Below are 278422 nucleotides of genomic sequence, written 5' to 3'. Positions count from 1 at the left end.
TTTCTTTTTATTAAATTATTCTCCCAGTCTTAGCCAAGGGCACAAAGAAAACACCACAAACTTTACCCCCAAAAAGTCAGTTTTGGCTTTCTCCAAAATAAAGGAGAGATTTTTTACCTATGGCTTAATGTTTGTTATACCCTTACCATAACTAAAGAAGCCGTGTACAATTTTGCCTTCATTCTGTAAAAACTGAAGCTGTTTTATCCCTCACTTATAACAGCTTATGTACAAGAAACTGCCACGTTTGTTTAAATCAGAAAACACATTTTATCTCTATTAAATGCTATAAAACTGTCATGTCTTATGTTTTTTTTTTTGTCAGAATAATTTTTTATGGGCGAATTTGAACTTTATTTTCATATCATGTTATCATACAAGGTCATTATAATAGCAAAACTGCATGAATTTATAATATTAATTTAGATTATTTTCTGCTACACTGGAGATTTCTTTACTTAAAATTCAATAGAGAACTGAAAAAAAAAATGCTTTTTGGATAAACTTGACAGGATCATATCAACATAGTATCTGAAAGGTCTCCAAGTTCAAGTTCATTTTCTAGTTGCTGTTCCTTCTGGGTCATAAAAATGCTCTAATATGAAGAAAAAGAGGACAATGTACCATCCTTTCTGACCTCGTTTGAAGTCTGGGCTTGAGTCTGGCATACATTTCCAGCCAGAGGCTAGCTGTCTTGGTAGAACTGCAACACCACAGGTGGTGTTCTAGAGGAGACAATGATCTCATCCTCCAGGGCTGCAAAAACCCAAAATAGGTACAAACCAGTAGCATAGGAGGTCATAGTGTTATGTGTATATTTTAGAGTATTGAGAGTGAAAGCCCGATGATGAACTCACTTTAGCTCCCAGTGTGGTGTTGAAGTCTCTCTATACCTGGGAGGTGAATTAGGGGCTTGATCAGAAATTACATCCAATGGTATGTTGTGTAATCTGAAAACACAATGAGCCATAATTTCTATTGTTTGCTGGTATGTGGGAAATTCAGGAAGATGCACAAAGTGGTCTGCCTTAGAAAAATACTCCATAATGGTGAGAATGAATGTGTTCCCATTGAAGTGTGTTAGACCAGAGGGAAAATCTAGAGCAAAGTGTGACCAAGGATATTAGGGGTGGATAACAGTATAAACAGACCAACAGGAGGCAAGTAAGAGGCTGCATTTGGGACACAAATAACACTGGCAGAGACACATGCAGAAGAGAGGGCCACAAGAAAATTCTCTAGTGAAAGATTATTCGGATACCTAGTTGAGAGATGAATATGCTGGTGTGTGCCCACTGTACTTGGTACAAAAAGACAGTTAGTGGGTCCACCTCAAAGGTCAGGTCCATCCAACAATGGATCACTGCCTCAATTTCCTTGGTGAATATACCAACTATTCAGGAAGCTGGGAGAAAACATGTGCTTTCATGTGCTTGGGTTATAGAATAAGTGTTGGGACAAGGCATTTCTAGAGTCTGTGCAATGTCTTGAAATTCAACTTTACAGAAAATATGGACCATTGCAAAATTCTTGTTGTGTTTGGCACTCCTCCAGCCAGGTTCTCCTCACTTACAAGGGCAACTTGACAGCCAGTGATTTATAATATCATACTTGCATTCTGCAGGGGAGAGACAGGGAGACAAGCAGGCACAGGGGCTGTCATGAAGCAGATGCTTGGCAAGCAGGATGACGACCCAAATGCAGGACTCGGGAGACAAATTGCAAACTCAAAAACAACTTTGAAGTTTAAGTCTTTAAAAGACATAAAAATATAAAACAATGGTAGAGCTGAATCCAGGAATTCAATAACTAGTAATCTAGGAGGAATCATGGAACATGGGAGCACACAACCAAGAGGGATGACATGACAAAGGAAAAGGGGGGACTAAGAGAATATATGCACAAGATAATGAGGCTAGGGGCGTAATAATAAGTCTAAACAATAATCTAAGAAGCAAATAGAACATTAGAATTATAAGCAGAAATTCAAAGGTCCACAAAGGACAACTTCTACATATAAAACCCAGGACCATGACTCTGGCTAGACAAGGACAGGGACAGAAGTGAATCTCCCTTAGGGGTGGTGAATGCATGTTCAGCAGCTGTGTCCCAAGTGAGAAGAGCTTTCACTGAGGTGAGTCTTCTGAATGGGCCTGCAATCCTGCTACAGTCACAAATGAGTCTGGGGCAGAGCTTAGTGAATTGTTAATCAGGTTAATTGCATTTTACCCCCCCAGTCTTGTATAAGGCTAGAGTCAGTGTCACTACTGGTAGCATGATGAGATACCTGGACCCTACCGAAGTTGCAAAGGTGACAAAGGAGCACACAGAACTGAACGGCACCATCTCCTGGAGGAAAAGTAGGTTGTAAAGACATTAACTGACAGCAAGTACTCCATCAGTGACCTTTCATTTTGACCAGTTGATATCAGAGCAGTTTTAACATATAATAGCCAAGAACCAGAGGATTACCAGGATTCTTGATGATCTTGAAACCGAATTTGTGATGATTTCAAGACAGAATGAGATGAATATTTACTGTTTTGCACTAATGTCAACTAATGTCAACTTATTCGAATTCATAATCCTCTGAAGGGCTTTCTCTTCTGCCACCAAACCATGTAGCGATGATAACGCACTCTGGAGGAAGCAGCATTTAAAAGACTACAGCAGCTTCTTATGCAGGTTGTTTTTCACATAATCAGTGATTCTCTCATAGATCACCTGCTGCTCAAGATGAGATGCATGGGTCCATCTTCTGTAAACCTCTCTACTCTATAGATATACTCCTATGGATGAGGTGGGACTTCATAATGACAGTGGTAAGTGACATGGGACAGTTTTTAAAACTGCTTTTTGGACTTCCTTCATCATTAGGTGTGTTATTTAAATCCTAAATTGTTTATTGTTTCACTTGATTTTTATGTTCTTGCATATTATCTTGAGCCTTTAATTTATTGATCTGATTAGCTGTCATCGAGTGTTCATCTGTGTTCCAAGTGTATCAGTGTTCCCTTAGCTACTTCCTGTTTTAATTTGTTGAGTCCTTATCTCTTATGCTTTTAGTTTTACTTACCTCATCTCATTGTCTTTGATTAGTTTTAACTGTTTCTTATCACCCAGGTGTTTCCGCTCTCTGAGTTGCTATTGTCTGTACATATAGCTTATGTTTCCCCCTTTAATATTTATTATTGTGGTATTTTTACACTGGAAACATTTCGTTTTTAGGTTGATGAACTTTTTATTTTTGGGCCATTCACTGCCTTAAAAACAATGGTAAACAGACTGGTTGTTATTTAGCATTTTCTCAAAATGCTTCATAGAAACCTAAATGAGGCAGTTTTCTATTTGAGTGTCTTATCCAGTGTTTTTCCTCTGATTGCAAATTTGATGTGTAGATGAAATTTTGGAAGGATGGCTTTTAAAGAGTCTGTCTAGTCTGTTACATTTTTATGATCTAGAACGTAACAGGTAAAATGTCACAGGGCCAAGTGGTCAGTACCAAAACTGGACTTAGGTGCAGAAACCCAGAACAGAGACAGCAGGTGGTTTTACAATATATTTATTGGTTAACCTTGGACTTGAAAGCTTGGCAAGGACAAAAATAGTGAAACGCAGAATTTGATGTGGCGTGGCCTGGGTAATGTGGCTACGGGGACGTGCATCTAGTGAGGGGAAATGGGCCTGAGATGTAGACTGGAATAGGGCAGTAAGCATTCACACTGAGGGAGAGAGAGGACAGAGTTAGGGAAGTAGCTGAGTGGAGCTCTGAAATTGGTAAGTATATTATGTAACTATTCTTACTTACAGGAGGAGAAAAAGAGTGATGAGGAGGGTGACGTGAATCCGGGGTGAGCTGAGTATTGTGAAAAGGCTGACCTGAGATCCGGAGGTTCCTGATAGAGTGTGGTGGCAGGAGGGCAGGCAGGTGAAGCACAGAGTGATTTCCAAAATGGTGGCTTGGTATCCTGAGTCTGAGAGCAGAACTTGAGCCAGAGGTTTGAGACAAGGTGAATCCAGGAACTGTGCCACAAGAAAGTATAGTTAACAAGGTAAATCACAAAGAGAGCTTGAAACATGAGAGCCAGCTACAAACATGGATTGATGACAAACAGGCGGTGAATGGACGTCAGCTTGAGGCTTAAATTAATCTGGCTTGATTGCCTGCAATCAGCTGCAGGTGTGAGGAACTGGAGGAGGAGGTGGCCCTGCCCAGGGGCGGATCCCAGGTAGGCTCACGAGCCTGATGGAAAACTCCAGCCACATACCCCAGACCATGACATAAAAGACAACAACAGGGTGTAGGAACCACAAGGAAGACCACAAAATAAATTTATTTGTGTACTGTAAAGTCAACTTCACTTTTTGCATATAGTATGCAATGCAGTGGTGTGTGGTGACTAAAAGGCAAGCAGACAAAAATTGTCTGCTTGTTCTATAAGCCGTACGTTTGTAGTGACCCTCCTGTGAAGACCACGTATCTCTGAAAACAACAGTTGTTTGTGAGCTCAGAAATACAAGCCTACACATTTAAAATAAATAAATAAAACACAGTCTTGGTCAAGTTACTTGAAAAAAGTAATCAGTAACTAATTACTGATTACTTCCCCCCCAAAGTAATCCTGTTACTTTACTGATTACTTATTTTCAAAAGTAATTAGTTACTTAGTTACTTTTTAAAAACATGATTTACAACCTGAATAAAGCGATGGATCTTTCAGCCCAATTCTATTTTTTCTGCATAATAAATCATATATATAAATATAAATATAAATATAAATAAATATATATAAATCATATATATCCAATCATATAAATGTAATCAAATGAAAAAGTCTCTTTTTGAAACTAGTTTGATTAGTTTTAATCTTTTAACTTTATGCATGAAGCAAACATTAAATTATATGCAACACTCTCTGACTGGAAGAAATCTGTTGAACATTTAAACCTATTTTCTGCATATACCAGTGTATAAAAATAAAATAGTTTTTTGTGTTTACACTCACTCTCTCAAATAGATGTAAGTGAAACACAGCAGAAAATAAATCAAATCAAAGACTCAGCGGTCCTGTTGCTCTGTTTTCACCTGTACAGCAGGAGTGGGGCAGGTGGAGGTTTGCCTTGGTGAAGGTGTGTCGTAGCGGTCAGTGGAAGGATCTGGCAGTTTCACATTCCCGTGGTAGCGTATCGGTGCTTGCTTGGAAGTTTAGGTGTTTTTTCGCTGTAAAAAGAAGTTTTCTTCCAATGCAGTGAGCAGCGGACGTTAATGTTTTTGTCACTTTTTACGGAATCAAACTCAAAGTAAGGTCAGTACTGCCCGCACTCGTTATATTATCCATTCTTGATCTGCACACAGCTGTTGCCACGAACATTGCACTCGCTTACATCATTGTCATGAGACACTGTCGCAAAAAAATCGCAGTAATGCAGCGTGAAAGTAACAGTAATCTAATTACCTTTTTTTGCAATAGTAATCCCTTACTTTACTCGTTACTTGAAAAACGTAATCAGATTACAGTAACGCGTTACTGCCCATCTCTGATAAAACAAAAGAAAAAAACAGCTGAATTAAAAGGCTTGAGCAGTGTTTCACATGGTTAATGATTCCCAATTCCCAGTGTAGCAAGACGAGAATCAGCATGCACAGGAGCTGATGAAGAACAAGATTTGCTTTTCTCTTTCATTTTCACAGCGCTCCTTTCATCGGGAGCATCTCTGGACCCAGCTCAACTCCCCTCTCCACCAGGTCCCAGCAGGCTACTAAACAGGGGAGACAAGACTAGACAAATACCATGAGGCGTGACGAAGAGACTCCCCTTCCGCTGCCCTCTGAACCCACTTCTCCATCCCTCCCCTGCAGCGCTGAGCCACCAACCACACCCCACCATTCACCCCCACTGCCTGTCTGAGGCAGGAGACATCCAACCATCTGTGCAGCGACGAGTGCTCAGATCTCTTTATTGGACAAAAACAACAGCTCCATAAATGGACGGTCCACCTCAACATGACAAGACTCAGCTGTACATCCACATCTAATGGATAAGGGGCTGCTAATGTTCACATTCTGGACAGAGAAGACAGACGGTTTGAAAGCGAGTGAAAGAGTATGTTCACTGTGAACAGCCATCTTTCAACAGAGAGGTGGCTTAAAACACCAACTGTCTGCCACCTACAATGACATTTTGAGATCCCTTCCCAGGCGCCTCAACCCCCGCTAACATCTTGCATCAGGTGAACTAATGCATCAGCCGCCTGTTTCAATTGTTCCTGCTTTTTCTCCATACTTTAACCTTTTCTTACTTTTTTGTTTTTCCTCATCTTTTATTATTATTTAGAGTGTTAGTTTGCTTATATAGTTTTCTCTCAAACATGTGGATTGTGAGAGTTTTTATTGCTCTTTTTGCAACTGAACTGTTACTTTATTTCAGGAATGGGACAGTGGTGCAGCAGCAACACACCACACGCAGTATTTACTTCAGAGATCAGCTAATTGCTCAGATCCTGGTGGCTTGTGAGCCAGACCCACGGACATACCGGCTGAAATCTGGAGGAAAACACACCTTGGATGCAGAGGTGAAGGTCAGACGAATCATTTCTCACTCACTATTTATAACTCCACAGTTTTCCCTTCACCTCAGGTTAAGAGCCTTGGTGTCATCCTAGACAGTTCACTATCCTATAAATCTCACATCAGTAGTCTCACCCTTTCTGCCTATTTACATCTGCGCAACATTAACAGATTATGTTCTTCTCTTTCCACCCAGTTTGCATCCATTCTTGTTTATAGTCTCGTTACCTCCCACATTGACTATTGTACTTCTCTCTTGCATGGTCTTCCCCAAAAATCCCTCCATAAGCTTCAACTGGTTCAAAACTCTGCTGCCCGCATTATTACCAGAACCACCTCCTACCTTCACATCACCCCTGTTCTCCAGGAACGTCACCGGCTCTCTGTGTCACAATCCTGGGTCATTTGACCCAGCGTTTTGAGTTTTCTTGTGTTTTGTCATTTTGTATTATGGTTTGAGTCCACCTTGTTAGTCAAAAGTGTATGCAGGCTGTTTAGTTTTGTTTACTGGATTTCTCCTCGTGTCTTTGCCCCCTGTGTCTCCTTCGGTGTGTTTGTGTTTTGTACTTAGGTATGTTCTTGTGCCCTGTTTTCCCCTCCTTGTGTTTCACTCCGTCATGTTTATCTATGTTTCCCCAGCCCGTCATGTATGCACTCTCTCTCCCTTGTGTTCCCTTGCTCCCTCTGGTCTGCCGCTCTTCCATTCCCGTTTCCTGTTTCATTGTGGATGTCTCATGTTTCTGCATTCGGTGTAGTTCCCCTGTGGTGTCTTGTTAATTCGTATCAGCTGCGTTCCCTCTGTGTTCTCATTTCCTCGTTATCCTTCTGTGTATTTATGTCAGCATCTCCCTCATCCATGGCTGTGTATTTCCTTCTGTGTCTCTCCATGTGTTTAGTTTATATTTTCCCAGTTTAGTTTTGTACCGTTTTCCCCTTGTGTCAGCAATAAAGCTGCCTTTTGAGTTCACTTTCTCATCTCTGTGTAGTCTGCGATTGGGTCCTTTCCTGCCTCCACACAGCCGCATCATGACACCCTGATAATATACAAGCTTCTTCTGCTCACCTTCAAGGCCCTTCATAACCTTGCTCCTCCTTAACTTTCTAACCTGTTAAGCACGACCTCTTCTGCCTGCTCACTTCGACCTTTTCTTCTATCCAACTTGTTGTGTCTTCTTTCTGTCTCAGCCTCAGCTCTGAACTCTCTACCCCCAGATATAAGAAACACTGGTTCTCTCCCCCAGTTTAAATCTCAACTCCAAACCCATCTGTTCTGCATATTCACTGTAAACCTGTTGTTTGTTTATTTTATCTTGTCCTTTTTTGCTTTTATTGTTCTTCATTTTATCATTGTTGTATGTGTTTTATTCTATTGTTAAGTGTCCTTGGGTGTCTTGAAAGGAGCTTTTAATTAAAATGTATTATTATTATTATTATTAATATTATTATTATTATTATTATTATTATTATTAGTAGTAGTAGTAGTAGTAGTATTGTTATTAAGAGGAGGAGGGAGACGTTGAGACGGACATTGAACTGTGTGCCGTTGGAATCAGGCCATATTATTTGCCCAGGGAATTTACCCATGTAAATTTACCCAGCCACACCAAACTCTCCGTCTCTCTCCACATTGCACCACAGCCTCCTGTGAAATTCTTGACACCCCTCCCCCACCTATCACTCCAGCAACCAGCTTAGATTTGAGACTAATGAGAAGACTCCACTCAGGTTGAGTCCCTGTGTCCTCAAGGCATGTGCCCCCTACCTTTGTGGAGTCTTTCATAAACTTCTCACGACTCATGATGAGTCTTCGTCTTCAGAGGGTCCCCGTGCTGTGGAAGATGTCAGGCCTCGTTCCTGTATCAAAACACCATGTCCTGGTGGCCCCCAGTATCGCAGACCCGTGGCACAGACTTCCCATGTCCTTAGGACCCTAGAAAGACTCATCCTTGACCAACTCCAACGTCAGACCACATCTGGAACCCCTTCAATTTTCTTACCGCAGCCTCAGAGCTGAGGACGCCATAATCTACCTTCTCAATCATATCCAAACCTATCTGGACTAGCCCGTCAGCACTGTGAGGGTCATGTTTCTCAACTTGTCCAGTGCATTCAACTCCATCAGTCCGACTGTCCTGGGTGATAAGTGACAGCGATGTAGGTGGATTCTTCTCTTGTGTCCTTAATTGTTGATTACCTGGCAGAACGACTTCAACATTGTGTGCCTTACAAGGTGATCAGCAACACAGGAGCTTCACATGGGACTGTCCTCTCCTCTTTCCTGTTCACCCTCTACACTACAGACTTCAGCCACTGCACAGATACCTGACATCTTCTTCTGCCAAGTTTTCTGATGATGCTGTGGTGTTTGGATGCATCACTAAGGGTGAGGAGACTGATCAAAGTCTGTGGTGGACTCCTGGTGTGAGCAGACTCATCTGCAGCTCAATGTGACAAAGACCAAAGCATTGATTGTGGGTTTCAGGAGGACCAGGAAATCTGTGACCCCTGTTTCTATCCAAGGGGTTGATGTGGTCATTGTGGAAGACTATAAATACCTCAGTCCACACAGAGATAATAAACTGGACTGGGTTAAAAACACCACTGCCTGGGCATCCCTGGGCAGCAGTGGGAACAGCTGCAGGGTACACTCTTCTGGGGGCCAACGACACGCATCCACCATTCACTGGAAGACCTCAAGGAAAGCTTGGAGGAGCGGTGATGATGCTGGCGAAGAGCAAGACCAAGTGAGAAGATTCTCCAAGACTTTGGTCTGGGCCTTGGCCCGGTCCAGCTCTTGCAGGTGCACCTCTGCCTGCTCCAACTTTGCACAATTTGGTCAGTGAACATTTTATTTACACAGTGTTTTTTGAGCAACAGTGACACTGGGATGCTTTTCAGTTCCCTCTCTCAAGCTCAGCTGCTGGCCCATGCGCTCTATCTGCTCTCTGTTCCCTCCTCTGTCCTCCAGGTCTTGGCAGCTACTAATATAGGAGAAACATGATGGAAAATCTGAGTTACAGCTGCCCTTCAACCTCCACTAACACTGCCCCCTGAACCTGCTACTCCACTCTCCTGGTTTTGGTTTTGAACCACATATCAGAACCAGTGACTAGGTGCCAGTTTGAAGAGTTTTACATTCTACTTTCTCCTTGTGAAAGTTGGCTACTATGAGTGACATGCTTTTGCCTGTAGAAACCCTCATTTCCGAAATAACAGCAGTAAGGCAGAAGTCTAACATAGTAGAAATCCTATCAAGAGTGAAGCTGCTTCATATGTGTACAGCAGAATTTATGGTTCAGGTGGAGTGAAAATTAGTGTTATAAAGAATGAATGGGGTCCTTTGCAGCTACTGTCTTGTCCCTTGCAGAAATCGATTTATCCATATTTTTGGAATTCTCCATGTACCGTAGATGATGAAATATTGAAAGTTTTGCTTTTAACATTCATTCCGAACGTATTCTACAATGTGTAGATGCAGTTTTAGCAGACATTTTTACTTTTGAGAAACTCTGTCTCTATAAGTTGCTCCATTTATGCCCATGGTCGTGTTACCGACCTGTTGCCAATTAACATTACTGGTTGCAAAAATGTTCCTCCAGTTATTTGTATTTTAGTATCACTTATTTGAATTGAATTTAAAAAGAGCCAAAGGTTTTCTGAAAATTATTAATTTTCTCAATTTATTGTATTCTACAGTACTGTGAATATATTATGGCCTTCTCTTATATATAAATAACTGTTTTCTGTTTTTATCTGCATTTTGCACAGGACGCCAAGTTTTTCAGAAACGTGGTTGTGATTTCTTTTATGCAACACCTAATTAAGTTGAGCCCATCTGTTATACCTGGTTGTCCATCCAGTTGTGTCAGTGCTGATGCCAAAGATGTAGTTATTCTGTACTAAAATCATCGGATGGCTTTAGTGACATGATACAAGAATGGTAAAATTAATAATAATCAATGTAACACACAAACATTTAGTCAAAAGTTTTATTTATTTGTTCATTCTATATATATTTTTTTTTTACATGTCCATGATGCGCCTCATGCTCATGAACCTCATCCCGCTCATTCCCATGTCCCTGAAGCTCCTGTACTCTCCGGGCCTCATGTACATCATCCTGCCTCTGTAGTGGGGCTGCTCGTACATCAGCCAGTGGCCATCCATCACGTTGCAGGACATGCAGTCGGACATGCGGTAGCGGTCCATGATGCTGTCGCAGTCGTCCATCAGCTCGTACATCTGACCACCGAAGTTCTCCCTCTCATAGATCCTCATCCTGAACTGGCCTCTGTGCTGTAGGGGAAACAGTTCACAACAAAGAATCAGAAAACCCTTCTAGAATATCTGGAGGAAAATGATATCCACAGCACAGCTTTCCTACCATGGGGATCATACGGCAAGACCTGATGCAGTCCCTCATGCCCATCATGCTCATGTAGTCAGCGTACTCGCCCCTCCTCATGAAATACTGGTTTCCCATGAAGTTGGGGCGGTCATAGACCATGAAGCAGCCGCTCTCCACCCTGCAGGAGTGACACCTGCTCAGGTAGTTGGACATGTCAGAGCAGTCGCTCATGCACTCATAGGAGCGACCCTGGAAGTTCCTGTCCTCGTAGAAGATGATCTGAAAAACAGGGATACATTGGTTTGGAGTTAGATTCAGCAGACACACGTCAACAACCACGCTCAAAATAATACAAAATTCAGCCAATGATGACAGCAGTTAATGAGGTGAATACGCATACCCTGCCCATGGTCCCAGTTAGTTGCTTCACAGTGTGTTACTACTTCGTGAAACTGTGTGAGTGGTACACTGATGATGGTCCTGTTTTAACTGTTACTTTTATACCTGGCTGAACCCAAAGAATCTCTGGCTCCCATTGTGTAAAGCCCTGACTCATCAACATGGTATAGAGGCCTATAGAGTGCAGGACATTTGTTACATGTCCATGTGACTGGATCCCCTAGAAGACTTTAGAATGGATTTTTCCATAGGGAACTCAATACAATGAGCATTTTTTGGAGTTACAATACAGTGAAACAGACAATAGTCCCTTTTTTAGCCTTTCAAACCACACTGTATGGCCCTGTCATTTGTAAGTGGCTAATTTATAGAAATGAGTATCCTTTCGTGAGACCATGATAGTCTCACGAAAGGATACATTTTCAGTACTAAACATTGATGTCATTAACGAAAGCCCTTTATCTGCCTTAACCTAAAGGATTTCTTTAACGTTTAAGCTGAGAACATGTTTTTCTATGGATTTGAGAAAGAAAAAGCTATTTATTTCAGTCTACGCTTTACCCTTTTAGTGTTTCATAATATATGGTGGTTAATAGATTGTTACAAATTGTGTCTCTACTACTTATAGCTATTAAAAAACACAGAGAGAAATCAAAATCAAAACTATAAACCAAAACTTCAAAGCAAACTGCCTCTTACGAGTTTATGGTTTGAATAAGGCAGGTGTAAATATAACAAATCAATTACATTTTATTTCAAAGTAGCATCAATACATTATAAGGTCCTGTGTATTGGAATTAAATATTTAGATTTTCATCGGAATCTTCAATGGATTTGTGTTAAGTTTCTGTGTTAACAGAAAACTAAAAATCAATCACGTATATTTGCCAAAGGGCCAGACTCGGCTCACTTGTCATTATGTATCTAATAATAGTGAATTTGTTAGTGTTACATGACATCATTCTGTCATTCAAGCAACACTAGATGAGGGGACTAATTCATCGTGAGAGTAGTATTATACAAGTTTAGTTCTTTAAAAAAGTTGCTATTGATACCTGATACCTGCATAAAACAATTTGATTCATTAAGATAAGATAAAAAATAATATTTTTAAATCCCAACTCAAAGTTGGATAAGATATTGAGTAAGTTTGGAAACTGTTTACAGCATCCGAAACAAAGTTAATTTAGCTCAAAAACAAATAAATACATATAATATCACTAAAAATGCACCCGCGGGTCTGATTACAGCCACATCTTTTGAGTTAAGAAATCACTTAAATAGAACCTGTGTCTCAAACTGAAGTAGGCTAATAGATCTCACAAAGGAACACATGCCACAATCTAAAGAATCAGACAAAGTCAGTCACACCTGTCAGTGTGGAAAGAGTTACAAAGCCACTCAGGACCTTCTTGCAGCTTTTACATTTACTTGGATTATCTTTGTTTAATATTAAAATTAGTTTCATCATCTGAAACATTTCAATATGACAAATATGTAAAAAAAAAAAAAAAAGTAGAAATCAGGAGGGTGCAACTTTTTCACTGCACTGTAGTTGAGACTGAGGCTACGTCCACACGTACACGGGTACTTTTGAAAACGCAGATTTTTCTGTGCGTTTGCGTCTTTCGTCCACACATAAACTGCATTTTCGATCACTGAAAATGGAGATTTTTTAAAAACTCCTGCCAGGGTGGAGATTTTCGAAAACTCAGTTTTTGCGTTTATGTGTGGACGAGGAAAACAGAGATTTACTCACACAACGTCAAAGGTGTGTGCCGTTTTTGACGTGAGATACATTTCTACAATGGCAGATGTAGACAAAATACTGTTGCTGTTAATCTGTCTATCTGCAGTTTATACACGCTTACATATACACACATGCAGTTACTGTCCCACCATTTAGAAAGACAGAGGCATCAGAGGCATTCTCCATTCAACACAGACGCTCTCACAACCTACATCCTGACTCTGATGTCGGTTTGGAATAAATTTAATTTTTTTAAAATTAAAATTTATGCATGCTGTATGCATTTTGTTCATTCCTAAATTGTGAGTCTACACCAGCCAAAATACTGTTTTGGTTGAAATGAAGGCACTTGAAAAGTAACACAAAATTAGCTACCTTTCCCGAAAAACACAAAAACTTTCCAGAAGTACTGCAGGTTTGCATAAAACCCTGTTTACTCTTTCCCTCCCAGGCTTCTAGACTTCTGTTTGGCCAACATTTCCGACACAGCTAGGATTTGGCATGTTCTTGACAACGTTTGGCAGCGTTTTTCGCGTTTACATGTGGACGGAGATATTTTTCAAAACTGCACGTGTGGACGGAATAATATATATACATTAAAAAAAACGAAAATGGAAAATCTGTTTTCAAAAATACCTGTGTACGTGTGGACGTAGCATGAAGTAAATGCAGTACATTATATAGTAAATGAGAGCAGCCAGTGCATTTATTTGAAGTCTAAAATCACACATGGATATAGTAAACCCATAAAATTGTGCTGTCTATAGTACTGTATAAGAAGAAATACAAAGTTAAAGTTAAAGTTGCCATGTAAATATGTCAATAGTATTTTTCACATTAGGGGTTATTTCAGAAACTCAAGTTTTGATTCGTTTAACAGTTTAGTTTGACAGGGTACCTGCCCAATTCCTACTGGCAGTGGTTACAAATGAATGTTTTAAAGTACTTGTCAGCAAGTGAGATGGCAACAAGAAAGGCCATTACATTGTAAAAGTACATTTTTAATTCAATGCATTTCTATTTATATAGCGCCAAATCACAGCAACAGTTGCCTCAAGGTGCTCTATGCTGTAACATAAGACCATACAATAATACAAAGAAAACCGAAAAAACCTCAACAATCATGTAACCCTCGGTGAGCTAGCACTTTGGTCAAAGTGGAAAGGAAAAACACCATTTAAACGACGTTTGGGGTGAGGGAAGAAGGCTGGATAGAGACACACTGTGAAGTATGTGTAGCTATAATTAACATTAAATATGAATTCTAAAACTGAATATGTTGCACCCCCTCACCGCCCATCATGAAAAACTGTTTACCCCACAGCATCCCCCACTTGAAACTGCTGTTTTTCATTTATCAGTAGCAACTGACGCTATGACCATACCTGTGATTGGTGCTAGAGGACATTTTGAATCAACACTTTGTGGTGACAATCAGTTTCTGCCAGCTACTAAGAAGCTCCGCAGCTCCACGACACTGTTCTGATTTTTGGCTGAAGCGTGTCCTCAGGGGGAAATAAACAAGCTGGTAATGTGATATAGGAGATGCCACCAATGCCAACTTCCTATGCAGTAAGGTTAAGTAATGCAGTCATATGTAAAGTGAACCATATAACCAACAGGATCAATGTAAATGCTAAGGGGTGTTCAATGTTGGTAAAACAAAAATGAGCAACCTTCAGCTTCTAAAGACTTTGCCTAATTCAAAAATCCAAACTGTCAACACAAAAATAAAATATTCCATGCTCTACAACCTTGAAAGTAGAGAACTAATTGAGAATCTTATTTGGGACATCTTGCACAGTGTTTGTCTTGATGATTTTTTTCACAATAACATAAATTCTACCTCCTGCGATGACATGACAATATTGGAACTGTTAGTGTACAAAATCACTTTTTCATACTTTTTGAACATAGTTATGTACCCCTGGAGTATCTAGAGATATACCAAAAGAGCATCCCTTTTTTACTTGTATTGCTTTCTCCAGTGTTCAGAAAGCACATCTCTGATTAAGTTGTCCAGATTTTCAGCCAGCTCTGATGCCAAAAACCATTACTGAGATCTGCTGTGTGTAGTGTGTGCTAACCTAATCCTAGCTCCATTTATGTTACCTGTATACATCTGATTTTTGCATCGCTCTTATTTCTGCCACACAAAATGTATTTCATTAAAACCAAAAGATATTCTTATTTACTTGATGTACTTTATTTTCTATTTTTATGCAATACCCAAATGCATAATAAACCATTGTGTATGTGGTGTTATATGTTGGTAAAGCAAAAGTATTCTTATGAATTTGTTTCTGAGGATGTGATGCTGTAATGTAATGGATTACTTCTTAATGACTGTGATACTAAAATGTTACTTCTCTGAGTTAGAAATGAAATGAAATGTCAAGACACAAGAATTTAGAAATTTATATCATTTATTGAAGTCAAAATGTAAAATTAGCACATGTCCATGATGCGCCTCATGCTCATGAACCTCATCCCGCTCATTCCCATGTCCCTGAAGCTCCTGTACTCTCCGGGCCTCATGTACATCATCCTGCCTCTGTAGTGGGCTTGCTCGTACATCAGCCAGTGGCCATCCATCACGTGGCACGACTGGCAGTCGGACATGCGGTAGCGGTCCATGATGCTGTCGCAGTCGTCCATCAGCTCGTACATCTGACCACCGAAGTTCTCCCTCTCATAGATCTTCATCCTGAACTGGCCTCTGTACTGTTTTATAGACACAAGACAAAATAAAATTAAGCATGAAACTTATGTTAATTCCAAAAAGGTCTTATATGGAAGTACCACCACTTTACACCTACCATGGGGATCATACGGCAAGACCTGATACCACCGCTCATGCCCATCATGCTCATGTAGTCAGCGTACTCGCCCCTCCTCATGAAATACTGGTTTCCCATGAAGTTGGGGCGGTCATAGACCATGAAGCAGCCGCTCTCCACCCTGCAGGAGTGACACCTGCTCAGGTAGGAGGACATGTCGGCGCAGTCGCTCATGCACTCATAGGAGCGACCCTGGAAGTTCCTGTCCTCGTAGAAGATGATCTGAAAAAAGTACAATGGGTTTAAAGGACATTTTTACAATCATGCTCTCCAAGATAACTTAAGTATAGGCTAATTAATGTTGATTTAACAATTTAGTTTCCTACTTTGCCCATGTTGACTGCGGTGATTCAGGTCTCTTAGAGAACTGTTTTTGAACTGATGCACTGGCTGTCTGAACAAGTTGTATTTATACCTGGCCAGAGACAAAGACAGTTTGCCTGTCCATTGTTCAAAGCCCTGACACAGCAAGCTGTTATAGAAGCCTATACAGTTTTTAGTTGCTTACCCATATACCAACAAGGTCATAACCTCTTAACAGAATTTTCCTTTCACAAGAGCAGTGGTTGTTTTTTTTTTTTTAAATAAAAATAGCTTAGAACGTTATTTATATAGATGTGAATGACTTTTGAAAAGTATAGATTTTCTGCAAGCTGTATAGTGCAATAGTGAGTTTATATGAACAAGCCAGATAGCAGTTATCAAGCCAGATAAATAGATAGTAGTTTGTGGATTTGTTTTCATCAGGTATGTAAAAGTGAGCCCCTCAAGGCTAATAATACGAACTTTTGCCAAACTCCTGAGTATGAGTTAAAGAGGGAAAAAGAAATAGTATACTTGGTGATTTGTTATAACTGAGTTTGAATTTGTGATTTTCAATGCTATGGCAGGTATTTGTATATTTAATTTGTTTTCAAGTGGTGGTATTTACAAAAAAAGAGTTGTTTGTTTGTTATTTCTGTCACGGACCCGGCTCTGGGGACTCAGGGTCCGTGGGCAGTGGGGACTATGACTGTTGTTGTTATTGTTATTATTATTATCATTATTATTATTATTATTATTATTATTTGGTGTGTTGTCTGCACTGCCCCTGTGCACATCTGTATGTAGGCAGGTGTGTGTGTGTGTTGCCTTTCTTCTGTGGCCAAGTTACAGGCACCTTCAGCCCTGGGGGTGTGGCCTAACTTGAGGGCTGGCCACACCCGAAGTCCTTGCCGCACACCTGCTCCTCATCTGGGCTTGTCGGGGGAGCTATTTAGATGAGCGATGGAGCTTCCACCGACGCTGGATTATTACGTTTGACTACACGTCAGTCTTCAAGCACAGTCAAGTGTGAGTGTATCCCTGCTGGGATAAGTGTGTAACGGCTGCCTCTATTGTTTTCCCCTCAGGAATAGTGTGGGATGAGAAAGAGCAGTGAGCACGGGGAGTGCAAGGGACACTGGGGCAGAGAGGGACTTTTGGGAAGAAGACACTACACGGGAGTCTGGGAAACTGGGGATTTATTGTTGTTTACTTCACCACCTTGTAAATAAACACTGTTGCACTGAAGAGTCCGGCGTTTGGGTCCTATTTCCCCATCTCCCCACGGTCTGCCAGCCAGACCGTGACAATTTCATGAACAGAATAAATGATTTCAGCAGATTCATATTGTGCAGATGAATGTATATGTTCTTTAGTCTTCATCTTTTGACATTTTCCATTGCTATGAAGTTTTAAAAATAGGAATTGGGCCGTGAGATCATTAGGTATTTAGTCTTTTTTTTTTTTTTACTTTCATTGTCTTTCTTTTGAATAATTTTGATAATAATTTCTGATCATAAACTATTTTCATAAAAAAGATCAAACACCTTGAAAAAACACCACTTTAGAAAAGGAAATAACTGTATTCATTGCACTTCTACAAGCTTTACTTCCTCTTTTCACACAGACATGTTCCCTCTGTTGAAGTAGTTTTAAAGTGTTTGCAGTACATTTCTAAAAGGCAGTTGTGGAGGAAAGGTTTGTTCTTGCTCATTAAGGAGTTCTTTGATTGGACTGTCATCTGGGGAGTTTGGATGTCAAAACAAAGCCTTGGAATCTCTGTTGTGTGTCACAAGTCACTTCAGAGCTAAGTTCAGGCAGACGCTCAGTGTCAAAGTAAGATCCACAGGAATGCAATGCTCTAAACTTTTCTGGAAAAGCAAAGGATTGTAACAGAATGATCAATACTCATTAATCACCTCGCCTCATTAGTGGTTTTAATATTGTGGCTGAGAACCTTTTCTCTCCAAGTTTTTTAAAACTGAGTTGAACAAAGTTACTGTGGCATCTTCTACTCTTCCCACTAGCCTGTAGAGAGACCGGGTCAACCACCTGCTGTTTTTCTCAAGATCGCCTACCTCACCAGTTTTCAAATATTTTTATCAAAACTGATTTAAGTGCAAATGATCTGAAATCATTTAGGATTGTAGGGGAACTGGATTTAGAGGCAGCACAGTGGTTCCGTGGTTAGCATCACTGACTCACAGTAAGAAGGTCCTGGGTTTGAATCCTTAGATGGCTGGGGTTTACATGTTCTTACTATACTGAGACAGACAGCCACATGTTCTTACATCTGCATCCATGGCCAACTGAGAATCACCATTAACCTAATGCATATGGACTGTAAGAGGAAACTGGGGTATCTAGAAGAAACACATGCAGGGACAGTAAGAAAAAAAGATAAACTCCACCTGGAATTCCACAACCATCAAATATGGTCAGCTGGTAAAATTTATTTGAAACCTACTCTTCCAGTTTCTCCATATGAGCCACTGACTTTTCGTTGGTGCCTTGCTTTTATCGGTCAGTTCTCAAACGTCATCTCTGTTGTGGTCATGTTACTTATTCAGGCATTCTAATTGGCTCTCGAGCAGTCTGTCAAAACCAATCAGGGTAAAGATTTGGTGAAATATATTCACCTGAATACTCAGATAGTTGAAGAAAAACACTACACAATTATGTTCCTTATATCTTTGTACTGTTATTGCCTTTCAGATTAATTTCTCCTTTTGCAAATCAGAACATCACTACTGCTGACATTGTGCTTTTCAGCTGGCAGAATGGAACTACATCCATAAACTATATCACTTTGATGCTCCAAAACAATGACTACTACTAATAAATACTGATAATTTGTTGACCCTGAACCCAAAATGAAGCAAATCTCTTCATATATATGGATGCATATCCATATATCGCTGTCTACCACAGCTGACTTCTACAAATCAAATAGAAACAGGTGGTAATTCAGTCTTTTGGAGATGCCATTCAAAAGAAGAATGAAAACATGTTTTTTACTCGGTGGTTTCCACTGATACTCAATGCATTTGAATTCAGTATGAATGATCTTAAAAAGGTTCACAGTGATGAAAGTAAATGTCATGACACAAGAATTTAGAAATTTATATCATTTATTGAAGTCAAAATGTAAAATTAGCACATGTCCATGATGCGCCTCATGCTCATGAACCTCATCCCGCTCATTCCCATCTCCCTGAAGCTCCTGTACTCTCCGGGCCTCATGTACATCATCCTGCCTCTGTAGTGGGGCTGCTCGTACATCAGCCAGTGGCCATCCATCACGTTGCAGGACATGCAGTCGGACATGCGGTAGCGGTCCATGATGCTGTCGCAGTCGTCCATCAGCTCGTACATCTGACCACCGAAGTTCTCCCTCTCATAGATCCTCATCCTGAACTGGCCTCTGTACTGTTTTATAGACACAAGACAAAATAAAATTAAGCATGAAACTTATGTTAATTCCAAAAAGGTCTTATATGGAAGTACCACCACTTTACACCTACCATGGGGATCGTACGGCAAGACCTGATGCCACCGCTCATGCCCATCATGCTCATGTAGTCAGCGTACTCGCCCCTCCTCATGAAATACTGGTTTCCCATGTAGTTGGGGCGGTCGTAGACCATGAAGCAGCCGCTCTCCACCCTGCAGGAGTGACACCTGCTCAGGTAGGAGGACATGTCAGAGCAGTCGCTCATGCACTCATAGGAGCGACCCTGGAAGTTCCTGTCCTCGTAGAAGATGATCTGAAAGAACAACAAAGCTCGTTAGAATAGGAATCCACAGATTGTTTTTTTTAATGAATAAACATCTTTCCCATGCTTTACATACTTTGCCCATGGTCACGGTCTTCTGGTGGTTCCTCAGGACTGAGCTGTGGCTTCTGTGTATTCCTGTCAGTGGTAGCTGTTACTTTTATACCTGCAGCGTGGGAACATAGGATGTGTGGCGTCTATTGTGCAAACCCCTGACCCAGCAACACAGCATAGAAGCCTACTGAGCAGTCAGGGAACTAAAGGGTTATTTTGTGACGCCACACTAGTGGAAATGCATGTAGTGTATACATGTGGTATTGTTGCTACACATAAAGAAAATAAATAGAAGCTTCCAACTGTAGTATGACAACCATTTCTGTCTTCAGTGTAAAGGACATTTCATTTACTAACAGATGTTTTTGAAGTCATTATATGTTTATGTAAAAATATAAAACACTATAAATATAAACATGAACACTGTAGAGATCATTTCCTTTTTTGAGGTATGAAAACACACAAAAACTGATTTATTGTCCAGTTAAGTAGAGCATTAGATGCGGATCAGAAAACAGAAAAAAATAAGTTGTCAGGGAGATATGGTGGAGAGCCTGTGCAATATGTAAAGGTAGAAAGTTTTAGTGTTTTCTTCTCTTTTGTTTTTAGAAATTTGTTCAGCTACAAGTGAGCAACATGATAAGATTTAAAAACATGAATAACTGAAACATTTCATGTAATCAATTTCCTCTGAACTAATAATTTAAATAAACTGAGCATTTTTTGGCTGCTCATGAGGAGTGCAAGTTGTGGGAATACTAATATGTGAACAAGTTAAAATGATGAAGTTAGAAAACAGCATCCAGCACTAAGTCTGTCAGGATACCATTTAATAAGATTCACTGCAGAGTTGCTGTTTATTTGGTTCAAATGAACAGACAACATGAGATCAGGTTGGTATAGACATTTATCACAGTGGGCAATTTGACCAGTTTTAATAGGAAAAGCATCACCAAATTATTTATATCTGCAATGGTTGTGCTCCATAAAAAGATAACTTCACTTATGTCTTCAGACTTTCTACTTGTTATGGATTGTATACGGATCAGAAAACAGAAAAAAATAAGTTGTCAGGGAGATATGGTGGAGAGCCTGTGCAATATGGATATTATGGACTATAATGGGATTGTTTAATCCCATTATAGTGGGATTAAACAATCCCACTATAATGTTTTTGTTACATTTCCACCAGAAAAACATTGCCATATTCAGTCAGCATTACCTCGAGAATGTAAAGGCCAAAATGAGCAACCTTCAGCTTATAAAGACTTTGCCTGCTTCAAAAATCCAAACTGTCAACACAAAAATTAAATATTCCACGCTCTACAACAGGGGTCTCAAACTCGCGGCCCGGGGGCCACTTGCGGCCTACATCACCCCTACGTGAAGAAATATAATGCAATTTGGGGAGGATTTGTTTGTTGTTGAGTCCAATGTTAAAATAAGTTCTTTAAAAAGCACAAAGTGATTTAATAAGGCAATATGAGCAGAGAGCACAAACATGTTGAGGGATTGACTTTGTTAGTTATTTGTAAAGAAAAGTTTTCACTTATGTCTGCACTGTCATTTTGTTAAATACAAACAGTTATAGTTATTATATTCATTTGGTAGTTCATGAAAGGCTTCAATTAGTTAAGAGTGAGAAAAAACATTTACATTTTCATAAATATTTGTTTGTTTGTTTTATTGTACAACCTTAACACTAAAGTGGCCCTCACATGAGATGACAGTGCCACAGCTCATTGAAGTTTGGGACCCATGCTCTTTCAGCCAGCTCTGATGCGAAAGACCATTACTGAGTAGCCCTTTTAAATTCTTGTCAAACAGCTGTGTTCCAACATTGTCATGACCTTGCTAGCTTACATAAAAGTAAAGTGTTCTCTTGTGGCTCTAAATCTTCCTTCCTTCAGGATCCAGAACAAACAAGATGCGGAAGCTTCTTTTAGTTTATATGCAGTGTCCTCACCACAGCTGTAAAATCTCCATCTTTAGGACACGCAGGGCAAGTAGAGCTATCATTACCCTTCACTTTCATTATTGATGGCCATTATGAGAATTGTAACAAGTAGAAAGTCTGAAGACATAATGACATATCAAGACCAATAGGCTGGGATTGAGTATAAGTTACTGGGTGCGCTGTGTGTAGTGTGTGCTAACCATTTATGTTACCTGTATACATCTGATTTATGCATCGCTGTTATTTCTGCCACACAAAATGTATTTCAATAAAACCAAAAGATGTTCTTATGTACACACTTTCTGTTTCTGTTTTCACAGAGCAGAACAGGAAATTAAAACTGACTGAAAAGCAGCCCTATGCTAACCAGGAGTGCACCATGCATTAACATAAATAAAAGACAACTGTTGTTCTGTAATGTCGGCTTTATTTACATTTAAGTAATTTATTTTTCAGTGGCATGTGCTTCATATGACACCACACATTTCATAAGTAGAAGAATTAAGTGACACTGTGGATAAACTATCAACAGTAAGAGCAGCCAGTTGCTGATAATTCATGCACTTTTCTCTCAGGTTTGTGAGTTTGCCAGGGAAGTCGACCCAAATGATGAACTGAAACAGATATGAACTGTTTATTAACAGTTTATTTATTTTGTCTGTCTTGCCTAACAGGATTCCATGATACGTCTGATGGATCCAATCCTCATGTCCGTGGGACCCATTCCCATCTCCCTGAAGCTCCTGTACTCTCCAGGTCTCAGGTACATCATCCTGCCTCTATAATGAGGCTGCTCGTACATCAGCCAGTGGCCATCCATCACGTTGGCAGACTGGCAGTCAGACATGCGGTAGCGGTCCATGATGTTCTCGCAGTCGTCCATCAGCTCGTGCATCTGACCACCGAAGTTATCCCTCTCATAGATCTTCATGCTGAAAGGCCCTCTGTGCTGTGAAAGGACAGATCATTACTTTATCAGCAATATTAGAGTTGTTGTTTAACACATATAGCTGCAGAAAATAGAAGTAGATAGAAGTAAAGCACAAAATGATTAAGAAGCTTACAAGTTTGTGCACAGCACATGCAAGCAAAAAATATTCTCAGTGCCTGATAGATGCTTTTATTTTGAAACATGTGGGGTACCCCATAGTTTCTGTGTATTTCTATATATTTTCAGGTCTTACATACCATGGGAATCATGCGGCAGGAACGGATGCAGTCGCTCATGCTCATTCCCATCAGCCGCTGGTTGTCAGGGTACTCTCCCCTTCTCACCAGCATCTGGTGACCCATGTAGTTGGAACGTTCGTACACCATGAAGCAGCCGCTCTCCACCCTACAGGAGTTGCAGCGGCTCAGGTAGGAGGTGAGCTCAGCACAGTCACTGCTGGTCTCATAGGAGCGACCCTGAAAATTCCTGTCCTCATAGAAGATGATCTGAAAATAAAACAGTTTAATGTATGATTTAATCAAGTGTTTATTGGTCTCAATTACAGCAACAGTTTGTAAATTTCTCTCTTACTCTGCCCATTTTGGTCGTCAATTCTGTCCCTGATTCCACTCGTACTTGGCCCAGCCAAGCTCTCTGTCACTTTTATACCCATCATGATGGCTAAATGATCTATGGAGCCATTGTTTTGAATATCTTACTCAGCAGGATACCATACAGGGCTATAATGTTTGTTAAATCGCTCTGTAAATGGTTATTATTCCAGACTGTATGCATCTGGTGCAGTGCCAACCTCTGTGGCTCTCATATGGGGTACAGGTGGGTGACAGTGAGCAGATGTATCAGCTGGGACTCTTTGTACTGTCAGTGATTGCTGTGTGTTGAAAAGCACTCTGTTACTCTTATGTGAATGCATATCAGAGCTGAGCAACTGATCAAATGTACAAATGCTTCAACTTTAGATTTAAACACAGTTACATTTGTGAAGAAAAGACTGTAGTTTTTACATCACAGCATTTACATCTCCGCAAACACATTTACTAGTTACCAATACTGACTGGTGATCACGGTCTACCACTGCATCATGTACATCAGCGGTCCCCAAACCCCAGGCCAAGTCCGTGAGTCGTTTGGTACCGGGTTGCGAGAGTTGAGGCTTGGGTGTGAAATTGATGGTTTTCGGGGTTTTTAATCAGTTTTTATCATTATTTGTTTTTATCATTTTTATCCCTGGGTCTTTTCCCGTGTGTTATGAATAAATCGTCTTTTTTTTGGTACCAGTACTGCTTTTATTTTGTTGTATTTATCTGCGACACCTTAAAGGCCTGTCTGTGAAAATATTGTCAGACATAAACCGGTCCGTAGCAAAAAAAAGGTTAGGGACCTCTGATGTACATCATCCTCAGCATTGTATGTATCTATATCCAGTGTTGGGGAGTAACGGAATACATGTACCGCCGTTACGTATTTAAAATACAAAATATGAGTAACTGTATTCCGTTACAGTTACCGTTTAAAAAGGTGGTATTCAGAATAAAGTTACTTTGTTGAAATAAATGGATTACACTGCGGTACTTTCCTGTTTCATTTTGTCGCGGGTCAGGACTGTTTGGGTTTTGTTTGACGGCTACGTTCTGTTGTTCCAGGCGGCAGCGTTACGGTTGCCATGGTTACATGGTGACGCTCTCTCTCTCTCTGCGACTGTGTGTTTCCTGGGTGAGAGAGCGCCTTTTCGTTGTTGTTGTTGTTGTTGTTGTGCTAAGCTAACAGGCAGAATGCTACAAGCATAGCTCTAAAGAATGTAGCATCATGGCCAGTGTAGTCCGTGCTGCAGGGAGAATGGACTGCCATACACGTTATATGTCTGTGAGCGCGAGGAGGGAGAAAAAGGGGAGTGGAAAGGTACGAGTTGTCATCGAGGAAAAACGGGAGATGGAAACATGTAAATATAATAATAACCACTTCAGCCAAGAAGAGTGCCTGACGAGCCCAGTTGTAAGTAAGCTATTAAGACTCGACTGTACACCGTGTTCGTGTTTTCCTCCGAAAACAATAAGTTCCGTTGGAGCAGCCTTTCAACGCCTCTCTCTGTCTCTCGCAAGAAAAGTTGACCCACACAACAAAGTAAAGCTATTGTTCGGCTACGAGCCGACAGGGACCCCGCCGTATTAGTCAGAGGTCCCTTTACTACAGTTCGGAGTCGCGGACCTTCAGTAATAGTAATAAATCACACAGCAATAGTACATTCACGTTGTTGTAAAAAGCATGATAATATATTAAGTAATCCAAAGTATTCAGAATACGTTACTGTCATTGAGTAACGTAACGGAATACGTTACAGAATACATTTTGGGGCATGTATTCTGTATTCTGTAACGGAATACATTTTAAAAGTAACCTTCCCAACACTGTCTATATCTATATATATCTATTAGGGGTGCAACGATACTCGTATCGATATTGAACCGTTCGATACAGTGCTTTCGGTTCGGTACACATATGTATCGAACAATACAAAACTTTAAATTTATTTTATCAACTTTCCTTCTGACGATGCTGTCTGTGTTGAGCGCTCAGTGGATCTGCGCTCGACAGTGCAGCCTAGGCGGAGTAGTCGAACGCAGATTCACTGAGCGCAGGGCAAGCCAGCGAGACAGAAGTTAAGCTCTCCTTGCAACATGGCAAATTGAACCTCCCCCACCCTCATTCAGATCTGGCGTTTGGAACTACGCCACGCAATGCTCAATTACATGGGTGGGAGCTAGTGTGTTAGCGCAGTTAGCTCGTTAACGTGTTGGCTGTCCAGCCCCACGCACGGGGCGATCCACGGTAGCTCGTTAACGGAGATTTGCCGTGTTGTGCCGTTAACGTCATTTAAACGAGATTAACGCTGACAGCACTAGTGGGAACACAACGAATATGACTGCACATTTACTCCGACAGCATCCTAGTGCAAAGACAAGTGGAAGCAGACAAAAACAACAAGCACGCATGCTACAAACTTTACCCGAGTCATTTAGACAGCCGTTAGCACGTGATTCTCCTTATGGGGAGGTGATATGTTTAATATGCTGCTGAGAATATAGCCCAGAAGAAGCGTGTTTAATTGTATGTGTGATATTACTAATAACATTTATTGTGAATACAAATCATTCAGTCTAAACTGTGTGTTGTAACCTGTGTAGCATATAAAATCCAGAGTGTCTTCACCATTGCTTTTGAAACATGACATGACAATCAAGGAAATGCATATCCTGCTTTTTTATCATTTTGACTCTCATATTGACCATATTTTACAAAAGGAGAAGCATGACTTGAAACTAGATATAAAGAAACTTGAGATCATGAACTGTTTAGTTTGGCCTGAGATCAAGAGAAATAAATGGGAATTTTATTTTAGATTTTTGCAATTCTTTTTGCAACAAGAGGCGGCACCTCCTGTTGGAGAAAGAAATCTGGTTTAAGGCACACATCTTTTATATACACTGTTGTGACAATGTGTAATTTAACTGCATTTTGTACATATTTCTGCAACATGATATTTTCATAGCAGATATAATACTGTCTTAAGTTACACATGTGCTCTTGTATTATTATTGTATGCGTTGTAGGATCTTCTCTAATGGAGATTGGGGCAACTATTTTTGTGATTATTATAAATAAACTAGAATTGCATTAGAAATTAGAGGAATTGAATATCCCTCTATTATGTATGCTATTATAGCTCTGTAGTGTGCTTTTTAGCATGAGTTCATATATTACAGTGTAGTTGACACCCGACTCCCCCCCCCCCCCCCCCACACACACTACCATGTATTCATATCTTTGTGGGAACGTCTAACTGACATAATGCCTTCCCTAGCTCCTTACCCTAACCATAACCTAATTGTAACCCTGACACTAAAACCACATTTTGAGTCTGAAAAATACCTTTAAACTTGTGGGGACTGGGATTCTGTCCCCATAAGAATTGTTGGTTCCCAAAAGTATAGTAAACTTACAGTTTTGGTCCCCACAGAGATATGAATACACAGTCACACACAAACACGTACACACCCACCCGCACACACGTACATCACAAATCTACTCAATATCAGATGGCATTAGTTTAATCTTTCACTTTATTATTCAGCGCATTATTTTCCTTTGCATCAACAGGAATCCATTATACGTCTAGCAGAGCTGAGCCTCATGCCACTATATCCGATATCTCTCATGCTCCTGTACTCTCCAGGTCTCAGGTAGACCATCCTGCCTCTGTAGTGGGGCTGCTCGTACATCAGCCAGTGGCCATCTATCACATTGCATGACTGGCAGTCAGACAGGCTGTAGCGGTCCATGATGTTGTCGCAGTCGTCCATCAGCTCGTGATTCGGGCCCTGGAAGTTCTCCCTCTCATAGATCCTTATCCTGTAAGAGCCTCTGTGCTGTTAGTTAAAGGAGGAGAGGAAACGTTGGACCGTTAAAGGCTACAGTGAAATGTTGCTGATATCAGATTTGCAGACTTAGTGTGTGAAAAGCAGTTTCATCAGCTCAACAATATCATAGTTTCTAATATCATATAAACTATGATATTATATGAACTAGACATGTTTTCCTTGTTGTAATCCCTGAGTACCTGAGGAATTAATCGGCAGGATCGGATAGAGTCACTCATGCCAAAAGACATGTAATCCGAGTACTCGCCCCTCCTCAGAAAATACTGGTTCCCCATGTAGTTGGGGCGATCGTAGACCATGAAGCAGCCGTTCTCCACCCTGCAGGAGTTGCAGCGGCTCAGGTAGGAGGACATGTCAGAGCAGTCGCTCATGCACTCATAGGAGCGACCCTGGAAGTTCCTGTCCTCGTAGAAGATGATCTGTGGAAAAGAAAGAAAAAACTTTACAAAATTGATTTAGAAAAGATGTCAGAGCTGACCTTCTCTTTTATTTCTCTCCATTGTTCATCTGCAGAGTTTGTCTTAAATTTGAAAAGTGCTTGTTTTCCGGTCTGCTCTCTGCATACCTTGCCCATGTTTGATGTTCTGTATTTGTGGGAAACTGTCCAACAACCTGTGGCTGCCAGACAGCTTTTATACTTGATACGTGCTGTAACAGGGTTTTGTCATTCAAATTATCTGGAAGCTGATGAATAAGCAGCTCTGCGATCGCTGTTAATTTCATTTGTGCCATCACGATCCAGAACAAAGGGAGGGGAAGTGGATGGAAGACACAAGGCCGGAGAGGAGGGAGGAGAACTGAGCTACAGTTTCTACATGTCTTCACACAAATCTTCATTTGGTCACATTTAACCTGTGTGTTTGGCTTAATTGTTGTACTTTGTTTGGATGTATCAATTCAGACCAGTAAGAATTCACTATCATCATTTTCAAACGACCATAGGTTTACTTTACTGCATCTGCAAAAATTTGTATTTGCAATCATAATGCCATGAAATGCAACACGTCTGTTTAAAGAAAAAAACAAAAACAAAACACACACACCCCTCCCCCATTAGTTTTGCAGGTCCTGTGATGAAGTGCATACAAGCTGCATTCTTTCTAATGGTCAGCAAGGGGCAACTATATGGTGGCAAAATCAAGTCTATCAAGTCAATCTTTCTATCTATCTGCAGTGGGGGAAATATTGATTTCCCCCACTGCAGATGCATTTGATTTTGAGAATACCAACCAAAGATCTAATATTTTGTTTTTCTCTGGCTTTTTCCCAGCTGTGTCTCCATGAGAATCTGTGAGTCATCCTCTATGTTTTGGAGAAAAGGAAAACAAACTGAAAATGCCAATACTTTGATGAACAGTTAAATAAGAACAGATTAGTATGACATACAGACAGCACAGGGTGAGGGTTGGGTAATAGATCATGACTGATCAATTATGGTCTATACCTCACAAGGTTAAAGAGATTTGGGAAAAAGAGCAAGAATGGAAATTAAAGAAGTCAGCGAATTTCTGCATTTGCTTTGAGCAAAACGTTTTTCAGTGTACAATGTATACAATGCATTATATAAGAGATACAAGAAAACCAAAAGCATTTACAATTAAGTGTATCGCTGGCAGTAATGATGGCTTTAACGTAGAGTGTTTAGTGTGTATTTAATCATTTTTAACTAGTTTAATGACTGTTTAGCATTTTTATGTAACTTTTGTATGTATTTAAACATACACAAGATCATCAGACTACTGAATTAAATGTAACTAAAATGAAAACCAAATTAAGTCTAACTCTATTTAATATGTACTATAATCAGAAACCATGCCCATCATGGAGCATCCTAAGCCAACAGTGACCTGTAATTACCAACCTTTTTGATCGCTCATCAAAGAAAATAACAGAAAATTTAATGGATATTATGTCCAATAGTACCACTGTTTATACAAGTCATATTATAGAAGATATTTAAACTTTAATTTGGCAGTCTGTGGGAGCGCACTTGTTTACAGGTGAAAAGGTCTTTAGATTAGCGTGCAAAATACATGAATCACTGACAAGAACAAGACAAATATGGATATAAATTATTGACAAAAGCAGCAAGAGATCCTATTTTCAGGGTTAAATACAGCCAACAGTCATCCAAAACTAAATAACTGCCTTGCTTCTTCTTGCCCTCATGATAAAATGCATTAGTTATCTCATCCTGCAAAAAACAAACTGTAAATGTGGATAAATAACCAAATGATTTCCAGGTGTACAAAAAGAGAGTGCTGACCGAGACTAAGAATTCAGTGGAAAAAACAACAACACATTTATCATCAAGTAGTAGTACTTTTACATGTCACATTTGGCACTTCTTTGATATGAGGCTATCACATGTAGACAAAGGGAAATCAAACTTGACCAAACCATTTTGCTGATATGCAAATCAAGGTAATTTAGATGACAATAGCTTTCCCTCGTCTGCACATTCTACTTTTCAATATAAGCCACAACACAGCTGCAGCTGGATGGCAGGCAAGCAATATCAGTAACAATGGTGAAGGTAAGGAACAAATGCTGTTTGAGTGAATAGAGTGCAAACTATCGCCTGTCTTATTTGCATAAGAAGTCAAAGTATTCTAATGTTGTAAAATACTGAGTAATTTTTGTATATTCATCTATCCAGATTGCGTTCTTTGAAGACAAGAACTTCCAAGGCTGTAGTCATGAGTGCAGTACTGACAGTCCTGACCTGACCTCATATTTTAGTCGCTGCAATTCCATTAAGGTGGATAGTGGGTGCTGGGTGCTGTATGAGCATCCCAACTACACAGGCTCCCAGTACATCCTGAGCCCGGGTGAATACCCCGATCACCAGCATTGGATGGGATTCAACGATGGCATCAAGTCATGTCGTTCAATTAAAAACGTAAGGCGGTAGACACTAACATTCATTCTTTAGAATTGATTTTCCTTTTTAATGTAACAGCTCTGACAATATCATAATGTGACCCAGTTTCTCCAAGGTTCAATAAGCCTATTCTAACAAGTTGTAGAGGAGTGCTTGGCTGCAGCAAAATACCACAGAGTGCACCAACCAAGCAGTAATCAGTCAAAGACCAACAGACAAAAAGGAGAGATAAAAGGCTCATGATTTGGCAGCTGGGTGCTTTATGCCCGTGCCAATGCACATCAATTATTTAAGGAAAGTGGGAAAACAGCCAAGAAACCATGTGTAGTTTTGAGTTCAAAGTATTATTATTTAATGCAAAACACCAACTTGATTTTGTGAGATTTGACTTGCTACAGGTCTATGGAAAATCCTGGAAGATCAGATTCTACGACAAGCAGGATTTTGGAGGCCAGGCAGCTGAGTGTGTCGAAGACTGCCCATCAGTTTATGAGACCTTCAAGTTTCGGGAATTGCGCTCCTGCGTAGTGATGGATGGTGCATGGGTCCTGTATGAGCAACCAGACTACCATGGACACCAGTATTTCCTGGAACGTGGAGAGTACCCCAACTATACAGACTGGGGCGCCAACTCCCCTGCTGCAGGATCCTTCCGAATGGTCACAGAACTCTAGAGCAGCAGCACCAAAGTAGGGTTCTGCAGCTTGTGAAAAAATTATCCAAGCCAACAATGTTCTTAATCTGACAGACGGATCAAGCTGCAGGACTCTGTATTCTAGAACATTGCTTGGTTATTGTTGGTTGTCTTGCTGATAAGACAACCAACAGAGTCTTGATACCATGGATGTCTTGTAACCTTTAAATAAGTTCTAGAACTCTTGAAGAAGATCCGGAAGTTCCTCCCTCCAACACTGTTTTTCCCTCCTATACCCTGTACTTCTTTCCAGCACTCCAAGTGCTATACTTAAATAAATAAATACCCTTCTTACTCATAACAATGCAGCCTCTGTTGCTTCTTATTACATTACCTGTTATGTCAGCTGCTTTTAGTCTCTCCTTCATCTTCTTTAAACCTTTTTTGAAGTTGCTTAAGTCAACCCAGAGGTCTAGTTATATATATGCATAATCAGATGAGAAAAAACAAGTAAATTTAACAACAGGAAGATGAAAGTTCTTTTACAAACCCATAAAAGTTAAACATTTTCAAATAATGCATGTTGCTGAGTGAAATGATGGCTGCATAAAGATAAAGACCCTCTTGCAAAGTTGTAGTTTTTACGTTTCCACTCTATGGCTCAGTACAAATATGTAAAATAAGATATAAAACGATGATATAGTGTTTATTTTCATTTGATCATTTTAGAAAAGTGTATGTACACTTTTTTGTATAAGCACTGATACACTGTGTTTATTACACTCTGTGGTACACACTAGGTTGCTATATCACTCTGTGGTTACTGAACTTTACTAAACAAATTAACTGAGTATAACATAAGCTTCATTTTTAGGCATCCTGCAGTATTTAGGTTCATGACGAAAATAACAGAAAAATGCATTTTCAGATGGCCATTTTCAACTGTAAAATCAAAAATCAATAATCACTGTACCAATATAGAACCTATAACATGAATAGGGCTAAACTTAAAATGATTGTTTTTACATTGATAAAATGCATCATAATTGAATTTCTTAACTTCCATCACATAACCATCACATTGCAAGTGACCTATTCTGGGTTAGGTTACATTTTGTCTTCTTACATATTTGAAATAGAATAATGGATAGTACACCTGTAGTATAAAGGGAAGAACTCCATCTAAGAGAGTTGATTTGAAGCTATTTCTATTTCAAAGACACACCCTAAGCTGCTGGCTGGTCATTGGTGGATGTGAACAGGTTATAATGATCTTGTAAGGTTATGAACTTACTAAAACATTGCTGTAATGTTCTCATATTTGTTAGTGTTGGTTTTAGCAAATTCCCTGATTGGGAACTTGACTCAAAATACTCTACTTTTATATGTTTTTTCTTTTTTTCTTTTTTTGATATTGGGAATTTTTCCTAAGAGATATGATTTGTGAGTCCAGTGGTCCCTCGCTATAACGTGGTTCACCTTTTCGCAGCCTCGTATTCAAATATACATAAATCTGTATATTTGAATGTGCTGTACTGTATGTTTGTAAGTTTTCTCCCTAACAAACACAACAATGTCAACGAAACATCGTCACCTGCGGGAGCCTTTGGTTTCGTTATATAATACTGGACTTATTTTTCTACAAGGTTTGAACTTTGTGTTTAAACAACAGAGAAAAGTGTGAAAATTTTCATGCCTCTCTGAGAAACGTGTATAAAGTGTGTAGTGAGGGGTTTTACAGCCTTAAAACATCTATAATAATTGTAAAAAATAAAGTTCGCTACTTCGCCGATTTCACTTCTCGTGGGTTATTTTTAGAACGTAACTCCCACGATGAATGAGGGACCTCTGTACACCAGTTCAGTTAATGTTTCATCATTCAAGGATACACATACACTACTTGTTTCCATGATTGCATGCAGATAATAATACAAAAGAAAAAAGGTTAAAAAAAGGATCATAGATTTTATTTGAACTCAAACTTTCATAATCAACAGCTTAACAAAAGCTTTACATAAAACTGCACACACACATTTATAGCTGTGCTTCAAATCTGTTTAGACCAAGCAGGTTTAGATTCTTGGCACTGCTAAACAATCATTGTGCAGCAATTCAGTGAGTAAGAACAATAGGCAGACTCTAGACGAATATTTGAATTGTAATCATGGTTACAGGCACTGCTAACCATGCATTTGGTAGCATTGTCTCTGCCATGTATAAAGAGTACTACGTTGGTAACTTAGTGTAGTATTTTAGGCTCGGCAGATGGAGAAGGTGAGAATTTACAGCATTCATAGACGATCTAATTGGGCTCTAAATTTAGTGCTGTAGATATTTCAGTTAACACAGATTCAGATTGAATTCGATGCGAGTAAAATTCTGTATAATTCTGCTCTTTCTAGATTGTGTTTTTTGAAGATCGGGACTTCAAAGGAAAGTCCTATGACTGCAAAGGGGACTCAGCAAACCTGCATGGTTACATCCGCCGATGCAATTCAGTGAAAGTAGAAGGTGGCTGGTGGGTTCTGTACGAACGCAACAACTTTACCGGCTACCAATATGTCATTGGTCCAGGAGAGTACAATAATTACAGCTCCTGGATGGGATTCAATGACTGTGTAAGATCCTGCAGGATCATCAGAAATGTAAGTTTCCGCCTAGAAGTGATCAGTAGAAAAACACGTCACACGTCAAACTGACTACATTTCTTTACTTTCAGCCCAAAGGGCCCTACAAGCTGATGCTGTATGAACGACTTAACTTTATTGGCCAATCTCTGGAGCTGACAGAAAGCATAAAGTCAGTCCAGGATAAATGGCTCCGGCAAGAAGTCCAGTCCTGCAAGGTTCTAGAGGGGACCTGGGTGTTCTTTGAACACCCCAACTTCAGCGGCCGTCAGTACCTGCTGGAGAAAGGGGAGTACCACCACTGCTCAGAGTGGGGAGCTCTGAAAGCAGTTGTAGGCTCCATCAGAATCATAAAGGCTTAAAATGTGACCTGTTAATCAAATATATTGTTTTAATTTGAATGTGTCATTGCACTTGTCTCTTCTTGTGAATACATTAAGGGGAGATCGCATGATCTCAATCTTTTCACCACAAGTTAGAGGAAATGAAAATATATATTCTCTCAAACGTTGTATTGCTCCTAATTCTACATGTAGCTGTACACCACGTCTGGCAGAGCTCATGTGATAGCTGTCAGCTGACTTTGTACCAAGGTGGGGTTGCTGATGGAGGGTGGAGCATCACCTGTCCCCTCCACTCAAGCCTAGTTAAAGCCAGTATCATGTTGCTATGTGGCCACAAGCCAACTTTACAGCATCAGGTGCAGCTGCAGCAGCTTTGCAGCAGACACTTTAATTGGATCAATAAATCGTTTCTGGAATCAGGCTTTGACAGATCAAAAGGTCAGCCACTGTAAACACTGTATAAAGCTAAAACAAATGCAGCATCAGCCATTGTGCTGATATAAATGCTGAGGCTATTAAAATAACAATGATGCCCCTGGCAGTGCATTTCAGTGTGCCCACATACACTGCATATATAAATCTGGACCAAGGCTGTAGGCAATAATGTCTATGTAAAAGGTGGGATAAAGAAACGGTGCTCAAAAATTGGTGTGAGGGCCAAACATGGACCGTGTGGGAAAGGTAGGAGGACGAACATTATCTGATTTAAAGATTCAACTGCAGCAGCAGCACCTCGAGCATGAAGTGTGAATATGCATATCCATTCACAGATCGTATTTTATGAAGACAGAAACTTCCAAGGTCGCTATTATGAGTGCAGCAGTGACTGTCCAGAGCTGAACGCCCATTTCAGTCACTGCAACTCTATCCGCGTAGAGAGTGGGTCCTGGGTACTCTACGAGAGGCCTAACTACATGGGCTACCAGTACATACTGACCAGGGGGGAGTATCCACATTATCAGAGCTGGATGGGCTACAATGACAGCATCAGGTCATGTCGGATCATACGGAACGTGAGTGGAATTAATCAGTCTTTAGTAACTTTTCACCTCATGTCATTAGTGTGATAGTTTAACTGTCTATTCCAGATGTTACATTTATTGACAATGAAAACCCCAGTTAGTCTTCACTCAGGTTCAGGTTTTAATCAGTTTTATGACAAATTAGACTGAAGAGCTTAGAAATGATAAATGATTTATATTCCAAGATCAATGTCGGATATTTGCTAGTGTCTTTTTCAAATAGATTTTTTTTAAAATGCATACTGCATTCACATGGCTGTAGATGCCAGTTAGCACTGTTGTAAAACACAAATGGTATTACCACTCAGACTGAACTGATGTTTGCATTACAGTCCTCTGGTGCATTCAGGGTCCGTGTTTATGAGCGTCCTGACTTCAGCGGTCAGATGTTGGACTGCACTGAAGATGAGAACAACCTGCCCGACCGCTGGCACCACCGGGAGGTTCACTCTGCCCAAGTGCAGGATGGCGCCTGGGTCTTCTACGAGCTTCCCAACTATCGTGGACGCCAGTATCTCCTGGAAAGAGGAGAGTACCGCCGCTTCAATGAGTGGGCTGCAATGAGTCCCAATGTGGGGTCTTTCCGCCGTGTCCATGACATTTAGACAGTCTATCGCATGTTTTCAGTCTATCTCATGTTCTTTGCACATTTAATAAAAAAGAATTGTGCTCAGTATGTGTATCCCTTCATGCTCATGAGTGCTGGAAAGTGTAAAATGATTTTCAAACCCTCCTCTGTCCTGATGAAAAAGAGCATGATTTATTAAACTTTAAAATTCCTCTAATTCTTCTTTTACTCGTAACGCCCTCTTTACTGCATCCACGACCTGATCTAAGCTTTTCCTCAAGCAATACAGATTAATGACATCATTACCAAATGAATTTGAACAATTTTATGAATATTGTTTACATTAAATTCACTGAGAATAGGTATAAGCAGGATGGAGTGGGTGGGGATGGGTGTCGGGGTGACTTGTGAAAGAAGGACAGCAACAAGATGAAAATGAGACTTACTGTAATGTATAGTTTGGAGATGGTGGCACTGGAGGCGTTAGGCTGTCAGAGTTGAATATGCTGAGGTTTTCTCTGGGAGTGACCAGCTCAGGCTGAACAGATGGTTGGGAACATGTACAGAAGGATAGTGGGCATATTGGACAAAAGATATAAAATATTGAGTTGCCAGGCAGGAGGAAAAGAGGAAGATGTCAGAGAGGATTCATGAATGTCATGAAGGAAGACGTGGAGAGGGTTGGTGTGACAGAAAAGGATGTTAAGCACTGGGCGAGATGGAGGCAGATCTGGCGACCGCTGAACAGAGCAGCTAAAAGAAGAGGAAATGCTTATAGTAACCAATACGGCTCCTCTAATATTCTCATAAACATAACAGAACAGCTATTGAAGAGATGCAGAGAAGTATTAACAAAGATTCAATAACATCAGTGTCATGACTCAGTGTTAGAAAGTGTTTATTTACATTTTTCCCCCACATTTTTTAACGTGTTGATTGGAACAGAGACTTATTTTATTTCTCAATCAGTCATCATTAAGGAGTCCGTGGATTTATGGAGATGCTGTTGACTGAATGTGGGGATATTTCCTGCAGCTGGGAATTTTAAAAAGTAACCTAGGAGTTGAGATATATTACATAGTGATGTGCGATGCCACTGATTTCCTTTCCGATCTGAAACCAAGTAAAATTCAGGGTGGTATCAGCGATACTGATCCGATACCAATACTTTGTACAAAAACCTTTTTTTGTATCTCCCCGTGAGAGACGTCTGTCTCGCCCTAGCAGCACCTGTCCCTCTCCTCTTCAGTTCGCCTCAACATACGCTCGTCATATTCTGTGATATGATTTGCTCTGAGGTGTTTGACAAGGTTAGAGGTGTTGCCACAACACCTCACTTTCTTGCCACATGTATCGGTAAAATACGTCCACACATGACTCCGTTTACGCTCAGCCACTGTTGTGAGTGTGCACGCCAGGGGCTGCGACACATTTATACAGCTGTATTTCACACATGACTATTAAAGGCGGAAGAGGAAGTAGTTCCTTCCAATGTAGACAATCTGAATGATATAGTTTCTTTCCACTCTATAAACTACAAATTTACCCTAAATTACTAAAATATCGATATTTTAATATGAGAATCGATTTTAGAGCATAAATGACTGGTATGGGAGGAATCAATATTTCAGTATCGATCCGCACATCACTAATATTATAAATGGCTAAATGACCTCCTCAACATGTCTTGAAGTTCTCCAGAGGCCTGGGAATGAGCTAATCATTTTATTCAGGTGTGTTGACCCAGAGTGAGATCTAAAACCTGCAGGACACTGGCCCTCGAGGCCTGGAGTCCGACACTCCTGGTGTAAACTATTCGAAGAGTTCAACTTGACAGGAACAATAGTCCTTTATTACCTCTTTAATGTCTCGGTGCAAATATGTGTTCAGTCATTATTTCATGCTTCCTATTTTCATCGCATCAAATGAAATAAATGTTGCCATGTATGTAGTTTGTTTAAATGTTAAAGGGTTAACTTGGCTAAGTTTGGCTAAATGTTAGCAAAAGAGCAGCTTACAGGCATCACAGCATGGACAGAAGAAAACAGTACATAAGGAAGGTAATAATGTTAAGGATGGCAAAGTAAGCACACGGTCACATCGAGTTAGAACAACAGGTGTTTTAAAGGGTGCCTGTATCCCACCCTGCTGTGTCCTAATGTCAGTGCAGGTGGTGCTGCAGTGTGACACCCAGCAGACAGGACTCCAACAAGGAGGTCACAGGGCTCACCTAAACCTGTGGACAAAGAGGAACAGCCTGCTGATGACTCAGTGGGATTTGCCAGTAAGAGCTTGAAGCACACCAGCTGCTGTTAGTGCTGACGCTCGCTGGAACAACACTATGACCGCAGCAACACAAAGGGAGCCCAGCCAGCATGTTCTCCTAGCTGGGGTTATTCACCTCTAAAGCCTCTTTGTTTGTGGTGACCCTTCATGTCCTGACTGGATAGGACAACGAGAGAGAGATAGAGAGATAGAGGGACAGAGAGAGAGCATGAGAAGAGAGAAAGTGCACCCTCTTATGGATCGTGTGGGGAGCAGCAGTCTGGGTCTGTCTGTTTCTCCATTTGCATCATTACAACAAACTTTCAGAAAGCGTTTATGTTTAATTATTAGTGAAGGCTCCGTTTCTATTTCAGTTCCAGTAGTGTCCTCTACACAGCTCTATAAAGAGAGAATAGCTTTAGTGTGTCAGAGAAGTGATTTGCACAGAAATCATTCTCTGTAATGGAGCAGGGAATGATTTCAGTGCTGATTTTTATGATTCAGAAAGCTTTTGTTATTATGTATAACTATAAATTATATGGGTGGATAAGACAGACCTGCTATTTACATCCAAAACAATGTGTACGAATAACCACCCAGTAAACTTTTATCGGTCATACAATTGCATTAAATTCTTGAAAATGCAGCAATAGCACAAGAATAAAACAAAAAATAATAAATAAATACATAAGAACAGTGAATAAATTAATACATTAAAATAAAAAACTGCGAAGAAATAAATAAATTAATGCTTTTAGAAATAAGACATCTAGATCTAGACAGACCCAGAAAACTGCAGAATGCATTTATAATAACTGTGTGCATTTATTTACAAAATGCAGAGAAAAAAGGATATGCAGATAACAACGTCATCAAGAACTGAATATATGTTCCCTTCTTGACGCATGTAATTGACTGTAAAATATGAAAGTGGCGATTTCATAAACACAAAACATCAACGACACAATCAACAACACAGAAGGCAAGTATAACTGTATTGGAAAATTGATGCATTTAAAATGTTCACAATTGTAATAAAAACAGAGATCTCAGTGGTATCAATCCATCCCAGTCCTTCACAGTCCAGCTGAGGGTAAGATCATGAAGACTCAGGTGGAGATTTTCTGTAGATTTTGCAGGAATTAGCTGTTGTAGCTAACGGGGTACACTCATCTGGATCATGTGCATACTCCTGTTTTATTGTAGTTTCTGTAGAGTACAGCACTTACAACAGCTTTAGTCCTAAAAGATTTTGGCTGAAGAACCCCCGAGCTGCCTGTTTCCTCCAGCTCTGGTGTTTACAAGTCGACGGCTGTGATTTGTCTCAGGAGCTGAGAGGAATCATGCTAATCTTGGGAAAAGAATGCAGTTTCTGGCTGCAAGAGTTACCTTGTATGGCAACAATGAAAAAAGTCAAGGAGGGAGAGAAAACACAGGGTAGATGGAGAGAAATCCAGCTGTCTTAAACAGGGATAAGAATAGCAATGAAAAAGTTCATTTTAAAAATGAGCACAGCTACTCTGGCGGTATCACTGATTACTATGTTTTTTCCCAGCAGTACTCCTAATGGGCTGTTTAAAAGGTTGGCAAGCTGCTGTTAGAAGCCTGTGATACAGTGGTAACAAGAACCATCACTGTTTCATGCAAAATGTCTGGGCACAAAAATGACATGCAATTAATAATGCAGTACTAATGTTTGTGGTCAGAGAAATTTGTCAAATTACACTGGAGTTGAGACTTAACATTCACAAATGACTATAAGGCAATCAGTTCACAGTTTAGCACCAGTTTAGACAAAACAGTGCTCACTGGGTGGGGAATGTGAGGTGGATAACTTGTGAGATAACAGTCCTCCGTCCCCATACACCTCATTCAGGACTTATTTTGTGCAGACACCACTGTTATAAATGAGACATAATATCCAGGTGACAGGGCTTTCTCCACTGCCGCTCCGAGACTCTGGAACAATCTTCCCTCTTTTATAAAATTCTCTTCCTCTTTGGAAATCTTCAAATCAAATTTGAAGACCAACCTATTTTCAAAGGCTTTCAGATTTGTTTGACACTTTTATTCAGTTTTAGCTAGTCTGGTCTTTTATGTCACTGGATGATGTTTGCATGTGTATACTTATACACGTATGTTATGTTCACGTATTTGTGCTTGTGTGTGAATGTGTACACTTTTGTATATGTATGTGCATATGTGCATGTACATATGTATTTCTACAAACAAGTGTATATAAGAGTCTGCCTCTGTGTGTCTATATATATGTGGATGTCTTACAATGTTACCAATACCATCGTTCCCTCGAAGCTGGACAGGAAACTGCAGGATCTAGGACTGAGCAGCTCCCTCTGCAGCTGGATCCTTAGCTTCCTGTCTGACAGACGCCAGGTGGTCAGACTGGGTAGCATCACCTCATCCCCCATCACACTGAACACTGGTGCTCCACAGGGGTGTGTACTGAGCCCTCTCCTGTACTCACTCTACACCTACCACTGCACAGCCACTAACAACTCCAACATCATTGTGAAGTTTGCGGACGACACTACAGTGGTGGGTCTTATCACCAACGGTGATGAGACGGCTTACAGGGAGGAGGTCAGCGCCCTGACCCACTGGTGTCAAGACAACCATCTCACCCTCAACGTCGCAAAGACAAAGGAGTTGATAGTGGACTTCCGGAGGTGCAGAGAAGTACACACCCCCATCACCATCAACGGCGCTGCTGTGGAGAGAGTGAGCAGCTTCCGGTTCCTTGGTGTACACCTGGCTGAGGATCTTACGTGGTCAGTACACACAAACAAAACAGTGAAGAAGGCGCAGCAGCGCCTCTTCTTTCTCAGGAGACTGAAAAGATTCGGCATGAGCCCCCGCATCCTCAGGACCTTCTATCGCTGTGCCATTGAGAGCATCCTCACTGGATGCATCACCACCTGGTATGGCAACAGCACCGCCTACAACTGCAAAGCTCTCCAGCGAGTAGTGCGGTGCTCTGAACGGATAATTGGAGGTGAGCTTCCCTCCCTCCAAGACATCTACAGGAAGCGGTGCCTGAGGAAAGCGGGGAGGATCATCAAGGACTCCAGTCACCCCAGCCATAAACTGTTCAGACTGCTTCCATCAGGAAGGAGGTTCTGCAGCATCCGGTCCCGTACCAGCAGACTGAGAGACAGCTTTTTCCATCAGGCCATCAGACTGCTGAACACGTCATAGACACCTCAGCTTCACTGCTGGAACTTCAACATTATGCACTCCACACTGTATATAAATGCCACTTGTTTTGCACATATTCAACTCTGTATAGTTTATATATTTTATTATTATTATTATTATTATTTTATTTTATTTTTTTACTATTTAATTTGTAAAAATGTGTATACACACACACACACACACACACACACACACACACACACACACACACACACACACACACACACACACACACACACACGTAGGAAAATATTTAGTATACACATCCAGAAATGCATACACTATTATATATTGTACATATATTTATTAGTTTCAGGTTGGCCATTCTTGTATTTTGCTCGTTTGTGTTGTTGTGTTTGCACATCTCTGTTGCTTGTGGGGCTCGCACACAAGAATTTCACTCGCATGTGCTGTGCCAGTGTGCCTGCACATGTGATGTGACAATAAAAAGTGATTTGATTTGATTTGATTTGTTTTTTATCTTACCTATTTTAATTCTTTTTTATTTGATTATATTATCCCTCTGTTCAGCACTTTGGCCGACACTTGATGTCTTTTAAATGTGCTATATACATAAAGTTGACTTGACTTTCAACTCTTTGCTAATTTGGTTCCTGATGCGTCCCATGAAACTCTATGAAAACTGGGTAAAAAGAGCTAAATTATTATACAATGGTTGGGACAGGTGGTTCTCTATTACTCAATGTATGATTCCTCGTGTCGCTTGAAGTTGTGCAGTTGTCATTTCCAATGAAGCTTCATATTTACCGGTATGTGTCAATTAAGTGTGTTTCTGCAGTGGAACCATAGCTTTGGAAGTTTATGTCGTATGAAATACTGAGTAACATACCAACAACACAAGAAAGAGCCTGAAAATGCAATAGCTATGTTTAATATTGCAAATAACTTATTTGATATGCACACTCTGAAAACCCAGTATAAGAAATGAAAACATAATAAGCCAACTTGCTGTAAAAAGTGGCATGTACTGTATAGGGGAGGGTAATTTATTAAAGGCAATGCTAAAATCGCTTCTGGCTTGTGCTGTAGACAGACGAGATATATTTGCTTTCGGTCTCCTGTCACCCTCATGTCCTCTGAGATGCCCACTACTGAGAGGTCGTGTCTCTGCGATGTGGCTGAGAGCCCACAACACCCTCGGCCAGCCAATAACTTCACAGTTTCCATCCCACAGCAGCCACTGAAGGAAACACATGGACTTTTGTTAACACCTTGTCAGCATGCACCTGGCACTCATGCAGACCTGCTGGGACCTTAATATGGATTTAGGCTCTATGCAGGCTCAGGCAAAATGATCCCAATTTGAGCTCCTTCCTAAAATGTTATTCTCCATAATTTCTTATTCTACCTTATCTTGATCAGTAGTAGATGAATGGTGCTTTGCAGGCGATGCAGTTTTTATGTATTTCGCATGTTGTTTTATTACATTAGTGCTTGACCTTTTAGCCACTTACTGTTGCTGGAATATTTGAAAGTTGTCTTTAAATACAGTGGGGCAAAAAAGTATTTAGTCAGCCACCGATTGTGCAAGTTCCCCCACTTAAAATGATGACAGAGGTCAGTAATTTGCACCAGAGGTACACTTCAACTGTGAGAGACAGAATGTGAAAGAAAAATCCATGAATTCACATGGTAAGATTTGTAAAGAATTTATCCATAAATTAGGGTGGAAAATAAGTATTTGGTCACCTCAAACAAGGAAAATCTCTGGCTCTCACAGACCTGTAACGTCTTCTGTAAGAAGCTTTTCTGTCCCCCACTCGTTACCTGTATGAATGGCACCTATTTGAACTCATCATCTGTATAAAAGACACCTGTCCACAGCCTCAAACAGTCAGACTCCAAACTCCGCCATGGCCAGGACCAAAGAGCTTTCGAAGGACACCAGGAAAAGTATTGTAGACCTGCACCAGACTGGGAAGAGTGAATCTACAATAGGCAAGCAGCTTGGTGTGAAAAAATCAACTGTGGGAGCAATCATCAGAAAATGGAAGACATACAAGACCACTGATAATCTCCCTCGATCTGGGGCTCCACGCAAGATCTCATCCCGTGGGGTCAAAATGATCATGAGAACGGTGAGCAAAGATCCCAGAACCACACGGGGGGACCTGGTGAATGACCTGCAGAGAGCTGGGACCAAAGTAACAAAGGTCACCATCAGTAACACACTACAACGGCAGGGAATCAAATCCCGCAGTGCCGGACGTGTTCCGCTGCTGAAGCCAGTGCATGTCCAGGCCCGTCTGAAGTTTGCCAGAGAGCACATGGATGATACAGCAGAGGATTGGGAGAATGTCATGTGGTCAGATGAAACCAAAGTAGAACTTTTTGGTATAAACTCAACTCGTCGTGTTTGGAGGAAGAAGAATACTGAGTTGCATCCCAAGAACACCATACCTACTGTGAAGCATGGGGGTGGAAACATCATGCTATGGGGCTGTTTTTCTGCCAAGGGGACAGGACGACCGATCCGTGTTAAGGACAGAATGAATGGGGCCATGTATCGTGAGATTTTGAGCCAAAACCTCCTTCCATCAGTGAGAACTTTGAAGATGAAACGAGGCTGGGTCTTCCAACATGACAATGATCCAAAACACATCGCCCGGGCAACAAAGGAGTGGCTCCGTAAGAAGCATTTGAAAGTCCTGGAGTGGCCTAGCCAGTCTCCAGACCTCAACCCCATAGAAAATCTGTGGCGGGAGTTGAAAGTCCGTGTTGCTCGGCGACAGCCCCAAAACATCACTGCTCTCGAGAAGATCTGCATGGAGGAATGGGCCAAAATACCAGCTACTGTGTGTGCAAACCTGGTAAAGACCTATAGTAAATGTTTGACCTCTGTTATTGCCAACAAAGGTTATGTTACAAAGTATTGAGTTGTATTTTTGTTATTGACCAAATACTTATTTTCCACCCTGATTTACGAATAAATTCTTTACAAATCCTACCATGTGGATTCATGGATTTTTTTTTCACATTCTGTCTCTCACAGTTGAAGTGTACCTCTGGTGTAAATTACTGACCTCTGTCATCATTTTAGGTGGGGGAACTTGCACAATCGGTGGCTGACTAAATACTTTTTTGCCCCACTGTAAGTCACTTATCTGCTCAGGCTGATGATAGACAGTGACAGCACATTTATACACTAGAATAGAACCTGGTGTAAAACAATTGAAAGAATTTACACTATGTAGATTAGACAATACAAGAAAAAAAAATGAAAAAAGCATAAACACCATAATCTAATGAATATATGAAAAATTAACACATTTAATGCAAAAATATTTTTAAATATGTTAAACGATTACTTGTGTTTATTTACTTCCTTATTATATAAGTACTTATATAACTTTACCACCATAGTGGATTATGAATTAAAAAATCATCATGTAGCTGAAGTGCAAACTGAGCTTTAATTTAAAGTTGTTTGAAAAAATGAACTGCATTAACTCTTTAAGAATTACAGGAAGTTTTATTGGTTGTATCTCATGTTCAGAGGCTGTTTTTTGCTGCTTGATCAAGCCACAAGAGTCACGAGTTACCACAAGATGGCGGAATTGCACACAGAGTGTTGGACCGGGACCAGTGTTGGACCAGGGTAAGGCTGAGTTTAAAAAACCAAAAAGCCTTCACGAGGTGATTGATGTGTAGCATTAAAGCTGCAGCAACAGCAGTTTAAAAAAGCAGACACCCCCCAAGCCGATCTTCTCGTACAAACTGAGAATGAATAAAAAGGGACTTGAGGGTGTTAGAAAATAAGAACGAGAATTATTTTGTTGTGCTAGCTACATTTAAAACGTGAGAGAGATCGTGTATCTAAGACGTGCAGTGCTATTAAGCAGGTCAGACACTCATGCTTCTACTACATTCACAGAGTATGAATATGAATCTTTGCAGCCTTGTGTAACCTACTTTTCTATTAGTACCTCTTCTGCTCTCATCTGTGCACACACACCCTTGTGTTAAAGGTTTACCAGGGAGCCTGATGTGACGTCAAACAGCGGACAAGGAAAAAAGAAACGGTATTGCCATGGAAACCTATCTCCCTCAGTTTCTCTATGATCTCTGATCTATCCTGAATCTGAGAACATGAAGGCTGTATTATTGCACAGACACGCACAAAATAATGCATCTTTGTGCATGACGTGGCAATCCTTTCAGGAAACCACATGGATGCAGAGCAGATGACTGCACAGGAGAGATTTGAATATATCTTTGGACTCTGTTTCAGATTTCATATTTATCTTCAATGACAGGCTGCTGCTAATGTAGTGTAACCACACATTTAGTCCCATATACAGATTCTGACCTTATGAACTTCAAGCCATCATCAAAGCTTTTAAGGGTGGTTTGGGAGCCACAATGATTCTTGTGTGTTTCCGCACACCAGCAAATACTTTTTGCTTTAAAACGGCCAAAACGAGGATTTGGACTTACAGATGTTAAAGAGACAGCATAATGGGCTCTGTCATGGCTGTCCAATGTTGATACTTGTGTCTGTGATTTGCTGTAATCAATAAATTAAACTGGCTACTTAGGTGGTGCATGTCTAATGTGTTATTAAAGAGTTATTAGTCTCTCATTAGCTAGTTAGATTTGGGGAAATTGATGATGTGAGCCCTCTTCATTGTGTAGAAGAATGCAATAACTTCTGTTGTTTGACTAGCAAACACCAAGTGAGGAGGCAGCATAATTCTTGTCCAGCATAAGTTTCAGCCTGAATTGGACATAAGATAAACTGAGCTGGAGACCAGTGTGTTATGTTCCCTGTAAGGCCTGTCAAACTTTGCCCATGGTGGATTGTCTATGACAGGAGCTGCAGTAAGAGATAATCTTTCTCTTCAAGGACTGGGTTAAACAGATGACTACATTTGTTTGTGGAATTTCAAACGATGTTTCAAACGTGTGTAATATGTGATATACCTTGTGTTAAACTTTCCTCAAATACACACACACACACATACATATATATAGCATGGCTCTATAGACCGACCACTTGAGTTGGGCTCTAAGGCTGTTCATAGCGCTGAAACAGCTGTCACTCGCAGCTTTGCTTTGACAAAGAAAGAAATGGCTAGAACCACTGACAAATTCTTCTTTGCATGATATGAAAAAGACGTCCGTGACTTTTTTTAGAAACTTTTTATTTATTTATTTATTTTTTAACATTTTACATGTTTGTAACTCAAAATTACTGACTGCCACTAAAAAATATGAGATCACTCATCCTCATCCTGGTATTACTACATTAATTTTAGAATTCAGTTGAATATTTTCCTGATTGTTTTTCAGGCCCCATCTTATATTACCAGTCTAATTTGTTTACAGTGAGCTCACAGGTGTCACAGATACACAGGCAAAGGTTTATTACATATCCCAAGGTCATACGTCAAACACAGTGACAGAGCCTTTCCAGTCAGTGCTCCAAGTTTGGTTAATCAGTTACTACTTGACATAAAGAGTGCGGCCCTCCACCTCTGCTGTGAAGTGTAGGCCTTAAAGAAATTTTCATTCTACGGCCTTTCCAGCCCACTCTTTTCTCATTTGTTGCTGTGTGTCCACTGTGAGTACAGCATTTTGGTCAGTGATAATCATGTTTAAATTTACTTTTTAAATAAATTGTACTTAGTTTTACTAAATATCTGATATTTGTTATCATATGGTATCTACATATGAGTTACAGCACAAAGTCAGGTTTTGATTCAGGGCTTCTAAATTGTGGAACAGAAAACAACCGAGTTCAGTTTTTTGATGGGCTATCTGAACACTTCCTTTCTTTCATTGCACAGATGCATTAGGACTCTAAGTCAGCACTCAACACTTGCATTTATTTGGTTCTTGGGTCGAATGTGGTGAAGCTGCACTCTTTATTTTTGCATCAGGTTGTCACAGCCTCATCTGGCTCAGACCTACTGTTTAAATCTCCAGGGGTGTTCCTGTGTTGTTTCCAGCCTGTGGTGCACATGTTGTCCTCTTTAGCCATGCGGATTTGCTGTTGAATGAGCCTGTGAGATTGGCTGAACTGTTCATGTAATCTACTCAATTCAATCTGCGGGAAACAGAAGTATATAGAGATGTATTTACTGCGTCACACCAATTGTTTTACAGAGTAAAGCATATTCATTTGTAAATTTGCGAAACGTGTGAAGTAAGCAGGAGGTTTGCATCTTATTTTTATGATGGTGCCTAATTGACTTGGAGATCAGCAGGAAGCTAACCTTACTGTGGCATGTGTGCAGAATCTGACACTGTTTGCATATAGTGTGTAAAAAGTGGACAACCTGTTCCTCTGATAAGGCTGACTGCCTCTTTAAACAAAGACTAAATGCTGTCTGTTGCCATGAACAGATGCAGTGTGTGACTGTCCTGGAGAGAAACCAATGCTTTCATTTCTAGAAACCATAGTTAAAGTCAGTTAACTACTCATACTCAGATCGCTTCAAAGATCAATCATAAGATGTTCCCTGAATCTTCAGAGTCTTGAGATTTAAGAAAAGTGACCCAGATTCCATTTAATGCAGTGGTCCTCATTATTTTTTACATGTCAATTTTTAGTTTCAAAGCAGGTTCATGCAATTTGATTTTTCAACTGTTTTCACTTATTCCTGGGATGAGGAATAAGATTTCTAGCAAGGTTCCAAAGCTGTGACTTGGTTTCTTATCCACATAGGTGGTGTGCTTTTGACTTCTTGTTTTGACTAATTTAGGGAACGATTAAACAATGTTACTGGTCAAAAAAACAGTGAATTAAATGGTTTTTAATCCTTAATTTCATTCCATAATAACAATAAGCATTTTTATAATAACCTGGGTTGTTCATTCACTGCTATAATAGTTCAGAGAAACCAGCAGTTGACATGTGGACTACAAACTAAGGCCACAACTTTGCTTGGATAATGTCAGGTTTTGCCCAATTGGAATTTGCCCTTTCTTAATGGGAACGTGTCTCTAAGCTTTATCAAGGTGACTGTTTCTTCTGTAGAGCTGTAAGGCACTAACGCTCCCTCGGCTTGTTCAAGTAAAAATCCCACAGATGGTTCTAATTGTACAGCGGCTCAATGATGAATGCTTGCCAATCTAAACACCAGTTTATGAAGGGGGAGGGGAGGGCGAGGACTGCAGTATGTCCAACACACACAGGATCCTTATCCATGTATACATGTACACACACATGCACGCACACACACATGCTGCCAGTCACTGCCTGTCGCTGGCTCTCTGAGTGTTTACAGTGCCATAAGAGGGGGATCCTGGGAGGCAGCTATTTTTAGCTCTGGTTTCATCATTCTTCTCTCTCTGCTGTGTGCAGCTGCAGACTGGTGCTGCATTCTAATGAAGAGATGAGCGGATGGCAGTATAACACAGTGTTTTTGCTTCACACACGCAGAGAAAGGGCTACGACAAACTAGCATCGATTTCGAATCCCCAATAAATCACGATAATCACTAATAAATTTACTGTGATAGCATTTATTCATCACTCCTTTTACATTTATCCAGTATTATTTTGCTTGCATTATTTATTAGCAAAGCAGCCATGCTAAATGTGCCAAGCTGTAGCACACATTTGGAGCCTCAATCTGCAGTGTAGTAACGCTAGTTGGGAATGTTAACCAGCTGTACTCTGAACTCATGAAGCCGGCCATTGTTTCCTCCCTGGGCTGCCACAACAGACTCACCCCTTCAATTTCTATATTGTACAAGCCTGACACCCCTCACATACTCCTGCTCTCACCATTTACAATGTGATATGAATGAAACAAACACATGAAATAACTGAAAATGCCACTGTAACAATGAGGTACCTCAGTGGGAACATTGTGTAACATAGAGCAGTAGTTCTGCAACTCTAAGATTCTAGTTACTGTTAAGGACATCAACATTATGCATTTGTCTTTGGTTATTTATGTATTTTAAACCACCAGTCCCCAACCTTTTTTGCGCCACGGACCGGTTTATGTCCGACAATATTTTCACGGACTGGCCTTTAAGGTGTCGCGGATAAATACAACAAAATAAAAACAGTACCGGTACCAAAAAAAAAGAAAGAAAATTTATTCATAACACACGGGAAAATACCCAGGGAAACCAAGTTAATGATAAAAATGATTTTAAAAAAATAACGATAAAATCCTATAAAAACCCTGAAAACCATAAATTTCACACCCAGGCCTCAACTCTGGCCCGGCGGTTGGGGACCGCTGTACTTGATCATTAGATGTTGAATATAGTACATCTGGAAAGTATTCACAGGACTTCACATGTTACAGTCATATGCCAAAATAGATTAAATTAACACATAATTAACAAATAATGACAAAGTAAAAAAAAAAAAAACCCATTGAAGTTCCTAATGAACAGTGTCCTCTATCATCATAAATGGAAGAAGTTTGGAACCACCAGGACTCTTCCCAGAGTAGTAGAAGGGCCTTAGTCAGGGAAATGACCAAGAATCCGATGGTCACTCCGACATGGCACTGTCCTTTCAGGAGCACAACTATTTCTTCAGAACTCAACCAATGAGGCCTGTATGGTAGAGTGGCCAGTTTGAGGTCTCTGGCCTGAATACCAAACGTCAAGTCTGGAGGAAACTCAGGCACTGCTCATCACCTGTCCAATACCATCCCTACAGTGAAGCACGGTGGTGGCAGCATCATGCTGTAGGGACTTTTCAGCAATAGAAACTTGGAGACTACTCAGCATCAAGAAAAATATGAATGCCAAAATGTACAGAGACGTCCTTCATGATAACCTGCTCCAGAGTGCTCTGGACCTCTGACTGGGGTGAAGGTTTATCTTCCAACAGGACAATGAACCCAAGCCAGGCAGCCTTCACTATCAAAAGAACAATTTTAGCTCCTCCTACCAAACCAAAAAGAGCAGCAGGGGGTAATGGGGGACAGATGGGCAGATGATAGATGTAACTAGGGGAGCATAAATTAATACATATAGTATATGTATGCGGCTATTGAGCTGCAGGTTTTCAACCTCTGCCCTAAACACACAGGCAAGAGAACACAGGAGTGGCTTTGGGACCACTCTGTGAATGTTCCTGAATGGCCCAGCCAGAACCCATACATGAACCTGACTGAACATCTCTGGAGATTTCAAGCCAAAATAAAAAAATGACATTTAAAAAAAACATTATAAACAAATTTTAATGTATTTAAATATTAGCCGCCTAGTTTTATCTTTTCCACCAATTACAGGCCCTGAAATGTGCTTCATACGTTTTTTGCTCACTACTGACTTTGTGGCTTTAAATATATTAAATATATATCTCCACCTGCTGATAATACAAGTTGGTGATTTAGGTGTGATTACACCTAACTCACTTTTACAGTCCAAAGGGCAACTTTGGAAGTCATTCCATTTTGTACTACCACATAGGCTTCATGTTACCTGGCTCAGTTCTAAAACCAAAGTCTTCTAGTAGTTAAAGTAATTCAGAAATACAAATACAAATACTAGTTGCAATGCTGTGTTAAAAGCAGCCACAATAGACAGGAAAACTTGGTAAAAGTTGAATGAAGATGGAAAACCACCAACTTTGATGTAATGCCTTTGCACTGCACCACATTCACAATAATATGGAGACATAAAAAACATGTTTGATTTCACAGTAAAATGAATCAGTTATCAAAGTGAGTCTTGGGTCACTATTGAGCCACAGCTTCATTGTTCTGGTTTAAGGTTATAGCTTTATTTTAAGACACAGGTGGCAGCTGATTAATTTAGACAATAAATAACAGAACAATTGGTGGTAAACTTCATTTAATAAGTAAAAATATATTCTTACTTTAGTATATGAAATCTAATTAGAGTAAAAATGCTTGGTGGTTGATATCAGTGGGGAGGTTCAGTGTTTCTGAAATCTTGGTGATGGTTCTTTACAAAAGGAAGATCCTGAGACTGAGATGAGGGACAGTCTTCAGGAAATGAGGCTTGCTGTGTATATTTTTGGAAATTAGTGTTCTTCAGCTTTCTCTTTGAAGGCCAATTGTCATGGAGACAAAACAGAAAAACAAGCTTATAATGGAATCAGAGTTTCCCAAAGCGAGGTCTATTGATAGCTCACTCCGAGTGGAAAACTGACATATCTGGGATGAACACTAGTTCATCCCAAATCTAGCGCTATGTTTTCCTTTCCTCAACCTTTCATCTCAGACCCCTGCTTGCCTCATGTTTTTACATAACTGCAGAGCTCTGCGCTTCTCTTAAACATCATCAGATTCAGATTGCACGGTAGTTACTGAATCTATTTGTGGCAATATAAACTGTATTTTGCTCCTAAGCAGCACACAATGGTTTGTTTATAGAGCACAGTTGCGTCACAGTAATTGAGATCCTAGTGAGAGCATTTTGAGCTGATGAAGCACTACAAGAGGCTGATAAATGACAGACCCTGGGTGTGCAGTCAAAAGTGAAAACTAGCACTGTGTCTTTGATAGAAACGTAAGATTTTCCAGAGAAATTCAAGGTTCCTTTTTCATGCTCCGGTCTCTCTTGATGACTGTGGGCTCAGCAAATATGTCTTTTACTAATAGAACATTATAGCGCTTTTTTATAGTTTCCTATTTGCCATTAAGGTGTCTCTGCTTTTAGATTTGTAGCTACACAGTCAGCCTATTTAAATGAAATATAACTGACCTTGCTTCCTCTGGAAATCAGACTTAAAAACATGTCGCGTTAATGATCAATGATTTCTTTTACTGGTGTAATGTAGCTGAGGAAATTTACTCAAGCATTCCACATTTGTCAGTTTTATTTATATAGCCCAATATAGCAACTTACACATTTGGTTCACAAGGTTTACAGCACATGACATCCTGTGTCCTTAAACTCATGGGGACAGATTTATGACTGCACTTACAAAAAGTTGGAACCCTGTTGGGCTATGTCAAATCCGTCCATCCATCCATCCATCCATCTTCTTCCGCTTATCCAGGGCCGGGTCACGGGGGGAGCAGCCTATGCAGAGAAGCCCAGACCTCCCTCTCCCAGCCACCTCCTCCAGCTTGTCCTGGGGAACACCAAGGCATTCCCAGGCCAGCCGAGAGATATAATCTCTTCAGTGTGTCCTGGGTCTGCCGGTGGGACATACCCAGAACACCTCACCCAGGAGGCACCCAGGAAGCATCATCTGAACAATAGACTGGACTGGACTCATAACTCAGACGCCCTCTACAGGAAAGGGCAGAGCAGGCTGTACCTGTCATCCCTGATGGACAACATCTCCCACCCCATGCAGCAGACTGTGACAGCACTGAGCAGCTCCTTCAGTGGGAGACTGCGGCACCCACGGTGTGGGACGGAGAGATTTCGCAGGTCTTTCCTCCCCACTGCTGTCAGACTCCATAATAAAGACTTTAACTGATCAAGCACACACATCCATACATATGCAATAATACTAAGTGCAATAATCCTTTCTGTCATCGTTGTATTTTTACTCAGTTGTATATAGTATTTGTATTTGTATTCTATTTTTATCTTATTGTATATTTATTTTATTTTATTCTACTGTATATAGTATTTTATTTTATTCTATTCTGTACAGTTGTGTACTGTATTTATTCTTATTGTATTCTAATTTTTGCCTCATAATTTTTGCACTGTCCACTTCCTGCTGTGACAAAACAAATTTCCCACGTGTGGGACTAATAAAGGTTATCTTATCTTATCTTATCTTATCTTATCTTATCTTATCTTATCTTATCTTATCTTATCTTATCTTATCTTATCCTTGTCAGATGCCCGAACCACCTCAGCTGGCTCCTTTTAATGTGGAGGAGCAGTGGCTCTACTCTGAGCCCCTCCTGGATGGCTGAACTTCTCACCCTATTTCTAAGGGAGCGGCCAGGAAGTCTATTTATGTCAAATGTACTGTACATTAAAAAGAAAAAAAAAGAATGTAATGATTTCCAAAACGTAACCTCCTAAGACATGAACTCTTTCATGGCGTGCATTTATATTTCTCTTTGCTATTTGGGCTGATTGGGACCTGATGAATGTAACAACAAAGAATTGCCTGATTTTTATTTTTTACCTGATTTTTGTTTCTGAGAAAAATGAGATCCACATATGAGCACATTCGGTTTAAATTTCGATAGAGCAGTGGCAGTATACTGTCCTCGTAAGTGGATATCAGGCCCTTGTAGAGCAAAATTTAGTATTTTGGTATAGACAACCCAAAAAGTGATGTCCACATATGTGGACGCCAGGTCCTAGGAGATTAATAGAACACTGAAAACACACCAAATATTTGAAGTGAACGCCCCCCAAAAATACAATTTTAAGAGAAATATTAGCTTATTCTGAATGTAATGGCAGAAACATGTCTTAAAAAAAAAATTGGGAAAGGGCCACTTTACCGCTGTATATAAGACTAAAAATCGGCCCTGGCATTTTTGGTTTAATTTCTAATTATTTCAAATTATTTTCCTCCATCTATCTTCTTACCATATAAATTACAATTTCCTCCATTTCTGCCTAGCCACTCTGTTTTGGGGGCTGTTGTCCCTCCTCCTGCAGTTTTTCAAAGCTAATGCTACTAACAGGAGCCTTCTGTAACTGCCCGAACTTACAAGTTGCTGCTGGTACTACTGTTGACTGTGAAGCAGCCAAGGCAGCTAGCATGTCAATTAATTTGACACATTTTGCTGCATCATTTCTAGGTTCTTTCTTTCCTTTTAGCTTTTTGCTGCACCTTTGTGCTTTTATTTGTCCATATTGCCAACCACTTGAGTCCAGAGGGAAGGTAGGGGAGGGCCCGGTTGCGTTAGGAGATTTGATTGGACAATCCAGTGTTGATAATGAAAACGAACAAATGGGCTTCTGTTGGTGTTTGTATGGTCAGTGTGCAGTGGCCCTTCAACCTGTATAATAATAGAAGGAATGCTATCCCAATCTTGTCTGATACAAGTGTCTATCTACTCAACAGTTGGGGGTCTTGACTGTGTCTTATTAAGCCGGACTGTAGTTATTGTGAGTTATGTTCTAAAACTAACCCGCGATAAGTGAAATCCGCGAAGTAGCCAACTTTATTTTTTACAATTATTATAGATGCTTTAAGGCTGTAAAACCCCTCACTACACACTTTATAGACTTTTCTCAGACAGGCACGAACATTTTCACACTTTTCTCTCTTGTTAAACACTCTCAAAATTCAAACCTTCGTAGAAAAATAAGTCCAGTATTATGGAATGAAACCAAAGATGAAACCCTGTTTTCAGGTCCACAACATGGGAATAGAGCAGCTGCCAGAGAATTCAACATTAATGAATCAATGGTACAGAAGTGGAGGAAGCAAGAAGAATGAGTTGAGTAAAGTCTGACTTATCTGACTGTTTTGTTTCGCTTAATGTACCTTATAATCTGAAAAATACAGTAACTTCTACCTTCCATTAGCATGTCCAGAAGTCCAACTTTGTGGGCTATGGTTAGCATCTTCCTCTGCCTTTTGGGTGCTACAGCAGGTGCCTTTAACGGTGCAAAATGCTTTGTCGACATTGTTGTCTTTGTTGGGGAGAAAACTTACAAACATACAGTACACTTCAGAGTCACACTGTAGTGATCGAAGATCAAGATAAATTTGACAAGCTCAACACATTCTCCACTGTACAGGAGACACGGCACGGAAGAGATTGATTGACAATGGTCTACAGCCGATCACGACGCAGAACACAATGTGCTGTACAAAAACAAAACAAAGCATGCAAAATTGCATAAAACTGCAGAAACAACAAAACAAAAACAGTGCAACACCAGACAGAACAGAATGATACAGACACAAGACAGTGCAGACACAACAATGCAATAGAAAAGTGCAACAGTGACAGCTGGTTGTGCAAAAACACTGACCATTGTGCAAAAGGTAACTTGATGTATGAAGGTGTGTGTGTGTCAGTCCAGCCAGAGTCCTTTTCATCAACTTTAGCTCAGTTTTTAACACGATCATTCCACAGCAGTTGGTGGACAAGCTGATGGTATTCGGCGTGAACACGGCAACCTGCAACTGGGTTTTCAGCTTCCTGACAAAGCGGCAATAGACAGTCAAGGTGGGCAGCCACACATCAAAGACCATCTTAGAGAGCAGAGGCTCTCCTCAGGGGTGTGTCCTGACACAACTGTGGTTGGTCTCATCACTGACAACGACGAGTCTGCCTATAGAATGGAAGTGGAGCAGCTTGAAGTGTGGTGTAGACCCCACAATCTCTCCATCAATGTGGACAAAACAAAAGAGATGGTGATCGATTTCAGGAAGGCTGGCAGAGATCACCACACTGACCTCACCATAGATGGTACTGCTGTGGAGAGGGTCAGCAGTGTTAAGTTCCTGAGTGTACACTTTGCTGATGACCTGTCCTTCTCCATTAACACCACACCAGTTGTCAAAAAGCACAAAAGTCTCCACTCCCTAAGGAGACTCAGAAAAGCAGCACTCTCCACACTTCACCTCACAACTTTTTACAGAGGCATCATCGAAAATATCCTGACACAAAGTTTTACATCTTGGTTTGGCAGCTGCAAGTCCTATGAGAAGCGTCAACTCAGTAGGATTGTTAAGAAGATTGCCCCCCCCCATCGCATCTCTCTACACACAGCGCTGCATATGCAGAGCTATCTACATCATCAGAGACCCCCACCACCGCTCGCATGACCTGTTCTCCCTTCTGCCATCTGGCAAGAGGTACAGGAGCATCAGCTGCAGAACCACCAGGATGCTGGAAGGGTTCTTTGCACAAGCCGTGAGACTGATAAACAGACTGTGACCCATCCCCACCCACACAGCTATTCACACAGCTACACTGTGAGGTCCACAAACGGACTGTAATGCCCCCTACCTACACACACACATACACTACACTCCCCAGATGCATACACTACCTAATTTAACCATCCCCTTCTGTGAAAGGACTGCTGCTGTCTACCCGAATGAATGTGACTTGAGTTTGTTTTAGAACTTAGATTTTATGTTATTTATCCATAACTATTGTTGCAATTCATTACTGCCTTTTTACTGCTCTTTTTAAACTTATTCTTTTTAGACTGTATTGTTTATTGCACTGTAGAGGCCGGTGAGAAACAGTATTTCGTTTCAGGCTGGATAACACCATACGAAATGACAATAAACTTCTTCAGTCTTGAGTGTTCAGGAGTCTGACATCTTGGGATAAGAAACTGTTGTGCAGTCTTGCAGTGCCGAATGCTTCGGTACCTCTTGTCAGAAGGCAGCATGGTAAAAAGTTTGTGTGAGAGGTGCATGGGATCCTCCACAATGCTGGTGGCTTTGCAGATGCAGCGGGTACGATAGGTGGGCACGATAGGCAGTTCTTACTATCCGTTGCAGGGTATCGCAATCCGATATGGTGCAGTTACCATACCAGACAGTGATGCAGCTGCTCAGGACACTCTCGATAGTCCACCTGTATAAGGTGGTGAGAATGGATGGTGGGAGATGGGCTTTCCTCAGCTTCCGCAGGAAGTAGAAGCGCTGCTGGGCCTTCTTGGTTATGGAGCTGGTGTTGAGGAACCAGGAGAGGTTCTCTGCCAGGTGAACACCAAGGAATTTGGTGCTCTTGACAACCTCCACAGAGGCTCCATCAATGTTAAATGGACAGTGATCTCTCCATGCTCTCCTGAATTCGACAATCATCTCTTTTGTTTTGTCCACTTTCAGAGACACCTTGTTGACTCTACAGCAGTCTGTTAGCTGTTGCACCTCGTCTCTGTACGCTAACTCATCGCTTTTGCAATCATGTTATCGGCAAACTTGATGATATGGTTTGAACTGTGCATTGCTGCACAGTCACGAGTCAACAGAGGCTGAGCACACAGCCCTGAGGAGCTCCAGTGCTCAGTGTGGTGGTGTTGGATATGCTGTTACCGATCTGGACTGAGTCGATATTTATACCAGTGCTGACTCCTCCTCCTCGCTAGATCGTCTGCTATCCAGAATCAGTTCTAGGCTCTCTCATGTTTTGGAATCGTTTTTTGTATTGTTACCAGTGTTGGGGAATAACGGAATACATGTACCGGCGTAACATATTTAAAATACAAAATATCAGTAATTGTATTCCGTTACAGTTACCGTTTAAAAAGGTGGTATTTAGAATGCAGTTACTTTGTTGAAATAAAGGGATTACACGGCGGTCTTTTCCTGTTTCATATGCTAGGCTGTCCCATCTTTTTTTGGTAATTCCACGCTGGTGGAAATCCAAACAAAACGCGCATTAAGAGGCTCTAATGCCTGTGCCTCAATCTCATGGTCCATGTCACCTCTACTTGCAGCCCGCATAATGACGTGACGAAATATTTTTTTTAAATTATTGTTCAAAAATTAATTAATATGAAGGCTAAGAGCATTCCGCCTAAACGGACATTAACACGCGAGGTTGACAGCGCTCCTGCTGAGACACAGGATGGATGCACTGCGTCATCTCAAGCAGTGCCACCCGAGGGGCATTGCTATCTCTCAGTTTCACACAAGCAGCCCTGCCTCTGCCAAACAGCATTACAAATTGCTTGTGCTGGGAGGACGAACTGGCGGTATCGCAATGAGCTCCCGGATGAAGAGGCTGGTGGGAGCAGAGAATGTAGCTGTGGTGGAGCCCAGCGAGATCCACTACTATCAGCCAATATGGACCCTGGTTGGTGCTGGTGCAAAGACTGTAGCGTCCTCAAGCCGTCCCACTGCGAGTCTTATGCCATCTGGAGTGAAATGGGTGAAATCTAAGGTTCAGGAAATTAACCCAGAGACAAATACTGTACGCACAGATGACGGGACTGAAATCTCATATGAATATTTGATTGTGGCGCTTGGTTTAGAGCTCCATTATGAGAAGATCAAAGGACTCCCAGAGGGGTTTGAGCACCCAAAAATTGGCTCTAACTACTCTGTCCAAACTGTGGAGAAGACGTGGAAAGCATTGCCGGATTTCAAAGAGGGCAATGCTGTGTTCACTTTCCCAAATACTCCTGTGAAATGTGCTGGAGCGCCACAAAAGATCATGTACCTGTCAGACGCCTACCTCAGGAAGACGGGCAAAAGAGCAAAAGCCAATGTGATCTATAACACATCATTGCCTGTGATCTTTGGGGTAAAGAAATACGCTGACTCACTGTGGGAGATTGTGAAAAAGCGTGACCTACAGATTAACCTGAGGCACAACCTGATTGAAGTGCGCGCAGATAAGCAAGAAGCTGTGTTTGAAAATCTTGGCAAACCAGGGGAAACCAAAGTTATCGAGTATGAAATGCTTCATGTTACACCGCCAATGGGACCCAGCTCGGTGATTAAAGGCAGTCCGCTGGCCGACGAGATCGGCTGGTTGGATCTGAACAAAGAAACTCTCCAACATACCAAGTATCCAAACGTGTTTGGGATCGGAGACTGCACCAACCTTCCCACATCCAAAACCGGAGCAGCTGTCACGGCACAGTCTGCCGTCTTGAGCCGAACTATCAGCAAAATATTGAAAAAAGAAAAACCAGATAAGAAGTATGATGGGTATACTTCACATGTCCCTTGGTCACAAGCTACAACACAGTAATCCTGGCAGAGTTCGACTACAACGGACAACCGCTGGAAACGTTCCCCTTCAACCAAGCCAAGGAGAGGCAATTAATGTACCACATGAAAGCAGATGTGATGCCTCACCTCTATTGGCATGGGCTTCTTAGGGGGCTGTGGGGCGGACCGGGACCTTACAGGAAAATCATGCATCTTGGGATGAAATGAAACCTCATCTTCAGTTTGAATCTGAAAGGAAATTCATTGTGTAATCATCTACCCAAGGGTGCACACGCATATGGATAAAGGAGTAATGTGAATGTTTTGAACATCATGATTAATCGGTCTCACAGAAAAGCTCATTTAAGTAGCGTTTTTGATATTACTGTGGAATTAAACGACTGGAATGATGGAGTGGGTCTAAACTGCTCATAGATCAGCTGTTTTTTTTTTTTTGTTTGTTTTTTTTGGTTTATTGGTACTTTTGACAGCCCAATGAATGGCCGGTCGAGATGCTTTCATAAACCAGAGATGGGGCTTTTATAGGGACAGAGAACAAAAGTTTGTAGAACACTCTTACTCCACACCTCTGGTGTTTTTTGTTGTTGTTTTGTTTTTTTCAGTTATAGTTGGTCGGCATTGGCAAAATTTATATAGTGACATTAAAAAACCAACTCTAAATGCAGATTATTTCAGGGTAGCCTTTAAGCACAGCATATAAATATTACTCTTTCCCAGATTGCTACATTTAAAACCATGCACATGTGTACAGTTTAGTCATTGTGCGTGAGATGTGTTCAAGTCTTTGGCTTTATTTAGAGTTTTAAACTAATCAAGCTACCACACATTGTGTAGGATTTGCCATTTGGGGTGTTTAAACATTAACATGCAGGCTACAACAAGTGCTTTTTCTTGCATTTAGACGTCAGTGTCTGAAGTAGAGTTTTGTACATGATGATTTTTTTTTTATTTTTTTTTTATTAGTCCTCAACTGAGGCGAAAACATCTTGGTGGCTGTACAGTCAACGCTAGCTTCATTGTATTAAAACAAAACAAAAAAAATCCTATAATCATTAAAATGACTGAAGCTTATGAAACCTCAAAAAAAAAAAAAAATTAATATGAAGGCAATAGGCAGAGTGTTACAGGCATCGCCTTAAAGAATGTAGCCTCATGGGCAGTGTAGTCCAGTTTTAAGTAAGCTATTAAGACTCGACTGTACACTGTGTTCGTGTTTTTCTCCGAAACAATAAATTCCGTTGGAGCAGCCTTTCAAAGTCTCTCTCTGTCTCTTGCTAGCAAAGTTGACCCAGACAACAAAGTAAAGCTAGTTTTCAGCTACGAGCCCAACACGGAACCGACGTATTAGGAGCCGCGGACCTGTTTTATATACGCGTGAAACAGTTTTCTATACGAGGTCGCTGCAAAAAGTGCAGCCTTATCTAATGTCCACCCTACTGTTACTCATTTTTTATTAAGATTTAAAAATCTAATTGCTATTGGTATCTTTCAGTAGTAGTAATAAATCACACAGCAATAGTACATTCATGTAGTTGTAAAACGCATAATCTTCAGTCAATTCCACGGACCACTCTAACCTGCTGCTTGCAGTAATCAACAGCCTGCTCGCCTTTCCCCTACTCACACACATTTATGTCTGTATGCAAATATATGTATGTATATATACATATATTAGTGCTATCAGCGTTAATCTTGTTAAAATGACATTAACGCCATAAACGCATTAACGCGGCAAATCTCCGTTAGCGAGTTAACATGGATTGCCCCGTGCAAGGGCTGCATAGCTTTAACGCATCAGCGCAGTTAGCTCTTTAATGCAGCCCCTCTCACGGGGGCTGCATTAAAGAGCTAATGCGGTTATGGTGTTAACATCATTTTAATGAGATTAACGCTGACAGCACTAATGTTTTATATATATATATAATTCCCCTCACGCCCCTGGTGGTCTTCATCCTTCAAGCTTGGGTCCTCTACCAGGAGCCTGGGAGCTTGAGGGTCCTGCGCAGTATCTTAGCTGTTCCTAGGACTGCGCTCTTCTGGACAGAGATCTCCGATGTTATTCCTGGGATCTGCTGGAGCCACTTGCCTAGTTTGGGAGTCACCGCACCTAGTGCTCCGATTACCACTGGGACCACTGTTACCTTCACCCTCCACATTTTCTTGAGCTCTTCTCTGAGCCCTTGGTATTTCTCGAGCTTCTCGTGTTCCTTCTTCCTGATGTTGCTGTCATTGCAAACTGCTACATCGATCACTACAGCTGTCTTCTTCTGTTTGTCTACCACCACTATGTCCGGTTGGTTAGCCACCACCATTTTGTCTGTCTGTATCTGGAAGTCCCACAGGATCTTAGCTCGGTCATTCTCCACCACCCTTGTTCAAATGCACAGATGTTCCTGTATACTAAGCTGGCCACTTGACTATGGCGTTCCATGTATGCCCTGCCTGCTAGTATCTTACACCCTGCTGTTATGTGCTGGATTGTCTCAGGGGCAACTTTACACAACCTGTACCTGGGGTCTTGCCTGGTGTGATAGAACCCAGCCTCTATGGATCTTGTGCTCAGAGCTTGTTCTTGTGCTGCCATGATTCGTGCCTCTGTGCTGGCTTTCAGTCCGGCTTTGTCCAGCCACTGGTAGGATTTCTGGATATCAGTCACCTCTGCTATCTGCCGGTGGTACATACCGTGCAGGGGCCTGTCATTCCATGATGGTATCACCTCTTCCTCCTCATTCTTGGGTTTCCGCTGCCTGAGGTATTCACTGAGCACGCGGTCAGTTGGGGCCATCTTACTGATGCATTTGCGGATGTTTGTTGTCTAATCCTGGACTGTGGTGCTGACACTCACCAGTCCCCGGCCTCCTTCCTTCCGCTTAGCGTACAGCCTCAGGGTGCTGGACTTGGGGTGAAACCCTCCATGCATGGTCAGGAGCTTTCTTGTCTTTATGTCAGTGGCTTCTATCTCCTCCTTTGGCCAACTTATTATCCCAGCAGGGTACCTGATCACGGGCAGGGCGTAGGTGTTGATAGCCCGGATCTTATTCTTACCATTCAGCTGACTCCTCAGAACTTGCCTGACCCTCTGCAGGTACTTGGTGGTTGCAGCTTTTCCAGCAACCTCTTCATGGTTCCCATTTGCCTGTGGGATCCCCAGGTACTTGTAACTGTCCTCTATGTCTGCAATGTTGCCTTCTGCTAGTTCGATCCCCTCCGTTCTGACTACCTTCGCTCTCTTTGTTACCATCCGACTACATTCATCCAGTCCGAATGACATACCGATGTCATTGCTGTAAATCCTGGTGGTGTGGATCAGTGAATCGATGTCTCGTTCACTCTTGGCATACAGCTTGATGTCATCCATGTACAGGAGGTGGCTCACAACTGCTCCGTTCCGTAGTCGGTATCTGTAGGCAGTCTTGTCAATGATTTCACTGAGGGGGTTCAGGCCTATGCAGAACAGCAGTGGGGACAGAGCATCTCCATGGTAGATTCCGCACTTGATGGTTATTTGTGCTATGGGCTTGAAGTTGGCCTCTAGTGTTGTACGCCACATCCCCATTGAGTTCCTGATGAAGGCTCTTAGGGTGACAGAGTTAAGGACTGAGCTGATAACTGAACAGGCAATGGAGCAAGAAACTGAGGTGGTAACAGAATGGATGACTGAGCAGGTAATAGAGCTGACAACTGAGCTAGAGACTGAGCTGGTGACAAAACAGGAAACTGAGCTAATAACTGCGCTATGGACAAAAGTACAAGTTGTAGTGGTGGTTGTGATGATGGTTGTAGTGATGGTGGATCATCAGGTAGCTGAACTTGTGACTGAGCAGGTGACTGACTCTTGGCTGCTCTCCTCCGGAGAACAAGAACGGGTACTGGGCCTGGCCAAACACCAGCCATCCCCACCCGAGGAACAGATACGGGTGCAGGGACGAGCTGGGCCTGCTCCCGCCCGAGGAACTGAGATGAGTGCAGGAGTCGACAGGGTCACAGTCGCCCTCATCTGGGGAACCGGAACAGGCACAGGCAATGACTGGGCGTCTGCCATCCCCACCTGAGGAGCAGGTACGGGTGCAGGGACAAATGGAGCCTCAATTAACCTGGGAACTGAAGCAGGGACCAGCTGGACGTCAGCCACCCTCACCCAAGGAACTGATACGGGTACAAGGGAAAGCTGGGCCCAAGCTGCCCTGGGAACAGGAACAGGAGGTGGAGAGCGGAGCTCAGGAGCAGTAACAGTCACTGGGTAAACTAGGTTAATGGTGCCAAACACAGTTCCAGCAAACAGAGACTTATGGCAGGCTGGTTTTAGCAACTCTGCTGTTATTAAGCTGTCCACGTTAGAATTAGCAGTCTTTGAAAAAGTCTGGGTCTTTAACTCTCAGCTCAGGAGGAGCGACTACAGAAGCAGGTGTATTTTGACATGCCGTCTCAGAATAAAGTGGCTGGTGGGCTGCACAGTCCAGGGTGTAACAATACCAACAACAGTCTCTTGAGGTGTAACCTCAGTGTTAACAGGGACTGACACACAAACATGGCGAGCTGGTTTACGTATAAATGGCTGTGAAACACAAAACTCAACCTGATCCATTAGTGCTGGGCCACTAAGTCCAAACATTTTAGCTATTTTAACTATGGCAGGTGGCACTCTGTTGCCATTTACATTTACCAGCTGAGGCGCAGCACAGTCCAAGGTTTGAGTGACAGTCCTATAGGAAACAACACAAAAAGTAATTTCATGAGGAGCTTCCTGAACAGTCTTTGCAGAGACTGAGCTAAATGCCTGGTACACAGAGTTCAAATGGTCAGACCGTGGAACACAAAACTTATTTGGTTACTGTCATAGATTTCTGGTGACAGAGCAGGTGAGCAGGTAAGACAGTCACAATGAGTAGCTGCATGGCTAATTGTCTTTATATTACCAGGTTTAGGCAGAACAGAAGAATCACTTGCTTGCTTATTAACACTGGATTTACTCAGAGGAACAACAGGTACAGAAACAGATGCTACTGAGTTAACTGCTTCAAAATCCTGAAACTTTAAATCTGCAGAGTCACAATCTACGGATTCAGGCTTAACAAAGTCTACAGAGGGAAGCTCAGTCTTACTCACAGAGGATGTAATGTCAGGAAGCCTGGGAGCTGAATGCTTGAGCGGAACGTGAGAAACACAATCACTCTCACCAAAGGAAGAAAGCTGCTCCGCTTGCTTTGGATTGCCGGTGGTGTGAATGCCGTTTTCTCTGGGAAGGGGGAGGAGACGAGCCAGGCCGCGAATCCTCCAGCGGACCGGGCTGAACATCCTCTGGCTCTTCATACTGGAGAGGCAGCTCTGGGTGGACGTGTACAGTGGGAACGAGGAAGTCCTGGATGAGGGGGTGTAGCGCGCCGAATAGTCAGGGGAGTCCGGAAACCATCCTCTGTAAACGGGTAGCTAACACCTCCTGGTACTCCGAGAACAGCAGCACTACCCATTCTTGGCAAAGATACTCCACCGACTACAAAACTAAACTGGGAAAAACTTATTATAATGTGCACCAGGAGACACAGGGAGAATCACACACAGCTATGAGGGAGAACGTGACACAGAACTGAGGGAGACGCGGACATAAATACACTGAGGGTTAACAAGGGAAGTGGGAGCACACGGAGACAGGGCAGGAGCAAACACAACATGACGCATACTGATGGGAGACTGTCAAAGTAAAACAGGAAGTACACAGAGGCGCATACAGGAGGGGAGGAGAGAACACGGGGTGAGCACAGACATAACGGGCTGGGGAAAACATGTAATAAAACACAAGGAGGAGAAACGAGGCATGGGAACTCAGATACGTGGAGGAGGACACGGGGTAAAGACATGAGGGGAATTCTAATAAACTAAACTGAACAACCTAGGAACAAAATACAAAAACACAAGAAAACTAAGAACACTGGGTCAATATGACCCAGGACCATGATAACAAGAATTCTTTCAGGTACTTGAATCTCAGACAGAGCTTGGAAGGCCTCTATGACTTATTTACTCAGGATAGCTATCAATTTGGCACCCTCAATCCTTTTTACAGCAACAGAAATCTACTCAAAAGATACGCATTTTTGTGAATTTGATAAGTACTAAATATGACAAGTGTGTGTTTGGATTTATTTGCAGTGTAGTTTGTGTATAACTCGAGCCATCTGCTAACATATATACATAGCTAGCAGCCACCTGGGTTTTATTTGTCATGAAGCAGAACGGCAGAAGTAGGACTCAGGGATGGACTCTCTTCAGTAATAATAGATCAAGTAATTTGCACAACTAAAGTCCAACACACAGTCCACAGTAGTGATGACCCCCCCCCTCACTAGTACTTGTGATTCTCCTCACTAAGTCTCTCCACAAAAACTCTCGGGCTCAGTTTGCTCACCACTCTCATGGAGGAATTTCTCCACAGGTATCTGCATACAGAATATAAGGGTTAGTGTTCCAACCAGGTTACAAAGCAAGTCAACAAGCAAGGAAGTCAGGGTTACACTAAGTGTGAGTAGTTCAACAATCCAGTGAAGACTAAAGCTTAGCCACTCCCTCAAGTAGTGACTTTGATGAGGACTCGGGTACAAGTGTGTGATGACCAGCAGGTGTCCAGAAACCAGAAGGTGGGACCTTGGCATGAGTCACACCAAGATAGGGCTGCTCAATTAATCGAATTTTAATCACGATTACGATCTGGGCTTATTAGCCCCTCCCTCATTTATCCGCGACACCTTAAAGGCCGGTCCGTGAAAATATTGTCGGGCATAAACCGCAAAAAAGGTTGGAGACCGCTGATTAAGAGGACCCGAGGGAAGCTCGGAAAGCTAAGCAGAAGTTATTTGGAGAGGAGAGTGACTGCCGCTGGTTGAAAAGAGAGTTTAAAAAAAAAACTTCAGTGGTGTTGCACACTATTTTATATTATTTTTTAAAGTCATTGTTAACCCTTTAAAGCCGGTCAGAGCAGCACGCTCCGTTTTGCGTAACTATTTTTAAATCCCTGTAGAACCTGAACCGTGTAAGCTAGCGCAATAATTTGTTTTGCATATGAAACCGGAGGAGTTGTACTTACATCTGATGCCATCAGCTTGTCCTCGGTCACGGTTTCGTTCCACATATAGCTTTGCAAAAATTGCATAAAAAGCGCTTGCAGGAACAAAAACATAATATTCCAGAAACACGCTTTGCCGTTCCTATCAGCTGTTCGTAACACTTCCCACAGTGAAATGATGCACATGCTGTTTTCTTTGCAAATTTGCATCATAGGATTGTTTTTTGTTTTTCCTGCAGTATATAAAAATTGCTGTATCTCCAAAATAAAACTATGAAGACACTCAAAATAAATTTCCTGTTGTTGTAAACTATTTTTTGCAACTTTATTGTATTTAAAGTTTTGAGGGATAAGCCTCTTAAATTTCTCCAAGTAGAAATATATGTAAACAAAACAAAAGCGATTTTCAATTTTTTTTGTAGTTTATTGCACTTTTTTGCAATTTATGTAATTACTATGGACTATTACTATACATATTATTAATATATGGGCTATAACAGTTGTATTGATGTATAGCAACTTGAAATGCTCCTACAAATGGCACTACAGCATGTAAAAAAAATAATATAAGCTCTGGTGGACTTGGTTCTATAGTAGGTCTTAAAGGGTTAAATAAATATCGTCAAATAATCGTGATCTCAATTTCAGTGAAAATAATCGTGATTATCATTTTTGCCATAATCGAGCAGCCCTACACCAAGACACATAGAAACACAGACACACACGTTAATAAAAGTTATACAACACATGACCTGCACTTGTAAATATTTAATAAAATTTAATAAATGTTTTTGGTCTACATATATTAAAGACCAGGGATGGGTACCGGTGTCCGGTGCCATGATGGCACCGGTTCTGACATAAACGGTAGTAACCAGACCGAAAAGCAGCGCACATTTCGGTGCTTTATTTCGGTGCTTTTTTTTCCTGAGCTGTGATACACTTCTAGCCAATCATTTTACGTTTCCCAGGATAGTAGGCGGGGCCAGGTACGTACGTTCTTTTAGAGCAGCGCTACAGATTAAAAATGCCCAAGGCGAAGCGGTCAAAAGTCTGGCTGTACTTCACAGCAAAATATGCAAACTCCGCAGCAACAAGTGCTTTAAGCTGATACTGTGATACTGTCAAAGGAGGTAACACCTCGAATCCGATTAAACAGCTGGCGACGCATAGCGTTTTTTTAAAAGCCGAGAAATGCGCCGTATTTGATAGCTTGCTGCGAGACCTCACACCGTGCACGTCGGGTGGGTTGCCAGTTATCGGACCCGGAGCAAAATCCCCCAAAAACCCGAAGAATAGAGTCCTGGCCCCTAGCCCTGCCAGTGTAGCAGAAATGATGACTGATGATGATGGCAGCAGCAGCCGTTCTTCTCTGCGTGAGTAGCTTCATGTTGTTCGTGTGTAATTTACGTTGAGTAGGCTAACCACGTTATTACATTAATGCATGTAAGGTGAACTAGCAAACATCATCATAGCTACATGCGGCTGTCTTCTTGTTTGATGGCAGATACTCCCTTCACCCTGGACAAAAAGGCTAAAATGACCAAAGAAAAAGTGGGAAACAGTTAAACATGAGAGGGTTTAAGTTTGTGTTTTTTCCATTGTTTAAGCACTGCTTCCAGCCAAGAGTGATACCATATATGCCACATAGCTGCAGAAAAGGCTAACATTGTTATCTTTTTACAAAAAAAAACAGCTGAACATGAGAGGTTTTTGGACAAAGTTTGTTCTCCATTCTTTAAGCACCGGTTCGAGCACCGTTTAAGCACCGGCACCGTTTCAAAAGTACCGATTTGGCACCGGTATCGGATAAAACCTAAACGATACCCATCCCTATTAAAGACCCTTTCCAGAAGTTAAGCAATCAGGTCATATTTTGGAGGAGTGTAATTTACCAATCAAGAAAGAACTCAAGAGTGTCATCATGAAGAATTTCCCACCAACAGGTAACCGAAACGTTTTTATTATTTCTGATCTGTAAAACATTAATAAATTGTTTATCAAGTTTTGATCCAACAGAAATAATTTCAAACTTCATGACTGCACCAATATTGCTCAACAATGTGATGAATCGAGCCACAGTGGAAGATTTACTATATGTCTAAAAATAACACAGTCGCTTCTCTGGAGTGAGCCAGATGGTTGTAACACAGAGCATTCACTTGATCAAATGATAACACTTCCTGTCAGTCTGCATGTGAGCACAAGCCACACTGGGGTTATGACCGTTAGACACCAGAAGGTGTGTGTGCAGTGCGAGTGGATTCATGCTTTTGAATATAACAGGGAAATAAAATGTTGTTGTTGTTTTTTATCCATGTCTTACATTAGGCTTCTTAATTTAACTTCCACGTACTGTAATAAAAAATTAGTGCCTTTGCTATATTTAGAAAACATGGTCTTAATCTTCTCATTTTATCATTTCATCAAGACAGCAAGAGTAAACAAGCCCCCAGATGTTTAAAAAGTGCCATATCAGTTCTAATAAAATGCTGCGAAGCAGCAGAGTATAGCCAGCAGGAATGGATGCAGTAATTTATTCTCTTGTATTTTCTCTCCCAGGCAACTAGGATAGGTGGCACAAATGGAGCATTTTAATTAAAAAGTGCTGAGACACAGCGATCCTACAAGAAATCTTGGCAGCCACTGACAAGTCTTCCTGTTCCTATGGAGTGTAGGCAGTGGATTACTATGGTGCGTCTAATTCAGTTGAGAAAAAAAACAAAACAATAATGGGAACCCAATTAGTACCTCTACAGGGAAACCAAAATTTCCACAAGCTTCCTTCCTGTCCGCTGCTCCTGTGAGTCTGTTTCAGTTTTTCTTTTCCTTATATAACTGCAGGACTGACGACAATCATCTCCTGCTGGTGCTTCCCTCTGAGTTAGTAATGTGAATGATGACAACATATTCAGGTTATGAACAACAACAGCACCAATGATTACCCTTGCAAAAGCTTTGTGCCATAAATAGTTAGTAATTGGTTGTGATTCAGTTTTTCCTTGCTGAAAGACTTTCACCCTGTTTAATGCCAGATTCAACATACACGATACTAGCATCAAGTAGTAGTAGTTACATGTTTGTGAGAATATTTTATTAACAATTATTAATTAATTAGTTTATTAACACATAATTAACATGTTTGATGATGGTTTAAACAAGAATGGCCAAACAAATAAAAATGTTCTGAAACAATTTTTAAAAGCTTAATATGCTATAACTAATTAATTTAAATAATATTTTTTAACATATTTCTATTTTCATTTTCTCATTCTAGTTTTTCTTTCTCATTTTTGTCATCCTCTTCCTCCTCACCCGAAGCCTCACTTTTGAGCTGAAGTTAGGATTTGTAAACCCCACCCCAGCTTTTGTTATCAGTAACAGAGTCAAATTTGTGCTCTTATCATCTTGGCTTTGACAGCTTTCCAGCTGTCACCACAGCACTCCCCCACAGCTGCCCTGCCCGCCTCCCTGGTGCTGCCCCTCGAGCCTGCTGCACCACCCCTCCCCAGCAGCAGAGCCAAAGCCCACACCTCATAAAAAAAACCCACTACAGGAACATGTTTCTTTATTCTTGATATTTTCGCAATTGTTTATCACGAGCAGACCAGACATGGACCCTCTAGGTAAACAACAACATCATTTTATAAGCTAATGCTATGGCAGCTAATGTTTGACTTTAGAGTCCTAAAACTCTACCACTAGTACTTTTTCTGTGATGAGCAGTTACAATTACACTTTCATATCACATGAGAGTTTATTTTTAAGTGCGAGTCTGACAAATTTAGAGCCACTTCAAGAAAATTTAATTGATAGCAGCTAACAGTCTGCTGTTAATTAAATTTGCTGTAGCTCAGCTGGTAGAGCAGGTCTACTAACTGGAAGGTTCATGGTTTGATCCTCGTCTGCTCCAGTCTCCATGCCAAAGATCCTTACTAACCCCAAGTTGCTGTCCGATCCATCCATCGGAGTATCAGTGAGTGTGAATGTTAGATAGAAAGAGCTTATGTGAATGTGTGAATGAGGTAAGTTGTGTAAAGTGCTTTGAGTGGTCAGTTAGAGCAGAAAAGTGCAATATAAGAACCAGTCCATTTACCAGTTAACAGGGGCAGAAACACCAGCCCTTAAAGATATCCTCAACAACTGAGCTCAGTGTCACTGTCATCAATCAAAGTTGAGCCACGATGACTCTTTGACAACTTAAGGCATAATACGCAGAGATGTATCAATATCAATATCAATATGTAATGAAAATCAGGTATATGTCAGAGCAATGACAAGCAGCTATGGCCCACCTGTTCCAGGCAGACTGAGGTTTGTTACTCATCTTGACACAAAATACTGATAAACTTTTGTAGGACTTCTGATTTTGTCCAGTACAGTTTTAGGGGTTGCTGATAACATAATGAAGTGAACTGTGTGGCGTGAAGCTTGGGAGAGTGTCAGGGTTGCACTTCACAGCAACAGTAACTAGATAAACGTCCGTCTTCAGCCGACCCTTGCATAATTTCTCTATATAATGGACAAGATGCATGCCAAGTATTTTACTTCCCACTACTACTATGTAGGTTTCAGGAAGACATTTTAGGGAAATAAACAGTTTTTCTGTAAAGGAAAGTAAAAAAAAAAAAAAAAAAACCAGCACTATTTCAACATAAATGGCAGACTAAGCATGGTCTGTCCTCTCTCAGCACTTCTCAGCAAACACAACTGAGTAAAACATAGTATGAGACATGAAAGGGTATCAAGGTTCTCTTTCTGCTTATTTCCGGGCTATGCTTGCTTTTGCTTTTTTGTTATCTAGACTTCCACAGTGCGGCTGGATGCTGAAGCACAGTAATCACATTATGAGGATGGCGTTGGAGCAATGGACAACAGCACAGTGCATCAGTGTTTACTCCCAGCAGATGGGATACATCCATGACCAGCAGCGGAAATGAAAGAAAATGATCCAGAATGATCACATAAGGCTTAAGGGCCAAACTAATCAGATGACCATTCAGGATTCTCTGCTGTAATTTGCTAATTACTCATTCAGTCATTCTTTTCCTCCTCTCGCAGCACAGCCTGTGCGTGTCTGATATGAGAATAGGCTGTTTTATTAATGTTTGGGTTGCCATCAGTTTCAGACTTATTCCAATGTTGTTGTCTTTTAAAAGCTACTTAGCTTGATTAGAACAAATGCTATGTTTGCATAGAAAAAGCACTTTATAAACCACTGGATAGGGTAAAATATGTATTTTAATGCAGACTAAATCTCCATATAATTTTAGTGGCACAGTTTCTACTTATGTCAGGCATTTGTTTAATTTTAGTTCATAATAGTATTATGCCTAGAAATATAACTTACAAGTCCAATTCCCAAAAAGTTGAGTGTGGTGTGAGTGTGGTCTCTGGCCAGCTGCAGAGGAGGGGTGACGCAGTGAGCTCCTGGGGCGGCGCAGGGGCGGGGTGAACAGGTGTGCTGGGATCTGACAGTGATTGTGTCTCTTTATATGTTGGCAGTGACAGTCGGAGGGGAGGGAGAGCGGACGTGACAGCAGAGAGAGCGGGAGTGTCTGTGTCCCAGTGAACAATACAAAAACCACAGTGTCAAATAAAAAGTTCTGCTGTCATCATATTCGCTCCAGCGTATGTTTATCGGGTCCAACGTTACATTGAGATTTTGTAAAATGTAAATAAAATCAGAATGTAGTGTCAGTCTCATAATCCCATATTCAGTGTGCAACAGTATGGATTCATGGACGAGCACTCTACATGTTTTTTTGAATAGTGTTAATGAAAACTACAGAGAAGGTCAGAAGGAACTGGACTGTGTCTTTGTAAATCTAGAAAAAAACATGCCAAGCGAGACACTGTGGTACTGAGGAGGTCAGGGTGGTGCAGGACAGTGAGACAGTGATGAGGCATGAGGGCGGTATCAGATGGGTTTACACCTACTCCGAGTCTGTTCTTGTTTGCAGTAGTGATGGACAGGTTGACTGATGAGGTGAGGCAGGAGTCTCTGTGGACTAACGTTCATAAATTTTATTGTGATCTGTAGAGAGAGTAGGGAGCAGGTGGAAGAGAGCCTGGAGAAGTGGAGGTGTGGTCTAGAGAGAAGAGGACTACGTGTGTAAATGAGAGACCCGTCTGTCACTCCTACCCTATACCTTATCACTGTTAGCTTTGTGGTAGCTCCCTCTGTAGTTGCTAAACATCACCTTTCCATTTTACCTTCTCCAAGCTTGTGTCCACTGCCCTCTCTCCTAGACATCTCCATACAACACAGATATGTCCCATTAAATATCTAAATGTTCACCTTTTCTGACACACATGCAAAGCTTCACAAGTTTTCAGGCATGTTTAGCTCTTAAAAAAGAGATTTATTTTCACAAATTATACAAGTAATAAGAAGAAAATGAGTAGTGCATTCATGTTCAGTGCTTGAGCCCTGATACACAAACATTTAGCTTTTGAATCCTGCTCAGCAGCTGAATGGGTTTTAATTCTGCAGTATGTTTGAGTCAGTACACTGGGGATTGTTCTTTGGAAAAATGGCAATCACTCATTTGAATGTCAAATTGCTGTGGGCACAAAGGTCTTTATGACATTTCCATTTTGGAGCCGTGACTGCCATCAGACAGTCTGTCCAGATGTCCACTGCTATTGTCATGGATAAAGCTTAGACTGCTGCTGGCTACTGCTTGCATGTGCACATTTCACTTTGTTTTCACAAAGAAAGAGACTGCAAAAAACAACATTCTAATTTACATAGTTACTCTTACTGGAATTTGAATAAAGATGTGGAAACTGTACTTCAGGTGACACTTCTCACTTTTGCAGTAGCATTACTAGCTTAGTGACCACAGAGTGTAATGCTAGCTCATGTCTACAGTGATTCTTATTAAAACTACAAACCAGACGGGAAGAAACGACAAACAGAGAAACAAGAGTAAGTTTTAAAGTTGCTAAAAATCACAAGAACGACTGCAGATAGTAAATGAAAATAGAAATAATAATAAAAAATGTTAGAACTGATAATTTTTTACATTTGTCTTCTAGACTTTTTAATCCTCACTCCTTTCACTCCAATCCATGCACTGAATTAAAGATTAAATCATTGAAGTCAGACTTCATATGATTCAGAGGCTGCTCAGAAAGCTGCAGCAGGGTAAAGCCACAGATCTCAAATAATAACAGTTTTAGTGGAAATTTTAGATATGCTGTTTAAACACACATGGTGGACCTCCTACAAACACCTAGGATTCAATTTCCCACTTGTTTGTTGTGTATTTTAACACTGACGAATCACATACCTGTTGCTGGGGAGTAAATATATAAATAGAAAAAAATATAACAAAAAGAAATAGAGAGCGTCTAACTCAAATTTTTAGTGTCCTTCAGCCATGTTTTTGGTCTCTTTTTTGACAAATTGTGCAAAAAACACAATCACATTTCCCTGTGCTTGAAAATAACTCCTCAAAAAAAGACCATTACATTCAGTTTAAACAGATAAGAAAAAGGAAAACTTTTAAGCAATGCATACACTCACTTTGCAACCACCTACTGCTGCTCGTATCCACAATCTCATTCTAATGGTCACTACAAAGAGTTTGTGACCATAAATGAGGGTAGAGACATAGTTCCACAAGTAAACTGTCAGCTTTGTGTTTACACTCAGCTCTCTATTCACCACTACAGACTGATATTGTAGATGTAACCTCAATCCTTGTGTCCCTTAGAGCTATAGGGTGAGGAGTTCAGTCATTCAGGGGGAATTCAGAGTAGAGCCACTCCACTTGCACATTAAAGGAGCCAAAGGTGGTTTGGGCTTCTAATTAGCAGAGGTGGGACCAAGTCATTGTTTTGCAAGTCTCAAGTAAGTCTCAAGTCTTTATCCTCAAGTCTCAAGTCAAGTCTCAAGTAATGTCAGGCAGAGTCGAGTCTCAAGTCACTGGTGTAAAAGTCCAAGTAAAGTCACAAGTCTGAAATTTTGAATTTCAAGTCCTTTCGAGTCTTTAAACCCCCCCCCCCCCCCCCCCCGAAAAAAGCATGTTGCAGTTATATGCTAAATGTAAATATTAGACCATGTAATTTTTAAATCTGTGTTTTTCTCAACACATGACAAAATAGTGAACTTAGAAAATATACACAAATTGTGAAATTGCACCTCTTTAAAATGCAGCTCAATTAAACCTAGCTCCAAGAATAATTTTCACCGACAGTTCTGAGATAAGCTGCATGTTATTCTTGGATGCGGTTGTAGGACTGGCTTTAAAATCGCATGACAAAAATATCATACACGTTAAAAAAAACTGCATCACCAACGTAGCCTGGACAACATTTGCTAGTTAGATGAAGTCAGCTATCTCATCGTAGCATATTTATATGCATATTTATAATTATACGCTTCTTGGAGTGAGTGCATACACTCATGAAGTTTAGTAACTTCAGGTCACTGCAACAAGCCCAGGTACAGTTTACCGACGGATGGGTGCAGGACCTTGAAATGCACCGTGTAGAACGAAAGACCATCGTACGTATCATAAGTTTACCAGTCTCACAAATCGTCGTCATAAATACACATTTGTTAACCGTTTATTAATAGGACCTTTGAGCTCAATGGTAATTAATTAGCAGTGGAAATAATTTCTGGTAGCATCACAGAAATGTAGCAGTGACAATAATATTGTATGCTGTAATTGTACTGGGCAATTAGTGAAACAAAACAACTGTTTTATCCTGTGAATAAAAGTATATGTTTTTGTCAATGTACCATAATAACAGAAGCGAAACGCAATATTGTGTCAGGACAATTCACTATTTATGCACAATAAACACAATAAATAAAGGAGCATAGCGCGACAATTTCTGTTCAGCGCCAGACTTGCTTGTAACCTATATCACTAAGAAAAATGACGTATTAACTACAACAGCAGACTGACCTTTGTGGAAATGCCAAATGCGTTTTCCCAGATGGGTTAATAATGATGGGTCCCAAATCAGGCCCAGCCAACAAATGAGTATAATACATATACATGAAGAAAAGGCAGCTCACCCCTTCCGCTTCAGCCCACGAGTGCCTAAGCTCTCAGCTAATGCACTAGGAGCGGCTTTTACAATTCACACTCCCACAAATACACAAGATAAACACAGGCTGGGAAAACCAGGGTCAGGACTGCGACGGCTGTCAGGCTACTCGCTCGTTCCACACTCTCTCTCTCTCTCTCTCTCCCTGTAGATCTGTCAGAGCGGCTTTTTGAATGTGGTCACCTGTTCCATGGTCCAATCAGCTGCTCACTACTCTTCATTAGGGGAGGGACCTGTAAAGAGTCTTAAACACAGTAAAGAGACACAGAACAAACAGCCCACACAGTGTTCTTATGGCCACAGCCGTAACACCCCCCTTCCCAAAATCAAAGACATCTCCTTTGTAGATGTTTTGGACAGTCATGTTTAAGGGAAAACACGGGATAGGGCATCCGCTAACACATTCTCTGTGCCCTTTTTATGACGGATTTCCAAATTGAAGTCCTGCACCAGGAGGGACCACCTCATCAGCCTTTGGTTCGAGTTCCGCATCCGCATTAGGAATACCAAGGGATTGTGGTCGGTATAAACAATCACAGGCGAGGGACTGCCACCGACATACACCTCGAAATGCTGCAATGCAAACAGCAGAGAGAGGGCCTCTTTCTCAATCGTGCTGTACCCTCGCTGATGGACATTGAATTTCTTTGAGAAATAGCCGATTGGGTGATCCACACCATGATGGTCTTCCTGCAGCAATACGGCACCTGCCCCGTTTGCACTGGCGTCCACTTCCAACTTAAAAGGGCGTGCAAAATCAGGGGCGGCCAGCACTGGCGCACTGCACAGGAGAGTCTTAACAGCCCGGAACGCACTCTGACACGCAGAGGTCCACACAAAAGGTCTCAACACACTAGTGAGGCTAGTGAGAGGTGCGACCACGTCCGCGAAGTTTTGACAGAAACTCCGGTAGTAGCCCACCATGCCGAGGAAACGGCGAAGCTCACGCCTAGTCTGAGGGGCAGGAAAATCCAGTATGGCCTGGATTTTGGCCGAGATAGGGCGCACTTGCCCCTGACCCACCTGCTTTCCTAAGTACGTTACCATGGCTTTACCAAAATCACACTTGGCGAGGTTGAGGGTGAGGGATGCCCTTTCCAAGCGATGGAACACATCAGTGAGTGTCTCCATATGCTCTGACCAGGTGTCTGAATAGACGACAATGTCATCCAAATACACTTCACACTTGCAGACGCTGCCCAGCACGATATTCATGAGCCGTTGAAATGTGGCGGGAGCGTTGCGCAACCCGAAAGGCATGACAGTGTACTGGAGAAAATGGTCAGGAGTAACAAAAGCAGAGATTTCGGCCGCACGTGATGTTAGGGGAACTTGCCAATAGCCCTTTAACAAGTCCAGCTTGGTAACGAAGGTCGCAGAACCGACCCTATCAACACAATCCTCCATTCTGGGCAGAGGATAGGAGTCAGGCTTGGTCACACTGTTCACCTTCCGAAAATCTGTACAAAACCGTGGGGTCTTATCCGCTTTAGGCACTAGGAGACATGGGGAACTCCACGCACTAGAGCTAGGGACAGCAAGACAATTCTCCAACAGATAAGAGACTTCTGTCTGGAAAAGAGCACGCTTAGTGGGATTCACCCGGTAGGCATGCTGTTTGATTGGAGGATGGTCCCCCACATCGATATCATGCTCCAACACGGTGGTACAGGATGGAGTGTCCGAGAAAAGATTAGGATGATTTTCAATCAACCGACACACGTCATTTCGGACATCATCGTCTACCCCAGTTAAATGTGACCTTAAATCACGTAGGATTTCAGAATTCCTAAGTCGTGCGCAGCCCACAGCACAACCGAAAACCAAATCGTCACCTACTGGGTCATACCGAGTTTCGGAAACCGGCACCCCCACAGTCGCAACTGTTGACACACCACCAGCAAAGTAGGGCTTCATCATATTAATATGACACACACGGCACTTTTTCCTTCGCTCTGGGGTGTCGATGACATAATCCGTGTCACTCAATTTCGCCTGCACTGTATACGGACCACTGAACTTGGCCTGGAGGGAAGATCCAGGGACCGGTAAAAGTGTTAAAACTTTATCACCAACCTCAAATTTTCGCTGCACAGCCTTCACATCAAACTTCCTCTTCATCCTACCTTGTGTTGCACTGAGAGCATCCCGTGCAATTGCGCACGCTTTATGCAAACGCTCTCTGAAAGAGCTCACATAGTCTAACACATTTTCCTTAGGGGCAACAGTGTCGGACAGGAAGTTCTCCTTAAGCAATCGCAAGGGGCCACGCACTGTGTGACCGAACACCAGCTCAGCAGGGCTAAATCCTAACGACTCCTGCACACTTTCTCTCACTGCTAAAAGAAGCAGCAGCAACCCCTCATCCCACTCCTTTTGAGACTCAAGGCAAAATTTCCGCATCATCGATTTCAATGTCTGATGAAACCGCTCGAGCGCACCTTGCGACTCCGGATGATAGGCACTAGATTTCCGATGTTTAATGCCAAGTGACTGCAAAACCTGAGCAAAAATCCTAGACATGAAATTAGAGCCTTGGTCAGTTTGAACAGCTTTTGGTAAACCAAAAATAGAGAAAAAGTTCACCAATGCCTTAACAACTGGTTTAACCTTAAGGGTGCGCAACGGAATTGCCTCGGGAAAACGGGTAGCAACACACATCAGAGTCAAGAGGTACTGGTGACCCGATTTTGTTTTAGGGAGCGGACCAACGCAGTCGATGAGGATGTGTTCAAAAGGTTCCCCTAAAACTGGAATAGGGTGTAATGGAGCGGGTGGAATGACTTGGTTAGGCTTACCACTAATCTGACAGGTGTGACAAGAACGACAATACTGAGCAACGTCATTCTTCAATCCTGGCCAAAAGAAATGACGCAGAATGCGGTGATAGGTTTTCCTAATACCTAAATGTCCAGAAAAACTGTCATGGGCAAGACCAAGAACTTTGGGTCGGTACTGTTGAGGCACCAGAACCTGTTTAAACACATTCCAACCCAAATCACCAGCTGTAGGCGGATACCAAGTACGCATCAACACGTCATCCTCGACACTATAAACACGAGGGTACTGGTCGCTAGAGTTGGCAGCGGAAAAACAACTCACAAGAGTTGGGTCACTCTGCTGTGCCGAAACCAACTCCTTTTTGTTGATTTCCAAAGACAGTTGAGGTGTCACTGATGGGCTAATAGGCAGCATCGCCTCAGAGTCGCCCGTCAGTGGAACACGGGTTTCAGATTCAGACTCCGGCCCACCACCAGCACAGAGAAAAGAATCAGATAAATCCACGTCACCGTACTTGCGCCTATGCGCACGAGTTACCGCGCAAGCAGGAAAAACAGAGGAGGAATGCTCCTCAGCGACAGGGTTAGGTAATGAAATATCAGGCACCGGTATCTCAACCACTCTCGGGGTAGAAAACACTTTTCCGTTAGCCAAATCATTCCCCAGAATCATCGCAACTCCGGGCACTGGCAACTGGTCGCGCACGCCAACCGGTACCGAACCCGAAACGAGCGGCGATTGAAGAAACACATTGTGCAGTGGCACACGTAGTACATTCATTTTTACACCCCAGACAAGAGCATCCGAACCACAAAAAGAGTCATCAGAAAAAGGTAGAATACCCTTCAAAATAAGAGTCTGCGCGGCCCCAGTGTCACGCAGAATCATGATCGGCACCCGATCCTCCTCTTTTTCATTCAACGAAACAAACCCCTCCGACACAAAAGGGCGGTAGCTCTCATCAAAGCCTTCACTTCCCACTCCATTGCTAGGTGAAGTGGAAGCTGACATAGAACGAACGAAACCCACACTTTTCGGCTTCCTCACCGTGTTGGCCTGCTCCCTGCGCTGTAGTGATGGGCAAGCAGCAACGAGGTGCCCGATTTCATGACAATAAAAACATTTGCGATCTGACATAGGAATAGCAGCAGAACGTGTCTGGCGCTTAGGGGAAACCCTATAACTTCTGACAGGACGAGGTGAGGAAGTGTACTCACGGCGCTCTGTCGAAAGTGCAGCACGATGAGTTAACACAAACTCGTCGGCAAGGACCGCGGCTTTAGACAGTAACCCCACCTTCTGCTCATTAAGATACACGACAATGTTTTCAGGGAGACATGTCTTGAACTCTTCCAGCAGGATCAACTCCTTTAGCTGAGTAAAGTCCTCCGCGTGACTGGCAGCCACCCACTTGTCAAATAAGACAGTTTTCTCACGTGCAAATTCCACAAACGTTTGACTATCAAACTTGCGACAGGCACGAAACTTCTGTCGATACGCCTCTGGGACAAGTTCATAAGCCCGCAAAATAGTGGATTTGACAACCTCATAATCCAAGCTGTCCGCAATAGAAAGACTCGCACAGACCTCCTGCGCTCTTCCTATTAATTTGCATTGCAGCAACAGACTCCAGACGTCCTTTGGCCATTTTAAAGTGGTTGCGATGCGCTCAAAAGCAGTGAAATATGAGTCAACCTCTCCTTCCCTAAAAGGAGGTACCAAAACAATCTGTTTGCTAGCGTTAAACTGGTCTATGGTGGGAGTGTCGGGGAGTGTACTTACAGGAACGGGAGCAGCGTCACTCGCTCGAGAACGATCAAGCTCCATAGCTCGAATGCGGAGATGCATGAGCTCGACTTCCTTAGCCTTAGCCGCCAACTCCACCTCCTTCAAGCGAAGGGCAAGCCTGAGATCCTCCGTCACCAAACCCGCCCCAACCTGGCCAGCCGGGTCAAATACAGGAGACTGAATGGCGACAGGAGCTTCCGCCCCCGACGGCATCCGCCCCTTGGAAGGCTTCGGGACGGCCCCAGCAGCTTCCGCCCCCACTGCCGTCTCCAAACTCCCAGACCCACTCGGCGAGGTTTTCTGCCCCCCAAACACTCCCCTGTCCACCAGTCTCTCCACCAAACAGCGTTTAATTTCCGCCTTCTTAGCATTCAACGGAACATCCACCCTGAATAAGTTAGCCACTACCAACAAATCTGCTTTTGTGCACCGCTCCAACTTTTCAATGGAGGGACGTTGCGCAAAATCATCCATGTCAAACGACATCACGAGCAAAGCGAAAAAGGAAAACACAACACCGCAGACACCCAACCGCATCCGCGCACTCCAGAGCCGCAAAACTCGCGCACGACGTTTCCCCCCCACCACAAACGCAAAAAGGAAACGAACCAATCACACGAACGAAAAGGGACGAGCCCCCATTTATGTTACGCCCCTAGTCTAGGCGGGTAGGGACGCACATAAGGTTGGAGGAGAGAGAGACAAATCCCCGCCCTGGTTCCCAAGCCAAACATCCAAACCAGTTGTGAGTAAAAAAAGTGATTTTATTTAAGGACAAGAAGCATAGCTCCAGGGTGAGCCCAGGCCAAAATAATAAACAAAACCAACTAAGTCCCACCAGAAAAGACTAACTAAACCCTAAGAAAGAAAAAAGAACAAACAAATGACAGAGCTATCCCTCGCTCCCTGACCAAGAAAACAGGAGAAAACGATTCCAAAAGAAAAGGCAGCTCACCCCTTCCGCTTCAGCCCACGAGTGCCTAAGCTCTCAGCTAATGCACTAGGAGCGGCTTTTACAATTCACACTCCCACAAATACACAAGATAAACACAGGCTGGGAAAACCAGGGTCAGGACTGCGACGGCTGTCAGGCTACTCGCTCGTTCCACACTCTCTCTCTCTCTCTCTCTCCCTGTAGATCTGTCAGAGCGGCTTTTTGAATGTGGTCACCTGTTCCATGGTCCAATCAGCTGCTCACTACTCTTCATTAGGGGAGGGACCTGTAAAGAGTCTTAAACACAGTAAAGAGACACAGAACAAACAGCCCACACAGTGTTCTTATGGCCACAGCCGTAACAACATATAATACATTTTTTTATTTGGAGAACATGTTGACAAAAATGTCCACATTATACAAAAAAAACAAAAAAAACAAATAAATGTCATACAATTTAAAGGAAAAACAAATGCAGCAAATCACAGCTTCTCACTCATTCACCAATCCATTGGTCCTGAAAGAAAAAAAAAAAAAAAAAATTAGTGCATTTTCACAAACAAAATCAGATTTGCGATAGTACTGGAGTTGTTTTGGAGGTTGTGCTGTTCAAGTTGTTTGACCTCCTACATTGAACTCTTTGAAGACCAAGAGTATTCATGGAAACAGAAAAGCTATTTACAAAAGGATTTACCAAGTAGGCACTCAAAAATTAAATTAATGTGAAATATTTTACCTTATACTATCTGAATTGAAGACAAATGTTTAAAAGACGTCTACATAGTTACAATGATAACTGGTGTTGTGGGCTGTCTCAGTGATCGGCACAGAGCTTAGAACAGGCAAGTGGTTAACCAGTTTTTTGCATGGTGCAGCACCTCATAATGAACACAAAACAAAATAGTAAAATGTAACAATGGCTACATCTACCAAGGAGTAAACAGATTCCACTTCTTGAAGTGTGTGCCAGGCGGGCGCCAATGATTTTCATGTAAATCAAAAATAGCGCCATCAGATAAATCAGTGCGTCACCAATCACACTGGTAAAAATACAGCCTGGCTCTGGAGTTCCTGGAGCTTATGCACATTCTGTGAGCAATCAAAAAACTGTTTATTGAGAGACTTCTTCAAGTATGCTGCAAGCCAGAAAGAAACGTGGTCATTCCTGCCAGCAGCCACCAACCTCCAGAACAACATGAGCTGATGGTTTCATCTCCACAATTTGTACAGTCTATCTAAACCACATGTGTCAAAGTCAAGGCCCGCGGGCCACATCCGGCCCGGCGTACATTTATATCCGGCCCGCGAGATCCTTTTATATAGATGTACTATTATTGTTATCATGCATGGCCCGGCGATATGAGGTGCTAATAATATACAAACTACAGATCCCATAATGCAGCGCTGCAGCCTCCTTGCCTAATGCTAGGCTAACTGGGAACATTCCCGCGTCAATCAAGTCAAACTTCTGTTATTGCGAAGCTAGCCGCTCACAATGGTGGAGAGAAAAGTTAATTGTGAAAGCAGAGCCTTTCAGCGCCAGTGGGTGACTGAATATATGTTTACAGACATTGCTGGTAAACCCGTGTGTCTTATTAGTGGAGCTAATGTGGCTGTAATTAAGGAATTTAATTTAAGACAGCACTACGAGACAAAACGTCAGGATAAGTTGAAAAACCTAAATGCAGAGCAGAAACTACAGAAAGTAGAAGAGCTAAAGAAGAATCTGACATTTCAGCAGACTTTTTTCACCAGAGCAAAATCACAAAGTGAAGCTGTTGTGAAAGCAAGTTTTATTGTAGCAGAGGAGATAGCCAAATCAGCCCGGTACCACTCTGAAGAGCTGCATGATGAAGGTGTGCTACGTCTTGTGTCCAGACAAAACGCAGATTTTGGCAAATGTGAGCCTGAGCAGAAATACGACAGCGCTAGCATGCACTCTGCTTGCGTGTGAAAAAAAGAAAAAGAAAAACACCCCTTCCCTATTAGTGTTAAAGCGTACCATGTCGACCAATTAAAAAATTATATGGTAACATGCGGCATTTGGTTGTTTAGGAAGAGGGGAAATTTTTAAGAGTGATCCCGGCAAGTGAGCGAAAGAAAGAGAACGAGCAAGTTTTGAGTTGTTAAGAGATTTTTGACGTTTGGCGTGTTTGCAGTGTGTAGTGTAGTGGGCCCTGCCATCAGGCCTGCAGGGTTTTTCCCTGTGGTTCTCCTCTGCATTACAGTGAACAGAAACAATTTTTTGGGAGTGGCACAAATAATGTGTGTGGTATCTTATTTGATGCAGAGCACCTGATTGTTCTAGATAGATACATGCTACATTTTTAGATAAATAGTTGCATATAACATTGTTTGCAAAACTTGTGCAAAGGTTTTTATAATTTACAAATTCTATTTCCATTTCAAGATTTGAAAATGAATCATTAGGCATGTTAGTGGTTTTTACAGTAAAAATTTAGACCTGAATTTAGGTTTATTGTATTATTAGCGTATTTCAAACTGAAAAAAATAACTGTAAATTCAGACATGTGAAGTTGTGCTGAAAAGAATGATACTAAACAAGGTGAGCTTAATAGTTTTTAAAGGTGAAATATAGAGGTCAAATTAAAAGTAGTCAAAAATGGCCAATTATACCCTGGACCCCACAGGGTTAAGTCAGTGATTAAATTAAACAGCAACTTTCCTTGATCATTTGTGCTTTCTGTTGTATTTTATTGTTGGACAGTTTTTATCGTACATGAATATTCCATGAATATTCTTAAAAGTATGCCATAAGCAATATCAATATCAGTTTCTTTGTAAACATTGTTCCAGTCCTGATTTAATAGATTGTTCTTAAGTGCATTCATAGTTTCTTCTGTCCTTACACGTCTGTATCTCAGTTGTTCCTCATGCTGATTTTGCTTGTAATTAGTGTCATAAATTGCAAAAACTGGTAGGTGATCACTGATGTCTTTAATTAATAATCTGCTCGCAATGTTGTTTTCCATATTGTTAGTGAAAATATTGTCAAGTAAGGTGGCACAATGAGCTGTAATTCTGGTTATTTTAGGATGTAAACTCAAACTGTACATAGAGTTTAGACATTCAGTCATGTTATGCTTTTTCGGATTCCACAGGTCAATATTAAAATCACCACAGATAAACATAACTTTTTGATTTGTTTTAGAGAATATTTCTTCTATGAAGTCATTAAATACTTGAATACTAGAGCCAGGTGTTCTATATATACAGCTAATTATTACGTTTTTCTCATTTTCCTTATAAATTTCAATTGTTATACATTCGCAGCACGGTGGTTAGCACTGTTGCCGCACAGCAAGAAGGTCCTGAGTTCAATTCCTTTTTTTTTTTTTTTTTTTTTTAAAATGACATCAGAAACAGCAGTATGCGACATTACGTGATGGCAGAGCTTCAGTTCATCCTTTGTCATTTTTTTTTTTTTTTTTTTTTTTAATAAATAGGACAGGGGGAATGAATGAGAGAAAGAGGGGGAGAGAAAGAAAGAAAACCAAAAGGGAGAAGAGACGGTGAGAAGGGGGGGGAAGAGAGAGAAAAAAAAAAAGAACTCCTGGGTCACCTGTATTACATCATTAACTGTACAAATGTCCATACCAACATAAGAAAAGCTGTCATGTTCTTCACGGCCCACAAGGAAGGTAGATTTCAGTACAGGAATGATATGAGTTGCAAAGTGACTTGAACCAGCCCAAAGGAAATCATCAACGTGACATGCAAGCACTCCTGTAACCTCAGATTGTTCATTCTGCCAATAGAACACTGCAGGATCAACCTGTGATATTTTACCACCAGTTTTGAGCATAATGTCTTTGACCTTATTGTACCAATAAAGTGAAGCATCTGCAAGTCCATAAACACACTTTTTCAGTTTCCATAGAACATTGTCCTTGCCAGCTTCAGGTGGGGGACGAAGATAGATGTCTCTTGACAGTTGCATTCCCTGCAAGAAGGCAGATTTAATGTCCATTGAATTTACTCTCCACTTGTTTTGACATATCACAGCTAGCACCAGTCTGAGGGACTCAGACGCACATGTTGGAGAGTCTTTCTGTAGTTCTTTAGTATTTACCTCTTCAAACCCCCGTGCCACAAGTCGAGCCTTTGGGACAACACCATTAGTAGTTTCTTTGAGTGTACAGACCCATCTAGTAGACACACATTTTTGACCCAGGTCTTTCACTTCATCAAACACACCATTACTTTGCCAGCTCTCAATCTCCTGCTGCTTAGCAGAATCAAAGGAAATATCTTTTGTTATGAGTACATCTGCATCTCTGTTTTCAGCTTCAGTGCAAAGACCATCAACAAGTGACATGTCTACAGCTTTCTTTTCACCTTCACTACCATCATGCTCAAGATATTGCACATTGCACCAGTTTTTGTATTGCCCTTTTGCTTTTCCCGCTCTGCCTAGCACTCTGGCTGTGTGTTGAACACCGTTGTCTCTGTTGGTAAAAGCAATCAGCTGTCCTGATCTTAACTTTACATTTGCAGAGACATGATCAGTGGGTGTAGAGGGCTCATTTGCAGTTTGTGTGACAGACATGTTTTCTGTAGTGTGTGTGACAGACATGTTTTCTGTAGTGTTAGTTTCTCTGTCAATAGTGATGTCTTCTTCCTCACTAATACTCTGTTCCCCATCGGGTGTGTCAGTGTCATCATTTTCAACTGCGTCTTTGTTGTCATCATCAGTAGTACTGTGTGATATTTGTTTATCTCCAGTCCGTGAATCCACTTTAGTCAATCTTGACTGGTGTACTCTTACAAGAGTCCCCCCATGTCTTACAAATACAACAGTTCCATCCTGCCCAATAACTACACCTGGACCCTTCCACTCTGTACAGTCGACTCGTTTGTAGTATACTTTATCTCCTGCCTCATACAGTGGGGCAAAAAAGTATTTAGTCAGCCACCGATTGTGCAAGTTCCCCCGCTTAAAATGATGACAGAGGTCAGTAATTTGCACCAGAGGTACACTTCAACTGTGAGAGACAGAATGTGAAAAAAAAATCCATGAATCCACATGGTAGGATTTGTAAAGAATTTATTCGTAAATCAGGGTGGAAAATAAGTATTTGGTCAATAACAAAAATACAACTCAATACTTTGTAACATAACCTTTGTTGGCAATAACAGAGGTCAAACGTTTACTATAGGTCTTTACCAGGTTTGCACACACAGTAGCTGGTATTTTGGCCCATTCCTCCATGCAGATCTTCTCGAGAGCAGTGATGTTTTGGGGCTGTCGCCGAGCAACACGGACTTTCAACTCCCGCCACAGATTTTCTATGGGGTTGAGGTCTGGAGACTGGCTAGGCCACTCCAGGACTTTCAAATGCTTCTTACGGAGCCACTCCTTTGTTGCCCGGGCGGTGTGTTTTGGATCATTGTCATGTTGGAAGACCCAGCCTCGTTTCATCTTCAAAGTTCTCACTGATGGAAGGAGGTTTTGGCTCAAAATCTCACGATACATGGCCCCATTCATTCTGTCCTTAACACGGATCAGTCGTCCTGTCCCCTTGGCAGAAAAACAGCCCCATAGCATGATGTTTCCACCCCCATGCTTCACAGTAGGTATGGTGTTCTTGGGATGCAACTCAGTATTCTTCTTCCTCCAAACACGACGAGTTGAGTTTATACCAAAAAGTTCTACTTTGGTTTCATCTGACCACATGACATTCTCCCAATCCTTTGCTATATCATCCATGTGCTCTCTGGCAAACTTCAGACGGGCCTGGACATGCACTGGCTTCAGCAGCGGAACACGTCTGGCACTGCGGGATTTGATTCCCTGCCGTTGTAGTGTGTTACTGATGGTGACCTTTGTTACTTTGGTCCCAGCTCTCTGCAGGTCATTCACCAGGTCCCCCCGTGTGGTTCTGGGATCTTTGCTCACCGTTCTCATGATCATTTTGACCCCACGGGATGAGATCTTGCGTGGAGCCCCAGATCGAGGGAGATTATCAGTGGTCTTGTATGTCTTCCATTTTCTGATGATTGCTCCCACAGTTGATTTTTTCACACCAAGCTGCTTGCCTATTGTAGATTCACTCTTCCCAGTCTGGTGCAGGTCTACAATACTTTTCCTGGTGTCCTTCCACAGCTCTTTGGTCTTGGCCATGGCGGAGTTTGGAGTCTGACTGTTTGAGGCTGTGGACAGGTGTCTTTTATACAGATGATGAGTTCAAATAGGTGCCATTCATACAGGTAACGAGTGGGGGACAGAAAAGCTTCTTACAGAAGACGTTACAGGTCTGTGAGAGCCAGAGATTTTCCTTGTTTGAGGTGACCAAATACTTATTTTCCACCCTGATTTACGAATAAATTCTTTACAAATCCTACCATGTGAATTCATGGATTTTTTTTTCACATTCTGTCTCTCACAGTTGAAGTGTACCTCTGGTGCAAATTACTGACCTCTGTCATCATTTTAAGTGCGGGAACTTGCACAATCGGTGGCTGACTAAATACTTTTTTGCCCCACTGTATTTGTCATCTGTAGGCCTAAGTTGTTTGCGTAGTGCTCTCCTGATCCTTTCTGAACACTCTGCCTCAGTAAATGCTTTTCTGGAAGCATGTAATGCTGAGATATGTTCAGCTACTCTTGCACTTACAGTTGTGCCCTCTAAGGCAGGTGGCTTATCCATCAACACAGAAGGAAGGTTGGGGTTTTGGCCAAACACAAGTTGATGTGGACTATAACCATGTACATTAAGCATACTGTTTTTGGCCATAAGGGCCCAGTCTAGCGCAGTGTGCCAGTCACATCCTCGTTCCTTTTTTACCTTCAGGAGGATTTCTGTAAGTGTCATGTTATGTCTCTCCAGTAGTCCGTTGCTCCAGGGACTATACCCCGCCGTTGTTTTTACCTCAATGTTGAAGTTTTCAGCCATGTCCCGAATGTCTGTGTTGTTGAACTCTCCGCCGTTGTCTGTGTAGAGCCGTCTGGGGGCACCGTGAATGCTTATCCAGGTGTGAATGAAGGAGTTGACGATCTCTGCAGCTTTCTTTGTCTTTACGATGCTGCCAGCACTGAAGCGTGTGAAGTGGTCGATGATGTGAAGGTACCACACATTGGGCTCCAGCTCATGTAGATCCATCGCTACTGTCTCATTATACTCAGAAGCCAGGGGTAGACCAACAGCAGGTCTCGGCTTGGTTTTGCAATATTTCTGACAAATGTCACAGTCACGAACTATCTCTTGTAGAATAACTGCACATTGTTTATCTGTATTGCCAGAGCTTTGGATGAGCCTCAATATCCTCTCTGCAGATGCATGACCAAACTGCTTATGAAGTTTCACAAGGACTTTCTGTTTCTCTTTTGTAGACATTTCAGCAGTTACCATGAGAACTTCATTTTCATTGCAGCTTTCTGTAGTATTTTCATCTCTAATGTCCACACAATAGTGTCCCGAACTAGTGAGCTCTAGGGGAACAGGCTGCTTGAACATGACAACACTGTCATTCTCCATGTCTAGAACAGTCCCTGCTTTCTTGAGAGACGTTTTGCTCAGTAGTAGTGGAATGTCAACAGGAACTACTTCACTTTCAATGTCACATTTTGTTTGTCCAATTTTTGCTGGAAGTTTCACTTTTCTGCTGGAATACACTACAATACCATCCCCAAAGCGAAATGGTCTGGAGCTGGGGGTTTCTGATTGCAACAGCTTGTTTACTTGGCCTTGGCTGAGGTCACGCATGTAACTATCTAGCCACTTCTGACCACAAACTGTACGTGTACATGCAGTATCAATAATGGCTGACCCCAGTGCCTCAGTCAGGAAGATTTCAGAGTCTGTCATTGAGGCTTTAGTGTACAAAGTAATGTTACACTCCTCCACTTTCCCATCTTCAGTTAGCTTTACTTGGTCACCATTACGATGAGGACAGTCTTTCGCCCAGTGGTAAGTGCTCTGACAAATAGCACATCTTGTTCGCTTGCCAAACTTGTCAAGTGGGTTGGTACCTTGTAGTGGTTGTCGCTGTCCACTCCGCGACGAAGTACCGTTGTTTCGTTTGTATTTGGGACCTTTTTGTTCCGTAAGGAAAACTGCTTCTTGGTTCAGTTGAATTCCGCTGAAAACTCCGGTTACTTTCCCTCCGAAAATCCGTTTCAGTGCAGACTTCATAGACGCAAACGTTAAGTCCGTGCACGCTGTCAGTGCAAGCTGTCGACTTTTCTCATCAAGATAAGCTGTATCTAGAAGCTTAAATGCTAGCACAGCGTCAGGCAGCGTCATGTTGTACTTTTTCATCCGGTTATAACGCTGTTCAAAGTCTATAATGTAGTCTGCCATGGACACGCTGTGGTTCTTTGCAATGGAGTCAAAACACGAGTAGGCTTCATAAGCGCGGTCTTTCTCTTCTCTCTGAAACACCGCGTCAAGTTTTGCAAGTAGTATTTCCATACCGTCATCTTTGTCTAAATCTTCCGCGGGTATCTCCATGGCCATTTCTCTGGCTCTTCCCTCGAGGCCCAGCGCCACCGCGAGTGCCTGTTTCTTTTTATCCAGCTCCGTAACCCGTCTCCAGATATTGACTTCATTCTTCCAGCATTCGTATGGCCTGGCTTCATCAAGCTTTGGTGGTACTTTGTAATTGGAAACCATCCTCTGCTACCAATGTTAACTCAAAAGACACGACGTTGTACTCTCATTCACAGCGCTTTTATTCGTTCCGCCATTTTACATACGGACCACAACAACAACACTTCGCGGGCAACCGTACTCTCGCGATAAAACAGAAAATAACAAGTTAACAACAACAGCTTAATTCACTGTGGTAGAGGCTCCTGAAGAACTCTTGCCCAGTTCTGTGGGTTTTGTTTGTTTTTTCAGTACATAGTATCTCTTTGGTTCCAATGCTCATGTAGAAAATTAACCAGCTAACACTATTATCTGGTTGTCAGCAGTTACTAGACAAGACTAGTAACTAGTAAAAACCAAATCACTGTGATTTGTTTTTCAGGGTCTTTTTTGCCGTTGTTTCTATTAGCCATAATTCCTTTGCACCAAGTACACTGCAAAAAATTCTGAATGACATATAAGCTGTTATCTGCAAGATGACCTACATACGGAGTTGAGTATTATCTGCTTGCTCGAGTACACATACACAGTTATGGGAGCCAGGGATTTGCATGAAATGTGTATCTCCCCATAAGAAGAACATGTCAAATTCTACATACGATGAAGATTGATTGTAAGTAAGTCACAATCTCTGCATTTGGCCATGAGTGTCAGGTCTTTGCATGAAGAAAATGGCTGTTCCTGCAGCAGCAATCTGTGGTGAGAGGATGTGTTAGTTAATTAATGGAATATAACTGTACCCTTTACCTCATTTTAAATGTGGATATCTACTTGCATCTGCTAATCCTGACTCCATTTCACGATGCCCTGGAGGCTGTGGTGTGTTTATGGTAGATATTGGTGCAATTTCTGTAAAAAATATAGAGCTATTTTTTCACTGGCTTTTCATTAATCTAGAAACTCAATTTCTTTCTCTGTATATCAAAAGCTAGATAATGTAATGTAGAAACTGTGAGAGCTCAGAGTGATTGCTCAGCATTAACACATCCTAATGCCTCTTCTCCCCAGAGGAAGTCCAGGCTATTCAATATTCCAAATATGAATCCCATTATTGACTTCCTGTGATGTATCTGGATAAGCTGCATACATTAAACAGGATCATCCACCAGAGACTGAAAATGCAGAACAGAACTCGTCACAGAAAAACAGATGCACAACACTCATGCTCTCAGAAATGTTTTTTCCCCCAGATATTTTTATTGAATTTTATGCATCAATTTTACAAAAGACAAATTGAACAATACGCCGTTTTCTTTTTGAAGAATGTAAAACAATATGAGACATATATTCCCACCTCATAATTACAACAGTGCCAGTAGATGAAAAAAAAAAAAGAAAAAAAAAAGAGAAAGAGCCAAGCTAATAATAAAATAATAAACCCTGGAATACAAATAACAGTTCCTAAGTGGACAAAAGAGATGTGCAAAGTTTCAAAACCCACACCCCTACACAAACAAACAAACAAACCAGTCTAAGATTTAAAATGAGTGGTCAGCTTAGTCAGCTTAGCAGGCACAATAGAGTTTGTATAATTAAACATAAAATAAAATAAATTCTGAACTGGCTAAATGGGAGTATTGCAGAACCGCAAAGTCTGAACATGTCAGACTTTGCGTGTGGAGAAAAATAAAGGAGGATCCAAGTGCAGGCACTCGTGGAGGTGCGAAGGAGGGTTATTGTAAAAATAAAAGACAAGTAGAAAACGGCAAACAGAACTAAAGCTCAACTATACTGGGAAAACAAAACAAAACTACAAAACAGCAAACCTGAAAATGAAGGAAAGTAGATGAAGGTAGATGATGGTTGACAGCAGGGAAAACACACAGTAGATACACAGTTGAAACACAGGCGGTTAACAGGAGATTAACAGATGGACCAGCGACTACAACATAAGAAGACACGACACAGAAGAACACAGGGAGATTACACACAGGTGGGGAACACAGCTGGAAGTAATTTATGAGACGAGACAAGGGAGGGAAACTGTATACACTCACATACGACACGGACCTTCACAATAAAACAGGAAACAAGAAACCACTACACAAAGACGCAGATTAGACACAGAAGTAAACCTACACTAAACATGAGACACAAAACCTAAGAACTAATCCATAAACATGAATAAACTGAAACATAGATTTATAATAATAATCAACAAAGCACAAGAGAATCAGAAAATAATCCATAATGCAAAAATAAACCAAAACATAAGAAACTGAAAATGCTGGGTCAAAATGACCCAGAACTGTAACAGAAAGCGATCAAAAAAGGGTTGCCAGATCTTAAAAAATTTGGCCATAGACCCAGCGCAGGGTGAATTTAATCTTTTCGAGTTTGCTAAAATGCAGAGCATCTCTGATCCAGATTTCCCACGATGGGGGAGAAGGGGACTTCCAACAAAACAATATTCTGCGTCTTGCTAATAAGGTGAGAAATGCTACCAAATCCGCCTGGGGCGTCAGGTAAGACAACTGCTCAGGAAGAAACAACGCAGTTGAGGGCACAGGTTGGAGGGGCAGCTGGATGATCTTTGATAGAGTCAGAAAAATATTAATCCAATATTGTTTGAGGGATGGACATTACCAGAACATATGTATTAAGAAGGCAGGTGTTTAATGACAGCGGTCGCAATCAGGGCTAAGGTTGAGGTATATTTGAGCTAGTCTGGCTTTAGTCCAGTGTACACGGTGTAAAACCTTACATTGAATTAACCCGTGTTTGGCACATAATGAGGAGCCATGGACCCGGTAAAGAATTTCATCCCAAAAGTCATCCTGAATCACACATCCTAGATCCCGCTCCCATGCCATTTTAATAGCCAAAGATGAGGAGTTACCAAAGGAACATATTGTCTCATACAGACAGGAGATCAGGCCCTGTGATGAAGGGGGAGGTGACAAAAGGTCAAAGTCATGACGCAGAGATCTACATGGGAACTGGGAGGATTTCTCCTTAACAAAACTCTGGATTTGTAAATAACAAAAGAAATGACTTTTTGGAAGGCCAAATTTAAATGAGAGCTGTTCAAAAGAGGCAAATGTATTCTGAATATGCAGATCAGAGAATGACTTGATACCCAAGGAGGCCCACAAATAAAAAGCGCCATCTACTGAAGAAGGCTGAAAAGAGGGATTTTTCAAAATGGGTGACTGAAGGGAAAAAAGTTCAGCTTAAAATAACGATGAAATTGATACCATATTTTCAAGGTAACTTTCACAGTAGTATTATTATAAAAACCTGCGCTTGGAAGCTGCTTTTGGGCATAAATCAGGGCTGGTAAGGAGGATGAGACACAGGAAGAGGTCTCCAAGCTCAGCCATGCAATGGCATTATTCATCTCTTCCCCCTGTAGCCAGTACCTGAGGATATTATATGCCCAATAATAGAACATAAAGTTTGGTAGGCCATCCTCCCCATCTTTTTCAGTCTTTGAAGATATGTCTTGCGTATTGTAGGGTTTTTTTTGTTCCAAATGAACCCAGAGAGAATCTTGTCTGATTAAACAAAAAAAAGAAAAGAAAAAGAAACTGGGACAAATGCAGGGACACACTGAAAAAGAAAAGAATAATTTGAAAGGATGTTCATTTTAATCGTATACGCCCTGCCACAGACAGATGGAGTAGAGAGTGTACACTGATATTTCTGTGCAGCAGCATTCAGAGGGAACAGTTCACTCTTGCCGAGATTCAGCTTATAGCCAGAAATAAGGCTAAACTGTTGAAGCATTGAGAGCACCGTAGGAATTCAAGATGCTGGTTTTGAGATATAAAGAAGCAAATCATCTGCATATAAGGAGACCCTCTGTTCCATACCATTTCTAGTAACCCCGGTGATACCTGGGTTTGATCTCAGCGATATGGCCAAGGGCTCAATGGCAAATGCAAAAAGCAATGGCAACATGGGACAGCCCTGCCTAGTCCCTCTGTAAAGAGGAAAAAAGTCAGAATATGTGCCATTTGTTTTGATAGCAGCAAGCGGGGAAGTATAAAGAAGCTTCAACCAGGAGATGATTATTTTACCAAAGCCAAATTTATCCAAAACATAAAAAGGTATAAGGTATCCCCACTCGACGTGAAAAGCCTTCTCAGCATCTAAACTGATCACAAACTCAGGGCTGTTGGAGTCCGAAGGATTGTAAAGAACATTAAATAAACGTCTAAGGTTAGAGAAGGCATATCTCCCTTTAATAAATTCTGTTTGATCTGGGCTAATTACAGAAGGCAAGACTGCTTCCACACGCATCCTTAAAATTTTAGCAAGGATTTTATAGTCCACATTTAGCAAAGAAATGGGACGGTATGAGCCACATTGTAATGGCTCCTTATCCTTTTTTAAGATCAAGGATATAGATGCCTGCAGTAGAGATGGTGGATACTTATACATATTTACCATGAGCGGGGCCAGTTGAGGCATAAATTTACGATAGAACTCAATGGGAAACCCGTCCTGTCTGCGACTCTTAGAACACTGTAATTTGTTGACAGCTTGCAGGATCTCTTCTACAGTTATTGGCCCCTCCAGCTGAAGACTGGGTGTCTGATCAATTGAATGCTCTCAGAAATCTTGTTTTGTTTTTTTTATATCCTGCAAAAAACAACAACAACGTTTTAAATAAGTTTTTTAAACCCAGTTATAGGGGCTAGCTTTTATTCTCAGCCATAGCTATTTTTATTCAGTAATTAAAGCAAATGTTCACCATGAAAGCAAAGCTGTCAGTATAATGGTCAATCTCGGTCTTATTTTCCTCTCATCTTTGGTCATGAGCTGTGGGTTGGATGATATCACAGAAACAAGTGGCAGAAATGAGCTTCTTCTGGTGGGTGTCTGTGCTTTCCCTTTAGTTGCTGGGTGAGTCATTTAAAGTTCAGGCTAGAGTTTCTAATCCCTTGTATTAAAAAGAGACAGCTTAGTTAGTTCAAACATCCTGCTAGAATGTCTTCTAGGTGAGGTGCTTTCCAACTACACGAAGCTCCAGTTCTCTTTTCCAGCCTGGGAATATCTGAGTATCTCCACAGAAGAGCTGGAAGTTTTGGTTTCCCGTGACCCAGTGAAGAGACAGACCATGGAGTGATATTTACCTCTCTGTATAATAGTTTTACTGGTGAACTACAAGAATCTGAAATATTCAGTAAATTCCTAATTTAAAATCTCATTGCCATTCCTCATTTAGTGATTCTGAAAAGTTTTCAAACTGTATTAAATGATTTTCAAATTATTACCTTATTTATTAGATGAAATAGATAAATTATTAATAGATTACATTTATTTTCACCTCAAAACTCTACATGCACTGTCGACTGTAGAGGCTTAAAATGTGTTTTTTATCTGTGGAAAAAATAATATGTACTGTTAAAGATTATTTTTTATGAACCTTTAAGAAACACATTTTCTATCAGCCTCAGGTCTTTCTTGGGTACACACTGACAAAGTCACGTGCATGGCTCAGTTACACCCAAAAAAATTTGCTGTCTTATGTTCTTATGGTGATAGTGAAACAGGTCAGACATTACCCCAAGATTTCATTTTTTTAAAAGAGCAATGAACATTGAACAATATATCAATGTTCGTTCAACTACCCAACGATATATCTAGTGCGGCTCAGCAGTTTTTCTTTCCAACCAAACATGGGCTAAACCGAGCCCTTCTTTCCCTTTCTGTTTCACGAGCTTTCTTACCAGAACTTCTTTGAGGCTACTACATCCAAGCTCAGGAATTGATTCTGCAACTGCTAAAGCTGCACCCTCTAATACCGGTTTGCTGCTCCAGGAGTCTTACAGGGCCAAACAACCATGGAAAGATTTCTTTATACTGACAGCCTCCCTCAGCACTTATGTCCACCAATAGGGTCTCAGGTTGCTACCACAAAAGGTGCCATTGACCTTACAACCACCGCTCTATGGACAGGGTCTCTGTCGGATGTTCACTACTTGTTTGGCTTTTCCAGGCCTGTCCGGCATCCTTCCCTGCCATCTGATCCAACTCACAAACTCACCAGATGACAGCTGACAGCTCTGTTCCTTTTATAACCTGAGTGTCCAAGATGTATGGATACGGAAGATATGGATACTTCAGATGACCTCACATTTTCTGTTATCCTCTCTTTGTATGTCTTTTCAGAAGGCAGCTGATGAAGGAATGACTGCTTGATGCCAAGGCCACAAAAAACGATAAAAAACACATCCCACTCTTTTCAGTAAACGAGTCGTCAGCCACTTACCAGCCTTGAGTATGCTGTATTATAAAATGTGTGCAAATGTTACCAATGGCTCTGAAGAGCGTCCCTGACCAATTTCTTTCTGGGTCCTTTGATTCATACACTGTGGGGGAGGTGTTGATGCAGACGAATGGAACTCAAATGAGTGGCCTGGGCAGACAGGGAGGTGAATGACTACTGCTGCTATTGTTTTCCATGAAAAATAGTCAGTCGTGTTACTGGATGAAAAATATCTCAATGTGGTAGAGAGCTGAAACAGCCGAATACAAAAGAAAGGTGTTGTTGCTTTATTATTGGCCCTTTTAAAGTCGTCTGGCTCTGATCCATTTATTATACCTACTTCCTGTTTTGCATCTGTTATATTGATTATCCATGGAACTATGCTTGTGTGGGTGGTGAGTTTGTGTGCAAATATACGTTTCCACATACGTTTCCACATTTCGAACTGTAAAAATACTGATGCTAAAGATGTCCTGGTATCTGTGATATTGATAAGGAAGCAGTTAGAGGAAGTGAAACAAGAGACTGTGGTGGAGCCCAGTGTGGAGCCCTTTCAGTTTTAACCACCAGGAAGTCCTGGGGTGAAGCAAAGAACTGTAGCTTGTAGCAGCCAGCGCCTCATCTTTCTTCTGCTTTGTAGCAGGTGTACACATGAAACTGTCTGACTTGTGACCTTCAAACCTTCAGTTTGAGTATGACATCGCTCCTCAAAAACCATGAACTGTATGAAACTTTTGATGTTGCCACTGCTGTCTCTCCCTGTGATGAAACTAGCCTGATAGCCTCTCATCTCATCACCAGGACGGTTAGCAGCCACATGTGTTCCAGCCCACACACTTCAGTTTTGATAAATGGAAAACAAACTGTTTGATGGGGAAACTGTAGAGGAGGTTTCTCGTTTTGATTTAGTTTCATTTCCCTTATTTCACTAAACATTCATTAGGTTCTTCTATAAATAATGGCTCAGTGTACATAGGAGAAATTAGTTGAGGACTTTCATGATAAATATATATCTACATAGATAACTGTCTGCTAGATATTATGTATTTCTAATTTGCAGCAGAAACGTATCCTGTAGAAATTTGTGATCAGTGACAAAATGTTGTTCGTAAAACGTTCACTGGCAACACTTTTCTTTTCTTTTCCCTGACTGTGTAGTTTTAAAATTTGTTCTAGTTATGTGTTGGCTACATAAATGATCAATGATCAAGTCGAGTGACAGCACCTTGCAGTTTCCCGTCGCTTTCAGATTGTGTTTTCTGCATAGTCCACCTGTGTGCACTTTCCTCCACCCTTGTGTCCACTACATTCTTTTTCCAATTGTCCTTCCGCATTCTTAACACCATACCCACACAACACCTTAACATAATCTCTGACTCCTTCAGTTGCATTGTTATTGAAGTCCAAACAGCATTCTCTCCTGGGAACGCTCTCTGCTACTTCCTCAGTACCAACAGAATTTCTTATTCTCTTTTAACCGACATCCAGCTTTTGATTGGATCTCACTCTATCGGAGCTTGGGACTGGCACTAGTACGCTGGCAGTGAAAGCAGTCAGGGGTGGCTCGTCTGGTCTACTGTTAGTCTCCCATCAAAGACCAGAAGTTTATCCACAATACATTTGTGCATACAACCAGAAAAAGCTGCTGGCCTCTCAGCCTAACCTAACAGGGTCCAGTATTTCTCATTGTGACATCAAAATGTCAGGGTTCTGGGTTTTTCTGACCCAGTGTTTTGAGTTCCTGTGTTCTTGTTGTTTTGTATTATGAATTATGTATTAAGTTCTCTTTGTTAGTCTCTAGTTTACTTCTAGAGGGTCTAGTTTCTCGTGATCCTGGTTTAGTTCCCTAATTGTTTAGTAATTTCCCTCTGTATAGCTGACCCCTGTGTCTCCCTCTGTGTGACTAAGTTTATGTGAGTTCTTGTGCCTTGTGTCCACTCCTTATGTTCCGTGTCTCCCTCATCCCGTCATGTCTGTGCTCTCTCTCGTGCCCCTCCGTGTTCTCTCTGCCTCCCCCTCCAGTCTGTCTCTGTGTCCTCCCCGTTTTGTGTGTAATTGCCCTCAGCCGTGTCTCCCAGCTGTTCCCTGTTTGCCCTGTTCTCCTTGTGTATTTATTGTCTGTGCTCACCTCCATTCGTTGTTGCGTCATCCCCTCACACTGTGTGTTTTCCTCCATGCTTCCTAGTTCCTTGTGCCCAGTTTAGCTCCCTAGTGTCTTCGGTTGTTTGGTTTGAGTTTCATGTTTGTAGTTGCTTGTGTTTAGTTTTGGTATTAGTATGTTCCCAGCAATAAAGCTGTCGTTTTGAGTTGCATTCCTCCCCGTGTATGAGTCCTGCGTCTGGGTCCTATTTCCTGCCTGCCACACAGCGAAACATGACACTAAATGCCCATGTAAATGACACAAACCATATTCCAGTGGCTCAAAGTCATGCTAGTTTCCAAAGCCAACTGCAGCCGCAAGATGGTGGTACTTTCCCATGGAGCAGCGGTCCCCAACCTTTTTTGCGCCATGGACAGGTTTAATGTCAGACAATAATTTCACAGACCAGCTTTTAAGGCGTCGCGGATAAATACAACAAAATAAACGATACGACCAAGACAAAAACTGTGGTATTTTGTAAATATAATTATAAACGCAAATTCACTGTGTGATTGTGTAACTTTATTAGCAGCATCCTCCTGAAATGCGCCAACAACATTGAAAGTAACATCCTCCTCTCTGCCCCTTAATGTTTTCTGGTCACTATGGTAACATGTAAATATTTCTTTCAAAATAAGACTCACAATTACAACACGAGAAAAGATAAAAACCCTGAAAACCATAGATTTCACACCTAAGCCTCAAGTCTTGCGGCCCCGTACCAAACGACTCACGGACGGGTACCAGTCCGTAGCCTGGGGGTTAGGGACTGCTTCTATGGAGGACCAGAAGAGTCATGTACATCAAACTAAAGAATTATGCGCTTCAATAATGAATTTTGCAATAAAAAATGCTTTATAAATTAGTTACCATTTATTAAAATACCATATTTTAAAATCAACATTTCAAAATTAATTATTAATCCATTAAAAAAAGGAGCAGAGAGCATTTGAAAGTCAGTGTTTTGTTAAATAAAGTACTAATTTTGAAAAGAAAATTATCGAGCAAGCCTCAACTAGCAATTCAGTGCACTGCAAGACTGCAGTTTTTCCACTTTGGCTTCATATTCCAGCTCCAAAGATTGCTTCTCAATTGATTTTGTTTGACCACTTGTGGCAGCAGAAACAGTCACACTGTAATGTGTGATTTCAGTTATATATTATCCAGTGGCAATCAAGGCAAACAGTGCTTGCTAAAATCGAAAGTTAGCCATCAAATAAAATATACCAAGTGTCTGTGAAGGTTGTCAGTCATCCAGGTCATCGTAGTCTAAGAAGCTTGGAAAGAAAAGCGTCTGGACGTCTTTAAGTTTCTTGAAGATGTTTCACCTCTCAAATGAGAAGCTTCTTCAGGTCTAAGAGAAAATTGTGGAGAGTCCGCGATTTTTAAGCCCTATTGGGAGTTTCCCTAAGAGGGTTGTAGTGTATGCTGTACAATGCACAGACCTGTACATTGGAGAGACCAAACAGCCACTTCACAAACGGCACAACATAGAAGACCTACCTCAACAGAACAAGACAACAACAAAAGGTCACTTATGTCCACTGTGAGCGACCATATTTGAGCAGAGGCGATGGCTTACGATGCCAACTGTGTGCCATCTATAATCCAGTTTTGAGATCCCTTCCCAGCCGCCTTAATGGTCACTCTTGAGTGGCTCACACTCACATGTCACATCCACGACCCTCTTAGGGACACTCCCAATGGGGCTTAAAAATCTGGGACTCTCATTTAGACTCGCTTTTCAGGTTCTGTCCAGATATGTGAAGAATATGAAGGGACACTGCAGGGAAATGAAGTGCTGAACCTCACAGTGTGCGCCTGTGGACCCAGCCTGACCACCTAAATTCATTCGTCACCAGAGATGGGCAGTAACGCGTTACTGTAATCTGATTACTTTTTTCAGGTAACGAGTAAAGTAAGGGATTACTATTGCAAAAACGGTAATTAGATTACCGTTACTTTCCCGTAGGAACGCTGCGTTCCTGCGTTACTAAAACCGTGATTTTTTGCGAGAATGTCTCATGACAGTGACGTAAGCAAGTGCGCCATTAGTGACAACAGCTGTGTGCAGATCAACAGTGGATCACATATCGATTGTGGGAGAGAGTATGAGCGTGCAGCGTTTAAAGCGTGGAAGTACTGACCTTACTCGAGTTTGATTCCTTAAAAAGTGACAAAAACATTAGCGTCCATCGTGCGTGGGAAGAAAACTTTTTACAGCGAAAAAAACCCCTAAACTTCCAAGCAAGCACCGAGTGCGCTATGACGTGATGGGAAATTCACAGAGAAACTCGCGGATTCTTCAACTGACCGCGGCACACCTGCACCAGGGTAAACCTCCGCCTACCGTAGTCCTGCTTTACAGGTGAAAATAGAGCAACAGGACCGCTGAGTCTTTGACTTTATTTATTTTCTGCTGTGTTTTACTTGCATCTATTTGAAAGAGTGAGTGTAAACACAAAAAATATTTTATTTTATGTGCTGGAATGTGCAGAAAATAGGTTTAAATGTTAAACTAATTTATTCAAGTCAGAGAATGTTGCATATAATTAAATTTTTGCTTGATGCATAAAGTTAAAAGATTAAAACTGATAAAACAAGTTAAAAAAAGAGACCTCTCCATTTGATTACATTTTGTATGATGGATTATGCAGAAAAAGTAGAATTGGGCTGAAAGATCTATCACTTTATCACCTATTCAGGTTGTAAATCGTGTTTTTAAACAGTAACTAAGTAACTAAGTAATTAATTACTTTTGAAAATAAGTAATCAGTAAAGTAACGGGATTACTTTTTTGGGGAAGTAATCAGTAATTAGTTACTGATTACTTTTTTCAAGTAACTTGACCAACACTGTTCGTCACATACACAATCATACAGAGTACAACATGCAGTGAAATGCTTGTATTTGAGCGGACAGGCTGCAGACGTGGCCACGCCATCTCAGGGCTTGGATTTTAGCATGGGGAGTCTAGCCAGGAACCTTACTGGATATCGCCCCCAGGTGGGAATCAAACTTGTGAGTCCCGCTCCAGGTGTGTGGTCACATTCCTTCTCAAATGGACATAAATGATCTTCAAGGACCAAGTTCACCAAATCCCAGCCTCTAACACAAGATCTTCAATTCAATTCAATTCAATTTTATTTATATAGCGCCAAATCACAACAAAAGTCGCCTCAAGGCGCTTCATAGATACAGAGAAAAACCCAACAGTCATCTGACCCCCTATGAGCAAGCACTTTGGTGACAGTGGGAAGGAAAATCTCCCTTTTAACAGGAAGAAACCTCCGGCAGAACCAGGCACAACCAGCGCTAAGATGGTAAATGGTAAATGGCCTGTATTTATATAGCGCTTTACTAGTCCCTAAGGACCCCAAAGCGCTTTACATATCCAGTCATCCACCCATTCACACACACATTCACACACTGCGAGATCTCGCCAAAAAAAAGATCTTGAATCTTAGCGCTGAATGTCCACCATATTGCAATGAGTATCATTTAACTATTCACTTCACCTGCAGGAGCTACACCTAGTCAAATGTGTTGTAAAGATACATATAACCAAATTGAGCTATTACTCCAGTATATGTAATGAAAAATAAAGATGCGGTTCATTCATTTTACTAATTTTCTCTGTATGCTCTGCAGTGTCTGTGCCTATAAAGATGCTGAATATGGAGATCTGTGCAGTAAGTTTTGTAGTAATCATTTTTACAGAGGTCATAAAGTTATTAAATACATGCTGATATTTTTGCTGATGTTTACATTTTCAATTTATTTTTACGGTGCTCCGCAAGGGACATTGGAGAAAAAAAAAAGATAAAGATGAACTTTTGCGAGATCTCGCCAAAAAAAAATTCTCCAGTGTCCCTTGTGGGGCTCCGTAGATTTTTATGTGTCTAGGTTTGTTTGTTAATAACAACTTAACAAATAATGTGGGCGTGTCCTCATCTGGGAGATGAGGACACGCCCACATCTTTTCCATACCAAGTTCATGGAGGATGTTACGGCTTTGACAGCACTTTGACTCAGCTTTTTGGCATCAGGCACCCACACAGGAAAACCTTCAACCTGGGCTTCTTCTGGATTTCTTTCTCCTTTAAACCACAATTCCAATCTTTCTAAAAGAGTCATGCAAACGTATTAAAAAGGAAGTCCTTAACTTGCTAACATTTGTGCTTTTACTTTTTTCACGAGTTCTTTTCAATAGATCTTTTTGTCTGATGATTAGCAGATGGTTTACAGTCGTTCTCTTCTAAAAACTGCTGCTTGCTAAGGCTCAAAATAAGGCAGGCCTAATGCTAACTTGTGAAAGCTGCCGTATTATAACAAAGTTTAAAATACTTTATTGAGCAGTATGAAGGTGCAGAAAAGCCCAAATGTAATATTCCCCATATGATGACACATTATTTCAGACAAAACATATGTGACCCAGCATTTTACAAAGAATGCAAACTTTCTTACTGTAAGCTGGTATTGTTTCAGAAAGTTGTACAGTTGGATTTATCAGCTCTGTGAAATCTGCCACAGGTCTCCATCACCTACCTGAAATTTAGGTATTTATCATTTTGTCCATTCCCTTTTATTTAGCTTAATTTAGCAAAAGGATGTAATATCGATGAATTTGTTTTGTTACAGCAGAAAGTGGACAGTGCAAAGTTACATAGCAAAAAATTTGAAAAACACTGGAATAGGATAAGACAAATAATTAGATATTGTACACAATAGAATAAAATAAATAAAATACTATATACAATAGAATAAAAAATATAAATTAAAAAAATATAAAAAAACAAATATAAAAGGGAGCCAGTTGCAGTGGTTCAGGAATCTGATAAGGATGTCTCCTGGGCGCCTCCTGGGTGAGGTGTTCTGGGCATGTCCCACCAGGAGGAGACCCCTGGGCAGACCCAGGACACGCTGAAGAGATTTTATCTCTCGGCTGGCCTGGGAACGCCTTGGTGTTCCCAGGCCAAGCAGGAGGAGGTGGCTGGGGAGAGAAAGGTCTGGGCTTCTCTGCTGTTGGGTTTGAAAATGAAGCCAGTGCAGAAATACTGCATTCTTTCACTGAATGCATAGTTAAGGTTTGTACGTATCTCGCTATGCAAAATTAGCACTTTATTTAACAAGACACCGAATTACACATGCTCCTTGCTAACAATGACAGAGAGCACTAGCATTCATCGATACCTCCAAGATGATCAAGACCAAACTGCCTGAGATTTCAGAACAGCAGCCCACAAAGCAACTGCACTTATGCTTGGTACTTGGGTAAGGTTGCCGGTGAAAAATATCCATGCACATGAACATGAGCATTCGCTGTATGCGGTAAACCTAATGTGCAGGAGACACTTAAAAATCATTCACAAGATCTTTTTAAGAGCTATTCCAGACCGCATTGTAATAGAGATCTCAATGAATAATTAGAAAGACAAACACAATCTCACAGTGTGCTATTTTTTATTTCCCTGCTCCTCAGATTAAGCTGAAAGCCATTTGTTTTTGATGCTGGAGTTTAAGACCCATCTTTGCTTATTGGTAGTGGCTGATATTCAGCTTGCAATTAGATGAATATGACTTTGCCCATGCCACGTGACCTTTGGCTGCACAGTTACATCATCATGGCTGACATTCAACGGGCCCTTCATCCCTCCCTAACATCCAGCATCGAGCTCTTGAAAGTTATCTGTCATGGTCGCTGTGTGGCAGGCAGGATGAGGACCCAAAATGCAAACTCACGGACTCAGGGGATAAACTCAAAATGCAGCTTTATTGCTGACAGGTGACAAACGAAAGCAGTGATACCAAAGCAATACAAAACTAAACTACACTGGGAAATGCTAATTGTAACATATACCAGAAGACACGGGGAGAACCACACACAGCATGAGGGAGAACGCGACGCCGAACAGAGGGAGACGCAGACAGAAATACACAGAGGGTTAACGAGGAAAGTGGGAACACACGGGGAACACAGCTGACACAGATAACCATAACGAGACAGGGCGGGGTGAACATAACACTGACGGGAGACGGGCAGAGTCAAACAGGAAGTACAGAGGTTCAGACAGGAGGAGAGAGAGCACGGGGAAAACACAGACATAACGGGCTGGGGAAACATGGAATAAAACATAAGGAGAGACGAGGGCTCACAGATACACAGAGGGGCACACAGGGGGTAAAAGCCACGAAGGGAAAACACTTAGGGAACAACACAACAGGGCAACTCAGGAAACATGGCCTAAATAGGGAACAAAATACAAACATACAAGAAAACTAAGAATACTGGGCCAACATGGCCCAGGACCATGACATCACCCCCCCATAAGGGCTGGCTCCAGACAGCCCAAACACAGGAAAACAAAAACCAAACAGAAAACGACCCAGGGCGGGCGGCGGGGGCCCAGGACGGAGGGCTCGGAACAGAAAACAAAAACGAGCAACAGAAAACACAGGAGCACAAGACCATAGTTCAAATAAAGTTCAGGGGGCCGACCCAGAGCCCACCGGCACAAAAGTTCACGGGTCACACGGTCGGGGGGCCGACCGGGCGGGTGGCACAGGTGACAGAGCTGGTCCGGAGGCCGGCCGCGTGGAAGGCAACGGCGGCGGCGAAGGGGACGACTGAGCAGTTCAGGAGGCCGGCCGCGCGGAAGGCAGCGGCGGCGGCGAAGGAGACGACTGAGCAGTTCAGGAGGCCGGCCGCGCGGAAGGCAGCGGCGGCGGCGAAGGAGATGACTGAGCAGTTCAGGAGGCCGGCCGCGCGGAAGGCAGCGGCGGCGGCGGAGGAGACGACTGAGCAGTTCAGGGGGCCGGCCGCGCGGAAGGCAGCGGCGGCTCTCCAGTGTCAGGCGTACTGGCCGAGGCCCGGTGGGCACAGGACCAGTCGAGGCAGGACCAGACGAGGCAGGACCAGACGAGGCAGGACCAGACGGTGGCGATGCGGAGGCCGGACCAGGCGTCGCTGCAGAGGCTGAGGCTGGACCAGGCGACGGCGAAGCAGGAGCTGAGGCTGAGGCCGGACTGGGCGAAGCAGAGGCCGAAGCCGGACTAGGCGGAGCAGAAGCAGAGGCCGACGCCGGACCGGGCGACGTTGAAGGCGATGACGGGGCCGGACCAGGCGATGACGCACAGGCTGGAGCTCGACCAGGCGTGGCAGAGACGGAGGCTGGACCAGACGAGGATGAAGACTTGGATGAAGCCGGACCAGGCGAGGCAGAGGCGGAGGCTGGACCAGACGAGGATGAAGACTCGGATGAAGCCGGACCAGGCGTGGCAGAGGCGGAGGCTGGACCAGACGAGGATGAAGACTCGGATGAAGCCGGACCAGGCGAGGCAGAGGCGGAAGGTGGCTGGATGGGCTCCTCGGGCCCTCCAGCTGATGTGGCATGGTGCTGGACGGGCGGCTCGGGCCCCCCAGCAGACGTGGCATGAGGCTGGTGCGGTTCTCCTGAACCCCCAGCTGACGAGGAAGGTTGCTGGACGGGCTCCTCGGGCCCTCCAGCTGACGAGGCGTGAGACTGGATGGGCTCCTCGGGCCCTCCAGCGGAGACAGGAGGCTGAACGGGCCCCTTGGACCCTCCAGCGGAGACAGGAGGCTGAACGGGCCCCTCGGACCCTCCAGCGGAGACAGGAGGCTGAACGGGCCCCTCGGACCCTCCAGCGGAGACGGGTGGCTGAACGGGCCCCTCGGGCCCTCCAGCTGACATGACGCGAAGCGGTGGCGTCGCCGCAGGGTGCCGGATAGGCACACCTGGGAGTCCAACAGCAGAGGCAGGATAAACTGTTATGAAGGCCCCTGGCTGGACTAGGAGCTGAGGAAACACAGGCTGCTGAGGCACAAACCCAGAGAGAGAGAGAGCAGGTAAAAAACAGTCTATAGGGCTTAACATCTTAACACAAGAAACCATGAAGTGGACAGTGGTAGGGACCACCAGTTCTGAGCCAGCAATCACTAGGTTCCCAAAGTCTGCATCAGTCCAAAGTGGCTCAGAGGTTACTAGCCCAGTCTGTGTAGTCCTAGGAGAGGTCAACATAAGCTGGTTGGACTCAACCGGTGGTAGTGTGCGACTCAGAGGAGCTGGTTCAACCATACGGAAAACAAGAATTGCCACTCGATCCACAAAAACAAGGCTTAGATCATCAGGAGCTAACTCCTGGAAAAACAGTAAACACACAGGTATGGACCTAACCAATGGCACCGTGGTAGCATGACTGTGGTGTGTTGGATGGATGTGTTTGTTGGAACCCGCACCCGCAGTGATCTGTGGCTTCAGAGTGATGACTATATTGAGTGGAGAGACAGATACAGGTAAAACGGTACGTAAACCATTAACTGAAGCGGGTGACACTTCAGGCTGAGAGTGAGTGGTTACACCATTGTTCGAGGCCAAAATCCTATCTAGTGATGAGTTCACAGAGGCAGGAGAAAATGGTGTCACATTAACCCTGATCTCAGCCTCCATCTCCTGAGTGGAGGTAATGGTGCTGGAGCAAAACAGTTCAAAATCACCCTGTTTATTACCTTCAGGAAGACAGAAGTCATGTTGTGACATTACAGAGTCCAGGTCACCATGATCTGCAGTTATGTTTGCCTCATGATGACTTAACATGGGTTCATGATCAGTGTTCACAGTTTTCCGTTTGTGAGAAACAAGTGTAGCTGGGCAAACCGGAGCACTAGTTATGCTTCCGTTACCTTCATTCAGAGACTGGTGGAGGAGCAGGGCCGGGTCAGGAGGGAAGACATTAGCCACCGGCAACTCAGACTTGGTTGGAACTGCAGACACGGAAAGGGACACAAAAGGAAACACCTCCCTCCCACTATCAACATGAGAAGCAGTGGAAGTCTTTCTCAGTCTATGTGTGGATTCTAAGGTCCCTGCAGGAGTGAGTGAATTAGTCGTGAATGACTGAGAAGAACTGTCTCTAGCCTGCGGCTTGGTGAACAGCTCATTGCTAGCCATATCACCGGCTAAGTCTGTAGCCACCTCACATGCCTTCTGCTCAGAGGTAACTTGGAGTGACTGGACAGTTTCACTCACCTCCGAGCGTCGGGCGATGCGATGGCGACGCGAACGCCGTTTCCTTTTGGCCGTGGGCCCCGTTAACGTGGAAGGTGGAGCCTCCTGTGGCGTCACAGAGGCTGAGGAGGCGAGTGTTGGTGGGGCGGCAGGCGGGAGCTCCAGGCAACTCCGGGGGCCCCCAAGGGCTAGGCGTGTCCCGCGGAAAATCTCACCGTAGTGAGGAGCGAGCCATGGCTCCTCCCGTAGCTCTTCCTCCAGTTGCGCGCATGCGGCGCGCTGCCGCTCCTCGAGGTCGGAATCCGCGCCCCCCACAGCCACCTCGTGTTGCTCAGTGGAGGGCAGAACGGGCCGTGGCGGTGCACGACAGCGGCGGGAACGCCGTTTCCTCTTAGGGGCGGCCGTGGGCTCAGCCTGGCCTTCCGTGGCGACCGGCTCCTCGCCCTCAGACCACATCCGTGCCAGGCAGGAAGCAGGAGACGAGTAGCCCGATCGCGGCGGCGAGGGTGGGTGGTCGATCTGTGGTGGGACAGCTGACGAGAGCTCCTCCTCGGTGATAAGCCAGGGCTTCCAACGGAGCTCGTCCTCCCGATATGCCCGTAACACCTGCTGCCGCTCCTCTTCACTGAATTCGCTGGCCTCTGGCATCTCCGTGCGCCACGTAGTGTAGACAGGCGGTGGCGAAGATGTAGAAGCCGATGAGAAGCGAACAGGCGGCGTAACGGTGGTGAGCCCCATGGTCCCAATCCTGACCGTTTCCGGTTCTTTCTGGGACAGCTGCCCCGGGCGGATGCCCACGGCGGATACAAGAAAGTCCCGGATGTGGGGGCGCAGCGCGCCGAATAGCCACGGGAGCCCGGACACCATCCGCTGAAGACGGACGGCTACGGTCTCCCGGTATTCGCCTCTAGGCAGCGTCGCCCATTCCTCACAGTGGTATTCCACCGTGTAGACCAAGTCTTCCTGGAGGTCCGCGGAGGGGTTGTGAGCTGCTGGGTCCAGTTCGTGGTCGCGTTCTTCTGTCATGGTCGCTGTGTGGCAGGCAGGATGAGGACCCAAAATGCAAACTCACGGACTCAGGGGATAAATTCAAAATGCAGCTTTATTGCTGACAGGTGACAAACGAAAGCAGTGATACCAAAGCAATACAAAACTAAACTACACTGGGAAATGCTAATTGTAACATATACCAGAAGACACGGGGAGAACCACACACAGCATGAGGGAGAATGCGACGCCGAACAGAGGGAGACACAGACAGAAATACACAGAGGGTTAACGAGGAAAGTGGGAACACACGGGGAACACAGCTGACACAGATAACCATAACGAGACAGGGCGGGGTGAACATAACACTGACGGGAGACGGGCAGAGTCAAACAGGAAGTACAGAGGTTCAGACAGGAGGAGAGAGAGCACGGGGAAAACACAGACATAACGGGCTGGGGAAACATGGAATAAAACATAAGGAGAGACGAGGGCTCACAGATACACAGAGGGGCACACAGGGGGTAAAAGCCACGAAGGGAAAACACTTAGGGAACAACACAACAGGGCAACTCAGGAAACATGGCCTAAATAGGGAACAAAATACAAACATACAAGAAAACTAAGAATACTGGGCCAACATGGCCCAGGACCATGACATTATCAGTGGATGTCAGACATTCTTTGGGAAGTGGTAGAAACTCAGAGCAAGTTTTGTTTTTCTGCCCTAACACAATCACATTCCTCTGAGCTACTTAAAACACTAAGGCAGCTGGAGAGCCAGTTTCCCTTTTAAGATTATGTTGTGGCCTGTAGATTATTTTGCTGGCCTTTTCACAGAGTTCCCATCAACAGGATTGCCCCCATCTATGGTTTCTGCATCTTTTTTCTACAGTCTCCCTACTGGCTTTTTTAAAGTCCAGCTCTTTTATCATATGAAGTTAAAAACAACCAACAGTTATCAAATAACTTGGTGTAACTTCCAGGCAACAGGAAGATGGAAATATGAGAAGGACTAGAGGGAGAGGAGACACAAAGAGGAAAAAATAGTGAATGCTTCTCTTCTTTCTCTGGGGACCAGCCTCTTTTAGCTCACATCTACAACGGCAGGAAACCATGCAGCATGGTGTGAGATGAGGCAACACACCAAATTGTGTGTGCGTGTGTGTGTGTGTGTGTGTGTGTGTGTGTGTGTGTGTGTGTGTGTGTGTGTGTGTGTGTGTGTAAAATACAATCAGTTAAGCGACGGGATATAAGGGGGAATAAATGGATAGACACAGCTGCCGTTATTCCTCCAAATACCAAGCAGTGGAACAACAGCCTGACACATTTACTGTGACACCTTTAGATTTATATGACAACCTGTGCAGGATGTTCACTGAGTACATGTGTGGGTGTATGATACACAGGAAGATCACATAATGGTCATGGTGAGAACTGTAGAAGAAAATATAAACAAGAGGCAGTTTTCGGGGAACTAGGTTTCCCTAGCATTTCCCATTTAAAGTAAATGTTGCTTTTCGAGGTTAATTTTAATCGACATTTTTGTGTTATTCCTTTGAAACTGTTTCCTAGTTTATCTCATTATATTCTGAATCATATAAAAATTTCTGAGACATACAGTGGGGCAAAAAAGTATTTAGTCAGCCACCGATTGTGCAAGTTCCCCCACCTAAAATGATGACAGAGGTCAGTAATTTGCACCAGAGGTACACTTCAACTGTGAGAGACAGAATGTGAAAAAAAAATCCATAAATCCACATGGTAGGATTTGTAAAGAATTTATTCGTAAATCAGGGTGGAAAATAAGTATTTGGTCAATAACAAAAATACAACTCAATACTTTGTAACATAACCTTTGTTGGCAATAACAGAGGTCAAACGTTTACTATAGGTCTTTACCAGGTTTGCACACACAGTAGCTGGTATTTTGGCCCATTCCTCCATGCAGATCTTCTCGAGAGCAGTGATGTTTTGGGGCTGTCGCCGAGCAACACGGACTTTCAACTCCCGCCACAGATTTTCTATGGGGTTGAGGTCTGGAGACTGGCTAGGCCACTCCAGGACTTTCAAATGCTTCTTACGGAGCCACTCCTTTGTTGCCCGGGCGGTGTGTTTTGGATCATTGTCATGTTGGAAGACCCAGCCTCGTTTCATCTTCAAAGTTCTCACTGATGGAAGGAGGTTTTGGCTCAAAATCTCACGATACATGGCCCCATTCATTCTGTCCTTAACACGGATCAGTCGTCCTGTCCCCTTGGCAGAAAAACAGCCCCATAGCATGATGTTTCCACCCCCATGCTTCACAGTAGGTATGGTGTTCTTGGGATGCAACTCAGTATTCTTCTTCCTCCAAACACGACGAGTTGAGTTTATACCAAAAAGTTCTACTTTGGTTTCATCTGACCACATGACATTCTCCCAATCCTCTGCTGTATCATTCATGTGCTCTCTGGCAAACTTCAGACAGGCCTGGACATGCACTGGCTTCAGCAGCGGAACACGTCTGGCACTGCGGGATTTGATTCCCTGCCGTTGTAGTGTGTTACTGATGGTGACCTTTGTTACTTTGGTCCCAGCTCTCTGCAGGTCATTCACCAGGTCCCCCCGTGTGGTTCTGGGATCTTTGCTCACAGTTCTCATGATCATTTTGACCCCACGGGATGAGATCTTGCGTGGAGCCCCAGATCGAGGGAGATTATCAGTGGTCTTGTATGTCTTCCATTTTCTGATGATTGCTCCCACAGTTGATTTTTTCACACCAAGCTGCTTGCCTATTGTAGATTCACTCTTCCCAGTCTGGTGCAGGTCTACAATACTTTTCCTGGTGTCCTTCCACAGCTCTTTGGTCTTGGCCATGGCGGAGTTTGGAGTCTGACTGTTTGAGGCTGTGGACAGGTGTCTTTTATACAGATGATGAGTTCAAACAGGTGCCATTCATACAGGTAACGAGTGGGGGACAGAAAAGCTTCTTACAGAAGACGTTACAGGTCTGTGAGAGCCAGAGATTTTCCTTGTTTGAGGTGACCAAATACTTATTTTCCACCCTAATTTACGAATAAATTCTTTACAAATCCTACCATGTGAATTCATGGATTTTTTTTTTTCACATTCTGTCTCTCACAGTTGAAGTGTACCTCTGGTGCAAATTACTGACCTCTGTCATCATTTTAAGTGGGGGAACTTGCACAATCGGTGGCTGACTAAATACTTTTTTGCCCCACTGTAAGTCATCATCAGTGATGACCCCAGCGCTGGCTCCAAACCTTGTTGTTAAATCCCTGTTGTTATGTTTTGGTAAAAGGCCAAGGAGTTATTTATTTAAAAAAAAAAATCTAAGAAAACAAAACAGTTTTCAGTGCAAATCAGAATGATAATTTAATTTGTCCCTGATTGTCAATACTCCACTGGCAGAGGTGGCCATGAGTTATTTATGGTGAGAATGTGATCAGACACAACTATCAGGTGTACATTGAATGTTTGAGCTAAATGCTTCCACATAGTCGTGTACTTGCATTCTGGGATGAGTAGCATAGAAGCACAGAGTACTGAAGATGTGCAATGGATACAAACTGTTATCCATTACAAACTGTTGCAATGTTGAATGTTCTTATTGGGATGGCTTGACAAATTTGATTTGCTTGGGGTTTTCTGTTTCTAAAGAAACCAAACCACGGGAAAAGCTAGGACTATACAAACTTATCAACCAATTTGGACTAGAATAAACCAACTGTAGGTGCCCTAAGATCTCCCAGAGTTAACCAAAGCCAATAGAGGTTCATAATTTAACTGTTTCCATTCTGGAAGCCTTACATCAGATTAAACACAAACAATTTAACTGGAACTATTTATTATTATAATAGAACCTGCCACCAATGAAGACGTATGACAATTTGAATAGATGTGACACTCTTGAGTCTATTTCCATTCTCTGAAACATAAATGTGATTGGGCATTCTGCCTTTTGTAGGAAATATTGTTTTAAAAAAAAAAAAGATTTATTGTTTTTGAAAATTCAAAAAGAATAAAACAGATATGACCGTAGTGAGGACAGTTGAATCAAAGGGGAAGAGAAGAAGCAAGCGCAGCTGTTGATCAGTGAGACAGAAAAGGAAGAGAAGAGAGCAAGAGAGGAAGCTGAACATGGGGAAGCAGAAACACACACACACACACACATTCGGGAAGAGAGGGAGAGAGAGAGGGAGAGAGAAAAAACAGCAGCGAGCGAGAGAGAGAGAGAGAAAAAAAGGCTTAATTAATTCAGGCTGGATGGGAGGGATGTTGCTTCTGTGCCTGCTGAGGCTCCAGTCAGTGCCTCTGCTGTCGTGCTGCATGTAGCCGAGTGTTTGTGTGAGCAGAGAAGACGACTCGGCGGCTGCTGCCTGCCTCTCTTTGCCTGCCTCATTGGGAACCAGACACCAGTCCAGTCTAGCCACGACTCCACATCCTTGAGCCTGCTGACTGACTGGCAGTCTTTTGGACTGGACTAGCTTGGTCTCTACTAAACGACTAAACAAGGATGTTACTTGGACTGTAGTGAGAGCAGCAATGGCCAGAGGTAGGACAGACTTTCTTGTGACTACTCCTCATGCTCCCGCTTCTCTCATGTCTGTCTGCTGCTGTTGCTTCCATTTTTCTGTTTCTGTGAGCACTCTCTTCTCTCTCGTTTCTATTTAACCTTTAACTACACTTAAATATTTATATCTCCCGTTTTGTTTCTTGAAAAATTTCTGTCTCTCTGGCTAATGATATTTTCCAACTTTTCTGGGGGTTTTTGTTTTGTTTTGGGTTTTTATTGTAAACAAAACTCTCATTTAGGTTTTGTGATAAAAGACTATCATTTTGCAGTTCAGGAGGTTTGTGACGTGTGTTTGGGTGGAGATGGATTAAAAACCAAAATGCCTCAGACTCATTGTTCCTTAAGAAACAGCTGGCTACAAAACAGTTCAGCAAAATATAGGATCAATAGTGTAGTCTGACCGGGCGGTATTAGGAAACAGAGTCAGACATCATGTTCCAGGTCAGGTTACTGTTCATTTTAAAAATGTCTTTACAGTAAAATATGCAGCAAGCCTAATACAGTGACCTTTGTGAAGGAGTTGCAAGGCAAGAGAAAAATCAAGTAAAAGCATTTCCCCAAACATCAGCTGTTTTGAACCAGGGTGTAAGTTTGAACTAAATGTGTGTGGTCTGTCTTCAGTTCTAATTCTGAGGCTATTATATTTGTATTTTTCATTAAAAAAACACCCATTTATGGGTATATGTTGCACATCTTCAAGTCACTCCCTTGTAATCCCAGGATGCCTCCTTGAGAGCGATGCTTTAGAACGAAGCGACCGACTCCTCGTGATTAATCTCAAATCGGCACGCCTAATTACATCTCATCAAGCAATCACCGAATGTGATGGTTATTTATTCCTTGACAGCATCCACTTGGATGCTGATAAACATTAAGGACTCTCTGCCCCAGCCTCGTCTACATGAACACGACGAGCGAGCTGAAAGGGCAGAGCCGAGCCAATTGGGAGGAGAGGATCAACAGAGAAAATGAGAGGAGCAGAAACACATGAGAAGAGGCTGAGTCCCTAGCAGGGAGTGTGAGGATAGAGGGTGAAGAGAAGAGGATCATTTAGCAGAGCCCTGAAATGCTGCTCAAGCAGCAGGAAAGCATAGAAGCACAAGTGCATGTGTACACCACAGTACATGGCCATGTTGCGGTGTAAGTCATGTTGAAAGAGGATGGCTGCTGGGTCAGTCAAGGTCTGAGAAAACAGTAGTGAAACCTACTGATGAGGAGCTGTCTGTCATCAGAGAGTAATTCACTATTAAGAGGTGAATAAGTGCCTATTTCTTTCATTTACACAGTGACCTGAAGAGGTGATCCCACACATTTTGAAACATCTGTTTCTTGATCGAAATACATATTTGTTCAGTCACATGAAAGCAACATTTAAGAAAAATTAGTGTAAATTCTTCTAATTATTTTACACAAGTCTTCACTACTTGAAGTTTTAGACCCAAACAGTGAGAGTAAAATGAGTCATCACTGGCGCTAAATGAATTAGTGGCTCAGCATCGCATTCTGTGTTGTTTGCTCAGTCATGATACACAGTTTTAAAAGCTTATAGACTCAAAGATGATGTTCTGTACATAGGTGACTGCTGAGGCCTTTAACTTATCATTTTAAGACAGAACTGAGTGAGCTGTGAGTCTGACTGAGCAAACAATGACACTGCAAGGTCATAGACTAGCAACTTTCAGTTGCAGAGAAGCCACATGGTAAAAAACAAAACAAAACCTTTTTTTCAATAATCTTCCCCATTGACTTATTTTTTAAAAAATATTCTTATATGTACAATATGTGCAATCAAGTCATAATGGCAGAACACAAGACTTACATTCTGATGTGACCTTTTAAGCTTGTTGCGAAAACTTGCAACAGTATCATTAATTTATAGCCAGTAAAATGTAACAACTGTCAGCACCTGTCATTCCCATACAATTAACCAATAATCAGGTTTCTTCAACAATTATTTTAAACGATGGTCATGTCACATTGCTGAACAGGAAAAATGGGTAGAATATTTCTACTCTTAAACGGCAATGAAAGGCAACAAAAGCCCACAGAACGAGCCTGTACAAATTGCATGCAATCCACCAGCCAACTTCAGCTCAAGACTTATTTCGGACTTTCATTTTAATCATCTGTTTTGTTTTTACTGGTTTCATTAAGGTTTGGAGAACAAAATGACTTCTTTTTTGTTGGAAAAAAGATTCCACTTTGGGTTGTAATAGACACTGTCAGGTAAACATCTGATTAGAAGTGTATCCACCATCTTTTTGCTCTGATTTTGATCTCCACCACTTCCTACGGGAAATATTTGTCCCTTCAGCTGCAAAATTCTCCACTACATATTTCCACTACTGATGAGTTTCACTCTGGGCCTGTAGCTGTTTGCTGCCACGCAAGTAGTAGTAGTATTGATTATAGCTACTTTAGCAAAAAATAACTAAATTACACATTTTTAAATGAGGCCATGTTGTAACATGACTAATGCAACTTTGAGTTTGTTTTTGATGTTCGTCACACCCTCTGCTCTCAAGCTGTTAAAAGCAGTTTTGTGATTATTGAAAGAGGACAGCTGTTTGTATTTTTATTTCTCTTTTAGTGAAGTAAAAATAATTTTATAACAGTGCTAGTTCTATCAGACAAGTGTCAGCAAAATACATGATCAACCCGAAATGTTTTAGGGTGACAAATAATAACCTGTAGTACAGCCTCTATTAAGACTAAAAAGATATCCTAATAAAGGGCTTTCAGCAGTGTCCAGGCAGACCTAGATTCTCCACAGAGCTAAAGCAGAGGTAACAGGCCTCCAGAAGCATTTCATCCTACTGAAGTCGCATTTATGAAGTCAGGCTTTATTAAATGGAGACTATATAATATATTTGCTGCATATGTGTGAAATCTTGCACAGTATTAATTAGACCCTTTTTCATGCAGTAGGTTTTTAACAGTGTATTGCTGACCAAAACTACAAGAGACTACAACCATTTCACTAAAACATCCTTGTATGGTTTTCTAGTGAAGAGGTTGGGTTGAGAAATGATGCAATACAAAGCATGAGGGGCCAAAACAAGGATTGGTCTAACGCTCCAGTGATCCAGAGGTAAATGTGTCCTGAGTATCCACAAGGCTGCATACCACTGTCTCTTCGCCAGTCATCTATATCACACATTTGTACAGTTAAAAGTAACTCAGGAGTGGATGTGCAAAACCTACAGTGTTTTGATATTGTAGTAAATCTACACCGACCATCCACCACATTACTGGAGAACTGCCTAGTAGTAGGATTAGAATTAGGACGTATTTAAGCCACAAATATGCTGCGTTTCAGAACCTATAAGATGTTTCTTTTGAAATCAAGTCTTTATAGATCTGTATTATGGCCTGTGAAGTTATTACAGTTTGGGTATGCCATGTGTGGTCTGCAGACCTGCAGCTCCAGTGTTCCCTGTGGCTCTTTGTGCCTGTCTCCAGTAATTCCCTGCGGCTTTGGCAAAAATATAGATGAATATGAACACATGAATATAAACGTGGAAATCATATGACATGTATATTATGACATATTCCAATTATACATGTATAGTAATGCATGATCTTAAGTTCAAAACAAAACAAAACAAAACTTTTAATGTTTAGAGTGCCCCATATAGTTTAAGAGCAACACCAGTTAAAATAGGACTGTACATTTTAATAGATTTGACTCCACACTTGCCCAAATTGTGTTAATTAAACAATTTTTATGACTTTTATTCTACAATTTCATAAATGTAACAACAACATATTATTATTGAAATAACAATGTAAAGTTAAAGTACAAAAAAAACTATAAATAGCCCCTTGCAGATGAGTCATAAGTGGTATAAGATTTTAATCATTTAGACTTTTTAATAGCGTTGATAGTCAAATTTATATTTAAGTTTAGAAAACAGACAGTCCCTCTACTCTGATTCTTTCTGTGAAAGAAGCAAATTAACTCGCTGAATCCTTTTGAATATCTCTATTTTAAGCAGAGCTGGAATTAGCTATATGCTGTAAACCCTCCTAATTTGTGGTGTATATCTTATCAGAAGGGAAGCAAAAGATGTATAACTAAATGCTTGACTTTAGTAGCCTAAATTTGCTAGTGAAATCGAATTATTTGCTGCTGTAAACAGATGTGCTCCTTGAACATAATCAGAACCATAAATCAGCAGGAAGTAAAAGAAATAAAATTATCAATTTCAGCAGCACTTACAGAAGTAATATACAATTTTATTTATTTATTAGCTTCCACCATGTGATTGCTACTCTTCCTGGTGCCCACCAAGGGGGGAAAAAATCTTCAAACTTACAAAAACCAAATTAGAAAACACAAACTTTATAACCAAAAAGTATATTGCATATTAAAAAATAAGCATTAAAGAACTGTTTTGTTCATACTGGATTTACTAGATCTAACATCAGTTGACTTCACTGACAGGTTTCATAATTATGATTAGTTCCAGTATAGGCTAATTATATACAAAGGTGTTGTGGTGCATGGCACTTTCTAGCAACAGCTATCAGCTATCAGCAGCCATTGTTGAAATTACATAGTTCACCTGTTTAGACCAACAAAAAAGAGTTATTTAATTTTACATTTTTTAATTTAATCTTCTTAACCTGTTCAATGGATATCCTATCAACATCACAATTCAACAAATGAGACTTAGAAAGAGGTTTCCTAGAACCAAACACAACAGATTTAGTTTTGACAATATTTACTGCTAATTTGATAATTTTCACTGATTGATTTACAGCCTGTAAGCTCTGCCTGCAGACGCTAATGAAGAAGTTGTAAATAATGTATGTATTGCAAATGTACATATTACTTTGTCAGAATTTTAACAAACTAAATCATAAAAATTAAAAATAAAAGAGGGCCCAGATGGCTGCCTTGTGGAACACAAGAGTAAAGTCCTGGTTTTTTTTTTTTACCTCAATTATTTTCTCTTCATTAAAGTCAACACTGAAGGTGCGAAACCATAGTGTTAAGCTTTCCCATAAGAATGTCATGATCAAAACCATCAAGTGTTATTTAAAAACAGTGATAAAGTTTAACAAACTTACTATTGTTAGTATCCCTTTGTTTGTCTCTTATACAGTACTGGTGGAATATTGAGGTATATGCATGTTGCAAAACTGTTTGCCATTTTGACAAAAGTCATCAAACATTTGTTTCGATATTATCTTTTCAAACATTCACTTCCAGTCAGAACCAATAAAATCAAGACTTGTCAAGGAAATTTATGCAAAGGCAATACTTTGGCTTCTATCCAGATCTGGAGGTAAATTCCGAACATATTATAAGGTTAAAGGTCTTACAACTCTAGACTCTTCAGTAATCTGATTTAATGCAAAATGATACATTTCATCTTTCATTATATTTTTCAAGATCTGTTGAACTGAAAAAAAAAATAGTAAATTGTATACTTTACTGACAAAAAAATCTTTAAAATAAAATTAGCAATACCTATATGCCTCCGAATTCTACATATCTATGAAATTTTATTAATTCATCACATATTTATCACTTTCCATGATTTCTTACTATTATTTACAGTGTTGTCTCTTATTGTTGTGATTTAGTCATCTTAATTCTTTATCTACAATATGACTTCTGTCATAAATACAACCCAATTCCTGAGCAGTCTCTTTTTCCCTTATCTCTCTGCAGCATTGTTGATCTTAACTCATCATCTGACAACCCTTCGCTGTTTGCTTCCCGATTGGAGCATGTTTGTTAGACAGATTCATTAAATTATCCATAAACAACTTGTTTTAACATCATGCATCTGACAAGTTTCTTTTTTTCATGTTATTCAGAAATAGATCCATATTAAAAAATTTTTTTATCTGATCCATGGAATACAATTCCTCTTCCAGGTTTTCCAATTTTGTCTTTCAGGTGACATTTATCAAGTTATGATTAGTTGAACCCACCCCCCACCAATACAGCCTGTGAACATAATCTTTTAACATTTGTAAATATATCATATGTGTATGTAGAAATTCTATTATGGTCTATTGTGACTCTGTGGTTATTTAAGGGAAACCTTGTTGGCTGTGTCACAATTTGAAAAAGGTTACAGAAGTCTGACTTAAGACTTAAATCCCTTTTTCTTTTTCTTTATGAACAACTCCTATTAAGCCAATTAATATTCCAGTTGCCAAGAATTAAAATATCAAAAAGTGGTATTCCTGGTGATGACCCTAACCCTTTCCAAACTGAAATCCTACCTTATTGTTTGGAGTCAAGTAAAAAAGTATTTTTTTTATGTAAATGTAAATGGCAAATGTTTCTTTGCAATTAAGGGACAAAGAAAAGTTATATTCAGTGCCAGTGTAGCTCAGTTAGATAAGCCATATGCTGCATGGCTGAGAGCAGCCGACACAAGTTTGAATCTGACCTGCGGCCCTTTTGCCACATGTCTCCTCCTCCTTCTTCCTCTTCTTTGTACCTGTCCAATAAAGCCCAAAACATATTAGAATTATTTTCTTTGTCCCTTAATTGCCAAAGTTTGGGCGAACATTTTTTTTTCTCATAAACAAAATGTATATATTGTGATTGCAAAGGATTCAGGTTTTCACTGATGATGATCTGGACCTCAGAGGGTTAAGCCAGTTTTCATCTGATTGGCTGTCCCTTGGAAACAAAGCGTTTAAACAGCAGTTAGGTGGTTTCTGTGCTCACAACCAGCTTTGTACCTGAGTTGACCATATGAAGGACAACCACTCTTTATGACATCACAGAGATCCAATAGTAGAAAAAAAGTTTTATTATATAGTCGTATATACACGATTAAAATGTGGTAAATTACAACAGGTCACATGTCAATACACTGTATTTTTAAGTTAAAGGTGCCATTCGAAGCATCAGTGGTGTTTTTGCCTTTAAAGAGTGTTTACAATGTTTTTTGGTCAGTGCATTTAACTCTGGGAAAGCGGTATTTCATACATAATCATGTTTCATATACACAAAACTCAACCATGACAGGGTGGACAAGCAGCATGGAAACCTCTTATTTCAAACCGACTGCCATTCCTCTTTAAGTACAGTGCAATCAGTACTTGTGTATAGCTTGGCCTTTCCATTTCCCTCTGCGTTTTACACACAATCCCCCAGTTGCCATGACACCAAGGCCTTCCATAAATACTCGTGGTATTTGTGAGGCTACATCCCCAGTAGGTTAGAGAACAGAAAGCCCTATGTGAGCCTTGCCTGCAGCAGTGCTAATCGCAGATCAATCTGCTCCCAGATAGTTTGTCACCTACAGTGCCATTTCCAAGCTGAGATTTTGCTCCATGTGCTGTGGGTGTTCGCCACAGTAGATCACAGAACACACATACATATTGTCTTTTCATTATCCTTGTAACCTTCACAGTGTACACTTGCTGTAGGCAAATAACAGTGTGGTAGAAGTTTAGCAGATGACTAACAATGCTCATCATACAGACCTATGAAAGCATAGGTGAAAGCTATTGTGATTCATTCTCTTGAGATTGATAGAACTATCATAGAGAATATCAATCTTCTAGATTAGGATTTAACGGGCGATGAGTTGGGCGAGAATTAAAGATAGTCCGGGACAAGAAGCAGGAATAGCATATGTGTGATTTTGTGAACATGATGTGTGTGCCCTGTCACGTTTTGACATCAATCAGCAGCAGTCCTTTTAAGGGTAAAGATGAAACACGGTGTAGTCCATAAGGTTACCCATGGCTCCATTAAGTTTCTTTTTTGAAACATTAATAATCACTAAATTTGTCTCGAATTTTGTGTTTGGCCTGTTAGACCTTTGCCTCTGACCTTTGTTGCAACACATTAACAATCTCACAGAAAAGGAGTCTCTGTCAGAGCAGAAAGGTTTTCCACTGACTAAGGAGTGGTTTGTTTTAAGACCAGGATTTGAAATAAAAATGTTATAGTAGACAGTAAACCACATAACTATCAGAAAAGTAATAATAAATGATAATGATGTAATCTTAAAACAAAAGGTACTTTAGCCTTCTGGTTCCATCTTGAAAGTAAAAGCCGATTCAAGTTCAAAATACTCCGTTATGGTTGAATTAAAACAATTCTGTAAAAATGAATGGGACATAATTCCTCCACATCACTTTCAACAGTTGTTTACATTTCTTGCTGCCAAGGGTGGCAGCAAGAAAAAGAAAACACATCTTTTTAGAATTGCATTTTGTTAACTTTTGTCTGTTTTTGTTTTATACCTTGTGAAGCACTTTGTGATTTTTTTTTTATCTAGAAATGTGCTATATAAATAAAGTTTTACTTACTTACTTACTTAAGGCGCTTCATATTGTAAGGTAGACCCTACAATAATAGATACAGAGAAAAACCCAACAATCATATGACCCACTATGAAAAAGCACTTTGGTGACAGTGGGAAGGAAAAACTCCCTTTTAACAGGAAGAAACCTCCTGCAGAACGAGGCTCAGGGAGGGGCGGGGCCATCTGCTGCGACCGGTTGGGGAGAGAGAAGGAAGACAGGATAAAGACATGCTGTGGACGAGAGACAGAGATTAATAACAAGAATGATTCAGGGCAGAGAGGTCTATTAACACATAGTGAGTAAGAAAGGTGACTGGAGAAGAAACACTCAATGCATCATGGGAATCCCCCAGCAGCCTACACCTACTGCATCATACCTAAGGGAGGATTCAGGGTCACCTGATCCAGCCCTAACTATATGCTTTAGCAAAAAGGAAAGTTTTAAGCCTAATCTAAAAATTAGAGATAATGTTTGTCTCCCAAATCCAAACTGGAAGGTGGTTCCATAGAAGAGGGGCCTGAAAATTGAAGGCTCTCCCTCCCATTCTACTTTTAAATACTGTAGGAACAACAAGATTTGTGATTGCAGTGTGAGATTGAAGTGCTCTAATGCAGCGGTCCCCAACCTTTTTTGCGCCACGGACCGGTTTATGTCCGACAATATTTTCATGGACCGGCCTTTAAGGTGTCGCGGATAAATACAACAAAATAAAACTAGTACCGGTACTGAAAAAATGAAGATGTATTCATAACACATGTGAAAAGACCCAGGAAAACCAAGTTAACAATAAAAACGATAACAAAATAACGCTGAAAACCGATAAAAACCCTGAAAACCATACATTTCACACCTGAGCCTCAACTCTAGCGGCCAAACGACTCACGGGCCGATACCGGTCCGAGGCCCGGGGGTTGGGGACCGCTGCTCTAATGGAGTGATATGGTACTATAAGGTCATTAAAATAAGATGGGGCCTGATTATTTAAGACCTCTTATGTGAGGAGCAGGATTTTGAATTCAATTTTAGGGACAAGTACTTTTTACACAGGACCTTGGATAGTTCTTTTCCCATAAAAAATGAAATAATGATTTAAAAGCAGCATTTAGTATTTATTTGGGTTGTCTTAGTCTAATATTAAAATTTATTTGACGGTCCTAAAAGTTTAAGTGCGACAAATATGCGAACTAAGAAATTGAGACTATACGATATACTGCACTGTATATGGGCTTGTAGCAAGATATAATAGCGCTTTTGCTAAAAAAAAAAAAAAAGGGGGGGGGGGGGGGGGGGATTCTAGCCCTGTTATAGCTCACCTGGTTGAGTGGGTGACACAGGCAGCATTGTGCTTCCTGCATGTCATTCTCTCTGCCTTTGCTACTATCTTTATCTATTAGTATCTCTACTATCCTATCAACAATAAGGGTAAAGATATTTATAAAAACATTTTTGTAATAAAATAATATTAATAATAGTATAATAATAATAGTTCCACAGCTACACTGTAGCACTATGAGGACTTGGCCTAACAGAAAATATTCTGATTACCATGTTTCTGTAAATATAAATATAATTGTTAAAAAAGTTTGCTATAAGTGACTGATGTTTGACACAAAGGTTGCTGTCTCTATCCATTTAATCCATTTAAGAATTTAAATTTGGGGGAATCTTGGATAACTTTCTTTTAAACTATTACATAGTTTAAAAGAAGAGAAGAGATCGTGGCTCAAGAGTTGGGAGTTCGCCTTGTAATCGGAAGGTTGCCAGTTCGAGCCCCAGCTTGGACAGTCTCGGTCGTTGTGTCCTTGGGCAAGACACTTCACCCGTTGCCTACTGGTGGTGGTCAGAGGGCCTGGTGGCGCCAGTGTCCGGCAGCCTCGCCTCTGTCAGTGTGCCCCAGGGCACCTGTGTGTGGATGGGTGGACGACTGGATGTGTAAAGCGCTTTGGGGTCTTTAGGGACTAGTAAAGCGCTATACAAATACAGGCCATTTTAATAGGGAGTTAACGGTATTCTTCCCGAGTGCTCTTCTATCTAAAAAACACTTTAATGTCATTTGCATTTATCAGTCAGTCCTCTTGAAGCCCCTTCTCTAGTGTTCAAGTACTTTAAGCATCTTCCCTAACATCTTAGACCACTTCAAGAAGCCTAATGAGCCATTAGAGACACTAATTTGTCTGATCAAAGCAGAGGAAACCTGCCATAGGATTCAGGTGACTGAAGTGATTCAAGTGCTTTGGTGACTAATGCTGAAGAACTGGCCCCACTTCATCTCAAGGGTGAAAGAATTAAACCTCAGCCCACGTGCACTTGCTGTTAGAGTTCCTTCTTTTAGTGAAAGCTCTGAATGTGCAGACAGCGCTGATGATGTGCATTTGAGACACACACAAACACACCCACACAGGAAAATGCAAATTGAACAGCAGATATGAGCTGCTGCAGGTGTGCAGTGCTCGACTGAAACCTGTGCCCAGTCCTGTAGCATGAATGTGACTGCTTGGTTCCTCACTGTCATGCTGCAGGACTGGGCACGGGTTTCAATCGAGCATTGTCGGGGGGCACAGAAAGTGGGGTCCAAGGACTTAATTTTCTCTATTATGGTGAATTTTTAGTCACCAATTTGTGTAATTGTCTTTTATTTAGAGGAAAACACAAAAATCCGGCACCAGATGTTCTTTTAAAATATATTTTATTAATATAATGTAGTCAGGCTTTCGGAGGTTGTGAGTTGCTTTCAATTAATTATTCTCAATTTATTGCATTTTATATGGTCCCTGCTGAGTCAGAGCACATGCAGGCTGGCTCTAGATGTGAGTCAAGATGTAACTAGTTTAATCATGATATCAGGCTAATTTTGTTTATGTGTTTTAGTAATTAAATGGTAAATGAAGTGATACTTATATAGTGCTTTTCTACTCTACGGCAAGCCTCATTCACACGCACATTTACATAATGTATCATTCTTTGTCAAATGTTGCACACATACATTCCTTTGATGTCTTTGTGCGACACAGAAAAAGTGAATGGATGGTCTCTACATGCAAGGAGGAGGTGTGATGGTGTCTTGCCTCAAAATTGAAGGCACACTAAACCAGCATGGCTACCACAGCATACTACAGCGTCATGCCATGCCATCCAATTTGCGTTTAGTTGGACCATCATTCATTTTCCAACAGTACAATGACCCCAAACACACCTCCAGGTTGTGTAAGGGCTATTTGACCAAGAAGGAGAGTGATGGAGTGCTGCGCCAAATGGCTTAGTCACCTGAACTCAACCCAGTGGAGATGGTTTGGGATGAGATGGACCACAGCGTAAAGGCAATATGGCCAACAAGTGCTCAGCATCTCTGGGAACTCCTTCAAGACTGTGGAAAACCATTTTAGGTGACTACCAATAGTAGTCACCAGAGCAGTCATCAAGCAAAGGTTGGCTATTTTAAAGAATATACAACATGTTTTGAGTTATTTTACACTTTACAACATAATTCCATATGTGTTCATTCATAGTTTTAATGCATTCAGTGAGAATCTAAAATTTAAATAGTCATGAAAATAAAGAACAACCATTAAATGAGTGTAGTGTAGACTTCATTTAAAATGTAACACCTGTCAACTTACCTATTGTGACCTGTGACTGGTTGCTTATGACAAGTTAAATGACATGTTTTTCTCAGTTATGTTATTTAGTGACTGAAGACAAGGTGTTTTCTTTAAAGATTTTAAAGGCTTATTTGACTGGCAGTAAAACTTCAAATCTAGAAATTGTATGTACTATATTGCCAAAATTTCAATTCAGTTCATTTCTATTCATATATCACCAGATCCCAACAATCGTTGCCTCCAAAAGACTTTATATTGTAAGGTAAAGATTGTATAATAATACAGAGAAAACAGAGAAACCCCCAACAATCAGATGACCCCCTATTAGTAAGTGCTTTGACGACTGTGGGAAGGAAAAACTTTCTTCGTACATGCTTTGTCAAAGAGGATAGGATTAAGCCTATTCTTAAAAGTAGAGAGGGTGTCTGTCTGCTGAATCCAAACTGTAAGATGGCTCCACAGAAGAGGGACCTTAAAGCTGAAGGCTCTGCCTCCCAGTTTACCTTTACATACCAGAGACCACAATTAAACCAGCAGTCTGAAAGCAAAGTGCTCTCTCGGGGTGATACAGTACTATGAGGTCTGGGGCCTGATTATTCAAGACCTTGCATGTGATGAGAAGGATTTTAAATTTGATTTTGGATTTGACAGGGAGCCAGTAAAGAGAAGCTGGTATAGGTGAAATATGGTCTCTTTTTCTAGTCCCTGTCAGTACTGTTACTGCAGCATTTTGGATCAACTGAAGGCTTTTCAGAGGTTTTAGAACATCCTCATAATTAAGGATTAAGTCCAGCTAGAAGTTATAAATGCATGAATAGTTTTTCAGTATCACTCTGAGACAGGATGTTTCTCATTTTAAGGCTATTACAAATATTAAACATATATGTTTAATACGCGCATTGAAGGACATATCCTGTTCAAAAATGACTCCAAGATTCCTTCCTGTCTAACCATCCAGAGTTACACACTCAATGGGACCACCTGTACAAATAAAGGGTAAATAGAATATAAACACAAAAATAAGACACTATATTTTTAAGGCTGAGTACAATCACTTCATTTTTATTTGAACTTAGAAGCAGGAAATTAGAGGTCATCCAGGTCTTTAAGTCTTTAAGACATAGTTTAACTTACTGATCTGGCTTCATGGTTAGAAAGTTGGGTATCATCTGCATCGTGGAGAAAATGCATGCTAAAGGCTTTATGTAATTTTTTTTTATTTCTTTTTTTAGGCAGTGTCATTGGAAGGTGGATGTATAATTCAATCACAATCAGAATAGATCGTAGCACAGAACTTGGGGAACCTGACTGTGTAAAATGGAATCTCCATTTCCATGAACAAATTGGAGACTACTAGATAGATATGATTCAAAGCACTGCAGTACTGTACCTTTAATACCTACAACCACGGTCTAGTAATAAAAAATTATGGTCATCAGTATCAAATTATTATTTAGGATTTCAATTACTGCCAGCTTGTGGTACGTAGCCCATTAATAGAGATAGATTGATCATATTTAAGTTTGAAACACTGATTAAAATAAGAGTACCATCCCAGTCTTTATCCATGGGGTTTAATATGTCGGCCCACTCTTTGTAGCTATAACAGTTTCAACCCTTCTGGGAAGGCTTTCCATAAGATTTAGGAAAATGTTTATGGAAATTTTTGACCATTCTTCCGGAAGCACATTTGTGAGGTCAGACACTGATTTTGGATGAGAAGGCCTGGCTTGCAATTTCTGCTCTAATTCATTCCAAAGGTGTTCTGTTGTGTTGAGGTCAGGAGTCTGTGCACGCCAGTCAAGTTCTTCCACACCAAACTCGCTCCTCCATGTCTTTATGGAACTTGTTTTGTGCACTGGTGCGCAGTCATGTTGAAACAGGAAGGGGCCATCTCCACAAAGTTGAGAGCATGAAGTTGTCCAAAATGGAACGAGACTCCTAAAAAACAGCCCCACACCATAACCCCCCTTCACTTAACTTTACACTGCACAATGCAGTCAGACAAGTCACGTTCTGCTGGCCACTGTCAAACCCAGACTCATCTATCATATTACCAGCTAGAGTCCAGTAGCAGCATGCTTTACACTGAATCTGACGGTTTCAATTGTGCCCGTTGATGTAAAACTTAGATGCAGCTGCTCGGCCATCGGAGCCAAAACCATGAAGCTCTTTAGCTCTGTTCTTGAGCTAATGTGAAGACCACATGAGGTTTGGAGGTCTGTAGTGATTGCTTCTACAAAAAATATAAAGTGGTTTGAGTGCTCAGGTGGCATAGATGCACTACATGAAAGATGCACTATGCACCTCAGCATCTGCTGACCATCCATCCATCCATCCATTCGCTTCCGCTTGTCCTTTTCAGGGTCGCGGGGGGCGCTGGAGCCTATCCCAGCTGTCATAGGGCGAGAGGCAGGGTACACCCTGGACAGGTCGCCAGTCTGTCGCAGGGCTAACACACAGGGACAGACAACCATTCGCACTCAGTGACAATTTGGATTATCCAATTAACCTATCCCCACAAGCTGCATGTCTTTGGACGGTGGGAGGAAGCCGGAGTACCCGGAGGGAACCCACGCAAACACGGGGAGAACATGCAAACTCCACACATCTGCTGACCCTTCTCTGTAATGTTACACGGCCTACCACTTTGTGGCTGACTTGCTGTCATTCCCAATCAGTTCCAGTTTGTTATAATACCGATAACAGTTGACTGTGGAATATTTAGTAACAAGGAAATTTCTTTAATGAATTTGTTAAACATTCGGCACCCTATCACAGTACCAAACTAGAATTCAGTGGCTCCTAAGAGCAATTCATTCTTTTGCAAAAGGTTTTTAGAAGCAGTCTGCATGCTGACACACCTGTGGCATGGAAGTGATTGGAGCATGATGATTTGGATAGGTGAATGAATATGTACAGGACACACACGATGCTTATGGGTAAAAAGTTCAGCTGACTGTATAAATAAAAACGTGCTTGCTAATGATGACAGCCCTCCTGTTGCAGTAATTTGGTCTTTCTGTAACACCCACAGGGGTTGCGTTTGTAACCTTTGAGCACTTGGAGTGTGGGTTTCATCTGTGTGAGCCAGGCTTGGTAATTTCCATGTGGAAATTAGTCCAATAAGGAGAGATCACTTGGAAGAATTTAGCATTATTTATTGAGATTGAGAAATAAATGTGGCAATTAGACTCTGATCACACATCATGGCAGATCGGGAATCCCAGGACTGATGCGATTTAGAACAGGACCCCCTGCAGTCTAGATGCTGGTGGTGGTGAAGATGAGGACTGAGGCTTGACTAGAGCTCTGGCTGAGGTGACTGAGGTGGAGCTGGGGATGAGGTGGGTTATATTGGAAGATGACTGGACTAGAGTAATGATGCCAGTATTGAGACTGACAGTGTGAGAAGGCAATAGTCCTGTAAAGAGCAGAAAAGCAGCTGGACACTTAGAAAAGCAGGCAGAAGAGTGATTACACATCTTCCGTATTGAACTTACACATAAATTCATTTAAATTTCACGTGGTTCAGTCTTCGAGATCACCTTCTCTTTCTCACTTTCTCACTCACTGGGTGGGGTTTAAAGGCTGTCAAATGGTAGGGCTTTCTGTTGTGGGTGGAAATGATAAACGTTTCCCCATTATAAACATTCACAAACAAGTTGAATTCAAGTGTGTCTACTGATATATAAGCTGAGCTCTTGTGTCAGAGTAGATCTGAGGAAAAATACAGTTTTAGAGTAAAAGAAATGAATTGCACCAAAAACACTCAATCCTCAGTTCAGTGAAACATAGGCTTTGTCTGCCTTTGTTTCATGCAGCATTGCAGTATGAGCTACTACATAATGCAGGTGTGAACTGGAGCTAGAATGTGAGGTTTCTAAAGTGTTTTGGTAATCTACCGACCCAGTTATGACAGGATGTCTATATTTAGAAGTGCTTGGATCATGAAGATTATCTCAGTGCTGTAAGTGACTGATGTTTGACACAGAAAAAAGCTGCTGTCTCTATCCATTTAATCATATGGTCACACAGTCCTATGGCTTCCTGCAGCGGACAGGGAAAAATACTTTGTCTCAGAACATAGCTTCAGCTATCAAAACACTCTTCCTGTAGAAGGGGCCTTCCCAGTCCACAGTATCCTGTTTAGCCCTCTACAGTGGGGACGTCAGAAGCATGCTGCATGGCATTTGGCTTCCAGTTTTACACTGAAGTGCATTGCCTCACAATTTCTTAGTTGGAATTCTGATGACTGGACTATGAATCAACCTTCTGCTTTTATCCTGCAGACTCATCTCCATTTAGTCCTCTCTGCACATAATCATGTCCCTGTTTACACTCCCTTCCTTCTTCTGTCGTATCACTGAACTCATCATCACTATCCTAATTTGGCAGTGCTTCTCTCTCCACATGCTTAATATCTTGCAACATGTCCTGCTAGTGAATGCTGAGACATCAGACCGGAGTGGTACGTAGGTTCAGATTGAACGGTAATAAAATGGCACATATTCAACTTTCTGCTATCATAGTTTTAGTCGAGGAAATTTGGATGACTGTATTTCTTGTCTTTATTTTGTCATTCAAAGAAATAAATGAAACTATTATATGTTTAAACCATAGAGGTTCCCAACGCTAGCAAACATGATAAGTAACAGACTAATAAAATACTAGAATTTCACTCACTCGCACTCACAAACTGCTTGGATGGGTTGCACCACGGAGTAAGTCACATTATTTGTTACACAATTCCTTCAAAAATGTTCCAAAAGGCACCAAAACAAACAAAGTTGTAAGGGACAGTTTAACGTCAGACAGCCAGTCTGACGTTCAACTGTGGACGGATCTCTAAGTTTGATAATTAACCATATTTTGACCTAAAGAGGACATGTTATAGTCTTTGTTTTCATTATGTAAAATATTGTGATCAATAACTTTAAACCAGCTATTATTGACTGTCTCCATGCCAATGAGTAAGTGGATTTGTCTCAACTCTTAAAACCTCTTTACGTCAGAACAGTGTGGAGATGTTGCTCTCTAGCTGGTCTGTTCTAAAGATAACTGTTGTCAACCACAGACTGTCAGTTGAAAAATGCAGTGCAGCAGGCTGACAAATTTGTTTGATATAGGGAAAATTTCTTTACTAATACCAAAATAAGTCTATTATGGAAGATGTTGCTTGTAGTGCTGAATTTACAATGAATCATCTCTTATATCTGCTGCTTTTGGTTTCACTGAGCTTTATAGTGAGTTTCCGCTCACTGTTAAGCTGTCCAGCCCACAACTTCACTGTTTTGGTTCAGTCTCACCACCCACGCATTGTGGTTTGTGCAGAGTTTGCGATCCTCATGCGGCTTTAAAGGGTGGTTCCTTTCATTTTATGATAATGTAGCTTACACACATATGTCCAAACATCCTGAAGTGCTGTGCTATTCTTTAAAACACATCCATAAGTTTTGGTGGACCTTTTGTAGCACCACAGTGACAGAAGAGCTGCTGTAAGTGTAAATAAACAGAGCAGTGACATACAGTAATTATATGCAACTCTAAAAGCATTAAATGTTTACATGCATATTTGCCTCTTCCAAATTAAAGTGCCACCAACCTGGCAACAGTGTCAAAGGCTGCTATTCTACAGTAGCTAACATGTAGCATACGAACAATAAACAAGTCTCAAACCACATGGAAAACAACAAGGCGATACGGCAAATCAGGAAAACAAAGCCAGTGTAACAAAGCTTGATCCTTACTAGCCAAAAATTACTGGAGGAAAGGAAAGAGACGTCTGTGGATGTGTGCATTTGTCAGACCCAAAACCCATGCAGGGTGTCCCTCCAGGGGCTCTACAGCTGCTCTGGTGACCTTAGATAACCTGCTGAACCTCCATGGTGGTGATGTCTCATTCGTATGTCTTCCCTGCCATCTTTCGATGGTACTTTATGGGCCTACTCTGGTGACCACGTGTAAGATGACCTGTTTCACTACAATGCCTTTTTGTTGTCTGCCACCTAAATGCAACTTAAAAAACTATGTATCTGGTAAAGGTGCTATTGCTTTTTCCGGCATGCAGAATGAACATAATGTGCATGGAGGTGTAAATAACCCTTCTATTTTTCTTTGCAAAGCTCTATGAGTCACCGTCGCATTTTAAAACCACAGGCAACAGTTTTAATGCGGAGGCTCATACAGCTCAGCTCTGTTTTGACTGGCTTATTGAGAATGAATTTAAAGACTGGAGGGACTCAGGAATACTTGCTTTATTTCATAAAAATATATATATCACTCTCTGAGAGAGAGGCATATACAAAGACTGACGTTACTCTCACATCCTAGTATATTTCCTGATTTTACACTAGGTATGTTAGGTCACTTTGTGAATTAAAAACCTCTGAGTGAAAAGACCAATTGTTGCTATGAAGATCTAAATCCCATAACTCCACCGAGGTTTGACTGGCTTTTTTATTGATACTTATGCAACATTAGCTTTTTGTGTCCTTGTCTTATGGATTTTTTTCTTAAAAGTCCAGCTGATGTTGAATCATTAAATTTCATTGCATTTTGTTAATTTGTTAAAAATAATTTTTTACAAACAAAAGTTTGTAAAATTCATTAATTTCTTTTTTTAATTTTTTATTTGCACCCACAAACAGTATTGAAAGTCTTTGCTGAGATATAATGGTCATTTAACCAGCCAGTATGGCAACAACAAGCTTCATGTAAAGTTGCCTCTGCTCATTATTTGCATATGGTTTACCAGTTGTAAACACCTGGTGGCCCAAACTGCATTCACTCTGTCAACTTCTGTAAAACAGAAAACACATTCATTTTTTTTTAAGTTTTTACTTTTAAATGGAATAAAATATGTTTTCAGGGTATACAGTGGTAACAGTAGTTATGAAAGCTAGTTTTAACTGCCAAAACAAGCCCAAAGACACTTCAGTCCAGCAGAATTTTATCCATTCAAAATCCAACTGTGGAGCAATTAATTACCATTATCAAGCTAACTTTAATAAACAAGCACTCTGATGTTCTTTATTCTGCATAATACACAGACTGGTATCCTTCAAGTAGTCCGCTGGACATGTCACTTTCCTTTTACTTTTCAATCGATTTTCCACCATCTAGTGCACCGCGTCTTCCCACTGGTGAACTCACTTCATTGTTTCTTTTGTTGTTATTTGATTGCTTCACGTTAATGTTCAAAATCACTAAAAACATTCACAGTAACATAATAAAAAGCAGAATTACGCTGGTATTTCCAGGTAGAGTTAACTAATTTATGTAAGGCAGGAAAGCAGAAAACTAAAAGCACTAAAAGTAGTTGGAACAAGAAAGGGAAAAGTTAATGGAATAACTAAGAAACACAAACAAGACCGGAGAAAATGTACAAGCCAAAGAAAGAAGGAGAGATGAAAATATTTTTGGACGGTTGGCACTTTTGTTTTCGTAGCAGCAGTGCAGAGGGAGCAACCTCAGTTTATGCCTAATTTAGGCATATACCCTTAAAATATAGGTCAATCTTACAATTGCTTAATATTATATTACAGACACAGTAGTAATTATTGTCTACTAGTATTTATCAGCACCTAGCAGTTAGACTGACTAGGCACTAGTTAAACCAATCCTTGAAGATATTTTGTGGTTCAGTAAACAATCTGCATGGTTTATATGTTCATGTGCAGTATCGATCCATGGCATGTAGTTACATCTGGTCATAGCAGCCATAGTGATTCCTGTTTCCCTCTTTGCCTCTCTTTGTCATGTACTCCTGTTACGTCACAGTTGCCAGGCAACCTCATGAGCAAAACAGAATCCCTCTCTGCTCAGAGGGGGAGGCCCACTACCCTTGATCTGCACGTGCTCTGTCTTTCAGTCATGGATTCACAGCATGTACATATAGACCTCCCCTTTGTTCCCTTCCCATTAGTAACATCAGTAAACATGCACAGCCTGTTACAGCATGCTGCTGGCTGTTTTCGCATGTAGTCCGGGAGTGAGGCGAGCACCTGATAGAGGACGAAGGGAGAATATTAAGGAATAAAGCATGACACAGTTTCCCTGTGATAATGTTTGGACTGAAGAGTCCTTTCTGTAAAACCCGAGCGAAATTAAAAAGGCCTTGTGTTGCTTCTGCAAACAAAACCTCCTAAAAGCAGCAGAGGTGTTTAAAGTATACACTATGTAGTGCTGGGGGTGCAGGTTATGCCCACTGGATTTTTGCTGGGAAGTATTCCTTTAGGGCTTTTTGGCAGAAGGTATTTCTGACTGAAACACAGAACTAAGATAAGGTAATATAAAGGGCAGCAAAGCAAATATTCATACGAATAAATGTTTGACTGTTTGATTTTCAGTGCAAACTTTTAAGTATCCTGAATATTATAATATACATACATACAGTGCATGTCACATTTTTATTTTGTGGTGTGTTTATAATAATTTCTGGTTATATCATTTCTGGTGTTTAGCTATTTATTTTGTATTTTTACCCTGTAATTTAATGTTTAAATATTTAGATAAAGGAATGTATAAAATATATAAAGAAAATAGAGTACTGACTCACAGTATTGCTATAAGGTGATTATTGACAAAAACTATTATGTTTCAGTGATATTTCACTTGGTTGCAACAGCAGGGAATACATGATGAACATTTGCATTTTTATGTTTGCGAACACAAGACCACATTGGAGTTTTAAATCGATACCACAGGTGCATCTACTGAAAATCTTTGGTAAGTTCAAATCTCAGTGATCTTGACCTCAAGATCAAGGTCCAAAGTCATGTTTTCTGAAAATCTTGTGAACACAATAACTTGAGAAAGAGGTGAAATGTAATTTTCCAGGACTAATTCAAAGCCTGGTGACCTCAAGATCAAGATCAAGATTTGAGGTCAAGTTTTCTGAAATTCATTAGGCGTGCCATGTATGCAGTTTAATGATGCATGACTATTACATTATCTACAAAGAAGCTGGGTTTAAACTGTAAAAGCTCTGCTATTTAGAGTCACTGGGTTACTAATCAAATCAGTCTTTTAGCACTGACTCATTCACAAAAATGCAAATACAGACATGAAACAGCTAAATTCCAAAACCAGTAGCCTATGTGTTGCAATCCTACATTACATTTATGTTTTCATCTATGATTTGGTAATTATGCTCGCTATAAATTTAGATAAGATAAAAACTACATTTAATAATGAATAATAATGGATTGGATTTATATAGCGCTTTTCAAGGCACCCAAAGCACTTTACAATACCACTATTCATTCACTCTCACATTCACACACTGCTGGAGGCAAGCTACGGTTGTAGCCACAGCTGCCCTGGGGCAGACTGACAGAAGCGAGGCTGCCATATCGCGCCATCGGCCCCTCTGGCCAACACCAGTAGGCAAGTAGGGTAAAGTGTCTTGCCCAAGGACACAATGACCAGGACAGAGAGCCCAGGGATCGAACCGGCGACCTTCCGGTTACAGATGCGATTACCAACCCCCTGAGCCACGGTCGCCCCAATTTAGCTAAGTAAACATGCATAAATCATATATATATATATGTTTAGCTTACGCATGTTTCCTCAGTCCTGGCTTTGATGGCAACTCAGACCAAAGCAATAACAGGGAGGTTTTTAGTGACATTACACACACACAAGAATTGTGTGAGAGCATACAGCATACAAATCACATCAGTGACATATTTACAGTGTAACTATTGTTTTGATATAAACAAGTGAATAACATCAAAACACAGCTGTGCTGAGCTGTATTTTTATGTTATTTAACTATACATTTTTACCTCTGTTGTTTGACTTGAGCATTACCCGTGTAGTAAATGTTTAGCACCCTAAAGTCCAAATACTATAGTAATTCCGAGTGCATTCTCTCTCAGTAGTTCACGGTGTCTCCAACTGGCTCAGATGTGAAGCAATGGCTAGAATCCCAAGTGCTTTTATGCTAATCAGAGCTTTGAAGGGTTACAAATAACAACCGTTTTCTAGCCATATTTCATCCAGTTGAGAATCATTTCTAAAAATAAGCTCTTGTTATTCCCTCGGTAAATTAGAGTTAGTCACCCGTGCTTTTATCTCTTCTCTTTTGGAACTACGTGTACTCCAACATCAGTCAAATAAATCCTCTCATTTCTAATTTACACAAAAAGCACAAGCACAGATTCTTCCAGGAGCCAAGATGGATAATATCTCCTTTTGTTTTTTACACTTTTACACTGGAAACCTCCAAGTTTTACCTCGTGCTTTGAGCTTCTGGTAAAGTTTCAGATGGTTCCATCAGTGAAAAGACTTTTTCTCAGCAGACTTTATGAAAGTATGATAGAAAGCAGAGGTGGCTGTACGCCATTCTAGTGGACTAAGTGGAATGCAGCCATCGTTGATGTTACAGAACACACCTGTGCTTTCTAATGTTACTATTAACATTAATAAAATACACATGAAATAAAAACAAGATGCTAAAAAAGGAGTAAACAAATAGAACTGTTTTTTGTTTTTGTTTTTTTTTGCTATACTATCTGTGGCCACTAGAAGAAATAGAAAGCTTTTGGGGTGGCTGTAGCTCAGGTAGTAGAGCGGGTCACCTACTCAAAAAAACCTTCGATAAAGTGCTTGTGTGAATGGGTGAATGCATGAGTTGTATTGAGTGCTTTAAGTGCTCAGTGAGAGTAGAAAAGCGCTATCTAAGAACCTTTCCATTTACCATTTACTTTAAGAAGGGCTCATATGCCAGCTCTTTTAATGTTAAAAATGTTTTAAATCACTACCTTAGAGCACATGCAGTTTTACACAAGTACCAATCATAATTTTTAGACTTATGGAACAATAAAATTGCTATGAAAATAGCTTCAAAATCCGGGGTTAGGTCTAAAGTGACCAAAACCCTGTTACAAACATGCTGCAGGTCATAGGGGATGAAAACCACGTTTATAGCAGGTCCAGTGCTGAAGTAGTGAACACTAAGAAGTGGAACTAGTTGATTATCAGCAAGTGAACCATTTAAATAAGACCATGGTGTTGTTCAGTTGTACACAAATTGCACTATCACGTCACATATATCCATTTTAGTAGTTTAATTGTCATCATGCTGAAAATCACAGAGCAAATGATTCTGTATTAAATGGCTATACTAGTATATAATAACAACTGTAATGCGACAAAACAACAAAGCTCAGGTTGGGCAGAGCTTTGCAAACATAATGTTAACAATATGATTCCAGCATTAAAAAATGAGCTGCTTGAGTCTACAGGGACTTTTCTTGTCGTGCACTTACAATGTATTTCCCACGGGAAATGTTCAGAAGACAAAAGGCTCCAAAAATGTATCTGCATCGTTTCAAATTTCCCAGGTCAGCTGTAGAAAAGTAATACATTTGTCACAAATAGGAAACTTTAAAGGCAGACTGGTGGTTTAATTTTGCAGCATTTCCCTCAGCTGTCCGCCCCTCACTTTTATAAATCGTTTTTTGTTCATACTTGTTGCTTCTTTTCCTCCTCCCATTCATTTCTCCGTTGTGCCTGCTAACATGAGGCTATCTACATATTTCATATCGAATCAGAGAAGCCTGATGATCAACTCAATAAATTTGTTTCTCTTTTCTCTCTTTTTCCTCTCCCTCTCTCTTTCTCCAGGACAAAAAAGGGATTTTTGATGTGGGCATGCTGAGAAAACTTGTGCCATCTTCCGGTGATCAGGATCAGTTAGCAGCCTTTGTGGACAGACTTCCCATTGGTCTCATTGCTTCAGGGGCTGAACTGGATCGAGTAGACTAAAATCCTATGCTATTTTATTTTGTGATTCAAAGGGACAAATTAAATATCCAGGGAGGGAAATATAAACATCGTCTTCCCTCCCCCACTGTTCATGTGGCCTCAGTTTTTTCAGCTTGCCCTCCTATGGTTCTCGTAAAGTAGGAGCGATGACATCCCAAAACCTCTTCTTCTCAGTCTTTTTACACAACGTGACCGAAGGATAGCCATCAGTTCCCACTGCAGCACTCGTGGACTGACACCAAGAGCTCAGCCCCTGGCTTCAGGCAGCATGGGAGACAGTAGCTGGGTGTGTCTGAGCCCGGCTGAGTTTAGCCAGCTGCAGCAGTACAGTGAATGTGAGTACCCATGTGACTTTGTCCGGAGATTTGTTTGCATGGCAGATTTAGGTACATATAATGAGGTTTGTCTGTATGTGTCTCCATTTGTGTATAGCACATTCATGTATGCATTAGATGTTACTCAAAAGCTTTGTTTGCCAGTCCAAATCATGCAGTCCTCCAGCAGCCTAAGCCTATTTTTAATTAGATAATTAGATGTTTATTTATGATAATGTGCACAACATTTCAAATTATGTATATTTACAGTTAAGTGATGTATCCATGCATGCGTTTAAATACTGCCTCGAGTGGTGAGAAAAGGGGTACTGGTTCTGTTTTAGCTAGAATTGCAAAGCCACTTTGGGGCCATGTCAAGAAGAGCATCTGTTGTAAAAATCTGCCACATAAAACATGTAGACCAGCCTGCTGTGGTGACCCCTCGTGGCAAGGAAGCAGCTGACATTGGGATCAGTATTTTATAGACATATATATGTCATATTTATACATAAAGCAATCGGAGGGATCCAAACACTGGCCCTTCAACCTGCTTGATTTGTATTGCATGACTGTTTGCCACTTATTAGCCTGCTGAATAAGCCTTGTGGCTATCTCTTCCCTCACTGTCAGCTGCATTTGTTAGTCAAAGGAGCATCTGTCTTCTTGCTCCTGCTGGATTGTGCGTGTCATTGTGAGTGATGAACAGAGTGTGATTCTCTCACGGAAGCTATTCCACCGAGGAATTACACAATCATGCATAAGTCATTGTCTTATAGACCCACACGAACAGCATGCAACATGTAAGATTCACCGGCTGATTGCAGAGCCATTAACCCCAATCTTTTCATGGTGATAATAGTAGGTGTTCCCCTAAAGATGATAGAAAAGTCATGCATAGGACTATTTTACTGTGTATGCTCTGATTTAAAGCTGTCACTGATGTTGTCATTGGAGTGGTATTAGGACTGTTTGAATCTCTATCTCTCCAAATACTGTATTATTAATTTAATATACAGCTGTACCTAAAACAGTGATGCACAAAGTGGCGTTTTTCAGTTTCAACAGGTGCACTAGAGGGGCAACAAGGAGACAACCCCCAAAACATAAATGGTTTTACAGGTGGAGCCCACTGACATTTTTCACTCCCTATCATTTTTGGCTGTTTTTTCCCCCACTAGTTTTGCATTTACTGTACCTAGGGTCAGTGTCACTACTGGTAGCATGAGGCGGTACCTGGACACCACCCAGGTTGGTAGTCCAACCTCTCCTAGATGGCACATCACTATCTTTCATTGGCAGAAAGTTGGCTGTGTCTCCCAGCACAGCCTCAAAAGCATGGAGGAGATTCTAGGAGAGGCGGTTACTCTAGGAGGGCTAGAGTAGCTGAGCTGTAGAAGGTCCTCATCTATCACGTTACTGATATCTGCTCTTTTGTGCAAAGAGGAATAGGATGAGCACTTTCAGAGCAACAAAATTACCTCCAGCAGGCCACTGGTGTGAATATCTTAGACCAAAAAATCAGAAACTGACTTCATGAGGGCCTAATGTCCTCTTGTGGGCCCTGTGCTCACTGCCTTGTGTCGCATTCGCCACAGAATACTGAATTGGCACGTCCACCACTGATGCCATGTGCTTTTCACTGATGATTCATTCTGAGCACGTATGACAGACATGAAAGTTTCTGGAGAAGCCGTGGAGGAGGTTATGCTGCTGGTAACATGATGGCCTGCGGAGGCATATCCATGGAGGAATGCAAAGATCTCTACAGCACAGGCAATGCCACCCTGGTATATGGCTGAAATCCTTGAACTCATTATTGCTGCTTTTTAACTAAATACAGGGAGTGCAGAATTATTAGGCAAATGAGTATTTTGTCCACATCATCCTCTTCATGCATGTTGTCTTACTCCAAGCTGTATAGGCTCGAAAGCCTACTACCAATTAAGCATATTAGGTGATGTGCATCTCTGTAATGAAAAGGGGTGTGGTCTAATGACATCAACACCCTATATCAGGTGTGCATAATTATTAGGCAATGTCCTTTCCTTTGGCAAAATGGGTCAAAAGAAGGACTTGACAGGCTCAGAAAAGTCAAAAATAGTGAGATATCTTGCAGAGGGATGCAGCAGTCTCAAAATTGCAAAGCTTCTGAAGCGTGATCATCGAACAATCAAGCGTTTCATTCAAAATAGTCAACAGGGTCGCAAGAAGCGTGTGGAAAAACCAAAGCGCAAAATAACTGCCCATGAACTGAGAAAAGTCAAGCGTGCAGCTGCCAAGATGCCACTTGCCACCAGTTTGGCCATATTTCAGAGCTGCAACATCACTGGAGTGCCCAAAAGCACAAGGTGTGCAATACTCAGAGACATGGCCAAGGTAAGAAAGGCTGAAAGACGACCACCACTGAACAAGACACACAAGCTGAAACGTCAAGACTGGGCCAAGAAATATCTCAAGACTGGTTTTTCTAAGGTTTTATGGACTGATGAAATGAGAGTGAGTCTTGATGGGCCAGATGGATGGGCCCGTGGCTGGATTGGTAAAGGGCAGAGAGCTCCAGTCCGACTCAGACGCCAGCAAGGTGGAGGTGGAGTACTGGTTTGGGCTGGTATCATCAAAGATGAGCTTGTGGGGCCTTTTCGGGTTGAGGATGGAGTCAAGCTCAACTCCCAGTCCTACTGCCAGTTTCTGGAAGACACCTTCTTCAAGCAGTGGTACAGGAAGAAGTCTGCATCCTTCAAGAAAAACATGATTTTCATGCAGGACAATGCTCCATCACACGCGTCCAAGTACTCCACAGCGTGGCAGGCAAGAAAGGGTATAAAAGAAGAAAAACTAATGACATGGCCACCTCGTTCACCTGATCTGAACCCCATTGAGAACCTGTGGTCCATCATCAAATGTGAGATTTACAAGGAGGGAAAACAGTACACCTCTCTGAACAGTGTCTGGGAGGCTGTGGTTGCTGCTGCACGCAATGTTGATGGTGAACAGATCAAAACACTGACAGAATCCATGGATGGCAGGCTTTTGAGTGTCCTTGCAAAGAAAGGTGGCTATATTGGTCGCTGATTTGTTTTTGTTTTGTTTTTGAATGTCAGAAATGTATATTTGTGAATGTGGAGATGTTATATTGGTTTCACTGGTAAAAATAAATAATTGAAATGGGTATATATTTGTTTTTTGTTAAGTTGCTTAATAATTATGCACAGTAATAGTCACCTGCACACACAGATATCCCCCTAAAATAGCTAAAACTAAAAACAAACTAAAAACTATTTCCAAAAACATTCAGCTTTGATATTAATGAGTTTTTTGGGTTCATTGAGAACATGGTTGTTGTTCAATAATAAAATTATTCCTCAAAAATACAACTTGCCTAATAATTCTGCACTCCCTGTAAATGTCATGATGGGAGGTAATGAGTTTTACTGGTTAACCTGAAAAATTCTCCATTCTTTTGTTAGAAACCGTTTATGACATGTCTAGTGAATTACTCACACAGTGCAACTTACCCTACTGTAGCACACAGTTAGTGTTTGGCAGAGATATGGTGAATATGTATGGAGTTGGAGACGCAGTGGAGGGATTTGCATATATATCCATGCATACTCATTTAGAAAATAAACTCTTTAAGGCAGGAAGAGTTATTCCCATGGAAGAAACTTAATGACACATTACAGAGGAGGAACTTGCATGTTTTTAGAAACAATGCACTTTCTTACACTTAACATGTGGAAGAAGCACAGTGGATTAATGAAGCCACCTACACACACACACACACACACACACACACACACACACAAAAACCCACCCTCCAAGCCCTCCTTTTTTCTTGCTGCGTCTGTGCTCCAGCAGGGTTTTTGACCTTGGCTGCCTTAGAGAAAAAATGTAGCGAGGAATACAATAATTTGAATGGGTGAGTGAACATTTTTGACAATATAGTGTATCAAAAATATTTTTGGCTGCTCTCTTGTTATCAAAAGCTCCAGATACTTTAATTTGGCAAGAATTTACCCCCTGTGCCTTTTGTGATACAGCTGCAAAGGGATTTGTGTCTCCTCACTAGATCGGGTATTTTAACCCACGTCTCACATTACCTGAGACTGTATCCTCATTCTCTGCATTTGTCTCCTTGTGTCACTCTAATCACAGCAGATATAGGAAACACTTCCATACTTCCATAACACTTTTTTCTTTCTTTTTTTTGCCTGTCCCGTTTGGCTCTTTTGCCATCAGAATTATTGTCTAAAGGCAAAGAAAGATGCCCAACAGATTTACTTCCATAACGCTGAGATTACCAGTGAAACTAGGCCTGGAGCAGATGGTAAATGGACTGATTCTTATATAGCACTTTTCTACTCTCAAATACTGAGCTTCAGTACAGATTCAGTTATTTATATGTCTTATCACCTTAAATCTTCACTCAAAGACAAGTATCTTTGACAGTGCATATATAGGTGTATCATATATAAGAGACAAATGTTGTTCCTTCAGTATGTTGGCATTACTAAATTTGGCTCATTGCTTACATATATTTATAAAAAGAAAATGTACAAGCTGTGATAACTGTTTCTGATAAAATGAAGAGTAGACTGATATATTGAATATTCCTTTATTGGGTGAGAAAATCAGACCATGTCATAACTGCTTTCAGTCATACAGAATAGATATCAGAGCCTTAAACAGGCTGGCTTCTACTAAATGGGTCAAACTGGGCAGAAAGTCTACAAACACATAACATCCTTATAGAATATGATGTAACACTATAGATCAACTTACCTCAGAATATATAAAGCATATAAACAATTACAGCAATATGATGCAACAAACACAGCAGTGCTACTGATCCAAAACACTCAAAGCTTCATAGAACTGAAACAAACATTTGTTTTTAGGTCCATTCTGCTGCTGATACATACTTTAGGTTTCTGAATATTAAACTTGTTGCTGCCTTTCATAGTGTGTAACTTGAAGGCCCTGAGTACTTTCTCCCACACTGAAAACACTGGAATGATAAAATTATTTGAACATTACCTAATAAGACTGATTCAGGACAGACAATTAGTTATTTTAAACTTTTCTAGCAGTCCTTCACAAACAGGGAACGGTCTGTCTATTCTCTCCATCTGTCAGCTGCTGCTGGCTCTTCCTCCTCCTCTTCCTCACACACTGCTGAGTTTGTCCTGGTGGATCATCAGATGATGTGCAGCAGTGGGTCCCTCAGTCTGTCCTCACTCTGGACACTTGCAGTTGTCACACATGGAAATCAAATGTGTGATAAGCTGCAGGATTCAAACACAAGTGTGACTTATAAACACATGTTCATACTTTTATTCCACAATCAGAGAGAAAGAAACAGAGAGCGAGTGCAGGACAGACAGACAGGTGACAGTCTCAGGTGTATACACTGCTACAAAACAGCACAAAAGAAGGAGGATTTAGTGTTTGTGTTATTACGAAACAAGAGGAGTTCCCAGATGGTACAGTGGACACATGTGTGACTCCTGCGATTAAAGCATCTTTCTTTCAGCTTAACGAGTGAACCGTCAGCTGTTCAAACACACGTTAAAGTCCGTTTGGCTCGACACCACCGAACAGAGGCAGCAATATAACATAGCTAACATTAACAGTGCAGTGAATCCTGCTTGTGCTGTGATATTCAGGACTGCAAACCGAGCAGCATCACTGACTTTCAGCTTGTTGTGTTTGTGGATATATGACTGACTTTAATTATCCATAAAATCATCACATTCTCTGTAAGATTAAGGTCGACTATATATATTTTTTTAAAGTAAAGGCTTTAAAACCAAGTTAATTCTGAAAGTACAGACATCACTAATGTCACATAACTTTCCCGACATGTGGCCAACAATAATGGTTTAATGTTCTTCATTAAAAAAATATTTGCGCATAAATAAGTGACATAATATTCAGTACTTACTTCTGAAAGTTTACTCTTCCTCCGCTCCGCTTCCACCGTTTTTTTTCGGCAAAATTATCCACACCACCACCGCACTATGAAGTCTGGGATATGTTGGGCCATGAAGGCTACACCGACCCATCCTTAAAATTCAGGGAAATTATGGACGCATTTGAGGGCCGCATTTCGAGCAGCCTTTGAATTGGGAAAGCCTTCTCTTGTCGCTGTGACGTAATCGGCCTTAAAATGCGGCCTTTAAGGCTGCAGACCCCAAATCCGGTCATTGGTACTTCCTGGCTTGTGTAGTTACTAGGTAACAAAAGCTCAACACTGCCCCTAGCGTCCTGGAGCACTTCCGTTGTGTTTTGGAATTTGCATGTGTTTTTGAGTTTGCAAGTGTTTTGGAGTTTGTACGTGTTTTGGAGTTTGTACGTGTTTTTTAGTTTGTACGTGTTTTGGATTTTGCAAGTGTTTTGGAGTTTGTACGTGTTTGGATTTTGCAAGTGTTTTGGAGTTTGTACGTGTTTTGGAGTTTGTACGTGTTTTGGAGTTTGCATGTGTTTTTTAGTTTGCAAGTGTTTTGGATTTTGCATGTGTTTTGGAGTTTGCATGTGTTCTTTAGTTTGCAAGTGTTTTGGAGTTTGCATGTGTTTTGGAATTTGCAAGTGTTTTGGAGATTGTACGTGCTTTGTCTCTAGGGGCCACCGTACTCACGGAGTACTTAAAGCGCTGTATAAAACATGCCTAATTCACCCAATCACACCCACTTTATCTATACATAGTGCTTTCTAACGACATTCATACGCATTCATACTCTGATGGACGCATCGGAGAGCAAATTCGGGTTAGTATCTTGCCCAAGGACACTTGACATGCAGACTGGAGGAGCCAGGGATCGAACCACCAACCTTCCGATCAGTAGGTGACCTGCTCTACCTCCTGAGCTACAGCGGCCCTGTTGTGTATGTGTTGCGGTGATGGTGGTCCTGTGGTTTTCATGCACACATGTATATTTGGTCTTTCTAATTATTAGATAGATGGCTGTGGGATGAGGTCAGTATTCTGCACAAAGGCATTTAGTGTGTGCGTATAAAGGATTTGCATCAAAAAGTGAGAACTACGCAATGTCCCTTTCCCCTTTTAACAAGGCTGACTCACCAGCTTAACTGATCCAGAGCGCCTTCTTACAGATGAGAGTGTTTATCTGGGAATTTATTTATGAGTTGTATCATGTTTATTTATTTTTTGTATCCTCATTTCGGCTAAGATGTATGTGAGTCAAAGTAAAATACATTGCTCTGTGTGGAGTGTTTACTCAGTTTTTCTCTTGCCTCTTCAGACTCCACAAAGAAGCTGAAGGATGTGCTGGAGGAGTTTCATGGTGGAGGAGTCCTTTCCAAATACAATCCAGAGCAGGTGTGTCTGCAGCACAATTCCCTGCTCCATTATTCTTCTTGCACTTTGATCTTTTTGTCCCTTTCTGCTTGATATTCTGACTCTTTCCTGCACACTAACAAAAACAGAATCAGCCTCATTATTCAGGTGCTTGTTAAGTTCCTCTAACTCAGGGTTCTATGAGTCTTCGAAATGCTAGGTCAGCCCCAAATTTAGGATGATTATCTGTGTTTAAACACAGCCCGAAATGCATCACTACCTGCCACCTGATGTCAGCAGATCAGCTCCCAGCTGTATTGTAGACTCCTGTGTCTGCGGCTTTTGGTGGAAAAATGTTTATATCATCGTCTGGGCTTTGAACAGCACTACTATATTTCTTAGGCAGTGGCATGTCTAGAAAATTTTTGTTGGGGGGGCCAGGTAGCGGCACAGATTTGGAGAAGGGTGACAGATGTAATTGGCAGATAATGTTAAAAAAAAATCCTACCAACCGTTAGGTTGTAAAGTTTTTAGATACTGCGTTGATAAAGTACAAGAGATACAATCAGTGCTTTGTCAGTGTTTATTCAGCATTCAAGGACAGCAATATTTGCATAGTATTTTTACTGACATATAGTGCACATATGTTTTGGGCAAAAACATTTTTGAATATTAAAATTTTTATAACATTTTTAACAATTAGCCAATGCCAATGCAAAACTTTATCTGCCTATTAAAAAAAAAGAAGACAATCTTCTCACAAACTGGTGTTTGATTTTGAAACAGGGAAAAAGTGGGGAAACAAATGAAAAGACTAACATTTGAATAAAACCTGAAAGCAAGTAAATACTTTCTATGCTGCCTCATGGTAAACTATGGTAATATTGATGTATAAAGAACAACACTGGCTGATGATGAAATACAGTCAGCTGGCATGGTGACACTGCCAGTATTAACCTGCAGGGCTGGACTGGGACAAAAAAATCGGGCATTTTCACTACAGACCAGCCCACCAGGTATTAAAGCTATAAAGCCTTTGAATGAAAACAAATGCTGTTGTGACAGTGATGTACAGTCTTTTTGGTATATGTATGATTTCTATACATTTTACGTCAGATAAAAACTTTGTTCGTAAGATTCAGATAATTATTTAATAAAAGCTAGATATTTTAAATGAGAATAAGAAAGAAAAGTATTTCTTTGTGCCCCCTCTCCCTGTTAATGCCCTACCTGGCCCCCTGGCAAAACTTTGCTAGACCCGCCCCTGCACAGTTACCAGCTGTCAGCTACATAAAAAAGGATCCTGGTGTTATTTGTCTCTCAGAAACAGTTCATAACTTCCCTTCAACTCATTCATGTCACCTAAAAGGTAAACCTGTTTCTCCATCACCTGTTCAGCTCTGATGATTCAGTAAGGACATCTCCTGGTTTCATCTTCATGTTTCCCTCTCACCACATATCTAAACAGACATCATGACCAGCAGCTTTACAGCTGTGGCTCCAGCAAACATCAGCTGATACTAGAAATTAATATTAAATACATTCTAACAACAGCTGATCAAGCTTAAACGTGCTGCTGTTGTTTAGCACGACATCAGCTGGTTTCCTCTTTCTGGCGCAAAGTGGGCGATAAACAAACGCGAGAGAAAAGCCGATCAGCTGATCATTGATCAGTTTCATGATTGAAGTAGGAACAGGAGAGGGAGGGGGAGAGAATGAGAGAAGAAGAGGCAGCTGTGCAGCATAAAGACAGAATAAATCCAGCTTTGTGTCTTTTTTTCATTATAGCTAAAGTACGGGACAAACTGCGTCTCTTCTCAGCTCAACACGAAACGTGTAATATTTTCTCTGAATGAGGGACCATTCCATTTTTTAAGGAGCCGTTGGCAACTCTACTAACCTTATGAATAAAATAAAGTTCACTATCAGAAACATCATAGCACCCACCCAGCTGTATAGAAACTCCATCATGCTAGCTAGCACGCAGTACGAGTTATTGTAACTGACTGTAAAAAGTCAGCACAACAAAAATAAACTCCACCCAAACTTAGTTTATATCTGACCCAGATAGACTGCAGGTCATAACTTCTTACCTGACGTTCAGTTCACCTGACACTCGGACCGGTGGCCGCCTCGGGTCTCTGCTCCTCCTGCCTCCCCTTCCCTCATCCACCTGCTGGCCTCTGTGGAAGCCCCGCCATAGCCACCACCAAACAACTGAGTTATTTTTTACACATCGGCCAGCATCTGGCCAATCCACCACCTCTCACTGTTCATGCCTTTACAAAAAAAAAAAGTCATCAGCCCACCGGTATGCCCGATGGCCAGTCCAGCTATGTTAACCTGCAACCAAATGTTACAACTTGGATTATATCTTATAACTCATAACTCTTATGCTAGCTCCCCCAGTACTGTCTGAAATATTCGAGGGTTGCAATAATTCTTTAAGTGTTATTTTTTCCTTGGTATTCTAATTTCTAATAAGTTTACTAAACTCAACAAACTTAATATTACTTACCGGGACATTTATTCTGTCCTCATTTTCTTTTGCCGAAAAATTGTTTTCTGCAGTGCGTCTTTCCTGCTTGGCTCTCCTACCTTTGCTAATGTGATGCTCATAGTGCAGAAGCCAATGCTGCATTCACGTACACTCGGATATCTAGGCTTTACTGTGGAAACATAATCGTACATTTGATATTTGATTGAATTTTATTGTTTTAGCTTCGGGGTGGCACCTGGGGTGGCCAGTCTGGTGGGGGCGGGGGGAGGGGCAGGCCACCCCGCTGCACACGCCACTGTTCTTAGGATTAAGTCACATTTCTTTGTTCACTGAGTTATTGCCCAGCATCAGTGTTGGGGCGTAACGGAATGCATGTACGGGTGTTCTGCGAATCCATACTCTGACGGGTAAAGTTAAGTGTTAAACATTAAAGTTGCAGAGCAGGAACAGACGGCTTGTTTAGATGGGCATGTTCTTTTTAGTGAATTCTCTCTAAAAGGAACAGCATCTAAGCAGAAGCACAAGACTTCTGGAACAGTTTATATGAGAACGCACAGCACCATGTTTGGCAAAAACCAAGCACAGTGTAAACACCTCACACCAGCTGTCAATCACGGTGATGGAGAGGTGATGATTTGGGTTTGTTTTGCAGCCACAGAACCTGGTCACTTTGCAGTTATTAAGTTAATGATGAATCCTGTGTGTACCAACGTATTCTAAAGTCTAATGTAAAGCCATCTGTCCCAAAACTAAAGCTTGGCTGAAACTGGGTTATGCAAACACACCAGAAATCAACAGCAGAACGATTGAAAAGGAAAAGAATTGAAGCTTTAAAACAAACAGCCAAAGTCCGGACCTCAATCTGACTTAAGTGCTGTGGCAGAACGGGCCAGAATTCCCATTCTGGACTGATAAAGTTATACAAGAACAGTCATGGCAAAGGTGTTCTACAGGCTACTGAATCATGACTTGTACTTTAATGATGCTGTACTGTAATCATAAGTGATGGAAGCACATAGACTGATGGTTCAACCGATGAACAGCAGAGGGCAGCTCCATAAGAACATGTTTATAGGTACTAAAGAACCCAGAATACAGGTTTTATAACTCATTTACCTGATATGCACAGAAGACGATAACAGATTACAGGTTGTTGTATTTCAGCTGCACATCACCATGAGCTGTCTTGAATAATAAACTGTAACTATACAAAGGAATAACATTTAGGCTTTAATTTATCAATGCTATAATGTCATAATCAGCCGATCTGTATATATTTGGAGATAGTACTTCCACTTACATCAGAATTTGTACACATACAAAGTATCAAATCTTCCTTTGGCTGCTCCCTTTAGGAGCCACCACAGCAGATCATGTGCCTCCATCTCACCTTATCCCCAGCATCCTCTTCTGTCATACAAACCTGTGGCCTCTGTATGTCCTGTCACACCAACCCTCTGCATGTCACAACACGTCTCATACACAAAAAGCGTGTTAAGAATAAATGTACTTTTACATACGTGGGTATAACAGTTAGATTTTTTTAGGCGAACTATTAAAACCTTACAGACTTCAGACTAATGTCAGAAAATTGGCATATTGTAGAAATAACATTTGAAGTGTCATTTAAAGTTTTAAAATGGCACATTAAAACCTTTAAATGGGTTTACACAACACATGGCATATGTTTTATGTGGTATGCTATTTGTTCCTTTATAAAAATTGCACATGAGACAACTTATGAGAACCAGTAGTTCATTTCTTAAGCCACTCTGAAAAGTCACAATGCCTTCTCATGTTCAAAGCAATTGAGACAGGAGTAGTTGAGTAGTTTTAAAGTCACATATTCAGAAACGGGAGGATGCCGGGGTGGATGGATGAGCTGACAAAACACTTTGTGTTTGCTTCAGACACATGACCAGTAAGCTCATGCTGGTCAGAATTTAATCATTTGTGCACAACGTCTTGATCCATGCTGAATCACCCAGTTAAGTAAATCCCAACAGGTTGATTCTGTTCCCCCGGATGTAGTATTTTCAGTTGGAGAAACTGAATGAGTGACGAAACGTCTCTCCCAACAGAATCAAACTTTTGGGATTTGTGCACAATGTTCACCTAAACGAGTCTTCACCCAAATTGTACTCAATTTCACATTTGTCGTTTTTGCGTTGAGATAAACTGTGAACAGGATGAGTGTCACGGTTGACGATGGCCAACCGTGGGGAAGGTGAGGGAAGGAGGACCCAGGCGCGGAGCTCTGTGTATAAGCAGTGCGTTTATTTACAGTGTATGGAACCAAACAACAATAAATCCCCGTGCTTTCCCCAGACTCCCGTGTCGTGTCCTCCTTGTGCTCTCTGCTCCCGTGTGTCTGCACTCCCGGTGCTCACTGCTCTTTAGGCTTCCCACGCTCCTCCTGCAGGAAACGATAGCGGCAGCTGTTAGGACACTTAACTATAGCAGGCATGCACTCAAAGACTAAACCTAAACTGGATGACTAACGTGGAGTCTCACGCAATGATTCCGCGTCGGTGGGAGCTCCAAGACTCTCCTAAGTAGCTCCCCCGACGAGCCCTGATCAGCAGCAGGTGTGTGGCAGGAGCTTCGGGTGTGGCCAGTCCCCTAGCAGGGCCACACCCACCAGGCCTGAAGGCGCCTGTAAACCGGTGTTCACAGAAACACCTGCATCCGTACACACACACACATATGTGCAAGCATGGAGAAGAGGGGCAGCAACACCAAAAATACATATAATATAACATAAGTCCATAACTGCTCGGGGACCCTGACAATGAGTCACTACGTCACTGACATTCTGTTTATTTATTTTTGTACGATGGTCTTTTTTGGTCTTTTGTTTTTACAAAAAGCCTCTAATCGTAAAAAAGTACAATTAGAGCTCCAGTGTATTTAGTTAAAGAATTATTTTTGTGCCTGTATTCTGAACTAAATCTTAACAAAAGCTATGTCATAATATTAAAGGGTTAGTTGTTATTGTTGTTCGTGATCTCCTATTCTTATGCATCAGACAGCTATTTAGGTTAGAGTCATGGTTTAACATTTCATATGGCTTAGGGCTAATTTTATACGTCGGAGTGGAGGACTGGTGAAGGTAATCAACTGATGTTCATTAAATCTATGTTCTCATGTGATGTTCAGCCTCTCCCTGCCACCTTTATATTCTCATATGAGAGCCTCATTTTTCTTTCTTACTCTGTTCATTATCACCTCCACTTGGCTGTACGATTGTCCTCAGTATTTGCGATGACACAACTAACAGCCTGGCTGGACATTTGGCGCCACAGAACCAGACTTAATGTTCACGTGGGCTTTCTGAGACCCCGTTGTCACCTGGCGCCACCGTGACGACTCTAGCCCTGCATCTGCCATCCATCAGTGTGTGTGCGCTTGTGCATGTGTGTCTGTGCGTGTGCGCATAACCCCCAATGAGTCATCGCTGCATCAAGCTAGCTGTTGTGGAATCCACTCAGGAAGTAGACCTTTCTTTCTTCCCACTCACTCATTGTTTTTATTGAGCTTTTATTTTTAGCCAAAGTGTGGTCCGGAATTTTTACACTGATAATAATAATAATGAAAAATGACTGACACATAGCAAACAAATAAATATCGCCCTATCATTCTCAGTGACTGATGAGTGACTGAGAAACAAAGACTGAACATCACACCCACAGATTTCTTTTAACAACAGGCGCAGTCTCTATAAGCATCTGTCATGACAGTGGGGTCATGCCTTTGCTCTATGCACTTTGTTTGTTGGCCAAGGTTTCAATGAAACAGTGCAAATGTTTGGAGAGCTGTTTTTGAGACATGCGAATTATTTATGTGCTTAAAATGTTTAAGTTGGGTGTGCACTTCATGATTGTCAGGTTGATGTGATTTGGATGTGCTGGCTGATCAAAACCAGACAGACTGGGTCACTTCCAGCTGGGCTTAGTTGGTGTTGACAGCTTGTAGAAAGTGTTATCTTTATTTTTAGGAACCAGTCATTGTTGCCTGTTCTCACTATGTTTTTGAAAAATATATCTAATATTTGTGATTTACAGAGTGTTCACAGGATGTTTTCCCTGTGTCTCTGTGTGTGTTCATAGGTGACTCTAAATTGGCTGTAGGTGTGAATGTTCTTCTACAGCAGCAGTCCCCAACCCCCGGGCCACGGACCGGTACCGGTCCTTGATTCGTTTGCTACCGGGCCGCGAGAGTTGAGGCTCGGGTGTGAAATTTATGGTTTTGAGGGTTTTCATCATTAACTCGGTTTCCCTGGGTCTTTTCCCGTGTTGTAGGAGTGTTTTATTTTGAAAGTAATATTTACACGTTACCATAGCGACCAGAGTGCATTAAGGGGCAGAGAGGAGGATGTTACTCTCAGTGTTGTTGGCGCATTTCTGGAGGACGCTGCTAATAAAGTTACACAATTACACAGCGAATTCATGTTTATTATTATATTAACAAAATACCACAGTTTTTGTCTTGGTCGTATCATTTTATTTTGTTGTATTAAAAGGCCGGTCCGTGAAAATGTTGTCTGACATTAAACTGGTCCATGGCGCCAAGGTTGAGGACCGCTGTTCTACAGCCAGTAAAATAAGTACTGAGTATTGAACATGGCACCAATTTTCTAAGGAAATATATTTCTAAAGCTCCTTGACATCTCACCAGATTTTGGTAACAACCCATCCAAACCACTCATGCAAAGAAATCAAACCATAGATGTCCATAACTTATGTGCAATAATCAGAAATGACACAGGGAAAAAGTATTGAATACGTGAAAAAAGCATGGAAATCAAGACACCATACACTATCAATTAGAAATTAATTAGAAAAAAATCTTGCAGTGCTAATTAATATCAGCTGGCTTAGTCCCAACTGATGGCCTATAAAAAGGTGTCTCATTACCAACGTATCACACAAGAAACCTCTCACGATGGGTACAACCAATGAGCTCTCTCGAGACCTTTGCAACTTTAATGTTGCAAACATAATAATGAGATTGGTTACAGAAGAATTTAAACTACTAATGAATGAATATATGGTTTGATTTCTTTGCATGTGTGGATTGGATAGGTTGTTACTGACATCTGGTGAGAATTTCATGTCAATAGCACCTTTGGAAATATATTTACTTGTTTTCTTTTTTCTTTCTCAGCAGGTGACCCAGGTGATTGATATATGCATTTTTTTTCTTTTTTTCTTCTTCTTTTTTTTCTTTTTTCTGCTCATTCTGTTGGTTTTTGTTTTTTGCCCTTCTCCCCCGTCCCTCTTCTCAGCTGTTTCTCTTTCCCTCTTTCTTTCTCCCCTTCTTTCCCCCAGTGAAGTCTGTCCCATATTCAGTAAGTGAAAATAAAATAAACAATAAAAGGTGAATCAAATGGACCATTACAGCAAGGCTGGGATGGTCAATTTGGTAAAGTAAATCCGTTGGGCATCTTTCTTTGCCTTTAGACAACAATTCTGATGGCAAAAGAGCCAAACGGGACAGGCAAAAAAAAAAAAAAGATAAAAAAAAAGAAAAAAGGAAATATATTTACTTAAAAAACTGGTGATGTGTTCAGTACTTATTTTGCCTGCTGTATCTCTCTCTCTGTCAACTCTGTGTCAAACTGGCTACCTGTCCATGGTGGACTTTGGCTCCTGAGACCCTGAATCTGGAAATAGAAATAGAAAGGAATGGATGGATTTGTGGCTGCTGTAAAGTCAGTTTTTTTTCTTCCATGAGGAAGCTAGCTGGGGCTTTTCTCCACTTCACAGAGGTGGTAAACTTTTATTGCAGGCAGTCTTTTATTTGTTATAAGTAGATATGAACAAATCCTGCTTTTGTGGTGCTCTTTTTTCCTCTGTTTAAGTGACTGCTTTAAGCAGCAGTATCAGGGTCTAGCAACTGTATCCAATCAAAGAACCACTCGCTATTCTTTTTTTAGATTCTATTTTTGGCATTTTAAGCCTTTATTTGACGGCACAGTGGAGAGAGTAGACAGGAAAGCTGTTCGAGAGAGTGTGATGGAATGACACGCAGGAAACGATCTGGGGCAGGCTCAAACCCAGCTCACTTTTTACTTTATGAAGATTTTTTAGCTGTTCTTGCAACTTCTAGTAGTTAACTTATAAAAGCACACCTTAGAATTTGCTTGTTTAGCACGCGCTAGTAGTTCTGGGGCAGGTTCTTCATTCATGCCTGGCCCAGCAGTTCTCTGCTCAGGTGCTTAGAGCTGATCAAAAATGATAGCTGTGGATGGAACAGTGATGCATAAGCAAAGTCAATCAAAGCATTTGACAGACGGGCTAAAAGAAGAAAAAGAAGAAGAAGATTAAATGGAGCATGTAAAAGTGTCATTTGGGAGATATTTACAGTTCAGCAGCCGTGAGCTCGCTCACACAGAGAACAGCCTGTAGTTGCTCTCGGGAAAAAGTGTTTCCCAGAGGGATGAGAATTTTTGCAAATGCATCTGGAGGTACTTCGATTCAAAGCACTGTATCAACCTATGAAAAGCAGCTTTTTGTATGTCCTGATTTCATATAAAGTACGTTCTGTGGTATGTGTGCACATGAGCATATTTGACTGAATCTGCTGTGCTACACGATGGACACCGGATTAAAGCCTTGCAGTGTTTTTGGCCAAATAAGGAGAAGCGAGTGATATGAATAATGCCTGGCAGGATTTGGGAGCTCTCAGGGTTAGGTTAGCAGTGTTGAGCTGAGGACGGATCCTTACCACTGTGTGCTCTTCTCCGATGGGCATCAGTTACAGCAGCTCCAAACCTGCAGAACAGAAGCATTTTAAAAGTGTGTCTGTCTTCAAAGTGAAAAGAATCAATTGTACTTTCTACTATTTTAGAACATACTAAATTCTGTACAACCTTAATATATTTGCTAGTTTTACTTGTATTTACTTTTTTGTTTATTATTATTATTATTATTATTATTATTATTATTATTATTATTGAAACAGAACTCTTAAACAACCCACTAAGAAGAATATGACAGACAGCTTTGGTAGTGATGGGAGCCCTTATAAGAGGTTATCAAAACGTTTTGAGTCCAGCTGCTATTTTTAGATCCCAATGCAGAAGTCCTGTTATGGACCCTTTGTACTTGTGCCTCTGTGAGGAGTGCTGGATCTCCTCGTGTGTGTCAAAATGGCGATCCTTCATTTTGATTTCCAGTTTTGGGAATAAAGTTGCCTGAAGACAAATCAAAAACAAACCAAAAAACACAGGCTTGCTTCCGGCCTCGTTCATTACCTGAAATTCTGCATCCAGGCCTGGAAACTATCGACTCATCTGAAAACTGTGGAAAACTGCCGAGGCTTCACTGGAGAACCAACTCATCATTAGTAATGATCCTTCACACAAAATTTGTGTCAGTTTGAAACAACATAATGTCTGCTCTCTGCACAAGTTTGAGGACCATTGCGAAATTGCAAAGCACAAGATCCCGACCCTGTCCCAACTAAACAATTGTCATAAAACCTTTTTTCTCTCCATTCTGAGGTGCAGACTCCTTAATTTGCAGTCTCAATTGCTGTTTTCTGATAGCACCTATGCTGGATTAGAGCCAAGTGTCACGGTGGAGTGTGTATGGAGGACCCAGGTGCGGACACAGGCGAAGGAACAGAATTAATACTAACAAATGGCGAGCCTTTATTTCGGCTGATATACATGAAACATAAATCAAAGCGAGAAAACAAACTAGACTGTGAAACTATGATTCAACTAAGACACTATGAACTGGACTAGGATTTCTACAACAAGGGTAAGATCCACATACAACACAATGCTGAGCACACGAAGACTGAGGACTTTAATACACACATGAGGTGACCAGGGGAAGTGGAGACACATGAGGACACAGCTGACTCGAATGAAACAGGGGGGAGTAAAACTAACCACATGAACACAGAACACAAGACCCTTTTCAAAATAAAATAGGAAACATGGAGACTTACACATGACAACACAAGCTTAACAGACCTAAAACACATGACAGTCTAGACAAGGAACGACACACAGAAACCAAGGAGACAGCTGATAAGTAATCGTTAACCTAAACCTCCACTAAACCCGAAATAAGAATAACACACAAACTTATAATCACCAAACTAAAATGAGAACTTCAAAATTACAAAATAAGACCCAGAGACCCAGCCTGTGACACCAAGCTTGGTCGACAGAATGATCAACCTTTCAAGTACGGACACTCGTCATCACTGAACAACATTGTTTTAACTAATAGAAGCAGTTGACAACTCTCCAAGAAATACGCTAGTTTTTCCGTCTTATATAGGGTTTTTCAGCAGTACAGTATATATGAGTAAAATAACTATTATGAACAGATGATTTCCTCAGATGCCTTGCCCAAATTCTAGACCAAGTGGTTTTGCTTTAAAAAAAAAAAAAACGTGTAAAGATCAATAGACAGCATCCTGAAAACTCTTGAAAACAATCAGGCATTTTATCTTTTCTGCCCAATTTTTAACAATATCCTTGATAAACCCCTTCTACTTCTTTTTTTTTTTTGATAAAATAACATTTCAACCCTTAGTTCTCAGTCATCTCATAAAGCTGCCAAAAACCATCTGTCATGTTATTGTCCAAATCTTACACATATGTTACTGTATTAGACTATTGTAAGCCAAAATCTAGTTTATATATATTATATATATTATATCTTTGAAACATCTTTGTAACATCTCCTTCATATCTTTGCAACGTTGTCCACTTGATTCACCTGCTTCAAAAAAACTGTTTTGAAAATCAGTTTTACAACTAGAAGTCATATAGATTTAAATCATCAATTCAGCTTGACTTGGAATTAGTTTTATAAGCACTGGTTGTGTACAAAAGCATCTTTAATTCTATATGTTGTCCACCAGATATACAAAACTGAAAACAAATTCTCTTTTGACTTGATAAATCATAGGGACGCCTACAGTAAACTTGGTGATCCATCCCTCCTCCACCTCAGTGCTGATCTGATCGCTAGACTTATAACTCTTATTTGTAATTTAACACTTTCTACAGCCAATTTTTTTTAAATATGGAAAGCTGCACAGGTCTTACTACTCGATAAAAGTAATGACCCTAGTCACTTAACTATGGAAGAGGGCCAGAGGGGCCGATGGCGCGATATGGCAGCCTCGCTTCTGTCAGTCTGCCCCAGGGCAGCTGTGGCTACAACCGTAGCTGCCTCCACCAGTGTATGAATGTGAGAGTGAATGAATAGTGGAATTGTAAAGCGCTTTGAGGGCCCCGAAAAGCGCTATATAAATGCAATCCATTATTATTATTATTATTAACTAATTACCACCCTATTTAAAACTGTTTAGTCCTAAAGCCCTAGATAATGGGCAATTAAAGTGTATAACATTTTACAGTGATAGCAGACAGGTTTTAGATCATGTCGCAGAACAATGCCTGCAGTGTGTGTGTACGTAACAATAGTATGGAAATGCTTGATCATCAGTATTGTGCTGCACTTTTGATAGATCCATCAAAAACATTCGATTCAGTAGATTGTGGCATTTTATGAGAAAAAACACACAGGTAGATCTTTTTTGACTTCTTCTTTTCACCGTGTACGCAAACAATGTTATCAGTGTTACCCAAAACTGTAATGTACATTTTTATGCAGACACTATTTTATATGCCACTGATTTGGCAAATCTATAGAAACAAGAAAATTACACCCAAAGATTGGATTTTTATATAAACATAAATCACTATACAATTTTGTCTGCATAAATAGGCAATAGGCTTTAACGCGTTGCATACGAGTGGGTAACATTTGCAACTGATAGCCAACAGTGTGGCCACTGATGGCTGTCACTTTATCTTATCTTAGCCACTATTGGCTAATGTTTGGTTTATGTGTTTTTTTAAGGAAATACATCATTTTCTCCTGTATTTTGATAAGAATGAAGATTTAAGGCTCAGTGTGCCCCATGGGATTTTCTGGTATGGAAATTCCCATCCCTGGGAATGCCTGCCCTAGTGAATCAAGGAGCATTGCATGATGTTTATTTACAAGGCTCAACTGCAAAGATTGCCTGCATACCTCTGTTCCTTGACTGAATTTAAACATAGTACTTAAAATATCAGATCACAGGACCCCTTAACATTAGCTGTACCTCACACTCACACTGAACTTGGAAAATCTTGATTTAAATCCTTTGCTGTTACTTAGTTAGTTAAAAGTTGCAAAAACTATGAAACTTGACTATCTGATTTCACTGAAAAATTTTGAAGAGTTGAAAGACTTTTTCTTTATTTGTGATCATGTATGATTGGTTTTATTACATAGCTGGGTGTCTTTTTTCTGTATACATGTCTCTCTTAAAAACAGATCTTGACCTCAATGAGACTACCTGTTAAGAAGCTTGTTAATGCAAACTTAAAAATGTAATGTTTTCATTTGATGAGTAGTACAAAAGCTGATTATATAGTTATTTTTACAACCATTTTTTTCTAAAAAATGCCATTGTCACTCGCACAAACTCTGCCCATGGTTGCCGTGACCTTTTCCAGTAGACCGTACCTCCTTTTGTCATTTTTTCAGCCTGACTTCCTGCTTGATGGTACACCAATGTTGCCAAAGTTGTCCTAGTCAGAAAGCATCACTACCATCGCCACTGAAGATTCACACGAACAAGCTAATTCCTTTTCTTCTTTTACCCACTCCTCCCTCACTCTTCCTCCTTCCTCCCTCCCCATTTCCTCTTTATTGTTCCAAATGTTAAACAGAAGCAAGACGTTCTCAACCAAGTAAGCCTCAGCCCGGTGGGCTCTGCATGCTGTGTGGTGTCTGTGTCAGCAGACTGCATGCACATTCTGTCCACTAACATAACATGACCACGCTCTTACCGCTGCAGATGATCTGTTACACAGCCAGGGGAAAAGGCCATGGGGCTGTTGAGTTCAGTGCTAGTATGTACCCATCATATTGCTGTATCAGGGGAAGCTGTGGGTGTGTGTGTGTGTACATTAACATGACACAACATAACATTTCTGTATTCAGCAATGTGACTATTACATGTTTTACTGTGTATATTTTTTGTGTATATATATCTTTCTTTACATTCTTTTTAAAGCCATTGGGCCTCCAAGCTCAAATGGGTTTTTTTTCTGGATGCAGCTTCTAGTACATCCATTCAGTCATTACTAAGCTTAAAGATGTGATGGTCAGTTGATACCACATTTACATTGAACTGTTTAAGAAAATACTGGCATGGCACTCCAAATCACGACTGTGGACTCTCATTTCAGGTCAGATCAACTAAAGCTGGAAACCCCATCACATTTTCTGTCCATGGGTGGTGGTATTGGTGTATACATGTCCATCAGTAAGTCTGTTAACATCTTTGCCCTTTCCTTTCTCATGCAGCCTATTGACTATGAGGGCTTCCAGCTCTTCATGGTGACTTATTTGGAGAATGACATACCAGAAGAGCTTTGTCAACATCTCTTTACTTCCTTCAAGAGCAAGACGGGAGGCTGTTCTCCAGACCAGTCTCGGGCAGGAACGAGCTTATTGGGTAGGCTGCTTGTGTTGTTGTCTTAAATAATACTCATCCCAGTAATATTCACCCCACGCATCTAGTGGGAATGGATGTGGGAAGTTGGGTAATACTGTTACATTATTAGAGGTAACACAGGGTAACAAACTGTGCAGATATAGGAGGTCGGATGATCTGATATCCTCGTGTTGGTGTTGTTCCCAGACCATCATGAAAATGTTGTTCCAGGTTCAACATTGCAAGTGACCAATCACATTGTTGTGACGTTATTCCTTTGCGCGCCAAGCCATTCGTGCATTTATGAAATTCCAATGTTGCAAGGACAATATCAATTCTGCTTACTGTTTATTAAAGGGTCAGGGTCAGGGTCCATTGATCGGCGGACAGAGGCGGTTTTACGCAGCTTAAGTACAGTTTTTCGTTTTACGCCGGTTTTTCCCGAAGTCGCAAAAGTATGACGTCACAACATTCTGATTGGTCACTTGCAATGTTGATCCTGGAACAACATTTAGTATGATGATCTGGGAACAACACCAACACGAGGATATCAGATCAACCATAGGAGGTCAAGGCTGAGGATAATTATATAATTGTGACCATGATGCCATATATGTTATTATTTGAATCAAAACCTTGACCTGTTTCCAAACATAATAAAGCTGCCATATCCCTAAACCTAACCAAATAGAGCAAATAATATATACATATATGCACTGCTTCAGGTTGGAGGACACACCATTCTAATGATGTGTAGTTCATTAGCTAGCTTCCTTCATAGCTACGAATTAGTTACCTTTCTACTTCCTAAACTGGTTGTGCTTTTGGCTGTCTAGCTTTAACATTAGCATTAGTTTGTAAAATCTCACCACTATTTGTCAGTAGATTGCAGATTGCTGTGAACAGAGTTATGTTTTCTTACCCTGTCTAATTCAAGTTTATAATTCTAGCTGCAGTGGACAACATCCGGTTGTTAAGTGATGATGTATGAACCCTGCTTTTGGGTCCAAACTACTCTGTGTTTATTGAGGCTGTTGTGTTTTTAACATGTTGTAATGCTTTGCATCTTGTTAGAGTTAATCGGTGATCACTTTCTGATCACTTTCTCTCTTGGTTGTTATTTCCACTATTCATCGGCAAACACATTTTAAAGCTCAGTTTTTGAAACCATACGAAGTAACTACAGCCCAGTCCCTGCAGCAGTAAATTAATGACTAACCTCGTATTGTGGATGGATTATCTAAGTTGTTCTCCTGACTGAAGTTTGGTCCGTTTACAGCATCCTGCTGTGCAATTGCATTTGTCCCTAACCATCGGGAACCCTCACGTTAACTTTTATCGAGTGGAAAGAAGTTAGCGTTCATCCTCCAGCTTCACTGTGTTCATATTATGCTAACATAGCTGTGCAGCTAGCCACCACGTAGCGCATCATTATATACCAGCTAGGCCAACTTCAGTAACCGTACAAAGGTCACTGCTGTTTACTTTTCTGTCTTCATTTCTGTTGGAAGTGATAGCAGAGCTGTACGTTTTAATTTTTCGGAAGTCCCTCAGTCAGAACATGGTACATCATGTTTAGATTGAAACTAGCAAGCTAACTCTCTGCTGACTTCGAACTCCATTAAACTTAATAAATTCTGTTTTCGTGGATGTTAAACTTAATTTTTACACCTGGTAGAGCAGGCACACTCATCATTTTATTAAAGATAAAAGAATTTACACAGTTTGTAACTGTGATGCAACAGTATTAATTTGACTTATTAATTGTTTATTATTATTAAGTATTAATTGTGCCTGAAGCGGAGTTTTGACCTGGAAATGGCGAATGACGTCAGACTTATAGACCGGACAAGGAACTCTGGCCACTGAGTGTAGGCTTTAAATCCAGTATTTACCTCAGTTATCAATATGCCGGGTCTCCATGTGTAGTTACTGTAGAGGACACTGTAAAAGTTGTGATGAGTCGGTGGAGCTCAGGATATCGGGTATGGAGGACCACAAGAGCCACACACATCGAAATAAAGAATTTTATGCTTGAATATTGAATTGTAGAACAAATTATGCATTTTTAAATTCATTTACGAAGTCATATTTAAATTAGTAATGTTTGAATGAATAAAATAAAGTAATTTATTATTTAAAAATTTAATTTAAAATAGTGCTGTCAGCATTAATCTCGTTAAAATGACGTTAACGCCATAACTGAATTAACGTGGCAAATCTCCGTTAGCAGGTTAACGCGGATCGCCCCGTGCGTGGGGCTGCACGATGCAAACGCATTAACGAGCTAACTGCGCTAACGCGTTGACGGCGTGCAGCCCCACGCACGGGGCGATCTGCACTAACTACTTATATAGTATTTGTATTTGTATTCTATTTTTATCTTATTGTATATTTATTTTATTTTATTCTACTGTATATAGTATTTTATTTTATTCTATTCTGTACAGTTGTGTACTGTATTTATTCTTATTGTATTCTAATTTTTGCCTCATAACTTTTGCACTGTCCACTTCCTGCTGTGACAAAACAAATTTCCCACGTGTGGGACTAATAAAGGTTATCTTATCTTATCTTATCTTAACTCACTAACTGTTATTTGCCACGTTAATGCGGTTATGATGTTAACGTCATTTTAACGAGATAAACGCTGACAAAACGCTTTAAAATAAAAACACTATATTTCAAAATGAATGATTAATCCATTTAAAAAAAAACTTCAAATCAAAAAAGAATTTCACAAAAAAAGAATTAAACTCTAAATAAAAACCTCCTTTCAAAAACCATTTTCGAATTCCAATTAAAAAACTGATTTTCAAAATTGTTTTTAAAACACAATTTAAAAAAGAGACATAAGTAAATGGATTAAAAATCAAACATTTATTTCTGACATTTAAAATGGCGATTCCACTCCTCACTCCCCATTTACCTTTCCTGTTAGCTCACGGATTAGCTATTATATTAGCTATTGGATTAGCTTTCTCATTTCTGAAATACCGAAGCAATGCAAATTAGCCACGCGGCTTTCTGTAAGGAGCTCCCTGATTGGTTGGACAGACACAGGCTGGCTAACTGGGTGAGAATGTAAACAAACTGTTTATCAGAGGGAAATGGCAAATTTTAGGATACTCAAGCCTAACATTAGCCACCATAATGTTAGCTTATAACCAACTATTGCTCATTGTCAGCTGTTCCATTCAGGTTTGCATGTCTACTCTGCAGACAATAACTAACTCTGACAATAGCTATAATAAATCGCCATATTTATCCACGTTTTCTTGTATCAGATCCCTGATTCAGTTCAGGAGAGGTGTCTTGAGGTCATATCTCAAGACACCGCTTTTAAATGAGATATTGATTGTGTTTTCTTTTTTCTCTTTATTGGTGAAGGGAACCATCTTCTCACATGTTAAAACACTGATGTGATCCTTCATATCTTGTTTTTGAAGGTACTTTCGCAGCACTCGCCTATGAGGTCACCATCACCATGGAATACATTGTTAAAACCCCTGCACGGGTTCATATTTACCTCAGTTAGGACAGTTATAGTTTGAAACTGATGACAATAAATGACAAGCTTGGGTAGAGAAACATTCTTTTATCATTCTTATATACAAATGAAAACAATACTTTAACTATTTTTCATGTGTATGTGTTTACTAAATATGTTGTAGTTTGATTCATGCCCTGCTCACTAACAGAAAGGGCAGAGCATATGACCTCTGATACAAACTGAAACCAGGGTACAATCAAGATATTTTGGCCTTACTGTATGGGAGCTTTCCTATTGTACATCTTCATATTCAGTCTGTGGTTTTGGCACTTTGTGACTCTTTGTGTGCTCAAGACAACTACAACTGTACATCAAGGCAACTTTATCAGGGGTTACATCATGATTGACCATCCTGTGTAAAAACCCCAAAACCTTTAAGCTAGCCACTTTCAGTTTAAAGTAAAGAGAGATTCGCTACTTCCATACCTTTTTAAAAAAAATACCTTTCATGTTTTCATTTAATTCAGTGAACAAGTTTCACAGTATAAGAGAAAGCTGAGCCGCCATGTTGGTCCAATTTAAAATATGGGAACCGACAGCCCATGAGACTGTCCTTGTCCAGCCAGTAGCTAGATGCCTGCATGTTAATGGGAGGCTGTAGGACAGGGAGAACACATATCAGTCATCTCTTGTGATGGATTCTAGTGGCACACCCATTCTGTATCCATTACTAGAAAGTAGCATGATCCCTTGCATCAAAAAGCACTCCTGTGGAAACACAATGCACAAACCTGACTTCTGTACTCGCCAGCCACTAAACTCCATGATCAACCTCGCACAGGTTAGTTAGGTTATTGTTATTGAATCAGCTGTGAGGGCAGTCAGCAGATGTTCACTTTCTGACTGACTGTTCTGTCGTGTTAAGCTGATTTTGTATAAGATTTTTTTAAGCCTATGGCCTGTTCAGGCTCACAGCGCTTTTTAAAGAGATTTTTAAGTCCTAGCTGTAACTTTTATCAAACATGTTTAACACCAATACTATGACAATATAGACTCCACAGAGAGATTGACAATGATATGAAAGTCAGACCAGGTTGTTTAGTTTCCTTTTTTAGGTTTACAGCCAAGATTACTGTATAGAGTTAACATCAAGCAAGTGAAGAGAGGTTTCGAAGTAGCCATGTTTGCTGAAATTTGACCAGTGGTCAGATGGTCATCAGCTGTAGTTGTTCAATTATGTCAGAGTTCAAAGCATTTGATCATTCAGTCATTTGAGAATCTCTTGTTGGGTAAATATCCAGTGAGAAAAGGAGAAGATAGGGATGTAGTACTCTTTATAACGGTATGCCATCTGACAAACATCACAACAGTTGCTCAATTAACACTAAAGACGTCAGCGACAAAAGAAATATTACAAGGTCAGACAGAGAGGCTCGCCAGTCACATTGTCGATCTGCAAATTAGGCTATATTTAAAAGTTCTCAGTTAACAAAAATGCACAGATGAACACTGACGCAAAACTAACTTCACACTGATAAGGGGAAAAGCACACACGAGCACAGACATCTACGGGACACAGCGGGTCACTTACTCTGTCCTCTGCGCAGTATGTAAACACTTTCTGCCTCGTTGCCGCCATGTAAGTGCTGCGTGGGCCTAGGCACCAAGATCTGCCCGTCTGACTGCAGAGCAGCTGAAGAGACAGATGGACTGCTGAATTAGAAGTCTATTTATGTGCTATAAAGCTTGTAAAAGTAAGAGGCAACAAGTGCAGAGAGGCAAAATGTGAGTGAGAGAATGTCACTTTGGGTAGTGGCATTGGAGCTGTGAGTCCCAGCGCTGTGACTCAGTCCACAGGCCGAGGTTGCCTGTCATCTGCCTGTCTTTGTGTCATCCTTTTAGTCTTTTGTAATGGTCTGAAAATGCAGAAATGGCAGTACAGCAAATGTTGCTATCAGTCTTATTTGTTTTCCACATGGACCCTAAAGCCTCTGGTATACTTGCTTCCAGGTAACAGTGGGAGTTTGGCTGTTTCGCTGTGTGCAGCCTGAACGATGAGTCTTACAAGTAGCATGCCCATGAGATACAGTCAGGACAGCTAGTTTTTATCTACCCGTAAAATACTTTGGGAAATGTCCATCCTAATTTTCAGCTGTCAAAGGCAGCATATTTTCACATTTGATAGGAAAATTAAAAGATCATTACCATTTACTTTAGAATAAAATCTCATATTACGTGTGTGTCGTGTATCTTAGCTTCACAGAAGGGTGGTAGTGAAATCAGACTATCAACAACAATGAAAGTCCTAAAAGATGATTGATAAACCAAACATCAGGAGACAAGAAGATACCAAGTTGATAAACTTATAAAGGCAAAAAGAGTTAATACTTTAATAAAAGGAGAGAAAAAAAATCAGACACGAAATCAGAAATTAGGATGGGAAAACAACAAAGGTAGGAAACTCAAAAGCAATAGACTACATGAGAAATAACCTTAAAATAAAACAAACTAACTGAAAAATTCATGACATACACAGACATAAAAAGGTCAAATAAATAGGTAAAATACTATAAAATTAGGAAAAAAAATGAAGGACATGCAGAACATGGTACACATTGTTGGTCATTTAGGATTCTCAAAGTAGGTATTCTTGTGTGGGTGAAGGAATTACTCTTTACCTTTGTATATTCATGTTTATCCTCTTTGGGGGGTACAAAGTACAAAGGCCTGAACAAGCAGTGTGTACATGAGCAAATGCATCATGAGTTCATCTTAGGAAGCCTGCATACAAGTGACAGTAACTGAGCATAATAACTTCACTTTATCTTCATCATATTTGCAAAAATGAATGAATAACATTAACCTAACCTGTGTGAGGTTGATCACCGAGTTTAGTGGTTGGCGAGTACAGTCTGTGGCAGCTTCAGTGTTTAGAGTCCCACAGTTGTTAGAGCCTGCACTACCACCTGGTGGTAGACTGGTATAACCTTACTGTACTGGTTAGATTTCAGGTATGGCCTCATATTGTTATGCATGTTTTTTTTTCGGTACGTTTCATCTTCATCATTTGTGTCAGAAGAAAAGTCATATTTGCCCAAGTCTATGCTCCTTGGACAACTTTATAAAGACTGTTTCACTGCATGTGATATGTTGCATTCTGATGCTGTGTTGCATTCTCATTTGAAACAATATCTACCTGAACATATAACAGAATTCTTAATTGCACCCACTGATTGTGCAGTTAAACTTCTGTGCTCATTAAAGATCCAAAAATGAGGCTCTTATTTTGATAAGGTTTCTGGGAATCGATTTTGTTCTTAAATACTGAACAGTATATGCATCAGGAGGTCTCCATCAACACTGATGTTCACTCACTGTTGCTGCGTCTACCACTGTCTTTTTCCCCTCAAATCAATGATGGACCATAGAAGCCCGTTCCATCGATGCAGGCATCTCTATTCAGACCGAAGTGGCCTGTGCTCCCATTACAGGTACCACAACAAGCTTGTATCATTGCATTGATGTTATCATAATGGGTCAAGAGTCCTGCGGGCTGTAGCCTCCCGCTCCCTTGGTGGTTGCTTCTTTATGTTGTGTTGATGTGAGTTCATGGTCTTTTGGCTGTAGCTCGGTGAATGACAGTGGTGCTTTGTGAGTGTATTTGGTTTTAATGCAGCATCTTACCGGCTTCCTTTACCTATAAGGCACTTGAGATATTTGTATTTGGATTATTGTTGTGAAGTTATCAGCTGTGCTCATGTTACTCGTTGCAATTAACCACCATCCTCATCCAGCACTGTTGTTATTCTGCTAAATGCCCTTTTCAAATCTCTCTTTTCTGTTCCATCCCCCTTTGCCCTGTTGTGAATCTGTACAGGGATGAATGGGAAAAGCATCCTGTCTGCAATAAGCCGACACACACCAGAGCACTCCAGTGTGATGAGCACAGCGGGTTCAGGAGCGACCACCTCCCCTTGTTCATCTCGTTCCTCTTCACAGCGTTCAGGGACAGGGGCTCACACGCCTGGGGGGCCACACCTATCACCCTGCACCCGAGTCAAAACCTTAGAAGGCAGCAGCAATGCCCTGACCCCTAACCCTGGTCCTGCCAAGTCACCAGTCTCCCCTAAGCTTTCACCAGGTAAGATCAGCCACAATACTGTTTTACTTTTTTTTGTTGGGCTTATAAAGTTGCCTCTCACCAGCGTGATTACAGCACAACAGATCATACTGGTATGAGTGGTAATCATGAGGCGTACAAGTGTGTCTTGGCAGGAAACTAAAACTTATCAGGAAGTGAACACATCTGCTTCAGGGGTATGATACAAATATTAAAAAATCTGTGTCCCTTAGTCTTCCAGTTTTAAACTCCAAATAGCAGTTTAACAAGAAACTTGCTTAGTTAAAGAACAAAACACATTTTAGTTAAATCTTCAGGGTTGTGGTCAAATATGGATTTTTGTTTAGGGGGTGTTTCAGCCAAATCACCCAGGAGTCTCTTAAATACCAGTGATAATAAGACATCATACTCTCTGAATGCCACAGGGAGGACTTTTTTCATTTCTTTGGTGGTTTATGAAAGGAAAAGTGATAATACTGTGCCACAGCTCCTCACAACCATATCAAGAGTACAAAAAAAAATCATGTAGCCATCTGTTTTTAAAACATACAAATAATATAGTTTGTAATGTAAAAGTGTGATTTCAAAAAATTATGAGAAAATCTCAAACTAAACAGTATTTTAAAAAAAAAAAAAAACCTAAACAGCATACATTTTTACAGTATAATAAAAGAATTACTTCTGACTAGTGCAGAGAGACATGCAGATGTAAATGTTTCAGTTTAAATGATAAGTTAAATAGTGTTAGGATATTTAAGTCAACTTTAGCATCCTTTTAAGCGCTTGAATGTGACAACATGTGGTTAGATTTTAGTAAAGACTGTTTCTTTAGAGTCTGTTACTGATTACACTGGGCTCAATAAAAGTGCAATGGCAAGCAGCTCGCGCTGTTATACCGTAAATCCTGTATTTCATACACAGGGGTTAAAGTGGAATTTAGCAGAGGGGGGAACACTGTGGTGGTGCAGCATGAGGAAAAGATTCACTTACAAATAAGTAATGTAAAAGCTTGTATTGTAAACTCCAGTAGTTTTTACTTTGTGTACAGGCTGTGGTCAGCTGACCTGTGCTGCTGATTTTCTGCACTTTGTGGCTTTAGCCAGTTGAGTTCAACAAGATACAAGCAAATATTTCATACGCTGTCATGGCTTTAAAAGCTCTATGCAGCATAATGCTAGTATAAAAGGCTTGGTGAGTGAATCTAATCAGCATCGATACCTTAAATATACTTTGATCTTTGCTTGATGGCTCTTGGCGTAAACTAATACAAAATGATCATACATTTTGATTTACAAGAGGCCTAATAAAAAAAATTAAGAAAGAAAAAAGCAATGTATCATGTGTACATCCAATACCCAATTTTTTTTTTTTTTTAAATCCAAAACTATTTAAAGATGATTTCAGACATTAATTCCAGGTTATTGAACGTCACTTTCAGCTCAGTCCTTGGCTTTCACTTTCCTGTCCTGTCCTTCTTACATTAATGTCTATTGTCTCCCTGGAATAAGCTACCAAGATACAAAGTGTTATAAACTGCACTGGAAATGGGTTTGTGTTTGTTGATATTTGTTGAGCTGTATGAAAAGACAAGGAAATCATATGCTGTGTGAGAAACATTCTCACTCTAACTAGATGATAAAGTACCACAAAACCAACTTTGACCACCATGAATGTATCAGAGGGGTGAGGAGAAAAAAGCAGTGCATTGAGGGTGTATCATTGTTATATCATTGTTTTCTCAGTTACTCCATCAGCTGGAAGGAACACCACACAAGAATGAGATGCAGCAGAGAAAAAATGAACTCACTTGACAGGATCCTGTATTGACCTGTCAGATTTAATTACTCATGTACTGGAACGCTGTTCCTCCACTTTAACCCCTTCTGTACAGCACAGTGCTTTAACCTTTTATGGTGTGAAACCACATAGTTATAGATTAGTCTATGTGCACTGTAAAATAACAGCACTGACTGTATTTTACTGTAATGTAGTGTGGAACGTGTAGCTTAGTGTAGTGCAGATACTGTTAGCAGCACATTTCCTCATGAGCTGTCCTTTGCATCTTTTATAAGAAATAATTTTTTAATTTATTTGATCATCCATGGCTTAGCTCGCAAACAGGTGAGGTGACAAATCAGGACAAAGCTTGTTGTCTGAAACCAGAAAAAAAAATCAGGATATAGATTCGAATCAGTGAATTCATGATGTAGCCATATTTTATTTCAAAATTCCAGTTCTAAAACTAATGACTAAAAAATGAATTCAGCACATATATTTCGATATGTAAATCGCAACAGGGTTAAAGTATGCATCTCACATCATGGCCACAGTGCAAAACACAAAAAATAGTTCTCCTTAATAATAATAATAATAATAATAATTAGAGCTAATAAAGCTACCTAATATAAGCAAATAAAATTAACTAAAACTAAACTAACTAATCAGATTTAATTGACAACAATATGTCCTCTCAATAATATGATTTATCACAGTTTTTGTATTAAAGTGTGTCATACTCAGACTCAGAATGCAGGTCAGTGAGTTTATTTACAGTCTTTCAAAAAAGACAAAAACATCTACAGTCTCTATGCACAGTATCCAAGCCGACAGTCCAAGCAGTCTTTAGACTCGATAACGAAACAGACTTTTCTCTCCAACTTACACTCACAAATCCTCCTTGAGGAAAACAAAGGGAGCCTTTTGATATCCAGATGAGGGGCAGGTCAGTCGATTGCCACAGATGTGCTAGGCCAGAAGGTGGGGACCAAGAGGATCCCACGTTTGAAAGGTGCGGTAACCACACAAAAGCACACAAACAGATAGGCAGAGAGAGGAGACAGAGAACCAAGGTGGAGAGAGAGAAAAACTGGCAGGAGTACCAGGAGGAGTGAAACCCAAAGAAAAAAAATCTTTTCACACCCAGCAGGTAAACTGAGGGCCACCATCCGACATGATATCCCAAAGGAATCCGATGCAGCTGGAAGACATGATTGGTCATTAGCTAGGCTGTCTCCAGTGTGGATTGCAGTTGGGTAAGGTGATGAAGTGGGCTGCTTTAGAAAACCAGTCAACAACAGTAAGGATGACTGTGTTACATGCTGAGGGGGAAAGGCCGGTGCTGAAGTCCAGGGGTATGTGGGACCAAGGTCACCTGAGCATAGGAACAGGTCAAATGTATAGAGCAAGAAGCCTTGTTTTTGGGACAAACCTGGCAAGTAGACATATATTCCCAGCCATCTTTCTTGAGAGAGGGCCACCAGAAAAGACGGAGGAAGGTTATCATGTGGTCAGTGCAGAGATAGCAAATGAACCTGGCTGTATGCCCCCAGTGGATGATGTGAGCCAGAGGATGGTAAAAACAAATTATAGGTGGTCTGTTACTCTGGTCTGGTTCCTCCTGTTGAACATTATGGATCAGGGAGTCAATCTCCAACATCAGAGTTCCAACAATACAGGAGGATGGCAGAATCGTAGTCTCCTCTGCCGAGGCATCCGAGGGTAAGAACTGATGGGACAGGACTTCGGGTTTGTCATTCCAGGAGATGGGGCTATAAGTAATGACAAAGTAGAAGTGTGCAAAGAAAAGGCCCCACCTGCCCCGCCAGTATCCCCACCTTTACTGCCAGGCTCCATCTTTTAAACCCAGACCTTCCCACAATGTGGGGCCCGCCCCCTAGTGGGGGCGCAGAGCCATGGCAGGGGGCGCGCGGGATGAAAAGGGGGGAAAAAAACAAAACGCTTGGACACTGCTAGCACGGGCGCCTACAGAAACGCAAAGCAGGAGATGAAGCATAGCTGAATGTGTTTCCAAACCAACTTCTTTCTAAGCCAAAGACTAGAAAATATAATGAAGCATATCTTCCCTTTGGCTTCACCTGCACAAGTGCCGAGGTAGGTCTCCCCTGCAGGATTAATTTTCCCTTCGTCGGGAGCACGTGCTGGGCTCTTCAAATCACGAACAAACAGTAACCCACATTCCTGATTTTTAGTTCACAAACACTTGTTGTAATGACTAACTACTCCTGATATTTTGGAGATGTTAGCTCTTTATACAGTAAAGTTACAGTGGGATACAAATAATATCAGGCTGATCCTGCCACAATTTGTTCCCCGGTTCAAATCACGGACAAACAGCATCCAACAGCTGTTTATGTTTTTAAACCCATTTTGCACAGAGAGGCATTTTTTGAAAAATGTATTGATAGCAATGTTGAATATTATTACACAGGAAAAAAACAACTACACGCAAAATAATTACACCGTGACGCCTCTGCCTTTTTAAATGGAGGGACAGTAACTGCGTGTGTATGTAAGCGTGTAAAACCTGAAGATAGTCAGATTAACAGTATTTCGTCTCTATCTGCCATTCTGCAATTCATCTCATGTAAACAATGACGTGCGCACAGCGTGACGTGAAAAAAGGCACATACCTTTGACGTCGTGTGACGAACTCTGTATTCCTCGTCCACACATAAACACAAAAAAGGAGTTTTTAAAAAAAAATCTCAGTTTTCGGTGATTCGAAACACCGTTTGTGTGGACGAAACAGCTGCGTTTTCAAAAATACCCGCGTAGGTGCGGACGTAGGGTAAAAGAGTTAGTAGTTTATTTTATTACTACCTGTAATTTATTGCAGATTACGTCTATTTGCTTAATTGTTTACTAAATGTTTGAGGTGTGAAATAAACCGCAATGGAGCAAAATATGGGTGTGTGTGGTTGGAGGATGTGTGCGCGTGCACATTTTTCTTGTAAAACAAAGGGGGGCCCAGCAAAAGAAGTTTGGGAACCACTGTTTTAACCGGTGAGAACAGACATCAATGAAAATGCCTTTTTTTGCTAGTGTACAAGCACTCACCAGCCTGGATGCGCTTGAGATGTTTGACAGGAGATAGATGAATACAACCCAGCTACATGGGCTGTTCTCCACACTCTGTTTCTCCTTCCAAGTCTGCTCGTTGCTCTGAGGAAATGGTGCCGAGACTGGACGTTTTCTTGTGTGCAGGTCCCCGGGATTCGTAGTCCTTCCTCGGATGAAGTTCCCGCATTCAATTGTCCACCCTGATAAACGAAGTCAGTCTATCATTTCATCGACAGAGGCAGCCTCTTCAGCCAATATCCAAAAGTCCACTGAAAAATCATCCATACTCTGCTTACCTTGACGCAGGGAGAAGCTTTGTGTCTCGCCAGCTGAGCTTCCTGCTGAACGAGCCAGTGACAAGAACAGAGTTGAGTCCGCTGAGTCTGTTTATGGCTTGAGCTTGAGCAGGCAGGACTCAACCGCAGACTCAGAATGCAGTTCGGTGAACGCTTTCAATGTTGAAGTAACAGAATAAGCCATGTGTTTAGTGTGTGCTGCAATGTGGAATTGATTTAACTTGAATTGTTTCATCTAGGTGCTGGTAATCCAATTACATCCCCTCACATGGCTTCTGTTGCAGCTGTACAGCGAGGTGTTTTGTCCACCGCTTCTCCACTGTCTCAGGGACATGCACAGTGATTGGGGTTCTCCAAAGTGTCATACGAATGCTTAAATGTATAATTTACTGGTGCTTTTACTGTGTATGCTTAATGAGGAAACTCAGCGGAGTAGAAAGAGTGATGGGTGCTATGAGTAGCTCTGAAAGTTTATGTTGTACATCAACAGAGAGGACCCACTCTGAGAAGCATTTGTCACTGCGGAGGAGCCCATCACCTCAGCGAGCCTCCCCACTGCCATCACCCCAGGTGGTCTTTCTCAAGGACATTGTCTGCTACCTTTCCCTGCTGGAGAGGGGGACGCCTGAAGACAAGTTGGAGTGTAAGTGACAGTGATGGAAGTGTGTGTGGGTGTGTGGGGAGTATGATAGAGGTGGGAGCAGCTGACATGTGCAGTGTGTGTGGCCTCTAAAGCTAGCCTGCTAGCTCAGGTTGACAGAAAGTAAGTAATAAGGCTATTCCCTCCATCTGGCTGTGTCAACAGTGCCTTAGATACACCACTAACAGCTCCCTCAAAGGGCAGGTCAGTGACATGCTTAAGCCCCGCTGTGCCCAATTGACTTCTTTACTGTCTGTGGCTATATTGGCACTGACTATCAAGGCTAATCTTCTAATTAGTTCCTTTGCTGCGGTACAGAAGAAGCACTTCTTTAACCCAGTGGCCATCTGGATAGAGTCCAGGAATGAATGTTTCAGCTTCCGAGAGCTACTATTTATCTGAGTCATCATGGGATCTCTGTTCTCTCCTTTCCCTCTAGTCATGTTCCGGCTGTACGACACAGACGGCAATGGGGTCCTGGACAGCTCGGTAAGTGGACTCCATTTGCTTTTGCATCTCCCTCATGTTTCCTCTCCGTCTCTCTCAGCCTCTCCCTGTCTTTCCGTCTCTGTGTTTTGTTCCTTCTCTTTTCACTTTGTACACAGCAGCTCCAAGAATAGTAACCTCGACATTCAGTGACAGCCTTGTGTTTACATAAGATCATCTGTAATGGATCTCTTAAGTTTAATATTAGCCACGTGTCACAGAGATCACATAAACAGACAGATACAGGTTATACAAAGAGGGAAATACATAAAACATTCAGACTTTGTTTTACTTTGCATTTCATGTTCGGAACAATTCCGATAACAATGGCTAAAAAACATGTTCAGGAAAAGACTGGTATTTGCTCCGTGCTTGAAATGAGAAGCTATTCTAAAAGCTAAAATGATAGTTTCTCTGTCCTGTAAGTTATGCTTTGTCTTTACATAGGAGCTGGATCGCATCATTAATCAGATGGTGCATGTGGCAGAGTATCTGGAGTGGGATTCAACAGAACTACGACCGGTGAGCAAACACACTCCCAGTTGCAATAAAGTCTGATGGTGAACAGAAAGAGAAACATCTATTGAGGCCTCTATGCGAATGTCTATGCATCCTTGATGTCTCCCAAAACCTAAGCTGACACCCATAAAGTGGATTTTAATTCCAAAAAGTAAAGTAAAGTTAAGACCCAGTGAGAACATATATCTAATTTTGTACACAATGTATAAAAACCACTTTATTCTGAGGTTTTCTGACATTTAGAGGGAATTATTACACTAACTCTGCATTTCAGTTGCGTCATATTTGCCTGATCTAAAATCCACTGTGATGTGCAAAATTACAGACATATGTATCATAGTCAAATACTTATGGGCTGAAGTGTACCTGTGTATCTTTAGATATTGAAAGAGATGATGGAAGAGATCGACTACGACCGAGATGGGACGGTCACCTTAGATGAGTGGATCAGAGGAGGCCTCACCACCATCCCTTTACTTGTCCTGCTGGGCATGGATACGGTATGTGCTTGGAAAAGTGTATGTTTACTTTGTTCTTGCAGTGTTTGAAAGCATTTCTATACTATTCTGGTGTTTTTGTATTGAACTGTAGGGTTCTTACTCACCTACACGAACTGTTAAGGTTTTAGATTTTAGACCAGGGGTCGGCAACCTTTCTGATGATGAGTGCCATCTAAACTTTCCTCAGAAGTCAATGTGCCATATGATTGCATTAGCAATACATTTAATAACGCTCTATATTAACAGTTACACACTATATAGAACAACTTAATAGAATTATATTTGTTTGCAGATGTTGGCAACTATCAGCGAATAGTTATCAGCTATTTTGAAACAAAACAAAGACACTTTTTATCCATAACAGCAAATGAACTGTACAACAGAAAATACAAATGCTATTTATGGTCTCCTCACAACAATGATAAGAAAAATAAACTGGGCCAATATGGCATGTCTGTTAATACAGAGACACACATGTTAATGTGATCTCTGGTCTCCCACTCAGAGACACAGGTCTCCGAGTGTCCAGCATTCAGACGGCTGCCTGAGGACACTCATGTGAGAGAAAATCTGCTCACACAGATATGTAGAGCCAAATACTGTCAATAAGGCCTCTGCAATGTTCTGAAGACAGTTAAACTTGTCAGGTAGTGATGTCCAGCAGGTGAAAATGCAAGCTCCATGAACACGCACAGATATGGATTCCAGCTGCGTTTGTATTTCTGCAAACTTTGACCCCCACAGAGTCAAGGTTTTTATTTCAATCAGCTGCATTTCAATGTCGCATTAACTCAGCCAGTTACTGCAAGACAAATCCAGCTGCTCATTAAAGCTTTCTGGTTTGATCAGTCTCGAGTCTACGAATGCTGATGCTGCGCTGAAGCATTTGAAGTGTCGAAATGTGGAAATTTCAACATCGCTTGAAAAAACTGCCAGCTAGCAACGTCCCTCTTACCGGTAGGCTAAGTAATTTTTAGCCAATTACAAGTTGAATCTGGTAGTTGGAGTTGTTAGCTAAGATACCGTCATTAAGAAGCGGCACAACTAATCTGTCTATGCAAGCTAATTTGCAATGTGCACCGCTGGCCCGGCCATTTGTTTTTTAATGCACCTTCTCAGATTAACTCACTGTGTGTCGTGCCCAGGGCTGGACTGGGACAAAAAATCGGCCCGGGCATTTTGACTAGAGACCGGCCCACCAGGTATTAAAGTTATAAAGCCTTGGAATGAAAACAAATGCTGTTGTGACAGTGATGTAAAATCTTGTTGGTATATGTATGATTTTTATACATTTTACATCAGATAAAAACTTTGGTTGTAAGCTTCAGATAATTATTTAATAACAGCCAGACATTTTAAATGAGAAGAACAAAGAAAAGTATTTCTTTATGCCCCCCTTTCCCTGTTAATGCCCTACCTGCCCCCCTGGCAAAACTTTGCTAGACCCGCCCCTGCACAGTTACCAGCTGTCAGCTACTTAGAAAAGGATCCTGGTGTTATTTGTCTCTCAGAAACAGTTCATAACGTCCCTTCAACTCATTCATGTCACCTAAAAGGTAAACCTGTTTCTCCATCACCTGTTCAGCTCTGATGATTCAGTAAGGACATCTCCTGGTTTCATCTTCATGTTTCCCTCTCACCACATATCCAAACCGACATCATGACCAGCAGGTTTACAGCTGTGGCTCCAGCAAACATCAGCTGATGCTAGAAATTAATATTAAACAAATTCTAACAACAGCTGATCAAGCTTAAACGTGTTGTTTAGCGCGACATCCGCTGGTTTCCTCTTTCTGGCGCAAAGTGGGCGATAAACAAACAAGAGAGAAAAGCCGATCAGCTGATCATTGATCAGTTTCATGATTGAAGTAGCAACAGGAGATGGAGGGGGAAGAATGAGAGAAGAAGAGGCAGCTGCAGCGTGAAGACAGAATAACTCCAGCTTCTTTTCTTTCATTCTAGCTGAAGTACGGGACAAACTGTTTCTTTTCAGCTCAATACGAAACTCGTATTATTTTCTCTGAATACGGGACGATTCCATTTTTTACGGGACGGTTGGCAACTCTACTAACTAACCTTATGAAGTTCACTATCAGAAACATCATAGCACCCACCCAGCTGTATAGAAACTCCGTCATGCTAGCTAGCACGCAGTACGAGTTATTGTAACTGACTGTAAAAAGTCAGCACAACGAAAACTCCACCTAAACTTGGTTTATATCTGACCCAGATAGACTGCAGGTCATAACTTCTTACCTGAAGTTCAGTTCACCTGTTGCCTCAGGTCTCTCCTCCTCCTACCTCCACTTTCCCTCATCCACCTGCTGGCCTCTGTGGAAGCTCCGCCATAGCCACCACCAAACAACCAAGTTATTTTTACACATCTGCCAGCATCTGGCCAATCCACCATCTTTCATTGTTTATACCGTTACTAAAAAATAAAAAAAATAAAATCATAGGCCCATAAAAATGAAAAATCACCATAGTCCCAACAGGCAAATGCCCTCTGGCCAGTCATCAGTTAACCCTTCCCAGGTTTGCCGACCCCTGTTTTAGACTTTTCTCTTTATTGTGTGCACCTGAGTTGCAGATTGTGTAACAGTGTTGCTTTCTGAAATCTAATATATCAAAATAAAGAAAACACATTGTATGTCCTTTGTCAATATCATTACACTACTCTTATTCGTTTCATTACTTTCGAGTTATGAAACGTTACCATAGCTACAGTTCCACACATAAACAAAAATACCGATCGTAATGAGGACACACAATCAAAGATGAATCAAAGCAAAGATGAAAAGCAGTCCAAAGAGATCACCACAGTGATTCTCTACAGGTGGAAATGGAGACTACAGTGCTACAAGCCTGACTGCTAATCGCTGCCTTTGTTAAGATCAGATAAATGTAACCACCATAAAAGTTATTCTGAAAGGATGCATTTTCCATAAAGAACAACAAAATTTTTTTGCTCCAGGCTGTTAACGTGTTTTTTTAAGATGCACGTTGGGCATTTTTATATAGGGATTACACAGAGACTGGCTCTCTTTTGGAGCCAGCCTGAAGAGGTCTTTAGAAGATTTGCAGTTTTTGCTACTTCCACACTGGCTTCATTTTTCAGACATGGCCTTTTTCTTTCCTGGTTTTTCTTACAGGAGTATGTATAGATGCTAAATCAGTTATTCAGGAGAGAAAACATGCTGTATATCACTGAAATTAAGTGTTGCTCGAGTTTAGTTGGGATGGTCCTGTTAGGAGAATGAATCGTGTCCTATTTAAATTTTCACTCTTGTTGTGTTGTCCTAGAATGTGCAGGAAGATGGGCAGCATGTTTGGCGTCTCAAGCACTTCAACAAACCAGCCTACTGTAACTACTGCCATACCATGCTGCTCGGAGTGCGCAAACAGGGCCTCTGCTGCTCCTGTGAGTCTCTGCACCTTCCAACGTCTCCTTGTTGGTCTTTCTGCTTTTGCGTCTCCTGGTGTCCATTATTCTCCTGCTCTGACTTCCTCCTCTCAGCGTCACTGTCACTATGTCAGACTGAAATTTAGGCCGTTTATCGTGCCTGAGTGTGTCTGAGTCAGTGTTGTTTTCGATTAAAAGTCCTCACAGGCAGCATTAAAAACGCATTAATGATGCCATTATGTGTAATTTCATTACTGAATTCTCCCATGTAGGAACCGCTTCTGAAGGGCTGATGTTATTGTCACTGTTGATTGCAAGCACTTATAGATTGAAATGATCTTCAGTGTAATTAACTTCTTATTAAATTCCCTGCCAGTCATGTTTTCAGTTGGAGTTACTGGACAAGACAAATAGGTTTAAGAAAGATTGTTTAACAATTCTGCAGCTTGTTTATGATATAAAGTAATTTTACCCTTGTTTTTTTTTAGTATGCAAATACACAGTACATGAACGCTGTGTGTCCAAAGACATCGCTGCCTGCATCAGCACCTACGCCAAGTCACGCAGACACACCAACGTAAGTACAATCAAAGGGTTCATTCTGCACACAGTGTTGCTGCTGGGTAATGAGACGGGAATACCGAGCAGCCTGTTGAGCAGATTCCTGCTGGCTCGTGGTCTCTTTTAAAAGAGCAGCGAGGATCATGGGATTGCCTTTGAGGTCATGTAAGGTTCTCTGTGTTTTAGCACTGACACGCTGAAGCAGTTGAGAATGATTACACTGACTCGGGTCACATGTTGATTATGCTTTGTAGAGCACATTTCCTTCCTTTTGGACTTATTAGAGCTTCATTGTAGCCTCGAGCAAAGTCTCTCTCTAATTATTAACTTAAAATATTGGATTACCGATGAACTGTTTTGGTAATCTGTTTTTTATTTCCACTGTGAGCGCGTATTTTGTTTTCTCCATTTCAAAACTTTTGAACTGGAAAGGACTTTTCAGATCTGACATCTCTGAAATTGTTTGGCAAACCTCTGCTGACCATTGCTTCTACGAAACTCTGCCTCTCTAAGATGTTCTTTTTCTACCTCTTTGTGTTACTGACCTGTTGCCAGTTAACCTAATTCACTGCATACTGTTCCTCCAGTTGTTTCTTTTTAGTGCAACCTACTGATCCAGCTTTTTCTAATTTACGCAATTTCCTTAGAGATTATTAAAGTATTCTGATTCTAATTTTCTTCGACCCAATGAGAGTTCTCTTGAGAAACATTGTTGTTCAAATTGAGTTTTTAATGGCATGAATTTTTATTTTTAATTAAATGAATGAACTTTTTCTTTAAATTGTACATTTTCTGGGTTTAAACATTTGATATGTTGTCAGTGCTCTGTGGTGAATAGAAATAATGAAATGAAATAAATAAAATGAAATTTGCAAAAATTGATAATAGCTTTTACAAGATTAAAAAAAATATCTTACTTCATATTATACTCACCTTATAGGACTTCAGTGACTGTATAATTTTGTGCAACTCATTTCCTCATATCTCTACAGCAGAGATGACTAATAGAACAGCAATAAGCACATGAATGGGAAGTATAATTGACTGAAGTGCTTTGAAAAAAAATCTACAGATAGATACTGAATAGCAAACGTGACTATTAGTGGCAACTGTAAAACCGCTGTTATCAGAGCTTTGCTGAGGTAACAAAACAAGTTTGTAATATGTGCAACAAGGTTTCAGCAAAATTCTTGAGGCTAGCAGAGATGCTTTTGCCTTTTAGCTTAGAAAATGTGCCTCATCTGTTAGTGTTATTACTGTTGCTCTATTCATGCATGTTTTCTCTTTAGATAAGCAGTGCTGGGGAGTACCAGCATTTCATAGCTGCTTTACATTTACTAGATTTTGAAACCAGTTCTGCAATATTTTTAAAAGGTGTTCAGCAATATTTGTGAAATAAAATATGAATGAATTTGAACTAACAGCATGCACCATTGAATACAAAATTGAAAAGCATTAAATACTTGAATAAAAAATGTCCCGTTCTCCTGTTGTTTCTCTAGGCTATGCAGCATGTATGGATGGAGGGTAACTCTCCTACCAAGTGCGACCGCTGTCACAGAAGCATCAAATGTTACCAGGGCCTCACTGGCCTGCACTGCGTCTGGTGTCAGATCACTGTGAGTCGCTGCCTTATATAAACTCAGATGAACGATTAACAGGAAACATTAATCTCTAGAAGTACACAGCAGTGTCAACACTGCCATACAGAGGAAGACAGCAGTAGATATAGACAAAGATGAAGACGAGGGAAAGGCTGCTTAGCTAAAGTGAAAGCAAAGTAAGCTCTAAAGCCTTAAGAACATGGATGACAGTTCCTTAAATAGAAAAAAATCTGAAGAACATAATTCAATTAAAGAAACGTTTGCACAGCCTAAATAGATATTTTAAGCCAGGTTAGATAGTTTTAAGTGTTTGTGTTACTGTTGTCCTCTATTCCCTGTTCCTTTATAAAACAGTTTTTTACTCATTTTTTACGTGTTTGTGCAAATTTATTGTCTGACTTGCAAAAAGCTAGCAAGAGAAAGGTGGTATTTAAGGCTATTTTTACCTTCACTTGGTGTACTTAATAATCATAATCATATATATTTTATTACCAGATGATAATTATTGATTGATCAGTCACTCTAATAGTGTAACTGGAGATGCATGTGTATACAGGTATCTATATACTGATGGGAGTTTTATCCATAATAACATAAAGCTAAATATTAGTATAGTGTTAATAAAAGCAGTAATTATTTTAGCAGTGAAACTAATTAAAGTATCTGAAGTACAGCTTGTACTGAGTAACCCCATGTACATTACTTCTCTTAGTATATACCTAATCCTTCTGCAAACTACTATCAGACAAACCACAACATAACTGAAACTGTAATGTCTCCATAATGTGATACATGAATACACAGACCTTCATATATATTTTACTTGTCATTGCACTTCAGATCCTCTAGGTGTCAATGCTGACTTTGAATTTTCATGACTATCAAAAACCCACAGCCAAAGCTCTCACAAATCTCTTGTATCAGTATTAAAGACATCTTGCTCAGAAATACAAAGTGATAGCTTATTGATTGGTCCTATATGACCTGTCAAACAGTCAATACAGCCCATTAGTGAGAATGCCCTCAGAAGAATAGCTTTTCGTACTGGTAGTGTTTAACAGACTCAGTCTCACAGATGGATGACGCCCACAGTTCTTATGTTTCTGGCTTTCCTCTCTGTTGTAGCTCCATAATAAGTGTGCATCTAATGTGAAGCCAGAGTGTGATGGAGGAGCCTTGAGGGACCACACTCTGTTGCCCTCGTACATCTGCCCTGTCGTCTTGGTAAGAATGCATTCCTCTGTACGAGAGCGTGCATACAGCAAAAACTCAAATAGTTTTAATTCACCAGTTTAACATTTATTGGACTCTTTAAAAATCAATTTAACAAAAAATATGTGGTCAGAGTTTAGAAGTTTGGAGAAGTTGCTGCAGTTCTGTAGGTAAAAACAGACCTACTCCATAAGGGTGAGATCAAGCATTTCAAGGTTCAAGGTTCTTTATTATTTGTCACATGCATAGTTATACAAGTATAACACACAGTGAAATGTAGCCTGACACGCTCCTCGACATGTGCAAAAATTGGGGGGGGTGTAGAGGAAGAACATCATATATATATATATATATATATATATATACACATATAGTATATACACTGGGTGAATGTGCAGTAGTAGCAGCAAGCAGGTGAATTCTGTACATTAATATGAATAGATATCTGACTATTTTACAGGATAGACAATATAAACATATTTAAAATTAAAGGAATTGAAATGTACATTGTTCCTTGGTTTAGTGTCTGGAAGAGTCCTGTCTCAGTCAATTATAGATGATGTGAGAGGGCGGGTGTGTGTGTTTAGGGCACGGATGGCTTGGGGATAGAAGCTCCTCTTGAGTCTCTCTGTCCTTGCCCGGAAGATGCGGATCAACGCATTTGATCAAGCATTTGCGGGTGGCTGTTGCTCAGGAGGTAGAGCAGGTCACTTACTGATCGGAAGGTTTGTGGTTCGATCCTTGGCACCTCCAGTCTGTATGCCAAGTATCCTTGGGCAAGATACTAACCCCAAGTTTCTCTCCGATGCATCCATCGGAGTGTGAATGTCATTAGAAAAGCTCAGTTTAGAGTCAGCACTTGTGAGAATGGGTGTGATTGGGTGTTGTATACAGCACTTTGAGTGCTCCAGGAGAGTAGAAAAGCGCTATATAAGAATCAGTGCATTTGACGTGCAGCTACAGAGTACATTTAAGGAAAACTCTGTGATGCATTCATTTACCTCATTTGGTCAGGTATCAGTTTATCAATTCATAACTTTTAGGTATTTATTTTTCTGTTGATATTGTGTCTCTCGCTCTTAAAGTAAAACTACCTTAAAAATGAGAGATTTACCTTTATGTAATCACCCATTTACAGACATAAACTCTCTCTAAATACAAGTAGTTAGATGTAATGTCACCACAGTGATGTCACCCATTGTGACATTCCCCGTTCTAGTTTTGAAAGGTTACTGCACATCCACTGGTATCCCGACACCAGACAGGAGGCAAGTGTGACAGGAATAATGAGTTAATGCTGATATAATGCACGGCCATTATACATTTGCTATGTATGGCTATGCAACTATTTCATGTTCTGTGTGAAATGACTGAATGTTTCCTAAAAACCTCCCTGTGGAGGTTCTGGAAGGTTAATCAAAGGAAGTCAGTGTTAAACGTGACAAATCGTTATTTATAAAACTTCCTTTTGTCACCGCATGGCCGAGTTACAACCTCCAAACACGTTCGTCTTTTTCACAATCAGCAAATATTATTAAAAGCAGTGATTGTTTTAGTGGTGAAAACAATTATTGGAGTATTTTTATGCTCCTCACTTTTTAATTTCTCACACAAATCCATAAGTGACAAACTGATACATATCAAGCTTGAGTGCCAGAGCACTTTCTGGAATCTGCTGAAGCCACTCTTCCAGTTTCAGGGTTAAAGCTTCTAATGATCACCACATCTATCACATCTGTAAACATCTGCTCCTGTCAGCCACCACTTGTTTGTCCAGCAACTGCTTGTCTGGAGCTCAAAGTCCTACAGCACCTTAGCCCTGATGTTCCCAACTACCTTTGGTGGTGTCTCCTATCAGGAGTTGGGGACTTCTAGTCCCCATGTGGCACAGATATTCACGCGCACTATCTCAGCCGCTTGGTCGCACCTTTCAGTGTACACTACCCCAGCTTGAATCTTAGGTCCTCGAGAGCATCTGTAGTTTGTGCCCTGACTGTATGATAGACTCCTGCATCTGTGAATCTGGTGCTGAGGGCCAGTTCTTATAAGAACAGGAAAGAACAGAGGCTCTGAATATATTCTGCCATGATCAGAGCCTCTGTTCTTTCCTTTACTTCGGTTCTTTTCGTGCCACTGGTAGAATTTCTTGATGTCAGCTTTTTCCTCTGTCTGTTGATGGTACATCCCATGCAGAGGCTTGGTCTTCCATCATAGTTCTTTCTTCCTTTTCCTTATCACCATCTGTCTTTAGCTGTCTGAGGCACTCTTGGAGCAGCTCATCTTTGGGGGCTATCATCCTGCTGTATTCATAGGTGCTTATTTTTTGCTGCTGAGTTGTAACTGACACTCAATAATCTTCGCCCTCCTACTGTCTGTTGCTCATAGAGCCTCAGGGTGCTGGACTTCAGCTGGAGACCTGTACATTCTGAGGAGTTGTTGCATCTCGACATAAGGAGCATCTGTCTCCTGTGGACAGTTTATTATTCTAGTATGGTATCTGATGACTGTTCGGTGAATGGCATGCCGTAATTGGAATCAGAATCCTGTGCTATTATTCCAAAGACACTAATGTTGCCACTGCGCTATCCAGCTGCTTTTTCATGGACTTGGACATTTAATTTGTATTTTGTTTTTAGTTTTTTTAGAGACAGGTCGTACAGACTAGGTTAGGTACATTTGTCATTTTACAACTAAAATTTAATTTAATTTAATGAATGTGACCTGTACACAGTCAATCACTTCACCTTCATTCTCAGGACCGTCATTCTGGGGTGAAGCGAGGGGAGGGGGAATCACCTCCCAGCACCAGCCCTGATGACACCAATCAGACTTTTAAATTCTCCCCTGGAGATGGACAAGCACTCCAGGTATGCTGGCCGCTCACTCTGCACCTGTCATTTCTGCATGGTGCAAATAAAGCTGGTTAGCAGCTACCTGAATCTGTCCTTCCTCTATCCAGATAACCCCGCTTCCAGGCACTCACCCACTCCTGGTTTTGGTCAATCTCAAGAGTGGAGGGAGACAGGGAGAGCGGTAAGTTACTCTCACCCACAGGTCGACTCTCGCTTACCTCTTCGATTTAATAGACAGAGGTTATAAATCTCATTTGACATTTGAGATAAATAGTTAATATTTCATTAATCAAACATAAATTCATTATCATTATTCTTTTATTAAATGGAGTAAAATCTGAGGTATGTAATAGTCAGTTATTCCATTTAAAAACTAAACACTAAACAGAAATGAATCTGTCCCCTGCTGTGGCAAAGAGGACCCAAATGCAAGACTCGCAGACAAAGCAAAGTAAATTTCAAAAAATTTTAAGCACACAAAGTAACAAACGCAGACACTCTAGGACTGAAGGGAGACTGAAGCAGAAATCAAGAAATCAATCAAAATGATGAGACAGGTGGAAGTAAAACTGAAGGAAAAGCTCAAAAGACGGCAGAGGCATAAACAGGCATATACATGAATTCAATTACATTAATGCAACAAACATGCTCAGTAATTGCCAAACACATAAATGCCAACACTCGAGGAAGCTGGAGGTTAAAATTCCCGAGGAAATGCTTTAACAATGATCTGTATAAATAAAATGAGACGAGTGAAAAGTTACTTCATTAACACCAGTTTTCTTTGTTTTTCTTTAAACTAAGTTTATGACATACCTCTAAAGAAAACATCTGGCCCACGAGTTATCAGCTATAGTGACTAACTTGGCTTTCCTATAACACACAAGCACCCACTACAGCAAGTGTAGAACTTACCCACAGTGCATTTACTGCTCATAGCTTAGAGGGCTCTGTTAAATCAACCCCATCATTGAACAAGACAAAAGTGTACCACACCTGGTGCATGGACGTTTGTTACCTAAGCACCTCCCACTAATAATCCTGCTATTCTCAGGTCTATTCTCACTGTTCTTCTAGCAACCTGGGAATTCCATTATATTACAGGAGCTATACTGAACTGAGACACAAAGAAGTAAATACAAAACAATGCACAAAATGTAAATCATCAACGTGTAGTGGATAATTTCTAATAGGACAGTAATTTTAGGTTCTTATCCATACACTTCTGGTTGGGAGGTTTATTCTGCTGTCATATGTTATATTATAGTGTTTCATGTTCGCATTAAACATGTCCAGAGTTTCACATAATGAAAGAATAAGGGGACAGTTGTCTCAAAGAAGCTAAAACAGCTTGTTTCAGACACTACATGAATCATGGGGTCTCCCCCTAAAACTTTGATGTTTTATGATGTTTCTATTACAACATGATGACGTCCGGCTGTTAAGGCATAATTGTGATGTTGTAGGGTGTTAGACTGAGAAAATAAATAATGTGATTTACAACTCTGTCCTTATGATATATTATTTGATATAGTTTCTTGGAATCTTTCTTTCAAGGTGAACCAACCCAAATTCTCATGTCCCTAAAGGCCTAATGTATTGTTTCGAAGTTTGAAGACGATCAACCTTGACCGACCTTGGCCCCATTTTCACCTAGATATGATTAGCTTGAGGTGTTTTTGGTAACTACTGCCAGGCAAAGTTTGAAAATTATATTTTGAAAACTGTGGACAGCAGGCTGCTATCAAACAGACAGAACCTTCGGGGGAGAAAAGGAACTACTCTAGCATTATCTAATCTGGAAAAGATGACAAGAAGAAGGACAGGAAGGACCCCTTTATTTGCATACTAAATACAACATGGATCTGGTGGCCTCATATGCATGGACAAATTAGTTACACTCAAAGACTCCCGAGTTGAAATCCATAGAATGATTCCTCAAGAGCAAAATGGTAAAAAAAAAAAAAAAAAAAAAGAACTTCTAGGAGGAAAAAAGGCTTTTTAAAACTTTACTTTGGGGCAAAGTCAGCTAACCTCTTCAGCATTCCTCTTTTTTTTTCTTTCAATTGGAACTGGCCGAGATAAGCCCCAGCCTACAGTGACCCTGAATTAGATAAGCAGTTAAGACGAATGTGATTTGACAGGTGATTCTATACATCCTTTCTATGTCCCACATCCAATGAAATGAAAGCTAATTTACATTAGCAGGATGCTGAGACTAAAATCAGCTTTGATTCAAGCTTTTTTGGAGCCATTATGAGAAAATGACAGTATTTTTACTTATGCCAAAGAGGGCGCCAACATTTCTTCACCTCCCTGCCAACGCTCTGAATGCTGTCATTTAAAGAGGAAGAGATACAAGCTTTAAATTCATGTCTCCATTGTCTCATTGTACCCCACCTAACTCACAAAAGCCTGTGGCTCTCCCCCAGTTTGATACATTACCATAGCAACGCACTCTTTTGTTACAATTAGAAAGGAAATTATTATCTATTAATAGAACAAATAAACAGTTTAAGCAGGAAACCAGAGACAGAGGCTGCTATTTATGTCTGAGTTCAGTTTCATCTTTATTATGAGTGATGACTGCAAGCGCTGCACGAGTTGTAAAAGCTTCTCTTCTACCCAGAGATGTGTCAACAGATAGGATAGAGAGCTTAGGCACTTATTCACTAGCTGATATAAATATACTGGTACACTCAGTAGAAGGATATTAGAAGCCTGTAAAACTGGTTTTACGGCACACATGAACATGTTGGCGAAGGCTTTAATGAACACTTTACGTAATATCCACGAGGTTGCATGAAGCTGCCTTGTCAATGAGCAGCTCACTGAAAACGCTTGTGAACACAAAAAGATGACTGTCCAAATGAAGGGCATGCAAAAAAAACCCTGTACCTTTCCTGCAGAACATGGGACACCGATTCAGAGCAATCAGATGTGTGTGGAGGTTGCAGAAGTCATATAACATTCTAAGTTAAATACATGTTGTCATGACTTTTATATCACCTCGATTGTATACCATTACATAAAAGTGAAAACTTGAGATCTTCATATCATACACATTTGTTGACAAACGAATGATGTGCATGCATTTTGTAACTCTAAAAACCTATGAAAGATTCTTATGAAAAACAGTAAATATATATATAGATATATATGAATGCAGCTGTCCCAGCAGAGTTATACTCGACTAAGCTACACTAAGGCAAAAAGTTTACACTCATTAGGGAAACGTGGTGATTTTGTGGCAACATCATGCAGTTCATTTACATTTTTATTTATTTAGAACAACCACAGTGAGTGAGCACATGGCAACAGTGGGAAGGAATAACATTATTTTAAATAAGAAGACCATAGAAGACCACCTACAACAAACATGACAAAATACAAACTACAGGAAAGACGAGACAGACGTTAATGACATGTAGCAGTGCATATAAACACATGGGGAATGAGAAGACGAAAGCCAGTAAAAAAAATCTTAAGACCAATGGCCCGATTGGTTTCACACGCCAGACCATGTGTGCAATTTCTAAATGTGGTAATCGGGCTTATGGGCCTGATCATTGATGGTTTTCAATTAATTCGTAGGGCATGAGAATTTATGAAAGAACCAAGCTGATAAAATGTCTTTAGGTAGTCTTTGTGTTTGTTTTGCTGTTCAAAATCTGGTATCCCTGACAGATTGCATCCACGAATTTATAGACCAATGCAGCAGCACGTGGCACACCGCAGACCTGCAAAATTCTTGTATTTCATAATCTGTGTAATTTGAGCACTCATATAAGCCTGGTGTGTAATTACCATATTAACACTATAAACTGTCCTCCTTCTTTCCTCTTCAGGGTACTTAGGAAGTTCAGGTACCTGCTAAACCCGAGGCAGGTGTACAGTCTGGATCAAGGAGGGCCGATGGTAGGGTAAGTCTGCTGTGTTCATCTCTCTTTCCTTTGCAGTGGTAGTGGCTAGGTGAAGTTGCAGTAAATTGTGAACCCTTAATGACTTAAAAAATGAGCTGACTCAAGTTCTAAGATAAAGACTACCCAATTAAATAAAACAAAGACACTACGTGGGATGTTAATTTATTGAGGAGAAGTATGCTGTATTACATGTGTGTGAGGGAAAAACCATGTGAACCTTTGGGTGACCCCTTTTCTATTGAGATTCTTTTCATAGATAGACATTTTCCTCTGGTACAATTTGGAATTAATTGTTCTGCACATGATGACAAGCTGTCCTGGCACAGGTGGCAGCAAACACAAACCATGATGCTACCACCACCGTGTTTCACAGATGGAATAAGGTGCTGATACTGGATTACAGTTTTTTTTTCTTGTCCCAAACAGAATATCATTCATTTTAACCAGAAAGTTTTTTGTTTTTGTTTTATTCATGAATTTCGTAGTTTCCTGGGGCTATACTATTTGGAATTAACATGTTCCCCTTGTGCTTTGTGTGGATTTTGTGCATGACAAGCAAGTCAGCTTAATTGGGGATTCTAAGCTATGTGAGAATGTGAGGCTGTCTGTCTCACAGTGTTAGCCCTGTGATGGGCTCTCAACATTATTCCCCATGTCAGAAAGGATATGCTTTAGTGCCTAAAACCAGCACCAGCCCATTAGAGCATACCAACAAAAGAGAAACAATTAAACTCCTATTTTTTCAGCCGATATGATAGTTTGAACTAAAGCTAGTAGTATCCTCTGTTTTTGGGCTGAGTCAGGAGTTTATATTTCAGGATAAAAAGAGCATCATGAATATGAAATAGAAACATAAATTGTTCAGTCAGAGCGCTGTGCTGGGAGACCACCTCCTCCTGTCATGTTAGACTAACCTGCTGGAGGTCAGTGAAGGGGAATGGGGACACTGCGTTACTGCCGCGCTGTGCATTTGACCTCTTGACACTCACATGCGTTCCTGCATACGTCAGAGCTGAGCACAACATGTACTTTGAAATGAATTCTGTTGGGCCCCCTTGTTCATTGGAAGAAGAAAAAAAATGCCCTTATACAGCAGCACAAGGGCCATGAATGCTTTACCTTGAAGGTGAAGTGACTTCACCATCCTTTCACATCCATTTGTATGAGGCTCTCTGCTCCCTTTTCTGTTACTGTCTCTGCCTCTCTCTCAGTCACGACAAGCAAAGTTGCTGCCCTCGAGAGCCCATTGTAAGAAAAGAGACCCGATGACGCACACGGGTCTTTGGGGAGAATGCTGTAGATGGTACACGCTGCATCAAACACAGACACTGTGATACACTGATGTGATGCTGGACTCTAGAAAAGATATCAAAACGCTGATCTTGTTTTGTAGTATCTGTACTGTCAGTATACACTGTAGCTTACAGTTTAGTACTGCAACGTTCTGAACTAATCAGAGATTTTATTGAATAAAAGTATCTTCAAATGGTTGATTTAAAGGCATTACATCAGTTTTGTTTGCCACTGCATTTTCCAAATAAGATATGGACAAGACATATAATTGCTACACATGACACAAACAAAAAAAGAAAGCCCCAGTGTCTGTCTGCACAGCCATGGCAATGCTGGGGGGGGGGGGGGTTCATGTTTTTTTGAAGGAAAAAAAGGAAGTGACCATATTTGGAAATAACTGGGCTGCTAGGTTATTAGCCAATGCTAGCAAAGCTAGTTGGTAAGGTGCATCCACAAACTCTGAAGGTACAGCACACAGAGTAGCGGTTTTCGATACGGCATCACGTGCATCAGCAAAAAAAAAAAAAAAAAAAAAATTGCTCGTACTCATGCTGCCCCGACACCAGCCAGCACATACTGGGAACAGCATAGGCACCGATCGGCTTTCTATCGCCCATTTGCTGGGCGTAAGGGCGCCCTTCGTTTGTGAGGTGCGCCTGCTGCTTGTTGCACAGGGAGGAGAGGGCGGGGCGGGGGGATTCTCTGATTGGCTGGAGCTCGCAAAATAAAATAAAATAAAAACAAAACAACAAACACAAAAACACCAGACGTTATGATACAGACTTATAATTTGCACCGGTGTTTTTTCGAAATTCTATACGCGAAAAGTGAGCGCGAGAGCCCTCGGTGCGCCTGCTTGCTGCCAAAGTCAAAGTAAACTTTATTGTCATCTCCGCTACATACAGTCCAGTATATAGAGAGACGAGACGACGAGGCTCCAGTTACAGCAGTGCAAGAAAACAAACAATAAATATAAGAACAGTAAGAAAATAAACATACACTTTAGGACTCGGGGTAAAGGGATCAATAACAATTTGAAATTTGAAATTTACAGTTTGATGATTTAAAGTCTCACACACAAGCCGTCGAAAGGGGAGGGGGGCCGGCTGCTTCCAAATAGAGCACATTTCATTCACAGTGTTGTAAATCCAAGCCCATTATGTGTTCATGATTTGAATCCTGGGTTGTGCAAAATCCCAGAAATGCACCTTTGACAAAGTGAATCTGTGAACTGAGGTGTAGGTGTGTTAGATCATGTTGTGGTGATCCTCGAGTTGGGGGACTTATGTTCATACTGAAGTGCAAAATTAAAACCGATGGAAGATGGTCAAGAAAAGTTCGAAGCCATCAGGTGCTCAGTTTAGAAAAATTATAAAAGAAGAGGAGGAGAAACGAGCAAAAGATACAGGTAAGCAGATGTCATTGGATAATGGCAGGTCATCCTGAAACAATCAGAATCAGAATACTTTATTTATCCCTAAGGAAATTATGTGGGTTACAGTTGCTCTAAGAAGAAATGTTAAAAATAGTAACAGTAACAGACTAAACTGCAAACAATACATTATGCTACAGATTTTAATATTAATATGTGTCCTGTTCTCATTGTATGACGTACTATGATGGCCATTTGCATACTATGCATACTCTCTCTCTCTTCATATGTGTGTGTGTGTGTGTGTGTGTGTGTGTGTGTGTGTGTGTGTGTGTGTGTGTGTGTGTGTGTGTGTGTGTGTTTCCCTTGTAAAATTCAGTATGGCTCCAACAACAGTTTTATGTTAATGTACAATCCTTAATATGTTTTATGTGTGTGTGTGTGGCCTCTGTAAAATTTGGTGTTTTAACTTTGGAGCCAGCCTCAAGTGGCCATTAGAGGAACTGCAGGTTTTGCGGGTGGCTTAATTTTTCAGCCCCTGAGGGTTTTTTTTCTTCAGGATAATCCTTTATTAACTTGGTCTGTTGTCTGGGTCACACAAGAGGACATCATATTTAGAAGACTGTACCATAAAATTGCTCCCAAAAGCACCAACTAAACATGGTTAAGAGCACCAGTTCAGCGTCTCAAATTGGTGGTGAAGAGACAAATATCTGCTGCTTCTGCTGCTGCCCGTGTCAGCAGAATTAATAATATTTAAACAGGCGCCTTGTCAAATGTTCCAACATAGCTATGGAGAGTGAAATTAGCTATATGTATAAATTATCTGTATTTCTTTTTACCAGACTGTAAACATGCCTTTATGTTGTTAAATTTAGCCTTTTAACAGCAGTGTATTTTATACTGTATATAAAAGATGGATTTGGCATCACATTATCCATTGTTTTAGACTCATTTTGAAGCCTAAGCATCAGTGTTTTGGCCACCAGCATGTTGGTTATAGGGAGCCTGAAGTGACCATATTCAGACTAAAGGGTTGATTACTAACTAATCAGTGGTCGCATGCTTAGCAAGCTGCATTCATAAACTGTATAAGTATTAAGCACAGACACACATGGCAATAGACATTTTGCCCTTTCAGGGCCCCTGTATTGAGTTTCTATCTGCAAACTGACTTGGGCTTGCTCAAAGAAAACCTGCTGGGCCCAGTCTAAACTGGAAATGGTCTGGGCCCTGTACGGTTCCTTCCACTGATATTATGATATATTATAATATTTGTGGCTAAGAACATTGCCTTGTAAGTTCCACTTACAGTAATTATGTAACTTTTAATAACAAACTCCTCTGCCTGCTCAACTCAGCCTCAGTCCTTTTTCCTCAGTGCAGGGATCTGTCTTAAATGAGGTCATATGACTGTCCTGTGCAGCGGGAGATCTGTGCCGATGCTGCTAAAAGGGTGAAAGAGGCCCTACATTGAAAATAAACACACAGGGTCTGTTGTCACATAGAGGGTTAACTCACTGCCAGCTGAACTCCACAACTGTTACCATGGGCTCCTTAGCAACACTCACAGCAGGCATTGAAATGAGGGGGTAGATTTCTCTGAGTGATGTGTTTAGGGAACGCAATTAGCTTGCTGTACTTACATTTCATGTCATTGCACATAATATGTCAACCTCCATGTATTATTTGTTGATGCACCAGCTTCCTTTAAGACATCATGCATAAATCAAACGGAAGATTTTAAATAGGTTTTGGTTAGATGTGAATGCATATTGGTGTTGTTTCTCTATATAGCCCTTAGGGGGTGCTGTTTGCCTTGTGGCTTCTGTGCCTTGTTATAAGGTCTAGAAATAAACATACCACCTACTTTGATTCTGGGGAGGCAGTAACATAAGGGTAAGGCAGGCAGGTTGGTTGTTTCAGGTACCAGAGAGGCATGAAATCTAATCCAGAAGGAACAGCTGGATTATAGATCCATTAGTAGGAAGAGTTGCCAGGTGCCAAAACACAACAGGGCACAACAGCTTATATATTCCGAGGTTCTCTCTATGTTATTGGCTGTTGGTACCCCTGTTGTGTTGGCAGGCTCCTTCCATTCTTGAGAATGCAGGAGCTTTTTCATTTTCCACATAGACCAAAAGTCAAAACCAATTTCCCTAGCCTCTCATTGGGATTCAGCCCCAAACCTGTTTGTTTCTACTGAAATAATGAAATAAAAAAATAAGCTCTATGGGAAAAATGCACAGAGCCACTGTGACATCACAGTTAATGGAGTCCTGTTGTGAAGGCTTGAGATTAGTTGATTATAAGTTGCGAAGTAAATATATTGACTACAAGACCTGAAACTATGTCACTTGGATGCCAGCCGGAATAGGCTTCAGTCCCCCTCAAAAATATGAATTGGACAAGTGGTGTAGATGGATGGTTGGAAATAGATGAAGGGAAAACAGGGCCATTTGTCTATATATTACTATACAACCAGGCTTCTTTTTAGTAAATTGTTGTTTGTAGGTGTTTTTAAAAACAGCAGAGTGTAGTTATATTGTGGATTTGATATACTGACCCAGCTGTCATAGCTAATCCTTTTATCTTACTTCCCTTTATACAACCATATAAAAGTAGTGGTAAAACAGCTAACTGATCATCTGCAGAGGAATGGCTTATTTCAGTCAGGTTTCAGAGCTCATCACAGCACAGAAACAGCATTAATGAAGGTTACAAATGATCTTCTTATGGCCTTTGACAAAGGACTCATCTCTGTGCTTGTCCTGCTAGACCTTAGTGCAGCGTTCGATACTGTCGACCATAATATCCTAGTAGAGCGATTAGAACATGCTGTAGGTATTACAGGTACTGCGCTGCAGTGGTTTGTATCATATCTATCTAATAGACTCCAATTTGTTCATGTAAATGGAGAGTCCTCTTCACACACTGAGGTTAATTATGGAGTTCCACAGGGTTCAGTGCTAGGACCAATTCTGTTTACATTATACATGCTTCCCTTTGGCAGCATCATTAGAAGACATAGCATACATTTTCACTGCTATGCAGATGACACCCAGCTCTATCTGTCCATGAAGCCAGATAACACACAACAATTAGTTAAACTGCAGGAATGTCTTAAAGACATAAAGACCTGGATGGCCGCTAACTTTCTGCTTCTAAATTCAGATCAAACTAAGGTTATTGGATGGCATTACCTTGGCCTCCAGTAACACTGTGAGGAACCTTGGAGTCATTTTTGACCAGGATATGTCCTTCAACGCACATATTAAACAAATATGTAAAACTGCTTTCTTCCATTTGCACAATATCTCTAAAATTAGAAACATCCTGTCTCAGAGCGAGGCTGAAAAAAAGAGTTCATGCATTCATTACTTCTAGGCTGGGCTACTGTAATTCATTGTTATTAGGATGTCCTAAAATTTCCTGAAAAGCCTTCAGCTAATCCAAAATGCTGCTGCAAGAGTACTGACAGGGACTAGAAAGAGAGAGCAGATTTCTCCTGTATTGGCTTCTCTTTATTGTTCTTCTGTTAAATCCAGAATTGAATTTAAAGTTCTTCTCATTAAATACAAGGTCTTAAATAATCAGTCCCCATCTTATCTTAATGACCTTATAGTATCATATCACCCCGTTAGAGCACTTCACTCTCACACTGCAGGCTTACTTGTTGTTCCTAGAGTATTTAAAAGTAGAATGGGAGGCAGAGCTTTTTAGCTTCCATGCCCCTCTTCTGTGGAACCAGCTCCCAGTTTGGATTCAGCAGACAGACACGATCTCTACTTTTAAGATTAGGCTTAAAACCAGTAGCAGAAAATGGGTTTCTTCCCGTTAAAAGGGAGTTTTTCCCTCCGACTGTCACCAAAGCACTTGCTTACAAGGGGTGATAAGATTGTTAGGGCTTTCTCAGTTTTCTTTGTCTGTATGGTTTTTACCTTACAATATAAAGCACCTTGAGACAACCGTTGTTGTGATTTGGCACAAAATAAATGAACAGAACTTTTCACGGGATTCTTTGGCAATAAAATAAAGAACGTGACAATACTGTGGGGTAAGCATTTCATTGTCAATACTGCCTGTAAATAGTCAGGTGTTTCTTCTGTAACACTGCACAGCTGGAGAGTTTTCTATACTATTTGCAAAACATGTATCGTTGTATCTTTGACAAACTGGTCGGGGCATCTGGAGTTCACATATTAATGCATCTTATTATGAAGAATTTTGATCCTGATAAGGACCTGAATAAGGACAAAAGTGATATCACTCATATGTTATGGCTTCCCTAATATTTTGATCTCAGGTTAACTTGACATTTTGGACGGACAGCCCTTCCACCATAATCAGTGAAACACCAAAATAGTTCATATGTTTTGGAAAAATAGCGTTCACTCCTCCAGCAGAGTTTGGGAGACTTGAAAAATCATGTGGTGGCCCAAGACCTTACTGAGACACTATATGTCGATTTTTCTTTTAAGTTATCACCTGCTTGTATTATGTTCAAGTGAAAATGTAGAACTGGTTTAAAGGGTCTATGGGAGATCACTGTGCAGGACCAGGTGGTCACCGGGCAGCTGTCTCATGATAGAGAGAGATGAAAGCTTTTGTCGACACCTTTGTTCCAACACACATTAAAGGTCCCTTTGAAGGGCATGCACTCTGCGACCACTGCGTGACTGTGGTTTCCAGGGAAAGGAGTGAAGTAAGCACAGGTGGAGAGGGCGCACACTGATTACTCTTTCTCTCTCTACCTTCCTCTGTGTCCTCTCTGCCCAGGAGCGCCCCTGTTCATTAAACCATCACAAGCTTAGAAATCCCTGTCAGCTGCTGCAAAATGCAACTAATAAATTTGGCGTCACAGAATTCTTAGTACACACTGACATTAGGATTCAGGGACTCTGTGTATAAAAGTGTTCTACAAACAAAACACCTGTTTTCTGTATATGTGAAGATGTTTTCACACATGTGCTGAACCCTTAAATGTTTCTGTAACGTCCCTGACAGAGGTACAGGTCAGAACACAAAGTCACTGGGATGTCTGATTGCTTTAAGATGTGAACAGTGCAGTCAGTGGTCCATGCCCGCTGGCTTGTGGTTGTCTTGTGTGCTGCCCCGTGAACTCTCTACCCAGGCAGCTCTCCCGTCTTAAACACATACCATTTCTAGTGCTGCAGACACTTCTGAAATTGATTATTTTCTGCTGTATGTGAGAATGGATAGCAGCACTAAAATGTCAGAAGATCATGTGTGATGATTCCTGGATCTATTGTCTTTCTAGGCTCAACTTTTTCCATGATGTCCCTGATTTCCGGGTTCTTGCTTGTGGAGGTGATGGCACAGTGGGCTGGATCCTCGACTGTATAGGTAATTAGATTCTAACTTATGAAAAAGTTAGAATCTAACTAATACTTTGCTTTGATAGGAGTTTATCTGCATTCTTAACCAGATTTTATTGTTTTAAAGGCAGCTGTAGGTCAGAACACATGTCGAAGCATCTTTGACCAATATACTGAACCCTGAGTGTATGTGAATGTTAGAATGTGCTTTAGCATAGATAAAAGCACCGTGTGAATGTGATTTGGTGGATGAAACATATTGTAGAGCACCAGTCCACATATATTTTCTGTTATTAATAAAAGTAAAGATGAAATGTGGCTGAAAGAGCAGAAAAATAAAGGTGAACATTAAATATTTTAGCTGAAAAATGAATTGTAAACATCTGTTTAAAGACCAGCTCTGAAGTTCCACAGTTCCTGCAATCATGCATAGTTTTTTCCACTGTGAGGAATTATTACTCTCTACTTTATTCTAGCTGAGTACAAATGTAGGTTTAGCAGTAATTTATCAGTAATAAATTCAGTCAGAATTCTAGTTCATATATTGTCATAAAAATCTGTTTCAAGAACATTTTCACATCCATAGCACGAGATCGATCTGCTTGTCTGTGCCCTTGCAGATAAGGCCAACTTTGCCAGGCACCCTCCGGTGGCCATTCTTCCTTTGGGCACAGGGAATGACCTGGCTCGCTGCTTACGCTGGGGAGGAGGTGAGGAGCTCATTCCAGCATCTTTCTGTATTTTCTTTACATAGCTGCATAGGCATCTATAAAGCCTGCAAGAACTGATGCCATAGCTGATCTTTTTGGAAACTTTGTGGCAAAGAGAAACAAGCTGAAAACACTGATAAGATTTTGTGAGCCTGTTAGTTAATGGAGTTAATGTAGCACCATACTTATTCATAATCATTTGTGTTTGTGGTCACCTGATGAGTTTAAGTCCTCTTTAATTCAGTTTTTTTGGTGTTCACCAACTCTTCAGAGGAATATCTGTGTTTCTGCTTACTAAAGCTGCCTTCCACAGTCAAAAAAGACTTCCGATATCACTGGGAAAAAGCATCAATATTGGAGCTGTACAGCTAAGCAGTAAGGAGAAATTGGCTATAAAGAGGGAGCCACAGAGGACAGCTTTCACTTTTTTTCTGCCTTTGTGAGTCTCTGTTCTGTCCCGATTAGTTTCACATTACCAAGTCCGCTGTCACTTTCTATAGCTACGCTTCAGCCTGATTGCCTGTTTGCTTTTCAGTGTTCTTTCCTAAAACTCTGCGTGTTTATACCAATCACTGTTGTCTCCCTCTGGTTGCTGAATTACTTTCTCCTGGACATTCCCGCCTGCTCTCTTTTGTTCTTCTCATATCAGCTTCATTTTTCACCTCTGTCTGCCTTACATGCCTCCTGTCTTCTGTATTTAGATACTCATTTTTGAATTGAACATAATAGAGCACGTTTAAACAGTTAATTTAAAGAATGACTCACTTCTCAAATACAAAAGGTAGCCATGTGTCTCTGCACATTTCTGGGAAATGAAAGATGGGAAGAGAAACAGGGGACTTTTATGTGTCAAATTAAAAACTTAATATGCAAATCACTTGCACACGCTGTAAGTCCTTTGCCAACCATTGATTTCTCGTAGTACTTGGGACCAGTAATTACACTGGCTGGTTATAACTGCTCGATTGTTGCTGCGAGGACCAGCAGAGCACTTGAAAGATATTTTGTCAATAAGCTGCCAGGTCTGGGTGGCTTTGGGCTGTTGAACTGATCATCAGAGATAAACTCTGAAATATTAGCTGCAGCCAATTAGCTTGATGATCATTTACCTGAGACGGAAAATGAATCTAGTCTGATTTGTATGTGAAGGTGAGCAGCCAGTTTTGATTCATGGCTCTGCAGTCTGTTTTAGTCAGATGTTCATCAACTAACAAAAAAAATCTATCGAACAGCTTTCAGATGTATCACCACTCAATCTAATTCATGATCTCTAGAGAATGAATCCCAAAGATTTAGGCCTTGTTGAATTTTAGTTTAATTACTGGGTTTTTGTGGAATATCTTGACAATAATTTGAAGGATTGTCATAAAAGTTGGTAGAGATATTTGCCGAGCAAAGCTTTTCTCTTAACCCATGAGACATGACTGACTTGATCATTTACCATTTGGCAAGTACTGGAATAGAAACACATTATGCATTAATTCTTACACTGGTTGTATTTGTGAAAGTTAGTGCTAATAATAATGATAATGTGAAAGGAACTTACGTGAATTGCAGTGAAGATGAAACACAGGGCGAAAATGGAGGACATTGGTGAAAGATAAAGCTAATTTTACTTTAAAAATAACACATAATGCAGTGAACACATGAACACTTAATTTCCTCTATTGGTGTCAGTGGATTTTTGTAATCATTTACACAAATATCAGGATGTATTGTACGTGATTGTCTTTCATTATGTCAGGTAACTCAGCACTGACATACCATTAGTGTCTCTGGATGGTTTCATGAGTTACTCTTTGTAACGCTTTCGTTCAACCTTCAGGATAGACTGTAATAACTTCCCTTATGCCATTATCAGGGGAAAAAAATCCTTTTATCCAATACAGCCTGATTTTAATAAATACCAGCAAAACTATTGCATCAATCTTGGTTGCACTTTGTGCTTAAGGTTAATTTCCAAGTATTCATATATGCTAACAGTCAAGTACAGGCTTGCAGTCTTCTAAGGTTGTGCACAGATGGCATAATGACAAAAACATGTATCAATTTGTGCAGACGATGTGTGTATTTGTGTGTGTACCTGTGCAAACACCACAAAATGAATAAATAAATACAGCTAAAAAGTAGCTAATTGTTCATGTAAAAAGACAACTGTTCCCCGTGAATTTTCTTTTATTTCTCAAGAGTACAAATGTGAGAACATATGCATATGCAAAATACTCTCATATTTCACACACATGATTCTCCCAGTGTGATGGCACTCATTAAAGCCTCATGCCCTTGTGACACCTTTGGAACAAACATCTGCTTCTTATTACTATGCCTGGCTGTTAAAGCAGGCTGTCAGCTATGGAGCAAATCCAGAGGGCTTCCCGGAGGGCTGTCAGGTCTGGGCTTCATTCTGGGTTTGAAGCAAGGAGGGTAGTTTCTTTGGAAAGGCAGCTTAATCAGTTTCATTGTGTTCCATATTTGAGCTCGTATAGTGTAATTTGCCTGTTACATGTGGAGATTATGATTAGAAATGATGAAATATAGAGAACGACTTTTCTCTGCCAGATTTTGCTCACGCTATGCTTGACTGATTGATTGATTTTTTTTCATGTGATTCCTGATTGATTCCAAGTTTCTAGCTTTATACTGTTTAGCGGGATAAAAGTGGCTGCAGCTCAGGAGGTAGAGCTGGTTATCTGCTAATCAGAAGGTTGATGATTTGAACCCTGGTTGCTCCAGTCTGCACTATAAATATCCCCAAGTTGCTCTCTGATGCATCCATTGGAGTATAAATGCATCTGAATGTAAGATAGAAAGCACTTATTTAAGAAAAGCATAGAAAAAAGTGCTGGAGTAAAATGGTAAATATGGCATGTTGTATAAAGTGCTTTGAATGCTCCAGTAGAGTAGAAAAGCTCGATATAAGAACCAGGCCTCTTCCTGTTAAAAAGCGTTTTTTCCTCCCCGCTGCTAAGTGCTTGCTCATAGGTGGTTGTGTCATTATTGGGGTTTCTTTCTAATATTGTAGGTCTCTACTTTAACATATAATAAAGCACCTCCAGCCAACTGTTGTTGTGATTTGATATAAATAACACTGAATTGAAGTAAATTGAATTCTCTGGTTGTTCTCGGCAGGTTATGAGGGTGGTAGCTTGGTGAAGGTCCTTCGGGACATTGAGCATAGCACTGAGGTGGTGTTGGACCGCTGGAATATAGACATCATCCCTGACGACAAGGAGGAGAAGGGAGATCCTGTTCCCTACAGCATCGTCAACAACTACTTCTCTATTGGAGTGGTAAGTAAACTGAGAGAAAGATAACATTGCATGTTTTAAAGAGCCACATTATACTTTCTTCCTGTTTCTGTCATATGTCATTCTACTATGTCAGACAGTTGCCAACGTTTTAAAAAATAAGATGAACTTAATCTGTGTGAGCCAAAAGCTCAGATTTCAGAGTTACATTTTGTTTTCTTTCTTTCATTTGCCTGAGGTACAGCTGATGCATGCTGGGTTTTGGAGTGACCAGAAAAAACCACATTTGCATATTTGGACAAAATAGTGAAGAGCTAATCATCTAACAGTAGATAGTTTGGTAAAGCAACAGAACTGAAAGACAGACTCCTGTAAACATGTTTTTCAATGTTGTGAAGTTGAGCATTTCTACATGGAAATCTTTTTGCTTTTGGAACTGCAGTTTTAGAAAATCCAGTTTGGATTCATTTTTTAGCCAGTTGTGTCTTGTTTCTAAAATGACATGAGCAAAAACAGGCTTATTTTATACAGAAATAAAGGAATAAAGAAACAGTTTAAGATAAATACATTTCAGATTTAAAAAAATGTTACTTTATTGTATGCACAAAATACAGCTTTATTGCTGAGGACGGAAAAAGCAAAACCAAAACTGGGAAAATGACACGAACTATACTGGAAGCACTAAATACATGGAGAAATGCACACAACTATGAGGGAGACGCTGACATAAATACGCAGAAGGATAACGAGGGAAGTGAGGAAACACGGGGAATACAGCTGACACAAATTAACATGACGCCACAGGGGAAGCAAAACAAGATACGTGGAACACGGAAACACAAGACCTTCACAATAAAACAGGAAACTGGGGAACATGACACAGGAGTGGAGGAGAGGCAGACCAGAGGGAGCGAGGGAATGCGAAGGAGCACAAGGGAGAGAGAGAGAAACATGGATAAACATGGAATAAACCACAAGGAGGGGAAACAAGGCACAAGAACTCATACAAACACATAAACACAAACGCACAGAGGGCAAAGACACAAGGGGAAATTACTAAATGATCAAGGAACTAAACGGGGCCCATAAGAAACTCAAAACAGGATAACCTGGCACTATGGAAATAAACTTAAGACTAGCAAGGAGAACTTATACATAGATCATAATACAGGAAAACTCACAACGCTGGGTCAAATGACCATGACAGTTCATATTCCGTGATCTATTTCCATATAAGACAATATTTCATTTGTTTGGAATTTTGAATTCCAGTTCTTTGTATTGTGAAATAAAGTCCTTCAATTTTTCGAGTAGTTATTACAGTAAAAACATGATGAAAGAGATTATTTGATCTATGAGGACATGAGCAATTAGGAGATTCATCAGTGAATTTCTGCATCCTCTGGGCAAGGAACACGTTGCCAGGTACCAGTTGCTTAGCAACTTTTTTATCTTGTCCTCATGGAGATAATATGCGGGCCTCTGGGACATTTATACAGAGGTGACAAACAAGACCTTCATTAAGTAATCACAGGGCAGCACCACTCATTTAGCCTCAGTGTATTAAAATAATTGATGTGTCACCACCACAACTCTGTATATCTCCATAGCCGTCGTGATGTTATAAAGAAAACCTAAAGCAACCATTTTCACTCATTCTAATCTTACTAGTTACTATTAAAAAATAATAATATGAGGCTAGGGTGTAATCATTAACTCCATTCCTATCAGCTAATAGTCATGAGATTAGCAGTGCAGTGTATACGACTATAAATAAACCCAAGTGAGATAAGTGTACAGAGGGCATATGTAGACATTTGAGGAGGAGCACTGACAGGGAGCAGATACACCACAGTGATGTTATACAACTGAAATCCTACTGCTAGCTACATATTTATCAATATGGATGTGTGAGTGTAATACTGCACAGTGAAAGTGGCACACACATCTATACTTCTGTGGTTAGAGTTTGTAAAACTGCACTTTGACAAATCTACAAGTAACAACTCGTTTTATTCAAAAATGGGAGAAGAGGCAGTGACAGGATAGAGCCGTTTCCTTTGTGGCCTGAGTGACACCACGAGTGTCTCACACAGGGAGAGACAATAGTATTTGACAGGCCTGTCTTGGTGTGGTGACTGACGCTTTTTGGCAAATTTTGTCTCTCACATTTTCACATTCAGTAATTTGTGCATCTCTGTTTCACAGAGTTTTTACGTTCATTCATGAAGAATATTTCAACCTGCATGTTACATTGAAGCGCTGCATCAAGCTGCAGCTTATATTTCTTTTGACCTGATCTCCCATTGTTTAAGCCATCGTGGACAGTAGTTACTGCTGGCTGTGGCAGGTGCAATGCCGACACTTCTGACTGTCTCGTCATAGGTCAGAGCGTTCTCATTCCAGAGGTGGAAAAAAATGCTGATTTTTCAAAACTGCTTGTGTGTCTCAGTTACTTCCAAGGTGTCCTTTAGTGGCAATGTGTGTGAGAGAGCACAGCAACATTGTTACAGTACAGTTTTTCAGTCAGTCTCTTCACCTTTGCACTCAATAACAGTATAGACTGTATATAAAATATCCGGTATCCAATTAATCAAACGTTACAGTTTCAAAAGTCACCAAAACCAAAAGATAAGCTTCTTGGATGAACTATGTTTCACAACAATGGGCCATATATCTTGTCCGATCATTTAATTACGATGCTGTAAAAAATACTAGATCTGCAAACGCAGGCAAGTCAAAGCAGTGGGTTCAGTTCGATAACTCGAACTGAGGTCTAGCAGACAGCTGCCTGTGTCAGCACATCTAGTAGTCAGAGTGGCTATGCGCCTAACTTTAAGTCTCATCAGTATCCAAATGGATGAGTTATAAAATTTATAGCTGTTATGAAAGGGAGTTCATCAAGAAATAATGGACTATAAAGATTATTTTTTATTAAGTTGGACATTTTAACATGAGAGTCTATGGGGTTGACCTGCTTTTAGGGACACCCTCAAGTGTCAACTTGAGGAACTGCAGTTTGTGACTTTTAATTATTGACTTACTTTTTGCCTCTGACACTTGTTTTTTGTTTTGTTTTTATTTTAATTTCTAATCTCTTAAAAAAACATAAATAAATTCCACATTGAGCTATACATTTGTGACCAATGTCTAAAGCTGTAAATGGGACTGATTACATTAGGGCTGGGAGCGAAATGGTGAGTGAAAAATAACAACTCTTAACCTCTCATGGGATTTGTTGACAGTAATAAAGCTACAGAATAACTCCATGGTTATGCTCTAAAGGAAGGGTTATCTGTGCGAGTCTCTGACAACGCACCAGCATAGCACAGCCATTAAAATAAAGCAACAGATCGCTGTGCCTCCAGGAGCCATAGTGACAGATGGCTGAGTATCTGTGTGCACACGACACCTGAGCAAACCAAATCTGACTCACACCAATGATGCAGCCATTAGTAAGACCTTAAATCTGCTTTAACAACCATACAAGGTTTGCATTTCCTGCCATCTTATTGCAGACCTTTCTACTCAGGGTTGGGTTGCCATGGAGATGGGAGGCTGGCAAGGCCGAATCTGAAAGCTTTCACAGTCATCTGTCCTTTATCTCGCTGACTTAATTGTGGATGACATAGTGTGGAGCATGTGGCTGGCTCGGTCAAGGCACTTGGAGCTGTTGAGCAGAAGGTATAAGATGATTTTGTGATTTTAAATGACATAACACTTTATTTTGTACTGGTAGGAAATTTTTCAAGTTGCATAGTTCCACAGGAAATAGTTTTATAATTGAGAAAAAAACCACAAAGCTGTGTGTATCATAAGGATTGAATCAATTCAAACACTGCAGCTTTGACAGCAGCACCTTGCTGTTGCCGCATTGAGCAGTGAGCTCATTGTGGGGGCTGACAGTATTACATTAGGCAGAGAGGATCACAGTAAGAACATCAGTAAGAACAATAGCAGCTCCGTATATCTCTGCACTGTTGCATTTTACAGCTCCATCACTTACAGCACCTCTGTTTCTGTGTACATTTTAAAATCTGGACTTAATCAGTGAACGGAATTAATTGGCAGTTATTGAAATAATATATAATGCAACTGGTCATACATTTGTCCACTTGGCTGAAATTGAACTAAACTTGAAAGCATATTTACAACTTTGCCAAAACAATGCTAAAACTTGGTCAAAGTGAGACAGGAAAAATCTTCTTCCATCTCTCCTGAAAGGACATGCAGAGAAAGAAGTTGTTGTATAATTGATTGAAAAAATACACTTCCTTTTCCAACCTTCTCAGATTTGCACCCACACCATTCACGCCGTGTGGTGTCCTTGCGTACCACTGGACCATCACAGCATGACAGTGTCGTTCTTTTTTTTTTTTTTTTTTTTTTTTTTTTTTTTTTCTAAATGACATCAGAAACAGCAGTATGCGACATTACGTGATGGCAGAGCTTCAGTTCATCCTTTGTCATTTTTATTATTTTTTTTTTTTTTAATAAATAGGACAGGGGGAATGAATGAGAGAAAGAGGGGGAGAGAAAGAAAGAAAACCAAAGGGGAGAAGAGACGGTGAGAAGGGGGGGGGAAGAGAGAGAAAAAAAAAAAAGAACTCCTGGGTCACCTGTATGGAGAAAAAAAAACAAACAAACAAAAAAAACAAACAGAGGAGACAGCAAACAACAAAGAGCAACATAATAATAGAGAAAACAAAGCACCATCACAATAGACTAGCTAGTCATAGATATCAATATTTACTAAATAATAAACGATATTGTGCAGCACGCAAGATAGACAGCGCACAGTGTGCTTTGAGGCAGCAGCCAAGAAAGCTTTAGTCCGCGTCTGTGAATACCCATGTGTGCATACCTGTGTGGATCAGCATGCTTGCATTCCAAAGGTTTCTTCATGTAATGATCTGCTAGGGAGTGTGGGGGGGCCACAGCCCCGTCCTCCAGGGTGTGAAGCGGGTATGGAGGAGATCAAAACTCCAGACATCCAGAGGCCCCCAGAACACAAGAGACCAAGGAAGACCAACAGAGGGGCAGCCGCGCCACTGTTCCAGTAAGAGCTGAGGAGAGTCCCAGATGAGGGCTCGCCCAGCAGCCGCGGAGCAGAAGTCAGGGGGAGTTGCAGTGACGCGCCCGTGAGCTCCGCCGGCCCCCAGCTGGCCTGAGTGACCGAGCCCCAGGCCGAGAGGCCGGGGGCACCCCACCTCCAAAGGGGCCCGAGCGAGCCCCAGGCCCCGACAAGGCCGCCAAGGAGTGAGCTGGTGTGTACCCGGACAGTGTCGTTCTGTGTAGAAGTTCTTGTGGTGACCCCTTAGCTGACTTTGTGGGACTGCACTCTGCCAGTAATTAAAAAGCAAAAAACAAAACAGGCACAATACAAAAAAGAACAAAGAAGGGAAATAAAAACAGAGAAAAGCAGTTGAGAAAGTATGTTTAAAATAAAACAGGAAGTAAACTGACTGGGACACCAAGAATGAACTCACACAAATAAAACAAAACAAAACAGGGAAATAAAGATGGAGGGAACACAAGACGCACAGAAAAGGGAAAGAAAAAAACAAAGGACGATAAATAAATAAGGTTTAATAACGGAAACTATAAATAATTACATTGTGATCACAGGTAAAAAAAAAGAAATATATATATATATATATGTATATATGTATATATATATATATATATATATATATATATATATATATATATATATATATATATATATATATATACACGGACAAAATGGTGGTGGCTAACCAACCGGACATAGTGGTGGTAGACAAACAGAAGAAGACGGCCGTAGTGATCGATGTAGCGGTTCCGAATGACAGCAATATCAGGAAGAAGGAACACGGGGAAGCTGGAGAAATACCAAGGGCTCAGAGAAGAGCTCGAGAGGATGTGGAGGGTGAAGGTAACGGTGGTCCCCGTGGTAATCGGAGCACTAGGTGCGGTGACTCCCAAGCTAGGCGAGTGGCTCCAGCAGATCCCGGGAATAACATCGGAGATCTCTGTCCAGAAGAGCGCAGTCCTGGGAACAGCTAAGATACTGCGCAGGACCCTCAAGCTCCCAGGCCTCTGGTAGAGGACCCGAGCTTGAAGGATAAACCGCCTGCAGGGGCGTGCTGGGTGTTTGTTTTTATATATATATATATATAAAAAAAAAACACCCAGCACGCCCCTTATGTTCCTTCTTCCTGATATTGCTGTCATTCGGAACCGCTACATCGATCACTACGGCCGTCTTCTTCTGTTTGTCTACCACCACTATGTCCGGTTGGTTAGCCACCACCATTTTGTCCGTCTGTATCTGGAAGTCCCACAGGATCTTAGCTCGGTCATTCTCCACCACCCTTGGGGGCATCTCCCATTTTGACCTCGGGACTTCCAGGTTATACTCGGCACAGATGTTCCTGTACACTATGCCGGCCACTTGGTTATGGCGTTCCATGTATGCCTTGCCTGCTAGCATCTTGCACCCTGCTGTTATGTGCTGGATTGTCTCTGGGGCATCTTTACACAGCCTATATATATATATATATATATATATATATATATATATATATATATATATATATATATATATATATATATATATGTATGAGTGGTTGTTGTGTGACTGTTTAATCGTAACAATTTCATAACCAAAAAAAATAGTCAGTTTAACAGATTTACATTAGAATTCTTCCATATGTAAACATTAATTGGTAGATGGTTAAAATTAGATTGAATTGAAGTTTTTCTAATAGCCTGAAAAGATGACATTTCACCTTTCAATTTTAAGCCAGGTTTACATCTTCATAACGATTCTCACTGGTCATAAAAAAAATCATGAATAAAAACAGAGGACTTAACCATCTCTGTACAGAGCCTGCATTGTACAACTTGCTAAAGTCCCTTCACTTGACCTGCAGCCTGGAAAGAATCTTGTGAAAAGAATTTGAGAGAAGGAAATCACACCATGTCAGCAGCCATTAAAGATGCCGCCTCATGTTTCAATGAGGAAGCTGATCCCTCTGCAGTGTGTGCCCCTGTGTGGAAGCTGCTTTAGATAGGTGAACGGGTGTAGATGTGTATTTATGTGTCTGCACTTGAATGCACATAGCTGAGTGGTGTGCAGTGCAAGCTGATTCCAATAACAGTGTTACTGGCCAGTTCCTATTGCGTACCACAGTCCCTGACTGTGGGGGCGTAGAATATCACGAGCCTCTTCAGATGGAAATATAAGTCGCTGGCTGCTTTTTAACCAGGACAGTGAGGAACTACATTGGGGCAAATAATATGTTGTTCACTATAGACACCACTGTTGCTGTCTTGAATCCTCATGCATATCATCTTGCCATCTTGATCCAGAAAAAGCTTTTTCACTACAGAATTGCTCAGTCATATCACCAAATCTTGTTGCCTTTAGATAACATTTTTCCAGTTATTGATATTCAAACTACATTTTCTGAGAATTTATAAAACTTTTTGACAGAAAGTTCATGCTTGAGCTTGGAAACAGCTGACTCTTGGACAACCTCCTTGAGCTGAATAGTGAGTATGTTAAATAAAACAAAATAGACCACTACTCAGATTTTCCATATTATCATCTTGTCTGTTAAACCCCATTCCTGCAAGACTGCTCAAAGACGTCCTACCAATGATTACTGCTTTGATCTTAAATATGATCAGTGCATCTCTGTTAATGGGCTTTGAAGTACCTTTCGCCTTTCAGGTGACAGTAATTAAACTATTGCTTGAAAAGCCATCACTGACCAACCACAACACTAATAAAGGTAACAAATTCTCTTCTTATGGCCTCTGATAGTCGCCTCATTTCTATAATTGTCCTGTTAGACATCAGTGCAGCGTTCAATACCATTGACCACAATATTTTACTACAGAGATTAGAACACGCCGTAGGCATTAAAGGTGCTGCACTGCAGTAGTATGAATCATATCAATCATATCAGAAGAGTTCTGCAGGGTTCTATGTGAGGACCTTTTCTCTTTGCATAACATGTGTTTCCCAGTATTATTAAAAGGCACAGTATACATTATATATGCAGATGATACTCACCTTTACCTAGCCATCTCTCCATGACACTACCCAAAATACTGCATGCTGGAATGTCTCAAAAACAGGATGACTAATATAAATTATTCTAATAAAAACAGCTAAAAAAACAACCCTCAAAATCACACACACACACATACACATGCACGCACACACACACACACACACACACACACACACACACAAACAAAACAGAAATAAACAAAAAGGACAGGACCATAACCAAATAGAGGGCTTAAACAATAACTTTAACTAGAATTTAAAACATAAACCTATGGTTTAAAACTTAAGAGGATGACAGCTGATACATAAACTGACCTAATTTTTAAAAACTTTAATGATGTAATATGAACATAGGATCATGGCCAAGCTTGAAACCTGTATCCCCTGTAGTCGGTTACCAAGATTACGTGAAGTACCCTCAGAAGGTCTGCTAGATGATGTTAATGCAGCACTACGGACGATACCTACAACCACGATTACCGACACTAACAAGCTGATCTACAATACGGCAGCAGTGATCAGTGAGATGCTTGGCTACAAGTTGAACAGCCACAAGGGGCAGTACCCTCCATGGAGAAGGAGGCTAGAGGGCAAGATCAAAGTAGCACGGAGGGAGGTTAGCCAACTAACGGAGTTGCAGAAAGGTGCGACAAAGAAGGTGCATAAGAAATACAGCAAGCTGTCCATACCTGAGGCCTTGGAAACTGCCAAGCAAAGACTCATAGCCTTGGCCAGCCGCTTGAGGAGGTACACCAGAGAGATAGAAGGCAGGAGAATAAACCAGCTGTTCTCCACGGAACCAGCAAAGGTGTACTCTCAGTGGCAAGGGAACAATAAGAGAACAGCACCACCAAGGCTGGAGACGGAGCAATACTGGAAGAGCATATGGGAGAAGGACGCAACCCATAACGGCAATGCTCAGTGGCTAGTGGATCTGGGGGCAGACCACAGCGACCTCCCTGAACAGGGTCCAGTAACCATCACAGTGGCAGATATCCAAGAAAGGGTCTCCAGTATGAAGAGTTGGACAGCACCAGGGCCCGACATGGTTCACGCCTACTGGCTGAAGAAGCTGACTGCACTCCACGAGCGTCTGGCAGCACAAATGAACCAGCTGCTAGTTAACGAGAGACACCCGGAATGGCTAACTGAAGGTCAGACGGTCCTGATCCCCAAGGACCCCAAGAAGGGACCGGTCCCCTCCAACTACCGACCAATAACCTGCCTCAGTACTACATGGAAGCTCCTGTCAGGCATCATATCGGCTAAGATGAACAGGCACATGGGTCAATACATGAGCGGGACACAGAAAGGGATTGGCAAGAATACCAGAGGCGCAAAACACCAGCTACTGGTAGACAGAACAGTCAGCCGAGACTGCAAGACCAGACTGACCAACCTGTGCACTGCCTGGATTGATTACAAGAAGGCCTATGACTCAATGCCCCACAGCTGGATACTGGAATGCTTAGAATTGTACAAGATCAATGGGACCCTAAGAGCCTTCATCAGGAACTCAATGGGGATGTGGCGTACAACACTAGAGGCCAACTCCAAGCCCATAGCACAAGTCACCATCAAGTGCGGGATCTACCAAGGAGATGCTCTGTCCCCACTGCTGTTCTGCATAGGCCTGAACCCCCTCAGTGAGATCATTAACAAGACTGGCTACGGATACCGACTACGGAACGAAGCAGTTGTCAGCCACCTCCTGTACATGGATGACATCAAGCTGTATGCCAAGAGTGAACGAGACATCGATTCATTGATCCACACTACCAGGCTATACAGCAATGACATTGGAATGTCATTCGGACTGGAGAAGTGTAGTCGGATGGTAACAAAGAGAGGGAAGGTAGTCAGAACTGAGGGGATTAAACTACCAGAAGGCAACATTGCAGACATAGAGGACAGTTACAAGTACCTGGGGATCCCGCAGGCGAATGGGAACCATGAAGAGGCCGCTAGAAAAGCTGCAACCACCAAGTACCTGCAGAGGGTCAGGCAAGTCCTGAGGAGTCAGCTGAATGGTAAGAACAAGATCCGGGCCATCAACACGTACGCCCTGCCCGTGATCAGGTACCCTGCTGGGATAATAAGTTGGCCAAAGGAGGAGATAGAAGCCACTGACATAAAGACAAGAAAGCTCCTGACCATGCATGGAGGGTTTCACCCCAAGTCCAGCACCCTGAGGCTGTATGCTAAGCGGAAGGAAGGAGGCCGGGGACTGGTGAGTGTCAGCACCACAGTCCAGGATGAGACAACGAACATCCACGAATACATCAGTAAGATGGCCCCAACTGACCGAGTGCTCAGTGAATACCTCAGGCAGCAGAAACCCAAGAAAGAGGAGGGAGACGAGGAACCAGCATGGAAGGACAGGCCCCTGCACGGTATGTACCACCGGCAGATAGAGGAGGTGGCTGATATCCAGAAATCCTACCAGTGGCTGGACAAAGCTGGACTGAAAGACAGCACAGAGGCACTAATCATGGCAGCACAAGAACAAGCTCTGAGCACAAGATCCATAGAGGCTGGGGTCTATCACACCAGGCAAGACCCCAGGTGCAGGCTGTGTAAAGATGCCCCAGAGACAATCCAGCACATAACAGCAGGGTGTAAGATGCTAGCAGGCAAGGCATACATGGAACGCCATAACCAAGTGGCCGGCATAGTGTACAGGAACATCTGTGCCGAGTATAACCTGGAAGTCCCGAGGTCAAAATGGGAGATGCCCCCAAGGGTGGTGGAGAATGACCGAGCTAAGATCCTGTGGGACTTCCAGATACAGACGGACAAAATGGTGGTGGCTAACCAACCGGACATAGTGGTGGTAGACAAACAGAAGAAGACGGCCGTAGTGATCGATGTAGCGGTTCCGAATGACAGCAATATCAGGAAGAAGGAACACGAGAAGCTGGAGAAATACCAAGGGCTCAGAGAAGAGCTCGAGAGGATGTGGAGGGTGAAGGTAACGGTGGTCCCCGTGGTAATCGGAGCACTAGGTGCGGTGACTCCCAAGCTAGGTGAGTGGCTCCAGCAGATCCCGGGAATAACATCGGAGACCTCTGTCCAGAAGAGCGCAGTCCTGGGAACAGCTAAGATACTGCGCAGGACCCTCAAGCTCCCAGGCCTCTGGTAGAGGACCCGAGCTTGAAGGATAAACCGCCTGCAGGGGCGTGCTGGGTGTTTTTATATATATATATATATATATATATATATATATATATACATTAGGGGTGCAACGATACACAAAATTCACAGTTCGGTTCGATACTTTGCTGTCACGGTTCGATATTTTTTCGATACAAAGAAAAATGTTCATGCCTTTTTAATTTGTCATTTATTAAATTTTCACGGCACATTCCGCACCACATCTCTGTGCGTTCATCATTTGTTTGAAGCCAGCTCACCTCCTGCAACCACTTTTCCGAGAATACGCGCTTCTTTTGTGGTTCGGACTCCTTCTGACATTTCTTTGGAGGTGGAGGAACATCACAGTAATTGCTTAAAGGAGCTTCTTCGACATCTTTAAGAGTTCTAAACAAATGTCTGTCCTCCTGAAAATCTTATGTACGCAAACACGCGTTGCAACTTCTTATCTTTTTCGCATTTTTTATTTTGACAGCGAATGCGCACCTGCGGACCACTTATGTGCAGCCCTGGTTATTTAGCTCGTCATATTGCAGCCACAGAAATTCTTTTGTCCATGAAACCATAAAGCTGCACTTTCTTTTTGCCTTATAGTCTGATTTGTCATAACTTCTCCGTTTTGTGGTAAGCTTTTCTTTGGCTGTCACTTCTTCACCCTGACCTGTCTTATTTGGCTCAGCAGAACTAAAATATATATCCTGCTGCTTTTACACACACACACACACACACACACACAACGCTCAGCGATTCTGCGCGATCAACCTCTCACATGTTTAAGCTGCGGGAGATTTCACTTGTCATGTTTGCATAGTAAGCTAACGATTGATAAGACGATGTCAGAGGAATTGGTGCGCAAATTATCATCACTCACCAATCAGTGCTGTCGCTCTCTATACACAGTTTGCGCGATTGCAAAGTAAAAGCAAAAAACAAGCGCAAATTCAAACGCGATATAAATATGTCACATATTGACAGTGGCTCACCGATGCCAATGACATAATTACCCAGCTACATTTCCGAAAGAATGCAAAAGCATTGACATATATTTTTCCTTCCTGCGATAGCCCGACGGGCAGGGCAGAGAGAGATTTTGGTAGCCCGACTGGAAAAATTTTGCGAGCCCTGTATCTGATTGAGGAATCACTTATCTTTGGAAAAGAGAGTTTATTACAGAGAAATGGCTCTTTCCAAAATAAAAGCTATACTATACGCTTCTTCTGGGCTATATTCTCAGCAGCATATTAAACATAACAGCTCCCCATAAGGAGAATCGTGTGCTAACGGCTGTCTAAATGACTCTGGTAAAGTTTGTAGCATGTGCTTGTTGTTTTTGTCGGCTTCCACTTGTCTTTGCACTAGGATGATTTCGGAGTAAATGTGCAGTCATATTCGTTGTGTTCCCACTAGTGCTGTCAGCATAAATCTCGTTGAAATGACGTTAACGCCACAACACGGCAAATCTCCGTTAACGAGCTACCGTGGATCGCCTTGAGCGTGGGGCTGGACAGCCAACACGTTAACGAGCTAACTGCGCTAACACACTAGCTCCCACCCATGTAATTGAGCATTGCATGGCACATCCAACATACTGTTTTACTTTAGTCCATGACGCGCTTACCTTCAGGGTCATACGTCACATGAAAACCAAAATAGCTCCAAACGCCAGATCTGAATGAGGATGGGGGAGGTTCAATTTGCCATGTTGCAAGGAGAGCTTAACTTCTGTCTCGGTAGCTTGCCCTGCGCTCAGTGAATCTGCACTCGACTGCTCCGCCTAGGCTGCACTGTCGAGTGCAGATCCACTGAGCGCTCAACACAGACAGCATCGTCAGAAGGAAAGTTGATAAAATAAATTAAAAACTTTGTATTGTTCGATACATATGCGTACCGAACCGAAAGCACTGTATCGAACGGTTCAATATCGATACGAGTATCGTTGCACCCCTAATATATATATATATATGTATATATATATATATATATATATATATATATATATATATATATATATATATATATATATATATATATATATGACAGAAAGGAAAAAGAACAGAATAATTGGTATAAATGGTATGCCATGTTTTCATGAATTCAGAGACTGAAAACGGCATCAGTTGAGAAAACTTACCTGGCCAGTGGTGCATATAAATTTGTGTTCGTGTGTGTGTGTGTGTGTGAGAAAGACAGAGAGAGGGATAGATAGAGAAAGAGCAAGAGAGAGAGAGGGGGACATGGAGTTATTCTGGCACAGACTGAAGGTCAGGGGAAGTATCAGTCACAGGAAGTCAGCGTCTGCCAGGTTCAGGCCAGGTTACCACAGTAATGAATGACCGTGCTGAGTGACACCTGGCTGGTCTTAAAGACAGGAGGAATAGTGCTCAGGGATGGTCTAACATGTGGACTCAAAAAGACACATCTAGACAATTTTTAAAGTCTTAAATATGTCTTCATAACACAATTATAGCAGTTGCCAGGTGCAAGGCATAGTCATCGACTAATTAGTCCTCCTTAAAGGACTAATAAAACAGTAGATTTTCACTCGTTCCAAAGAACAGTCTTCCATGATGGTTTGTGCTGAATATCAGGTCATAATGTTATGACATTAGTGTGGCTCAGTGATGCACAAATTAGCTAACAATAGCCCACTGTCTCCCATTCCACTTTTAAATACTGCAGGGACAACAAGTAAGTGTGCAGTCTGACAGCAATGTGCTCTATTGGGGTGATACGGTACTGTGAGGTTGGGCGCCACATGACTAATTACTATAGTTATTACTATAGTCTATCAATTCATAAGTGATATAGAAATGTTTAGCTTTCTCTGAATCAAACATGCTAAACTGAGCATTCCAGTACAAGAGTATCATGGCATTTCTCTTTGCTATTAAGTTAACAAATATAGGGACTCAAAACATAATAGGGGCACACTGACAATGTATTCCTCTGCCGGGTACTGTGGGCCCCACTGATGTGACATTTTCCATCCACCAGTTTTGTTGTTGTTTGTCACTCTCTGTTCCTTTCCTCCTGTTCACCTCACCCATCCCCTAGAAGCTCCTCTTTCCCCCACACACACCATGAGCAAAACTTCAAACGGCAAGATCAAAACAACCTTGATCACATAGGCAACTACAGGCAATGGCAAATGTCACATATTGTTACTGCCAGATTTATCAGGAGGACAGAATGCGTAAAAGTTGTGCTGGTCAGTGATCGCCTGTAGCGGTGGATTCAGGCCAGATTTGGTGACATGGAACAGCCTGTCATGTTTTAAAAAGCTCTGCAGCTACTTTGTGTTGTTGTCTGACCCTGATCCGTATGCTGTCCTACAGACTTTGCTCGTAATAAACCAAAATCAATACAAAAACAAAACTCCACCATTTGTACACATGTGACAAACAACTCCTTGGGCACAAATTTAAAGAAAAACAACCACTTTGCCCTCATTGAATTCTCACATGTTTATGTGTTTTTGTTGCTATGAGTAACCTTGCCATTAAATCAGAATAGGAATGTTTTTAAGTTATGGTTCCAGTATCAGATTCTCGTGCTCTAAAAGCAGCAGATGCAGCTCTATTTTAAGATGTGAGATTTGCTGATGCATGGAGATCTCAGAACATTGCCCTAGTGTCTGATTGAGTAAGTGCGGTAGCGTCCATTCATGATTTTCAGGGTGACAAGTGAGGAAGCTTGTAATCGCACCTGTCCGCTTGCTTCGTCACAGCCTTCCATTGTCCTTGTTGCACCAAACTGAAACACCTGGACAGGCAGGCAGGATGCCAGCCTATCATCACAGGTGCTTTCACCTGTCAAAATTATGGGATGCACTTTGATCTAAATATATTCCTCCCCAACCCAGTGTGATGGCAAAACATGTAATCCGATTGTTAAGTGATGATGTGACGAATCCTACTTCCAGGCCTAAAGTAGTCTGCGTTTAATATGGCTTTTGTGTTGTTAACATGTTTAATGTTTTGTATTTTCTTCTATTTAATCTCAAAAAGCTCCTAAAACAGTCAGTGATCACTGTTGACCTCCCTCAGCTTTTATTACCGCTAATCATTTATTTAAGCTCAGTTTTTAAAACCTTAGGATGTAGCTACAGCACAGCCCATGCAGCAGAATATGAATGACTAACCTCGTATTGTGGATGGATTATCTCAGTTATTCTCCTGGCTGAAGTTTGGTCCTTTTACAGCATCCTGCCATGCGATTACATTTGTTCCTGACCACCGAGAACACTCACGTTAACTTTTATCGAGTGCAAAAAATGTGTTAAGTACATTCCAGGGTCCTTAATCACCAGATTCTATTAAGCTTGGATGATTATATGTATATAGATGTAAATGTGTTAAAAATAGTCTGTTTAAAGGCTTTCATGTGATTATTTGCATGTTGGTTTGAAACAAAATACCTCGCTCTTCTGTTACTGCAGATTACCGCAACGTTTTGGGAAGACGGTGGACCGCCGTGTCTATTACACACTCTGTTGTGATATTGGGTTGTCCTTCCTTATTACCAAGCATCTAAAATGAGTTGAGTTTATTAGACAAGAATTTACAAATATCCAGTTTCCTGTTTTTCACTTTTCGTGTAAAGGTGTACCGTGGAAAGTACAGCTTGACCTTCCAAAACCTACATTTTTGCTAAATTATAAGATGCATGCTCACAATTATTCTCACAGCTTATCTAAGTGATGTTAGTGGATAAGATAAAAATGAGTAAATGACACCCTTAGAAGATGAGGTTATGATTCTGTGCGGTAGCCTACAATATTGCATGAAATGTCCAAAAACTTTATCATTATTATTATTAGTGAGTGATGAATAATTGGAGGGTTTGGGTTAGTTCTAGTTGTTAACAGTAGTGGTCATGGCCCAATCAAAGGTAAAGACAAATCATTAATTTTGTTGAGCCTGTGGAAAAGCAGCAGTACGACTGTTTCTAACTTCTAATTGGGTGAGCAGTTTAGGCACAAACTCAGACCATGTAGAAATGTACTACAACTATACTCAGAGAAAGGCAGCAAGCAAAGGACCCCTGCAGGCACGCACACACTCCTTCATGCAAACCCATGTAGATGCATCGTTTTGGTATATTTACTCACTGAGCGTCACCGTATCTGTTGTAAAAGAATTTGCGTTGTTTTTGTTCTTGATCTGTTCTCGCTCTCTCTCTGTCCTTTGGTAAAGGTAACATGTTTAATGTAGCAGTGCATCATTACTGCCACGTTTTGGTCGGTAAAACTGGTCATTACTTCTGTCAGGGACTTTTTTCCCCTCATTTGCATCTTCTCTAGCTGCAGGGCATTGAGAGTATTAACTTTTCATTTACATGTGTGTTGTGCTGAACTGTTATTTACAATATTTAAGTGGAAAGACTGCTTTAAATGAGAAGCCTGGCAGCATGAAAATAACATGCAAATAAGCTGTAAAGGGATTATATTTACATGTGAACTAGAGGATGAACATTGTGTCTGAGTAAATACTGCAGATTATTTTTATCTTGCTCTTACTGTAACTCCAACGGTATATATCAAACCAGCGTGTTGTTCTTTTTCTTCTTTTTAACATCAGTGTAGCATCCTCAAGGCTAAATGCTATGTCAATCGAAAGATAGTCAATTATTAAACATCGTATGTATTACTTTAACATCTGTAAAGGCGACACATCCTGCTATCCAAACAGTCCCATATAAGGTTTTGTTAATAAAATAAGACGATCCTCAGGCTTTAGTGGAGCAGAAGAAGCTCTGGTCAAGCTCAAAGTTCAGATCAGGACTGCTCTGTGTCACAGATCTCATGCAATCAAATCTGTGCGTGTTCTGTGCGTGCTGCGGGTCTCCATGCATGTTTATGGTATTTTTGAGCGTCTGCAGTCTTAGTGCTAATTGAACTTGCCATTGTTGTTATTTATCTGGCTTGTAGAGTTAATATGATGGACGTATTTGAGTTGTTTTAAGAGGTAAAAAGAAACAAAACTGTGTACTTTAACATAAAGCACTATCAGGGGCTCTTGTGACTGTCAGGCTGTGAAAAATGAATCAAAATGAGCAGAGGACAATATCATTTCTTCTTAGTTTCACATGGCAAACATCAATTATGTCTCTGCTGGCGGCTGCTGTTGTTTGTTTGCCTATTTAAAGGGGTCATACTGAGGCTGCTCTTGTGACTGATCAGGGGTTTGGCCCAGAGGTGAGGGGTTAAATACACGGGGCAGGAAGGTGGGGTCCGGTCTAAGACCAGCTTCAGTAAACTTGTGACCCTCAGATCAGTGCTGTAATGTGTCATTAGCCTTAGCTTTATACTCCTCAGTGTCTTTGTGCTCTGTAGACTGAATTACAGCAGGAAATAGGAAGGGTTATTGTGGTAGGTTGGATCAAATTATTGTTTGATCAAAACACTGTCTTCATGCACAGCAATTTCAAGTGGGGAGAAATTGGTATGTAAATAGATGTAAATAACTATTATTTCTATTACTAATTACTTTGCCACTTATTTTCCTCTTTCAGTCAATTAATTGCTTCCTATTTAAAATATAGAAAATGAAATGAAAAAAGTAAAGAGAAGAAGTTTAGCTTGCTTGGAAACTTTTGATTAAACTAGCTAGTTTTCTGTTGAATACGGCTCTAACATTGGCCTAGCAAAATGACTCCAAGAATGCATTGATGACTCATCCACAACGGCACAAAAGAACAAAGAGCAACATCTAGACTGCAGATCTCAGATGTCTCAGGTTAGGTATTCATGATTCAGCAATAAGAAGGAGACTGGGCACAAATGGCACCTATGGGAGAGTTTAAAGGCAAAAACGGCTGCTGACCACAAAGAATACAAACATTCATCTCACCTTTGCCACAAAAACATCTTGACGATCCCCAAGACTTTGGGGAAAATATTCTGTGGAGTTACAAAAGTTGACATTTCTGGAGCAGTCTGGAGTCTCGTCGTGTCTGGCGGAAACAAACATGGTGATGGTATGGTGTTCGTCTGGGGCTGCTTTCCTGCTTCAGGATCTGGATGACTTTCCATGACTGATGCAACCATGAAGTCTGCTCTCTATCAGAAAATGCTGAACGAGAATATCCGAGAATATCGGTTTGTGTTTTTCTGGCTTATTCAGCAGAACTGAAACTGAACTGAAACAAACCAGCAAATTCTGCTCTGAAACAACAAATTTAAACAGACCTGGCATGACCTCAAACAGACTGTTAATGCTAAAAAACAACAACAACAACAATAACAAAAGAAAAAACAAAACTGAATTTTCAAAATTCTTCAAAGAGAGGTGGGATAAAATTTCTCTAGAGCTATATGAAGGACCAGGTAGGTTTAGATCCTTTCCCCTTCATAAATGAAATCATTTAAAAGCTGTATTTTGTATCAGTGTTGTGGCTCGGTGATGTAGTGGTTAACACATTTGCTTGGTAACAGTTGCTGGATTAATTCCAGCTGGAAATCCCCCTTTGGAGTTGCATCATGGAGGGTATCTGGGGTAAAAAGGCCAAATCAAACATGCAGTTTTTTTGTCAGGTGCAGGTAATTGACATGTATAGGTAAAGCAGTAAATATGCAACTACAATGAAGGTTAAGTTATGAAATCCTTTTATGACATGGTTGTATATTTGGTAGAACAGAGTGGAGTGAGTACAGTAATTGGCTGATGAGTGTAGCGGTACACTCTCCGTCTCAGTTTTTACTGACTGAACCAGTAGCATTTCTGTTCTCATGCCTATTCTAAAAACAAACAATGACTGATGTATGACACCTTTTTTTATGCTGGCACAAAGCTAAGTTTGCATTTGACCTTTATCCAGCTGTAATAACACGTGAGGTTAAATTCACAATGTCTTTTCTGTTTTCTCCTCCAGGATGCCTCAATCGCCCATCGCTTTCATCTGATGCGTGAGAAGCACCCTGAGAAGTTTAACAGCAGGTTAGTGAGATATTTAGTGGGATTTAGCATAATATTTTGCTACTGCAAAAATTAGTTTACCTGCACCCAACCTCGTACCATGAATTGATAAAAAACCCTCATAAATAACGAGTGACCTAGCACTTTAATCTGGAAACCCAGTTTCGTACTCCATAATTGTCACCGATCGATAACAGACCAAAACCTGCTGCAGAGAGGGGTCGATATATTGGCGGTGTTGGCCTTATTTGAGTTAAAAGGGACTGAGCTAGAAGAGTTGCATAAACTCTGCGTAGAGTACTCCAGGATCTATGCTTTTAATTTCTTCATTTTATTTTCTAATGTTTACTCGTTCGAGCACACAACTAATTATGAAATGATCTAGACATCCAGCAGGAGAAATGAGTGAGGGAGACTGTGATGACGTAAATGGGAGTTGAATCATTCTCATGGTAGAGAAGACACCTTTAAAATGGCAGGCCAGGACAACAAAAGCTCAGCTGCCTAATTAATAGTTACATCATCTGGGTGGCCGCCTCAGCCTGATGAGAGAGAGGGAGACGTCAGAAGAGAGAGTCACGATGATCCAGAGTTGATGAAATACCATCGCCTGGTTCAGATGGATGAATTCAATCTCACCACACCAGGAAGACATGTAAATGAGACAAAGTCAGGATTGGAGTCTGAGAGCAGCTTGAGGACGTCATCAGAATTTATATATCAAACTTTTATGCATGTTGAGAAAAAAATTCTTAACCTTAGCCCCATGTGTGAAATTATTGTGGGGCGCACTTTTCTGTTTTCCATAACAATAAGGCACTGTGTAAATATCACAGGTCTCAGCCACACAGACTGTGTGACCATCTCAAAAAAACTACTGTTTTCTTAACATAAGTGTAGCGATGCAAAAGGCCTTCTGACAGGCTCTGTTTGGAATTTTGTAGTATCAACACTACACCAGCATCCACCATCAGACAATTAAATAGCATTACATACAATACAATGCAACTTTATTTGTATAGCACATTTAAAACCAGAGTGCCACTGGATTGTCTGACTTCTCTATCTTAGAACAATTTCTGTTGAGATAAAGAAAATGTTTGTGTTAGTGGCCTTTGTGACCCATTGTAAAGTTTCATCTGGTCAAACACAGAATAAAGAAGACAAACAGTAGACAATTAGAAAAATGAAGTTATTCCCTTGTAAAATACCCTCTGCCTCAAACTACAGGCTACTCACAAATTTGATCTATCTCTTTTTAAACATAGACTGTATATAAAAGATGGACATAGCCCCCATAACATCAACTCTGCATTTTGAAGTCTCAGTTGTGTCATTGCTGCTGCCATCCTTGTTTTTGGGGGCCACAGTGCTAATTTATCAGCCAACACTTGAAATCTTGATTCACAAGCTGTATACATAAACTCTGTGGACACATTTACAGTCGCTGGTAGGGATGGGTATCGAAAACCGGTTCTTGTTGAGAACCGGTTCCCACTGTTTCAATTCCTTGGAATTGTTTGCCATTTTTGCAAACAATTCCCTTATCGATTCCAGTCGCCCCGAATGACGTCACCACGTTGCGGAGCGTCATTTACCTGGCAGGAAACATCAAACCTTGAGGAAGACAGCAGGAGAAAATCACACCTGAAAGCTGCTCCTGTAAACTAAGAATGAAAACTTGGGCAGCATGTGGTCACTAACACTGGACAGAAGATTGGTTGCCTGGTCTCCATTTCTAATGCAACATTCAGGATCCACGTAAACGACTTAAAAGCATGGATCTATCCTGCTTCGTATCAATGGTCCAGGCTGCAGTTGGTGGTGTAATAGTATGTGAGATATCTTCTCTGCACACTTTGGAAACTTTAGTAGCAAGTGAGCATTGTTTAAACTCCACACCCTGACTGACTTTATCTTACTGATGTTGTCGTCTATCCCTTTACGACCAATCTTCTGATGGTTGCTGTCAGCTAGATTACATTTCATTGCATCAGGTTATAAATGTAATAAATTTTTGATGCTATGAAGTTGATCTTTTTTAAAGCTGTGGGGACTGACTTGCTTTTATAGCCAGGCCCGTGTGGCCATTAGAGGAACTCTAGTTTTTGGTACCTCGCACTGGCTTCATTTTTTAGCCCTGGAGGTTGATTGGACTCATTGTGATATCATGGAATTAAACATAAACCGAATGCCACTTTAGGAACATTTTGCATTTAAGTTTTATATCCGTGGCAATTGAAATTACACACACAAAAGAGTAAGTGTTCATGGACCCACGAAAAGCAACAAAATGTTTAAAAAGCTGCTTCCTTTTCAGTCCAGCACCCTTTAATACACTTGTGAAGCAATCGTTCAGAAGAACAGTCAAACAGCAGCAGACTGCATCAGCCTCTGTAGACATAAACTGCTGCCCTGAGGGGAATGACTGTTGATGAAATCCTGCTTTGCTTGTTGTCTTTACTGTAGCCTGATGTGTATGAATGTGAGAACGTTCTCAAGTTTCTCAAAGCAAATTATGCAAAATGTCCCCAGTGTGGCTGCATGAAGATCTGCACCTATCGTTTGCTTAAAAGCCGTTCTTTGTTTACTGTTGACCATGTGTGATTGTGCTAAAGTGCGCCGAAAAGCACAATCCCTGAACGCGCTGCTCTGAAGGTTTGAAATCACAAGTTAATTAGAGAATAAAAGCGGCCGTCCTTCGTCGCAATGTGCAGTTGTACTTTGAATACTCAGTTCAGTGTAGGAGCTTGTTTTGAATGCCTCTCAGTCACTTGGGAACCAGGCTGTGTTTCATGTTGTTTGCATGATGGCAACAACATGTATTCCACTGGTTCACTCCACAGCTAATTAGCTGACATACTGTGGAAAATGAAAAAAAATAGAGGAGCGGAGAGAGTATGAAGGGGTACTAGAGAGATGGCTTGTTTACTCTTTGAAATTCAATAATTAATGCTGAAGTTTCCATCCTTGGTCCCATATCTGTTTCCAGCATCATAAAAGAAAGATACCGCCGTTCTCAGCGGACCCTCTCTTTGATCCATTAGGCAGACTTAGAAGATGTAAAGCATTTATGTGGACAGCGGGACATATTTAGCCCACATAAACCCAGAGGTTAAACACAGTAACCTTTAAAGCTCTTTGCTTTTCTACAAAATCTTCTTGGATGTTGCTTTTGACTGTCTCCATTGCTCTGAGAGCCTCTTGTGGCAAAGATCAAACTGTAGCTCCAAGCGAGAGTGCCGTGACGCTCCGGCAGCTTACTGTACAATATTTACAGTAAGCCTGGTGCTGGAGGTTATTGTTCTTCTTTGAATTTTCTTTTTCAGTACTGCAGCAGAGCACAAGACAGTTGATGGACAGCTGCAACTGTTCTATTGTTGCGTGACTGAAGTTTTGGCAGGGTAAACACCCCTCCATGTTTACAGCAGTTAAAACTGAAAGGAGTCAATGTTGAGACCCAGCTATTTCTTTCTCTGTGGGTAAGCGCATGATAAAATCACCTTTGACCTGGCGAGAGAGGCCCATAGCCACATGTAGCACTTAGCTCAGTGCTTTATTGTACTTCCTGTCAGTCACAATCCCACATTGTCTGCATGTGTTTCTCTCACACACTTGCACCACAAACCATCCCCCACTATCTCAGGCCTACTGGGACAAGGGGGATGTGTGATTCCTGGCACCTCAGCATCTGATGGTCACAGTAGCCAGACCTCCAGGAGCCTGAAGCCCAGGTGCGAATCATTTCTCATGCTGTGGACAATGCAGTCTTTGCGTGTGTGCAAAAATGTGTGTTATCCATTCTGGAACATTTTCAGGGAGGAGAGGAAATAATATGTTTAGAAAGTGATTTTTTTAAAAATACTTAAGCAGTATAAATCATCTATCCTAACTGCTCTTACTCAGGCCATGTCCACACTGTTACATTTTCATTTGAAAACGCATCCTTTTCTCTCCGTTTTGGCCTCCCGTCCACACTGAGACGGCGTGTTCGCTCAAGGAACACGGAGCATTGTGAAAACACTCTCCAAAGCGGATACATTTGAAAACGACGTTTTCGCGTCGCAGTGTGGACAGCGAACCCGGAGCATTTTCGAAAACAATGAAACATTTTATCATGGGATTCAGTCATGTGACCAATTAAACTAAGAGAGTGGAGGGCATTATACAGCAGTTGTTTTGTTTGCTCTCAGTTCTGACAGCCCTATTAACGATTAATATCAGTGTGTACCTGCTCCAGATAGCTTTTCTTCAAATTCTTTATTTCTCACTCGCTTTTGCAACTTTGTACTTTTGTGTTACTCGCAGCAACAACTCCAACTCATTGTTAGTCCATTTAAAAAAGTTTTCCTCAACATTTTGTCGCGATGTTTCAAAGAGTCGGAAAGTGAATAAACGGCAGACGAAAATGAGGCAGGTCGAATCGTCTTGCGTTTCACGCATTCGCAGTACTGGAACGTAAGCGTTCAATGTAAATGAACGAGTCTGTGAAAACGAATGAAAACGATAGTGTGGACGCGGAGCGTTTTCAGACGTATACGCCGTTTTCATATTTATTCGTGTGGACCCCTCAGATCAGTTATATGTGTGCTCCCCTTTTGTGACTAAGGCAGACTTGTTCAGAGCTGATTTTGAACTGGTTCCATAAAAAGCAGTGGTAAATTTGCAGCAAATCTAGAGTTTTAGTCATTGTCTTTTGAATAAATTGTCATTTAGTTCTAGTCATAATCCAAATGTTTAAAATTTTGCCCGACAAAATATTGTAAGATTATAACCAGAGATGGGCAGTAACGCGTTACTGTAATCCGATTACTTTTTTCGAGTAACGAGTAAAGTAAGGGATTACTATTGCAAAAACGTTAATTAGATTACCTTTACTTTCCCGTAGGAACGCTGCGTTACTGCGTTACTAAAACCGTGATTTTTTTTGCGAGAATGTCTCATGACAGTGACGTAAGCAAGTGCGACGTTTGTGACAACAGCTGTGTGCAGATCAACAGTGGATCATATATCGAGTACTGGAGAGAGTATGAGCATGCAGAGTTTAAAGCGTGGAAGTACTGACCTTACTTTAAGTTTGATTCCATAAAAAGTGACAAAAACATTAGTGTCCATTGTGCATGGGAAGAAAACTTCTTTTTACAGTGAAAAAAACCCCCCCTAAACTTCCAAGCAAGCACCGAGTGCGCTACCACGTAATGGGAAATTCACAGAGAAACTGCCGTATCCTTCCACTGACCGCTGCGGCACACCTGCACCAGGGTAAACCTCCGCCTACCCTGCTCCTGCTTTACAGGTGAAAATAGAGCAACAGGACCGCTGAGTCTTTGACTTTATTTATGTTCTGCTGTGTTTTACTTGCATCTATTTGAAAGACTGAGTGTAAACACAAAAAAAAAAAATTTATGTGCTGGAATGTGCAGAAAATAGGTTTAAATATTAAACAAATTTCTTCCAGTCAGTGAATGTTGCATATAATAAAATTTTTGCTTGATGCATAAAGTTAAAAGATTAAAACTAATAAAACAAGTTTTAAAAAGGGACCTCTCCATTTGATTACATTTTGTATGATGGATTATGTAGAAAAAGTAGAATTGGGCTGACAGATCTATCACTTTATCACCTCTTCAGGTTGTAAATCGTGTTTTTAAAAAGTAACTAAGTAACTAAGTAATTAATTACTTTTGAAAATAAGTAATCAGTAAAGTAACGGGATTACTTTTTTGGGGAAGTAATCAGTAATTAGTTACTGATTACTTTTTTCAAGTAACTTGACCAACACTGATTATAACAGAGAAAAGCTAAAGCTGATTCAGTTGCCTGATCAGAAACGGTGTCAGTGGAAGGGTGGCTGAAACAGGGAGAAAAGGCTGAAGCATGCCAAATTATTATAGGCATGGCAGAAATTTCACATTTTCGGTTTAAACTGTTGTCAGTGTGCACAGATGAGGCCGGCAGAGAGGTACAACAGTGAATGTCTGCAGCCTGTAAAGCATGGTGAAGGCTCTGTCATCATGTCATGGTTTAGGGCTGCAGTCAGCTGTGTTGGAGATCCTGTCAAACTGATGGAATTATGAATGCAGACAAGTACAGACATCTTGAAATATATCTGAATGGAAAAGACTTTCAGCATGATAAGAAACTCTCAGTCGCAGTCATACCTGAATAGAAAAACACAAATGGAACACTATCAGTGATGGATTACTCTGCCCAGAGCCCAGACGTCAACGTTTTTGAAATAGCGCAGATTCATCTTGACAGTGAAGAAAAATAAGAACTGTAGAATATCCTTCAAGCAGCCTGGAGAACTATTTCTGTGTACTATTTAGTGAATTACAAGAAAGCTTGCCAACAAGATTTCAGGCTAAGTCAAAGAATAAATGTGATCCTACTAGATATTGACTCGCAAGCCCGATAGAACTGCAGAAACTGTTTTTGCCTGGCTTGGCATTCATTTACGCAGGTGCACAGCTGGCATCAGTAAATTTTGGGAATGTTTTGCTCCAGTGACACCTTTAAAAAGGGGGAAAAAATCACTGATTTGATGTGACATAGTTAATGTCATAAAGTTCAATTAACATTCCTTTAACAAAAAGTATTAGTATTAAGAGTTATGTCATGGTTCAGGCTTTATTATGTGAGGCATTAGCCCTGGGGGGCTGAGGGCTTTTTGAAATGAAAGTCTGCATGAGACGGAGAATCTCATACAGAAATCCCCCCCCCCTCCCCCCCGCCTCTGATGATGAGAAGATCACAAAGGTTGTGCGCTTTACCAGTTTGAACATCTGGCCAGTGTAGATCCAGAAAGGAAATCTCAGGGATTAGTATAAATCATCTTTCTTTCAAAACCACTGTATAGTTGGTATTAGCTGACTGTCATTATGGCCTCTTTGAATAATACCAGCTCAGCAGTTAATGTTATGTTTTATTCTTATTGGGAAAAAAGCCTCAGAATTACCTCACAGTTTGAGATGAAACAATAGTATCTAAATTATATACATTATTATAACCATGTTAAGCATTATGACCACCAGTAAATTATGAATATATTTAATGTGCAAACGTGCACATTAATATACAGAAACTGGACTAGGGAAAGCTTGCATATGTTTCTGATGTATTTTAGAAAGAGTCTCATTATTAGCTGCACTTTAGTCAAAAAAAGCATACTACTTCACCAATTCTCCTCATTTTCAGCTTCATGTATTTATTTTTGGACCGCACTGGAGTAGCTTTGCATGATTCACAGTTCAAAATATACGACGGGAAATAAGGAAAAGCAGAAAGGATCCCTTTCAGCTGCTGAGCAACACTTTGATTTATCCTTTCAATTCAGAATGATATTATCATCTCTAATAAGCTCCCATCTGTCCTGTTTCTTCCAAATTACCAACCTTTTATGCGCCACTTGTGAATTTTGAATTATTTTGAGTTATTATTACACTCTCCCCTCTTTTTTTCCCTGGTTCAGAGGGAAAATCCACTCTCTTCCTGTTGTGCAGACAAGGATATACATGTACGCAAGCAAAGGTTCACAACACACTGGGGAAGTTTTTCTCTTTTTAAAAACCACATCGATACAAATGTTCACTGATATGATCTTTTTCCACCTTCTCTTTTCACTATATTAAATTAACTTCAGTGATAGTAAGAGTCCTTTTAGTAACGGTGTGTTTTATAATACAACACAAGACATTCTTCTAAGTCTAAATAATACTGTTGCTATATTATGGTGAGTAGTTTACATGCACTTGTTGTAATATCTGGATTTTAATGATTTTTTTTGAGGTTGGAATGACTGTACAGAATACGTTTTTATTGAGTGCACTAGTTTGAATTTATTTTTGACTTTCTCTAATCCACATAGGTTTAAAAGTATGTAGACTCAAACAGATAGATACACTCACTTAAATCATTTAATAAGTGGTGCTGAGGGTTCTCAGTGTCTTTTAATTTGATGAGGCCAAGACCTGTTAACCTCTTGTTAGTGATCATGATTGGCTCCAACTGGTAGTTTCAGTTTCTGTTTGAGAGCACCACTTAGATTGAGCAACAGTCTGAACAACCGGAAAGTCCAAGTGAAAATCTAAGAAGGAGAACACAAGTTGGAGACATTTCTAAACAGTTGCAGATTCCAACAGTATAAGTTCATCATTAATTGTATGTAAGTACAAGTTATTCGAATGTGTCATCACCTGACCACGGTCTGGAAGAAGATGCAAACTGTCACTCTCTGATGAAAAGAAATACATTTCTAAGGTTATTAAAAATGTGTATTGTAAAATCAATGCACTGTTGAAAAAGAAAGGTTCAAAGAAATGATGAGAAACATGACAAGTTACTTTTTGCATAATACTCAGTATTTTGCACATTTCCATTGCACTGTCTTGTGTCTGTATCGTCCTGTTCTGTCTAGTGTTGCACTGTCTTGTCTTGTTTTGGGGTTTTTTGCATTCTTTGCACATTGCACTTTACGTAGTCCTGTGTTTGTCTGTTATATGTCATATGTAGCACCAGGGTCTCAGAGGAACGGTGTCTCGTTTCACACTGTACATGGTTGAAATGACAATAAAAGCCACTTGACTTGACATTCATGTCCATGATGAGTGTAAGTGTATATCTCACCAAAAATATACCTATTTTCTCACCTGATATGCTTGTATATGTAGCTATAATTAGCTCTCTTCATAAGCTGCTTTGTCGAGCTAAAAGAATGGGTCAATGAAGCTTTAGGTCACCGATCGCCTGATTGGATTATTAGAGATCAGATATCAGCAACTTCTTACCAGCTGTCTAAAAACACTGCAGCCAGCATTGTGTTAGCCTTCAGTTCTTTACTTTATCAAGCTCGAGTATTGTCTTTCCATTGTTTTGCATTTTCTCTGTTCAGACATATACAATGATAATAAAGGCCTATTCTATTCTATTTTTCACACTGTTTAAGACCAACAGGGTGTAATTTCTGCTTGCAGAAAACCAATTTAGTATATAGATACTCCATTTTATATAGAAATTGGAGTATCTATATGTCTGTATACCACTGACTGCACTGGGCTTTGTCTGCACTGATTTTCAAAGTCAGGACACATTCTCTGCTAATTAGTTTTACTCCCTGACCTCGTATCCTTCTGATTTCACAACCGGTATGAGAGAGGAGGAGGGATTGAAAAGACGTGGTGGGGTCATAAAGTCATTTTTCATATTAGTGATTTAAAGAGATGCTTATCTGACAGGAAGGGCAAGAAACTCCAAGGCACAGTATACTGGTGAGGGTTTTGGAGCCCCCGAGCAGTACTGAAGTAGTGAAGCACCTGAACTGTGTTTTCATAACAGCACAGTTTCACCTTGTACCTTACTACACCACCAATCTCTGTTCGCCACACTCTCTTTGAATCTTTTGGTTTCTCTGAAGGAGATGTGTCATCTTAAAAACCAGACAGTACTTGTTAAAGTTGAATAGAATTAATAAGTACTTCTCTTTTTTGCAAGTACGCTGTGAAAGCCAACTGAGGGCTCAGCACACGCTGAACTGGAGACTAATAATGAGAGATTAAAGTGTTAGACTTTTTAGACTATTTACGATCCCCTTTGTTGTAGTTTTGCATTAGGTTTAGTGCAGAAACATGGGAATAATGGTGGAAAGGCTTAAGGAAGTAGTCTGCCTCCCTGTTGCACTCGCTGTCCATAAGGGGGGAGGGGGACATGAGTTAATTGCATTTTTTTACAGGCTGTCTCAAGTGGAAGCAGCTTAATGAGGTTAGGCAGCTCGCCTCGTTGAGAATCACAACTGTTCCTAATTGTGATCTCAAATATGCTCATAATCCCCTGATTTGACAGCAGCAGAGGTTTCTGGGGAGGAATTAAGGTGAAAGAGAAAGAGCGAGACACAGAAAGACAATTAGCAGCAAGAAAAACATGTGAACAAGTGTATCAGCTGAAGACAATCGTGCTACCTTTTAAAGAACATGAAGAGTAATTACAGATTTTAATGCTGTGTCTGAAGTCTGTTCAGTATTGTTCTGTCTCTTATTTTGGTCTGTTAAATTTTGAGACTTTTCTAAAGAGCTTCTGCTTGAAATGTTCTATTTTGTTGGGCTAGGATTGCACCTAACCTTGGTGCTGTCATACCTCCATTATACAACGCTGTTGCGTCAATAACTATGTTATTAGTATAAGCAATATTTCCACATACCAGTGTACCTACTGTGATTTCATTAAACATGCACCACTTTTAGTGATTGCATAAATATGCAGGGTCATCCTTTATCTTCCATCTATGTTAAAGCTAGAAGCTCTAGGAACCCCTTGTTTAGTACTTCACGCGTAGTGATCGTGACAAGTCATGACCAGTGATAGGCCCCAATCCTTAACAGTATCCCCACTTTTTTTTGGCGGGGGGGATTGTGTTTGTCAGAATTATTATTTTTTGTTGGTCACCTGAGTATGAAGAACAATTTAAAAAGAACAAAATGACGTATTCTAATGGCGTAGGTTTAGTGTCAACACAGATGACTGGTTGCTGATTTAGACTCCTGCCATGAATCTCAGCTGAGCTAAAATATAACTTGTGTGTGTGTTTGATGCTGTTGCCAGCATTTATGCTTGTGGTGGTATCCCGGTGTATATGTTTTATATACAGTACCAGCCATGATAGAAACAAATAAAATGCTGAGACTTTTCCCTTCTCGGGTCTCTACTCTTTGTTGCTGTTAATTTCTTTATTTTTATTTCAGAGGCAACCATAGTTGTTCCATCTCTTTGCAAAGTCCCTCAGGTCAACTCCAATAGTTTTGACAATCTCCCTGCAGAAATTTGCTGACATCTGTGAATCCTTATATTATATATTCTTCTGTCACTAATCCATTGAAAAACTGCAGAGACAAAGTATCTACAAATGTACAGGAGTAATCAACAGTACTAAACAGGCCAATCGTAATAGTTGTGGGCTGTGTCGACACAATGTGTAGTTACATTTCTAGGGAAGTGCATGTTAGGTAACAGTATAGGGTTTCAGGGGGGTTGGGGTTTAGCACAGACCTATGTTGTAGATTTAACTCAGTAGTATAAATACACTGTTAGAACTCACAGGGTTGAAAGTTCTTCAGACTATTTAGTGCCGTAATACTGTGGATCGTCTACAGCATGTATGAAGAAGATCCACACTGCCCAGTGATCACGAAGGCAACTAACTTCTTGCTACCTTTAATTTCACGGTATGTTATGCAAGGTGAACCAGACTCGCCTGTACAGCACACCTTGTAACCAGATCATATTAAACCCCCAGAGGAAATAATGAATGAAATTAGGATGTTTTTGCCTGTGGACCAGTGAAGGGCACTTGAGGTCATCTTTCCAGACTGATCAAGCAGATATTTCACCTTGACTGAAAACCGTATCATTCAGCCACTATGCAGTCACAGAACAGCAATGAATGACACGAAGATATGAACATAAATAAATCCATCAGGTCACCTCTGACAAATCCGTCTGCAGGGCAGAAATGAACCTTTGCTCAGTCAGGCCCAGTCAGGTTTGCTTTGAATGTTGTGAATCACAGTAATGGTTGCCCTGATACTATAGCCACCACCAGCAATGTTTCACCCCATGTCCCCTCCGGAGGCAACGCTCACGTTGCAGCTCACAGGATGGTTTCGATGAGAACAGCAGAACGCCTGTTTGACAGATGGCGGGGTCAACTTTCTGTGCATTAAATGCTGGCAATGCTACTGTCCCCATTCTAGCTTCAGGGTGCATTGATGGAGTTTTGAACTCTAAGGTCACATGACCACAAGCTGTCCTGAACTGTCAGAAAATGTGAGATGACTCAAGGCAGCAGACAGCTTCAATATGTGTCCACTGCACCCGAACAAATCGTGCTGTAGGCTCAAAACACAGTACTTATGAAGTGGGAGTATTATCTGATATGTTTGCCAAAAGAAAATGTCTGTCCTCTGTGTCCCCTCTGACTCCTCAGAATGAAGAACAAGCTGTGGTACTTTGAGTTTGGCACCACTGAGACCATTTCAGCCACCTGCAAGAAACTAAACGAATGCATAGAAGTGGAGGTGAGTCACAGTCTTATCAAAGCTGCTATCTCTGATGCAGAATTGATGAGTAATGGCTGAAAGTGACTGGCTGGTTAGATGACAAAAACACTGGAATATTGTTTTTAAATACTGAAGACATGCTATATTTGATGCATCAAAAAAGATAAATATGAAACATCCTGTTACAATAGATACCAACAACTTTGGCTTTCTGTGGAACTCTTTATAGAGCTGATACTTAATGTTTTTCCAAAAAAGAAAAAAAGTGTGTCAGAAGTTTACAACAAAGTAGTTTGCTCGTATTAATGAGGCAGGCTATTCATAGCACATCATCAGATTAATGCTCCATAAAGTCACTGATTGCCTCATTCTGTCATACAGCGCTGAATAATCTGTCACCTGGGTGCTTAAAGCACAGCAAGACTCTGAGAAAACACATGAGAAACATACCTTATCAGAAGGCACTGACGAGAAATGCAAACGAGCTCTGTAGCCCACAAGGTTCACATTCCACTGCCTCCCTCCACAACTCAAAAACACCTCATGTTTACATCATGTTATGAGATATTGAGATCAAACGTCATTCCACTATCTAGAGTATTGTGCTAAACATTTGAGCCACCCCTCATTTCTTTATATTTTGCTTCCTAGACTTTCTTGTAATTTTTTAAGTGGTCTTGAGCAAATTTCAAATTTCTGTGGGGTTTCTAGAGGTCTTTCAGAAGTGTTTCTTTTGACATTGACTGTTTTGTCACTCATTTTCTTTTCTTGTACCTGATTTTTTTGTTTGTTTGATGATTTGTTAAGCCTTTTAACACTGACCTAAGAATCATTCAACAATAGAAAGACACATAACTCAAAGAATAACTTAGCACATTTGTTCCCAATTCTTTAGTTCAATCTTTGAAAAATATGAAAGGTAACAGTTTAATAGGCATAAAATAGTTTTCATTTTTATGCACCAAGAAGGTGAGTCCCAAATAGCTATTAGCTGAAAACTCTGCCTATCTCAACATAGTGTGTACTGTGTCCTTAAACAATTTGAGGAAACCGGACAAGTGGAGGCTGAAAGAAATGTCACGCTTAAAAAATTACAGCAGATGAACTGAAATATGAAAGTTATGTCCTTAAGCAACACCAAAAGAAAGACCCGACAGCCGACCTGAGAAATGCATCTAGGCCTTCAGGTGATCCATCTACTGTTCACTGAAGTTTCATCAGAAAAGTGTCTCAGTGGAAAGTTGGCTGATCACCAAGCCATTCTTAAGGAAGTGAAACAGGAACAAAAGTCTGAGGAGTGAAGATCATCAGTATGTAAGGAGGAAGTCAGGGGAGAGTTGTAACAGTAGTTTTGTCCCAATTCATAGGCCGAATCCGTCGGAGGACCCGGCCTTCGCAGTCTTCATGGGTCAGGTCCCTTGAAGACCGAGAAGGCCGGAAGCTGTGAAATGGGACAGTCTAGCCTTCAGATTTGCATCGTCACTGTCTCGGTGGAGTTTAATAAACTCAGCCGTCTGCTCCTTGCTATCTAAAATATAACAGGACACTGGAGTAAATTCTCGACCATCTCACACTTCTGTTTAATCAGTTTTCAGTTTGATATTCATTCAGCTGTGTGAAAACTATAACTTTAATCTCAGTCAAACCGATTTACTTAGGAATAAATAAAACATTGAAAAAAGCCAAACAGTAACATTTTTAAGTTATCTAAGTGACGTATATATCATGTTTAACCTGAGTAGTGAAAGACAGCACGGGGTCTGAAAACGATGTGCCGAGAGTTCACTATTCTCGCTGGCTCTAATGAGCCTTGACCACCCGGTTAGCTATCGAGCTATCGGTAACAGACATCAAAGCACTTTTGCAAATATGTGATGTCTTAATAAATAGAGCAGATATTTGAAGTTTACACAGCACCATTCTCGCCTGAAAATATGTGAAAAGTTTATTTTGTGACCCAAAAAGAGTAATAAGAGTAATACTAAAACCAACTAGCTGCCGCCATTGTTGGAAACTGGAATTGGCTGGGCCGCGCTATGAATTCTGGGATAGGTTGGTCCACGAAGGATATACCCGACCCATCCTTCAAATTCTGGGAAATGAAGGACACATTTGTCGGCTGCATTTGAAGCAGCCTTCGAATTGGGACATCCTTCATCGCCTGGCTGTGACGTGATCGGCCTTCAAATGCAGCCTCCGAAGGATGCGGCCTATGAATTGGGACATAGCTAGCGAGTGTCTACAGCTATCTGTAAAACACTGTCACAGTCCTGGGTCAGTAACCAAATGTTTTGATTTGTTTTATTATTATTATTAATCTGTGATTTCATCATGGTTTCTGTTTTGTATTTCCAACGCTCTAGTCCTTCTTTGCTCTCTTAATTCCAGTTCTTAGGTTTCGTTCTGGTGCCCCCATGTTTAGTGTAGGTTTAGTTATGTCTTCGTGTTTGCCTTCTTGTTCCCCAGTCAGTCGTGTCTCATGTCGCTCATGTCCCTGTACTCAGCGTTCCCTCTGTTCAGTGTCTAGTCTAGGTCTCTGGTCTGTTATGTACTTCCTGTTTTATTTTGACAGTCCTGCTCTGTGTTCAGCCTCTGTTCCCCGTCTCGTCTGTGTAATTAGTACCAGCTGTGTTTCCCTTCTGTCTCCTGTTTCCTGATTACCCCGTCATGTATTTTAGTCCTCTGTCATCCCCTGCTCGTCGTCGCATCTTTGTCTTGTGTTTCTCTCGTCATGTTTTGAGCCTGTGTTTCCTAGTGTCCAGTTTAGTTTAGGTTTAGGAACAAAATGTCATTGATGCCATTGTAGCATCCACTGCTATGAGCTGCCCTTTGGTGTTTCAGCTGATTGTGCACCTCTCAGTTTTTCAGCGGCTGGGTTAAAGATAGTTGTCCAGGTTTTTCCACTGTTTCAGTGATATATTGCTGCAGAACCTAAGAAATTGAAAGCTTATAAAAAGGAAATGCTGCAAAAACTTGAAAAGATTTAGTAGTGGTATAAATGGTGACGGGGCTGTGGCAATATCACAGTTGGATCGCAACACAACCAATGTGATGACAATGAATTAGCCTTTGACATTTAAATTGGTAGATGTGGTGGGCAAATTCAGGAACATTTAGCAATAATTAAAGGAATTCATTCCAGTAGAACAACAAATGAGAGTAGTTGAGACTGCTGGTACCCTGATGAGATTATTACACAATAACAAATGATACAGGTCACCCTGACCTCAAGGCAATACATTTCTAGTGAAAACATAATCAGTTAAATGAATCTCAAATCTTGTAACTTGTAACAGTAACTGCAGTACTACATGTTCTTTTAAAAGTCAAATATATCTCCTCTCTGAGTGTTTGTTAGAATTTCCTATAGCTGTGGTCCTAGCTGGATATCAAGCTGTTATTTAATCAAACATTCAAGCCAACTGAGAAACAAATAAACCTGAGCTGGTAGATCTCGTGACCTTTTTCATGTAAGCTTAATATGACTTTTTATATACCCCCTGCTCCTGTTTAAAAGCAGAATTATTCAGCACAGTTGCACATCGAGGACTTCAAAACATAATCATCAAGTCTGTGGGTAGTTTGATGAAAAAACCCAAACAATAGATTTGTTTAATAATAATAATAATGGATTGGATTTATATAGCGCTTTTCAAGGCACCCAAAGCGCTTTACAATGCCACTATTCATTCACTCTCGCATTCATACACTGGTGGAGGCAAGCTACGGTTGTAGCCACAGCTGCCCTGGGGCAGACTGACAGAAGCGAGGCTGCCATTTCGCGCCATCGGCCCCTCTGGCCATCACCAGTAGGCGGTAGGGTAAAGTGTCTTGCCCAAGGACACAACGACCAGGACAGAGAGCCCAGGGATCGAACCGGCGACCTTCCGGTTACAGATACGCTTCCCAACCCCCTGAGCCACGGTCGCCCACTGTGGTTTAACACATTCAAAGCTTGTTCTTGTACCGTAGCCTCTCAGAAATGATCACATAATATATTCTTCTCCTTAGCCTTCAGCAGCCAGCGCTCAAAGTGCTTCCTGAGATTGTCTGTGCAAGTTACAAAGCAGGCCTTTCATGTAAACACACAGTAGAAGCTTCTCACATGTGAGCATTCCCTCAGGGTAGAGTAAACAGCAGACACATGTACAGGCAGGGAGAGTCAAAGGCAAGAATGGACAGATAAAGCCACATTTCACAGGTGTGCATGTGGAACCAGGACACCCTAGGCCACAAGTCGATGATCAGTTTAGTGATCATGTATTCACCTCTGCAGCTATATCTTCTAGACACACATGTGAATAGAGGTGCTGAGCTTTCAACTGATGACCAACTGATGGTAAATTGGATGAGGTGGCAGGGGAGGATGCTGGATTAACCTGGGGCACGTAAATGTATAGTGAAAGTGCGCTGGGGACAACTGGCTCAGACAGTGGCTGAAGCAAAAACACAGGTGTGGGAGGAATTCGGGGAGGCCATGGAAAAAGACTTTCGGACTCCCTTGAAGAGATTCTGGAAAACTGTTAGAACTCAGGAGGGGAAAGCGGTGCTCTACCTGAACTGTGTATAGTGTGGGTGGAGCGCTGCTCACTTTGACTGAAGATGTCAGGCGATGGAAGGAAAACTTCGAGGACTTTCTTAATCCCAGTAGTACATCTTCCATAGAGGATGCAGAGTCTGGGGATGAGGGGGACAACTCGCCGATCACCTTTGGCGAGGTCACTGAAGTAGTTAAAACTTGGTGGTAGGGCCCCTGGGGTAGATGAAGTTCACCCTGAGTTCCTGAAGGCTCTGGATGTTGCAGGGTTTCTTGGTTGACAAGTCTCTATAATTTTGATTGGAGATCATGGATGGTACCTCTGGATTGGCAGACTGAGGTGGTGGTTCCCATCTTTTAGAAGGGGTACCGGAGGATGTGCTCAAACTATAGGGGCATCACGCTCCTCAGCCTCCCCGGGAATGTCTATGTCAGGATGCTGTTCGTTAATCAAACCTCAGATACAGGAGGAACAATGCGGTTATCGTCCCGGTCGTAGAACCCTGGACCAGCTCTTCATCCTCTCAAAGATACTAAAGGGTGCATGGGAGTTTACCCAACCAGCGTTATGTGAACTTGACGAACGCATTTGACCGTGTCCCGCGGGCTGCTCTGTAGGAGGTAATAATAATAATAATAATAAATTTTATTTATGAGCGCCTTTCAAGTCACCCAAGGACACTTTACAATATGATAAAACACTTAGTACAACAATGGCAGAATAAGAACAATAAAATAAAAGCACAAGATAAAATTAACAAACAGTGGATTCACAGTGAATATGCAGATTTGAACAGATGAGTTTTGAGTTGGGATTTAAACTGGGGGAGAGAACCAATGTTTCTTATTTCTGGGGGCAGAGAGTTCCACTCCACAGCCTGGGAGCAGAGCAGCTGAAAGCTCTGCTTCCCATGGTGGTGAGGCGGAAGGAAGGTACAGTAAGCTGGGTAGAAGAAGAAGAACGAAGTGAACGGGCAGAACAGGTGGTGGTTAACAGGTCAGAAAGGTAAGGAGGAGCGAGGTTATGAATGGCCTTGAAGGTGAGCAGAAGAAGTTTGAAAATTATCTGGAATTTCACAGGGAGCCAAGGAAGTTCCTGAAGAACAGGGGTGATGTGCTGGTAGGAGGGGGTTCTGGTGATAATGCGATCAGCAGAGTTCTGAACCAGTTGAAGCTTATGGGGGGATTTTTGGGGGAGACCATGCAAAAGAGAATTGCAGTAGTCAATACGGGAGGTAACAAGACTGTGGACAAGAATGGACGTAGACTGGGTGGAAAGAGAAGGAAGCAATCTGTTCATGTTACGTAGATGGAAGTAGGCAGAACGGGTGAGATTATTGATGTGAGATTTATAGGACAGTGAACTGTCTAGGATGACACCAAGGCTCTTAACCTGAGGAGAGGGGAAAACTGTGGAGTTATCGATGGTGAGTGAGAAATGGTTTGCCTTCAAAAGGTTGGATTTGGTGCCAATAAGGAGGATCTCAGTTTTATCCTCATTGAGCTTTAGAAAATTAGAGGTAAACCAGGATTTTAACTCGGATAGACATTCTGTAAGGGAAGAAGGTGGGAGGGAGGAATCAGGGTTGCAAGAGAGATATAACTGGGTGTCATCAGCAAAACAGTGAAACTGAAGATCAGAGGAACAACCTCCTTCTAAACGTCAGTAAGACAAAGGAGCTGATAGTGGACTTCAGCACTAAGCAGGAGAGGAACTACCAGACCCCTGTCATCAACGAGTGCCCAGTGGAGAGAGTGGACAGCTTCAAATACCTCGGAGTTCACATCACGCAGGACCTGTCATGGTCCTGTCACATCAACACCGTGGTGAAAAAGGCCCGACAGCGTCTCTACCACCTCAGACGCCTGAGAGACTTCCAACTGCCCTCCAAGGTGCTCAGGAACTTTTACTCCTGCACCATAGAGAGCATCCTGACGGGAAACATCTTAACCTGGTTCGGGAACAGCACCATGCAGGACAGACGAGCTCTACAGAGGGTTGTGCGGTCAGCTGAGCGCACCATCCGCTCCGAGCTCCCTGACCTGCACTCAATCTACAGCAGGCGGTGCTGGACCAAGGCCAGGAAGATCGTGAAGGACCTCAGCCATCCCAACAACAGACTGTTCTCTCTGTTGAGGTCAGGAAAGCGATTCCGCTCCCTGAAGACCAACACAGAGAGACTGAGGAGGAGCTTCTTCCCGCAGGCGATACGGTCTCTCAATCACACCACCACACAGTACTGACCCACACATACAGTTCTTACACACACTGGACATTCTGGACATTGTTTCACTTCATTACTTAAATCACGCTGCTGTTATTGTGTATATATTTATTTATATTTCTTCATACATTCTTATATAGTTCTATATTGTGTATTTTGTTGTACAGTTATTTTATTTTCAACTTTAATTTATATATTTTATCTTATTCTTTCCCAGTTAAATTTACCCTTCATTCTAATTTGTGTTGTACAGTTATTTCATTTTTAACCTTAATTTATATTTTATTCCTTCCTAGTTAAATTTACCCTTTTTAATTTTTCATATTTATTTCCTATCTTATTCATAGCCTTTTCCTTTTTTGTTTTCTTTAGGTCACGAGCAGTTGTCCAAGCATTTCACTACATATCGTACTGTGTATGACTGTGTACGTGACAAATAAAATTTGAATTTGAATTTGAATTTGAAATTTGCGGAAGATGGTACCTAGAGGGAGGATGTATATTATAAAGAGAAGAGGGCCTAAAACTGAGCCTTGGGGTACACCAGAGGTGACAGGGAATAGACAAGAGCGGAATGATCTTAGTTGAATAAACTGGGAACGGTCGAGGAGATATGATTGAAACCAGGCGAGGGGTGTGTCAGAGATGCTGAGAGAAGAAAGTCTGCTTAGAAGTACAGAGTGAGAAATGGTGTCAAAGGCTGAGCTCAGATCTAAAAGGACGAGAATGGTGAGAAGACCAGAGTCAGCTCCGATTAGAAGATCGTTAGTGACTTTAAGTAGAGCAGTTTCGGTACTGTGACATGAGCGAAAACCAGATTGAAATCTCTCGTAGATGTTATTATTAACCAGGTGTAAATGAAGTTGAGCTGCAACCACTTTTTCGAGTATCTTAGAAATGAAGGGTAGATTGGAAATCGGACGGAGGTTGTTAAAGTTGTTAGGATCTAAAGAAGGTTTTTTCAGTATAGGAGTGACTAGAGCAGTCTTCAATAAGGAAGGAACGATACCGGTGGTGAGAGAAGAGTGAATGATAGCAGAAATGAGTGGGAGTAAAGAAGAGAGGCAGGATTTCACAAGCCCCGTGGGCATGGGGTCAAGATGACATGTGGCAGGCTTTGATTTACATATGAACTCGGAAATATCAGATAAATCAGGAAGATGAAAAGTGGAAAATGGCTCAAAAAGGAGAAAAGGTTCTGGAGAGGGCGTAGACACAGCATTTGATCTGAGTTGCTGGTGGATGTTATTGATTTTTGTAGTCCAGAACAGCATCAAGGAGTTGCAGGTTTCAGAGGAATAGAAGTGCGGTGGTAAAGCATTGGGGGGTTGAATTAGTTTGTTGAGAACTGAAAACAGAGTCCTTGCATTACTCTCATAAGAACTGATAATACCAGAGTAGAAGCTTTGTTTGGCCTTGTTAATGGAGTCTTTATACTGAAGTAGGTGGTATTTATAGATTTCTGAATCAATAGTTAAACCAGATTTCTTATATTTACGCTCTAGCTGCCGAGCTTTGGCCTTCAGAGCTCGGAGGTCAGAGGTAAACCAGGGAGCAAAGCGAGCGAAGGAAACAGAGTGGGTTTTTACAGGAGCCAGAGAATTAAAGACAGTGCGTAGACAATTATTATAATATAACAACAAATCATCAGGAGTAGAATAGAAGTCCGGAATCTGAACATTGTCCGTAAACTGGTAGTGAGAATGTCCATATCAATGTTCTTGATGTTGCGGAACGAGATGAGACGGGTTGGCTTGGTAGAAGAGCAGCAGAGAGTGAGATTAAATGAAAGGAGGAAGTGGTCAGTTATGGGGATTTCAGTAGCAGAAAGATTCGAGGGAGTAAGACCAGAACAGCAGACCAAGTCCAGGGTGTGTCCTTTAGAGTGAGTAGGAAAGTCGATAAATTGTTTAAATTCAGAGCCTTCGAGACAGGAGGAAAAGTCTCTGGTGAGCAGAAGGTCGTTATTGTCCATGTGAATGTTGAAATCTCCCACCAAGATCACATTTGGGGAGAGAGATGAAAGATGGGTTAGTAGATTAGCAAAGTCACTGAGGAAGACAGGGTTAGGTTTGGGAGGGCGGTATACAGTAGCTATGATAGTGGGAATGGGTCCAGTCAGCTCACATGCAAGGACCTCTAGAGAACTAAAGGTATCAACCTTAACTGGCAGGACTTTCAAGTGCTGGCAAAAAAGGGATCGCGAGACCACCCCTACGACCTGAGCAGCGGGGTTTAGAAAAGTAAACAAACCCCAGAGGAGCAGATTCGTTTAGCTGAGAAAAGTCATCAGGTTGTTGCCAGGTTTCAGTTAAGCAGAAAAAGTCAAACTTACGGTCAGATAGGAGGTCTTGGATGAGAGGTCCCTTACTTGTCAATGAACGAATGTTTAGAAGACCGAAGTTGAGTGGAGTATCTTCTTTTTTGCTAATCGCGGTGGGCGCCCTGGGCAGGTGGGCTAGAGATCGATGGTTGACAGCCCGATCAGGGTTCCTGCGAGGGCAGCGAGCAGCAGACCAGAACGATTTAGTTTCATTGGAGTTATGGAAAATCCTGCGGGACCCGCGATGGATGTATCTCCGGCGAGGCTGGAAAGTGATGCCTGGGTGGTAGTGGAGCTCCGCCGGCGACGGGAGCGGCTGTATAGCGGAGCAGTCCAGCCGCGCTATGGTCCGTTGCTACAATCCATTCGATCCTTATACAACCATTGCAAAAGCTTGGTCTGTATAGGCAGCAATAAGTCAGGCTTATTCCTAGTGGGTGCTGCCCTTTATCACTGATTCTGTTCAGAATTTCTAGCAACAGTAATTCTAGGCATTGCCTAATGATGTAAGGCTTCCACTTGAGCGGTCTCAGAATCTTGGCTCATGTAGATGATGTGGTTCTGATGGCTTCATTAGGTGGTGCCCTCCAGCTCACACTGGAACAGTTCATAGCTGAGTGTGAAGCAGCAGGAACGAGAATCAGCATGTCCAACTCTGTGGCCATGGTCCTCAATCGGAAAAGGGTTAAGCCAGAAGTTTCATCATGTTAAAAGGGAGTTTTTCCATCCTGCTGTCACCAAAACGCTTGCTCACAGTTGGTTTTCTCTGTTTTCCCTGTATTATTGTAGCATCTTTACCTTACAATATAAAGCACTTTGAGGCAACTGTTGCTGTATTTTGGCGCTATAAAATTACATTGAATTGAACTGAATTGCAGATCTACAGCTGTCTATGATGACATATTTTGGAAACAGCCAAAGACTGGGATAAAACTTGCTGGGTTGTTTGGTCAATGTCATTGCCACTGATTCAAAAGTGTAAAAGACAAGTAGTAGAATATTATGTATCCTACAACAGAAATACATAAATGATTACTAAATGAGTACTTCAATCAATATAGTTAATTGAACTGTGAGTCATGCATAGCTACTTTAGTAGAGTCCAGGAATAAAAATATAGAGCTGGAGATGAACAGAGTAGGTCACCTTTAAAGAGATGCACTCATACTCACTGGTAAAGCCATTTAGGGTGATTATAACTTTTTAAGATGTGAATGTTACTCATAATGAGAGGAGTGAAGAGTTTTGCAGTCAGCTATGTTGTTTCTGCACTCATCAGTGTGTATGTACACTTGTATCAGGTTCCACATGTGCTCCACAGTTTTACACTCACACGCTAGGTGATAGCACGTCTGTGTTGTCTTTGCATGCCTTAGGCACACAGTGAAGTCCAACATGTGTGGCTGCTTTGACTCAGCACTGCTCAGCCGTGCTTGCTGAGTCACAGCAATGTGTTGTTGACATAGGGTGAATTATTTGCTGAATCTAGATGATGTTAGATACATAAATTAGAGTGAGGCTCAGGAGTGCCAAATGGAATGGCTTTCTATCAGTTAATTCCTCTCAATATGTATAGACAGTAGGCCAACTTATTGTGTTTTATTGTTACATCACACAACAGTACACTTGGCCGCTGTCCACGTGATGAATCAGGACAGAATAAATCTCATAGTCATAACAACCCACTCTATTTATCACTCTCTTATTCTTTTACACGCTGAGGCTGGCAATTTAAAGCATCTGTGACCTTTTAACTCAGTGTAGATCAGCTTAACATGTTAACAAGTTTCAAATAAAACACGTTATTGATTTATTCAGTACATATATATATATCAGTATACATATGTATAGTAGCAATTCACAATAACAGTCATCTCAAATATCACAGTACAGAAACCCCAAAATTCAGACATGTCCCTATGACCAAGCACTTGATGACAGTGGGAAGAAAAACCTCCCTTTTAAAAGGAAGAAACTGTGGAATACTGTGAAAGAGAGCCAGAGCTGAATAAGCTGAAGGCATATTGCCTGAAGGAAACAGCAGTTGCCTGATCCAACTCTTACTATAAGCTTTTTAAAAAGGAATGTTTTAAGTCTGATCTTAAAAGTAGAGATGTTGTCTGTCTCCTGAATCCAAACTTGGAACTAGATCCACAGGAGAGGGAACTCAGCAGAAGCTGAAGGCTCCGCCTCTCATTCTACTTTGAGGCAGTCTAGGAACCATGAATCAGCCTGCAGTCTGGGAGCCAAGTGCTCTGTTGGGGTAATAAGGTACTATAAGGTCTTTAGGATATGGAGGGGCCTGACTATGTCCTGATAATTACTGTGCACATTGAAAAGGTATGGAGAAGGCCTTTTGACAGTAAAACACACTGAAAACATTTCAAATGCATATTTCCAGTTGTAGCATCATTACTATATCTCTGCACAGATGAACTCCATGCATTATGGATGGCTGTTGGGATAAGGCTGCATTGCATATTAATAAATACCCTGGTGTTAGTCATTCTACAGCTTAAATGAAATACAGAAGAACAAAGCTGAATAGTTAGACTTTTGTGTCCTTACGTGTCTGTCATAAGCATGCCATGAAATCTTTTCATCTGTTTTTAAACCGATTACGTCCTTTGTTGCCTCCTCAGTGTGATGGGATCATTTTAGACCTCAGCAACACGTCCTTAGAAGGCATCGCTGTGCTCAACATTCCCAGTATGCATGGCGGCTCCAACCTGTGGGGCGAGACCAAGAAGAGGAGGAACTATAACCGCATGAGCAAGAAGGTTCCTGACAGGATGCCGGCCAGCACAGTCACAGATGCCAAAGAGCTCAAGTTTTGCATGCAAGGTGAGTCAAAGGTGAAGGAGGATGCAAGAAGCCAGAAGCTGTTGAAAGCAAGTGGTGATATGCTTTCTACGCTCAAGATAAATAATTTAAAAGATTCAGATTTCAGAAACTTCAACATAGAAGCAGGCAGCATCAAAGAACAAGGACAAAAACGCTATGGCAAAATGTTTAGCCAGCTTCTTCCAGCTGGCCCTGAGATTGAAATGTGTGCAACTGTGTATGATTCACCTGCAAAACATCTTCAGATTCCCTCACTAACATCACCACAACCATTTGCTCCAAGGCTGACACTACTATGAGTGAAGTGGATGGAGTAGTTGTTGTGCTTCCATTCTGGTGTATACATTTTGTTTGCATTAAGTGTTTTTCAAACAGATTCAATGATGCCACCAACTCACAGTTAAGGCTGTTGTTTATGGGTTTTTTTGTTTTTTACTGTTTTTACATGAATAGTAAAAAAGAGTCAGTGGGTTTTTAACTAACTAATTAGGACACGATTTGCTGTACTTCAAAAGATCTCTTGAGTATCTTAAAGTTGTTACTTTTGGGCTCACAGTTGTGGAGGTGCTGTGGACTTAATTTTGGATTTATTTTCCGTGTGCAAATTTAAAGATAAGTGGGGGCTTAAATGGGAAAAGCACTCCAAAACACATGTGTGACTTAATTATATATAATTTATATAAATTATATATAATATAATTTATATATATATATTTTATATGTATATTTATTTGACAGTGACATTGATATATTTGAAACCGGAGAGAGGAAATCAGCAGGCAGATCAGAGCAGGCATCAAAGACAACAGGTGTGACACTGATTAAGTCGCAAACAGCAAGAAATGAGGAGCTGGGCTGGAGCTGGGTTGCAAAGCGGCTTGCAGATTTGAAGGACTTGTAGGTTAAAGCAGCTTGAGCAGCACAACCTATAATGAGTTTCCTTTTTGACACGAAGAATATCAGCCAAGGCAATAGTTGATGTGGGCTGCCATACAGATCAGCCGATCTGAACTATTTTCCTTTCTACTAAACTACACAGCAACCAAAATAAGAGCACAGCTTTTTAAGGTTCTTTTCACCATCATTGGACAGCAGCAAATAGGAGACAGAGCACAGAGGAAGAAAAACACTGTAAAGGGCCTTGGGCCAGACTCAAACCCATGCTGCTATAGTGACCATGTAGCATATGGTCATCTGCTCAACCCCAGAGTACAGTGTCTTCTTGGGTTACTGAATCAGAGTTTGAGTTAGCATAGGCTTCATACAGTGGACTGAGCCTTTTAGGAAAAATGTCTTAAAACTTTACATAGTAGAATTATAACTTGTAGGAAATACTTTTTACAACTGTTTTGGGCAAACTTATGAAACTGTAAAGCATTTTTCTCTTTTCATCAGATACAGTTTTTATGTGCTGCTGGCACATTGGTATTAAATGTGTTACCTCCAAATATTTGCCCAGATTCGTTCCAAGATGGCTACCAAATTTTGAGATTTGCCTTTAGAAGGTCTTTCTTAAATGCTTGTGTGGTTCTTACACCTCTGTATCACCCAACAACACACTGTCTGTTCAGAGCTCGAGTACTTTAGATCCAAAACCTTTTTTCAAAGAGGAAATATAACAGGTTCTCAATAGAAAATTTAAGAATGTTCTGCTTTTAATAAGAAGGATTGAGTGTAACCTTTCATTGTTCTTGAAGCACAGCTTCCTAGCCATCTGTCGTTATTACAGGCATAAGCTTTTTATTTTATAGGCACATCATCTATGTAGCACCTTTACTAATGCATTCGCCTGTAGAGAGAAAGGACTGAATAGTTTCTATAATGAATCAGCTAGTTTAACTGAAAATCTCCAAATAGCATCAGCACAATCGCTCACCGTCATCCCCTTATGTTTTCTGTCTTTATTAAGACAGAAAATACTTAGAAATAGATGTGCTGTGTATAGGTTCTGTATAGATACTGACGCATAATCTCTCAATGTGCTTTGCAAACTATGCTACTGTCACTAGGCTAGTCAGACAGATGGAGGCACTGTGTAGTTGCCAGGAAATAAAGATGCTGTAAAGTATTTCTCAGGACGGTAAATGTAAAATAGATTCATTCTATTTATTTAGTGGCTCCTGGAGTCAGGAAGTGCTGGCATTTAAGGACAGTGACAACCATCAAACATCTGTTATAGATGACTGCTTCAGAATGACCCCAACAATACGTCAGAGAGGAGACAGGAGAAAGCTGAGTAAATAAATAAAGAGAATTATATAAGAGAGACGATACATGCAGACACATTTTTTCAGACTGTGTCCTCAGATCCATGTTACCTTTCAGCCTCTGGGTGCTTTGGATGGTGACTGTTGGATCTGAGACAGTGATGCAATTAACACAAGTTTTCTGACATTGATACGTCCAGGTGGTGAGTGGTCACTATCTGAATGATTCATTTTAGGAACAAAGTTCTTCTTAATTAATGAAGCTGAATAAAAACAAGTACAGTGTTCTCTGTAGATTAGTCATCAAAATAACAACACATCAAACCACTGGCTCACAATTTACTTGGTTTTTAGATTTATTGAGAAAATGATGTCCTCTCCTTCTGGCTTGTCCAAAATGATAAAGCAACTGACAAAAGGTGAGCATAGAGATTATAAAACTATCTGCTGGTTTTATAGTAGACTATTGAAAAACTAGAATGTGATTGTTTAAAATAGAAGCTGTCACGGTCCTGAGTCTAATGACTCAGTGTTTTGTGTTTGTTAACATTATCTTATGTTCTTGTTTATTCTGGTCTTTTGTTAAGATTTGCCATTTGTTAGTTTTCGGTTCGTTACTCCCTCTATTCCTGTTCTATCAGTTTCGAGTCTGTGTCTCTGCGTGTGCGTTGAGCTCCCTGCTTTACTTTGAAGGTCTGTGTCTTATGTCAGTGTTTTCAGTTTTGTGTGGTCCTCTGTCTCATCTGTGTAATCAGTGTCAGCCGCGTCTCCCAGCTGTTTCCCCTTAGTCCTGTTCACCTCTTCCCCTGCTCGTCATCGCGTCGTCCCTCATCTTACACTGTGTGTTCCGTTTGCTAGCTCGCCTGCCTGTTCACTTTGTTTTGCATTCTCAGTTCAGTTAGTTTTCTGTTCCGATGCAATGCAGCAATAAAGCTGAGTGTTTTGAGTTTACGTCTGCCTCCGTGAGTCCTGCTCTTGGGTCCACCATCCCTGTCTGCCTTCACACAGCCATGACAGAAGCACTCTTCCACATTGCCTTCATTTTGCCTTCCTGTGCATGTGTGTGTGCGTGTGGTTGGGGTAATTGTGTTCACCAGAAGCTTTTGTAACCTCACTGTGACTGTGACCGACTGAGCTCCTTAATGGATGTGAGTGGGCGTAACAGTGTGTGTGATTACCCCCCTTTAGTGGCTTAAAAAAAACTGTGTGTTGGCATTTCAAGTGATTTAAAGTGTAATCTTCTCTAAACACCAAACAGTAATATTAATCTGACTAAGTTGCAACTTTTGGATATAATTAAGAGTTCTTACTATTTTTGTTTTGTTTTGTTAAATCAGCAAGTTACAGTTATATTAAGAGCAAAACAAGGATGTATGAAAGTACCTGAGCTGGAATTTTGGATAGTGTTTGTTTTTTTTCTTTCTTTTATTTGACACTGCTGTCCATGTAACTACACATCATCTTCTTCCTAAGAAAGAACAGTTTATTCAGTAATGCTTTCATAGTTGAAGCTGTGGCTATTAGACCGTCTGGATAATGACACTTCAGCTTGCATTGAGTGTTTCCTGAGAAGAGGTTTTTTTTTTCTGCTGCACCACATCGAAGCCTTTGAAGATTTAAAAACATCATAATAACTTATTTGGGTCTGGAGGACCTTTACCTGTTCTATAATTTATTGAAATATATTTCTATTTAAATTGTTATGAAATAAGTGTGTAAGATTTACAAGCAGTAACCTCTGCAGCTAACAGAGTGAAGCCAACTGAACACGCCCTATAGACGTCAATTTTAACACCCAGCTTTTTTTGGCCTGGAACAAAAAAAGAAGGTTTTGAAATCTACAGAAGGTTGATCCCTTTGTAAGAACTATATACAGTATCATCTTTGCAAGTGCCCAGTTTGGGGAGGTTAAAAAGATGGGTAAGTTTTTGTTACAATGTATTTGACTGTTGTAATTACATGTTTTAGGGCTGTTGCTATGTTACACACATTAGATGTGACAGTTATCTTGACTGTAACGACATGGCAGCTTTTGAAATGTGTGACGGTGACTGACTACCAGCATTACACTTCTAACTGCCAGTGGCTCCAGGGCTGCTGCAATATGGCTAAGACCAGTAACATCTTTATGCATTTGTTTAATGCAAACCAGCTTATGAAATGTGACGGTGTGATCCTTACTGGGAACTAAAAGCTCCTGCAAATGCTGCTGAAAGAAAACACAAGTGTTGTAATGAAACCTTGTGCCACAATAAAAGACTAATTCACATCTGAATGAGTTTTATTTTTCAGATTCACAGTAGAGTCACTAAAATACAGCAGCAGCGTTACAATCTTAATATTAGTGGAGTATTTTTTAAAATACTCTTGGGGCACTTAGTATCTAAAGTGGCCTTAAATATCTTGCATTATAATTTGGAGTTAGAATAATCAAATTTAGTTGTAAATATAATTCCTAAATACATCTTAACCCGAGCAGATAATGATTAGTTATAGAGAACTGACTGGGAAATACTGTTCCAGTGATACTGGCATTATTGTTAGTTTGAAAATGTAATTATTAAATCCATGAAACATCCTAAGTTGTTCATAAGTATTTCTGGTTAACTCTGGTCCTTCATTACTGAGGCATTCATAATTAGTTACACTTTTTTATGCATCATCATGTAGCAACTCCTCACACAGAGAAGTTACTCAATAACCCCTCGTGACTTCATGATTACCTAACCGTAACTCACCATTTATGTTCCCTCATGTAAAGTGAACTGTGTACAGTAGCTACTAAGCAACTACCCAACATAATCTTCACTATTTTTTCCTTAATAGGCAATCACAGACTGCATAACACCCAACAAGTGTTTCACTCATAATGTTCAGACCACATTAATATTCACATCATGTCATTAGGGATGTGTACACCCACTCACAGCTGTGGAGCTGTTACTGACTGAATTTGATGATAATGTTCGGGTAGGGGAAAAAGTGCCTCAAGCTTAATGGCCAGTACATAAAGTTACGCTTTAAATGTGACAATCTGTGTGAGATTGGTTTCTTTTTACTGTTCTGTTCTTTCAGTATAACTTTGCATGTGGTCAGTCTGCACGAAGACTGCAGTCAGAGCCTCCCCTCAGTGGCCACAAACAATAGAAAATAACCCACTCTGTGCTTTCACCAAGGTTTTCTGCATCCATCCCACTTTCGTTTCTTTCACATAAGTCTGCACATCTCTGCTGACTGAACTAAACCTTGTTTCCATGGAGATCTCAGTGCTACACTGAAGCAGAGAGTTCAAAAATACAGGAGAAAAGCTAGAAACTGAAGGAGGAAGAAATGATGAATAGTCACTTTTATGCATTCAGAGTTTGTTATTGCAGTCTTCACTCTCGTCTGCATTTTAAGTCCAGTACGGTGTAAGATGCTAAGATTGTTTGCTGAGTTTGCAGTCTTTAGCCCAAACATTGGGGCTGCAGGGCACTGCTCAGTCCACATGTCCAAATATTAGACTTTTACTCTCTATAACTATTTAGACCGCTGTAAATGCAAGAGCACTCAGCTTATGTTGTTAATCTTCACCCAGGGTTTGAACTCCTGACGCAAATCCACAACACCGGCCTCTTACCAAAGAGGTAGCTGTCCTCGCTTGAAGTGATTTTCCTTATCTCATTACACAGACTGACCAGAAACAAAGCCTGCTCCTTTTAGTTGTTGCTGGAGTGAGAAGCGATGTATGATGTGAAATCAGGATTACTATTTATAAAGGATTAATAATAGAAGAATCAGTGATTGCTAACTTTAATCCTTTCCAACATGGGATTTTGGTGCCATTCTCTGTTGTTGTAGACTGGATGATCCAGTTTAACCAAAATAAAAAAGCTAAAAATGTAATAAGAGCTGAGTCAGCACTTCTCTGACAGAGAAGAGTTAACAATATGTAAATCTGTCATGTTCATCAAGATCATAAATAACATAACCTTTTAGGGTTCTTTTTGACTGCATTGCAATGTACAAACATGGACATGGATTGTGCTTTTATTTAGGTTAGATAAACATGCACATACGTCCATGTGTTTCTATTCCAGGTGTTCAGTGGAAAAAAAGTGTGTACCTTTAACTAGCTTCACCCACCATTGTAGTTTATAGCAGAATATGTTTATTTCTTTGTGACTTCATTCACATTGTGCATGCTGGCACCTTTCTGATGGAATCTCTGTTCTCCAGAGCAGTCTCTGGGGATTTAACCTTTATTGAATTACACTCTCCTGCTAATGCGGTTTAGAAACAGGAGTGCTTGAGCTCCAGAGAGAAACTGTGTGCTGGCTCTGCATTTTCTCTTTCTCTGTGAGTGTGTGTGTGTGTGTGTGTGTGTGTGTGTGTGTGTGTGTGTGTGTGTGTGTGTGACCTCTGTCGCTGTCTATGCTGCTTGTTTATCATACTATTAACTGTTTATGGCAGTTGCCTTCTGTGGCACAATAAACTAAAGCTTTTAAATCAATTTGCTGTAGATAATGCAATCAGCCAGGGTCACCCAGAGAGAGGGTGGGTGCTTGTAACCCCAGTGATGAAACTTCAGTCCTGTGATTCACCACCTTTGCTACTCTGGTCTACGTTCTATGATTTCATACTGAATAATACAACAATAATAAATAATAGTCACTTGAGTTGTTTAATTGAAAGGGGACCCATACTTTTCTTTATTCTCTGTCATATATATTATGTTACAACGGTGGATGTCCTTGTTCATATTATACACGGTCAGTGTTTTAATATTCTCTGCGAGCCAACAGATCAGGTTACAAGTTGCTGTTCAAGACACTTTTTCTGCTCTCACATCTCTGTGAATATTCACCACACATGTGGCAGACTAGCCTCCTGCTAACTCCATAGTGTTGTATTTAAACCTGTAAATTTGGCCACAAAAACACTGCTTTCAAGAATAACAAGATATTATAACAAAAAACAAAATAACAAAGAAACATATTTAGTGTGTGTATAAGTCATCCCCACAAGCCAAAACACTAAACACTAAGAAAGTCATTTCTGCTAATCCATCTACTGTTTAAATGTTGTAAGTGTAAATGGAGGGAAAAGGCATTCACAGGGTGGATGAACTGAATACCTGCACGGAGGCCCAGTATAAGAGATGACAACCTGAACCATGAATCATTCAAAGCCCTTGCAGAGTGCAAGAGGAAAAATGCAGGAAGAGTAGGTCCTCTTTAAGCATTACCTAAAGGGGACATACTCTGTTAATACTGAACAGTTCTGCTATTAATGATTAAAATGAAAACATTATTCTGTTTGCAAAAATGTAACTCTTGGAGTGCGTGATCGATATTTCTCCAGTTCTTGTACCACTTGTTCGAAACAGACATAAGTTGTAACTAGCTTATGTCTGTGATAGCCTTCTCCTTTTAGCTCATGAACGGGAATGATGAAGCCTTAAGAAGCAAACATTTTGCTTGAGATAGATTAGAATATGGCTTTTTGTTTCTGACTGCCCAGCACAGATTTCACACTTCTGTAGTGACTTTTCCTGCAGCTCTGAGAACTGTTAAAAATGTGTTTATGGTTAAGGCATCGACTGTGAGGCATGCGGCCCCTACCTCACATCCAGCTGAGACCTTTATTGCATGCCAGTGCCAGCCTCTTTCTCCCTTTGCTTCTGACAACCTCTCTGCTCTTACTGTCTAATAAAGCACTTCACACTCAGATACACCTCAAAAATTCAGCCCCAGGTGAGGTACCCATTGACAAAATCAGGTTGAGTTAGTTTACACTTTTGGAAGAACTGTAGCACCACCCTCGTGCAACACGACTAACCCAAATAAAATAAGGACCAAGTGTAATTAGGGGATTACAGCGGTAATCTTGTAACGTGCCTCCTTCTGTCCTTACCTCGTCTGGCTGCTGTTCTGACATGAATGTGTAAATTTCACTGATTTAGATTAGATTAGATTAGATTAGATTAGATAGAATCTAATCTAAATCAGTTTTAAATTTAAAGAGGACATAAAGCATTCAAGTTTTGTGCGAGGTGGAGAGATAAATTCAGCTGAGTGAGAGAAGACAGTGAGGGCTGGAGCTGCTGACAGAAACAGGATTCATGTAGGAAGGACATCACCACGCTCCTCCTCCACTTTTATCTCCGCACCATCTTCCCCCTCCCCTGTTTATTTCCTTTATGCTCCTGGATCAAGTTTCCTTAGCTTCCTGCTGCCAATTGCACTGGAAAGGATGCATAAACACAATGTGCATGTGACACGCAAGCTTCTCGTGAAAGGAACTGAAACTATGAACACTGAATGTGCTGGGTAATGGGCAACATTAATCAGTAGCAGCACGTTAATGCAATTATTTTACCATTACTAGTAAATCCAGTTAGATAAAACAGTCCTTGGAGAATATCGGCTTGTTTGCTTGCTGGAAGGTGGACGGATGCTTGATGAAAAAACAAACAAACAAACAACTAAAATACTTTATTTTACTGATTAATTTGCTCTGTTTAGAGAACAGTGGAACAGCCAAATACATACTGTGTGATCAACTAATAGTGTAACTGTGACACTCGTGACATCCAGTAAAAAGATAAAAAATCCTTTTATTATAGTAGAGCGGAATAATACAGGCAGACGGGAAATAAGGAACAGAAAGATGTGACGTGCAGGAAAGTCGGAAAGTACGGGAGCAAACCTTAATGACTGTTTGGTGGCACGAAGCCCGTGTGAAATGCACACATGATATTGGATCGCCCGACGTTTTTAAAACTTTTTCTTGCATCACATGAGGCCAACTGGAGTGCAGATGTAAACACTGTGCTGTGACCCTCAAATGGTTCTAGTCTTTTGTGTTTTTTAAGCCAGTCAGTTGAACAGACCGACTGTTTTTATTTTGTTTCTGTCAGTTCCAGATTTCATCTTTTCTGTAGCGTCGCACAGATTGCACATGAGCTATGATTCATCAGTGACCAACATGTATAATTGATGCCACAATCCAAAATGAAATCACAGGTTTGAGTATGTTTAGCAGCATTCCACCTGTGGCACATTTACATGTATTCTGATAATGCATATTTCTGTGCCTTTTTCCTGACTGACTGGCACATGCAGGCAGATTTCTCTGTGTGTCTGAGATGATCAAATTAACGAAATTGACTATAAATAAGAGCCATGAATAGGAAAAAAAAGTGTTTGAAGTGGAGTATTTAGTGGACTTTGAAGTATTTGGCTCTGATGGATTACAAAATTTCAGTACCAAAAACACAATTAAAAAATGCTGCTCCCCATGCTACCCGTGAAAGAGCGTGACCACATGACCACCAATGTACACACCCTTCAACTCAGATGAAAACACAACTTCACATCTATGCATGTCAGGTGAAACTGAGAGAACCATCTCATTCTTTATAAGGTGACACAAGTAAATAAGTAATCTAAGCAGTGCTTGTCTTCATTCCAGTCTTCTAATGGTACATTTTTTCAAGAGTACATGTAGAAGTTATACCTTTATATCGGTGCAGAGTTTATGTTATGAGCATAACTCTAACCCTGAACCAAAGAAATTTCCGTGCCTACAACTAGCAGAACAGAAAGTGAAAGGGAAATTAACAGTGGGTTTAACAACATAAAAGTAAACTTCCAACAGTTGCCAGTGTTGTAATGTCTGCACCTCTGTCAGTGTTTCAAATTCAACTATTTGCTTTTGTTGATCTAGTATTGCCATAGCAGGTGCATCAAAGCTACAGCACCCACAACAGCTTCTCACGAAAGAGCAGCATTTGAGAGCTTGAGACTGAGAACGGTTTAATAAAGTAGTCTTAAACTGCCGTCAGCTTATTGATTAAAATAATCAAAGTCTGTGTTCCTAGTCGCTACAGGGGCTAAAGTAGCTGTTGGCATTCTCTATTTACCTTAAAACTATAGACTGTTTGCTCAAGATTAAACCCCACGTCACAGAAAATGTGGCTTGTGGCTGTAGTAGTGTTGGAAACTACTCCGTCGTATGAGTCATGTAATATAAATCCTTATTCAGTGACACACACAATTAGCTTGACAATGACAGGATGTAGTCACTGCTGAAAGCTGCTAGTTCAGGTATATGCTGGCCTCCATTCATGACTCATTTGTTTTCTTTCCCCATTTGTCCGACACTGTGCCTCTCCTCATCCACCCTTCACATCGGAGTTCTCTCCCTCCCCTTACCTCTTCGTTCTTCTTTCCCTGATTCCCAAGACCCACAATTCCACCGCCACATCTCCCGCCCACTCTGCGCAACAGGAGTCCAGCTGTGACACACCACAAAGGACTCTATTTTTAGGAGAATTGCATCCACACTGCATACTGTTGTGTTCTCACATAACAGAAACAGCAGAGTATAATTACTCTGATCACCCCCACCAGTCTGTGTGGCTGGAAATAGTTCCTGTATGAAGTTGGAGAGCTGCTCAGTGTATGGTGGAGAGCGGATGACCTTTCAGTGATACATTTACTCAAAGTTAATGAATGACAACTTGTACAAGAGGCGATCACTGTCGTTCTCCTGGGAATGGAAAACATGACACATTTCTATAAGCTTATTAAAATTGAAGAGGAATATAAAGTGTTCTTTCCCACGCTTGTTTTTCTCCCGTCTGGAAAAATTCTCATGGCTGTTTGTATCTGGACAATGCTGGGACCGAAATATGAAATTTTACCATCTGGGTCCTGACACGTCCAGGCAAGGATTCAGTAGCAGGCTGCGTGTATGTATTTTTGTACTGGATCATAGTAACATAGTGTTCTTTGTCAAACGGCCAAGTGCTCTCCCCTGTACCTTTACCTCTGCTGGGTCTGGCGAGGTGAGCCGCAGTTCCTCTTGACCATCTGCCATAACTCCGACCACCCTCAGACAATAACAGGCCGGCAGTTGAAGGAAGGAGAGAAGGAGAGAAAGTGGGTGGAGGAAGGATACACAAATATGTTTGCTTATAATTATAGTCCCACACCTCTAGCTGATGCAAAACGAAAGCTGCAGCTATTTCAGAAAGGAAACTGTAAATAATCTCTTGGTATAAATAGCTCATTACTCAGATGAGAACAAAAATGACGAGCTTCTTAAAGTCAGCAAAACCATTCAGAAATGATTGTGTGTGAGGTTTTACCACCAGTAAGGTTCGGCATTGATGTTTTGGATGTATTTTGAATAGTTTCAAGCTAAAATAAACAGATTGGGAAACACCATCTTGACATTTTTAAGAACATATCACAAACTAGTTGAGATATCAGGTTCGACTCGTGCGTGGAGGGAATTTGACTTCTTGATGGAGTTATGCAATCTCACACTGCTCTGTTTTCCTCTCTGCTTTACCAAGAAAACAATAACAAAGGAGGATTGTCTCAGTTTTCTTTTGGTCCCCCAAAGTGATTGCTGAAAAGATGCTGGTAGATGCTGTGGACTCGTGGTATCAAAAGAGACCTCAGCCATCAGACGCTTGTGGAGTTTTTGTGGGTTTTTTAAACATTTTAAGGCCTGATTGACTCTGAAAGACACTGCCAATATAACTCTAGCTTCCAGCAGTACTCTCCTCATTCAAATATCCAATGTTGTGATTATGTAAAAGTCTGGTTCAGTGTAATAGCAGCCCTTTTGAAACAGTAATCTCCTGGAAAAATCAAGATACTTGGGCAATTCGGTTTTTTTCGCTTTTAAATGGCTCAACCTCTTGGCTATTTTTTCAAACCCCTACCTGGAAAACATCCCAGATTCTTTCAGTAACAGCTCTACAGCTGAACAGCTTCAGGCTACATGGTTAAAAACACTTTCTGAAGAACAATAAGTCCACTTGTCCTTATCACCAGGCCAATTGCAGGGACTAAAAAATTCCCTCAAAAATTCTCCCCAATCAAGCAAATCACAATAAAGCTGCATCCAAATTCACACAAGCGTATGAAGTTTTCTTTGCTCATGCATCATTAGCCGCTCTTTACAATGCCAGGATCCCCACACTCGCTAGTGAGAATGTAACCAAATTTGGTTGTTTGCTACTACATGTGAGAAAAGACAACTGTAGAACATATCCTGACCTGATCCTTGCAGAAATGCTCAAAGTGACATTTATTTGTAAAATGTGGACTACAGCTAGATTTATTTTAGTTTTCATGTCAGTCTTTCTACTTAAAATGTAATTTAGGCTTCAATTACAGGATATTTTATATTCATTTCCATATATTTATACAGAGTTACAATAGTGGATGCTGATAAACATGTGCAAATTTATACTGGGCACCTGTACCTGTGAGCCAAAAGTGCCAAATGCTAAATCCTCCACATCAGACAGATCTTTCCTCTGGACTTGTATGTCTGTGCGATAGCTCGCCCTGTCTAAGGCCCCAACCTCTTGCTGTTTAGACCTTTCTGCTATTGAGAGCAGCAAATCAGAAGAGAGCTATCGTAAAGTTAGGAGGAAGGGAACTAAACCAGCTATTTTCAAAGAGAGAGTAAACTGTAGGACTGCATCAAGTCCCAATATAAGATATATTTTGCAAAGCTCCTCTAATAGATTCCAAGAATACAAATATGAAGCGGGTAATATGTGTGATAGTTGTCCTTTTTTTCTCCTTTTTTCTCATCTTTTCAGTTTAGATGTTTTCATGTCATTAGAGAAAAAATAAGGTTTTCTCAAAAATTCCCCAGAATCAGCATTTCACATGCGTCGTTGTTTAAAATGACTTTTCTGTGGCTTCGTACTGACTGCACAGCAGAGAAAATAGTGCAGCACAGCAGCAACAATTCTCACTGCCCGTTTCTTGGCAAAGCAATGCCATCCCATCCCAGAATGCACTGTAGCTGTGTTATGTAAGAGGCTGTTCTAGTCTATTCTTAGCTCTACCTCACTGAGAAAGTAAAAGTGCTGGTTGCCTGAGAGTCAAAAGCGCATAGAGATCTGATGAGGCGGGAATCATCAGTGAGGTGAGAACCAGCACAGTGGGCTATTTTGCCATCAGGCTCTCACACTGGGACACTGGCAGGACGGCATGCCCATTTTTGGTATTTGGAGGAAGTAGAGGTGTAGAGGTGGGCATACGAGCGAGCGGATTTTATTTTTAATACTAGAACAGGAAAGAGATGTATAAATAGTGCTGTTTTAAAAATAGGACACGTCACATTGACAATTTCTAGCTCTTCAAATCTAGCAGGAGACATCTAGGCTGCAACTTTCCTCACAAACCAAATATACACTACAATATGTTCATGTTTACATCCAGACTTCTAGTTAATTCCCATCTGCTGTGCGGCCACTGTTTCACCAGCCCCTGCTTCTTGATCCCCTAGTCTCCAACTGTGCCATTTTTTTCTCGATGGATGTCGAATCCTATTATAATTATATCCAGGAAAGCTTTGCAGAAGCAGAGCGATGTATGCAGCGAGCATGTGTCTGGGCCTGTGTAGCAGCATGTAGTCACAGGATGATGTAGGATCACGAACATGTGGTCGGGGCCACAGCTGTCATTTAGAGTACTGGGATTTTGTCCTGAGAATGTTTTCTGGGAACTAAGCGTTCTGTAGTGAGACAGATAAATTTGTACTGGATTTGAACTGTAAATAATTTTTTTTGTAAGTGGTAGAATAAAGAAGAATGTATTATATGTCCAACGTGTTATACCAAAACCTTTACATGCTTGCAAAAGGTGAGCTTAGTAAAGAATGACAGGCTGAAGACCAAACCACTGTGAGACATGAGGGGAGTCCATTTTTCCAACTGTTTCTATATTTAACATTGTGTAACATCATATAATTGCATTTGCAATGAAGCAGTGAGAAGGACAACTCAATTTCACACAGTGCAGATTGTAGTAGAAGTTAATATTGCCATTAACTGTAGACATTTTATAGACATATTTAAGAAATATCTAGAATTTAACAATGTATTTATTAGGAAGTAAGTACATTCAGAGATGTTAAGAGGGTTGATTGCAATGATAATCTCTCACTTTTTTACAGCTTGGAACATTCAGTAGCCAAGTACCGCTTAGCTTCCATAAAGGTTTGTAAAGGGCAAACACACAAAACGTATCAGGTGAACAGATTTTTCCTTCAAATACAGTTTTTCTGCTTTGGGCGGCTAAAGAAATAAACCCCTGCCTGCTCTGCTACAACTTCGAGATGATAATTTGAGACTTTGTCATGTATTTATTGATATTGTTTAAAGAGAGATGTGTGGTGGTGACAGCTGACGTGGCTTATATGTGTCTACTACTCGTTCTTTTTCTGCATCTAAATCTGTATTTGTCACCATAGATGTTCCAGCTGTATTAGTGTACTAGCTAACTCTGCAGAACTTCTATTCTATGCACTCTAGCATCAATAAAAACAGTTAGCCATCACCACACTTTCAATCACTGCATGTACTTGGTATTACACCCATGTATGTGTCAAAGCCAACACCAAAGCTGTGTAATATCCCCCAAAGCCACAGCTACGCTCAGACTCATGAAGTCAATGAGACGGCTGGCCCTTTCAGTATGCTTTTTGTTTGTAAACTGATCTGTTTACTTCTTGTTAGATTGCTTTTTGAATAAACATAGCAAAACAGGCAACTGTATCTGCGAGACCTCATTAACAGTGCAGTCACTGAACTGAATCCCTTGACCAGTTCAGTAACTTTTGGAGCATTTTAATGTAATTATCTGACAAATAACATGGACTGCTGTGTGGTCCACTGCCTCCAGTTGTTTTGGTGTTATTTTCCACTAATTAGCCAATATGTGTGTCTGTGCACTATACCCATACAGTTTAAGGATGCAGCTATGAGTGGAGGTTTCTGATAGTTCAGTCACATCAGAGTAAAAATGGGATAGTAACTTCTATCCGGTTGTTCAGTGATGACGCGACGAATCCTACTTCCGGGTCTAAAGTAGTCTGCGTTTAATATGGCTTTTGTGTTGTTAACATGTTTAATGTTATGTATTTTCTTCTATTTGATCTCAAAAAGCTCCTAAAACAGTCAGTGATCACTGTTGACCTCCCTCGGCTTTTATTACCACTAATCATTTATTTAAGCTCAGTTTTTAAAACCTTAGGATGTAACTACAGCCCAGCCCATGCAGCAGTATATGAATGACTAACCTCGTATTGTGGATGGATTATCTCAGTTGTTCTCCTGGCTGAAGTTTGGTCCTTTTACAGCATCCTGCCATGCGATTACATTTGTTCCTGACCACCGAGAACACTCACGTTAACTTTTATCGAGTGGAAAAAAAGTTAGCTTGTTTATATTATGCTAACATAGCTGTGTCGCTAGCGGTCACGTAGCACATCATTATATACCAGCTAGCCAAACTTCAGTAACCCTACAAACGTCACTGCTGTTTAGTTTTCTGTCTTCATTTATGCTGGAAGTGATAGCAGAGCTGTACGTTTTAATTTGTTTCCAAAACCCCGCAGTCAGGACATGCTATATTGTATTTAGATAGAAGCTAGCGAGCTAACTTCCTGCTAACTTCTAACGCCGTTAAATGTCATAAATTCCGTTTTCATGGATGCCTGGATGTTAAACTCAATTGTTACACCTGGTAGAGCAGAACGCTGATCATTTTATTAAAGATGAAAGACTTTAGACAGTTTTTCAACTCTCAGTAATGCCACAGTGATCGTTTGATATATGGACCTGCAGCGGAGTTTAGACCCAGACACGGCTAGTGACGTCAGACTGAACAACCGGATGCAAAGAGGTAAAAAAAAAAAAAAAAAGCAAAACAAAACAAGTATTTTTTCATATTCAGCAAGTAGTTGTGGCAACCATCTGCTCACACAGAAGTTTAGCATTCAACACTCTCTGCCTCTGGACTTTCAGTCAATTCCACTATTTATGGAGGAATTTACGAATTTCTGTTTCAAACCCATCACCGTATTATCTCAGATGGCATGTAATTGCCAACTGGACTCCATTCAATCGCAGACTGATACTGACTGATGTTCTGTCTCTGTCTTGTCACACGCCAGTGTGTGTGAGCAGACTTGTATTCGTAAGGTTTCTCCATGTAAGTGTCTAATAGTGGGTGTGGGGAGCCATAGCCCTGCCCTCCAGGACATGAAGCAGGCATGGAGGAGATCTAGAGGCCCACCAGGGGCCTGGTGGTGGGGGGGTTGGTTCAACCAGCAGCCACAGTGCAGAAGCCACAGGGGGCCGCAGCCACAAGCCCCCAGGATCCTCCGGCTTCCGACTACAACAGAGCGGACTGAGCCCCCGGCCCTGAGACACGAGATCCAAGTGCCCTCCACACCCTGGAAGGGGCCCGACACAGAGAACCACTAATGCACCGGCGAGCTAGTTTCGTTCTTAAAGATGTTGATGTAGCAAGCAGACACATTTTGTTTGCTAATTAGTGCCAGTAACAGACTAATAAAACCCTCAAATTAAGCACAAAATTCCTCCCCCCCCCCCCCCCTCCACAGACACACACAGACACTTTGCAGCCGAAATTTCCTAATTTGCACGTAATGAACATAATGAAAGACTCACTTCTTTTCCTCACATGAATTTCACAAATGCATTTACAGGCAGGCTTTTAATCCTTACCGGGACTCACAAAACTGAAATACAGTCTTTGAGTGATTTCTAAATGTGCACTCTTTACTCTGCTCTGACATTTTCTTTTGAATTGTCCTCTTAAATATTAAAGAGTACCAGTGAGTCAGCACAGACGTTTTCCCCGATAAACTCTTATAATCATCATCGTCGTCGTCGTCTTTGGAGCACTTTGCAAATACCACACATGCACCAACACATGGGAGTGCTTGCATTACTCAGCAGGTATTCTAATTTCACCAAAGAACTGGTAACTATTCTTTTTTTTAAGTAGATGCAAAAAGCAAGATGAGAAATGTTGCAAAACCAGTTCCAGTCCACAGTGGAGCTTTTTACCCTCAAACTGTAAATCTATATTAGCAATTAATAAGATCCATAAGATTTGTTACTAGAATATTTTTAATGACTTATCAGGTCTTTTCCTTCATCTGTGATATATTCATGATCTAATGTCATTACTGACAGGTTAATGAAAATCAAAAATGATACAAAGAAAATTTCATTAGACAATTTTTATGTTATTTCTACAAAATGATTTATTTTCAATACTGCTAGAAACCTAAGTTTTAGATGATGAACTAGTGACTCCAAAATCCTTCAGTCAACATGACAATTCAAATGAAGTCATCAGTAGACAGGTTACATACTGCACCACCTTCTTTCGTAAAATCTTCCACACATGAAATTTTATGAGACTTGTTTTGGGTCCTGTGGCCTTTTGCCAAGCCCATTTCCTCTTCAGAGCAAAGAAGAAACACGAGCACTTCCTGTTTGTATTTTGAAATAAAACCAGCAGGGTCTGACGAAATTAGGAAATTATTCAACATTGTTCAGACCGTATCAGACAGACGGAGCCCTAACAGTTTCAGCTTTGTAGGCTGGCTGCAGGAGTGAGATGCTCGGAGAACGGTTCGACGCGCTCTGTGGGTGCTGTTGGCAGACATTTGTTCTTCACTCGTGCACAGAAGCAAACTTTGCTGGAGCCTTCACATCAAACATTATTTATCTACTCTCTTTGTACTTTGATTTTTTGTACCTTTTCCCCACCATTAACATTTGGAATATTCAACCTTTGCAGATATTTAGCGGAGGCTTCGACTGACATTAAGCTGTTGAGTCAGTGCAACAGCATAAAGGCACTCAGGAGAAACCCAGTGCCTTTTGTATGCATGAGCAATGACTGCAGCGTGCTCAGGCACCTGCCTGCCTGCCTGAATAAAGTTAATCAACTCTGAGCGCACCACACTAGCCTGCATGATTAGCCACGGAGGTTACAGAAGGTGGGATATGACTCAATGCAGAGTCTATTTTTTGTGCCCAAACCACACTATCCACTTTCCATTATCATTATTATTATTATTGTTATTAAGTATAAACACAAAATAAATAAAAGTCAAAGTTCTTCAGCTTGGTTCTTGTTCCTCTGTGATCTGTAAGCCGCCTCAGTTTATTAGTGCAGACAAAATTGCCACCAGCACAAATTCTGCTGTAGCGCCTCACAAATTATCACACTGACTGTGAACACAAATCATTCATTTCACAACAATTTGTAAAACATGCAAAATTGCTGCCGGGCCACTCGGATGCATAATTCCCCCAATCCCAGTGGATCCTTTAAAAGCTATGTGAAGTGAAAGTGACATGTCAAATGACATCATCAATGACCTTTAAGATCATGTCTGTAAATATTGACTGTAAGGCCTCGCACCTGTCGAGCACAGTGAGAACAGAAAAGGGAAAAGCCCGGCAGAAGGTTTGATGAAGAGCCACGGCCTGCTAAAGCGTTCACAGTCTCAGAAGTGACAGGGCGCACTTTGTGTAGCGCATTATTTAACCAGGTCTGCTTGTTTTTGCTGTCACGTGTCTAATGTTTGGGAGAGACACAGTGAAAGGAATAGAATAATCCTTTAATTGTCCCACAAGGGGAAATTTGGTTGTAACAGCAGCCAGAAAGACACATATACAAACAAACAGGACACAGAACAGATACATACACCATTTTTTTCTTACATATTTACATTAAGGACAATGGTTACTATAAACAGAGTACTGTAAGCAAGGATAAGAGTGTGTGGACTGTTAATTGCGTGTGCCAGCTCTGACCCTACTGTAGTGACGATTTTGTCAAACTGTGAACAACGATGAACTGATCAGAGATGATGACTGAGGTTCCTCGAGCTACCCTTGAGACCAAATCTGAGTCAATCCCTGGATTCTCATGTTTATGTTTATTTTATATACATTAACACTTACACTCACAATGCATGTCTGTATTAGCCATACAGGTTCATTTTAATCCACAGTAGGTAGGAACAACACATTTATTTTCTAAAACTGACATGACTGTAGCTCAGAAGGTAGAGCAGGTCATCTACTGATCTGAAGGTTGGTGGTTCGATCCCTGGCTCCTCCAGTCTTCATATCAAGTATCCTTGGGCAAGGTGCTAACCCCAAGTTGCTCTCCAATGCATCCATTGGAGTGTGAATGTACTTCGAAAGCACTATTTATAGAGAACGTGCTTGGGTGAATGTGGCATGTTGTAAAGAGCACTTTGAGTACTACGAAAAGTGCTATATAAGAATCAGTCCATTTACTTTAGATATCAAAACAGTAAATACACAAGAAAAAGACTACAAAGAAGTGCTGGTGCAGAGCATTTCCATCATGTGACTCAACTCTTACAGGATGTATTTTACCACTGAGAGTCTCCCACGTCATCAGGAGCAATGTAAGTCCAGTGATGGACACCAGTTCCCGGTGCCTCTAATGCCTTTAATGTGTATTTATTTTTTTCTGGTATCATAAAAAGCTTATAGACATAAATGATTACAAGGGTTATCGCACTAGCTAGGCTGCAACTTCACTGGATGTTATGAATAATTTACTGTTATGAATAATAACAAACGGGCAGTATCCTGTGCAGCATTACAGGAAAGATACTGTGGAAACTTCCCTTTCAGTGGATCCACACGCTGCTAACTACTCTTGGCTATTTTTCTGGGGGCTTTTTTGTTCCCACCAGCCCAAAAAAACATACCAACCACACCAACTGTGCAGCAGCAGCATTAATGTTCTAATTTAATCAGCTGCTTGCCCGTTTTTGAAGTTTTTTGAAGTTTAAATAGCCTGCATAAACAGCCTTAGTGCTGCTATGACTACTGTCTTGAAAAGACATGCCAATGTTACCAAATATAGCTTGAAAAGATTTGAATGAATTCTGATAAAACTTTGTAGGGGTGTAGAGTGGGCTCATGTTAACAACCCATTAAAATTTGGCTTACATCAACAAAGGTCTTCAAGGTCAACGTAATGATATATTTGCTTATAACCTAGAAACTATGATCCTTTCAACTGTGCTTTGTACATCGTCAACATATAAAAAGTGCCATCTAAGGATTTAAAATATCATTTGACCTCTGAACTCCCCTTTAAGGTCTGTAGATCAATCTGGTCAAAGTGATAATAAAGCCACACAAAGGTATTTAAAACTGTGTGTCTTAATACCAGACAGGGAACGATATATGAGGATTCTAAATATCACATTATAGTTTGCATTTGATCTCTAGTAACACTGTTCCATTTCACATCTGCCTTTGTCTTTATTTCTCCATCTAATTAAAAAATAACTCTTCTCAAAATGATGTCCAGTATATTCAAATCGATTTCAACAGGGCAAATAACAAAAGCCTGCCCTTTGGTTCTTACTGCACTACAAATGTCTTAAATTGTGCTTAAAAAGATCAAAGAAAACAAGATGACTCTATAGGAAATACAATACCTCTGCCATAAAAGTCAATACTGCCCAGAGAGTGAGCTGAGGTTTGGGCTCCAAGTGCTTCTTCTTTAAGGTTTGAGTAAGGCAAGAATTTTTGTTTCTTATTCTTCCAACCCAAAGTTGTGGGGACCGTTTTGTTTTTTTGTTTTTTTTTCTAGTTTGAAGTCATTTCATGATAAATTAAATGGCAAAATCCCTGCTGCCATAGAAACTGTACATGTAACTTTACTAGCGCTGTCTGTTTTATTAGAACAAATAACTTCAGTTATATCTGGCCAGGGTGAGCTGGAAGCATGCTAGGTGGTAGCATAGCTGTGTATGAAAGTTGCTATCCGGTCTTTAAGTGATGACGTGATGAACCCTGCTTCCAGGTCCAAACTATTTTGTGTTTATTAAGGCTGTTTTGTTTTTAACGTGTTTTAATGCTTTGTATCTTGCAGTGATCACCGTCGGCCTCTCTTGGTTTTATTACCACTGTTCATTGTAAAGCTCAGTTTTTAAAACCTTACGATGTAACTACAGCCCAGCCCATGCAGCAGTAAATTAATGACGTATTGTGGATGGATTATTTCAGTTGTTCTTCTGACTGAAGTTTGGTCTGTTTACAGCGTCCTGCTATGCGATTGCATTTGTCCCTGACCACCGGGAACCCTCACATTAACTGTTATCAAGTGGAAAAAAGTTAGCGTTCATCCTCCAGCTTCACTGTGTTAATGTGTTTATATTATGCTAATCATAGCTATGTCTTCTCTTCCTTAGTTCCCTTGAAAACAAGCAGTTGTGAGGTGATACTCACTGTTATGTCAAAAAACACAGTAAAGCAAAGTTTAGTCATTTGACACCTTCAACTATAATATCATACATGCTGCCTGGAGTCCTAGTTGTAGCATTAAGATTGGCTGGAAGCGAAGGTCTTCATTCAGTCACAGTAGGTGGAAAAAGTCGTTCTTAAAGTCCTGAAGAAGTAAATATATTGAAAATTGGATTAAAAAATAAAATTTCACATTTAATCAAAAAATCCTGCTAAAAGTCTTTAAAAGATACAAATATATCTGACACTACCATTTGTGTTTGATGGGGCCAAGTTGGAAGCATCATTTCCAGAGATTAAATCCAGGTCTTTGCAGTGAAGAACAATTGCTTTTTCTCACTACTGTGGCACCCCAAGCAGTTACCTTGAGTCACTTGAGAAATTTGACCTTGGCCTCAAATGGAACACATTTGTATTCCAAAGCGGCAAAAAATGTGTATTTTCTTTGTAAATTCCAAAATCATGCCACAGTTTCCATGTCTCTAATACTCTCTCTGTGACCATTCAGACTTTAGTGACCAACTGCTGGAGGTGGTTGGCTTGGAGGGGGCTATAGAGATGGGGCAGATCTACACTGGGCTGAAGAGCGCAGGACGCAGGCTGGCTCAGTGCACCAATGTCACCATCAGGTCAGCACCCCCATCTCCCTGCTGTTCCTCACATCTTCTTGCCCACTTTGAACGATCCTCTTCCCTTCTGTCACCTTCTGTACTCCGTTCTCCATCCTGCCTTTGTCTCATGTCACTACCCCTGCCTGTCTTTATCTTCCTTCTGATCAACCAACTGGAAGCTGTACTTGGTGCACCAATTGCATCCATCTCCTATACATGCAGGATAAAAAATGTATTCCTTGCGAGTGTTTTTGTGCATTTTAAAATCCCTGCAGTGTCCAAACAATAACATGCCTGCAGCTAATAAATAATATATTCCAAATGCATGTCGTGCTAAGAGTGTTGTTGGAGCTCTGGGCTGACTCGCAGGCTGACAAATGGGCTGTAGTTTGGAGTTCTCATAGCTAGATTTGGGTTTCCTTGCAGGTTTTCCAATTACGCAGAAAAATGAAGATGCTACACTAGTGAACCCTTATTCTTCTTTGTGTATTTATAGAGAACCTTGAGGCTGTTCAGCTGATGTCTCATGGTGGGGAAGATATTATCTCAGACTGATGAATGTTAATTGTGGTTCTGAATTATGTAAATGCCATCTGCCCATATCCATGTGAGTCTGTGCAGACTCATGTCATGTGTGGCCTATAATTAATGATCGAGCTGATTTTTCCCGCAAACAAAAACATTATTTGTTTGTGCAAACAATCTTTGACGCACTGTTGCTGCACAAAAAACACAGTTTGTCATTCTTATTAACCCTCTGATGTCAAAGTCATCATCAGTGAAGGCCTTAACCTATCATTACATATCAAAATATGTAATTTAAAAAAATTATTCCAAAAAAAAAGATGTAAATGCACCTAACTTACTGTTCAATAACTGTTAGAAGTCAGTGCAGTAAAGAATTAACTGGATATGATTCGGTGCAAATTCAAATACACTTAGTAGTCTACACAGCACTCAGTGCTGTGAGTGTTCAGTGAGAGGGTAAAAGTGCCATAAATGTGAGTCCATTTACTGAAATTGTATTGTGGATTGCTTTTTGGTTTTACACTTTATTTTATCCAAAGAATGATCTCGTCGCTTGGCCCATTTAACATGCCTAGTGTGCCAGTTACTGCAGCAAAGAAGTGACATTACAAGTTGTTCTCTCGCTTGTTCAATAAACCACCACTAATATTTTCCTAGACCAGAATTAAAGGGGCATTCATCCCAGTCATTCTCCCACACTGTGTTTCTCCAGTCACAGAGGCATGCCTGAAAGTCCTAAACCAACTCTGTGTGTGTGTGTGTGTGTGTGTGTGTGTGTGTGTGTGTGTGTGTGTGTGTGTGTGTGTGTGTACAGTAGTTGTGTGAGTTTAAAGAGTGGGAGTTTGTCTGGGAAAGGGTCTCATGGGAACAGAGGGTGCAGTGTCTCACCCTGTCCTAGGACAGTGTTAACAGGCCTCAGAGGTGTGTGTGACCCTCATAACCCCCAACCCCACCCTGCCCTCTCGTCTTCCACTCTCACTGTCTCTGCCCTCTGCCCACTCTTTCTTGTTCTTCATCCCTCTGATGTCTCTTCACAGGACGTCCCGACGGCTACCAATGCAGATTGATGGTGAGCCCTGGATGCAGCCTCCCTGCACGGTGAGACTGAACACCACTACACCACAGTGTGCCAGCACTACAGTTTAAATCAATCACTAGAATTAAGATTTAAACTGCACTTGCTCAGGCCCACGTTCCATATGACGTAAAGTACTATAGGCATGAATGATGCCTTGATGGAAGACTGTTGCTTTATTCTTCGTCAAATTTCATTTTTTAGAAAAGTCATTGCTCAGATTTGTTCAGACAACTGTCTGGTTTAAATGACTGCTCTTATACACTTCATTACTAATTTGCTAATAGTACAGTAATATTCTATATTTGTAAATGAGCCCACCTGAGAATTTCCTCACAGGCTTCAATGAGACGGGTAAGGAACAAATCAGCCATTCACAAAATTTTCACAACAATCTAGCGAAGACAATATTATTTTTGGTCTATTTTGCTGTTGTGTAGACTTGTGCATGTGTCAAACTAAATCAAACAACAACAGCAATAGAGTACATACCACCTTCAATATGTGGGTCCATGGTTGACAACTGGTACAGTGTTCCAAGGTTTGAAAGCCTCATCTTTAGTTCTCCAAATACACATATGGCTAAATCTTTGTCTTATCTGATGTAAAACACGGTTCACTGTGGACAGTGATGCTAGTGTCCCAGCAGTTTCCAGTTCATGGCAGGCCTGAGCCTTGGTGCTTTCTGGAGGGAGAAACACAGCCCAGCCCCCAATGACAGAGTTTGTACCTGGCAGGCGCAGCAGGCATAGCGCAGTTATTTTGTGGATCTGTGACTGTTCTGGTCGGGCCTCGTGCCAGTCAGGTGACCCGCAAAGACACAAAGCATGACAATAACCTAACTGCTGTGGTGGGAATGAAGTTAGAGCAAGTGTGGTTGGTGAACCAGCCCACGTTCTAGTGAGGTGATAAAACCAGTTTAAATGTGTGTTTGAAATCATTGTTCTGTCGAAACACCCAGTTGTGTCCAAGTTTCAGCTGCCAAGCTGCTGAACTGAGGTGGATTTGAAGAATTTGGTGGTAGTCCTTCTTCATTACTTTGTGCAATGTACTAGTACCACTGGCAGCAAAACCGTTCCAAACCACCTTCACCATTACTTATTCAAATTTACCTCATCAATGTGGCCAAATGGCTAAATCTTTGTCTCGTCTGACGTAAAACTCGCTTCACTGTGGACGGTGATGCAAGTGTTCCAGCAGCTTTCAGGTCATGGCATTTTTGAGCCTCGGTGTTTCCTGGCTTGTTCCTCTAGATCATCTGAGGGTGACGGTTCAATCAAAGTGGTGACAATTCTAAATAACTTGTACTTAAATACAATTTGATCTGATGTTAATCAAATCTGGAGTTGGTAATAAATGGCTCCAAGAGAGCTTTCTAACTTGTGGAATTCTACAATAGTTCTTCCATCTTCACTGAGTTCCTTGGAGTTTCCCATCGTCCCATTGATTGGTCAAATCCAAATCTTTCTTATGCTGTGGCCAAACAGAATCAAGTTAAAACATACTGCAGAACCACTAATTAAACTATCTGAGTGTATAATTCTGTCTTTCTGAACTTCTGACTGCAATTCCAAAATTCCAGGTGAGAATGTGTTGGTTGAACTGACTTTATCATGTTCACACTAAACACTACACCAGATTTGACTTTCACTGTGTTTCTCTGGATGTAGTTTAGGGTCTTTTAAAGATTCTCTGGTATCTCAGTGAGCAGGCATTTATCCCTAAAACTGATAAAGTAAACTTGCCGTGTAACAGTTCTGTCCACTTCCTCCTCTGCTTACACCCAATCTCCACCACTGTCGTGCCATCAAACATCCCAGCAAGAGGAAGTAAATTACTGTCAATTCATTCTCTCAGCATTTCAAACATTTTCATTTTATTTCTTAGCAGACCTTCAGAGAAGGGAAAAATACAGAGCTTTGTTGTGTTATATGAGTTATTTGCAAGGTCACAGTAATTTGTCTGTCAAACCAGATAAATCCTGGTAAACAAATCAAAGACATTCACCTCCGTATAGATTATAATTTCTTTCTCTGTGATTTTTGCAGGTCAGGATCACGCACAAGAACCAGGTGCCCATTTTACTGGGCCCACCTCAAAAGACGCCTTTCTTCTTCTTCAAGAAACGCAACCGGAGCCGTGATTAGAACATAGGCATTTACACAAATGAAAAAAACAGACACACACACACATATACAGTACATATATACACACACGCCCACTGTACAGGCAGCAAAATGGGCCAACTGGTACACTGCACACAGTTTGAACACAGGAATAAAATACGGACAAGTGGAAATTTCCTCATGTTGGGATGCCTACAGACAATTGATTCCCAAAGTAACCTGTACTGATGGCTAACAAAACAAGAGGACTCTCAGTATATAGTACCGACCTACTCCTGTGTAACAATCATCCTCCAAGTCTTGTCTCAAACTTTTAAATATGGGTTTAGTCTCAGCCACTTTTACAATTTCTAAGACTCTCAGTCTAAACCACCCCCTGCTCAACAAACTCAGCCATATACCAGTACTGCACTGCCTCCTAAACACAACTTTGGCTGCTGGGATTTCTGCACAGCTCAGAAAAGAAATAAAGGAAGTAATTGTGTGGGGATGGAGGGTGTAAAGGAACCAGCTGGTATGATGAGAAAAACTACTACAGTGAAAAACAGGGTTAAAGTGAGAATGGTATGGCAGTAGCTGTGGCTGTTTACAAGGTCAGTGAGTAAATAGAGTAAGATCCACCTCTTTGTTATGAATAATGAAACAGCGGTTGCTTGTAAGAGCTCGCACTCCAGGATGTCCCCACAGACTAGCAACACAGTACAGCCAAGGAAAGGAGAGGAGTGGAAAGCCTCATTCATTATTGACTTATTTTGTTTGTGGATTGTTCGCATTGAGGCGTAACAGTGGTCTGGAATAGGTGGAAACATGCAGGGAGCTCAGCCTCTTAGCATGACTGGCCTACAAACAAAAACCCCACAGTATTCGCAGATGTGCAGACGATCTGGAAGTAGACTTCAGGCTGTCTCCATATAAACCAACTAGAGACTAGACTAAAAGTAGAGCTTAGAGACACTCTAGTTCATCTTTGCTTTCTCAGAGAGCTCATTTGTCATCTGTGGCTGCACACCATCACTACGATAAAGATCAAATCAACAGCAGCCACTGTGCATGCTTCTAGAGGACTGGGATAAATCCCCTCAAGGGCATAAGAGCAGGGCCCCTGGGGTTTTTATTTACCAGAGCATTGACAAGAGGACTAAATTTATCCTTCTATTTCAGGGAGTGTCTATCTCTCCTTCACTGAAACCTTACCCTTAATAACATGTCAAACATCAATTCACAATGTCAAGTGAGCTGTCAGAGTGCATATCCCAGTGCCAGTAGGGCACTACTGCAAGGTGCCATGTGGTGCGATTCATCATTTGTCAAAACAGAAGGCCGTGTGCCTGAGACGATGGAGTTCATTGTTTAAAGAATGTAACCATATTACTGTTCCAACAAATACGGCAAAGTATATTATAATTTATGTGCAGACAAACTATATGTATATTTCTGGAAAGTAGGTGTAGGTCATGTATACTATACACACAAATGTGTTTTTAATATATCACTGTTAATAATGTGGAATTTTTAGCTTAGAGGGGCTCAGATCAGTGTTCTTCACCATGCAGAGCTGCTGCAGTTGTTCTCTGAAGACAGTTTTCTACACTGATGCAGATCGTTACATTTGAATCTACTGTCCTGTCGCCTTCACTTCCTAGGTGGTCTTGTACACAGTGAGTAAGGAACAGGGAAAAATTTCGATTTTGCACCATTCATGGCAAAACGATCTCATGGTTCAAATACTTAGTTTGCAGAGCTTTTACAATAATCTTATATCAACAGCCGTGCAATGAAAGCTGATTGCATATCAGAGTAAGATAAGATAACCTTTATTAGTCCCACGCATAGGAAATTTGTTTTGTTACAGCAGTGGACAGTGCAAAGTTACATAGAAAAAATAGAGAAAAACACTGGAATAAGATATCAATAAGATACTATAGATCAATAAATCTAAATGAATAATGTGAGCTTATGGCCGATATATTGACAGAAGCAAATAAATCAAAAGAAACTGTAGTATATAGAAGATGAATGTAGCCTCTGGGTCTGACAAGTGAAGTCAATGCCGAAGTGCCTTAAACCTGAATTTGGTATGGTGTCCAGCAGGGGGCGACTCCTCTGGCTTAAAAAGACTTCTGGAAGAAGTCTATGAGAAAACTGCCCTCAGTCCCCGTGATTTGTGACAAGAGATAACCTTTTCCTGATGACGTTATGGTCACAGTTGACAGACAAAAGTCTTTTTAAATACACCATGATGTCATGATGTTCATTTTGTAATTTGTTTCTCATTAGAGTAAAAAAGAACATGTGAATAACAAATTGGATTGCAGCTCGGCTGCTCGTTCAGATCCACCCTTTGCCTTCACTTCCTGATTCAAAAAAACCACAAGATTAAAAAGCTCACTTTAGTAACTAATGGCTGACATGAGCATCTTTTATACACAGCCTATGCTACAAACATGTCTGTAGTCATGCTAGCAGCTACATATCAGCTGCAGAAGCTCAGAGCAATAAGCAAGTGGTGCAAATGCTTACCTGAACAGCCAACCAATGGTACTTTCAGCCAGTCTGTTTCCATTGTGGTCAAGGATCGACACAACTTAAAAGTGAGTGAATCATTTTGCACCAGCTTTGACTTGACTTGCCAGTGTGCCAAAACAGCAATGTAGGGATAGCTGCTCTGTCTGGGTTTGTCAGCCAGGGTCTGTGAGCAATTCTGCTGAGCAACCATATTGAGCCACAGCCAACAGTTTTTAGGGTTGTCAGAAATAAATACAACAGAGTAGATACTTCTTTTCAGCCTAGAAAGGGCCCCTAGATGGGAAACCAAAACTTCTATGGGAATCCAGTCAATAAGCAATTCCCAAATCAGAATCATCCAGCAAGTTACTCATTAACAAGACACTGAAAAGAAGTCTTTGCTAGAAGTCTAAACAATGTTGAGATTTGGTTGAAAGGTGAAAACAGCATATAAAAAGCCTCCTTGCTAATAAATGTGGTCAAAAAATAAACGAATTATCTTCAAACCCACAACTTTCACGCTGTCAGACTAGCAATGGAAACAATAACTTTTGATTGTGTGAAAGCTGGTAGAAAGAAGCTCACCGTGCAACACAAAATTCAACAATAACATAATTCTCGTGTAGACATCTATAAACGGCAAAAACATTTTACATTTAAAAAGTTGCGACTCATGAATAATAAGAGTCTGTGTACCTGTGGGATTAAAATCATTTCACAATCAAATCAAATCTAAAATGAATATTGTATTGGAGAAAGAAATCACACATGGCTTTGGGTCTTTAATGCAGACCTTTGACGCTTAGCCTGCTTGGTGACTTCCCATCTCCTTCTCTCCATCTTTTCCTTCTCTGTGTGTTTATATGCAACCATGGCATGTCATTAGCTTTCTGTGTACCCTCTGAGGTTTGTGTTTTATCCTGTTTGCTTTTAGTGCTCTCTCTATACTCATTTTCCCCTCTTCCCTTTGCTCTCTCCACCCAACCAGGTGAGGCAGATACCAGCCTCTCCCTGAGCCTGTGTCTACTTGTCACCAGGCGCTTGCTCTTATTCGATAAGCTGATTGTTGTGGTTCTCTCTCTGATATTCTAGGGACTTCACTTACTCAGATGACTCTTAATGGGAAATGGTGCTATATAAACAAAACTGAAGTGAACTAAAATTGAATTGAATTTCCTTTTTTTTTAGTAAGAAATAAATAAGGTTTATTTATATAGTGCTTCACAAAGTGCTTCACAATACAGAAACAGGTATACACCAAATTAAAATAAACAATCTGGAAAGCATAGTAACCTTTGGTCTTTAACCTGGACCTAGTTGCAGCCAACAAGGATTTTTATGTAGTCTTCAAAAGTCTTTTCACTTTTCACCCAAATTTAAAGATACATTGTTTCAAAGTCTTTGACTGTCGGACCAAATTTAGCCTAGAAAGCAGTGTCCATGCTGGTTACTGATAACATAGCAAATAGACAGAAAAGTGGGCAACCGTCAACTGAAATTGTAAGGGCAGTGGCTCAAATACTCTTGGAGACATTTGAGTGTTGACTAATACCAAATTTATGAATGTGTAAATTATTCCAATTACTTCGTGCTTTTCTTTTCTTTTCTTTTTTTTTGAAAAATAGGGATCGACCACAAAAATCCAGCATATAAAGGTGACATGTGGACCTTAAATGAGATCATTCTGTTTAAAATACTGATCTAAATCTCAAGAAAATGACTAAAAATGTAATCCCAAACAAGTAATGTACACCTCTCAGAGAGTCTAAATGTGTATGTATTACAACTAAACAAGATGTGAGTTTGTGGAAAACTGTCCCACAGATATGACTGCAGAGACGCTCTGATGGTGCAAACTGAGCTCCGCCGTAGGGTCAGGCATTCATGCCTTTGTACTCTGGTTCCCTTTAAAAGCATGCCGAGTCTTCCCTCTCGCACCCAGGCCCCATAAAAACACACAAGATGTCCAGCCAAACCCCACCCAAACGTGATCAGCATCATTCAGGACGCTGGGTGGAGTTCAGGTTCATCATTTCATTCAAATATAAAGCCATTTAGCCTAACTGGTAAATAGTACAATACTGTGGAGATGTCACAACAGCATATCGTTATCCTTTAATCGGAGCGAGTGGAGCCTGGGTGCAGAGAGAGCTCAGTGATGAAAGAGTGCATGTTTACAGTAACTTTACATTTATTGAAAGAATGGTTTTAGACAGCTATATTACCATGTGTACATATTTGTTTACAATATTTTATCTGAAGTTAACTTACATCACCGCATGCCTGCTGAAACAAACTGAGAGTGAACAAAAAGGAGAGTGTGGATCAGACTAATCAGACTTATTTCTCTGCATTAAAAAAGCATAGCACAGATTTGTTTGTCGTGCTTCTTCATTTTTCTCCAAGCAGTCTAGTTATGTTAGAAATAAAGAAAGAAACCGAATTCCCACGTGAAGCTTAAATACCCATTTGGGATTTTTCACCAAAGCAAAGGGCAGACAACATGAATGCCCTCATAGAGAGCCTGAGTGATTTCTCAGTGTGTGTCACCACTCATATCTATTCTTGTTCTTTGGAGAAATCAATTGCCTTAACAAATAAATGGACTCGCTCTTTTCTCACAGCTTTGCACCGGCCTCACAGGAGTCGGAGAAAATCACCGCGTCACATACAGAATGAATATTTCTTTCAGCAGGATATTGTTCTGAAATCGACAATTTGCTTTAGCAACAGCTAATTCCGTTTTTACAATCCAGCAAATTCATTTTGAGCATGGTTAACATTGTAGTCTAACGTAATTTCACTCGGCTGACCTTTACTGGCAAACAGGGGATGTGATACAGTACTGTCTAATGTTAGCTGCTGATTGATTTTCCTGAAGCAAGTAATATCTAGAGATATGCCTGCAAAACGACTGAAAAAGGTCTAAACTGCTGTTGCTATCATTGTTATCGTAGTCAGCACAGGTTTGTTCTCACTGAATATTGACGTTTACATTTTTAAAAAATTTAGTGATATCATTAAATATCTGGGCACATGGGTTTATTTGATTCCTTTAGTTAGTAATCTCTTGAAAGTTTTGTTTTTCCATGTGAGTTTTATGAGTGAATAATATTTTTGTACTGTCTATCTCTCAGCTCGCACACGCTCACATTTAAATGCATGTATACAAGGGAAATGTAAAGATCTTCTTGTGGAATTTGTTTATAGTAAAACAAATCTAATATCACTGTTTTCCCACTTTTTAGACTTGGACTTTTTGCAAAATACAAAACCTTGAGAAAAGTCAAATATATTTTATACATATTTATAAATATTTCTATCCTTGGATCCTACCTGCTTAGCTTTGCACAACAGACAGATCAGAATAGTTCTCATTTATCTTTTACTGGACTTTTATGCAGCAGCACGCAGTACTACAGAATTCACAGATTCTGTCCATCGTGACTTGCTCCTCATGGAATTTAGCTGCTTGTGCTAGTAATTCTACTTATTATCGCCTCTCAAATATGTGGAATTGTAGCTGGTTCTCGATGAAACAGGTTCTGCGCCAGCGTCATGTTGGTTATAGGGGCTGGAACCTTGCCCAGCTGATGCTGGGCAAATAGTATCAGTTCATGTTTACCCTTATTGTAGAGTAGAGTATAGAGGTAAGGCTCCAAAGACTGGAGGCAAAATTATTTCAACTTATTTCAACTTTTTTTGAGCTATATATAAATATATTCACTCTCTGAACACTTTAAAAAAAAAAATTCAAGAAACAGAGGGGAGCAGCACACAAGTGAACATGATCAAAATGACCACTAGAACAGTACCGTGCTCTACAGGGTATACAAAACTTCACAGAAACTAAACAGACATCAGAACTCAGATATACATACAGCATGAAGTAATACTCAGTACAGAGTATAGCTGGGTGAAGCACCTTGATGATCACTCACTGTTTACTGTAAACCTTTCTGTGCTGTGCTGGCATGTGAGGTTGTGTGTGTTTGCATGTGACAGGCTACAACAGACATGCATCAACACAGTGGACTCCATATTTACCTAACCCTGAATAAGATAAGAGCTTAGAGAGTTACAGCTAAGACATACTGTAAGAAAATGATGACAGTATCACAGACTAGGGAACTTCTGGCATCATCGGTTGTACATTATACAAAGGACAAGATTATCATGTAATAACAACAGTTATTACATACATAACAACAGTAATTTGAGTCTGTCAAATTACAGAATAAACTGTCTGTGATATGAACCCTCTCTCCTGCCTCGGGGTCATGACTGAGGATCTTGACTGAATTAAAAGAGGCTGAAGAATCCGTATGACCAGTCTCTGCAGTGAGTCCGGTCTATCCTTACACTATGTCACCCTCACTGTGTGCTAGCTGTTAACATAGCTTCTGCTTGCATTCTCTCATATGTTTCCAACAAAGTTCAAACCAAGAAAACCGCATAATTTGTTTAAACCATGAAGTCAGTTTTAGTTTGGCTTGGTTGATTTTACTTGAAGCCTTTTCTTAAATTACGTTAAATCACATGGTTGTATGTGACTTAGACATAATACAGTAACTTGGTCGTGAATATGATTCTGATTTATACTGGATAGATCTTTGTTGGTAACAACCACTCCCCTGGTCCACTACTGCGGCATCATTAAGCTATACCGGAAGTAAATGTTAGTACATTTTACATTACAAACTTTAAAGAACAAATAAAACACAGCGACAGTGACAATGATGTCATTTAACCTGATATATCTTCGAAGCATCCAAGTTTGATGCAACAGAAATAGAGCTCAGCAATTCTACAAGCTAGTTATTATAATACAGGGTGTTCCAGGACAAGAGGTTCATCTTCAAAAAACATCTGCAGGAGGCCAAATCATATATAGAAATGAGTAGCTAATCTTTTGTTACATGTAAATGACTGTTTTGTTTATGTACTGTATGCATTATAGCTTATTGCCACAAAAAATAGGGGTTAAAGGGGTGAAACGATGACACAGACAACAGTGCTAGGTAGATTTTCCTAGGAGCTGATTTCTGGAGATCCAGGATACAGATGCAGGTTTTCAGGTGAGTGGAGTTCCAAGGACAAGTTTGGCTGATGTACAGGAGGGATACAGAACACAAGGACACCCAAAGGTAAGCTCAAAAACAGTGAGCCCAACATGCTGCTGCTTGTACTACTGTAGAAACCCGACAAAGGAAAAATAAATGAACTTCTCTTTAAGTACTCCAGGTGAGTGATTACTGAGGTGGAGCAGGTGTGTCAGCCAGATCCAGCTGGAACTGGTAGTGCATACCTCTCATATGTCCTCACAACTTCAGAGAAACCTTATTCACACACAAACAGTTACACACACAGTTACACACACAGTTGGTTTACGAAAGGGGGAGAAAGTGGAGGCTGGTTCTGAAGGCAAGTGGAGACAATGACGTGTTTTATTCAACTAATCTAACTCACAGTGTTTTGTTAATTTTGCTGCATTGACTCTGTCTTTATTTGTATGTGACTAAGTGACACCAGCAATCACTTTACACAGTTGTGACAGAATTGTGTTTCTGTCATTGCAATTAGAACAAGTTGCTGATTAGCATGTCTAACATGGAACTTATCAGTAAAACATTAACTGAAAGCATGCTTTTCTGCCAGAGAGCTGATCTTGCAGCACCAATCCAGACTACAGCATCAGCATTGTTGCATTTTTATGATTATTTTTAGTTACCGTCAGCAATTGGTAGCAGAGGGCAGGAAGACACCGAGTCGTTTTACACAGAAAATATTCAGGACAAAATTGACACACGGTGTGCTTATTGCCATTTACTGTACAGTACCATGCAAAATTCTTCAGAGACCCCTGATTTCTTTATACTGTGCGATGGGAAATTGGAAAACTCCAGAGAATATAAGATAAAATGGTTTGTACAATTCCACTGAGCTTGAAAGTCAGTAATTGCTATGATTTCCTTTATTCTTCAGAGCAACCGGAAGCTTCATCAGCAAGCTTTTTCGTCATTTCTTTAAGTCAGGCTTGGCCAACCCCAGGACTCGAGGGCCGGTGTCCTACAGGTTTAAGATCTCCCCCTGGGTCTACACACCTGAATCAAATGATTAGTTCATGACCAGGCCTCTGGAGAACTTCAAGACAAGTTGAGGAGGTCATTTAACCATTTAAATAAACTGTGCCGATCAAGGACACATCTAAAATCTGGCAGTGGTTTTCATAATTCCATCAATTTTGACAAGATCCTGAACATCATTGGGCGAAATGCAGTCCCAAGCCATTACAGAACCTCCCTGGTGTTTTATAGCTGGCTCCTTCAGTAAATTCAACCAAAGAAATTGGAAGATTTGATAGGTTTTATTTGACAGCCTGTCCATAATAAAGTGCCCAAAGATACCATTTAAAATGGTTTCTTTGCCAAGTTGTCTGTCATGTGCAGATAAAATACTGGTTTCTCCCTCTTCTCTTTAATGCTTGAATGATTCATAAGTCATAAATGACTTAACAAACAAAAAACATCCCTTTGAAAATAGCCATGAACAAGGACTGGACAGAAAACGAGTGAAAATCTGCCAGAAGAAAAACTTTTTCTCAAGACCACTTTAAAAGTTACAAGAAGGTCTGGCTCCTTGGAAGCAAATTGTATAGAAACAAAAAAAAGAGACCAAGAGACAAGTGTTTATTCATTTTTAATGGAATAATATTTGTTTTGTCTTCTTTGTTCTTTCTAAGAAATTTGAAGAAGTTTCTACTACAGTAAAAGCAAGTGCAGGCGTTTGTTATTTGTGCTGTTCTAACCTATTTTAAAATACTTGACATCGTTTGGGTATAATCATTTCTTTATTTATGTGGATATATTACATTGTAGTACTCATTTCATTGTTTAATAACATTTCTTTAATGTACTCAAATGATGATGTATTTCCAAGGTTACTGTTTCTTTCAAACCTGTTATGTACATAACAAAGTTCTAAGGAAATTAATCAACTACAGTCAAAAAGTATAGTCTCTATACCATTATTGTCACTAACCTTCAGATAAATCTATTGAGCTTGAAGGAGAAGTCAGAGATCCTTATACAGTACTTTGCTGACAATAGACATCACAGTTGTGAGAGTTATAGTTTCTAAATTATAAGACTTTTTGACTTTTTGCCCATTTTCAACCTATAAATCATTAATCATCAACCTATAAATCATGGGCCGGTCTCTAGTCAAAATGCCTGGGCCAATTTTTTTGTCCCAGTCCAGCCCTGGCGTACAAACACACACAAACAAAAACTTAACCTCCTTCATGGAGGTAATGAGGGTTGCATAAGACTTTTGCACAGGACCTTATGTTATACATCTATATACTCAACAAATTTTATTGTATATTCTTAAGAGTAAGAGTGTGGCCACCTGCTAATACTGTGATTAGTATTAGCATTTTAATCAAGTTACATAATTACAATGGTTCATGTAACACTCTGGAAGTATTGAAAGAGTTATAGCTGAGAATGACATCAGTGCATCTGTATTACTTCTCTCTAACTCACAGTTTTTATTATGTAAAAACAAAGATTTGCACCCTTTTCCTGGAGAATTTCCAGATACGTAGCCTGGCAACAGAGACTGTATCTCATGAATTGTCTCCAGTGTCTCTTATTCATGGAGTTAAGGACATTTTAATTTTGAACCTGCAGTTGTGGAATAAAATTAGCTGGACAGGATTCAGGCAGAAATTTCAAAAAACAGTTTAATGGTTTAATGGTTTAAGCTACTCGGACAAAATAGATACCAAAATGACTCCAGCTACAGATAAACAAAGAGCAACAAAGTCTACATTAAAATAAAAATACACGTCATTCTATCAGGAGATTGGAGTTCAAGTCACACTTGAAGACTGACAAAGACAGGGAGCTGATTGTTTTTGATGGTCACGGATGATTTGAAGAGAAACGTATCCAATAACAGCTGTGAGTCACTGACCAGTGTCAGACTGTAAGTTTGACTTTGGCTTTTAGGTAAACAATGGAGAAACATGTAAGATTGAATGCCTTTATATTTCATGCATACATTTGCTGGACACTGTTTTAATGAAAAACCTGAGACACTAACTGTTACTTTTAACAATACTTTCTGTTTAGTGTTGAATACATTTAACATTGTACTACTGCCACAGATGGTAACATGTCAAGGTACACTCTCAAAAAAAAAATCTCTTAAAATGTACCTCAAGTGTTACAGTAGTTTGTCACTTGAGCAGTACCCTCTAAGTTAATGCTCCCTGACATGGAGTACAATTTGCACCTTGTGGTTTGTCGCTTATAGAGACCATTCATAGTAACAATCACTATAAAATTGACTTATTTCAAAGAAACTGCGCAAAACTGGGTATATGAGTACACATGAATGAATGTAATATATTTTTATATATAAATATTTATGTGCAGCCTTTTAAACTCAGAATCACCAGTTAAACTGAAAAAAATCTATGTGAACTACAGGTGTTGGAATGTTTTGCACCTTAAAATCCAGAAGAAACACTCTTTGAGAACATTTAGCTTTTCATTTTTTAGCATTCATGTAGATTGTATATGCAGTTACATAAATAGACCTTATTTCTGAGACAATAATAAGATAATTACAACAGAACAAAGGTCATTGTTTGCAGCTAATCATCATTGTTAGGGCTTGAGTCATGTTGCCCTTTTGGCCCTGAGTTGTGGCCCAGTAGCTTCAAGCTAAAGCAGACAGAGAGTGAAGAAGTATGCATTGAATTTAGACTGAGAGAGAGAGAGACAATAAAAGATAGCATGGTTATACAACTCAGAGCCTTAGAAGAGTCTGCCTTTGGCAAGGCTTCTTGAGTACGGCTGCAGAGATAACAGGTCAGGAATTAGCTCCCAAAGTGCTATTAATAGCAGGCAAGTCACATCTTGTCCCTCAGTGAGAGAGCATCCTGCGCCCAGAGGCACTACTTTCCCATTTTAACTCTTTTTGAAATGTGCATTTTGACAGACATTTGCAAGCCAGGGCAGACTGATAAGACTCTCATTTATAAGGCTCTCAGCCACTTGTGTTTCAACACTATGGTTGTTATTGTACCTCCAAATGGAATAAAGGTCAGGTTCACAAACAGAATAAAGACAACAATGGGAAAGAACTCTAAGGTGTATGTATGGTTTGTTTATCATGAAGAGGTTCAATGATCAAGGTAGTGGTTTTGAAGGTTTTTCACAGTTTTGACCTGATTACTCAGAAAAAGTAATGTATTATACATTACGTGTTACTTTTCTTAAAAGTAATGCAATACATTACTTTATTATTTGCCTGATAAAGTAATCCATTATACTACTCATTACAATACTTTACAATACTTACAGTCCCACACAGCTACACAAATTTATATATTAATGCAGACACACACAATGGGTTTTTTTTCTCTTTGGCGTTTATGTATACAAAGCAAACAACACAAATTAAAGATGAAATCCAGCTCAAAGACAGCGATTCTACTGTAGAAACACGAGGTGTAGAAACCGAGGCTGCAGGCCTGACTGCCTTTGTTGTTCAAGTATAGGCTCTGGCTGCTGGGCTGCTGTTGGCATTTCACTGAGCTTTAACATCACATCTGGTGGCTAGCTCTGTACTAGCATGCTGTCTGTGCAGATCAGGGGCGATTTTAGCCCA

General features: G+C 40.9%; 8 protein-coding genes and 2 pseudogenes across 12 annotated transcripts; 5 read left to right on the top strand and 5 right to left on the bottom strand.

Moving 5' to 3' along the window:
* Positions 1 to 10543: 10543 nt before the first annotated feature.
* LOC147311177 (gamma-crystallin M3-like) lies at positions 10544 to 11383 on the bottom strand. The gene is made up of 3 exons (XM_086265863.1): positions 11317 to 11383; positions 10953 to 11195; positions 10544 to 10864 (listed from the first exon to the last, which is right to left on the bottom strand). Exons 1-3 carry the CDS (start codon positions 11323 to 11325, stop codon positions 10592 to 10594), a joined length of 525 nt encoding a protein of 174 aa, XP_086121989.1. The 5' UTR covers positions 11326 to 11383; the 3' UTR covers positions 10544 to 10591.
* Positions 11384 to 15473: 4090 nt separating this feature from the next.
* LOC147311176 (gamma-crystallin M3-like) lies at positions 15474 to 16320 on the bottom strand. Its single transcript, XM_086265862.1, has 3 exons — positions 16232 to 16320; positions 15885 to 16127; positions 15474 to 15789 (listed from the first exon to the last, which is right to left on the bottom strand). The coding sequence occupies exons 1-3, from the start codon at positions 16238 to 16240 to the stop codon at positions 15514 to 15516; spliced, it is 528 nt and encodes a 175-aa protein (XP_086121988.1). The 5' UTR covers positions 16241 to 16320; the 3' UTR covers positions 15474 to 15513.
* A 3001-nt stretch (positions 16321 to 19321) lies between these two features.
* On the bottom strand, positions 19322 to 20163 carry LOC147311175 (gamma-crystallin M3-like). Its single transcript, XM_086265505.1, has 3 exons — positions 20061 to 20163; positions 19733 to 19975; positions 19322 to 19637 (listed from the first exon to the last, which is right to left on the bottom strand). The coding sequence occupies exons 1-3, from the start codon at positions 20067 to 20069 to the stop codon at positions 19362 to 19364; spliced, it is 528 nt and encodes a 175-aa protein (XP_086121631.1). The 5' UTR covers positions 20070 to 20163; the 3' UTR covers positions 19322 to 19361.
* A 2245-nt stretch (positions 20164 to 22408) lies between these two features.
* Positions 22409 to 23557, bottom strand: LOC147311174 (gamma-crystallin M3-like). The gene is made up of 3 exons (XM_086265504.1): positions 23518 to 23557; positions 23184 to 23432; positions 22409 to 22944 (listed from the first exon to the last, which is right to left on the bottom strand). The coding sequence occupies exons 1-3, from the start codon at positions 23524 to 23526 to the stop codon at positions 22663 to 22665; spliced, it is 540 nt and encodes a 179-aa protein (XP_086121630.1). The 5' UTR covers positions 23527 to 23557; the 3' UTR covers positions 22409 to 22662.
* A 3538-nt stretch (positions 23558 to 27095) lies between these two features.
* Positions 27096 to 27957, bottom strand: LOC147311173 (gamma-crystallin M3-like). The gene is made up of 3 exons (XM_086265631.1): positions 27949 to 27957; positions 27563 to 27823; positions 27096 to 27371 (listed from the first exon to the last, which is right to left on the bottom strand). The coding sequence occupies exons 1-3, from the start codon at positions 27955 to 27957 to the stop codon at positions 27096 to 27098; spliced, it is 546 nt and encodes a 181-aa protein (XP_086121757.1).
* Positions 27958 to 29195: 1238 nt separating this feature from the next.
* LOC147311172 (gamma-crystallin M2 pseudogene) lies at positions 29196 to 30941 on the top strand (annotated as a pseudogene).
* A 2225-nt stretch (positions 30942 to 33166) lies between these two features.
* Positions 33167 to 33890, top strand: LOC147311171 (gamma-crystallin S-1-like). The gene is made up of 3 exons (XM_086266829.1): positions 33167 to 33175; positions 33304 to 33546; positions 33621 to 33890. The coding sequence occupies exons 1-3, from the start codon at positions 33167 to 33169 to the stop codon at positions 33888 to 33890; spliced, it is 522 nt and encodes a 173-aa protein (XP_086122955.1).
* Positions 33891 to 34535: 645 nt separating this feature from the next.
* LOC147311170 (gamma-crystallin M2-like) lies at positions 34536 to 35499 on the top strand. The gene is made up of 3 exons (XM_086265951.1): positions 34536 to 34553; positions 34643 to 34885; positions 35227 to 35499. The coding sequence occupies exons 1-3, from the start codon at positions 34536 to 34538 to the stop codon at positions 35497 to 35499; spliced, it is 534 nt and encodes a 177-aa protein (XP_086122077.1).
* A 21828-nt stretch (positions 35500 to 57327) lies between these two features.
* Positions 57328 to 58804, top strand: LOC147311169 (sulfide:quinone oxidoreductase, mitochondrial pseudogene; annotated as a pseudogene).
* A 52480-nt stretch (positions 58805 to 111284) lies between these two features.
* On the top strand, positions 111285 to 271197 carry dgkg (diacylglycerol kinase, gamma). 5 transcript variants are annotated; one of them, XM_086268001.1, is made up of 27 exons: positions 111285 to 111668; positions 135218 to 135693; positions 142935 to 143011; positions 156226 to 156246; positions 156866 to 157016; positions 163917 to 163979; positions 164366 to 164629; positions 170255 to 170407; positions 170844 to 170893; positions 171338 to 171412; positions 171790 to 171909; positions 175213 to 175330; positions 175801 to 175889; positions 177376 to 177492; positions 178603 to 178701; positions 181446 to 181556; positions 181649 to 181722; positions 185390 to 185464; positions 193411 to 193496; positions 194089 to 194178; positions 197308 to 197468; positions 216517 to 216581; positions 228535 to 228625; positions 240335 to 240536; positions 262402 to 262522; positions 264070 to 264130; positions 266156 to 271197. In XM_086268001.1, the coding sequence occupies exons 2-27, from the start codon at positions 135627 to 135629 to the stop codon at positions 266252 to 266254; spliced, it is 2700 nt and encodes an 899-aa protein (XP_086124127.1). In that variant the 5' UTR covers positions 111285 to 111668; positions 135218 to 135626; the 3' UTR covers positions 266255 to 271197. The 5 variants fall into 5 exon arrangements, with proteins under 5 accessions (XP_086124127.1, XP_086124128.1, XP_086124129.1 ...); XM_086268002.1 differs by lacking the exon at positions 156226 to 156246; XM_086268003.1 differs by lacking the exon at positions 163917 to 163979 and having other exon boundaries at positions 266156 to 271196.
* The last annotated feature ends 7225 nt before the right edge of the window (positions 271198 to 278422 follow it).

This window comes from Aulonocara sp. 'chitande type north' Nkhata Bay, linkage group LG16 (assembly GCF_057382095.1).
Source record: "Aulonocara sp. 'chitande type north' Nkhata Bay isolate Kocher_YH1m ecotype deep benthic linkage group LG16, A_spYH_male_GT1.1, whole genome shotgun sequence".
In the NCBI taxonomy this organism is placed as follows: Eukaryota; Metazoa; Chordata; class Actinopteri; order Cichliformes; family Cichlidae; genus Aulonocara; species Aulonocara sp. 'chitande type north' Nkhata Bay.
This window is presented reverse-complemented; position numbering and strand designations above follow the sequence as displayed.

Excerpts from the sequence above, each read along its gene's own strand:
- LOC147311177 (XM_086265863.1), bottom strand. Across the intron at positions 10,865-10,952 it reads CTTGCCGTATGATCCCCATG|CACAGAGGCCAGTTCAGGAT; the intron begins GTAGGAAAGCTG and ends TTTCCCCTACAG.
- LOC147311176 (XM_086265862.1), bottom strand. Across the intron at positions 15,790-15,884 it reads CTTGCCGTATGATCCCCATG|TACAGAGGCCAGTTCAGGAT; the intron begins GTAGGTGTAAAG and ends TCTATAAAACAG.
- LOC147311175 (XM_086265505.1), bottom strand. Across the intron at positions 19,638-19,732 it reads CTTGCCGTACGATCCCCATG|TACAGAGGCCAGTTCAGGAT; the intron begins GTAGGTGTAAAG and ends TCTATAAAACAG.
- LOC147311174 (XM_086265504.1), bottom strand. Across the intron at positions 22,945-23,183 it reads CCTGCCGCATGATTCCCATG|CACAGAGGGCCTTTCAGCAT; the intron begins GTATGTAAGACC and ends GTCCTTTCACAG.
- LOC147311173 (XM_086265631.1), bottom strand. Across the intron at positions 27,372-27,562 it reads CCTGCCGATTAATTCCTCAG|CACAGAGGCTCTTACAGGAT; the intron begins GTACTCAGGGAT and ends TTTAACTAACAG.
- LOC147311171 (XM_086266829.1), top strand. Across the intron at positions 33,547-33,620 it reads CCTGCAGGATCATCAGAAAT|CCCAAAGGGCCCTACAAGCT; the intron begins GTAAGTTTCCGC and ends CTTTACTTTCAG.
- LOC147311170 (XM_086265951.1), top strand. Across the intron at positions 34,886-35,226 it reads CATGTCGGATCATACGGAAC|TCCTCTGGTGCATTCAGGGT; the intron begins GTGAGTGGAATT and ends TTTGCATTACAG.
- dgkg (XM_086268000.1), top strand. The coding sequence starts at position 135,627 with ATGGGAGACAGTAGCTGGGTGTGTCTGAGCCCGGCTGAGTTTAGCCAG. Across the intron at positions 170,408-170,843 it reads GCCTGAAGACAAGTTGGAGT|TCATGTTCCGGCTGTACGAC; the intron begins GTAAGTGACAGT and ends CTTTCCCTCTAG. Across the intron at positions 177,493-178,602 it reads GCGTCTGGTGTCAGATCACT|CTCCATAATAAGTGTGCATC; the intron begins GTGAGTCGCTGC and ends TCTCTGTTGTAG.